The 288,358-nt window shown below is 42.0% G+C and overlaps 1 protein-coding gene and 2 long non-coding RNA genes across 5 annotated transcripts in view; 1 reads left to right on the forward strand and 2 right to left on the reverse strand.

Annotated features, from left to right (window-relative positions):
* Window positions 1–11,791: 11,791 nt before the first annotated feature.
* On the reverse strand, window positions 11,792–182,226 carry LOC148685914 (uncharacterized). Its single transcript, XR_015949769.1, has 4 exons — window positions 179,919–182,226; window positions 112,177–112,218; window positions 60,066–60,141; window positions 11,792–12,160 (listed from the first exon to the last, which is right to left on the reverse strand). It is a non-coding gene; the product is annotated as an uncharacterized LOC148685914 (long non-coding RNA).
* A 13,223-nt stretch (window positions 182,227–195,449) lies between these two features.
* On the reverse strand, window positions 195,450–261,199 carry LOC118084685 (uncharacterized). Its single transcript, XR_015949770.1, has 4 exons — window positions 261,064–261,199; window positions 260,322–260,363; window positions 257,459–257,510; window positions 195,450–195,586 (listed from the first exon to the last, which is right to left on the reverse strand). It is a non-coding gene; the product is annotated as an uncharacterized LOC118084685 (long non-coding RNA).
* Window positions 261,200–262,489: 1,290 nt separating this feature from the next.
* The window catches only part of PTCHD1 (patched domain containing 1), a 49,110-nt gene continuing 23,241 nt past the window's right edge, over window positions 262,490–288,358 (forward strand). Inside the window, exons 1-2 of one of the 3 annotated variants that reach the window (XM_088668710.1) lie at window positions 264,512–264,648; window positions 271,412–271,529. In XM_088668710.1, the coding sequence (XP_088524836.1) occupies window positions 271,470–271,529 (60 nt within the window). In that variant the 5' untranslated portion in view covers window positions 264,512–264,648; window positions 271,412–271,469. Of the gene's footprint in view, window positions 264,649–271,408; window positions 271,530–288,358 lie in introns of all 3 variants that reach the window. The other 2 variants (XM_088668709.1, XM_035114412.3) reach the window with 2 other exon arrangements.

Consider the following 288,358-nt stretch of genomic DNA (forward strand, 5'->3'; position numbering starts at 1 on the left):
GCTGCTACTCCTAATGATATAGAAGCAGGGTTTAATTGCGGGCAGGGCTCAGCAGGACTGTGTCCTGGAGTGCGCTTGGGATCAGGCATTTATTCATTTTATTTTGTAAAATCCAAAAACCATTTGAATGGGGGAGGGACACCCCAAAGCATATTACAAAAATGCATAAATTGAGGCCATGGTAAATGGGGAAATGGTTAATGCCACACACACCCTGTGCCATTGCCCTGGCTGGCTTTGTCAAGAAAAAATGCCTTTAACGTACAACCACACACCTACAGTATTACATCAACTTTACCTGCAAGAAAAAGTCACGTTCAGGGGGATTCGTGAAAATGGGGTGTCCATCTTGCGAGAGCAGAAGCACTTTTCACTATGGCAAAGCAACCACTGGCTAAAGCCCACAGGGTATCTTTTCCTTCTGACACCCTTGCGGTATCACACATCCAGGATTGTGGAATAAAGCTTCCAGATCGGACAGCATGGCTTAAAAGAAGGGGGGGGGAGGCCATTGTTTAGAAACTAATGACTCTGCTAACTGATGCAACTCCATTTAGACTAATAAAGAATAATTTACTTTGCTCCTAATATCCTCTCTGGTATCAACGAGGCATTCAATGACATTACCAGTAAATTGTGAATTAGGCATCATGTCTGATATGGTGCCAGTCACAGAATCCCCAGGAGACAAACTGTACACTCCACTGGCTGAGCACCTTGAGGAGCAGGCAGGATCTCTGTGACTCCAATGCTGAGGATCTCCTTGGGGGCCCCTCTGCGTTGATACCCAAGGAAGAACCTCTGGAAATGTCAGAGGAGGAGGTGGAGCCGCCAACCCACCCACCCCACCTTCACCTCAAAAGCACCAGGAGCTTCTGATCAAGGCCAAAGAGGGTTGGCACATAGGTGCCAGGAAAAAAACCATTTGTCTTCTCCAGACCTTAGGCAAATTAAACAATCTATGGCCTAATGGAAAATACCCTGATGTTGGGAAAGATTGGAAAAGACCCTGATGTTGGGAAAGATGGAGGGCACAAGGAGAAGGGGACGACAGAGGACGAGATGGTTGGACAGTGTCCTCGAAGCTACGAACATGAGTTTGACCAAACTGCGGGAGGCAGTGGAAGACAGGAGTGCCTGGCGTGCTCTGGTCCATGGGGTCACGAAGAGTCGGACACGACTAAACGACTAAACAACAACATGGCCTAATAAACTGAAAGGGGGGTATCGTTTTTGTTTGTTGTTATGGTATGTCTTTTTGTTACTGTGGTATTTATTTTTGTGTTTTTATATTTTAAACTGCCCTGTGATCTTAAATAAATTAATAAGGGCCCAGAGTAAGGTGTCTACTCATGAGTAAGCAACCCCTGATACTCTTTCATTGCCAGCAGCTGGCAATTATAATAGAAAACCCCTATCTATTTAGAAATTAGATTTTATGAGGCAGCTTTTGTACCAATACAAATGAGCTTTGTGGTAGGTTTGCTGATAAGCAATTGTAGATGAACAAGAAAAATGAGAAATAAATGTCGGGTTTCATCCACAATGCCTAGTCATGCCTGCAGTGAACACTAGGTAAGGTTTTCAGACTAATGCATAAAATAGTGAAGACAATAAACATTAAATGTTAATATTAATGGTAATGGAAATCATCATTACATTAAAAGATTGCAGGCGCTCTTCTAACGCTCAGTTGCAGCAGTTTTTATGCCACTGCAATTTCTCCCTTTAATATATAAAGCTGTATTAAAGCTACCATTTAGTCAAGGGAAAAAACATCACAGTCTTCCAGGCTGCAACATGGTATCATATAGTGGCTTCTTAATTATAAGGAGGAAGTAAAAAATCTGTTGCCAGTCTATTCAGTCCAAGTGACAACTGTTTTGATTTGTGGAGGTTTAAGCAAATGCTTTTCAATTTATTCTAAAATGTAAACACCCTACAGAGTGCTTTATTTATTTTTGGTTTTTTTACAAACATAGCAGAAAAGGGAATTTTTCTTCTTGATTACTGGTTGAAATCTGTTATCAGTATAAGAAATATAAAACACACTTCCCATGATAACATAATGCTACACATACAGAGTAACCCTATGCAAGTCAACTCATATATAAACTGCACAGTCTTCACTGTACTGAGACTTATTCCTAGGTAAATGTGTACAGAACTGCAGGCAGAGATGGGCAAATCTATCATTTTCGCATTTTTTTCCAGTCTTCACATTTTCACAGCACTGATTTATTTTTAAAGTCCCCATGAAAATTCATCAGCATTTTAATTCCCCCCTAATTTTCCTAAGCTATTATGCCTACCACAGACATTTTTACAAACCAATTTCTGATAACATAATGCATATTTGACCATCATTTTCACTAATATATGATTTTTTATGCAGACCTTACCCTAGTATAGTATTATTATTATTTTGTACACATTCCTTAGCTGAAGAACTGCACGACAAAATCCAGCTGGTGTTACTTCCAAAGGATTTCTGTTCTTGCTTCAGAAAGTGTGCATTAAAGTAGGTTCGCCTTTAAATGCAAATTGAACGGAATTGAGGGCTGAGTGACAGCCCAAGCGATCCTAGCTCCCTGATATTTGCTGCTGGAAGACATCAAAAGACAGGCAAGGTGCCTGTCTGGCAGAGATCCCACTGTGCCTATGGAAAGCGTGGAAGGTAGAAGGCTACTACTGACCATGTTCCGACCACAGGAACAATCACAAGCCTTCCAAATGTGGCATTATAAGGGTAGAGGCAAACCCAGCTCTGGGTTCTCTGCAGGTAAAATTGTGCCATTCCCAGAGGGAGGGGTAATGGGGGCTTGGACCGGAGCTGACCTAATGGTAAAGCGCAAATGCTGCTTGCCCTCTGCCCTGGGCTGCTAAGGAACAGTGTGGCGGTAGATTTTCCAGGCCACTCTCCACTCCCACACTTGGGATGCCTCTGTAAATGCATTTTATTTGCGCTATATTGCTCTAGCCTTGCTGTAGAACTAAACAGCTCCAGTTCAACGAGTTTGACCTGCAAACAGCATGATGTGGAACTAGAGCTGGGTGTATATATATATATATATATATATATATATATATATATATATATATATATATATATATATAGAAAAGGTCCCTTCACTCCATTTTTAACCCTTTGGCCACTTTACCTTCACTTAAAATCAAATTAAAGTAGATATCCAATGGTTTCAGGCCATCCATGCTTTGCTGCCTTGTTGTGGTCTCCCTGCAGTCAGACTATGTGTTTACAGTATTCTGTTGTGTCGTATTTTAGAAGTAAAGTTGATTACCAGATGGATTTGGATATATTGCACGGTAAAATGCTATTATAACATATATTTTAGCCATCACCCATGTTTCAACCAGTGCAGCCACTTGGTGAGTCACTAGTGCAACTACTGCAATGCGATCCTTGCTTGGAAGTCCTCCCAAGCTCCATGGGATTTACTCCCAAGTAAGGATGTGGGTGGCGCTGTGGTCTAAACCACTGAGCCTAGGGCTTGCCGATCAGAAGGTCAGCGGTTCGAATCCCTACGACGGGGTGAGCTCCCGTTGCTTCGTCCCTGCTCCTGCCAACCTAGCACGTCAAAGTGCAAGTAGATAAGTAGGTGCTGCTCCAAGCAGGAAGGTAAACAGCATTTCTGTGCGCTGCTCTCGTTCGCCAGAAGCAGCTTAGTCATGCTGGCCACATGACCTGGAAGCTGTACGCCAGCTCCCTCGGCCAGTAAACCGAGATGAGCGCCGCAACCCCAGAGTCGTCCGTGACTGGACCTAATGGTCAGGGGTCCCTTGACCTTGACCTTTAAGTGTGCATATTGGGCTGCATCCTTGGAACCCTGTGCACAATGTGTGCATCGGTGATTAACAGAGCTGGCCAACTCTGCAAGGCAGTGGTGCAAATAAGTGGCATAAGAGGACCGATGCCTCTTTCCTACTTTCACAGTGGCATCTCCCAACTAGGCTGGGTGGTGAATTTTACCTAAACATCGGTGAATGGGACAGCAGCCATCATCTGCTGCCTGAGGCAGCCACTTCTCTCTACCCAATGATAGGGCGATCCTGAAAGGCTCTTCATGTAGTTGCTGCTGTAATCAGATGTAACTGCCATGGACAGATTGTCAGGATAAGTAGCAGGCCTTAATAATGGAGGGAATGAATAGAAGTAGAACTTCTCGCTCGAGTCTCTAAAGGTCAATGTATTTTTAACCATATGTAGAGACTTTTTAAAATACCTATCTGGCTTTTTAACTACAAATCGGTGCTGTTACCCACTCGCTATCATTCTGAGACCTCCTGTATTTTTATAAATATTCCTACAGAGCCATATCAAGCAGGATTAATTAGTCAGGCTTTTCTTACAGGACTACATGCACTTTCAGAGATGTCAATGGAACTCAGTTTTTTTGTTCATAAATATATTTATTAATTCCCATTAATAAATAAATTCTATTTTCATTTAACTGTCTGGCCTAAGCCAACTTTTTGAACTGCCCATTTGCAGTTATGGGATTTACAAGCCTCTTTAGTCCCAGGCCTTCCTAAACTCTAGGATTCTGTTCTGCCAAGCACATTTTTTGAGTGTAAGCAACATTTCAAAATCATTGCTAGTCTTCTTTTTTTGAACCTCCATTTCACAGTTTAATAAGTTGTTTGGAGTGCAGAAAAGGCTTACAGCTATATTTATAACACTGCATTGCTGGTATATTTAATCAACAACTACAGCAATTCACATCCACCTAAAAATGATCTCATTTAACCTTGCCTCCCACATGGTCTCTTACAAATGTGTCCCATTTCATTATATTCAAATAGGACAGGGAAGAAATCCTGCATGCCAGAAATCTTCCTAATAAGACAGTGATTATATTCCACGTCCTCTTGGCATGATATTCATGTGAGCAGGACCATGTTTACATCAAAACGTATATGCCTTATATAAAACTTTATCACTATGGACCTCGCTTTCCTGCTGCTGATCTGCTAATGAAAATATGTAACTTGTCCATAATATCACTTTCTGCATCCGAACTGAAAAGTAGTCAATGTAACACCCATTTTTAAAATAAAACTACAGGTAAGTTAGTGTCCTGAAACCACAGGTACATGGCAGCAAGGCTACCTGGTGTAACACAACCCCACAGCAGATAGTAGTGCATAGTCCAGCAGGCAGGTAGACCTACAGGTACCGGTATTAGGAATAAATGGCCCCCATTTGGGGATTATAGCTCACTCAGGGAGGAGCAAATCCTTATTTTCCTCAATATGAAACTCCCAGTGCTTGGGAAATACAATGTCTCTGAAACAGAAGGAAGCCTGAAGAGCTCTGAAGTGTGGACAGCAAGTGAATGATAAATATCCCTGCATTTTAAATAGAAATATATCACCCATAGAGGCCCAGGAACACAAGGAAGTTTATACACTGAAAGTATTACATAACTGAGTACTGATAATTTCAATGTATTAGTGTTTGATGTAATCATTGCACCAGAGAAGAAATTATAGAATGAGAAGTAAAGCTTCAATTTTACACAAAACACTTCAAACTTCACATTGCTTAAAAGTTCAAAATGATGTAACAAAGTAGACTTCTTTTGCATAGAGTTGACCCACCCACCCACACCCACACAGAAAAGCAAGAAACAGATGAATTATTTTCCTCTTAGTGGTGGTGAACACCATATGCACTACCATTTAGGTATTTATGTTGTTGTTGCATTTACCCATTTATAGAAAGTTTTGGCTTTAAGCAGGGTGTCTACTGTTGAAGGACACATGCAAATTCCTTTGCCTTTCTTTAGCTGAGATATGGTACAAGAAAACTTGAGCATTTTAAAATAGTATGTGTGTTACTATCTCCCGCCTTTCTTTCATTTCATGCTAAATCAATTTCACAGTGTTTCCAACTAAAATCACTAAATAAACATGAACGCTCATCCTAGATATGCACAAGGAGCACTAAATCAGCAATTCAGAACACAGCAGTTCCTAATTTGCCATATGGAAGCAAGGACCACCAGACCAAAGTTATGGGACCAATATTTTCAGAAGCTCAGTAAAAGCAATAATTAGACAATGCTATGTAACTGTGTGACCGAGCTGTGAACTTGGTAAGAATGCTGAAATCAGATAGACTAACAGCTACACAAGGGCAAACTGTTTCTAACCCGAATAATCACTAGGGCATATCAAAGTGACATATTCAATGAAAACTGGACATGCATGTGAAAACAGTGGAAAGGGAAGCATTATCCCAAGACTCATACTTGATTTGATTTGTAGGCTGACCCATGCTGAACGCTCAAGGCAAAGAGAATGTGAAAAGCATAAACCCCATTAGACTAATTAAAAGCTCACTCAGTCCACCTTGTCCCCCACCATCAGAAACAAAACTATCACCTCCCACTGAAGATGTTCAGAGATGGTCGTGCATGCTTGATGCATGAAATCACTTGATTTTCCAGCAAGTTTCCCAGTGTAAAAATGAATGTGCATAGGCAAGAGAGAGCAGCAGCCGCCATTTTCACTTCAAAATTTGAAATAAGCCTAGGCACATGTTGAAATGCATAGTTAGTGATGCCATCACACAACGATACCTTACCCATGTGCACTCCTTTCTAATATATGCCCTTTAGGGGGCATGCATACATTGGAAGCCTTGCCCTGATGTATGTTTATAATCTTGCCATAGTTAACATGAGACATAAAAATGGCAGGCACAACAAATATCCTGACAGGAGACAGGCAGCAGTAAATCACACTGAGTGAGTCAGAGTTAACTCATTATTAGCAAAAACAGGGTCTGCACGGGAGTGTCAGGCCTAATGAGCACAGCAATTCCTCTCTGGCAGGTCTTGCCCCCATGAAGCAGTTGCTGAAACTGAAGGTCCCTGCCTTCTCCCAGGTTCCTAAGTCCCCTCCTTTCTAGTGTTTCCCCCAAGCAATCTGAGACTGCACCTGCATGTAACTTCTCCTCCACCTCCTTCATGTCTCTCCTGGTTCTGGGACTGGGAGACCAGAGCGGAATGGAGCTTGTCGCAGCAAGCAACCTGTGCTTATTCCCCCTCCAGGCTCATCTCTGCCAGTTGGCTTCCCTCCTTTCCTGATTCAGCTACTGCCCCTGATTCTTGACTTCTCTCTGCCACAGTCTCGCCCTGCTCACTAAACCCTGTTGCCTCTTCAGCTTCCAACACCTTCTCCCCCCCAGTCTTCTCCCTCTGGCTACTCATTGGCATCCCACCATCAATTCTTTGGCCCTGAGCCTTTTTCTATTGGGGGTTCCCTAGCTGGTTCCTCCCACTATTTATCTGAAGGTTTTTAAATGCCATGAAAATCTAGTGAAATGGCTGCTATATTTTTGTCCTTTCAGTTTTAATGCTCTTCTATATCTTTTCCTGTTCGTGTGAATTCTCTCTTGTAAGAATAAGGTGGATTCCCCCCCCCCATCTTTGCTGGAGAAGACAGATGATGTCAGAGACTACTTTAATGCATTTTCTATTGAGGTTTATACCATAGGTACCAGCCTAACCCTTTTTCATGGTTATGGCTTCAATTGAAGGCAAGGTTCTAGATATTATGCAGATTACTTTGTTTCTTACTACAACAAAATAGCCCCAGAGCTCCTATTACTGTTTATTTTGTAATTAGAAACAGCCTATATTATAAATAACACTAGAAGTTGAATTGCCTGCAATGCAGACAAAATTTGGGCTGTTGCTATGGGTTCCAATTCTCTACCTTTTGCTGCCCCCAAACAGCCGCTATCAGTGGTTTCAAGGGTATAATGTGAACATTATGCAAAATATGTCAAATGTTAATAAGCCTATTAAAACATAGCTGGATGAAAATAAGATTTTTAACCCACAGCAGCCCATTTGATTCTCAAAGGTTAAATGATGTTGGGATAGTGACCCCAGCTTTCTTCACTATTAAATAGCATGTTCTCCATTTCATTCATTCCAATATTACTTCCATAATTCCTTCACCAGTGTGAATTGCCTTTGCCATTTTACCACCCATTCACTCAACTTGGAGAGGCCCGCCAGACTTCCTTCATATATATAGTGAGCATGTAGTAGAGGAATGAAGCATGATTTTGGCCTGTCTCCAATCTCCTTGCATAGCCAAAGCTCTGAAAATGGGCCCTTTCCTGCATACAGCTGCATACAGCTGCATACAGCTGCATGCACACTTGATGCAACTGGGAATCCTGCACATTCAGAGTTCTGCTCATGTGCAGCACCTATGTTCATAGAGCTGTATGTGCACAGCACGCCTTTGCTGATGTAGGTGTCAGGGCCGGTGGAGTATATGCCATTAGTGACGGGGCCATCCGGCACAGTCCCATTCCCTTCCATACATTTATTCTGTTATGAAAGGAAAGACGTGAAGAGCTCTGAGATACGAAACAGCAACCCAATATCAAGTTCTCACCTTTTCCCCTTGAAATGTTTCAGCTTAATCTTTCTCCTGATGAGCAACTTCTGCAGGGAAGCGACATCCTGTCTGTCTGAACATTATGGGGAGAGGAGTGAGGAATTGACACATTCAGCTATTTTTAGTCGCCAGGGTTGGCTCTATCATTAGGCAGAGTGAGGCAACCACCTCAGGTGGCAGATGCTGGGCTCGAGCCAGCACTCCTCTCTATTGTATGACTGGGTTGTGTATGGCACATGGGATGTTTCTTCACATCCTAAACTACTCAGCTCCTTTATGTGGAATGAGGTGGGCACCATCTTATCTGTTGCCTCAGGCAGCAAAATGTCTTGCGCTGACCCTGTCCATGGCAGCCTTTGTGCATTGGCTCATTATGGACAATATGGTAGTTGCATCCAGCGAGCTGCAAACCTCCCCCAAAAGCTTACAGTTTCCATCACACTGCATACAAAAGGCAATTTTTTAATAGCTGGAATTCTGTTTAGAGAGCAGCCCCCTCCCCTTTAAAGTGGCTCATGATTAGGGATGTAGCCCACTGCTGTACCTGTTCATCTTTCAATCGCAATATCATTATTCAAACTTGATCCACTGTGGTTTGCATTTTGTTAAATTCGTATGATCAGCCTGGTACGGTGATTTGTGTTGTTTTCTATTCCCCTGACGATGGCGTGATCAGCTTCTACAAAACAGATGCCATTACATTCCTATATAGTCCCCTATTTGCAGTACTGCTATTGTTATTCATTGGCCATCATCAAGTAGCCATTGCACCCAGGCAGTTTTACTTTCAGATTTATTTACATGGGGCGGGGAGACAAAAGATTTAAATTGTCTGTGTGTAAATGACACAGATCATCAACAAGACATCCTGGTCCGTGGGTGGGTGGGGAAAGGAACTCTGCTGAAACACAATAACAAATCCAGTCACCTTCCATACCCATCCTTTTTCAAAGCTGTGAATCGCCACATGCAGAAGAAAAGTTCGCAAGGGCAATTGCTGCAAAATGCAGAGAGAACAGCAGTATTTTTTAAATTGGCCATTTTTTGTGTGTGTTCCAGCAGGCGTGATGGACAGGATGATGCTCACTGATGGTGATGAAAGGAAGGACACAAAGTACATGGTTGTTGGTTACATCCCCCACACCCCACACAAACACACAATAAAATGATGCAGAGCCTTGGTGAACTGTGCTGGCTGGATTTTTCCTTGGTGTTTTGCAACAGTGAAGCTGACACACCTTGGTTTTGAAAAGCTCAGAGAATAATTCTTTCTTTTAAAATGTATTTCTTATTAAAGCTACTACTATTAAACATTACTAGCTTACACCCATTAACCCCTCCCCCACTATCATGAAAATAAGGGCTGTATAGGTAGGGAGGCAGGATAAGAAACATAGCACCGAATTTTAACTGCCTACCAGCATCACCTCAGTGGAGCAGAGTTCAGAGGAATACACATTTTTGCAGAGCTGATCTGACAGTAACTTTGAAACAATGATAACGAACAGAGTACTGGGTTCAAAAACAGGGCCATTAATTTTGTGTGGATTTTAAAAAGCAGTATCAATAAAGATCACAGAAGCTCACCTGGTAGGCAAATGAACAAGCTGTTGCAGAGCTCAAATTCATGTTTGATTTTTGCAAAAATTCTCCATCCTCCCTACTCATGATTCGGGTAAGCAAGGATGCTGTCCCCGACAAAGAATTCCTGTCAGTTCTTGGTGTATATGAAAAGCTGCTTTGATGAAGCATAGCAGCCACAGATACCCAAACACTCTGTGAGGTAACCGGGAAGGGGTTGTTCGTGCTAAACTCTGAGAGCTTCTTTTCAGCTTTTTCAAAACCATGGGAATGAAGATCTCGGTGCCTTTCATGGAGATTGTTGCCAATTTGGGATGTAGAGAGAATACCAAACAAGCCTCCCACAAGGGAACAGGCAGTTAATACTCATTTAACTGTACCTTCTGCAGTATGAATATGCACTTTTATCAGACAAATAATTTTAGCCTAACATTAGAAGGAGGAGAACAGTATAAATAGGTGCAGCTGTTCTGCTCTCATTAACATCACTATTATGCTGGGTTTGGGTTAGGAAAATGCAGTGTGATTATTGAGGCTATAAGGTGTATGCTTGAGCATAAAAATGGGAACTATTTTACACCTTTTTTTGAAAATGTATTTTCCCATGCCAAATCATGGGGTGGCTTAAATCCACTGTTCTGAAAGCATTGCTTAGTAGGTGAGCAAATGTTTTGCATTCAGAAGGCCACAATTTCAGTTCTCAGGATCCCCAGATATTGAAACTCTGGAAGGCAGCTGCTAGTCAGTGTAGACAAAATTGAGCTGGGTATCCACTCTCATCTGACTTTGTATAGAGCAGCTTCCTATGTTTAATAATACCTGAGAACTTTAGTATAGGTAGTGGTAGCCAATGTATTGGTCTACAACTCCAGGTGTTGTAGGATTACAATTCCCATCATCCCATGGGTTTATGGGAGATGGAGTTGAACAAATGCATGGAGGGGATCACATTGACAACCTCTGATTTAAGGCACATTATTGTTGTTTTCATTTCAAGAATAATTCCCCAGAGATATGTTCTCAAAACCACAGCTTATACGGTAATCTATAAAGACGCCTGGAGAATAAGTGGAGGGTCCCAGGACTGCATTCAGCAAAAATGTCCCAACCTCCAAAAAGGAAGATCCAGGAAAATACAGAGCAGTTGATACAGGGAAGATACCAGAACAGATTATGAAGCTTTCCATCTGCAGGTATATTGATAACAAGGCAGTGATTGGGAGAAGCCAGCATGGATTTCTCAGTAAAGAAGGCAAATGGTTTCTCTCTCTCTCTTTTTTTTTTTTATCAAGTTACTCACCTGGGACTGTGGGAATGCTGTGGATGTAATTTTTCTTCATTTTATCAGAGCATTTTCCCAAATTGCCTATGATATTTTGGTTAACTAGCCACTTAAATGAGGGCTAGCTGCTAACACGATCAGATGGCTTCGCAGCTGGTTGGAAAACAGTATTGGAAAAGTGCTTAGACTCTGGGAGAATCACTCCATTTCACTTTTTTTTTTGGCTCACAAACAGAGCTGTTGTACACCTTGTGTACCTGGCTTGACAGTAGTATATGTGAAAAGGATCTTGGGATTGCACTCATTCACATGAATCAGCAGTTTCTTGTAGCTGTAAAAAGATGCAGTTTTCAAGACATGGGAAGTACTGTAATGGAACCACTTTATTCTGCATTAGCTAGACCTTATCTGGAGTCTTGTGTCTTGTGTCCAGTTCTGGCCACTGCACTTTAAGAAGGATGTGACAAAATTAGAACAGTTTTGGATGAGGAGGAGGAGGAGGACAAAGATGCTCAAGTATACTGAATATGCTTAGCCTTGAGGAAAATAAGAATGAGGGTGTGCATGAAAGCATCCTTCAAATACTTGAAATAATATCATACGAAAGAGGGCAAAGGCTTGATCTCTGTAGTCTAGGGCAAGATTTATTAGAATTACAGGAGGGTAGATTTCACTTGAAATTTAGGAGAAATTTTAGCGGTGCATAGTTCAACAATTACCTGAACAAAAGTGGACTTCTCCTTGGTGAGGTTCAGGAAGAGGCTGACATCTATCTGCTCAGGCTGTTCTTGCTTCAGGTTTCTTGCATCAAGCAGGAGGTTGGAATAAAGGGCCCCTACCAACACTGGGTTTCTGTGTAAGAAACACACACAATATAAACTGAAGATAAAATGCCAATAAAGTAATTTGTATTGTGCAGGATAAATAATATTGTTGCATGCCACCCCAGTCTGAGCCATGCAGGGGTTCCAGGCGCTTACCCGGGTTCGTGTTTCTTCAGAATGCAGTACAGCAGAGACTGTGGTGTCTTTATGATATATGGTTTATTTACATACACATAGGGACCCAGGTGGCACTGTGGGTTAAACCACAGAGTCTAGGGCTTGCTGATCAGAAGGTCGGCGGTTCGAATCCCTGCAATGGGGTGAGCTCCCGTTGCTCGGTCCCAGCTCCTGCCCACCTAGCAGTTCGAAAGTCAAAGTGCAAGTAGATAAATAGGGAAGTACTGGCGGGAAGGTAAACGGCGTTTCCGTGCGCTGCTCGCCAGAAGCAGCTTTTTCATGCTGGCCACATGACCCGGAAGCTGTCTGCGGACAAACGCTGGCTTCCTCAGCCTATAGAGTGAGATGAGCGTCGCAACCCCAGAGTTGGACACGACTGGACCTGATGGTCAGGGGCCCCTTTACCTTTTATATAACCTTAGCCTACAATGGAGGGGTTCACACACCCCAATAGGATCTTGCTTCCCTCATAAGCCACAGCCTTGGATTCAAACAGAAATCAAACAACACTCTGTCTCTCTCCGCTCCCAGCTTGCTGCTTTGATTCTAGCTCACACCACTCAAAATTCTCTACTCTCAACTCTGACTTTGTCCTTCTAACTATCCATGAAGTCAGGGAGGGAGCCCCACCCATTTGCTGTCTCTCACAGAGCCCCTTCATTTGTTCCCCTTAATGGCCCAGCAACTCACCAGGAAACTAGCTTGGCTATTCTACATACTGTACCTACCAAGTTGCTGTGGGAGAAATAAGGGACCGGACTGGAAGTAGAAGACCGGAAGTAGCGCTGCCACCATTTTGGAACTGGGCGGAGCATGCTCAGAAGCGACTTTTGATGCTGCTTTTCCCCAGTTCCAAAATGGCCGCCGTGCCAGAAGTCGCACTGCAGCCATTTTGGAACTGGGCAGAGCTGCATCAAAAGTTGCTTCTGAGCATGCTCCGCCCAGTTCCAAAATGGCCGTCGCACCAGAATAAACCGGGGGGAAACAAAAAAACCCGTTTTTCCAGCTGAGAACAGCTAGAAAAATGGGGGTTTCCCGGAGAATACGGGAGACTTGGCAGCTATGCTATTCTAAGAATTAGAAAGGGGGCCCAAGCATACCGTACAGCCTACGCCCTGTCCCAACTCATAACACTATTAACAGCCCCAAATACACACATGAACCCACTAAATTGTCACTTAGAAATGCATTGCATTGACCTTGTAAGATGTATATGAAGTAGCATGCCCCAAGGAAATGTATCTTCCTTTCTCCGAGCTTCTGTATTCATGTTCACATAGCATACCTATGTGGTTTCTGAGAGTGTATGAATAAATAAAATTATTCTTAAACTGAAAACAACTAAGCACCATGTTTCCTGTTAATAGAGTCAAATATTTGTGTGTACAATAAAATCCTGGGGAAAATACATACCAAGTGACATTTACCGCCACTGTACATGATGAGACTAAAATCTACTTATCAAATACTTGTAAGCAACTCTCGCCTCTAGCTTCTCGTTTCATTGTGTTCGTATCTTATTAAAAATTAAACTCAAGTTCCTCCTCCCTTCATTGTTATCCACCAAAGTGGAAGATGAGAGCCCATGGACTTGTAAAGATTTCCATCGTGATTCCACATTAAATGTGCATAAAGGACTCTCCTAAGAGAAAATGACGATTAGAGGAACATTCCTTTTAGGAGGAGGGAAAGGGCAAAAGAAAAACACTCCCTTTCCCTAAGCCCCCCACAGCGATAATGGTTCTTCGTACCTGGTTGTCACTTTGAAATTCATTATATTGACCTAAAGCTTCACGCATTGGAATGCTTTAAGAATAATTGACAGCAAGAGAAGATATAATCGCAAGGTATTGTCATCAGTGCCTCGGCAGCTCTTTCGCTTAAAAACACATTATGTAAATCTATGCAGTGCTCCAGTCATAAAATATTATGCACACATCGTGTGTGGAATAGAGACGGGGTTTCACAAAAACCTGTTTGAGAAACAGGCTACCAATTAATCCCCCCCCCCCGCCCTCCTACAGAACAGATATTCACTTGGCACATTTTTGGCACACTGTAGTCCTTTTAACATTTCAGAGTGGCTTCTCTCCCTTGACATTGTTACACAGTGTAGTTCTAAAGAAATATGCTATAACTACCACACACGGCGAGCATAACTAGAAATGGAGAGAAAAGAAAGAGATCCCCATTTCATTTGCTAATTTGTATTCTGCGTAAGACAAAAGAAAGAAAGAGGCAAGTGCCTGAGGGTGGGATGTGGGGGACCAAGGATGCTGCCCAAGGGTTTTCAACCATGTGGCAAGCATCCCTTGGGCAAAGGATGTGAAATACCTTAGCTGGGGTCCTATCAATTGAGAAAAGGCCCCTCGTGCCCTGGTGGTGGGGACTCCTACTAGAGTTTTTCAGTTATTTTTGTTGCATCCATGATTTATGGAAAATGGAAATTGGTTTCAGGGCTCCTTGCCTCACACCCTGAACAAAGAGATGAGAGCAGGAATTGGTAAAAGCAGTGCTTTTTTCTGGGGATACTCAAGGGTATGCTGTAACGCAGGCATCCCCAAACTGCGGCCCTCCAGATGTTTTGGCCTACAACTCCCATGATCCCTAGCTAACAGGACCAGTGGTCAGGGAAGATGGGAATTGTAGTCCAAAACATCTGGAGGGCCGAAGTCTGGGGATGCCTGCTGTAACGGCACCGTGGTTTTTTTTCTTCTAGAAGAAAAGCACTGGTTAAAAGGTTATGTTTATAGAAGCATAACAAGGAAGATCTTGAGACAATCTCACACAACATATGCAGACAGATAAAACCCACCAAGGCAAGCAGAAAAACTCCTGACTGCAGCTAAGGGCTGATCTCCATCACCCAAGGTGGCATGATGGGAGGAAACTATGCTCTTCCCATAAAGCGAAGCCAGGGGTGTGTGACTTGATCAGTGCCACCCCCCACATTGCTCAGTTCTCAGCAGGTGGCATATGCCAGGCCCTAAAAACACCAGATCAAGAGGTCCCACAAGCCAGTCAACAATAGGTCTGCACCCAGCATGCCTCAAGTGGTTGCCCATGCTCTAATTAAGTGGTACTCAAAGTGGCAGTCCATGGACTGGTGCTAGACTGGAAATCATTTCATACCCTCCAACATTTATCTGATGAAAATAGGGGCATCCCATTTCATGATGATAATTTTACTATTTATACCCCACACATCTTACTTGGTTGCCACAGCCACTCTGGGAAACTTCCAACGTATATAAAAATATAATAAAACATTAAACATTTTTTTTAAAAAAACATCCCTATACAGGATTGCCTTCAGACAGCTCGGGGGTCAAATAACTCCATCCCCTCCAACATTTCCCCAATGAAAATAGGGACAACCTAAGGTAAAGTGGAACATTCCAGGATCAAATCAGAAACTGGGACGGCTTCTCTAAATCAGGGACATCCCTGGAAAATAGGGACACTTGGACTATTTGCCATTGGCTTCCAGTCTGCAGTGACTCCACCACAGCTCAGGTTGGGTGTGACCAGATATGGTACATGTCCCTTGCACACGGGCAGTGTGTGTGTGTGTGTGGGGGGAATGCTGGTCCATCACATAAAATAGCTTGAGAAGCAGTGTCTTAAACCACTTACCTGCCAACACCATACAGCCAGATCAAAACCCAAACCCACCACAACCCAACTGAATTCAGAGAAGTATGGCACGGGGGGAGGGGGAGAGTATGCCCAGAGCCAATCAGAGTGGAGCAAAGAAAGTCTGCAGTGCTCAAGGGTGAGTTGCTGGGATGCTGAAGATGAAGAGTTCAGAGGCAACCTTTTAGAGACAACCCACTCCCCCAAGCCTATAGTACGATCTCAGTCATATGAGATCTCACCCCTGTTCCTCGAGAGGAAACTGCATAAGGCGTTCTGATTCATTTGGGTCTAATAAAGATACTCCCAGCTTGTGGCTGGGAGTGATAAAATATTGCAAGGAAGCTCAGCACCAAAACAAGAGAACTGAAATCTAAGGGTAAAGCAGAATGGGACACAAGTACAATCGCACTTCCAGCTCACGGCATAAGAACAATTCGTCAACAGCACTAGACTCTAATAAGAGGAAGAATTCTATAATATACCACACCCACCTGGCTGGGTTTACCCAACTACTCTGGGTGGCTTCCAGTATATATAAAAATGCAAGAAAACATCACACATTAAAAACTGCCCAATGCAGGGCTGCCTTCAGATGTCTTCTAAAAGTTGTGTAGTTCTTTATCCCCTTGACATCTGATGGAAGGGCATTCCACAGGAGGGCACCAATGAGGCCCTCTGCCTGGTTCCCTGTAACTTCACTTCTCACAGTGAGGGAACCGCCAGAAGACCCTCGGAGAAGGACTTCAGTGGGCTGAACTATGGGAGATGCTCCTTCAGGAATACTGGGCCAAGGGGATGCTCCTTCAGGTATACTGGGCCAAGGCCATTTAGGGCTTTAAAGGTCAGCATTGAACCTTTTAAGGTGCCACAAGACTCTCTATTGGTTTTTAAACCTACAGGTAATATTTGCCAGAGTGCATAAAGATGTCACCACTCAGTTTGTACATGCCTCTAATTTGTCACTGTTTATCCACATGGGCCTAGGCTGGCATTTCTGGCATGGGTCACCTTTTTACCATCTGCCCAATATGCAGATTCATTCAGACCACTGCAGCACATTGTTGGCTCTTGTGCTACAATTTTCAATGTCCAGATGTCCCTCATGTGTTCTCTGAAGCATGCCATTTGGGGCACTCCCAGCCTATCACCTTGGAATAATTTCCCATCAATTACAGACAGTGCTGTTTTAAATTTAAAATATGAGGCAGGTATGTAGTAACCTGGCTAGCAAGCTACCTTTCATTTACTTGCTGTTGGATGATGTCATTTGCTGTGGCTTTTGCAAATTCTTTCCATTTCTTATATATAAGAGTACCTGTACGCCTTTTCTTTTTCAAGTTGATGAAAAGTCAATTTTGTCATAATTTTCTCCAGGAGTGCTGTCAAATGTCCTGGATAATGTGTCGCCTGCTACCAGATCTTTCTCCTGTTTTATACTCCATATTGCTGAAGCTAGAAAGCAGAGTCTCTGGAAACTAAGAGAAATGCCTGCCAGCTCTCTTGTTATCAAAAGAAACCAGAGGTTTATGGGCAGTTCCTTTGACAACTGGCCTTTCATAGATGAAGACACAACATTTTAGTGCAGCAAAAAGTTAAAACAAAAACTTCTTTTTCTGAGCATGTTGGCAAGGGAAGGATAAATCGGTCCATTTTGGTTACTCCCACTTGCTCATTTATCAAATCTTAAATTTAGTTCATCGCATTTGTGCACCAGTGTGCATTTTTAAAGTGCTCACAAGAACATGCCAGTATTTTAGTGTGACTTTCTCCCAACGTACACATTTGGTTTGCAATTTTGCCTAATTTGCACACTTCCCCATAATATATTTGCACACATTTTGTGGGGTGGAGATGTGTATCACAAAATTAAGAAAAGTGTGAATTTTGAGGGATAACTGCATTTCAGTTCATGTATTGTTTCAGGAGTGCAAATTAGGCAAGTTTCCTCTTTCAATGTGGCACTTTCTATCTGCTTCCCCCTAGGGCACCTGTTGACATTTTGGTTTGTCTTTCATAAGATCATTTCAGTGCATTAAATGTTGTTGTTGTTATTAGTTGCGTCAAATTTTCAAATTCCTTGACCAAATTTTGTACCCCGTGTTCCCTGCAAGTTTTTCTTGAGTAAGATTCCCACAAAATTCAACATTCCTGAAAATCCTCATGGTATATTGAGATAACCTGTATTCTGCTAGCATCAATTTGCACACCATTTCCTGTTAAACATGTGACTTTTTCAACATGAAATGTGCACTTCCTTGAACCTTGGGATGAATCACAGCAAATCCTCTTGCTAATGTTTCTTGTATCTATATTAGATGAGACATCTTGGCACTTTCTCTGTGGTCCAATTGCTCACCATTTGTGGCACCTAGTGTGATGGCATGTGATGGGGCACATGCATGGCTAGTTCTGCTGTTTGGGGGCAGGATAAATCCAAGAGTCCTGTGGTCTTTACGATCAATGATTCCATGAAAAGCTATACCAAATGAATATTCATCACACAGATCTTCAAGCAGGTAGGAGATTTCTAAGAAAGGGGCTATAAATATACTCAGTTAGTCCAGTAGTGCATTTCCCATGGCTATGGCCTAGCCTTAGGTAAAGGTAAAGGGACCCCTGACCATTAGGTCCAGTCGTGACCGACTCTGGGGTTGCGCACTCATCTCACATTATTGGCCGAGGGAGCCGGCGTATAGCTTTCAGGTCATGTGGCCAGCATGACAAAACCGCTTCTTGCAAACCAGAGCAGCACATGGAAACGCCATTTACCTTCCCGCTGTAGCAGTTCCTATTTATCTACTTGCATTTTGACGTGCTTTTGAACTGCTAGGTTGGCAGGAGCTGGGACCAAGCAACGGGAGCTCACCCCGTCACAGGGATTCAAACCGCCGACCTTCTGATCAACAAGCCCTAGGCTCAGTAGTTTAACCCACAGCGCCACCTTATCCTGTACTTAATAGTATATCACAGTATAGGGCAAATCAGAGAAATGAGACTGCAGGCTTCCATCTGGAATAGAAAGCGCAACATCAGTCACACCATGAAACACCTAAGCCACAGTTTTTCATGGTATTATTTGCAGCTGGCTGCTTTCGAATTGCAGCTGAATGTTCTAAGGGAAGAAAAGGTATACTTCTCAGTTGAGAAGATGAGGAAAACGAAGTTAATTAATGTGTCATCCATCTGGAACTTCAAAAATTGTCTGGCCTGGGGAATATATCATGCACTGGCTCTTCCCATTTGCACTGCGGCACAATAACAGCCATGGATTGAAAGCCTTGACTAATCTTTAATAAATAGTCTGTACTTGATGTTATAATATTCAATAGTCTTTAGAGCAACCACCCAATTGCATCAACACAGACAAGCAGCTGTCCATCACCGGGAAATGGCAACACATTTTTCTTCTGATCCCTGAAAAGCAAAACCCCTCAAAAATGTAGCCTCAGAGCCTGTGTTTCAAAATGACATGTAGGGATTTTAAAGTCAACCAGGACTCTCCTTCAAATTCTTACTCAGCCCCAGAAAGGCAGCTAGGAAAGTCCACACCAGGCACCCCCATACTGCGGCCCTCCAGATGTTTTGGCCTACAACTCCCATGATCCCTAGCTAACAGGACCAGTGGTCAGGGAAGATGGGAATTGTAGTCCAAAACATCTGGAGGGCCGAAGTCTGGGGATGCCTGGTCCACACTATAAAGGTCACTGAAACAAAGAAAGGCGAGTCTAGGGTGCAGTCTTTTGAGAAGCCTGACAACCACTCCATTCTGATTGGACCCAATCAGATTGTCCACATGGGATAAACCACTCAAGGCATCCCCTAAAGCAGGCATAGGCAAACCTGGCCCTCCAGATGTTTTGGGACTACAATGCCCATCATTCCTGACCACTGGTCCTGTTAGCTAGGGATCATGGGAGTTGTAGTCCCAAAAAATCTGGAGGGCTGAGTTTGTCTATGCCTGCCCTAAAGGAAGTGGAGTGTGGCAAGCTCACCCCCATTCAAGAGAGGTAGCAACAACCCTGTCAAAAGTTCCTTAAGAACAAACCTGTTTTGAAATGAACTACGGTTTTTTTTTAATTAAAAGAAAGCTTTACTTAATCTGTATCACTGTATCACAGGCAAAGCCACGGTGGTTGGTCAGCAAACAAGACAGTCCCCCCCCCCAGGCAAGTCTCCCCCTGCCCTAACTGGAATAAAAGACTATTTTTGTTTTGAATCCGTCTCCCTCAAAAAGGAAGAAGAACAGGAAGAAGAAAAAGATGCTAGGAATGAAAAGGAAACTAGAAAACTGCCAGGAGATCTCTGATGTTTTGGATTCCACACATCTCCGCAGCCCCAAGAACTCAACTTACACTGCCAAATCCTCCATTGATTTAGTGATATTAATGTACACTTACTCAAATTACTTTAGTTGGTCTGTATTAATTTACCATTAAGGAGCCAGAGTTTAACAAAGAATGTGGAAAGCAAAATAATATATAATACGGGAAACACTTTCTCAGAGATAGTCACAGCTCTAGCCCTGTTGTGATTCATGTGAAAACTGAAAGCCTGCTATGATTCACAAGAAAATAGTATTCCTTTGGGGACACTGGTAACCAGTAATATTACAAAGCAAAACCCTTAATCAGGGACACTAGAGCATTTATAAGGAAAGGACCAGTCACTGAATGTGAGCTATTTTCTTTCCTGTTGAAACTTATGATATATTGAACTTCTTATTAAGAACCATAACATGAATTGTAAATTTAATCCGTGAACCTCTCTGGTCCTTCATATATTGCTGGATTCAAACTCCCAGTAGCCCTAGCTAGCCTGGTCAAAGATAGCTAAAGCCCAGCAACATCTGGTTTCCCCTCCTGTATCTACACTCTTCTTGGTCAATATGCACCTGAAATTGCAGTATAGTTGATGCATCTATTATTGGATCAGCACTTGATTTTAAGCCCAGAAACCATTTCTCTTTGTGGCTGATCCTGCCATGAAGAGTAGTGAAACAACATTTGAGGGCTATTAAGTGGAAACAGTTATTTCATTTCTTACAGTGTTATGGTGGGTGTTCTGTCATTATTTAATTTACATGGATCACCTGGTTAATAGGCCACTATGGTAGGTTGATGTTTCACAATGGGATCTTAGGGGGTTGGCATCCATCTGCCTCAGGAGACATTTGAAGAGTGTGTCTTTGTGAGGAAAGTCAAACCACTGGAGAGTTGCAGTTTCTGCTGTGGCTGCAGAGACGGATATGGGAGAGACATGTTTAATTGAAGCTAGGGCAGATGAAGGTATCTGGTTGTGCTGATGCAGGTATACCATGGAGTTTCTTCTTTCTGTGATCTTCCCATTGATCATTGCTGTGCATACGTGACCCGACTGAGTCTCTTCAGGCATTGTGGTCATCTGCAAGGAATTCCTATATAGCGGGGTTAATATTGCCAGTCTTCATGTCATTTTTGAAGACATCTTTGTGACACAGAGCTAGTCTGTCAACGGGCCTGGTGCCTGAAGCCAGCTCCCTTTAGAGCATGTACTTGGGGATCCTGCCATCTTCCATTCTGTGGACTTGACCAAGCCAGCGTAGAAGCCACTAAGACAGGAGTGCAAACATGCTGGGAATGTGGGTTTGGGACAGCACATCTTTGTTTGAGACTCTGTCCTGCCATGTGTTGCCCAAAATCTTCCTGACATGTGGAAGGCATTGCTGCGTTGCTCCTGATGGTTGTAAGTTGCCCACATCTATCTACCACAAAGCAGCATGTTCAACATGCAAGCCAGAACGCTATCGCAGGCTTGGGCAAAACGGTTGATAAGTCTCTATAACAGGCATCCCCAGACTTCGGCCCCCCAGAAGTTTTGGACTACAATTCCCATCTTCCCTGACCACTGGTCCTGCTAGCTAGGGATCACGGGAGTTGTAGGCCAAAACATCTGGAGGGCCGCAGTTTGGGGATGCCTGCTCTATAGAAACATTAGCTAATACTGTAGTAGGACTTCATTTCCTTTCCTCACAGTTGTTTGTGGTTCAGCTAATAGTAGGCCTCAATTTGTTTCCCTTGCTACAAAACAAAACTACTCAGCAAAAATTCTTGCTTTTACTATCAGAAACTTCAGAAGTTTGTTCACTGTACACACCTAGCAAGGCAAGATGACAGACCTTTTCTCTGGGCAGCGTGATGGTAACAAAGCTGATCGTTGTGGATCTAACATCTCTTTATGCAGTACAGTTATCTGAGAAATGAATGGAGTGTAAAAGCTATTTCTGAGCCGAAGATGTAGTTGTTTGTTCAAATATTTACATCACAGTACTTATTTATATTCATGTTAGATTTTTTTTTTGAGAAATGCAAGGAGTGAAGGATCAATGCAGGCATTTTCTGTTGCAAAGATCCATTCAAAAGACGGCAACTTGGAAAGGGGAGGATGGAATAGAAGAGGAAGCACACTCTTTCCTTTTTCTTTAGCTCTAAAAATTTACAGTTGCAATATATTTTAAGGAAACCAGCTAGTTTATTTTTAGCACTGGGCATATAGAAAATCCTCCATTTTAGCCTCTAGCTGTAATAAATTGGTTTGACATGGAATAAGATTGCGATCGCTGCATTTGAATACAGTAGTAGTCTGAAAAGCACATGACAATGTTTGACAAAAGTGAAAAAGCTTCTAGTAGCACACTTAAGTCAAAGGTACTATAAGGAAACTATAGCAACCAACTGAAGGTGAAGACGGACATAATAGATTACTGTATTAAAATAAAAGGTGGACACATAATTGGATATACATTTCACAGCAGCACATTTGGAATTTAACATAGTTTGACTCTGAAGAGAAACAAATAGGACTTTTTTCCAGTTGCAATAGCCAAATTGTCTTTAGATCTGAGTACAGGGGATTGGGGGGGGGCACAATCTACAGTAACTTGCATGTATTGAAGCCCTGGTGTTGAAAGTTACAAGGAGAAATCCAAACCCCTGGCCAACAGCAGTGGGGCTTAGTGGAATGATGCAGAGCCAGCTCAGGATGTTTTGCTGCTAGATGCAAAACACATCCTCCATTGTGTGCTCACCACCCACCCACCTTTGAACATTTGAAAGGCACCAGGTTGAGTAATGCTTCAACAGTCTAATCTGGAGGTTGGGAGTGAGGCTTTGCTAGTCCAAAGAGGATTGCAGTTGACTCACCAACATTAACTTACACCTGAGTAGCATGGGAATGACTGAGCAAAGAGCACTTTGTTAGCCCTTTAAAAACTACACTGCTCTGCTTTTTCCAGGTTATCAAGCTCTGCGGTCCTTATTACATAAAACATGACACCGTTACTGCAAATATCAGCATCTTCTTCCACTTCAAACAAGGAGCAACATAGCAGAGCTTTGTTCGCTGTTACAGAAGAAAATACAACATTGAAAAAATAAGCAGCTTCAGAAAACAGTTTGTCAAACATTGTCATGTGCTTTTCAGACTACTGCCACCTCATGAGAAGAGAAGACTCCCTGGAAAAGACCCTGATGTTGGGAAAGATTGAGGGCACTAGGAGAAGGGGACGACAGAGGACGAGATGGTTGGACAGTGTTCTCGAAGCTACGAACACGAATTTGATCAAACTGCGGGAGGCAGTGGAAGACAGGAGTGCCTGGCGTGCTATGGTCCATGGGGTCACGAAGAGTCGGACACGACTAAACGACAACAACTGTATTCAAATGCAGCGATCACAATCTTATTCCATGTCAAACCAATTTATTACAGCTGGAGGATAAAATGGAGGATTTTCTATATGCCCAGTGCTGAAAATAAACTAGCTGGTTTCTTTAAAATATATTGCAACTGTAATTTTTTAGAGCTAAAGAGACAAAAGTGCCTCTTAGCTCACTGGAATATGTTGTGGGATGGTACCTTTTGTCACAGCAAGCCCCAGAGACCCGAAAGCAGCTTTTCCATCAGTGGCCAAGATACATAGGCGTAAAGCAGGTGTAGAGAACATGTGGCTCCCAAGATGTTCCTGTTACAAAAATGCATATACTAATGTAAAGTGTGCATAAAGATGCATATATTAGTGAAAATAACACATTAAAATGCATTACGGTATATTGGGGAAAATATGTGTCAGAGGGCCTGGTATGGCTACTCTAGAGTAACGACTCCAGCATGGTCTTTTAAGGTTTTTATTAAGTGCTGATTATTTACAGTGTTCAGAGCAGTAAAAATGCATCCTTAAGGTGAGGTGTCTGAACTCCCGAATGGCGATTGGCGCGTTTTCTTCCAGCACCACAGCTTTGGCAGACCCAACCTCTTCCCCCTACGTTTGCGTCGCAATTCGGGAGTTGGGGGAATTGGCCTCCCCCCTGTGCGTCCAACTTCCTGTCCCACCTGCGGCCTGGGCTCCACAACCTTGCCTGAGCCTCGGACACCACTTCCTGACTCTCCGCTGGAGGCAGAGCTCTCCTTACTCTCTCCCGCGCTTGGGGATGGGCTGGAACTTAAGATGGGAGGGACTTCCCTGTATCCCTCGTCCCTCACAATATGCTTTGCAAAAATATATATGAGGCAAAACTGCAAATAATAATGTATATATTAGGAGGGATTTACATTGAAATGCTGGTGTATTTTTATGATGACTATATTTTTTAACAAGGTGGTGAAGTGCACCAGATTTTACATGGGTATATTTTCCTACTTTGGCCAGGGAAATTATTGACCCATTCATCCTTCATTACACATAAATATACCACACGAAATACATAAGTAATAATCAGACTGTTTCAGAGGAATAGCAAATTGCTGTATCCAATTATAGATGAAGCTTGTGTTGAATGACTGAGTTTTATTATTCACTAATGAGTTATAGAGATCTTCCAAGTTCTTATCAAATAAACATTCAAGGCACCCATTAAGACTAATGACAATGATAAGTGCAATTAATGAAAACGTGTGAAAATATGGGAAGAGGGGGCTAAAGAACAAGACTTTGATCCTAAATGCATTTACTTAGAAGTAAGTTTCATTGATCTTCAATATCAGTGAATTTATTCACACATAAATATGCTTTGGTTCAAAGTATAAGTGGAGCAGCAAACATTCTCTCAAAAGTTTAAGAAGGTTGGAATAGGCCACTGATCTACCCCCTAACTTACTTGAACATTCAGAAATAGTTCTTTATAGATCTATGGTGGATCAAATCACCACAAGCAACAATGCATGCATGATTTTCATAATTAAGACTATGCACAGTGTTTCAAGGATGCTGTAAAGTAAATCTCATTGCGCTAGAGAGGACTTCCAAGCAAACATGAATAGGACTGCATTGCACCAGTTGCAGAAATGTCTCACTAGGTAGGGCAGAGACAGTACACTTATCTTCCCAGTAAGTGGGTTGCTGCTGAGACAAGGTGGGATGTGGTGATGGGGAGTTCAGTGTGGCACAAAATTACCAGGAGAGCCAATCTGGCACTTCTGCATTTGCACTTTGTCAACCTTCCCACCGACTTGCCCTTTATCCCTTCCCTCCCAGTAAGCAACAGCAATCCACCTGTGGGAAACTAACATACTGGCTCCACCCATCCGCTTCTGACTAGTTTCGCAGATCAAACCTATCATTTTTACTCAGAGGCAAATCCCACTGTATTCAACAAAGCTTACTCTCAGTTAAATACCTATAGGATTGTAGCCCTTGACATTTCCATTTAGCCTATTCAAATTTCATTAAGGCCCTTTCTGAATTAGTATGTAGATTACAAGAATTGTAAGAATGATACAAATGTTCTGGGACTGATGAGAACAGCCATGAAATCATTCTAACATTCTTAAAGAACAACCCCATATGAATTACTAAGGTAGGATTCTTCAACAGGGCTAATTCATTTGAATTTTATATCCACAAGTGCCTACTTCTAACATCCATCCAAAGAGCAAAAAAGAGTGAATAATAACATCACTATGACAAATGAGCAGGGAGGGGGAATGCTTTCATTGTATTAGCATGTGAGTTGTGTCATCTTGAGGGAAATCAAGAACGAGGAAGAGTTTTCATCCCCATCACATTGGCCATGAATTTTATGTGTTCAGTAGGGTGACAGCCAATTCTTTATTGCCAAAAAAAGACGGCACAGACTTGCATAGTATTTGCATATAAAACTGTTAGGGGAGGGGGCCATAGCTCAGTGGTAGATCTTTGCCAGGTTCAATCCTTAGCAAGCCCAGATAGACCTGTGGAAATAATCCCAACTGAGCTGTTTCCTGTCAGAGTACGCAATACTTTGCTAGATGGACCATAAGGTAGCTTCATGTGTTCCACATGCTAATTTATATGTATAGATGCAAACTAAGGTCCTATTCACACCATACATTTAAAGGACTATGATACCACTTTAAACAGCTACAATTCCAGACCAGTTTGAAAACCAATTCTTATTCATAGGCAACTGGACAATGTAGCTCTGGGCAGGGAATAGGGATCGCCTGATAACTCTCAGCACCCTTAACAAACTACAGCTCCCAGAATTCTTTTGGGGAAGCCACAACTGTTTAAAGTGGTATGCAGAGTTGTCTAACTCTCACCACCCTCCACTGAGGTTAGCTGTCACCCCAGATTATGTCAGGACTCTCTTAAAAGGAGCACTGATTTTGAGAGACTTCAACTCTCTTTCCACTTCGATAAGTACCGGTACTTTGGGCTTTATTACACCTGCAGTAAGCTAACCTTGCACAGGCTCCAAATGACCTCAGTCAGCCATCTAGCAGGAAAACTAAGTTGAGTTATCTTTTGGAGCTAGGTAGCCCAAAGCAGCAGACAGAAATCTATTAACCTTTGCAAGGGAATCATTCTAGGTTGCATAGCATCAGTATTTGGGTGTGGGTGTTTTTTTTTAAACAGACCTTCCTGATTTCTTTCCAGCCTGCAGGGCAGAAAGTGTTTTTTAAACTCCAGCAATTGCACATCAAAATATTCTAGAAAGAACTGTGAGTACCTGTATTCTAGGTTCAAAAACAAAACAAAGCCCTTCAGTGTTTACTTTAAGACTGCATTCAAGCAGTACTTTCGCCCATTTCCCCAGTGTTTCCTTATCTGATTTTTTTTTCAATATTTATGTGATCTTTCACAGGCCATAAAAGCCAGTTTCGGAAATCGAGGGAAATCCATTGGGAATTTAACACTGGTTTCCTTGTTAATTGCTTCCAGGAAAAACCCATTTGCAATCTTGATAACCTGGAAAACCATGGGACAAAATTTGGGGCAGTATCCTGGCTGTCACGGTCTGGGTTAAGAGCAGTTGGAGTCCCAGATTGGTACTTCGGGACCGGGGTAGAAGTTGGGAAGCAGGAATCAGCAGTCCAGGGGTCAGGAAGCCAAGAGTTCAAGGGTCAGGAAACCAGGAGTCAGGAAGCCAAAGCACAGCTAGGTGGGTAGTGTGCTGCTGTGGCAATGAGCCACAGGGAAATGCTGGTCTTATATACCCCTCCCGGCCCTTGCCACCAGGTGCTCCGAGTCTTCTGTCGAGTCTCACCTGTGTGGCAACACTTTGCCCTTCCAGGCCAAACTCAGGAAGGCCCCAGTCCTTCGAGGCCCTACCAGTCACAGGACCTGGCTCCTGCACACACTCCTGACACTGGCATACAATTCTTTCTCACCATTTTCATGGGAGAATGGAAATGCACATGTGTATGAAGGACGCAGGGTGATGACATGTCCAATGACATCTGTTTAGCTGCACTATGCCCGCTGGTGCAAATTAAATTTAGTATGTCATTGTGGTATAGTGATAAAAAATCCACTGTTTCATAAGGTAACAGGCAATGTAGTGTAAAAGGGATGCTAGAGACAGGGACACAATCACTATCATTATAACCAGGAAAACTTCCACAATAATCCCCACGTTGGAATGCACCCTTTTACAAATTCACTCAATCACCAGAACATGGGAAATGTACATTAAGGCACCTGATCTAACACCATATAAGCAACAAAGACACACCCCGTTTGCTGTGCCCCCTTTTCACGGCTGCATTTAAAAGAGATGGGAGATTCATTGTAACTGAACACAATACGTGTAACTGTAGAATGCCCTAACTTAATGCAAAAATGTTTGTATTGGGCAAAAACTGCATTTGAATGTATGCCTTGGGAGACATTTGCAATTAGATGCTGATGTATTTTCATGTAGAGAACTGAATTTAAGACTTTGAAAAATTAGAAACTGAAACTGACAACTGACAGATTTTCCTATCCTTAGTCACATGATCTGGTAAATCCTCAAGCTTACACTTGTCGGTGTCTGCAAGTTTTAGAAGGCACATTGTTAACAAATTATAACAGAGCTTTTGCTCCCATCCTTTATAGCCTTTGCTAGGCCCTTTAAATCTTTGTGCATTTTATATTAAAGCTTTGCACCTGACAGATGCTAGAGATGGAAAGTAGAGGAAATATTGTGCTAGCAACTAAAAGACCGCCCCTACTTCTTCATCTGACTGTGAGTTGCTGATACTAAAATAGAAAAGTGCTGAAATATTCAGACGTGTAACCAAAAAAATACTTCACACCTTGTTACAAAAGGCACTATCTATTTCACTTTAATCTGGTAAAACTAAAGAGCAGTAAAAGCGCTTTAAAACTCTCTCTTGCTTATGTATCCTAATCTCAATATGACCAATAACTCACAACCATTTCCATATCCATATCGATATCTATATGATACCAAGATATGCAAGCAGGTGGTCCCAGACTCCCAAAGCTCTAATTTTTAATTGGAACTCCATTTGACTGCTGTAGTTCCAGGACTTCTATCTGAGCATTAATCTTCTGATTTCAGAAGTGGCAATTTCCAACTAATGATGGTGGGTTTTTTTTTATGCCCTTACACTGATTTATGCAAACGGCAACAGAGGTTTTAGAAATAGTCTAAATTAGCTTCAAACTGATTTCAGTGCAGCAATTCAATTACATTAAGTCAAAAGGGGGTTCAAAAATGATGCATAATCATCAAAGCACAGGTTTCACGAGGCTCCCTTAAGTGACAAAACAATCAGCAATGGCAAATCCATCATCTCTTCCTACAATGACACAGCCCAGCTTTTGTAAAGTTTGATGGAAGCAATGAATATTTTGGGGGGAAATGCCAGGAGTCTTTGACTGGTCGCACCCAGGAACCACCTCCTATAGAACACAGGAAGTTACCCATGGGCAGAAAGACCTAGCTGCATTTAAAGCTGGTAATATGTAAATAGCCAAAGATGCTCCCCAGTCCACTAGGGTATGCAGAAAAAGACTGGTGAAGTTATTTTTAGCACATGAGATGGAAAATCCCACAAATGCATCACCTCTCCCTAGTAAGAACAAGCAATACAATAAGAATAAATTAGATGACTTAACAATTTGTTGCCCTTTCACAATATGCAGATTTCTTCTTCTAAGGAATTGTTGACAACTCTGACTCCATCTTTGACACAACTATTAAATGTGCAGGAGACTTCTCCTCAACACCACATGCTGGAATCCACAGGAAGGGAGAGTATTGTTGCACTCATATCCTGCTTGTAGACTTCCCACAGGCATCCGGTTGGCCATTGTGAGAACAGGATGTTTGACTAAATGGGCCATTGGCCTGATGCAGCAGGCTCTTCTCATGTTCTTTATTTTTCTTCTTGTCACCCTCTCAGTGTTGCACACAGAATGTTTATTTCAGCTCAGCAGGCTTTTGCTAGCAATGAACCTGATCAAATGAGAGGATCTGAGTTCACAACAGACCTTTTTTTTCTCTTCCCAAAAGAAAAAGAATATCAGGGAAAAATTGTTCCCTTCTATTTGGGGATGACAGACTGTTCTCTTAAACTGAAAAGGTTGTTAGACATTACCAAGACACAGGCCATCCCTTTTGATTGTAGCGCAGATGAAATATCTTCAGCTGCAGAGAAATGGCTAACAGTCTAAGGATTGGTGAAATCCCCGAGGTGGGAAACTCAGCGGGAAGAAAACCACAGGAAGAAAAATCCAACGTTGGAAGAAAATTGAATGAGTTTCTTAGATGGAAAAGCAGCCAGCACACAATCACTTAGTAGAAGGGAATGTTTTCAGGAGCATTTGAGATTAAGCAGTGTCAGGTCACATTACCCTTTACATCTTGCTAAAGAATCTTTGGAAGGCAGTTCATAGGGTTTCATTAATTTTTCTTACCCAAGTTGGAAATGGTGTAAATGTTGCTGACAACAGAAAAAAATGGCTGCTCTTTGTAATTAAGGCATTGGTCCTCCATTTAGAGGCGTTGATTTATTTCTTGGTTCTGCCACAACTGTGGTGTCAATAAATCTCTGCCTCAGTTGCTTCCCTGAGATATGAAGATAAACTCATTAGGTGTTTTCTAAAAGGCTATATGGGCTATATGCACATAAGGAAGGACAGAACACACCTGAGATTGGAGAGCGACCTGTAATGCAGAGTAATATATTCTTTACTGGGATTGAAGTAATTTGTAAAATATTGTACCAATGCTGTATTGCCTGAATACACCCAATAAAACCTGTTGAAGTAGGCTATTGATTCTTTATCCTATGGGCTACTAATGCTTCCAGGCCATTGTACCTTATCAAACATCTGCATTAGCTGTCCCGGACAACATCAGTTCAAGCCAGGTATAGGGATCCTTTGGTCATCCAGATGTTGCTGAACGACCCAGCAAGCATGGCTAATGGCCAGGGATAATGGAAATTGTAATTCAGCAACATCTGGAGGGCCGAAGATTTCCTGCACCTGGTTTAAGCACACAACTGAGTTTCCTGGTTTTTGTTGTAGGATTCCATACATACTCTGCAGGAAGCACTCGGACAACCAGTCTTTGTTCCAAAGTTTTTTTCTTCGTTTTTTTTGCATCAGGGATTCCAGTGGAACACAGATGTCCAAAGGGGTTTCAGCAAGTGATGGTCTTGAATGACGGTCTTTTTTTAATTGAGTGGAGTTTGTGACAGCAGATGGCACCAAGCTTGGAATGCATCACATGATGGGTCTATTCAGAAAATCTCATTCCATTCAATGAGGGAGGAGTGCATGAAGAGAGATGTGCTTGAATTTAGTCACATAAAGCTGCACAGAAGAAGCTCATCCACATCTGAGTGCCTGTCTGCAATCACTGCCACAGCAGCAGAAACAGACATCAACTGAAGTCCAGCTACAGCATTGTAAGGGGAAGTGAAACTTCCTTTGCAAAGTTATGCATGAAAATGCTGCACTTGCTATTTTCTTGCTACATTGACACTTTGCTCTCTTGAGGAACGAAAGTTGTGCTAAATGAGTCTCTCGTACATCCCTTCCCCACAAAAGTAGCATGGCATGTTTCAGATTCCTCGCTAATAACAAGGAAAGAACACTTATGCAATATTCTTATATTGTCTGGCATTATTTTCCAACAATTACATTTCATCGCACCCTTCTTTCTCCTCATTATCTCTTCATTTGTTTTGCACAGTTATGAAATAATGTGTAAGTGAAATGTCTATGAAGCAATGAGAAAAACAAGTATAAGAAAATGATTTTCTATTTAATAAGTTCTGATTACAAGGAATGAGAAAAACACAAATCCAACCCTAATACCAGAATTTACACTGTGTGAATTAATTGCCTACTATTCCCTTAAATGCACTCAGTTCAGTTCAGTCCAGCCTCCAGGCTCCTCTTCTGACCACTGTAAAAACAAGCTAGTAGAAGCCCTGTGCAGGCCTGAATTAGGAGCCCTGGTGGGGAGCCGTGAATAAATTTAATGAAATAAATAAATCCAAAGAATTCCAAAGGAACCAGTGAGAATTTCCATATTCCTAGAAAATTATCTAAGGAGGCTTTTCACATGTTTCTGGTAGGTCCCAATAGTTTGTCAGTATTTGACAAAGTCTTAACTGTTAAGATTTTTATCCTCATCCATTAGAGGGAGAAGAGTGAGGAGAACTTATGCTGACCCAAACTCAAGATTGGGCCCAGAGACAGATGAGCAACCAATGGCCCTCTGGATATTTTTTAGACTTATGATGTCATAAAATACACGACAGGGAGGTATCCTATCAATTCCCCCCTCCCCATATTTTTTTTTTTGGCAATGTGTTTCCAGGCTAAAGTTGATACAATGACCTCAGAATTGAAAAACTGAAAAACATCATGTATATTAAGGACCCTTCTGTGTCACTGACATCACCAGCAACTGGAGAAGAAAAGCATGTTTTTTCTTACATAATTGTAAAGGAGATAATAATAATTTCTGCAGGGCCACCTCAAACTGGGGTTGAGATTTTAATTGACGGGAGCATAGCCTTCCATTGATTTGGAAGAATTTGATTATCCAGCTCCTTGTTCCAGTCTGCACACATGGGTGTTGTATAACATTTAGTTCTATCCACAAGTCAACAGTTAAAAACTATAGTTGGCTTGAGTAGTGTTTGGAAGTAGACCTGCTAATTAATATGAGGAGGGGGCAGTTTAGAAGCACTGCAGGCAGCATGACCAAATTAAGGGTTGTATCCAACAAAGTAATCCTGTTAGCTTGAGGACTTCTAATGCAGAGATTTTCAACCTTTTAGAGTCCACAGCTCGCTTGACCAACTACATTTTTCTGTGGCAACCCTGTGGGGCTCAAGAACCCAGTTATAATGTGACTCCTTTCTTGCAGAGCTGGCAGGCTCTCATGCTTTTTCAAACACCCTCCCTTGTGGAGTATCCCTCAGCCTCCTCTCTTCTCCTTGGGAGTCCTCTGGGCAGTGAGAATATTTCTTTCATACTTCAACTCTATTGTAGCAGCGAACTGGGGATTCCGTGGATCTAATTTTAGAACAGACATCCCAAACAAAGCCTCATGAAATAATCATATTATGAACTGCACGGGTGGCTTCCTGTTCCATACCTTAACCTACAACTCTCCATGAAGTCTTCCTTCGTCCTCACATTATATGTGACTGTCTTAGGTACTCCTTTAATAGGCTTCAATAAAATGTAGACTAGGGAGGAGGGAGAAATTTGATTCGGTTTCCATTTACAAGTGAAGCTGTCAAATTATCACTTAAGAAAGTACTGAAACACAGGCATCTTCTGAAATTTTCACTTACTTGATTTTGTGGTGCAGTTCTGCAACCAAACCATGTTTTAAAAAGTGCATATATTAGGGGAAAGTATGCATAATATATTAGTAAAAATAATATACAAAACACCTTTTCATAAAGATTTTTTAAAAAATAAATCCCACAGATTGTAGAACTGTGCAGAACGGAATTTAAGACCGGAAAAAAAATCAGGAATGAAAATAACCAAAATGCATCCATTCCTACTGTAGCATAATACTTTGCTCTGACAGCATAAATTGTGAGGATCTATGCTAGTCCTACTGAGAGTAAACCTTTTGAAGTTAATATACATTACTCACTTAGGTTCATTAACTTCAGTGGACCTACTATGAGTGGGACTTAATTGAATACAACCCTGAGACCCCCCTGCTCCAGCATAGAGAAAGAAGTGAATGGCGGGGGGGGGAGAGAGAGAGAGAAAGCTGTGCCCCTGGCACCCCTTAATTTTAGCAATGCAGATGTCAGGGTCTGCTGCAAGTGCTTGTCTATGTGGAACAAGTGCTGTGAGTCAACAAAACCCCACAGCATATCGTCTGTTTTAGAGAGTGAAATCACGACATTGTACACAATAAAAACATATGGAAAATATGGGTATATATACAGAAAAATATAATTCAGTTCCACTGAAAACTGCCTCCTCTCTAGTATACTGCAGTGTTAATTGTTGCCTGTCTTCTTTGCCCCTCAGGATGCTGCCTCCATTTAGAAAACAGACGGCAAACAGATGGAGAGCTGCTGGAGTTGAACCCGCACACAGATAAATAACGGATACAGACTTTACGAAAGCACAAAGGTGAGTGACCTATGCATTTGCCACAATTCTGTTAAAAATGCGTAAATGAATGTTACATGTAAAGGGTAAACACACTAACTTGGACTGAATTGGAATTTATAATTAATCCTTGGGTTCCATTGACTTCAAAAATGTAACATGGTTGTTGGTGACACTTCTTGCAAATGGGGTGCATAGCTCTTTACTTTTTTGCTCTCTTTTTTCATGGATGAAGGAATGGAGTTGTTGTATGAAGCCACAGTTATAAGGCATGGGTAGGCAAACTAAGGCCAGGAGGCTGGATCTGGATCAATCGCCTTGTCAATCCGGCCTGCGGACGGTCCGGGAATCAGTATGTTTTTACCTGAGTAGAATGTGTCCTTTTATTTAAAATGCATCTCTGGGTTATTTGTGGGGCATAGGAATTCTTCCCAAAATATAGTCTGGTCTGAGGGACAGTGGACCAGCCCCCTGCTGAAAAAGTTTGCTGACCCCTGGTGATAAGGCATCTCTGCTGCTCACCACAATGAATGACAGAATTAGACTCCTAGCTCTTGTGTCTCTCCATTTATGTCATCTCATTTTTAAAAGAACTGCACCCTATAGATTAAAAAAAGTGATAAAGAGAGGTTGTGGATGAATAAAGGTAAAGGTAAAGGTAAAGGTAAAGGGACCCCTGACCATTAGGTCCAGTTGTGGACGCTCTGGGGTTGCGGCGCTCATCTCGCTCTATAGGCCGAGGGAGCCAGCGTACAGCTTCCAGGTCATGTGGCCAGCATGACAAAGCCACTTCTGGCAAACCAGAGCAGCGCATGGAAATGCCGTTTACCTTCCCACCAGAACGGTACCTATTTATCTACTTGCACTTTGACGTGCTTTCAAACTGCTAGGTGGGCAGGAGCTGGGACCGAGCAATGGGAGCTCACCCCGTCGCGGGGATTCAAACCGCCGACCTTCTGATTGGCAAGCCCTAGGCTCAGTGGTTTAACCCACAGTGCCACCCGCGTCCCTTGTGGATGAATAGAGGTTGTGAATTCCAAGCTTGATCTAATTGCATGGTTGGGATAAAAGGCAGATGTGGGAGAAATATGCCTGTTATAGGAGCTAGATGTACCACAGGGTACTGCAGCAGACAGAAATATGAATATATTCAGAAAGAAACTAGCCTAGGTGTCACAGAAGGGTGTTGGCTACTCCCGAGTAAGCACTCCACACATCCTCTGGATTTTCAGAGTTTTATTGTGCATGCTATATACAGTGGTGAGATGTCTCAAATCATGTCTGCTCTGCATGGGGCAGAAGCCCGCAATGGCGTCTCATGGGCTTTGACCCCCCTTTTAAGACTGGGCATCCAAACGCCCCTCCTCCTTGCTCTATGGGTCCTCTGTGGTCCCAAACCAGGCTCCTGATGCGCCGTTCTACCTCCTCCCTCCTTTCCAGCCCCTGCTGAAGCTAGCTCCTCCCCTGCTTCCCTGCTACCTCCCCTGCTTCCCTGGACCCTTCTTTACCACTTCCTGTTCCTGGTTTTCCCTCCCAGACTTGCTGCTCTCGCTGCTGCTCTCCCAGCTGGTAGAAGTAAGCAGAGTAGGCTGCTCTCTGCAAGCCCTCTCTCTTACACTAGGTGAACTGAAAAATTAACAGTTTTTGTTTTTGTTTCAATAGCAAATAAGAGCAAGTATGATGCCATTATATAAATAGATGAGGTAGCCACATATAAGTTCCACATAAAATTCACCACATATAGGTCTGGCCACCCTATCTCACAAAATAAAAAACCAGAGTTGGAAAATGTATGCCTTTTATTTAAAATATTTATACACCACTTTGCATTGCGCAAATTCCGGGGTGGCTCAGAATAAAACACCGTAAGTCTGTACAAAAAAAACTTGCTACCTCCATCTCCATTGCCCTTCGCACACCCAAGGGCAGTTGTCTCACAGCAGACAAGGCTCCTATCCCCATGGGGTGTGTGATTTTGAACCCTGAGTACATGAAACCTTCCAACAGCAGACAGTCACTCTTGAACATGCAACGTGATGGGAATTTGTGTGTGTGCGTGCAACTAGTAATCTCAATCATAGTCTCCCCTAACTGCATGTTAATTTGGGCCCCATTGTATCTGATACACTGTTCATATATTCCTTCTAAGCTAGAACCAGATGTCCTGCTCCCTTTTTCTTCTACACAGCAGGATGTGGGAGGAAGTTGTGATTGGGCTAGTGTGCCATTTGGCTCTTGTGGGCTGCTGGTGAATTGGCAGACAACAGGTGCCAGCTACAGCCTCTTCGCAAACATTTACCGTATTCTTTTTTGCTTTTGTAGTCATTGCATAATCTTTCTTCTCTTCTTTGGCGATCACTCGTAGCCGAGTAAGATTGTCTTCCATGAACACAGTTTTAAAAGTGAGTCCGTAAGTGACTGCGGAGGCCAATTCTGGATCCACATGTCCTTCCATAGTGGAGACATAGATTTCCAGACGGGAGTTGATCGTGGTGAGGGTTTGCCAAGCATGCCTTCCTCTTAGCACGCTTCTCCCTTTCATCCTGAGTTTGAGTGCGGTTGCCCAGGCAGTCGACATAAAGGTTTGATCACTCCAGTGAAATTCATGTATGAAATATCCACTCACGCTCCAGCAGCTTCCCAAATTGTCATTGTGATCATACAATAATGACCAAGAAGTTGCAGGACGGAGGGATCCACCATGTTCTGCATATTGTCATTGACAGGGATCTTTATTATTAAGGTAAGGGGAGAAGCAGGCACAGCCAGTGAGACTGGGGACAAGTCCTATGTGTGGATCCCCGTCTTTCTACATGTTTTTGCCCTTGGGTGTCTAGGTTGAGTGCCTGAAAGGGCTAATCAATCTTTTATTTTAAACAAGGGCTGTTGAAGTGGGAAATGAGGCCAGCAGCAATTCCACACATGACTTGCCTGCAAGCTGCTTTTCAAACCTATGAAACGATATGTATTATTATTATCATTATTATTATGCATATTTATTTAATTTACAGGTGTGCATCTCATGTTTCCACTGAAAAATTCTTTCAGCAGCTTATAACAGATTGCAAATAAAACAAACAAACCACTCACACAATATTAGCGAAACCCAACAGCCCTCAGATCAGCATGGTGTTTTCCAAAGTCCAACAGTGCCAGCCAGCATAGCTAAGAGTTGGGGATGGTGGGAGTTTCAGTTCAAATTATTTGAAGGGCTCCATATTGATTTTCTTTTCTTTTTTTAAATATATTTTATTAATTTTCCAATTAAAACCAATTATATCACATTCATTATTTCAAATTATACACATATATATATCAATCAAACCGAATGTTATGCCAAATCGTCTAAAGAATTTTTTATTTGGGTTCCCATGCTTCAAGAAATTGGGGATTCCTCGCAACCGTCCACTGCCGTCTTTTTTCTAAAGTTCAAATCGTCCTCCAAGTTCATAATAATCCAGATCTTCCCCTTACAGTCACATAGATGTTTTCCACTTTCAACCGATTGTTTCCCAGCTGCTGAGATAAATATCAAACGAGGTTTCACAAATGTTCTTTCTCCTGTGTGGGTTAATCAGTCCAGCCTCCCCATAAATCTTCTTAGTCTGGAGCTCCCTGTTGCGTCGAAGCAGCGCCATCTTAAAAAGCTCAAATCACTTTCGTTTTCTCTCATAGCCATGAAGATTAACGATCTTTATAAAATTTACAGCTTTTCCAGGCAGAAGACCCAAACATCAAACCATAAACTCTTGGTAAATTAATGGATCTCCTTGCCCTATAGCTGAACTTAGCTTCAGGTCGCTGCTCCAATTCAAAGTGCGTCACAGCTCATAAATCCTCCGAACGCGTCCAGGACTCCTTCCGTCCGACTGGGGGGGGGGGCTTTTCTCATCGGCAACTCCACATCTTTAAAAAATATGCTCAGTAACAACAGTTTATAAAGTTCAACTCACACAGTCTTTTGCTTCTCTTTCACTCCAAACAAGCCAGGACATCGCGTCTGGGAAGGTACGAAGTAACTCATATGAAGAAAAATAAAACTCCATTCCCTTATCGCTCCGTCCCCATCAATCCTTCTTCCAGATGATATACAGCCTTTAACTCCTCTCCCTCAGCAGCATAGATTTCTCAGCAGTAAACAGCGCTTCTTCCCCTCCTTCTGAAGTATGTCCATAGATTTAAGCCTAATTATCTTCTTTAACCATGGAAATCCCCGCCATGCAGATTAGCGTCCGGGAGTCCTGGCCCTCGTAAGTGCTTTTCAGCCCAAGCTCCCCCCACTCCATAAACAGTTGGAGTGGGTCTGGGGGCATCGCGGGCCAGCGGCCCCTCTCCGTAACCCCCGGAGAGGGTAGGGGGTTGCCATTTACTCCCCTAGCAACCGCCAAATTCCTTACGAAGGTCAGAGGGATGGAAAACAGGTCCGCCATTCCTGCCGGCGGAAACCGGAACCGCTCCATATTGATTTTCTATGTCTTTAGACCTTCTGGCTTAAAACATTTCTGAAGCTCATAAACGGAAAAAGTGGAAACAAACTCCACATAGGAAGCCCTCCAAGCTGCTATCTGAGAATTCTTATAAAACAAAGGTATGTTTATCTACAGCTCTTGCTTCTCAAGTGTCATTTCAAGGTTTAATCTATTGAGCCATGAGGACAATGTTTTCCTTTATGTGCTTTGTTTTAAAGTTACAAAAGAAGGAAAGCTCATCACTTTCTTTTTGGATCTGAAGGGTAAACAGCACATTTTGGGGGGGGGATATTAAGAGTTAGCCTCAAATAAATCTGAATCCACACAGCTACTGCCCACACCATCTTTTTACTGCCGAGTGATAACAATGCCTAGCGTTTCATGACTGGCCCATCTCCTGAGACATAGCCAGTGCTGCTGCTTTGGCATAACTACATGAGAACAGGGATAGGCAAGAATTTCATTTGGTTCATACTTTCAAAGTGAAACTGATCTAATTTGCACCTCCCAGACTGACACAGGGATCACAATTTAATTATCTTTCAGATTTCACACTTCTCTGAATTTGACAAGTTTTTGGCTGAACAAAAGGTACCCAAAAGCAATAAATAACTTTAGAAATGTTTGTTGTTGTTGTTTAGTCTTTTAGTCATGTCCGACTCTTCGTGACCCCATGGACCATAGCATAGAAATGTTTATATGGAGATAAAAATGGAGTCAAATAAGTAGTTTGTGATCAAATATGTATTTAAATATGTGTTTAAATATGGATTTTTGTATTTTTTTTGTATTTTGTATTTAAAAAATGCAGATAGATGTGCAAATAGGATGGAGAGGAGGAGTTATGAACAAACACATATGGAAATGATACAGGCCAGAACTAGACGGATATGTCCATTCCTGTATGAACATGGAAGAAAGGGGCACACCTCTGAGAAGTCGAGGGAGGGGGAGCAAATATCTGAGAATGATCATCCAAGTAAGTATAAACAAGGAAACAAAAACATTTCCTGGGAAATACCAGCCACAAGCAAAGCAAATGCAGTGTGTAGCACTTGTATTCAAGGCAAGTCTAAGGGGAGTGTCTGATTAGAGGACTCTCAAAAATGACATGCTCCCAATTTCAGACTGCAAACATTTTTTGTGTCAAGATGACTCAGACAAGAAGAGCCATGTATGGAAGCAGGCAAACAGCCATGTATCATTTGCTGGCCGAGGAATCATGGGTGCAAATTTGTTGCATCAGTACCCTCAGGAACAAGGCTCTCCAGCAATATTAAATTAATCAAGTGTTTTTAATATATGAACACTAGTCAGCAACAGATGTCATCTTAAGTTGTATATTTGGAGGGGCTACAGGAAAATCACCTTCCAGCCCTATTACCACTCTTTGGGCGAAGGTCTGGTGCAGATTGTGAGCATGCTTGGCTGAATACTCAGCGCTCTCAATTGTGTGGAGGACAGGAACAGTGTTTACTATAAGGATTAGACCAGGTTTCCTCAACCTCGGCACTCCAGATGTTTTGAGACTACAATTCCCAGCATCCCTGACCACTGGGTCCTGCTAGCTAGGGATCATGGGAGTTGTAGGCCAAAAACATCTGGAGGGCCGAGGTTGAGGAAGCCTGGATTAGACTTTCCTACCCAATTCCGGAAGGCTGAGGATGGAAAAGATGCATTTATCTGCCTGACATCTGCCTGGTTTGGACATTGAAGACACTCGAACTCAGGACGAAAGGGAGAAATGAGGTAAGAGAAAGGCACATTTGGAAAACCCTCACCATATGATCAACTCCCACAAGGAAACCTATGTCCCCAGTGTGGAAGGATGTGTGGATCCAGAATTGGTCTCCATAGTCACTTATGGACTCACTGTTAAGACTGTGTTCATGGAAGACAGTCTTACTCAGCTACGAATGATCAACAAAGGAGGAGGAGGAGGAGGTAGTTTGTTTAATCCATTACCGCTAAGTTTGGGAACTCATGGGTTATTACCAGTTTTTTTTCCTTAAAAATGTTTAGGGGTACTCTCATTTTCCTACTCATATTGAAATACTGCTCCTCAAGGCCAAACTTAGATTCACAAAACGTTTAGGAGTATGCGTACCCCTGCGTTGTCATGGCTTAAAATTAGCTGCTGTTTCTTTAATACAAAAGGAACTGAGTCAGCATGAGCCAGCAGCCTACAATGAATCGGCAAAGCCTGCATGACTCATGAAACCTTTCACCCAAATAAGCCTGTGTGTGTGTATATATATATATATATATATATATATATATATATATATATATATATAGGATGATCTGTTTGTGGAGTTTTTGTGGGTTGGTTAGATGGTAGAAAGCTGGTTGCATTTGGTGTGTGTAAAAGCTGTCAGTCGTGGTTGGAGAAAACTTTTTTAAAGAATAAAAGCAGCATTCTGCAAAGTACTCTTTCTCAAGGACTCTTTTGTGCCAACTAGGGTCTGAGGACCAGGCAAAGGAGGCAAGGAGGTCAGAACCTTTTCCTTTTCAAACACTGACATGCGTCTCCACAGAAAAAAAGGCACTGCTTATTACATACATTTAAGATTTTAAAAATGATTTAAAAATATTTAGGCATATCAAGGGAGTCTCTCAAGTATGTAAAAACCACTGCCTTATTTTTTTTTGATGGCCCATTTTGCTTTTAAACTGGATTGGAGTATCATGCATGAGGGTTGACTGACTGGAACACTGAACAGGATCTCTCTACATAACAATTGTTTGTTGCAGGCCCCACTTGTATTCAATATCACTCATTTTTACTGTTTTTACTAGAATTGTTTTTGCTTCTGTTGTAGCCTGCATGCATCACCAGCACCGTGATGCAAGGCACATAGTTTCCTGAGTGCTGCAGATCAAAAACTAGCACCATAGCACATTATGAACAGCTTTGAGGGGAGAAGCACCCACTAACTTAGCCTCATAAGCATCTGGTTGGCCACTGCAAGAACAGGTCTTTGATCCTCTTCTTATGTGGTAGCCTCTCCACCCTGATCTTAGCTAATTCCATGTCCATTCAAATAAAGATGGAGCCTAGACCACAGTTCATATCTGCCTATTCTCTCTTCCCCAGTTGCAAATACAGTGGTACTTCGGGTTACAAACGCTTCAGGTTACAAACTCCGCTAACCCAGAAATAGTACCTCAGGTTAAGAACTTTGCTTCAGGATGAGAACAGAAATTGTGCTCCGGTGGTGCACAGCAGCAGGAGGCCCCATTAGCTAAAGTGGTGCTTCAGGTCAAGAACAGTTTCAGGTTAAGAACGGACCTCTGGAACAAATTAAGTTCTTAACCAGAGGTACCACTGTAGTCCACTTGCTAACCTTGATGCATGATGGGGTGGGGGGGAATCATCAGGAAAGATTACATGGCCAAGGATTTCTATATCAGAATTTGGGGGGGGAGATAATCTATTATAGATAAAGGTTTTATAACTGTATTTTAGCTCTCAAGGTCTGTTAAAATATATATTCTATTGCTTACTTTTATTGAGCCATTAAAGATTTCCATAGAGGAATCAAGCCTACTCATAAGATCTGGAGGTTCTTTCATATATCAGCAATGAGGTTTTTTACCTTATACATTTCTAAATTCTACATTATCCTTCTGAAAAGTAATATCTTGAGACAACATAAGTCAGATGTAGAGATCTGATATTCTTTCCTGAATTCTCTGTTGACACATCTCTTAAAATACAAGAACTGGATCAGGCACCCTCTAGTCCTTTGATACTTTCTTCTTGTCCTTTAACAAGATATGAAAAATCACTCCCAAGTCCTTTTAAATGCATGTTCCCCTTAGAATCCTGAAATGTACTTAATCTGCATGAGGTGTTTTGTCAAAGTGCTTTATGTAACGGTGTGTTCTGGTATAATCATAAAGCATCTAATATCATCTCCAGGTGAACATATATTTCAGCCTTCCAGATGTAGCATTTGGGGGTTTCTTTAGACGGGCGGTGGAGAGGGGGAGGGAGAAATAACATAATGAGACCTCAATCTTAGAATGCTACTCTTCCAACATGAAACCAAACATCACACATTCTTCCTCCAACTTATTATTACATATTTTTTGGGGAAATTCCTTGGGCCTACATTTTCAGACTTGAAATTGAAGCAAATGCCATTTCCTCAAATTTCATTGAAGGTTGTACTATTTGATTAATTTCTAGTTATATTTTATTAGCTAGCATGTCCAATAAGTCCTGACTTTAAGAATAGCCATGTTCATTATTTGTCTAATTCACTACCACCCAAAACCATGAATCTAGATTGTTGCATATCTCCTTGAGTGTAAAGATCTGTGTCCCTGTTTTAGCAAACTCACACAAGTCTTCACACCAGAAGAAGTTAACAAAGCTCAGTACCACAACCTAAGACCCTGCTGGATCAGGTCAATGGCCCATCTAGTCCCAGGAGCCTTTTCTCACAGTGCCCCCACCCCCAGAAAGCCACCACTGCCCATCTAACAGCTGCTCAGGTCAGAAATCTGTCAGTTTCTGTCTCTCTCAGTTTCCAATTTTCCACATTTCTACATTAGTTCATGATCTTAAAAAAACAGAAACCCTCATGAAAATTCATCTGTATTTTAGTGTGAATTTCTCCTAATGTACACATTTGCGTCTACGATTTTCCCTAATATACACATTTTTGCAAAGCAATTTCCCTTAAAACAATTAGTTTTTGTATGCTATTTTCACTAATAAATGTATTTTTGTGCACACTTTTTAGTACCGGTATATGCATTTGTGTACACATTGCTTGGCTGGAGAATTGCATCGCAAAACCTGGATAAGCGAAAGTTTTGAAAGATGGCTGTGTTTCATTTCATGCATTGTTTCAGAAAGTGTGAATTACCAAGTCCAAAAGGATCAATTTCATTTGGGCCCTATGCCACTTAATAGCAGAACCACTTAATAGCCTACGGGAAACCAGTTCCTAGTAAAAAAATTCACAGAAAAAAGCACACAAACACGCTGTAATAAATGGCTATTTGTGAATGAAAGAGGGTAACAGAAGTACAAATACTGGGAGCTGCAAACATTTTTCTTTGTTCTTCATTCACCAGTCATTGATCTGGCTTATTAGAGTTTTGAAATTCTGTCTTTTGGATCTCATATGTCTTCTAATCTCTTCAGTTTTAAGGACACCATGCTTTTGTTACATTTCTTATATTTCCAACTCCCTCCACCCCACCCCATTTGACCCCATCTGCGTATTCTTGCTTTATTCTTGTTCTTCAAAAATCTGCTACATGAATAAAACACCCTGTTATCACCATTCTGATTTGTTCATCTAGCTCTGGGACTTTTATAAAGACCTCACAACTTAAATAAACAAGGTCTTTAAGACATTGCTTATTCAGTGCCACCGACAGGTTGTGGTGACTTGAATGAGGCCCCTTGAATTAGGAAGGACTGTAGCTCACTGGCAGAGCCCCTGTTTTGCATGGAGAAGGTCTCAGTTTCAATCTCTGGCCTCTCCAGGCAGGGCTGGGAGAGAATCCTGTCTGGAATCCTGGATATTCACTGCCAGCCAGAGTTGACAATACTGAGCTAGACAGATTAATGGTACAAGTGCTGAGTCTGATGTCTAATGGACACCAGACACAAGTTGGAATCCAGATGTAACGTGAGGAAAATGACTTAAATATTGGAAAAAATCTGGATTCATAAAAGGAAGCACAGTGTTAAAAATGGTACATCAAGTACTCGCAACAGACAGGTAAGATGAAACATGACAGAAAAGTGAACAAAGAAAATAGAGCCACAGTAACAGCAAAAGGCAAACAAGAAAGCTGACAGCAGGCAACTCTTGCGGAATGCTAATGAGATCAATATAAAAAGAAACACAAGAGCCAATGGAATGAAGCAATTAGATGCAAGGATGGGAGAGGCAGAGAAGTGACAATGGCAGCTGAGATTTTGGCAGATCTTAAATCAATAGCTCCTGTTGCCGGTACAATGTCAGGTCCATTCACAAAAGGAGCCAAGTAGAGAAGCTTAATTTCTTTGAAAAGCCAATCACTAAGAGCTGGTTCACATATGCATGTGCATCCCATGATTCTTTTGCTCAACACTTGACTGGTGGCAGCTGAATGAGTTGACTCACTACATTGAGATATATGGTGCTTAGCTGAATAAAGTTTATATGAATTCTCTCTGTTGGGTTAGATCTTTCATAGCTCAACTACAATAATTCATCACATGGATCTTGTAGTCGCCTGATGACAAAGATGCAGGTGTAAACTAGACAGTGCTGTTATATCATCAAACCAAACTTTTTTTTAAGGGAATGCTTAATGCTTACTAGAAATATTTCTTTACAAGCCCTTCTTTTTCTGTCACGTTGTTGCTTAAATTATTGCATTAGATAATCAATTCACAACGCAAAAGAGATTCATTGCTCTTCCCGTGAAGATTCTGTTTGCCTGGCTTGATGGCTCCTACTCTGAACACCCCCCTGCCGTCCATCTTTCAATGAATGCCAAGATTGGACATCCATCCACTCTCCTATTCTGAGCAGAGAAGAGATGAAAAGTCCTTCTCTCTGTGAGTGTGGCTGTGGCTGATATAGGTGCCTATTTTCCCTTTGTGGTTCTGTCTCTTATGCTCATTTATGCCACACCACACGAAAGTCAGAATGTGTTCTGCCATGCCCTCATGGCAGCCATTTTGTGGTTGGGACCCACCCCACAATGCAACCTCAAAATTTCAAATGTACCCAATGTTCCAAAGAGGTTGGCAACTCAGTTCAGTCCAGTTTCTAAGATCTACCGTGTTTCTCCTAAAATAAGACACGTCTTATATTAATTTTTCCTCCAAAAAAACACACCACGGCTTATTTTCAGGGGATGTCTTTTTTTTATTACCTAAGTAGGGTACAGCATTATTACCGGTAAGTATGGTACAGGGCTTTCTTGCGCCACCCGCTGAGCCTGCTGCCGGGTCCCAGGGCTTCACGCGGCGTGGCTGAGGCTGCTGCCGGCTGCTACTGGGTCCTGCGGCTTTTCGCGCCGCCCGCCGCCGGGTCCCGGCTTTCACGCAGCCACTGGTTGAGGCTGCTGCTGGGTCCTGCCGGCTTCGCGCGCCACCCGCCGCCGGGTGCTGGGCTTCACGCAGCCGCTGGCTGAGGCTGCTGCCAGCTGCTGCCGGGTCCTGCGGCTTCGCGCGATGTGGCGCTGCTGAAGCTCCTGCTGGCTTCGCCCGCCGCTGGGTCCCGGGCTTCACACAGCCGGCTGAGGCTGCTGCCGGCTCCTGCGGCTTCGCGCGATGCGGCGCTGCTGAAGCTCCTGCCGGCTTCGCGCGCCACCCGCCGCCGGGTCCCAGCTTTCACGCAGCCGCTGGCTGAGGCTGCTGCTGGGTCCTGCCGGCTTCGCCCGCCGCCGGGTCCCGGGCTTCACACAGCCGGCTGAGCCCGCTGCCGGGTCCTGCGGCTTCACGCGATGCGGCGCAGCTGAAGCTGCTGCCAGCTCCTGCCAGGTCCTGCGGCTCTGCGCGCCGCCCGCTGAGCCTGCTGCCAGGTCCTCCCGGGTCCTGAGGCTTCGCACAGCACGCGCCAAAGCTCCTGCTGGGGCTTCGCGTGGCGCACGTTGAGGCTCTTGCCGGGTCCCAGGGCTTCACCTCTCTCTGGGTCCTGCTGGGTCGGGGCTTCGCGCTACACTGACAGGCACCGTCCTTTTCCTCTTTCTACCGTAACGGAAGCGCCATCCAGACCTGCTCCCAACACTACCCGGTATGGCTTATTTTCGGGGTATGTCTTATATTTATTCTACTCATGAAAAGCCTGCCATGGCTTATTTTTAAGGCCTGTCTTATTTTAGGAGAAACACGGTATTTATTTTGCATGGACAGGCGGAGTCCCCCAAACCCCAGACGACCCCTGAGTGGAATAATGACTCAAGACAACTTGCTATGGGATTAAAATTGGCCACAACTTTATTAAGATTCAGATGTAGGGAGACTTTGGCTCAGGCATTGGGCGTTTATCCTTCCCAGTTCCCAGCTGGGTATCTGGGAGACTTCAGGGTTATCCAGAATGTGTGGGGATTGGGCTGGCTCTGGAGAACATATGTTCAAGCAGAGAGCCCGCCCCCCCATTCGCCACCGCTGGAGGGGAGAGCAATGACAACCTCTCGGCATATGGCCAATGCCTCCCCTCAAGACCCCTTTAACGGGGGACCCTGGTATCACGGCCGCAAAGGGAGGCATGGGTCACCGCTTCACACACACACCCCATTTAGGAAGATAGACTAAAGGTTTCTGCCCAAGGGCTGAAACTGCCAAAGTTGTGCCATTTTGCTACGAGAAAAGCAAAACCTGCCAATGCAGGAAAATTCCTTTCCGGCCCTTCAACAGCGACCTTGACGTAGCAGCGCCTGCGTACCTGTGGAGAAGAGGTTAACCTGCAAAAGAAGACTTAACTGAGGGAGTGGAGGGTGGCAGAAGCTCTGGAGCCGATTGCCACTTCCCAGGTAAGCTACACCTTCTGTTGTGTGGGCAGGGCGGTCCCTCCCCTTACCTGGACAATCCGCTGGCAACGTCTCCCTAGGCAGGATTGGGCGGTTGACTGAGGTAGGTGGAGTCCCCAGGTATCCTGCCTGGGGAGGATGAAGCCAGTCCAAACTACCAGGAGCTGCACTGGGATCCAGGGGGCTGCGAGCGACCACACAAAAATCACCCCCCATTTGATGTGGGAAGCGGTCATTCAGACACACAGCATTAGATGATTAATTCTCCTACATTATGTTTTTCCTGCTGCAATGAACTTCACCATGCTAAACTAAGCCCAATTGACCCCACTTAACTACAGTACAACTGTTCATTTATACCTTTAAAAACAAAAGAAAATCACGAAACAACTTGTGAAAATTCCAAAATATTACTCTTACAAAACCCTTCAAGAATAGTTGAAATATGTTAACTATTCTTAATGGGCTAATGCTAGTTAAGACAGTTAGCCCTGAATTGTTTAACCATGTTCCAATAGCCGTACACGGTACGCAAAGAGAAAGATTCATGCTGCTTGAGAAATAGATTCGTTTAAAACAGTTGCAGTCGGAGCCAATACAGATTCAGATGTATTGTTCAGTAGAAATGGGACTCTGGGGCAATGTGAACTCAGCAGGAACAGAGGAGTGCCACTGTTGATTAATATTCCTGTGAGGAACCATTTTTGGTGACTGTTCGGAAGTCCCACTGTATTCAGTAGGGCTTATTCCATAGTTCAATGGTTTCAAACTGCAGCCTGAGATAACATAAGACAGGGTCACTACACCAACTTCTTGGCAGGTGGGCCACTGTGGCTTACTGGTGCAAAGTGGCAGGGATGTTGGCACAGTGCAAATGCACTGCCAGAACCAACACGGCACTCCTGCTGGTGTGTTTCCACCCTGTCAACTTCACCACCACCTTATCCCTCACCCTCCAGGTGAGCAACAGTGACCCACCTGCCAGGAACCTAAAGTAGTGGCTCTGCCCCACCTGGCAAGCTGCATCTGCATAAAAATAGTTCACGTCAGAGACTATAGGCTCTGTTGTTATTTTTAGTGAGATTTATTATTCTGTAATAAAAATGGCTATTCCTAGCTGGCCTCATTCTTAAGACATGACAATAAAGTTGGCTTCCTACGTTTGTTTGGCTTTTGCTATTACAATGGTAATTTTTAGCTTCTAATCCCGCCTCCCAGAATGAAATTCAAAAAAGGAGTGACCCAGAAACTTCAAACAGACTTATTCCACTGTCAGCCTTGTGATTACCCTTGTATAATGTTCCATTATAAACAGGAATGGGTTTAAAGAATTCTAAAAAAGAATTATGCTAGCCTAAATCCAACAAGAGAATGTCAGAACTAGAAAATATATTTAGGGGGGTTGGGTGTTGCTTACATGGCAAACAGCCAGTGGAGAAATTAATACTGCACAGTTGACCAGCAAAATTTATCTCACTTACCCAGACTGAATTGTAACTTCAGTGAGCAAAGTAATGCTGAAATGGAACCTAAAATATCTTCCACTGCAATGAAAATGCCACGTTGATAAGAAAAAAGCAAGATAAGAATTAGGAGCATGAATGCAAATGCCACTGCATTGAGTTTTCCAGTGGGCTTGTTGGACCTGCTTTTGATAATATTCTCCAGCTTATTAAAATTTCCTAATTTACTTTTGTAGATTTTTTCTAAACTATGTAGCCTGAGCCTACATGAATCAATCTTATCTCTCTATCTTGTCAATTTCAGCATTTTATGATATCATTCTTAACTCAATAAAATCTAAATTATGTACATGTAGATTAGGTCTGCCTTGCAGGATCCAAGGTTGACTTCACAGAGTTCTCAAATTACTCCATAAAAAATGAAGATTAGTTTGCTTTTTGAAGCAATAAACTAGATATACAAATTTAGCATTATTATTTTTTCTTTTGCAATTTTTAAATTGTTTATGTGGGCTCACTTGCATCCATTTATAAAGACATTTGTAGGTTTTTAAGCACACTTACAATAGATTCAAAATAATGTTTGTAAAGCTTAATTCTAAAAATATTTCTATAAGGAAAGAAAAACTGTAACACGTATGCTTTTGCAAATCAGTGCAACAAAAGATGTGAGTGTAATCTTTGATAATACTGCATGATAATACTGATATGTATGTGTGTGTGTGTGTGTGTAGTCTGCTCTTGCTTATAGAGCAGCCACGTTATTGTTACACCTGAAACACACATTACTCATGATGATATATTACCACTGCATACCAATTGCTGGGAATTATAAGTGGGGCAGATTTGCTCTGCCCTGGTCCTGCTTGTGGGCTTCTGATTGGCCACTGTGAGAACAGGATGCTGGAGTAGGTGGGCCTTTGACCTGATCCAACAAGGCTGTTTTTTTATGGTCACTTTTTCAGTCTATTAGATCTGATGGACTTCTTAGTTTCCTCTATCTTCTAATCATGTATCCAGGTATAAGGAATGCCCCCTCCCCCACATTACTGTTAGGATCTCATACTCACAAGTAGGACCTGGCAGAGACACATTCCTGACTGGCATGTTCCCTCCTTCCTGGTCGATCGTTTGGGAGCTTCAAAAGCTTTCTCCAGTCTGAACATCACAGCAACTGATGCCAACTGACACCAGCACACTTATGGATCCGCAGAATTTGTGCAGACCTCAGCAACTCAGCATTTGGCTAATCTATTTTAGTTACACACAGAGCACTGCTCTCTCTCTAGCATCAGGCAGCAAAGAGAAAGAACAAAGGACAATAGTCCCACTCCAGAAAACACAGTAACACAAACATCCTGTTTTTGTCACTTCCCACTGTGGAATGAAAACATATATCATCATGTGATAGACAACAATCCCATTAATGGAAACACGTGGAATGAATCTCTAACAATTACATCCATCACATTTGCCGTACAGTAGTAGTCTTTCGCAAATACAGTAGTCAGTGGAGAATCCTAATCCTGTTTGGGAACCTAGAATGGTAAGTAGCAGCATTTTATTGTGTTGTAGCACTTTCAGCAGTCATGGCTTCCCCCACAGAAACCTGGGAAGTGCCGCTTGTTAAGGATGTTTAGAATTCTTAGACGACCCCTATTCATCTTGTACAGCCACAATTCCCTAGTTTTCTGGGAAGAGGGACTGATTGTTAAACCACTCTGCAAACTGCAGCTCTGTGAGGGGAATAGTGGTCTTCTGCCAACTCTCAGCACCATTAACAAGCTACACTTCCCAGTATTCTTTGAGAGAAGCAGTGGCTGTTTAAAGTGCAGCATTAAATCTATAGTGCGGATGGGCACTTTGTTATTCATAAGGAAATATGAGAGGACTTTCAACATACACCTTGAATAGCTTCCATGCTATCTTGAACTGGACCCAAGCAATGAACCTGACGAGATAACTAGGGTGATAATTATTATAGATTGGTTTTATATCCAATGTTCATTTATTTTGTAAAATCTGATTCACAACAAAGTTGCTGAATAAAGCTAATCCCTATGCTAGCTAATTTTCAGATAAACCTTTCAAGGTGGCATTGGCAAGGAAATGTCAAACGAAAATAAGCATCTGCCTTCGTCCTCAGCCCACTTGGGTTAACGTTGGGAAACAAGCTTTGCTTCTGTGCCTGATTCACAAAGAAAACAAAGCAGCCATCATCAAAACACATCCAGCTTCCCCATGGGCTCCTCTCGAGGTTAATGTTCACAGAGATTGCAGCCAGAGCTGTTAGACTAGTATGAGATGGCAATTTAACACAGGTGCCGGGTTCTGCACCTGAGAGAGAGAGGAAAGAGAGGTTAGTCTTAAGAATGATGATAGTAATAAGCCTCTTGGCAGAAATTTGTCACATCTGCACCTGGATGAGGCTGCTGTGCGGAGTAAGCTGGAATGTTCCCTGGCAGAACTTTGCATTCTGCTGGAGAGATCATTGATCTTGCTATTGGCCAGATAACCCTTTGTAACTTTTTTGATTTTACAACATTTTAAAAATAGTGAGCCAGACAGAGGAAACAATGAATAAAATATGGCTCGTTATCATTCCTGTTAAAGGCAGCAACAAGTGTGAAGGTGGAACATTTGGGGATTGTTGTTGTTGTTGTTGTTGTTGTTGTTGTTGTTGTTGTTGTTGTTAAAAAACACCATTTTGGTTCCTAGCCTGCCAGCCTCACTCTTTTAGATTTTATTCTGTGTGCAGAGCTTGCCTGCCCCCAGTTGCACATGGTAGTTTCTTCTTTTATGAATGAAAGGAGAAGGCGATCTTAGAGACGTTGTTTCTCATTTAGATTGAATGGAGAGGTCTGACAAATCACCAGGGCCAGTCAGATTTTGTTGCCTGAGGCAAAAGGACAACATGGCACCCTCTCATTCAGCATGTTGAATCCAGTTGGATTGGCAGCTGAATCATACATCAACATTGGGAAGAGGGCATCCTCCTCCACAGCACCTGGGCATCATCAAGGGTGCAAGGCTGTCTTATTTATGGGACTCAGTGAGAATGGTGGAGACTGCTAGCCTGTGCATCAACATGTGCCGCCTGAAGGAACTGCCTCACTCTGCTTCATACAACTGGCCTCTCAATTCACCAAATACAGTGTTTCTGTGCCATACGTTATCATGGCCTATATATGGGTGCTGGTCACAGTAACATCTCATGTTATCCGATGTGGTTCTTTAATTTCTACTTAATTTATTTGACTCTTGTGTTCATTCCTTTCCTTATCATTTCATACAGCTCTCAGTAGTTGGTTTTTTTTCTGAGAGAAGGGGAGGAGAAAATGGAACTTTTTTCTTCCTTCCTTAGTATCTCAGAGCTCTTATTATGATACAAAAACATGATCTTCAACTTTTCAGATGATGCTAAATTGGGAGAGAATAAAAACAAATGAGGAATAATTAGGTATCACAGCCAGATATAAAAGGATTTAGATAATTTCATATTTATGGAACAGCAGATAGCAAATGCAGGGCTGAGCAAATAAATTGAGAGTAATTAGGCTTACAACACAGAATCACAATCAAGAATCTGCATTAATGGAAAGGAGCTGTGCATCATACTGGCCGAACAAAGAGCCAGATGGGATATCTTTCTTTTATTTGTCAGTGCGTTTCTCTGTTGAACTGTTCATTGCTTGCATATGGAGATGGCATTCTTCAGAGAGATGTCAAGATATGTATGTTCTCACAGGACAGAGAAAAACCAAGGAAGGTCAGGTCTAAGGCTGTGCATGGACATGGATCATACATTATGCATACATACAAGTAGGTTCTGCAAAATGTTGCAGTGTGGACTGTTCACGATGCCAGTCATGCCCTTTCCCACAATATTTTATTCAATTTCCACTCTCCATGTTTCACATTTCCCTACATCAAGTGTGAGTTGGCATTCCATAGACACTGAAAATGTTCGATCATCCCTGAGCTATTTTATGTTCACTCCTTCCACTTAGAGCTTTTTTCTAAAGATTTTTTCATACTTCTGCAAACCTTGGGATTTTCTGGAGCTTCTCACTTGTGCATGGGTGGCAACATATATAATGACCCACATACTGAGGGTGAGCTTGCTATTGGTCATAGGATTAGTCATCGTCCATTGCCAATAGTACCCACCAGACTGTGATCAGGGAAGGATGAAGCTTTTGGAAGTTGTGAAAATGGGGGTGAGGTACTGCTATTCCCAATGAACTTTCACCTCTCCGGCAGACAGAAAATGAACTTTCACCTCTCCGGCAGACAGAAAATGAGATGCATCCTTCACTCCATTGGTACAACCTTGGATCATTTATTGCTGCTGCTTCAATGCTTTCAGAGTGATACACGGGGACTCTATATCAGATGCTTCCTGGAAGAAGCAAAGTGGTGCACTCTACTGTGCTAGCTGGAACGCTAGGCTGTGCAAGAACTGCAGTGGGGCTCATTCTACACATGCCACCTACTGGAACATAGGGCCATTCATAGGGCCATCTATTTCAGAACTGTCTCCAATGACTAGCAACACCCGTTCAGGGGTTCAAACCTGTGCATTTTCCAGCCCTACGAGGAAATGTCGAGGATTGAACCTTGGACCTTCTGCATGCAGAGCAGATGCTCTACCACTGAGCTATGCCACTTCCCCCCAAAAAATAATATAAGAAGCATAAGGATGTTATGCCAAATTAGATCATGAGTCCTTCTAGCCCACTGAGCTCCCAGGGTAGCAGGCAGGTGTTTTTCTAAGCAATACCTGGAGACACCAGGTAGTGAACTTGGGGCATTCTACCCTGAGCTACGGCCCTTCATAGGCGCCCTTGTTTCCAAATTCACCATGAAATTACAGTGCCCATCTAGTCCAGTATCCTGTTCTCATGATGGCCAGCCAGATGCCTGAGGGAGTCGCAAAAGTACAACAGCACTCTTCCCACCTGTGATTCCCATGTACACAGAATGGAAGATCCACCAGCACATGCTTTATTGGGGGGGGGGGCTGTATTCAGGCACCAGGCTTGCTGGCAGACTAACTCTGTGTTATCAAGATGTCTGCAAATGTGACATGAAGGCTGGCAACATCCATCCCACCATGTGGGAATCCCTTGCATATGACCTCTGTGCTTGGAGACAAACAGATAGGTCATGTATCCACAGCAGTGATGAGAGGGGAAATGACTGCTGGGAGGAGCACAGAGAAAAGAAATGTTATGGTGCATCTGCAGCAGCACAACCAGATGCCTTCATCTGCCCCAGCTGCAACAAAGCATGTCTATCCTGCATCAGTCTCTACAGCCACAGCAGGCACTGTAACTCTCCAATGGTTTGCCCCAAAGGCACACTCCTCCATTGTCTCCTGAGACAAATGGATGCCAGCAATAGGATATCTCAAGTTCTAGTATTATGAGCACTTGCTCCACAAACCTAATATATAATTGGAGTGCCATGATTCATTGTTCCCCATAACTCAATACCATGCTGCTCTGGAAGCACTTGAACAGAATAAATGTATATGATGGACAGAGCACACAGACAGATAGTATAAACAGGAACCACTTGCAAGCAATAAATTGTTTTGGAGATTAACATTGTGTGGAAGAAAACAGTAGCTGAATTATTTGTGTAATGATACAGGGTGGACCAGGCTGTATTTCCCCCTGAAGTCTTGCATGACATACAAGTGTACCTATTTTTGCTGTAAGCTAAATTTATCTCTATGTTTGTTCAGAAAAGATTTGGGCTGTTTTTCTACAAGCTTTCAGTCATTTTGGCAGCATTCCTGGCCTAGAAACACAGACTTACCCCCAGTTTGGGACATTTCTTGTTTGTTTTCAAGGGAGTTGGGGGGGGGACAGAGGGAGAGAGGGAAAGGGAAAGGGAAAGGGAGAGAAGGGCCTTATGAGGGTGCAGGGTATAATCTTCCCTCTCAAAGGCATAATGTGATAAGTACCCTTTGTTGTTGTCATTTAGTCGTTTAGTCGTGTCCGACTCTTCGTGACCCCATGGACCATAGCACGCCAGGCACTCCTGTCTTCCACTGCCTCCCACAGTTTGGTCAGACTCATGTTGGTAGCTTCGAGAACACTGTCCAACCATCTCGTCCTCTGTCGTCCCCTTCTCCTAGTGCCCTCCATCCTTCCCAACATCAAGGTCTTTTCCAGGGAGTCTTCTCTTCTCATGAGGTGGCCATAAGTATTGGAGCCTCAGCTTCAGGATCTGTCCTTCCAGTGAGCACTCAGGGTTGATTTCCTTCAGAATGGATAGGTTTGATCTTCTTGCAGTCCATGGGTCTCTCAAGAGTCTCCTCCAGCACCATAATTCAAAAGCATCAATTATTTGGTGATCAGCCTTCTTTATAGTCCAGCTCTCACACCCATACATCACTACTGGGGAAACCATAGCTTTAACTATACAGACCTTTGTCGGCAAGGTGATGTCTCTGCTTTTTAAGATGCTGTCTAGGTTTGGCATTGCTTTTCTCCCAAGAAGCAGGTGTCTTTTAATTTCGTGACTGCTGTCACCATCTGCTGTGATCATGGAACCCAAGGAAGTAAAATCTCTCACTGCCTCCATTACTTCCCCTTCTATTTGCTAGGAGGTGATGGAGCCAGTGGCCATGATCTTAGTTTTTTTGATGTTGAGCTTCAGACCACATTTTGCGCTCTCCTCTTTCACCCTCATTAAAAGGTTCTTGAATTCCTCCTCACTTTCTGCCATCAAGGTTGTGTCATCTGCATATCTGAGGTTGTTGATATTTCTTCCGGCAATCTTAATTACGGCTTGGGATTCAACCAGTCCAGCCTTCCGCATGATTAACTCTGCATATAAGTTAAATAAGCAGGGAGACAATATACAGCCTTGTCGTACTCCTTTCCCAATTTTGAACCAATCAGTTATTCCGTATCCAGTTCTAACTGTAGCTTCTTGTCCCACACAGAGATTTCTCAGGAGACAGATGAGGTGATCAGGCACTCCCATTTCTTTAAGAACTTGCCATAGTTTGTTTTAAATACGGTAAATTTACTTGTTTTTAAATAAATAGCTATCAATATAACATGGCTCTTGATGTGTCACAAAGTGGCTAGCAGTAGTGGCAACCCAAGGCATGCTATTCAATTGATGCTTTAAAAAATTTTTAACCCCATGTGCACATCTTTAGAAAATCAATATGGCGATGCCATGTGCCGTTGTTCTTCTATACAATAGTCCGTTTATATTCTAGAAGACATGTTCACGGGGAAATACAATAGTGGAGACATCAGCTATTGCAAAATGATTTTTGGGATTCAAATTACAGTTGGTTTCGAAAACACAGTGGGTTAGATTCCAGGATTCTTAAACTGAGCTGCACTGAGTGTCTAAAAGGTCAGCGACAATGTTTGCTCCAGTTTCCCAAAATGTAAATAAGGCAAAATGGAAAGTGGGGTTCCCACATGTAGCAATCAAAACCAGTGAGAAAATGGTTCCCCCTCCCCCCTTGGCGTGCTTTAGGGTACCAGAAAGAGCAAATAGCACAAAGGACCAAATTCCAAGACTAATGACAAAATGACGCAGAAATGAAGAAAGATGAGTGCATTGTGGAAAAAGCCCTTCAGACTGTTGAACTCTGTGTAACGTTTCACTGAATAAAGCAAATGCTATGCCAGACATTATTGCTTGAGGATAAAAGTGAAACTCCAGAGAGAGAGCACGTTATGACTGCGTAAGACATCACTTACTTTCATCTACACAGCTGGATTAATATTAATTCTGCTGCTTTGCACAGTGTACATAGGCCATATCTCCCTCTCCCTCTCCCTCTCTCTCCTGTAGTCATTGAAGCAAGGTCATGCTATTCCCAAAGGTAGCCAAAAGTCCAGAGTTGGCATGAATCAATTTATCAACCCTATTGTGTTCTTCTGGATTGTTCCATAAACTGCCCAGCTCAGGCTTTATTGCTTATTTTTTTGGTGACCGCAAGTGCTCAGACCAGGGGTTGCCCACCTTTTTAGGCACCTAGACACTTCAGAGTTTTTGAAAGAGGCCAGTTTCCTGAGAGTGATCCACCAACAAGAGACAGAATGAGAGTGAGAGAGCACACACACTTCACTTTTCCAAGGGATCTTGGTAGATTCTGAGCCTTGAAAAGTGCATAGAAAGCTGAAAGAGGAAGTACCAGAGTGTCACACTTCCAAGTTCCTTCCCCACTTTGAAAGGGGGCAACTACCCTTCCCACCTCATGACCAAGTGTGGGAGAGAGGGGCTCAGAGGCTTCATGTTTAAGACCATTCCATTAGCTCAATGCTGCAACATCATTAGTAAAAGAAATGCTCTCAGTTTCCAGTATCCTGTTTTAGGTTGATTATTCTGCTCCAGACTGACCTCCCTAACTTTTCTATTCAAATGTTTTCAAACATGCTTTTGGCTCCCTTCAGCTACCAAGAAAATAGAAGAACAGATTTAAAAGTATATTTTTTGTTAATGTATATAAAATGCTTTGTTCCACTTTCCAAGCAATGTCAAAATGTGCCACTAAATGTACAGAAAAGAAAAAAATAGCATGTGGAGAACTAGTATATAAAAGCAAATTTCAAACTAATGTTACATTCAGAGATGAGAGTGTTATGGATGGTATTCTTTATGGAACATTGAGACTCAGAGGTGATAGCCGACTGTACTTTACAGAATTTATATCACAGGGAGGATGCTTTATAAATAGTATCCTAAGGGCAAAATAAATGGAGTAGAAAGGCTTAAGAACTTACATCAGAAGAAATGCTTAATTCACCCCCCACCCCCCGCACAATGGATGGCAATTGAAAATAGTAACCTAGTGAAGCGAGAAGTACCAGATTGGTTAAATCCTCTCTCAGAGGAGGAGGATCACCATGTATGAGGCAAAACCTATAAATATGTGACTTACACTTGATTCCACAGCATTCTTGAAACTGTATATTTTAGGGATGGAGAGGAATATCATTATGTCCACATTTTTTAAGTGAAGCAACCAAATTCATACCTACCAGGCTAATATGGATCAAAACACAATTATCCTTTGGATTTTTCACTTCTCCAACTTTTGTGATACCATTCTTATCTCAAAAGGTATATGATATAGGGCATAATAAGTTTCACTGAGATGCAACATGTATTAAAATTCATGCTTACATGCTATATCTATCTATCTATCTACATCCAAAAAACCAAAGTGCTGCACCAACAAGTTCAAAATAACCCCTCTGCAACGCCACAAATCCAACTCAGTGGTGTAACGTTGGAAAATGTTGATCACTTCTCCTACCTAGGCATTTACCTTTCCACAAGGTATGTGGAATTGATGCCGAAATCCAGCATCGCCTGAGCTCTGCGAGTGTGGCTTTCTCCCGATTGAAGTGCAGAGTGTTTGAGGACCGGGACATTCGCAGGGAAACCAAAGTGCTTGTTTACAAAGCTATTGTACTACCAACCTTACTATATGCTTGTGAAACATGGACCACTTATAAACACCATCTCCAACCCCTCGAAAGATTCAATCCACAGTGTCTCCGAAAATTGTTACACATCACTTGGGAAGACAGGCGAACTAATATCAGTGTACTGGAAGAAGCAAAGATCACCAGTGTTGAAGCAATGATTCTTCGACATCAACTTCATTGGACTGGTCATGTTGTGCGGATGCCTGATGATCGTCTTCCAAAGCAACTACTCTATTCCGAACTTTAAAATGGAGCGTAATGCTGGTGGTCAACAAAAGAGGTTTAAAGACTGTCTCAAGGCAAATCTTTAAAATTGTAGTATAAACACTGACAACTGGGAAACACTGGCCTGCGAGCGCTCCAGTTGGAGAACAGCCTTTACCAAAGGTGTCATGGGCTTTGAAGACACTCGAACTCAGGACGCAAGGGAGAAACGTGCTAAGAGGAAGGCATGCTTGGCAAATCCACACCATGATAAACCCCTGTCTGGAAACCAATGTCCCCACTGTGGAAGGACGTGTGGATCCAGAATTGGCCTCCACAGTTACTTACGAACCCATTGTTAAAATCATGTTTATGGAAGACAATCTTACTCGGCTACGAGTAATCGCCAAAGAAGAAGAAGAAGAAGACATAATGTGCAAAGAAGAAAAAGAAAGGACTAATGAATTAATATATGAAGAACTGACAGACCAGGAATAGACTATCAATCTCTAGTCTATTTGACTATAACACAGTAACGTTTTAAAACATATACCTGTCCATTCCAGGGAAACCATTCGGGCTGGTTCACACATTAGGTGTTTCCAAATATCCCTTTGAACAGGCAACCAAGTCCTCCTGAGACACAATCACCTGCTTGCAGTTTCCAGAAATGTAACATCTGAAAACAAGCTGCCACATTTGTGAAAATCTCTTGAAAACACTGCTTTGTCTGTGGAGAGCTTACTGACACCCTGTATGTATGGAACACCATTTGTTTTTACATTAGTGGAATATAGAACTGTTGGAAAATAAATGAATACAGCATTAAGCAAGAATGGAAGAATCTTTCATAATAGTGGAGGGGGCAGGGCTGGCGAACTGATAAGATCACAAGAAGAGCCCTACTAGCTCAGACAAAAGCACCATCTAGTCCAGCCTCATCTTCCCACAGTGGCCAACCAGATGCCTATGAGAAGTCCACAAGCAGCACATGAGGGCAATGGCACTCTCCTGCTCATGTTCCCCTGCAACTAGAATATCCAGAGGCATACTGCCTCTAGTGCTCGAGGCAAGATAGCCATCATGCCTAGTAGCCATTGATAATCTTATTCATCACTGATTTGTCTAAGCTTCCTTTAAAGCCATTCCTGTCCACTCTCATCACACCTTATTAACAGCAAATTCCATGGTTTAACTATGCAGCATGTTCAACTATTGCCAACACTGGAGGGATCTGAAGGCAGCTATGTGTGAGCATTGGCACCACAAGGTGTGGTACCCTGCACTCATGGAAAAGCTGATACAGACGCTTAGGGTGTGGTTATTCGAAGACAGACAAATTTGTTAAAATTTTGTATGCTTTTGTTAGTTTTGTTAACACGACAAAATACAATAGGAACTCTCCTCTATATTATGCAAGAATTCAGCAAGCTCATATACATGCCATAGGCTTGGCTTTCTCCATACATGCTTCCTTTTCATGATTATGGTTGTTTTTGGACAGTAATAATATTAAATATGTGCCTTTTCTTCTTCCACTTATGGTTTAGAGCAGGCACCCCCAAACTTCAGCCCTCCAGATGTTTTGGACTACAATTCCCATCTTCCCCAACCACTGGTCCTGTTAGTTAGGGATTATAGGAGTTGTAGGCCAAAACATCTGGAGGGCCGCAGTTTGGGGATGCCTGGTTTAGATGGAATCTACATGGCAGAAGCGTCCATTGTCCTTGAAGTTATTATGAATGGTTTTGGTTATGTTGTTTTTGTGCATTGTAAGCAATGGGTTTTTTTATGTGCTACTTGCAATGCAAAACAAACGTTGTTTGCTTCTCTTTCTATGTTTTCAAAATCAATAAAGCCTTTTAAAAATAATAATAAAAAGCTATGCAGCCCCAATGAGTCACACCAACAAAGCTGTAATGTCAGTGTGGTGCAAAACCATGGCTGTTCATCCAAACATTTGACTAAGGCACCACCCCCTGATTTGGCTGCTACACTTATGTGGTTAGCATACAATCTGTTGTCACACTAAGTTGTATATCAATGAAATATTGTTGTATTTTATTTTTTAACATGTTGCTGTTCACTATGAGACTGTATGGACAGAGTAGGTTGTAAATAATTTAAATGAATAAAAATAAATAAAACAACTGACCTGCTGCATGAAAAAATTCTTCCTTTTATCTGCTGTTTGACTCCTTCCATCCAGCTTTATTGGGTGATTCTAAGTCCTAGTATTATGGAGCAGAGAGAGGAAGAAATGTGGGATGAGTTCAGTAGGGATGTTAACGCCATGTCCCCTTTTCCATCCATGAACTTTTTGAGAGTAGGCTAAGTTAGCTCCTCTACTCTATGCTCTTTGCAGTCGTGGCACCACAAGACTTTTCCTTCTAAAATATCATCTGTGTCACTGCTAATGGATTTTCCCCTCTACGTACTGCACTACCTACATTAAATATCCAGTCATGAAAACAAGATAACAAAGGATGAGATGCCATTTGTTAAAGGCACCAGCCATTTAGCAAAATGTTCAATGGAATAATAGCAATAAACAATATCTTTCAATAAATTTTCTAACTGAAAGGCTTCTGATTGCCCCTGCCTCTGAAAACAGTCTTTATCTAAGTAAACACAATTCTCTTTTAAAACCAAACAGCCCTTTAGTAACCATTATTTTCCTGTCAATCATGGGATTACACAGCTATGTAATTGCAATGTCACTGGAGTTATCTGGTTGCCACTGCTGTTTCCAATAGAATAATACTTTGCATTTTCTCAGTGCCTATGACATTGCACAGAAAAAGAATCACACATCACATTACCGTGGGAACATAGATTAATATTCTCCCAAACCATCTGAGGAACTGCACCTGCGAAAGATGGATTATATGGAGCTGCAGTTGCTGAAGATAAATATTCTTGTTTCGGTTTGCACATCCATTGCCAGGGCATCTGTCTAAAATCATTCAGTCTAAAAGCAGCAAGGAATTCTGGCAGAGGTTAAGTGACTTCATATAAAAAGATGACAGCTGGTGAGGATGAACTTTAACAAAATCCCTGATACTTCCATGGCCCCAAATGGACGTATTTTGTTTGTCTCATCTACTGAAAGTCTCAAATCAATTAACACTAGCTTTCTATTACAGGCCTTAACTCCTAAATGCTATGAATCCATTTGGAAGATGAGAGAGGGCGGGGGACGGAGAGATAAAGGGATTTGGGGCCATTTACTAGAGTTAGCTATCACCAAAGGTTTTTGAGTTTTTCACTAATAAAGTCACAGGGCCAAATTTAAGGCCAGGGCGAAGGGGCTGGAGAGACCCTTTTGGCCTAAGTGTGCCCGTTACAATGACCTCTCTCCCAGTTAGATTACGCTTGCAAATGACATGACCTAACTAGCATGACCCATTTAGCGGTAAACAAGGCGCTTTTAGAAAAAAAGTCCCCAAACCATGCCTGTGACAGATGGACCTTGAGTCCTTCTCCTGGAAACCCACAAGCCAATCAGGTCTGGGTGGAGTGTCCGCTAATCAGGAGTGAGTAAAAAGTTAAACCCGACAGATAAACTGTCAGATGGGTCTTAGATTGGGCATAGGAAAGGCTTCATTAGGGATGAGCTGAGTGGTTAGGAGTTTGCTAGGCAGGACAGTCCCAATTACTGTATTTCCCTGAGGGGATTGTAGAAGGGGGCTGGAAATAATTAAATGGTTTAGTAGACCACATAGCCATTCTAAGAAAATTTGGTTTAATTAGAAACAGGTTTACAGTGGAAGTTTTAAGTAAAGTTCTTAATTACTTTTTTAAAGTGATTTTGATGGAAACTAAGTGTTGTGTGCTATCAGAGTAACAATTAATATTGTAACCCTCATTGAGCGTGTATACATAAAATTTCATTTTTGTCTCCAATGCGTCTCATCCCTTTTATCCTCTAGTTGAGGGATTAGGGGGTCACAGGTTTCCCTTTCCCTTTATTAAGAGTCCTTGCTGCTGGATATTGTCAGCCCCAGGCAACCCAGTTTTAGTGGTCTTGCAGAGAATTTTGTAGCATGTAAGTAAAATAACTCGGCAAACAAGCTGGCAATGATTTTCCAGCTCGTGATTTATCAGACACGCAAAACTGGACAAATTTCAAGACCAAGTTCAAAGTACTGCACATTAATATCCAAGCATCCTCAACCTACTAAAAGCTAACTCAAAACTGTATCTGAAAGGGGGTATGTTTGTGATTGTTTGACTTCACCTAAAAGTTAAACTTAGCAAGGAGCAGATAGTGAGATATGTGAGACATGAAGAAAATTGATGAAATGATGCAATAGCTTGATTAGACAATGTACATTTAGCTAAAGCTTAAAATGGGAGAAAAGATATATGTACAGTGTGTATATATATATATATTCTCCCATATATAATCACATCTTAATTTCTATTTCAGCTATAAGGAGACATAAGATGTACAAATTTTCCTATTCACCTGCATGCTCTCACACACAGTATAAAGATTATAAGAGCGGCTAATGCTTCTCTCTGCTGGAATTAGTGTAATAGCAAAGCTTGCTTGAATGACAGTGCAGATATCAGCTGAAATTTTTCTGGAAAATTAATACCAAAAATGAATGCAACCTCAGAGATTTTAGACCACATTGCATATTTTAGCCCTTTCAGCCTATGACGGTTCTTCGGAAAATAGGACTGTGCACCAGATTTGGCTGAGTCCCAAGCCAAACGGTGACTATTCAGAGGGACTTGGGCATTGGACGAGTCGGGTACAGAGAGGCACAGGTAACTTCAGGTCAGGCTGGATGGCCAAGAATATTCTCTGGCTCTTAGCGGGCAGGGCATCAGGCAGGAGGAGAGGTAGACATCAGCTGGGAAAGGCTTACCCTGAGCACTGGCCACATTTCTAGGAGAAAATAAGAGCCCCTCCTGACTCTCCTTGCTGTCTGGTGCAGGACACTCATTTGCAAGGAAATTCTCTGCAGAAAAGTCACTCTCAGAGAAGCCACTTGCAAAGGAGCACCCATCAGAATTGATCCCCTGCGCTATCTAGGTCAGAAGTGGGCTAGAACAATTCTTTTATATTTTCAATGAGATCCCTTCCTGGTCAATCACCACCACTTCAGGCCCCATGAATGTACTCATGAAATGTATATTACCCCCCCCCCCAAAATGCATCACTTTACACTATCTTACACTGAATTGCATTTGCCTTTTTATGGCCCGTTCACTCCATTTTGAGTGATCCTTTTGGAATTTTTCACAATCACTTTTTTGTTGTAAGCAAATTAGGCGTCATCAACAAACTTGGCTACTGCTCACCACTAACTCTAGATCATTTATGTTGAGTCAAAATATATGGGTCCCAATCATAATCCTTGGGGGATCCCACTTTTAACATCCATTGGTAGAGCTGTCCATTTATTCGTATTCTCTGCTCCCTGTTTCTTAATCAGTCACTCATACACAAGGATTTTTTTCTTACCCAGTGACTTCTTAGCTTACTCAAGAGGTACTTGTACTTGGTCTAAGTTAGCTGTTGCAGTAGCCATCTCCTATACCTGTTGGGACAAAAAAATTATGGACCCTAATTTGTTATCACCAGATTCTCCCATGATGTTCTAGGCTCCTTTCCTTTCCTTTCCTTTCACTACATGGTCAAACAGTACAGTTATAAATGTGGCAGTTTATTGTAAAATATGGTTAAATCACCAATGAGTTCTTTCTTGGCCGACAGAGCACTATATATTTTTTTGAGTTAATGCAATGGTGTTTGCAAAAACAAAAACAATAGTTGGAGCGTGCAGCAGTAGAACATTGAGTTTTCCTTCCATAAGTTAAAGGAGTGCCATAGATTGCTGTTTGTGTCAGCCTGGTTTTAATCATGTTAAAATGCTAATTGTGAATGACACTCTGTTTTGTATGTGGGTGAGAAATGACTACAGGAAAAGGCATTGCTTTGAATACCAAGATGTCTCCATGCCCAGTGAGTCATCTAATCCTATGATGAGTTGGAACAAGGCAAGCAGCACAACACACAGCAGCTGAAATTAAGCTAAATGGAATACAATACCATTTGATTAGGCACTAATATGTGATTGAAATGGGCACAGCTGCATATACACCATTAGCATGGGGACAATTAAAAAAAACATTTTGAATGCCTTTCTTTCTTTCTTCCCCTCAATCCTCGCCGCAAGGCAAACACTGCACGATGCATTTGTACTAATCAGCCAGGAAGTTAAAAGTCTGACAGCATTTGCATATGTCTCTTCACTACACTCTGTCGTGTTATATATTTGGCCTTCTTCATTTCAGCCAGCCAACATCCAGAACGCTATGAGAGGATTTTCAGTGCCAAGATGAAAGAGGTGCTATTAAACTGCCATCTCTTTTCCAAGGCATTTTTAAAAATTAATTTCTTTTAAATATGTCCTACCTGCCCTTCACTGACAAAACAATCCCAGAGTGTGTTACATTAAAATCAAACGCAGGATACACCTTCAGACAAAATGGAGGGGGGGGGAACGTGTACCGTGCATGTTAAAAACAAAACAAAACAAAGCTGCAAACCTCACATAAAAGATGGGGCAATTAAGTAAGTTTTCAGCTGGCACTGAAAATTTATAAGAGTCAACGACAGTGATATATGAGATGGGAGGGCATTCCATACGCATGGGAACTGTTCTAAGAGACCCTCCATGTGCTGCCATGTATCTGATTTTATTCAACTGTACCACAGTTAAGAGCAAGGCCAGCCAAAGACATTTTGGTGGACAACATACATCATATTAGGGAAAATTGCATTCCCAAAATGTATATTAGGGAAAATTCACACTAAAATGCTGGCAAATTTTCATAAAAAACAAACCAACCTGCAAACCATTGTGGAAATATGGAGAACTGAACTTAAGATTGGAAAAATGAGAATATGAGAGAAGCCAAAACTGACAGATTAGCCCATCCTACCATGACAGTAAAATATCTTTGAAGACAGTTGTATTGCCTTCTGGGTAAAGCTGCGTAGGATTGCACCATAGTTTGAAGACAGAAATCCTCCAGTGCTACTTTACACTTCTAATAACTTATTTTGGTGAAATTCACTGACTGGTTGAAATCAGACATTCTGAACCAAGCCACAAAACTGACAGCTGTGATAATCATAAATAATAATAAAAATTATTTATACCCCACCATAGCTGCCAAGTTTTCCCTTTTCTCGCGAGGAAGCCTATTCAGCATAAGGGAAAATCCCTTTAAAAAAGGGATAACTTGGCAGCTATGTACCCCACCCATCTGACTGGTTTCCCCCAGCCTCTCTGGGCAGCTTACAACATATACAACATATACATTAAAAACATTTTCAACAAATGGCTACTTTTATTTTTATTTATATATTAAAATAGTAAGCCACCTTTATTTGAAAAAACCAAAGCCACTAATAGTAGCATTTGCTTTAAAAACCCACAAAAATATCAAAAACAGTACATGAAAATAGAACTGCAGCAGAGAACACAAGCACTCAGCAAAAGCAGCAGCCTAGCCCATTTCATCAGCAGAAGCAGAAGCAATAACCAGCCACCAGCCACCTCAGTTTAAATGAGAGTTCCTTAAGCACTGGTGGAAGTTTCAAACTTTTTTTTTTTTAAGCAATGAAAGGAGAATATGGAATAATTACAGCCCGGAGCTTTCATCTCATATTCAGCTATCCAAAAGCAAGAATCCTCTGGCACAAGTCTTTCTTGCAGCTAACAATGGGTAAATGCCACTGAACTTACAGCATCCAGCTGCCGGTCATAGCCCACAGGTAGAATGACCCCAAGCATTGGATCATATACTACTTTAAAAGGGAGAATTAATCTAAGTTAGAATTTCACAGGAACCTAATAGAATCAAACCCTGCTAAGATTAGTAGTAACAAGCAGAGAGCATGCTAACTTTGCAAAGTGATTATAATTCCCTTCTGTGATTCTTATTAGCGGTAATATTTAGACTGCCAAGAGAGAAGAAATAATGGCAATGCTGATAGTAGTTGCAAATTAGCCATCTTGCTGCTGCGTTAAAGGTTGGAATTCAATAGCATAGTTGGGGCAAGGAATTGTTTTGTGTACCCATATTTTCTTTAATATAAAAAAGACCCTCACACAGCAGCAAGGACAATTGCCTGTGTCTGCCAGGTCTGTGGGTGCAAAAGCAGGAACACCAGTTTGGTTCCACTGATGCTCCCATGCAGCCCTGCCTTCTCTGCCACTCTGCCCCACCCCTCTTCCATCCAGGTAAGCAGCAATACAACACTATCAGAAGGGTGGGTCCTCAACACCACCGCACCATGCTGGCCACTTTGGGCTGGGTCCCTGTAGAGACAGCATCATCCTGTAGCTGCTTTATATAGGAACTGTCCAAGGTCCTGTTCTTGTCTGTCCTTTGACTTTGACAAGCTCCCTGGCTAATATTCTCCAATAATAATTATTTAAGTTCAGTAATTTGTTGCCGAGATTGGGGAAGCCTTGTTTGTTGGAGTGAGTGGGGAAATCATTTCAGTAACGATGCTTCTCAGCTTCTTCTATTTTGTTTTCTTTGAGAGTGTGTGGCAATGAGAACTAAAAAAATACTGCAGACAATGGAAATAAGACTCTGGAAAACTTCCCCTGAGGGTTTCAATTCAAGACATTTCCCCCCTCAAAGGCCAAATGGAGGGTTGTTTTTTTTTTTTTTTTAGGATGAGCAGTGCCTTCTAGCAAACCCTCTAGGTAGCTTGGTGGTAACCTCTGCTTGGCTGACAGTCAAGATGAAGCTAAAGAGATTTAAATAAATGTTTTTACCAGTAAGTTTATTGTTTTACTCTTTTTGCAAATCACCTTGAGGTTTTATTGCAAGCAAGCAAGTTATAAATCTTATGTGTGTGTGTGTAACAATCAAGCTTCCTAACAGTAAGGGAGCCCCATGTAGGGTGCATTACAACAAAAGACGCACAGGATTGTACTACAATGTTATTCATGCCTTTGTAACCCCATTACCTTATTAAATTCACCCTGTTGCCTAGAGCAGGAAGAAACATGGATGGTATCAAAGAATACCACTGTGGATTCTAGCATAAATTCTTAATTCAGTTATTATTCTGATTAATTTAAGTCCACCCAAAACTCGCTGAATAGGGTTCAAAGAGTTTGGCTGGAAGTTTCTGTTAGATCTTGTGCAGCGTTGCTTCAGGCTTCAGCTTCCTTCAAATCAAGGTGATACCTGAAAACAGCACCAGTAAAAGCTGTGAAGTTTCATCACACACCTTCCTTTCAAAGATATGTGAATTTTAACAAACTTCTTCACAGGCCTTGGTTGTTCCCCCACGTGCAACAAAAGCAGGGAAATTCTGTGCTTTAGTCTGAAACTTTACAGTATCCCTTTCATCAAACCTTCAGAAGTAGTTATTTGAACATTGTGATGAGTTGCATCCAAACTAAATTAATTATATTTAGGTACCATTGAAATTAAGCTAGCTACGATTGACTTTTCAGACTGATTTCAATGGGACCTAAGAGCAACAGGAAATCCTAACCATACCTAGTCAGTTACAGGTAGGTAGCCGTGTTGGTCTGAGTTGAAGCAAAATAAAAAAATACCTTCAGTAGCACCTTAAAGACCAACTAAGTTTTTATTTTGGTATGAAGTATCTGAAGAAGTGTGCATGCACACGAAAGCTCATACCAAAATAAAAACTTAGTTGATCTTTAAGGTGCTACTGAAGGTATTTTTTTTATTTTGCATACCTAGTCAAGAATAGGTTCTACTGAATTTCATAGGCTTACTCCCGGGGTTAGAGTTTCAGCCTTAGTCTAGATCAGGCTTCCTCAACCTCGGCCCTCCAGATGTTTTGAGACTACAATTCCCATCATCCCTGACCACTGGTCTGCTAGCTAGGGATCATGGGAGTTGTAGGCCAAAAACATCTGGAGGGCTGAAGTTGAGGAAGCCTGGTCTAGATCCATGCCCATATCAGTGCAAATGAGTTGACCTAAGACTCATTGCAAAGGGCCTAATCCTAATAATGCGGGGAGGGTGTGTGTGTGTGTGTGTTACATATAGTGGAGTACCTGATAACTTCAGTCCCTGTCTGAAGTTTGACTTCCACCTCCAAGTAGCTTCCCGGATGTGTTGGAAAACAGAGGTGAGCAACATCAAACAGCAGGTGAGTGGGGGGTGGGGAAGCAAAGCCAATGGGTGAAACATGGTTGATTACCAATTGTTTAATCAGCATGCTTTGTACATCCATGTTCTTTTCCAGAGGAAAATGCTAAACATGAATCCAGAAGAAAAACAGTTGACACCAGCATGTAGATAAAATCCACACCTACTTCTAAGAAATAGCATATGAAATGGCAGCCACTGCAGTCTGTTGATGGGATTTACCCAACTGAATCCATCCATAAACATAATATAAATACATAAATGAATTCAGAAAAAAACAAGTACTTGAACATCCAAAGTTTGATGTCCTTGTCATTTGATCCAAAGGGTGCTTTTGAATGGTTCACTATGTACATAAAACAAAGTGAATTTGGATGTAAATTGTTCGTTCCCTGAACATTGCAAAACAAGCGATGCATTTTGTGATATGCATGAAAATCAACTCCCTTTTTCCATCCAAGGGAAATCCATGCCCAATACATTCTGTCAACACAGATTAAGATTTTATTACAACTAGAACTGCTGTAATTGGGTCAGAATAATTTGTAATATATATACCTTCAAGCAATATTATTTTTATACAATCAAGTAAGAAGAAAAAAGGAGTGGCTGAGATAAAAAAGGGGGGGGAGAAGTGTTATTGGGAGTTATTGGTCACCATTTGTATTGTGACAGTCAATCAGAGCATACATTTTCCCAGAGTGTGGGGTGATTCAAGCAGGAAAGGAAGGGGAGGACCTTACTGTATGTATCTGATAGAGATGGATGGGTGTTCAAGCAGTTAAGAACAGCAGGGCTTGCTAGAGGAATTGCAGGAATGGTGGGTGATGATGGTTCAGCCACTAGAAACAGTGCAGTAGACGACGTAAGAAAAAAGAAAGAGAAGAGAAAGGGGGTTGCTACCACCACTGATCCATCAACCATTCCGTTTCTCAACTTGTCACATACGGTCAGGGGTGTATGGGGCATCTAGGAAGGAAACAAGGTGGAACAACATCAAAGAGGCAATCTACAGCATAGTGGTGTTCTCCTTTGGCAAAAGAGAGCAGCAGATCCCTAACTGGTTTGAGGCCAGCATTAAGGACATGGGGCCTTTTATCTCTGCAAAGCATGAGGCTCCTGTGAACTACAAGCATGTGCCCTTCAAAAAGACACTTGCTGAACTGAGAAAGGCAATGAGTGATACCCAGCAGATTGCCAGAAAATGTGCCAATGACTACTGGCTAAAGTTGCGTCAGAGCATCCAACCCTCTGCTGACACCTGCTACAGCAGGCACTACAGGCTTCCAACAGTTTGACTTGACCCCCCCCCCATTGCCATACTCCTCCATTGTCTCCCAAGACAGACCTATGGGCCAACAGCAACCTATATTGTCATTTCCCCTGATTGGAGGAATCTGTAACTCTCAGCTAAGGCTATATGAATCTCACAATTTCAGTTTTTAAACCCCTTCCCCCCAGTTCCTTGCACTTCCACATCAGTTTGCAAATCTTTCTCTTCCAGCCCTCTTTTCTCTGCTGGGTAAACACTCCCACAGGGGGCTAAAGATTCCCTGTTCTGTGATCCCCATGATGATCAGCCCCACACTGCTATTTAGCTTTTCCCTAAGATTAGTAGCAGCTTGCGGGTGGGGTGGGTGTGACTTCCATCAGACTTGTGGGAAGGGGAGGATACATCTCCCTTACTGGGGAACAACTGGGAGTATTTGCACTGCAGGAAAAAAGGTCCCCTTGAGGGAAAAGTGGAGAATAAACAAACAAACAAATGCATTTGTCTTGTGTCTACTCACTACTTACTGCTTCTTGGCTACTCAGTGAACAATTGTTTTGGACTATGTATGATTAAGCAGTGGGCTAGAAGCTGCCCAGGGAGCATAGATTGCACATTTATGAACACGAAACCACTTTTAAAGAAATAAAGTAAAATTCTAACATAATGTTTAAGGTGTTCAGTCACACTTCTCCTATAGTTATATTGCCCACTGAAAAGGTTCCTGCTCTACAGTGCTTCCTCTTTCCCTCTCCTCATGGAGTGTCCCTCACATTAGTATTTTACTGCCATGTTTTCAATGTACCCATCATATGACCATGAGGTTAAACTCAACAAAATTTGTTGACACACACACACATGTGGTAGTGGATGTGGATCTCCAGCCAACTACAACATTGAGCATGTCATATCCTTATGTGTTACAAGATACTTTCTCTTATTCAAATGTTAAAGTGCTTCATCATTAGGTACATAGTGGTCCCACTCGAAACCTTTCTGTGGATTCAAATTTGACATAGGCTTCACTTTCCAGAAAACAGATGACTCTGCAACACACAACTGGTGATGATTTGAGAACAGTTCTAACCTCAAAAGTCAGGAGATTGTGACAATTTTTCACATTGTGCTACAAAGGGAGGAAATGTCTTTCTGAACATTCAGACTTTAAAAATCATATAATTTTTCTTCCTAAAATATTAAGGCTCTCCTTATACCACAGATCACATTTGAATTCCAGTAACTATGAAGCAAAAATTAACAAGTTTTTCTAGGTCAGTGCACTAAAGAGAAATGCAAGTTTAATCCTCTTTCTTTATATAGCAGGTGTGGCAATTCACCTGGGACTTCTTTGCATTTTCTGTTGACACTTTTCTGCCACTGTTATCAAAGCTTCAGCTTCCAAACTCTTATTTCCAACCATCTACCTGTCACCAGTTTATGTTCATTCCATAATAATCTGACAGCCCATAGATAGCTACAGCAGGCATCTAAGCAAAGACTTCTGTCGGTTACAGAAACAATTATATTCAACTCCAGGATATAGAATATTAAAAAAATAACAACACATGTGCATGTTTATTTTAAAACAGACATAATTTTAAAATGCTAATGAATAGAATTAAGTGCCTTTCTTTGCTGTTAAGGGTATTTTCTCCCGTGTGATCTAGTGTGGTGTAGTGGTTAAAGTGGTGAACTAAGACAAGGGAGAACAGAGTTTGAATCCTCACTCAGCCATGAAGCTCATAGGGTGACTCTTGGCCTAACCCAGGGCTGGCCCAAGGCATTTTGGCACCTGAGGTAAAACACAAAATGGCACCGCTCCTCCCCATCACCAGGAAAGAAAGGGCAAGTGGAGACCTGCATCAGGAACAAGGAAGGAATCAAATCAAGCTTACCTGATAGTTGAACCGGGAATCAAAGGCCATGCTGGGCCCTTGCTGAATCATGCTGGGTTTGATTCCCAACAATCCTATTCCCACCAAGCTATCACAACTCATGAGTACAATCAGCCTGCTATTCACTTACAGGCATTTAAAAAATGAAAGAAAAATATGTTTTCCTGATACAGAAGATAAAGTTCCTCTTTCCTGGTAAACTTTCCCTTCCCTCAGCCTGCAATCTTTGGTTTCTCTTTCACAGGAAGCCTGTGTGATCATATTGCAAGCAGTTTGATTTGTCAGAATGCAAACAGACATCTAGACCATAGCTGCCAAGTTATCCCTTTTTTAAGGGAAATTCCATTATGCTGAATAGGCTTCCTCGCGAGAAAAGGGAAAACTTGGCAGCTATGATCTAGACGACCACATCAATAGCTATTGATGTTATTTCTGTGCAGGCAGGTTCTGCTAACTTTGCTTGCCTTAAACAGGTAACATTATTTTCTCAAACATTCTGAAGTCCATCTGATTTCTTATTTCCCTTTATTTCTCTCCCTCCATCCCTTCTCTTTGTTTCCAGTGAATGGCATCTGCATCCACAGTTCTGAGGTAGGTATTTTTAAGCAGAAGCTAATTGTTCCATTCCAAAAGTGGAGCACATTGAAAAGAACTCTGTGGTGATAGTTTTTTGGAAGCCACCCAATGGCCCTTTTTAAAGAGAACACTCATTCAATATTCCAATCTATTGGACTTTGCAGCTTTAGGCAAGACCCGAATAGGCACAAAACGCCTTCAGATCCAATATGGACCCTCCTCGACATCAACTGCTCACCTTTGCTGCCTTTCCAGTGCATAACCATTATAACTGCTCACGCCAACAACAGCATGATTGCCATTTTACCATATTGGTCAGGAGAGCATACCCTCCCTAACAGCAACTTGAATTTAAATGAAACACGCCTTTCTTTCTATACAGAAGCTATTTTATATGCGCAGCATGCAGGAGCAGTGCTTCTGAGATGGCAGAGGTGGTCGGGAGAAGTGGCAGTGACAAAGTGAAGAACTGGGAGCAACCAGTGCTTCACCCTTTATTGCTGCCGTTTCAGATTGATTGTGCACACAATGTTTTTGATATCTCTGTGACAGAGTGGTGAAGGCAACAAAGGTAAGCTACAAAGGAGATGCAAGCAACTGTGCAAGGAGCAAGACTGTCTGATGACTTGAAGAAATTGGTTTTGTAGCATTTCTTGTAGCAGAGGAGTTTATTGCATCCATTAGTATTGTAAACTTCAGGAAGAACTTTCTGACAGTGACAGCTGTTCGACAGTGCAACGGACTCTCTCGGAAGGTGGTGGCCTCTCCTTCCTTGCATGGGCGTAGGAAGGGGGTTTCGTGGGGTGCGGTCCGCCCCGGGTGCCATCTCTGAGGGGGATGACAAAAAGGCAGGAGGACCATACCACCACCACGCACGGAGGATTGCCCCGCCCCCACGTTGCGCACCACCCCACCCTCCTCTAGGTGCACGGCATGGCTGCTGCTCCGGGCACCCATGCAGCCAGCTCCGCCACTGCTTCCTTGGTGGGTTTTAAGCAGAGGTTGTCATGTATGATTTAGCTGAGATTCATGCGGTTGAACCAGATGACCCTTGAGATCCCTTCCAACTCTACAATTCTATGATTTCAAAAAAGTACCATATATCGATAATGTAAGGATCATTAAACATGTAACCATCCCTCCCCTTTGCTAGATTGTTAGGATACAATCCTAAACACTCTCACTAGGGAGTAAGCCCCATGAAACACTCTGGGACATGTTTGAGTATGTTTGCACAGCTTGAATGACTCTTGCTTCCATTTACATGAGCATGAAGAACGTATTTTCCCAGTAATTCAGTGCCAGTGTTTAGTGCACACATGTTCCACAAAGCAGAGGAAATCTATGCATTTTTAAAAATTCCATGCATCTTTATGCAACTTTCCCAAAACATAATGAGTATGTGTTTTTAATAGATTTGTTTTTTAAATATTTGTTAATATAACATTTTTTAAATGGTAAAAATACTGGTTTGGTAGTTGGGTGGAAGACAGGTATCTCTGTATGCATTTTATCGATACTGAAAATATTCCTTTTCCTCTGAGGAGGCAGCACATTTAAATGAGTCTCACATTATTTGCAATACCCTACAGGGCCATAAGGTTGATCATTTGTGTTTTCTGCTTGAGGAAATGGAAGTTTTCACTGATCCCAAATACTGTTGACATGGTAAGGAAACTAACCTCATGCAACTCTTTTTTTCAGTGCACAAGTTCAAACACTCTGCATGATCCAGAAACTCCATCTGAAAAATGTGCATATGCTCAGTAATTAAAATGAAATGTCATGGAAAGACGTATTTCTTAAGGGTTACATTAAGAATTAGGAACTGCTTAATAAGCACCATGACAGAAAGTTCTCTCACAAATTTAAAGCAAGTGTAATATGAAACAGGTCTAATAACAAGAGCCTTTCTTAATCCTGAATTAGACTTATGTCTGAACTATTAACCTGTTACCACCTCTAATTTAGACTCGATTAGCATTGATTTTGAAACCTAACTCTAATACTATAATACTCTATAACAAGAATAATGGACTTTTCTTTTTACTGCAAAGTAGGTCCATACACTTCATAAAACTTTCATAAAACTTTCATTCTCTACTTTACTACTGCATTTTATTATCCACAATGACCTACCGGTAGTTAAAGTAATGCATGGTTCATAGCAAATGGTTGCCCAAATAATTTTGATCAATTCTTATCATTATAATTCATCCAACAGCAATTCAAACTAGTCTGTGACCAAACACAGGGGAAGGCATAGGAAAAGTAAAATTGAAGTCAATACCTTTCCCAGGAATTTTTATGCCACTTGCAAAGCACTGAATAGTAAGCATTCTAATGTTCCAAAAGATTCCAAAAGGATGCCACATTCAGCAAACTGAGATCAGCAAATACACAAGCACAGGGCTATTATATGTATGATTTAATTGCCAGTGCTGCAAACTTCTATAGGCCACAATTTTCTTCATGTACAGGAGCAGGGAAGGGAACTCGTTGAATAGCAAGTGAGGCCAGGCTTAAGGAGAGACCCGAGGGCCATACTGAGAGATGTGGCGGGCCTGAGGTTCCCACCCCCTACAAGAAAGCCTCTGCAAAAATCATTGTGGATACTCTGAAGATCCATGCATATTACTAGAAGCAAGCTGCATCTATACAAGACTCCAAACCAGGAAGGAAATAGTGGGCCATTTGCTCCACTGACAAATAATGAATGGCTATTTGCTGGCAGACCCTCCAAATGTCCCTGTTTTCCAGGGTCGTCCCTGATTCAGAGAAGCCGTCCCGGTTTCTGATTTGATCCTGGATTGTCCCAGTTTTCCTTAGGGCATCCATATTTTCATTGGAGAATTGTTGGAGGGTATGGAATTATCTGACCCCTGAGCCATCTGAAGGCAATCCTGTATAGGGAAGGGGTTTTTTTTAATGTTTAATGTTTTACTATGTTTTTATATATGTTGGAAGCTGCCCAGAGTGGCTGGGGCAATCCAATAAAATGTGTGGGTTATAAATAATAAAATTTTCACTATGAAATGAGACATCCCTATTTTCATCAGAGAAATATTGAAGGGTATGTGTTGGGTGTGGACTCAGCAGAAATTTGGGGGGGAAACTGGTGCAAAGGTGTTTTTGCAGGACTATGAAACAAAAATGTAGATATAGTCAGGTCACATTGTTTACATCATGATATCAATTAATGCCATTAGAAATTGCTGGACGGATTGCAGATCTGTACCTTTATTGCACAGGTCACAGAATGTGAAATTGAAACACCAGCAAACAAATCACATATGTTTCACACACAGTACTGAAGGTTGCAGGGGATATTTTTAGATCCAATTGTGGGCGTAAAAATCACACCACACTGAAGAGATTTTGTTTAAGGAATAGCACTAATAGAAATATGGATCCTGTATGATTTTCAGCTGCACCATCACCTGACAGAAATTATGGATACCACTCTATTATATCATTAAAACTACATCTACCTTAGATACGCGGAGTTTATGGTTCAGTGGAGTGTATGGCCAAGCACATTTCAGCATAGCTGCCAAGTTTTCCCTTTTCTCGCGAGGAAGCCTATTCAGCATAATGGAAAATCCCTTTAAAAAAGGGATAACTTGGCAGCTATGCATTTCAGCAGTGTGCTGCAACTGTGTAATCATTACAAAATAGAGCTTGAAAGCCGACTGCAAATGATCCTTGTGAAAAGGATCTTGGTGGACCACAAGCTTAACATGAGTCAACAGTGTGATGCAGCAGCAAAAAAAGCTAATGCTATTCTAGGCTGCATCAACAGAAGTATAGTGTCCAGGTCAAAGGAAGTAATAGTACCACTCTATTCTGCCTTGGTCAGACCACACCTGGAATACTGTGTCCAATTCCGGGCACCACAATTTAAGAAGGATGTTAACAAGCTGGAATGTGTTCAGAGGATGATCAAGGGTCTGGAAACTAAGCCTTATGGGGAGCACTTGAAGAAGGTGGGTATGCTTAGCCTGCAGAAGAGGAGACTGAGAGGAGATATGATAGCCATCTTCAAATGTCTTAAGGGCTGTCACATGGAAGAGGGACCAAGCTTGTTTTCTCCTGCTTTGGAGGGTAGGACTCAAGGCAATGGCTTCAAGTTACAAGAAATGAAATTCCGACTAAACATTCGGAAAAACTTTCTGACAGTAACAGCTGTTTGCAGTGGAACGGACTCCCACAAGAGGTTGTATACTCTCCTTCCTTGGAGGTTTTAAAGCAGATGTTGGATGGCCACCTGTCATTGATGCTGTAGCTGAGATTCCTGCATTGCAGGGGTTGGACTAGATGACCTTTGGGTCCCTTCCAACTCTAAGATACAATGAAATAAAAATAAGTGCACAATATCATGAAATATATAGGTGCCTGTTTTTTGAAGAAGAAGAAGAGGAGGAGGAGTTTGGATTTGATATCCCGCTTTATCACTACCCTAAGGAGTCTCAAAGCAGCTAACATTCGCCTTTCCCTTCCTCTCCCACAACAAACACTCTGTGAGGTGAGTGGGGCTGAGAGAATTCAGAGAAGTGTGACTAGCCCAAATCTGCATGTGGAGGAGCGGAGACGCAAACCCGGTTCCCCAGATTACGAGTCTACCACTCTTAACCACTACACCACACTGGCTATATGGGATATATGATGCAACTACATCATCCCTATCTCTTCTCTTTCATGCTACATCATTCAAACACTTCACAATTCAACTGTGTTGTTTTTCTCATTGAGGAGTAAAGAATTCTAGCCTCAAGCTTATCAACCACTAACACAACCAAAACTTTGATTTCCAGTAGCTTCAGCAATTGTGGCATTGTTATTGTTTGGCGACCCATGCATGCTATCACAAAAAGCCATTTGTTATCACAGAAAGGGACCATGGGTGTAACCTGTAAAACTTTTTTTTTTTAATGGACAGGTTTCTCCTGTCCATGCTCCCCTCAAAAATCCCTGTTGTCATTACAATGGAGTACTGATGGATTTTAAAAAAATGAAATTGATTTTCTAAAGTTGACAAATGGAGGATCACAGAAAACCTTTTCTTCATCACAGTGTTTGTGGCCTACATGAAAATGGGGGTGGCTGGTGCAGGCTGAAAGTGCACTCCCTCCTGCACCAGCCAGCCTCATTTTCATGTTGTCCTCAGTAGAACTGAAGCTCATCCATTCCAACCATGAAAAGCTCCTTCCTCCGCATCCAACTTCATCCCTGCTTTGCCAGCCCATTTGGCGGAAGGCATTCCCCGCCATGTCCCTTTAAGGAGGCCCTTCCCCCTTCATGACCTGTTCTCTCCTGAGGTATGAAACTTAATAGGTTCCAAACTTGATAGGTTCTCCTCACTTCAAAACCAACATAAAAGCTGGTGGTTATACAGAAGATTCACCATCAAACAGTTACATTTTTATTTGGTTCATTTGAGTGTTCATTCAATCAACAGCTTTATATTGAGCGCTCACCTTTCCCCCCCAGGATGAATCCTCACGAAGTGTATGAAACCAATAGTAAAATACATAAAAACAACAATTTAAAGTCTACAATTGTACTCCTGTAAAAGGAGCAGTAAACACGCAAAAAAAAAACATTGCAAAGAAAAGAATAAATAAAAAGTAGATTTTTTAAAATGGGTGGCAAAGTGCCAAAATAACAGGACAAGGACTTCATTTCATCCCCAAGACTGGGGGCATGGTGTTGATGGAAGAATCCTGACAACAGAAGTTGAATTATCGTGGATTATATTTCATGCAAAAGGCGATGCTGGTGCAAAACAAAACAAAAAAGACCCAGAAGCTTCTCATCCTATTAAAGCATTGTTTTTAAAAAGAAATTCAACATTCCAATTTAGTTCAGTATAAGACATTTATTCTCACTAGTCAGATGGCTGCATACATCATGTTTTGAATTTACTACCATAACATGCCACTTATATAAAAATCATTGCCTTTTACAGTGATTTTTTTATTCTTGGCTGTAGCAATCCATCCTATTTATATGCACACCAAGTACTCTCAAAATAACTCCAAGCATGTCTAAACTCAAAGAAAACCAATCCAAGGATTCAAGACAACCACCTGGTAAAACGCTGACGGCATATTTAAAACAGAACACGTTGATATATAAGGATATTTAAAATTGCCTTGTATAAGTTGGCTGTATCAGATAGATAATGTGAATTCTAATTAAATCCACAGGAATTTCCTGGGACTCCGGAACTCCAACTTGTCCCAGCTTTGCTGATGTATGGAACTATATGCTAGAGAGTTTCCGCTAAATGAGTACACTGCTGCAAAGCTACTCATACTGAACCTGAAGCTCTGATTAAGCATTAGAAACCCAAGGGAAATAATTTGCAACCTCTGTAGTAAGCGCAACACTTGTGTTGAACAAATAGAAAAATCGACTGGCGTAAATGAAATTTGGTGGCTAAGCAAAATAATAATGATGAGGTGCCCATGTTAGTGATATGGGTGCCTGCTGGCATACTGCGACAGATTTAATGTCAAAAGCTTTTGGTGCTCCTCAGCACTTCACATTGGCAGCCCCATCCCATGGCCTATAATGGGCAATTTATATGACCTTTGAGGGGTTTATTGCAAACTTTGCTTTAAAAACAGAATTCACACCCACACATGGCGACTAGTTGTGGCCATAACTAGTTTCACCCATAAGGAGTAGAATATCCATGCGCAAGGCTGTAGCACAATTGCCCACAAGTATTAATGGCACAGCTCTGCCCTTATGTGGAGTGCTTTCCTTCCATAAAATGCCAAAGGAGAGAGTGCAATTTGGATCAATACTCTAGTGTGGAGGGGGCTGGGCTTTAACACTTTGCCCCAATCTGGGGTCCCTATCCAGACTGGGGCCTCCATACCTGCAATGTGCTTTGCAAGTACAGGTCCTGTTTGTTTCAGCGAGATTTTGTATTGCAATGTAAATTGCAGGTGTGTGGATCAGGATTGCAGCAGGGGAGAAGGCCCCCTTACTACCCCTTCTAGCCCCCTGCCGCCTTTTCTAAGGTCCCAATCTAAATCACCTTGAACACACTGGGAAATTATTTTCTGGTGGGCTACACGCAAGGATAGAACTAAATCATTAATGTCATCTATAGTTTGGGGCCTTAGATGGATGGTCAAACTAGTTGCTATACATTGCAATCAACAAGAAATTAAGCCAACAAGAACAGTTTGTTCAGAAGCTGGTGTGAATGGGCACTCAGGGGTCATTTCATAGGGTTCCAAGAAGTCCTGGAGTGCTGACTGATGGAGACCCCTTTCCTTCCTCCCAAATAAAAGATAATTGTTAGCTAGAATTCATAGAATAGGAAAAGGTAGTATAGCTACAGTACTTGAAATGTTCAAAGCTTGGGGCTGATGGCTCAGAGGCTGCTGCAGACAACACTGCAGAATCACTCTAGAGTGTCTTGCAAAACAAGAGCAGGCCAGGCAGACTTCACAATGGGTTAAGTAAGGCATATGTCTGAAACTAGCCAATATGAATCTATACAAACCTGTCTTCACAAGTACAAATGACTCTTGAGTAACCAAGCTACCACTTTTCCAACTCCCATAATGTGTTCCTGTGGTTAGACAAGAGTAAGGAGAACGAAGCACCGTAAAAGACTACTTTTTAACCCAGGAAAATCTTCTCAAAAGTCGGCGGTCGTCTTACACGCCAGGTCATATTTCTTATACGGCGAGTATATCCCGAACTCTATATTTTAACTGGAAAAGTTGGGGGTCGTCTTATACGCCCAGTCGTCTTATACGCCGGAATATATGGGTAAATGAAAAGAAAACCTGTATTTGCCAGGACAACACTATGCTGAGGAGATATTAGAGATGTATGAGGACAATATATGCAAATAATGCGCAACTCATATGTGCAGTGCATCACTATGAACATTCTCCAATTTATACCTCATCACCAAGAGCCTGAGGGCCAAAGTACACAGCCATCCTTGTGTATGCCTCATTCACACCAAAGCACCTCCTTGACATGAAAATGAGGACATGGGGAAGTGATGTAAAAAAAACCCCTCTGCCTTACCTCATTCTCCATTGATCCAACTTGGGGGTGGGGAATGTATGGCCCTCCAGGTTTTGTTGGACTCCAGCTCCCATCACTGTGACCATTGGCCATGCTGGCTGCAGCTGATAGGAGTTGGGGCTTTAAGTGTTTCCTTGCTATTATTATTAAAATTTATGTACAGCCCCATACCCGCAGGTCTCAGGGTGGTTCACAAGATAAAATGACTATAAAAAAAACACAAAATAATCAAAATATAAACAGAGAGAGGCAAGTAAGCCCCTCAAGACATAAAAACATTTTTTTAAAATCTATATATTAAAAATACAGTTTGAAAGAATGAGACAGTACTCTCTGCTGGGCAGCAGCAGTCAGGGCCTGTCCTAGGCCTGGTAGAGAGAGACAGTTGGCAGCTGCAGAAGATTCTGTATCCAACCTTCTATGCTTGGTGTGGCCTGGGGCTTCCAAAGTTGTAAGATTATTTGCTGTGACATTAGAGTGGTCTAACACAACCATCTTTACTACCCTTTTGACAGCTCCCAGTTTGATGGGTATGCAGCTGTATATAACTGATTAAACCCGAAATCCAATAATTTATCCAGAACCAAATGAACTTGCGTTTGTACTTCCTTCCAAAGGAGGCATGTCAAGTCTGCCTATGGCAGCCTGCATCAGTGTTAACATTTCTGAAGAATGCTTGGCTTTTTTTTTGGTAGGCAAGATGTTCTTCAGAGCCTTGTCAAATGTCATTTTATATATTGAACATTATGCCTTCTGTTGACACTGAAAACTGATTTTTCATGCATGAGTTTTCAAAGATTTCCAGCGTGTCTAATCAATAGTCAATTATACCCGTTTTTGCTTTGCTTGTCAAAAAATTATGTATAGAAGTTTACCTTATCTATTGAGAAATTGAAATACCACTGAAAGGCAGAGTGCTCCCTATCAATTGATCCTATTCCTAAAATTAGGTGCTTCTTAAAATTCCAATCTGCATGTTTCCGAGAGGACAAATATGCATTATCTTTCCTTTTAATTTTTGAAAAAATATGCAGTCACTATGGTGACCATCTACAGCATTCTTTTAGCTCTGTGTGTATCGGTGGACTTTGCCTGAAAATTGTTCTGGTGTTTTCCCTCACACTGCATAAAATGAATTAATACTGAGGTAAGAGAACAGTGAAGTAAGTCTCTTTAAAATGCTTGCCCATAATGAGAAATGAAAACGATTTGCTACACCAAATTGGAACTTGACAATCTCATAAATTGTTCTACATCTTAGCAGGTGATGGAAAATCACTGTTATAATGAGCTGATAGAGTATTTTAAAGGGAGCCCAGGACTTAGTACTAGTAATATGGGATACATAGACTGCAGCAGACATACACCAAATTGATCAGGTTGTAAAATTTAAGGGCCTTGAATGAAGAGCCCTTGCCATTGTTACCTATCCAGATATTAAAGAAGATACTCACCAGTAGCTATGTTCTCCTATCGAAGTGACAACCCTTGCCTTTTCTCTAAGCCCCGTATAATTAGAATTTTATAATTTTTATCTGAAGGATCTTCATCAGAGTATGACTGAATTAAGCTTTTTAGACCTTGTATAAGGGTACTTCCAGACTGGGGATATTGTAAATGGGTCATTTGGTTGTCACAAATATCCAGCAACAGGCCTCTTCTAACTTTAACTTACTGGATTTCCCCCGGAAATGGTGAATCCAAATTGTTTGGCAGCGAGGAACACAAGCTGACATCTTGATCCTGAAAACATTGCATGGGTACTGCAGAAAATCATGTATCAGCACCAGTCTCATGGCTGTTGTTGACTTTTATACCACCCTATCATTGCATAAATCCATCTGGGTCTAGACTCTTAGCATCGCTCCTTGCACAGAATCTCACTTCAAATTTAATCTCCTTGCCTTCTGACCATCTTGGGCAGAAGTTGATACTGACTGAATAGAGGTGCCTGAGGAATTTGATCTTTGTGGATTCTAATTCTAACTCACCTGAACTCGACCTTCTCTGATGAATATGTGAATTGGAATAGATTTCACAGTTGTCTAAATATTGCAATGCAGTTGTGGCTCAAAAATGGATTTTAAAAACTGATATTTTGAAAGAAAGCACATTCAGAAATGCCTATTTTGATAGCCAGTATATTTAAAATACACATTTAAATGTAAATAGACAAAGGGAAAAAGAAAACAGAATAGACTAAAGTCAGAACACATGAAGAGCTGATGCAGACCAGAAATAGATTCATCTAACTCTAGAACAGAACAGAACTACGCGTGACCCTGATAGTATGACCTTTTCTTGACCGTCATCAAAATATTTTCCCTGGTGTTCTACTGAATGTCACCTCAGGGCTCATCACATGAGATGACTGATAAAATATAACTAAGAAACAAACTAAAATTCATTATACTTTGCACTGACCAGAGTAGTCAAATGTAATCTTAACACCCTTCTTTTGTTTGGTTACCACCAAAATAAATGGAATACAGTACAGTATGCTAATACAGTATGTGGGTCTTGTAAAGCAGTCAGTAGCACTTCACAGTGTAAATAAATATTTTATTCTTCCTAAGCATAAATATTCAACTGATAGTTACAAAGTTACAAAGAGAAAAGGTTTCTGAGTTTTGGCACATCATTCATTGCGAGTGATTACTATTTTGAGTAAAAATGTCTAGTTGGATATCTATCATCTATCTATCTACTGTATCTATCTATCTATCATCTATCACAGGCACGTCCAACTCCTAAGAGACTGTGATCTACTCACATTATAAAAATACTGGCTGTCATCTACCCATTGTTATTGACAGGAAAAGTTGTTGAGCTTTTTTTAAGGAAGACAAAGTTAATGAGCTTTTTTTAGGGGAGCCAAAGCTTTTTCTAGCGGGGAGGGGGGTCGATCTACCACAGACGTCCAGTGATCTACTGGTAGATCACAATCTACCTGTTGGACATGCCTGATCTATCACAATCATAGAATTGTAGAGCTGGATGGGAACCCAAGGATCATATACACTAATTTCCTGTAATGCATGAATCTCAACTTAAGCATCCATGACAGATGACCATCCAACCTCTGCTTAAAAACTTCCAAGGAAGGAGATTCCATTGCCTCCCAAGGGAGTCCATCACTGTTGAACAGCTCTTCCTGTCATAAAGTTCTTCCTGATGTTTAGTCAGAATCTCCTTTCTTGTAACTTGAAGCCATTGCTTTGGGTCCTAGCCTCCAGAGCAAGAGAAAACTTGCTCCATCTTCTATGTGACAGCCCTTCGGTTATTTGAAGATGGCTATCATATTTCCTCTCAGCCTCCTCTTTCACAGACTAAACATACCCAACTACTTCAACTGTTCCTCACAAGGCTTGATTTCCAGACCCCTGATCATCTTGGTTGCCCATCTGTCCCTATAGGAATTCATTTTATAGTTTGGGCCCAGTTCTCCAATCTTGAATCCCACGCAATTGGCTATCTCTCCCAGTTTGCTGTCATCTGCAATTTTGATGAGCATCCCCTCAACCCCTTCATCCAAGTTGTTTATAAAGACATTGAACAGCAATGGGGCCAGGACAGAACACTTGTCACTTTTTTCCAGGATGCTGAGGAACCATTAGCAAAGCACTCTTTGGGTTTGGTCAGTCAACCAGCTACAAATCCACCTAACACTGGTAACTTGCTTACATCTACCAAATAAATCACAGCCATTCTACTTAAATCATGAGATATTTTTGCAGGAATATCATTCAGCTGAATGGCACAATACATTTGTGTTGTACAATGCTTCTTAGGCTAGCAATTTTATCACATCTCTATGCATATCTGTCTACAGTACTTGGAAGCCTGTTCCTGTAAGTGCAGAAGACCGCTATGACAGAATGTAAGCAAGACAGAGACCATAATAAGTCCTTCTTGGAAAAGCTCCTACTGTTATCCAGAACTAAAAAGGATAATGTGAGCCATGTGTGGTTCTAATCTTACCTTCCTCACAAAAAGCACATCCAAAACTGTGCAAGGGATGAGTAGCTGGAAAAAACATGGAGACATGACCCTATTTTAGGAGAGCAGGGATATGAACTATGTTTGGGCTAGGAAATGACTTGAAAAATATAGATAAAAATGTTCTCTTGGGCAGCACTGTTTGTGCTGGCTATTCAGGGAAAGTTTCTTGGCATTCCATGGGAACAGGAAATGTGAAAGAAAAGCAGAATCAAAGTAGTGAGCAAAAGCCTAAGAAGAAATCAAACTCAGACCAAAAATATTTATTTATGGGCCGTGTTCAGAAAGTGATGGTGGGGGATGAGTATTCAGACCCCTGGGCTCTCACTTGTGGGGTGCCTCATGGTTCTGTCCTCTCCCCCATGCTTTTCAACATCTACATGCAGCCGCTGGAAGAGATCATCAGGGGGTTTGGGCTGGGTGTTCATCGGTATGCGGATGATACCCAGCTCTACCTCTCTTTTAAATCAGAACCAGTGAAGGCGGTGAAGGTCCTGTGTAAGTGCTTAGAGGCGGTTGGAGGATGGATGGCGGCTAACAGATTGGGATTGAATCCTGACAAGACAGAAGTACTGTTTGTGGTGGACAGGAGGCGGTCAGGTGTGGAGGACTCCCTGGCCCTGAATGGGCTAACTGTGCCCCTGAAGGACCAGGTGCGCATCCTGGGAGTCATTTTGGACTCACAGCTATCCATGGAGGCGCAGGTCAATTCTGTGTCCAGGGCAGCTGTTTATCAGCTCCATCTGGTACGCAGGCTGAGACCCTACCTGCCCGCGGACTGTCTCGCCAGAGTGGTGCATGCTCTAGTTATCTCTTGCTTGGACTACTGCAATGCGCTCTATGTGGGGCTACCTTTGAAGGTGACCCGGAAACTACAACTAACCCAGAATGCGGCAGCTAGACTGGTGACTGGGAGCGGCCACCGAGACCACATAACACCAGTCCTGAAAAACCTACATTGGCTCCCAGTACGTTTCCGAGCACAATTCAAAGTGTTGGTGCTTTAAAGCCCTAAACGGCCTCGGTCCAGTATACCTGAAGGAGCATCTCCACCCCCATTGCTCTGCCCGGACTCTGAGGTCCAGCAGGCCTTCTGGCGGTTCTCTCGCTACAAGAAGCCAAGTTACAGGGAACCAGGCAGAGGGCCTTCTCGGTAGTGGCACCCACCCTGAGGAACGCCCTCCCACTAGAGGTCAAAGAGAACAACAATTACCAGACCTTTAGAAGGCATCTCAAGGCAGCCCTGTTTAGGGAAGCTTTTAATGTTTGATGGATTTCTGTATTTTAATATTTTGTTGGAAGCCGCCCAGAGTGGCTGGGGGAACCCGGCCAGATGGGCGGGGGTATAAATAAATTATTGTTGTTGTTGTTGTTGTTATTTTGCATGGCTATGACAAGAGAGGGTGCAGTTTTAGATGACCTTTGCAAGCATAGTATTATAAAACATAATCCTTTGCCAAAAAAGTGGTTGGTGATAATAGGAAAGTAAGTTCTTTTGTTGCATTGGACACAGAACATGGCAGCCAGACTATTAATGAAAATAGGAAGTCATGAACATATAACACTGGTTTTGACCTGACTGCAATAGCTGCCAATTAGTTTCTGGGTTCAATTTAAATGGGTCACTGCAATTATCATTTGAGGTCTTTCTTAGTATTCCACCCACAAAATAAGTTTGAGGGTAGTGACCAGAGAATGGGACTTCTCTGTAACAGCTACTCCCAGTGCTGGAACCATCTTTACTATCATTTCACCATCAGATTATTATTATTATTATTATTATTATTATTATTATTATTATTATTTTCATGAGAGTAAGGGCAGCTATAATGATATGGTTGCTACAGTTCTTCTGTCATGAATGAATAACTGAATCAATGAATGCAGTGACTTTGTCCAGGATTTAGGGTGTTTCTGTTTACAATTGCAGTTGTTCAAAAAATGAATATTGTTTTAATATGTCTTTATCATGTTTTATTGCATTATATATTATAAATTAGTTTGAGAATTCTTAGTATAAAGTGATATACTAAGATAGATAAACCCTAACAACACATGCTGTGGTTCTTGCCATGCAACCCTACTCCTTCTATGAGGAACTGGGGCAGCTGCAGTCATGCCACTTCCATCAAGAATCAGGCCTCAGAGAAAACTGCACTAAGGTTAACTCACATGGTAAAATTTTGTCATATGGTTTCATATGTAGTTACATGACAGTCTAAATGATTAGTGTGAACCATATGAGAGCTGGCCATCATGTTTGAAGTCACTGCTATACTTGTCCAACATGCAAGTGGCTGCTTGCTCACTCTAGCAGGAAAAACCAACATGGTGGTCTCTATATGTGTTGGACTACAAATTCCATCAGCTCCAGTCAGCATGGCCAATGCGCAGTAATTATTGTTTTGTAGTTCAGCAACATCTGGAGAGCACCATGTTGGCTATTCCTGCCCTATGCACACAGCCCAAGTCCCATAAAGACTTTCTCTGTGTAGCTGCGTGCACATAGCCACATGATCTAGTAGAAAAATTCAGCAATGCAAACCTGGTGCTCAGGTAATATTATGAACTTTTCTTTCATTGTTCATTGGAAAAAAGTTTCTTCTACATTATGAATCCTCTCCCAGACTACCACTGAGCAATGACCTGAGGAATCTAATGCTATCAGCAATAAAGTGCCGGTGGAGTGTGAATTGAAATTTGAGGTCAACAAACACAGCTGCCACATTGTGTAACAAAAGCATCTCCATTCAACTAAATAGGGTGGGAGGTCTGAATGTTATCTCAAGGATCTCCCCAATAACTCTGTATGTTTGTAGTTTGGTTAGGTCTTGCCCAGGCACGGTGGATGGTTAATGGCTCAGCTGATACATTTGACTATAGGCCAGAAAAGAGGAAAACTATTCATCCTCTTGTGATCTGTGTGGCTAGAAGGAGAGAGGCAAGGAAAGACTAAATCAATACATTTTATCTAGGTGATATAGAATTTAGTACCTGTCCAGCCATGAAATCTTTGTGGCAGAAATGGGAAGGTGGAAGACCAGAGTGGGATGGAGATCTTGGTGGGGACAGATTGTGGGCAGCAGAACTACCCTTCAAGAATATCTGTGTCCCTTCAAAATAGTAATCTACTTTAAAACAGATCCAGAACAAGAGATGGTAGCTAAAAACAAATCAGCAATACTATATAATCCTTCTTTCATTAGAGATACATATTCTACTATTTTCAATTGCTAAATTGTGTGTGTGTGTGTGTGTGTGTGTGTGTGTGTGTGTGTGTGTGTGTGTGTGTGTGAAAGAGAACCTGAGGTTAGGTACTAAATAGTTTTCATGTTCTATTATTGGAAACACTCCCTGCAGCTGATTGAGGGGTCTCTCATTTTCAACTCACTGCCATTGGCAAATCTCTGTGACATAAGGCAGCATGCCAAAGTGTGTCTGAGATCCAACCTGCAATCAATGGCTATTCTCTCTGTTTTGGAATACTTTGTTAAACACTCTCCTTTGTGGTTCCAGAAATGCCTTGCAATGGAACGGTTGACAGGACCTAGTCCTTCTCTTGTGGCCTACACGGTGCACTCTTCAAATTCAAAGTTGGCATAGATGAACTAATTGGAAATTCAGAAGCTCATGGTCAGACCCTTGCCCCACCTTGCCATTGATTGTGGTCAGTTGAAGCCATTAAGTCACTTTGCCAAGAAGAAAATAGAATACTGAGGCTGAATCTGAATCTTCTTATCATCAACATCTTTATTAAAATTGCTTTCAGATTGCAGAAGAGAGAAATTCAATAGGATATCGTTGTATTCATCAAATACGCCAACCAACATTACTGCTGTTTTGAAAGTAAAGCCAGCATCTGCTTCCTAAGCATTATTCCTTGTGAGGGAAACAAGAGAAAATACATAATGTATTTGGAGAGGGGAAAGGCCTGCATATCCATTAAGGAAATACAAGGGGTTTTATATTTAACTCTTTAGAAAATATGCACACACCATTACACAATAATCACTTGAAATGTTATGTTTTTGGTTACTGTTTTCCTCATGCGTTTCCAAAAAAAAAAAACCCCGCAGCCCAGTGTTACTTGGTACTAAGAACCTCCTTTTGCAAATCAGTTTGTCATCAGGTCACACTTTGCTATTTAGTTATTTTTAGCCTCCTCATTACACCTGGCAATCTTTGCAGTTAAAGTACTGCCATCTGGAGTTGTTAATGACATGCTGATAGAAGTGTAATCACTGGATAACTTTGCTCAGCTTTTCTCCAGGGCATAGAAATTGCGATACACATTTAATTTATGTTATATTGCACTCGTTGCTGGTTGCGCTTATAGTACAAGCACAGTAATCGCCACATTTGGCACTTCGTTCCAGTGCACAGCCAATTGCATTGACTATATATCAACAGGAAGCACAGAGCACATCATCAAAATGTTACTGCAGATGAAAGAAAATAGCCATTCAAAGGGGTGGGTGGGACTGTATTTACTTTTTCTTGGGGTTTAATAAGATTTGTACACCAGAATGCATTTCTGTTTATCTTTCATCTCTGCGAAAACCTCAATTGTGTCTCTTTAACCCGTAGAAGGTAAATTTTAGTGGCATTGTCTGAATTGCCTCTGTGATAGCACAGAATGAATTTTCTATTGTGCTTTGAGGCACAGCAATTTATATATCAGGACAGTGAGCTCCACTTTTCAGCAAGGAATTGTTTTGCCTAGGCAGTGGAAATACTGAGCAGTAATTTAAGTATCTTGATGTTTACTTGCTGAAACATTTTAGCAGGTAACAATCAAGATCATGTTCTTATTCACAACAAATGGATTCCACCTCCCCCCCTCCAAGTGCCATTATCTGAGTGCCAAAGGAGGACTAGAGAAATAGGCCAGTAGTTGAAAAGGGGATTCTTGAAAACTGTCTTGTGCCTGATGTGCTTTCAGCAAGAGAGCCCATTTCTTTGCTTTTAATTTGTTGATGATGACAGTCAAGGCCAACAAGATATCCCCCCCCCCACACACACACCATTTTGAGACATCTGCTTTATGTGATGTCCATGCTTTGGGGGCAATCGTCATAGTTATGGTAACCATCAATATCCATGCTATGTTCTGCTGTAATATCCTGGAAACTCCTGCTGATTTTCAAACAATTTGATTTTGTTTGTTTTTGAGGTGTGCAATCACAAACTCTGAAATAACACATAACACACCTGAGAGCTCCAGGGGCATTCAATGAGGGAGTGGGGCAGAGGGGAGAGCAGTGCACTGCATTCAGAGTGGGTGAGAGCACTGGACTGACTCTTCCACACCACTCTCCTCGCCTCTCCCACTATCCCTCTAAGTAAGCACAGTGATGCAACTTATGGGAGGCTAGGTGCACTCCTTTGATGGGCCAAACTCCAAACAACTAGCCATAAATTTAACATGCATACCATATATATGCTATAGAATATCTGCCATATATACTAGGGGTGTGCATGTGTCCCAACTTTTGCCTTGTGTCTGTATTTATGCATTGTTTTTAAAAATTCTGCTGTTTCTGAGTTACACTGGGTGGTAGGATAAAGATTGGACCATGGCTTTGGAGATTGTGTGTGTGTGTGTGTGTGTGTGTGTGAGAGAGAGAGAGAGAGAGAGAGAGAGAGAGAGAGAGAGAGAGAGAGAGAGAGAGAGAGAGAGAGAGAGAGAGGAGAGAGCGCCTGCCGGGGGGGGGGAATCAGAACTAGACCCCACTTTGCCCATAAAAGGAGCCTTTCCTGGAACCCTCTTCTGACTTGGGGAGAGAATTAGCATTGTGCTAAGACTCAGGTGGCGCTGTGGGTTAAACCACTGAGCCTAGGGCTGGCTGATCAGAAGGTCAGTGGTTCGAATCCCTGTGACGGGGCAAGCTCCCGTTGCTTGGTCCCAGCTCCTGCCAACCTAGCAGTTCGAAAGCACCTCAAAATGCAAGTAGATAAATAGGAACCACTACAGCGGGAAGGTAAACAGCGTTTCCATGTGCTGCTCTGGTTTGCCAGAAGTGGCTTTGTCATGCTGGCCACATGACCTGGAAGCTGTACGCTGGCTCCCTCGGCCAATAATGCGAGATGAGCGCGCAACCCCAGAGTCGGTCACAACTGGACCTAATGGTCAGGGGTCCCTTTACCTTTACCTAAGACTCAGGAGAGGGTGAAAGATACCTGAATCACTCCAGTTGCAGGTAGGTAGCCGCGTTGGTCTGCCGTAGTTGAAACAAAATAAAAAAATTCCTTCCAGTAGCACCTTAGCGATCAACTAAGTTTGTCATTGATATGAGCTTTTGTGTTCATGCATACTTCTTCAGAATCACTGAATCACTCCAGTTCACCTCATTATTCATTTCCCACACAGAGCTGATCCATATCCTAAGTTTGCCATATGCCACCATCTATTTCAATTGTTTTGAGTCTATGCTATACATATTTTGATCTTGGGGACTTTTTCATTGAAAGGAAAATGGGAATTAAAAAGAGATCTGCATTTATTTTGTGGGATTGTATTTGATATAAGGTTCACCTTCCCCCTAGATCAAATTTAAATAGCTGTGCCACTGAAAGTTTTAAATGTCATTGTTTTTCCTGGATATCTGAGTTTGTACTGAAATAATGTAATTCAGTTTTACATATACCGCAAAGTATTTGCCTGCAGTTCCTTATCTGTGAACTGCCTAGAAAATCACCAGCATGTCCATTTCTTTATTTGCAGGAGAACATAAGAATATCCTCAAGGTTTAAAATAAGATATAGAACAGGGGAAAAATAAACAGTGGTTCAACTGTTTAGCAATTTTACAAACAATATAACTTCTGGGCACTGCTTTCTGGACTGTGCTACAAAAACACATATGGTGAACTCTCACGAAAAAAATTATTTTGAGACAAAATGGCTAAGTAACCTAATAGCTAAGTAAGATCCTGAATTTCTGTCTTAAGAGGTCCTACTATATGTACCTTGACCACTTCCACTTGTACAATGGGGCTTCCTTCTCTCACCTTGTGCCCCCCACCCCCACTACAATTTGCTCTGGGAGTAGTTGGAGAACCCCAGAAGAGCACATGAGGGAGGAGAGGGAGATCATTCAATTTGGCAAGCTAAATGTTAGTTTTAGCACCATGTTTAATTCCATACCTTGACTAATGTGGAGAGGGTCCCTTTTCTCTGCTTCAGGTAGCAAAATGTTCTCAGGCCCTGGCCACCATAAGAACTCTGGTTGGCAGGAATGTGGGAGAGGACCTTTTCTGTGGCAGTACCCTAGTTATGGAATTCCCTCCCTAGAGAGGTTACAGTGACCTCTCTTGACCTTTAGCCAGGCAGCCTAAAGATGCCCATTCTACTTGGCTTTTACTGAGTTTTAATTTGACATTGAAGTTTTAAACTCTGCACTTCTTGGTTTAAATTTCTTTGTTCCAAATCTGCTGCTAGGCCCATTTCACTTGATTACCTATTTTGACAGGAGACTCATTCTTGTCCATAGAGAAAGAAAGCCTTCACAGTAACACCATTCTCCCTTGTTCCTTGGCATGTGGTTCTCAGGTGAGATGTATCTATTGGGAAGTGGCCATGGGGCCAGGCAACATGAAAGCCAATTGTCAATCTTTTGCCACCGAGTCCACAAAAATCTACACTTATTCTGTATAGATGTAGACTGCAAAACCAACATCTAAAATTCTCCCTTCCCTCGAGTAGCTTCCTCCCAAGTGGTCCTTTTTGTTTTCTATGTCCTATTTCACCAAGCTTCCCTGGCTACATTATTGTCCATAATTTGTCCTGAATCTTAATAAATAAATTGTATATACTTTGGTGAAGCACACAGGGACAGTGGCTCCCATATCTCATTTGTCTCAGCCTGGTGACAACAAGTCTCACTAAAAGAAGAAGAGCCTTTTTGGAATTTCTTCTTCTGTTTCTCATGCAAAACAGCAGGAGAGTGTGTCTTTGCATTCTTCCAGATAGCTAATATTTCCCCTGTGGCTTATATTAGAATGGATTTTAGAATTAAAAGCCTGTGATGGTCAGCAGGACTTAGCAGAAATTGGATCCCTACAGTAAATCCATTGGGAGTTCTGAAGTATAATAGTCTATAACCAGGCACGAGTTATAATGAGAGTCATCTATTTCTGACATTGTTTGCTGTTCCATTTGAGCTTTCATAGAGAGAATGGTGAAGGCAGAAGGGGCTGCAGCTGAGAGGAACATAAATGATTTAGCGCTCAGGGTGTGAGTTATGAAGACACACTTAGCCTGGAGGTTACAGTACATACTGCAGTTCAGAAAAACTGAGGAGAAGAGTGCAGCTCATAAAGGAATGAAATATAATGAAAAGAGGTGACAGACTGATACCTGTTGGTGCCACAAAATAACAATTGCTTCTCAGGCAGAAGGTGACACCATGAAATTGACATGTGCATTAAAAGACAAATCAATACCTGCTATCCAAACAAAGTTCATAAGTCATAGACAAGAAGAAAACACTGACTCAGCAAAATGCTACCCATTTGAGCAAGAAGAATAATCCATTTTAAAAAGAATGGACTAGTTGACCCTTTGGGTCCCTTCCAACTCAAGCATCCTATGAGTTTGATCTACCTACCATTCCTCCACATTGAAAGCTAGCTTGCCCAGAAGAAGATTACATTAGAATATTTCAGTCTCATGAGCCTTTACCTGCAGTCTAAAATGGTACAATGCAGAAAAGAGTGAGAACTAAACAGAGTCCCAAGAGGGAAGTCGTAAACTGGTGTGCCCCTGGATTAGGTCTGAGAACAGGAAATGTTGGTAAGATTAGAAACAAGAAATGTAAGAAACAGGACCATTCAGGGCTGGTTCCATCGCTAGCCAGAGTAAGGCCACAAGCTCAGGAAGCAGATGCTGTAGGCAGAAATGGCAGCCCCCAACCCTTTCCTCCTCAGACAACTTGCCCTTTCCCTACAGCCTGTTCTACACCCCTAACCTAGCCTCCTTCCCTCAAGTGAGGTGAGGATACAATCCCATTTGCAGTGTCAAAATAACATCCAACTGCTAGTTCAACTGGCTTCTGTATGTTGAATGGTGGGAGGAGATAGCGGGAAGGAGGTGGGGAGGTGGCAAGGAGGTTGGTGCGCTGTAAACACAGCAGCACCAGATTGGCTCTGCTGCTGCATCTGCACTGCCACCTCTCTTTGCCACCTTGCTTGTCCCCTTGTCCTTCCAAATAAGCAGTGACTTAATTGACAGAAGATCAAGTAAGCAGCGCTGGCTTGCCACACCACCCGAAATTTTCTACATGGTCTCGCTATGACTCCCAGGGTTTCAGGAATGAGTCATCTCACACAGTAAGATAGTAAGTAACTCAGTGGAGATGCAAGCGATGTGTCTACCGAAAGTGCTTTCTCATCAACTGAGTCTGGAATGTAGTGGAGTGGGCTAGGCATGAGGGCAATGGGCACAGTCCATACATGGAAGGACAGTGAGGAGACGTTTTCCTAGTCTAACATAATTTACTAAAGTCATGTTTCTATAACAGGCTTCCTTGATGTTTTGCATCCAATTAATTTGGCAGGGGAAACAATACACTTCAATCAAAGCTTCTAAAATTACTACACTGTGCTCAGAGGGAACCGTTCTCAATTTACAAAAGGACTAACAAAAACCCTTGCAATTATCAGTTGGGGGCAGGGTTGACAATATGATGGCAACAAATCTTCTGATTGTATATGCAGCATAATCCTATTTTTCAGGGCAGAGGGGTTAATTGAAGAAACAATTAACTGTATTGCTGCCTGATTCAGAAAGTAAATGTATGCTTGTTCAAGGATTTTATTTTGACTTAGAAGGTGAAGCCCTGGGATTTCACGATTTGAATGGTGTATGGATTGAGAAAAATCCCCCATCCTCGGGTTCTTGATTGCTTTTAAACAGAGCTTTTAATTAGACTTCTTGTTAAGGCACACAATCAGATAGCTCGTTGTTTTGAATTTGTTTACATAAACCTCTGGCACATTATTTATTTTCTACGGATCTTTGTGAGTGAAAAGAGAGGAGTGTCACTTACAGCAGAAAAGGGCTCATCTGACAGGCACTGCAGATTTTTCTTTTGCATAGTCGCTCCCTCCCCATCCCACCTCCAGCTAAGAATCAGACATCTTTGCCGTAGACTGGATATAACAGTACAGTGAAATGCTACACGTTAACCTACACCTTCTCATCCACACATGGGGAAGGGTCTTAACTCACTAGCAGAGCATCTGATTTGCATGCATAAGGCCCCTAGGGCTGGGCAAGGCTCCTGTCTGAAACCCTGGAGAGGTCCTGCCAGTCAGTGTAAACAATACTAAGGTAGACAGTCTGACTCAGTATAACCCTGAATTATGTATCTGAAATTGCTTAACAATAAAGGATACTCTCATGTCAGGGCAGGTTCAGAAAGGCAACTTATTTTCATGGTATGTGGGTAATAAATTTATTCCTATCTGGATGTGCCAGACAGACTGCCAATGACAACATCTCTGAATAGCTCAGTTGGTTAGAGCATGGTGGTGATGATGCCAAGGTTGCAGGTTTGATCCCTGTATGGGACAGCTGCAAAGTCCTGCGTTGCAGGGGGTTGGACTAGATGATCCTCAGGGTCCCTTCCAATTCTACAATTCTATGATTCTATGGAGTTCAGAGCTGGGAGACTTGTGGCCTCCAAATGATCCTGGACTACAGCTCCCATCACCCTGACCTTTGACCATGGTGGCTGGGACTCCTGAGAGGTGGAGTCCACCAATAGCTTGAGGTCCACAGTTTCCCCATCTCTGATGAAGTAGAAAGGTCTTCGCAGATAACTGCAAGCACCACAACCCTTTCCACAAAAAGGCATGTTTGGTTGCAAACCAGGAGTTTGTGCAGGCTGTGCTGCACTTTCATGTTTAGAAATCCGCTCTGTGTTTTTTGAGTAGTTGTACAATACCAGACCCAGATGGTGCTGTGGGTTAAACCACAGAGTCTAGGGCTTGCTGATCAGAAGGTTGGCGGTTCGAATCCCTGCAACGGGGTGAGCTCCTGTTGCTCGGTCCCAGCTCCTGCCAACCTAGCAGTTCAAAAGCACATCAAAGTGCAAGTACTGTAGATAAATAGGGAGCGCTTCGGCGGGAAGGTAAACGGTCTTTCCGTGCGCTGCTCTGGTTCGCCAGAAGCAGCTTTGTCATGCTGGCCACAAGACCCGGAAGCTGTCTGCGGACAAACGCTGGCTCCCTCGGCCTATAGAGCGAGATGAGTGCCGCAACCCCAGAGTCGGACACGACTGGACCTGATGGTCAGGGACCCCCTTACCTTTACAGTACCAGAATCATACCATAGTAGTTCCCACACGCCATAGCTCTGACATATGGAGATCTGGGCTGGTTCCAAACCAGATTAGACTTACCCATGTTTCACCCAAGCCCTATTTGGCCATTTCCCCTCACATGATTCCAGTCAGAAAAACAGAGCTGCATTTGTTTTCCCCTTCCCATCTAACATGCTCCAAATCGTGTGAGAGGAAGAGTGGCAAGGGGTGGTCCTTGGTCCTGCCCCCTCTGTCGTGTTCCCAGCAGTCGGACCCTGCATCCACCCACATATTAGTCCTGAACTTCTGATGCAATGAAAGAAAGAAATTCCTGTTGGAAGTATAACTTTTAAGGAACCTATGCTGAAAATGTGACATTTTTGCTATCTTGCACTGAAACAACAGTGACAGCACAACAGGCTTAATTTAAAGTCGATGTCACAATAACCCAGCCTTTTTAGTTACCATGAAAGATGAAGCTATAAATAAGTCTAGTATTATTTCAATGCATCCCTTGCAAAAACTCCAAAAGCAACTGGTGGGTGAGGAAACGGCTCTAGAGGAGAATGAAAGATTACTTTTGTGACTTTCCGTCAACCCGCTATAAAGCTATCCTGATGAATAGAGTCAGAAATAGAGAGGAACAACATTTCACTACCATCTACCCTTCTGCGATAAGCCAGCCTCACTGGCATAGGTCAAAACCAAGGGTACTCGCCAAGATGCAAATGTAGATAAGATGCCATTTATTACACAAGGATGGTGCCAATTGAGAAAACAACAATTACAACAACAACACCTGATAAGAAGCACTTTTAGCAGGAAACTCTGAGCATTGCAATGGTTGCAGACAGAAATCTCTAAGGTCTTTCAAAATGAACTGATGAAGCTGCGTTCTTGCTGTTGAGGCTGATAGCACACTTATTTTTTATGTAAATGTCACAGTTGAATTAAGTGGTGCTCTGCATACAATATATTAGTTTAAAACAGCCATACGTGAGAGCCCAGCGTACCTCAGACAATGAGGAGTATAGGCACACTTCTCAAAAGTGGATGCAAATTAAACTGCCCCTACGGAGTCAGGTGAATCAAGACACACAATACAAAATGTGCCAGATATGGCTAACACACGGGTGTCAAACACAAGGCCCGGGGGCCAAATCCGGCCCGCCAGACCTCATCATGTGGCCCGCCGAGCGCCCCAGCCAGCGGGACCCAGCAGTGGGACCTTGCTGCTGAAGCGCCGCGCCAACAAAGCGCCGACAAACAGCTGGGGCCGGGGAAATGCTTTTTGCCCCTGGGTCCCTTCGCGCTATTTTCTGGCGCTGAATCAAGGCGGCGACCCCCCCCCTTCCCTTTCTTTCTTCCTCTCTCTCGTTCTTATTCTTTCTTTCCCTCTCCTTCCTTCCTTCTTTATCTCTGTCTTCTCTCCCTCTTTCTTTTTCTTTCCTTCTTTATTCCTTCTTTCCTACTCTTCTTTCTCTCACCTCTTTCCTTCCTCTCTCCCTCCTGCTCCCTCTTTTCTTTCTTTCTTTCTTTCTTTCTTTCTTTCTTCCTTACTTCCTTCCTTTCTTCCTTCCGTCCTTCCCAACTTTCTTCCTCTCCCTCATTCTTATTCTTTCTTTCCCTCTACTTCCTTCCTTCTTTCTCCCTTTCCGTCTTCTCTCCCTCTTTCTTTTTCTTTCCTTCTTTATTCTCTTATTTCCTACTCTTCTTTCTCTCCCCTCTTTCCTTCCTTCCTTCCTCTCTCCCTCTCACTCCCTCTTTTCTTCCTTCCTTCCTTCCTTCCTTCCTTCCTTCCTTCCTTCCTTCCTTTCTTCCTCCCTCCCTCCCTCTCCCTCTCCCTCTCCCTCTCCTCAGAAACATAGGATGCTGCTTTATACTTCTGGCCCTTAAACCTTGGAGCCAGGAGAGCAGCTTCAGTGAGTCAACCTCAGAGGGTGGTGGCTCACTGGCAGAACATCTGTCCTGGATGCAGAAGGACCCCAGCATCTCCAGGTACTAGTAGCTCTGCAAAGGTCCTGCATGAAACCCTAGCGAGCCTCCACCACCCAGTGCAGTTACCCAAAATCATTTTTCAATAAATTGTACAATAATTGTCCATTTGAATATCTACTTGCCATTATTCTGACTATGTTTCTGCTTTCAGAGCTAGTTATTACTTACATTATTACAAAAAAGTAATAATTGAATGCAGTGACAATAATTTATGATAATAAAGAGTGGACACATACAGATACAACCGGCCCTTTGAGGGTGACCAAACTGCTGATGCGGCCCCCGATGAATTTGAGTTTGACACCCCTGGGCTAACATGTGGGCCAACATCCAAGTTCTGGCTTAAAAAACAACAGCAGGTGTAGGGACTTGGAAACTCACCCACAAATACATACTGTACAATCATTGCTAAGCAATGTCTCTGGTGCCCCATGCCATTTCCCACCAATATCCACTCTATATGACTTAAATCCAGACTAGGTTAGTTGAACTTGGGTCCCACAGACATTAATGAGACATGTTAGTTACGGTATCACTTGAGTTCCAAGCTAACCTAAGTTACACAAGCATTGTCCTGTATATTCATAAAATAACCCAGTGCTTTTCTACCTTTCTGCTTTTAGAGACTCCTTCTACTGCACAGACTCATATTTGGTTAATTTTAAACAAGGAAGTGGCGTAGAAATAATAAAACAAAAAATAAATGATCAAACATTTCAGAATGGAGTTTTAGTTCAGATCTTAGCATAGGTGGTGTATCAGTCCTACTTGCAGGGTCTTATTATTGCTCATAGTGACCTAGACCAGTGATGGCGAACCTATGACACACGTGTCAGACATGACACGCAGAGCCCTCACTGCTGGCACGCGCCCCATCGGCCCATTCGCGCTGTTGTTGTCCCCCCCCCCCAATTTGTTCTTCCGCTCCTCCTACAGCTTGTCTCCACTGTTAAAACCCGGATCCTTTTTTGTTATTGTTGTTGTTGCTGGTAGCCAGAGATTAGTTATTTTAACCCTTTCTGTGCTGTTTTTTTCTGGCGCTTTGGCAGACTATGTCGGTGATGCGTGTTAGTTCCAGCGAAAGTATTATTTGTCATTTCTCTCTCCCCCCCCCCCAAAAAAGTGCAGCAGCTTTGGGGCATCCCCCCCAAAAAGCAAAGCAACTTTTGCACACACACCCAAAAAAACCTCCAAAACTTTGGTCAGCAGCTCCCCCCCCCAAAAAAAAGCTCAACAACTCTGGGCACTTTGTGATAATTAAGTTTTTTTGGGTTTATTAAATACTGTTATATATTACAATTATACATTTTTGTTATTTAAACTATAAATATCGCGAAATTTTTATTTTCCCCCTGAAGTGACACACCACCCGAGTTATGCTAGGTTTTTTGGCGAATTTTGACACACCAAGCTCAAAAGGTTGCCCATCACTGACCTAGACCATACCTTAAGCAACTTGTGCATTACAAGGGGAGATTATTGAGGGAAGCAGTAGTAGTTGTTGTTGTTTAGTCATTTACCATAGTCGTGTCCGACTCTTTGTGACCCCATGGACCAGAGCACACCAGGCACTCATGTCTTCCACTGCCTCCCGCAGTTTGGTCAGACTCATGTTGGTAGCTTCGAGAACACTGTCCAACCATCTCGTCCTCTGTCGTCCCCTTCTCCTAGTGCCCTCAATCTTTCCCAACATCAGGGTCTTTTCCAGGGAGTCTTCTCTCCTCATGCGGTGGCCAAAGTATTGGAGCCTCAGCTTCAGGATCTGTCCTTCCAGTGAGCACTCAGGGCTGATTTCCTTCAGAATGGATAGGTTTGATCTTCTTGCAGTCCATGGGTCTCTCAAGAGTCTCCTCCAGCACCATAATTCAAAGTAGTAGGCTACTTCTTTTCCAGAAAACTTGTCAGCCATGACTGATCTTCTCATTGAGGAACCTCTTGATAAAGTCAGGGAGATGAGCAAATAGTAAATAAGCATTATGCCATTCTGACATACAACATATATTTCAATGCTATGTAGAGGAAACGTATTTATTTTTCAGTGGGGTCTATTTTGGTTTCAGTGAGAGAACTGCTTTTCTCATAGTGCTGTAAATTAACTGCAGCACTTCAACTGCTTCTAGAGTTTCAACATTTGCCATTAATGCAGGCTTGCTGCAGTATTAATACAGCAGAAGGTGGCAGCATGCTGCATTTACTGAAATGCTATTTAGAGAAAACAGACATCGCACATGCATCCATACACTTAAAACAGCACTAAACTTAACACCATGTGGATGCCTGTAAGGCAAGATATATTCCACAGGCTGGGAAAGCTAGTTTAATTTGCATGTCCCTGTTTAAGCATCTAAGTTCTGGTAAATTCTATTTGCAGTTCCTAACAAAATAACATTTTGAGTCAAGAGGTGATGATTAAGACTGAGCTTTATTAGACCACAATGGAGTGGACGTTTAAGGAGGACTTCTACAAATCCTCTACAAATATGAAAGCCACTCAGATATTACAGTGATATTCCACAAAACTGTAGAAATCAGTTATTGCTTCTTCTTCTTTTTTTAATAGAACAGAACATTGGTCCTGAGAGTTCCATGAAAGTCAGAAAATTGTTGTAGTCTTCAAGTCAAACACTCTAGTGATGAAGCTATATCCTCTTAAAACCTCAGCTATCTATGATTAGATACTTCAGTCACAAGGAAAGAAAACGTAAGGATAAAACAGTGAATGGTGTTGTATTCCAATGCCAAGAAGAGAACAAGGTTTTGTAATCAGCTAGACTATCCCTTGAACTAAATTCTTCTTATCAGCGAGTAAGGCCCACTGAACTCAGCAGAATTTACTTTTGAATAGGCATGCTTAGGACAGTGCTGTAAATTTAGTATTAGTAAATTTAGTATTGTAAAAGTGATATAATTGTCCCCCCACTTTCTCTTTCTTCTACTTATCTCTTTAAAATTCTGTTAGCATCCAGGAAAAATATTCCTGTGATAAATGTAAACAACTGTGTTCCCTTCAGGCTATACCTCTGTTATTTTCTTGAAAGAGGATTTTATTTTTTATTTGCTAGAAGCCAACAAAGGTCACAGATTGACTGATAATGGGAAATACTGTAATCCCAGCACTGATTATATTTGAACGTTTTGTGTTTAATAGCTATCGTTTTAAAATTAGCATTCCAAACTAATTTTGCCTGTAAAATGGATGAAGCATTTAAGAATAAGCCTTGATCAATGATAGAAACATATATGAGCTCTGTAACTTTTAGATTCATTTGGCTGAAATCCTATACCCAATTACCTGGGAGTAAGCCCCATTGGACCCAATAGGACTTACTTCAGAAGTGACACCTGTAAGTTTGTACTGTTAATAAAGAATTCCCAAAATGCAATTCAGGAACAGTAGGTTTGTGTTCACTATTTACCAGTGGGTTATCAGATTGTATTCAATAGGGGTTGAGTGCATAAGATTCCATTGGTGAAACTGTTTTGGAAACTGTTTTGGAAAAATCGCAGGAGGGGATTGCAACAATTAGGAAGCTGTTTAAAGCACATTATACTTTCCCTAAGGTAGCATATGAGAGACTTTGCTCCCCAAAGAGTCTACAGTGGTACCTCTACTTACGAATAACTCTACTTACGAATGTTTCTACTTACGAATGGAGCTCTGTCCGCCATCTTGGATGCGGTTTAGATAGGGTTGCTTAGACTTACAAATTTTTTCTCCCAATGCATTCCTATGGGATTCTACTTACAATTTTTTTTTTGACTTACGAATGTGTATTCGGAACGCATTAAATTCATAAGTAGAGGTACCACTGTACTTGCACCAGCTTATATCTACCATGAGGTTTGCCTAAGGTCACCCAAGCAAGGTTTTGTAACAAGTCCATCACTTTTGCTATTCCTCTGCATAGGCTACATACTTTTACAAAACCAATGGAAACTGTTAGCTTTTCCCAATAACTGGGAAGGCTTTTGAGCTGAACTGTTTCAGAATAGTGTTTATCTTAGGACAAGCAGGTGGTTGATGGCATCTGGAGGAGAAAGCCATTTCTCACCTCCACAGAGCAGATCTCAGTGCCGATACTCTGCTGTTCCTATAAATAAATTTCTCCCTTTGAGAGAAGAGAGGATATCAGTCAAGATCAGCTGCACAAATCCAAGATTTGAATTCCCTCATCTCTTTTGGTTTCAGTGCAAAACTGCTCTGGAGATTTTGCTGTAAATGGAACTTAGGCTTCTTATCAAAGAAAGCCAAACACCAGCTTTAAGTGAATCCTAGGAGCTGAAGAAGTGTATCTGAAGAAGTGTGCATGCACACGAAAGCTCATACCAAAATAAAAACTTAGTTGGTCTTTAAGGTGCTACTGAAGGAATTTTTTTATTTTGCTTCGACTCAGACCAACACGGCTACCTACCTGTAACTAGGAGCTTGGTTAACTAGTTTTACAACCGGGCCATGTTAAGGAGGAGAGGGTGGAGTTGGGCAAAGGACTTGCCTCTTCTCAATGGAATCTCACAAAAGTCACCACTGTAGCCACACACCTTGCTCTGGGCTGGTACCTGGGGTTCCAGCTGGTATTGCTCAAGGAACCAGATTTGGTCCAAGAACTTCTAGCTGATGATCCCTGCTGTAGGATGTAATTGTTATTATGCTGCCTCTAATCAAACACCTTTTAACTTCATAACATAATGTGCCAATAATTCAGATCTCCTTGATTAAGCAAGGCATCAGATAAGAGGTCTTTAAACACTGCATTTATTAACTCCATGGATATGTTGAGATTTAAAACTGCAGTTCTTATTGAACAGTACAACCATTTCAGGAAGGAGAGTTTTTGTAGCACTAAATCTTTATGATAAATACAGTACCTAACAGACCTAATAATTGCAGACTGTACTAATTACCTTAAGGAGATACACTCCAATAATATACTGAGTAGACAACAAGTCTTCCAGCTTTAGGCCTCTGCTCATTAAGTCAAATTAGTATGATGAATGGAGAAGGTTATTTGGTTACGTCCACAGTTGACAGAGCTTGTTTATCACAAAGGGGGGTAGAGTTTAGCAGAAAAATAAAGAATAACTAAGAATTATGTTCCAGCCATATTCAAGCAAAGTGAGCAAAACTGTATACAAGGCATAATTTCACTTCCAGTTACAACTGGGATCTCCCAAGGGTCTTCCATCACAACAAATCATGAATTAGGATTTCTGCTTGTCTATAAGAAAATGTGAAAGTATGCTCTGTAAGGCGCCCAGATCTGAAGAGATTTAGAGTGAAGCTGAAACATATAGTCATTGTGTGTAAAGTCACCCTTGATATTAAAAGCCTTTGACTGTCTCTCTGGTGATTTGGTAGTACTTGTAGAACAGTGTTCAGAGAAAGTACTTGGAACATGTTAAGAACTCTTGAAGCACTGATTTTATTTACCAAGCCCCTTGATTAAGAACACAGACTGAAAAACATGATTGAGGACATCTCAGTGAAACAAAACCCTTCTTCTTCTTAACTTTCCCTACATGTTCTTCTCTTTTCATATTCCCAGTCCTCCATTACACCTACAGTCTGCTTTCTACAAAGAATTAGACCCTCCAAGGATGGACAGGGTAGATATTATTTTCGCATACAGGCCTGAATCTGAAGAGTTTTGGAGTGAAACTGAAATACAAGAATTCAGAAGAAAAGATGCTATTGTCCTGGCTCCCACCCAACCACAGGTGGAAGGGCACTTACCTAGAAGCAAGCAGCATACCTTTATTCAGGTAAGTTATGGTACAGGCTCAGCAGCAAACACAGCACTCAGGAGAAACAATTAAGGAGTGAAGTGCCGAACTGGATGGAAGTGCCAAAGAGATCCCTACAAGTTTCCTTGCTCTTCCTGTCAAAGTTTTAAAGACAAAGTGTGATATTCTCACTCATGAGACGCTCTGGCCTTGTAGGAATATTAATATTGCAAGCTCATAATCCATCAGGGCAGGTGGGCCTGCTCACATCTGTGAAGGAACGACATGGTTTTTGGCAACAAGCTTGCACTCTCCTGAGAGTTGTTAGGAGACCCTAATTCCCTTCGCAGAGCTACAATTCCCAAAGTGATTTAACATGTAGGACTTGTCCACCCATGAGGCAAGTTGAGGTGACTGCCTCAGACAGCAGAATATACAGGAGCAGCAGGTCCCAGTGTAGATCTGTATTCCCCCCTTGTTCCTGATGTAGATCTTCACTCACCCCTTCTTACCTGGTGGGGAGGGGTGCCATTTTGTGGTTCCCCTCAGGTGTCAAAATGTCTTGGACTAGCCCTGTTAACACACAATCCACTCTTCCCGGAGACCTCTGGAAACTGAAGTTCTGTGAGGGGAACAGGGGCCAACTGTCAGCACTCCTAACTACAGTCCCCAGGATTCTTTGAGGGAAGCCATGGTTATTTAAATTATAATGATACTGCTTTAAATGTTTAGTACAGATGGGGTATCAGAACCAGAAGCTATGGGTTTTTCAGGTACTGATTTTAAATGGAGAAATAAGCAAGCCAATGTAATCTTTTCAAGACTAGATTTACTCAGGAGCATCTGCTGTCATAGGTCAGAGATGTGTGGGCCCAGTGGCATAGCCATTCTGGTCCTCTCACCAGTGCATTCACAAAGCCTTCTTCTTGTCATTACCTCAACCCTGCCAGGCAGGGCTATTGCCATGATCCTCCTCACTAACCAAATAATTCCCATATTTATGGAATGGAGCACAATATTACTATTGTGTTATGCACATTTACTATGGCACTTACAGTCCAATCCTATAAATGTTCACTCACAGGCAAGGCATTGTCCCTGATTGGTGGGCAACATCATTTTTATGCCCTTTCTGTATTGTCTGGTTATTGGTTTAATTATCTTCTCTCCCCTCAGGCCGCACATCAGATACGGGTGCCATTCTGCCAGTGTAGCAACAGTACCTCTCCTGTCCTGGCATGATGTGAGCATAGGATTACACAGAAAAGTGCATAGCCTTTTCATATATCCACAGGCCTAACAGTTCACATTATTATGAGCATTGTTATAAGCTCATATTTAAACAATGATTCCCCACCCCAGCGCAATGGGGAATTTGACTGCTAGCAAGAGGTTATCATCCCTTTACATCAAAAGAGAAAGGTAATTTATTCTTGTCAGTTGCCTTCAAGTAGCATGTCATTAAAATTATACCTTTATTGCACACATTCATTTACATGACATCTTAAGTCATATCCATCTGTCAGATGAAACAGATAAAAGAACTAGCTGTCCTTCAAAAAGGCCCCCCCCTTTTTTACTATTCATAAAGTTCTGTCAAAAATCTTTTTTATTATGAGCATGTCCAACCTATCAATGGAGTGGCCACCCCCCCACCCCCAACAATTTCTTTTTTAACAGACTTGTCAAAAATGAAAGCCTCATATGAGGGGAAGGTCTGGACTAGGATTAACAGCCAAAGAAGACCAGCATAGCGGCAAGCACAAGCACTCCCTTTAATATCCCCAAGGATGGCTTCAGGTAGAATTTGTGTGTGTGATGCATTCCATAAGAGTTTGGAATCTCAGTAGCAAGCCATTTTATCTTCAGAAGCTAGAAATGAAAGCAGCATGATTCTCAGTGCCCAGAGAACTTGTTCATTTGTGAGGTGCCTACCAAGTATAAATAGTTTTTTACAATTACAATCCAAACTATATGAGGACAAGCAGAGCCCTAGGGCAGTTTGGTGTGTCCCAATAAGTAGGTCATGAAAGCCTGTGAAGGTGGGCTGTGGGCACTTTGTGCAGTAGCAGCTGGTGTTGTGGGGTGAAGCCACGAACCTACTCTCTCAATACTGGCATCACTACAGGACTGGCTCCATTGGCATGTTTATACAGCCTTGGCCTTGCCACCACCCCACCCTGTGCATCTAGATAAGCAAAATACATACATTTTTACACACACTTCCCCCCAATATATGCAGTTTTCTGCAAGTGTTTTGGTTGGAAAACTGCAAAATTCACAGCACTGGACATTTTGAAGGATAACCCTTTTTCAGTTCATATATTGATTTGGAAGATATAAATTAGGTGTGCATTGAGAAGTGTGACCTGAACTGCATTTTTCCCTCATCCCTAGTCGTCACTCCTCTAGAGACTTGTCACAACTCTCTATCACACACCGTATGCACCTGAGGTGCCCACTCTGCCCAACTGTACAGCTGCCCCTGGAGAACCAGCTCTCCTGCCCATGGATATTCCCTTACAAGTTCTTAGAAGTGGCCCCAGCCCTCAATATTCCCATTAGTTCAGGAGATATGGGACTGGACCATCTGTTTCAAGAGATGGCTTCTGCTTGTGCCCTAGGAATTACTATTCTGGGCAAACTAGTAGTCCATTTGATTCAACGTTTTGTCTATCAAGCATTGCCTTAGAAAAGGTTCCCACAACTGAGTTTTCTCATTAGATGTCCTCTTACGTTACAGCAGCCTAAGAGGCCAACAAAGCATATTACAATGCAGCCTCTTAGAAGTCCTGCATGTTTCCTCCGGATATTGCAATGGTGCTGATTTGCCTGCAGTCATTCAGGAGAATGGTGGAAATTCCAGTAACCTAAGAGAATACACTATTACTGATATTATTTCCTGTAAGGGTTGATGATTCATTAGCTGCAAAAGTTCCTTAATCTCACAAATGGCTAAATAGCCTTAAGAACATGTCCCCATGCCAAGGATCAACTTTATCAGGACAGCACAACTTCAACTTAATGCTTCATTTCTATCTTTACTGCAATCTTAAGCAGATGCCAGCTTATTCTAGCCACCTTCTGTACAGTAAGAGCAGACTTCTATTTAGCCAAGAATTTATCAGCCAGACAGAGAGCATTTGATTTACATTGCTCTAGAGGTAAGATGAGTATGGGTTGGAGGGAATGTTTGTCTCTATTAGTTTCCTTACTTAGTATGATCAAGCAAAGTTGCAACCAACCTGCCTGCTTCCAGGCAGAAGCAAGGAGGATTTTGCTTTTTGAGAGAGGGGGTGCAAAGTGGGGGCATAGTCCAGCCAAAGTCAAGCACTTAAAAGTTCTTGGGAGAGTTGAGCAGCCCCATTTCTCTCTTTTAATGCAGAGTTGCTTGTCTACACAATTTATCCTACAAGCCAGTCAGCTCTGCTCAGTATTCTGCTGTAAACTGGAACTGAATCCTATGTGCTAAGGCTTAGTCTGCTGCAAAATGTTATACGTGTGTGTGTGTGTGTGTGTGTGTGTGTGTGTGTGTGTGTGTAACAGAATCCTAAGTATGGGGATCAGGAAATATCACAAAGAGAATCAGAAGGGGCAAAGTGTGTTTATTTCAAATATGATGTTATGGTTGTTAAAAAAAGAAAAGACTGGTAAGATGGGAAACTATGGGTGGCATCTTAGACTGTGTACACCTTGTAAGAACCTGTATAATGCCAAAAATAATTTAATTGACCTATGGAAACATTACATTGCACACTTTGCAATATGCTGATTGCAAATAATTGCGGTCTATCCTTTCCTTACCATTTCCTTCTGTTTTCTGTGCTTTTCCAACCCTTTGTTTGTTTATTTTTGCCTTTATCTATTTCTGACTTTTACTCAGATGTATTTATGTTCAGATTGAAACTGAATTAAGAGATTAGAGAAGAATGGGATGGGTGCCAGCAACTCTCCCCCCTCTTCCCCTCCTGCCAAAAATGTTGAACAATTTCCATGATACTTTGTTCAATATTATTTTATTTTCTGGAGCTATGTACTTTCTTTTGTCTATACTACAGAACACATGTAGCCATACAGGTATTTAAACCAGTGGTTTTCAATTGGTGTGCCATGGCACCCTGGAATGCCTTGAATGATCATCAGGGGTGCAATGGGCAACACTGGCCTCTTTCTTTCCCTCCCTCCTCTGTTGCACTCTCATGTTTCTGCCTCTCCACGGCTTGCACAGCTGTTTATTGCAGCAGCCCTGGCTAGAAGCTCTGCAGGTGAATGGTGCCTCTGGGAGGCACCTGTCTTTGGGGTGTGGGTGGGCAGCTCAGAGACCATCAGCAGCTGCCCAGAGGACTCTCAAGGAGAAGAAAGAGAAGAGAGGAGGCTGAGGGAATACTCCACAAGGGAGGGTGTCCAAAAAAGGGTGTGAGGCTGCCAGCTCTGCAGGAAAGGGGTGACATTTACCCCACCGGGTTGCCACAGAAAGAATGTAGCTGGATAAGGGAGCTGTGGATTCAAAAAGGTTGAAAACCTCTGATTTAAACCACTGTTGCCCATCAGTAGTACTACCCCACTGCAGCAAATCTGCCTGCTCTAAGTATTCCTCATTCCATCTGTTCTTTATCCTATTGACATTGAAAAGGCAATTATGCAAGAGCAGTGAATGTATAACAGTGGCTTCTTTAATCACGTTGAAGGATCCTAAGTGGGAAGAAAAACAATTGCTGTCCTTTTTCTAACATATGCAGCATTGAAAGTATTTGGTGTTGAAGCCTTGAACATTTTCAGAGATATTTTAAGGTGTGGTATAGATTTCTGTTGTTGTTGTTGTTGTTTTTATAAAAAATGGACATTTTTGAATTATGTTGCTCAAAGTTAGTTTTGTCTCAATTTAAGCGGCTCCGCATAATCATAACAAATCTTATTGGAAGGCCTATATGTAGAAACACAAAAGGGGTTGCGTTTAAGTCATCTTCATAAATGTCTTGCCTAAGCAGTATTTATCATGCACTCCAACTTTATACAATGCTGATAAAATGACTTATGGTAGCTTTAAATCTGGTCAGGTTGGGCTGCACTTTGCAAGCTGCTGGTAGTGCAGAACACACGCTTGAAATTGTCTGGAATAGAGATATAAGTGGCACTTTTATGTACCATTGGCACTAGAAGGTGAAATATTTTTGCCTTACTAACCACAACAGGGAATGTTTATCTGAGGGCCAAATTAAAATAAACACTGAGCTACATATAACTCTGGTTTCCTCAGGTCACTAACACCCCTTTACAAGATGCAGTTGCAATCTGCCTGAGAAGACTTGGGGAAAAGAAAAAAGGAGTGGGGTTTCAAACCTTTCCCCCTTTACTGGCTTTCTGCATAAAATTGCCCCTAGCTGTTTTTCCTCTATGGGGGAAAAAGATACAAATACCTAGTTTTGTGTTGTTTAAAAAATGAGGGGGGAAATGTGCACAGCCTTGTTTGCATTTCAATATATATTCACACGTAAGTCCCACTGAATTCCCTGTGGAACACCCTCCCATCAGATGTCAATGAGATAAAGAACTACACAACTTTTAGAAGACATCTGAGGGCAACCTTGTATTGGGAAGTATTTAATGTTTGACGTTTTATTATGCTCTTATTATGTGTTGGAAGCTGCCGAGTATAAAAGTATTATTAGTATCATTATTAGGGGTTACTGCTGCATAGATAGGCAGCAAATGGTATTCATAAGAAACCACACATCGACCATTGACTGGCAGAAAAAAGAGGCAATGAAGATGTTGCTAATTCCAGTTGGATTTGGTTTTATAAGGACAGCTTTGCTGTTGTTCCCAGTAGATGTAAGCAGATTTATTGAATTTATTAAGCAGGGATGGACAGAGCAGTCTATTTTTGCTCCATGTCAATTTCCCAAACTATTCATTCAGATGTCCATTCTGTCCTGTCTTCCCACTAATTGGCAGCATTTTTGAAGGGGAAAAAAACCTTAGTGTATGCATTTCTTAACATATTTTCCCCTAAAATGCATTTTTTTCCTCCACATACATGTTTGTGTTTGTTTTTGCCTCACAAAATTTGAGGAAGTGCTAAATCTAAAGAGATAATTCAGTTCTGATCCAGGTATAAGTCAGTTCACGTAAAACGGACAACCAAGTGAAACTCTCCTCCATCCCTAATAATAATAATAATAATAATAATAATAATAATAATAATAAGGAGCAACACTTGATAGGCATCACATCAATATAACCTCATGTAAAACACTGGGTAGTCAATGAATGATTACATGTAAAGACTGTATAAGTCTATTCCATAAGAAACATACAGCTTCCACACTAATTTATTCAGCCCATTTATAGACCGCTTATAACCCACAGATCTCATAGTAGTTTACAATAAGGAAAATTCAGTCACATAATCAAAATACAGTAATGCGCAATAGCAAATGAATGACATTTTAAAAAATCCAAACACAGAAGGATTTTTCAAAGGTAACCACCAAAATGTTATCTATTCCTAGAGTTAAAAAAGAAGTAATTTTTTACCCTTTCCTCATGTGAAAGACTGTGGACTCTTCCTGATAAGCTATGCCTCATTCATTCACATTTTATGTGGGTCCAGACAGTTTTGCCACTACCCTTGTGTAATCAGCCTGTGTTTTGCCATTCCTAGTGATTATCCCACACTCTCCACTACTGTAGAAAATTCTAGTTTTAACAAAACAATTGAACAGTCCCAGAAAGTCCACAGATGTGGAATTTCTCATCACTATTCCCTTTTTAAAAAAGTTCCTTCTGCGATTCTTTCTACCTGATTAATTATTTCCTCATTCCACCAATGCTAATCTGATTGGTCCCAAATTATAGGAGAGAAGGAGGGGGGAGAGAGAGAGAGTGTGTGTGTGTTCAAGTCCTTTGGTTGCAAACACAAGAGGAATTTCCATTTCAGATCAGGCAAAAAAAAATAAATCAATTTATTTATTTATTTAATTTATTTATTTTAGCACAGAGAATGTTCACCCAAAGGGAAAGTCACTCTGCATAAGCTCCTTGACTATCTCATGTTGAGAAGTGAGCACAACTTCTGGAAATGATTTAATAGCCATGAAGGGCGAGGTGACATGAGAGAAGAGTCATAACCACGATAAAAATTGCACTAGCGCAGTTGCAATTCCAGATGCACCAAAAATGGAAAAGTAAAAATGAGACAGCATGAAGATCCCTCTGCCTGAAAGGGTGCGATATATTAATTGGTGATGGTACCCATGGCTTTACTCCTAAAGGCAGAAAATGCCACTAATGTTATTTCTGACCCCTTTGCCCTCTGATCCATGTACATGAAAACTGCCCACACTTCCTCTATTTTGAGTACCATTTATATACAATTTGCTACAAAAATATGATTCACAATTAGCAAGCAACTTGATGTCAAGTGAAACCAATGATACATCTACTAGCTCTATGTTGTTTACATAGACAGGCAAGCATTGCTGAGACAGAAGCCTCTCTCTTCCAACCCTGTCTAGGGATACCAGGTATTAACATGAGGACCTCTTGTATGCAAAGCATGTGCTAGAGCACTGAACTACAACTCCTTCAGCCAGTTAAGCACGTTCAGGACACATTTCAACAGGAGAGATTTAAATAGGTGCTTTGCTGCCCAATCCTAATGCAGTGCTAGGCATGCCTCACTGATTTCAATGGCCTAAACATGCTTAGCTCGACAATGTGTTGGGTTGTAACTCTCCCACTGAAAGCATATTAATGGAACTTCAAAACAGCAATACATTTCCTAAAGTGGCAATAATCTAAAAAACTACATGAGATGAGGCATTAGATGTACCAGTACTTTCAGAGAATCAATCTCTGGAGAACATGGGCTTTAATTGCTTAACTTGAGCCTTAATTTCCTTGCAAACCAGCAAATTTTTACAAAATGAGAATATTAAATCCTAATGGTGATCATTTTAATTGAACTGATAGTTATAATTTCCTCCCCTTTGTAATCTGCTTAATTGGATTCCTAGTTAAGAAGCTGGAATATTGTGTGGCTGTTATTGTAGAATAGGGTTATCTTACCCCTAGATTTGCCATTGGTCATGCTGAACTGGCACGAACCCCATTATCTTTTCCATCTTGTGTAGATTTTAAGCAATGATTGGAAGAAAGGTGGTTTTTTTCTTTAAATGGGCCATAATGATCCATAGCTCTGGGTCTGTGTAACTTGGCTAATTGTAAAGGCTAATTGCCCATTAACCTCTACAATATAGCACTGGCATTCTGCCATTTATTATTATTATTTTAGTAACTGGTCTCTCATAGTATACTAAAATGGAACCATACAGGAAAGGAGTCATCTACAAAGGCCAACAATGTTATTGTAGTGATTAGCATGTCAGAGTAATGCCGAGTAGATCCAGATTCAAATCCCCTGCTCAGCCCAAAATGACCCTGAAGTCTCTCTCTTGACTTCCTAGGCTATGCTGAAGCTGTTTCTGAGGCCATAGTTAATGCTTGCGTCACTCTACATTTTTTCCTGGTTTCTAATCCGCACAAAGGGTGGGGATAATTCTTGGGCAGCTGAAGAAACGGATCCTGCTGCAGAAATCATGATGGGTCTTTGATCTCCCTGGAACCCTCCACCTCTGCCTGGCAGTAGCATCACTGCTGTGCTTTCTTTAGTACAGTACATACCTCTTTAGTTTGTTCCTGATGCTGCTAGTATTTTCATTTTTGCAATAGATTTCATTCCTCCTGCTCAGGTACCCATAAAAATGTCATAACCTGCAAGAGCTGACATCAGTTGGCACTAACACATTCTACAGTGTTTTCCATGACAGCTTAGGCAATGAACATTTTTGAGCATCTGTACACTGCCATGGTGTGAAATGAAAGTTGCACAATACGGTCTCCAGAAAGTACAGTAACTCTTATCCAGTGTATGGTGCGTACTCCACATTGCCCTCCCCTTTACTGATAGTCCTGGTTGGGAATTTTTCTACACAAAACCCTTGTAGTGCTACCGTAGTAATGTTGAAGCTGGACCACAATGACTTCATCAGTCATCGTTACATTGCGACCCTTTTGCCCGTTTCTGTAAGTCATCGCCTTTATTATTTATTCATTCATTTCTGAAGCACTCTTTAACCTAAGGGTTCCTAGGGAGGTATGCAATATGCAAGATAAAATACAACATATGAGCAAAAAGCATTAAATATCATTAAAACATTACCAATGACCATGGTTAAAAAAAGAAACCAATAGAACTCACCAGCAACAGACCCACAGCTCTCAGCTTATCAGTCTCCAAAACCTGAAGAAGAAGGGACATCTTCAGTTTGTTTATTTTTATTCATTTGCAAAAAATTCCTGCTGGTTGTTGAACTGGTCATAGCCTTTCAAATTTTCCTCAATTCAGAAAAAATTCAGGAGTAATCAATTCAGAAAAAATTCAGGAGAAAACAAATTCTTATAGGACCCCAAAACTCACAACACTGTTGAATGACTAATCAGTTTAATCAAACGATCTGCTCGTATATTCTGTGTGGCATGTTTTGCTGGACAAATGGCAAATACTGTATCTCCATCACTCTCTTAGACATACTATAAACAAAACATTTAAGATATTTGGTTACAGGAAAAACTCATAAAAGAACACATGCTTGTGTGTGAATATCAAAATAAAGGAGGACCTTTGCTGGATTCAAGCTATTCATATGAATCATTTTTGATGGATAACAACTCTCGGTTACAAATTCAATTCGGCTCTGTACTGAAGAAATATCAACTCTGCTTGATTATAGTGGCATGCACTTGTCCCCTTGGAACGACAATAACTAGTGGAAAGGGTGACATAGAATTCAAGAATTTATTACCAGCTTTGTATCCCAAATGGCTCTGTGGGCCAACTAAGAGCAGGGAGCTTACTGTTGATCTGAAATATAGATAACTGAAAAGTGTTTAGACTTGGTACACTTGCTCATGGATGAACCATAAAATGGATGGTGATAGAGGGACAGGGATATTAAATCACTATGGATAAGACTCCCTAAAGTAGTAGATATCCCAGATTTATTTTTACAGTGCAAATTGAAGGATACCACGCCTGATCCCGTTTCACCCCAATCAGCAGTATATTTTGGGATCTTCTCACTGCAATAACCTTTGGAATATTAAAAATATTCATGTCCAATGAATTTGCATAGGTACATGATAGGTTGCTGGTGCTGCAACATTTGTGATCATATGTTCTAAACTAAGATGCAGTAACTATGAGTTTCTCGTGAAAAAATGACTGGATTCTCAACAACTTTTTTCAAAAACAGACATCACCATTTGAAAACAGAAATAGACAACACACATTGATTTGTTTGTTTTTTAAAATGAAACATCTTTGGGCACAGTGACATTTTGCTCTCTGAATGGGCAGTCCCAATGATCCTGAGCAGAAGCACCATTTTCTCAAGATAATTGAAGGGGCCAACATGACATCCTGACATCGCATGCGTGTGGCATTACGTGTAGCTGGGCACAGAGCAGAATGCCCTCTGAACATTGAGGGGGGCAGCCACCTCAAAAAATAGATTGGGTGAAACTGCCTCATCCTGCTTTAAAATTAGTACCAGCATAGAACTACCATCTTCCCAGCCCTCATTTCATGATCACACCTTAGCCCGTTCCCCACCCCCAATTCTGCTGATGGTCCAAAACTAGCCAACTTCTCATTTTCCATGTCTTAATAGGACAGACCCACATCTTGCCTCCATGTCCTATCTAAAACTGCAACCTTGAGTCATGTCTTGTCAGGTACCCAGTTTCCCACTGGCCTTTACCTTTTCCCCTGAGCATTGGTGATGCTATAGATATCAGCTCTGTGATGCTGGTCAGATATCAGTAATTTTCCATTGTCAGCTTATGCCCTCATCCAGGCAACTGATCCACAGTGTCTGCCTTTCAGAAAACTTTTCTATTTCTTCTCCTTCCCATTTAATTCAGTTAAATCCATCAGCAATTCTATTTAAATGTAAAACATTTTAAGCAACCTTATAATAATAAGACAACCTGAACCTTTCAGCTCATAATACTATTCAGTAGTAGTAAATTTAAAAGCCTTACATTCTCCCTTGGTAACTGGCAGTGACTAACAGCTTGGGCAAAACACATCAGCTGAGCAGCTCCACCCTCACCACACTCCCGGCTGCTACCGGCAACAGGTCCCTTATGTCTGCAGTAGATTTGTATATCACTCCTCTGGGCTCAGTTGTGGACATTGTTAATATTGGATCAAAACTGAGATAGGATTTGTCTCATTCATGTATGATAACAGTCATTTTCTTACTTTTTGCATAATGCATTTTGCTGATGCATTATGTAAAAGGAAACCTCCTGGGTGCCTCTTCGCCTTTACCACTTAAAGCCTTGAGTCTGAGAAATTTCTGACCAAAAACAATTGGATAGTAAAACTGACGATTGAAAAGGAGCTTCTAGATCTGATTATATTGGAGCTTAAATCCCTGGCAGAATCTTATCAGCATCCAGGTCTGTCTCAGAGCTAATTACGTACAATTAATACTTTCACTGTATATTTTTGGACACTGGGATAATTTGTGGAAATAGTCCCATGCTGGGAATTCATAACATGGAGTGCAGTCCTTAGCTATAATTTTTGAGTGTCTGTCTTACTTCAAGCTTTGACATACCACAACAGATGTCCTGTTTGTTTTTGTTTTTTTGTTTAAGGTGGCTTAAAATGTATTGCATGGATTCCATTTCAAATCTGAGAGTACTGTTGGAAAGATGGAGGAGAACGGTAAATGTTATTAAAGGTAAAGGTACCCGTGACCATTAGGTCCAGTCGCAGACAACTCTGGGGCTGCGGCGCTCATCTCGTTTTACTGGCTAAGGGAGCCGGGTGTTTGTCTGCAGACAGCTTCCCGGTCACGTGGCAAGCATAACTAAGCCACTTCTGGCAAACCAAAGCAGCGCACAGAAATGCTGTTTACCTTCCCGCCGGAGCGGCACCTATTTATCTACTTGCACTTGACATGCTTTCGAACTGCTAGGTGGGCAGGAGCTGGGACGAAACAACGGGAGATCACCCCATCGTGGGGATTTGAACCACCAACCTTCTGATCAGCAAGCCCTAGGCTCTGTGGTTTAGACCACAGTGCCACCCGCATAATGTTGTTAGGAACATATTAATGCATTGGTAACAGAGGCCTGGGTTTTGTGTTACAAGAAAAGCTTTGTTGTGGTTATGAGTGAGAAGATGCTCTCGAAAGACATTACAAACCGGCTCCCGAAAGGCTTGTGAAACAATACATAAAGTTCAGACTCTAGCTGCTACCCCAAAGATAGAAAGCTATCAAAATTTATGTGGATGATATAACTCCACTTTCCACCCTGCCTTGATTTAATTTCCTCTGTTTAGCCTGGGATGCTGGCTGCAAACTTAACTTTTGCAAAAATCGCAGTAAAAAAAAGGGTGAGCTCCTCCTTATTCCCTGTGGAGAGGTAAGCCTGCCTGTCAGTCATTGTGACATCTGCTGTGCTAATAGCAAGTACCTTCTCAGTTGATGCACTTGATAGTGAGCAGCCCAGGAAGAAGACAGTTACAGCAGGATGCTTGAAAAAGTGCAAGACACAAAATCCCTCAAGCTGGCAGCACTGTTGATATTCTGTGCTGGGAGACGCAGAGGTTGCGGTGAGATAACCTTCTGTCATCTCTGTGGTTCTCAGCAATGATTTTAACTCTCACAGTGAATAAAGAACACTGAAAACTCAATGTATTCTAGAAAGAGGGTACAAAATATTTAGGGATGAAACAAATGCTGGTGCACATTTTGCAAATCTCAATGAGCAAATAGTTAAATTCAGCTTCCTGAACTTATTTTATCCCATCATGCATAACTTGATGCTCCACTTCACTTGATGCTCCAGAGGTCATGCATTTTTTTGGTGCATAAATTTCTGATATATTAGTAACACCTATTAGGTCAGTTTCATTTGCACAATTTATCAACACACTCCCAACACCCTTATCTCTCAGTCACTAGAGAAAATATTGAATGAAATAATATTGGACCATGAATAGCCATCAGAATTTATCTACAGATTTAAAAGTTCCTAATTATCTAGTTTGTGTACAAAGTCTATCTCAAGCATTAGGAAATTTCCAATGTTCCATTTCCCCCCCCCCCTGAATTTTGTTAAAAATTTGGTGCATTAACCATGTTCAGTTCCTGTGTGTCAACCATGTTTGGTTCCTTTGCTTCCTTTCCAGCTTTCCCCCACTCTGCATTTATGATTTGCAGATGCTAGGAGTGGGGGAAATATGACTCAGATTGCATTTAAAGGTGCATGTATTCAATTCTCGCTTTTGGAAACCTCCTTCAAAGCCATCCTTCAAAATTTGCACATTTTTGAATTTTGCAATGCAGCTCTCCAGCCAGCTAGTGTAAAGTGCATATAAACGCACATATTACTGGAAATAGCAGTATTTCCTTTACAACATTGGCAAAGGCTGAATTAGACTTGCCTTTTAGCAAAATGTCTTCCATCTAGCCAGTCTTGAACATCTTATAAAATACAATTTTCCAATCTGCATATTATTTTAAGAAGTACGGTATCAAATGTCATAGCATATATACTTTGTGTATCAAAGTACCATAGATCTACACATTTTCCATGCTCAGAAAACCAATTATCTAATATTTATAGGGGAGCTGAATTTTGCAGTGCCAACCAAACCTAAACATTTCTCTCTCTATCTATCACCTACCAATTTCTATCTCTTTAGCAGTCTGCAGTGGGATTGTAAAACTTTTCCTACTGAGATCCATAGGTCCTTTGAACTCCTGTGAATTATATGTCATGATGTATAGCAGCCAATTGTGTTAGGCACAGTGTGGAATACACTTCGATGGGGAAGCCTCAAGATAATTTTGACCATTAGCACTCTTGCCCCATGCACAGGATATAGCAATTCTCTGCATGCAGGAAGTCCCAGGTGCAGTCCATACCGCTTTAATTCCACTTTCTAGTTTTGTTTTCCAACTTTTGGTAGTCAACTGCAGGATTTTTATCTCTCTGCATTATTCCAAATTCTCTTCCTCTGCCCCTGTGTGTGTGTGTGTGTGTGTGTGTGTGTGTGTGAGAGAGAGAGAGAGAGAGAGAGAGAGAGGGAGAGAGAGAACATTACACATAGCTGCCAAGTTATCCCTTTTTTAAAGGGATTTTCCATTATGCTGAATAGGCTTCCTCGCGAGAAAAGGGAAAACTTGGCAGCTATGATTACATTTTCTTCGTTTTTCTCCAGCCGTCCACAGCATGGCTGCCATCACATCACTCTGTCATCCCACCATCTAGCTATGCTTCCTGAAGTGTTCCTGTGTCTGGATTTCACCCACAGCATATCTAAAATGACATTTACTTGCCAGTCTTTGCACAGATGTATGCTACTTCTCTAGGATTACTGCATTTCTTGGCCCTGCAGTGTAAGAAGGTTTCTTTCTTTTCTTTTTTTAATCACCTGAGGACAATATTTCAAATCCCTTCCAACAGCTGCTGCACTAATTTCAATGGGCAAACAGCCTCCCTCTCAAAATGTGATGAGTCATCCTTCCTCCTAAGGAAGCCATCTGAGCGAGGCAAGGGAATGTCTGGAGCGGCACCAGCATGGAGACGCACCTTTCCCCCACAAAATATTTTTCTATACAAAACTGTGAAATCATCCCAGTGATGGAAATAACTGTGCTACCTTTGACTCACATATGCAAAAACAGAAAAGAGTAAAGCGTATTTCAAAAGCAGCAGGATCTGCTTACAAACACATAGAAGTGGGATCAAACCTGACATACAAATAGTCAAAAAATCTCCTCATTCTTTGATTACTAGCATCTCAAGGTATTTTTAAAAGATTCTGCTGGTCCTTAAAATTATTTCCTCTTCTCATATTTGCATTGCAAAATCTACAGCTATTCCAGGAAAGACTGCAATATTGACATTCCAGTATTCACAATGCAGCATCAAAAGACATCTATTACGGAATGAATAATGTTTCAAATATAGAATTCACAGAGAATACCATTAAACTGGGGTGTGTTTGCTTTGTATAGTGCAATCTTATGCATGTCTACCCAGAAGTAAGTCCTGTTGTTCAATGGAGCTTACTCCCCAAGTAATAAGCATGTCTGGTGTAAGTAGTAAATGATTGCCATCTAATCATATACACACACTGACCAAGGAGTAAGCTCCACTGAACTCGGTGGAACTCCTGAGGAGACATGCAGCAGATGGCCTGTCTGTAGCCTCAGTTAGTATGCATGCTTGGCAAGTTATGGAAAGCCAATTTGTATTATAAAGGAAGAAATTAGTTTAGCAAATGCACCTGCAATCCTCAGTAATATTGCTGGGAGATAATTGGATTATATCATTTTCTAGAAAACTCTGTAGAACTCCAGACATGGACACAAACAAACAAACTGTCATAAAAGCAGTAGAAAGAAACTCCTCCTGAGAGCCACATTGGTAGACCACAAGGGAGGAGACCTCGCCACCCCCACACACCTGTACCTTTCACAGGTGTGCCTGGCACACAGACATTATTCAGGTGATGCCTTTCCTGGTGAAGGTATAGGGGGTGGAGAAGTTCCACCTGGTACATTTATGTTCTCATGCAACTTTTATATCCACAGGAATGAAGTCAGTAACAAGAAGAAGAAAGAAGGCAAATACAGAGGAAAGCCTCTAAATCAGGCATGACAGTCATCTTCAATTTTGGAGAACCTTCTGGCTAGTGGTGGGGAAGCCCAGGGGCAAAAGTGGGTCTGGCAACAAATATATATATTTTTACAGTTGTATCAGCACACTAGCTTCTACACACACTCGCACAACCATCCCTATTTTCCATCCAGACACACAATGTTACTGGGATCAAGAACACATTCCAGCCATGCAAAACGACTCAAGGAAGGGCCGGAGGGGAACGCACACCGCACAACTGTCCCATTTTAAAAAGGACACCCCAGGTTTACAAAAGCTGCCCCAGCTTCCAATCCCAATCCCAGGTACCCCACTTTGGCTCCTGTGCTCTGGCCATGCACCTAATTCCAATGTTTTAGGTTTTGCTGACAATGTTTGGATTTTGAAACTCTGTTCAACCCACACACATGGGACCCTGGGTGGATTAATTGCAATTAATATATCCTCACCTACCTATTAAAACCCCGCCCTACACTTTTCACCCATAGTAGAAATCGTTACTCCACTTTTCCAAGTCAGTGCAGTGCTTAACCAGGTTTAGGTCAAGGGAGGCATAGCGGCACTTCCTTATACTTCTTTTTATTTACAGATATACAAGTTGAGCATAGATGGGGGCAAAGCTTAAACCAGGCATCCCCAAACTTCAGCCCTCCAGATGTTTTGGACTACAATTCCCATAATCCCTGATCACTGGTCCTGTTAGCTAGGGACCATGGGAGTTGTAGGCCAAAACATCTGGAGGGCCGCAGTTTGGGGGTGCCTGGCTTAAACGTTCCAAGAGGTAGCCGAAATCCACTGTTTCTACATCAGATCTCTAGGGAGATGCTTACAAGACCCCCAACTTACTTCACACACTCTCTCTCTCTCTGTCTGTCTGTCTGTCTGTCTGTCTGTCTGTCTGTCTCACTCAAACTGTAGCTGCTCTTCACCCAGATATCTAGACAATTTGATCTTTAGCTGAGGAAATGCCCTTTTCAGGTATTTCCTAGCCATTCCAAGACTAGCTGTTGAGATCAATAGGCCAAGAAAAGGGAAGGAGTTGGCAGCATTGCTAGAACTATTAAAGTGGTGTCCATAAACCCTCTTCTGTTCATACCCCCAATCATACAACAATTTTGTAAAATAAAAGGTAGGAAGATCTCCCCACCCCCAATAAATAAAATCCTTTTAAGTAACTGAAATGGGCTCTGTCTTATTTCCATTTGCATTGGATTCACAGGCTGTTCTTGATTGAGTCAATGTTTTGGACCTTCCCCAATTACAGCATCCCAGCAACATCATCTTATTTCAAAGAGCTGCTTTCCCTCCAGATTCCTAGCTACTTCTCACATGCAGCCAGAGATATAAGCAAATGGCCTTAATTGAAGCATAAGGGATCCTGGGGGGCAGGGAGAGGACACAGAGAAGAACTTGAGGCTGTAATCTTGATTTTCACAAAAGCAGCTAGCTAAAGGAAAGGAAAGGTAAGGAAATCAAGTCATTTGTATATTTTGGGCTGATATGAACTGTGGAATTCTTGGCATATCACAGCCTCATGATGGATGAAAGCACAAACAAAAATCAATGCCTTAGCTGTTGAAAGAACACAGATTTGCTATGGGCTGGCAGCTCGATTCTCATTAGTAAATGCACCCCAATTAATAGGAAGCTTTCTCTGTACGCAAGAGGTAATTATGAAGGCAAAAGTGTGGAAAAAGCCCAAAGGCCTTTCAGCCCTCCCTCTCAGGTTTTTTCTATTTGATTATCATTTTATTAAGTTCTACTTCAAGACAGAAAAATGCTGATAGAATCATAGATTTGTAGAGTTCGAAGGGGCCACGAGGGTCATTTAATCCAACCTTCTGCTTTGCAGGAATCTTTTGCCCAATGTAGGGCTCGGATCCATGACCCTGAGATTAAGAGTCTCATGCTCCACCAACACAGTTTCCCCAGGAATGTCATTTTGCATCAGCCAACCATCTCTGAAGTGAATTCAAGTTTGAACTCATGGGCTGGATTTAGACTCTCTCACTTCTGCTTCTCCTTACTGGAGAACTGACAGGTAACTGGCAGGATTCTGGCTTTATAAATAAGGCCTCAACAGGCCCATTTTTTATATACTTTAGAAATAGCAAGGAAATGAGAGGAACTCAGAGCTCTGATTTTTTAAAATAACTGCTACAAGTTATACATGAGATCTCTGATTTTTTAAAATAACTGCTACAAGTTATACATATTCAGAGTTGTATATCTTCTTTGAAGGATAAGGCATCATTTGTTTCATTTTGCTTTGGCACAGTGAAGTCAAAACAGACTGTGCATGTCAGTGAAGTTGCCCCCAAGGTTTTCTGTGTCTCGGTTGCCATGAGGTATCATCATATTGTGCCGATTCTGATGAAAGGTTTGTTGCTGGAAAAGTAATTTCCTATACAGAAGGCTTGAAACCACGCCTCTCACAGTTCCCTGCAATGCATCCCCTTGAAGGGCATTTCGGTGACAACACAGATCGAGGCGAATTCTTGAAATGGGAAATACCACTAGAAATTAATGTTTTCCTTTGGGGGAAAATACATGAACCCCAACAGTTGCAGGAGAGGAACAGCAGCTGGGGCAACTACAGAGCAGCTTTTGCCATCTCCCTACTCTGTTTTTGCTGTTGCTTTCCATGTGAGGAGAGCCAAGCCTCTGGACAATCTACACACCCCAAACACACACTGACATGCAGCAGCTTAACTTGATGACTTCTGGGTGGGGAGATTTAAAACAAAACCAGGTTGGCATGAATTATTTTTGGGATAGGGCGGAATGGTGTTGGTTTTTTATTTTTATCTCCTATTTAGTCAGGGAGAGCTTTGTTTTGTTTATGTGTGCTGCCAACATTTTCTATTACTGTTATGGGATGGCTGGTTCACCGCCCCCTCCCCCACGCCCCACTTTGTTGTATGAAATATTAATGCTTTATATTATTTTCCCCTCCTTCTTTGATATAATGTTTTTATATTTTTTCAGCATAAGTCATTTGGTGACCCTTTGTGTGAGAAGTGACTAAGAAGATATATGTGTGTGTTTGTGTGTGTGTGTGTGAGAGAGAGAGAGAGAGAGAGATGGGATTGTGGGGGCAGGAAGTAGGCTGTATGTGAGACCCTTCTAACTCCTAGAGCCAGCAAGGGTTGAAATATAAACCATGCTAGCTTCCTGTGTTGAGGTGATCACCTGGGCGATGGGCCATTAATGGAAGGGGGTTTTGTGTGAGAGGGCAAATGGGTGAAGGCTCTCCCTCAAGTCATAGATAGTTAGAAGGGCAAAGCTTGACTTTAGAGTTGAACTGCAGTGATGTAACCTAAAAGTGAAGCAGCAACACACAGAGAGAGAGCAATAATAGAATTCTATTTGAATCCAAGGCTGTGACTATGGAAGAAACAAAACCTTTTTCTGGTGTTGATGCTGTGAACCCCTCCATCGTAAGTTCAGGTTGTATATATGTATAAAGAAACCCAACTGTCCTAAAGACACCAGTCTCCACTGTGCTTCTTGCCTGAAGACAACACAAGCCCTGGGTCAGTGTCTGAAACCTCTAGAATCTCGCACTGCTCAGACAATGGGATGGTATGCAGCAATACTGTAGGCAAATGTCCCTCCTTTAAAGAGTTTTCTTACCAGTGTACCACCCATGACCATTTCACTATTAAAAGTTCCCACTTTCAACATTTTCTCAGAGGAGAACATTTTAAAGTTGAGTATGGGTATGGAAAGTTTGCCTTGTTCCACCCAGCATAAAAGCGTAAGAAGACGGCTGCTGGATCAGGCCAATGGCCCATCTAGTTCAGCATCCTGTTTTCACAGTGGCCAACCAGATGCCTGTGGAAAACCCACAAGTAGGAATAAAGTACAAGAGCACACTCTCCTCCTGTGATTTCCAGCAACTGGTATTCAATAGCACTTTGCCATTGAAACAAGCCTTTCGGCTTCCTATATTTAGTGAATAATTTTCTAGCTGTTTGGAATACTGTGTTCCGTTCTTTCCACAATGGCACTTCATTCTTTTGCTCACACAGCCTGTAGTAGCCTTGACCCCAAGCCACCATGCATTCAGTCACAAGCACAGAAGCACACTTCAAAAACTTGTTGACCTGTAATGCCCCATCGCTGCATAGCATGGTATTGTCAAGAGGTGAAGTAGAGCTGCAGGAAACAAGTCTCTTTCCCTACTGTAAAATGTGACACACACGCACACATGAATTTTATGTGATCCATGTCGCCGTTTTGAACCAAAACAATGCAAGTTACTTGTTGCTCTTGCAATCTGCTTTGGTTACATTTATGGCAAGCTACTCCCACAACTAGCAATTATATGAGGAGCTTCACTTCATTTCAACTCTTCCACCTGTGCCCTGTGACTTCAATTCCATTATGTGCTCTCTGATCCCAGAATAGCTGCCCACCGTTTTGCAACAGCTGAAAGTCTACTGTGGGTCACTTAACAGAAAAACTAATGAAACTTTCTGCTATCAGCACTCCTGCCAAAAAGCTGAAAACAGAAGGCTGGAAGTAAAAAAGGGCAGCCACAAGTACAAATAACCTTTACAAATAAAATCCATCTTTGTGATCAGGATTCATTCTGATATTCCAATAACAGAACCTCAAGTGAACTTATTTAATACCCTTAGGTACACAAAAAGCCTATGAAATGTAGATTTAGCTGGACCATTCCAGTTTTGGCTGTGAACCCTTATTTCCTGTGTGTGGTTTTAGACTGCCAAACCACATTCATTAATAGAGCTCGTGCTTCTGTTGTGTGACTCCATGAGATCGTAAATTTTAAAGGCTTTCCTACCATTCCAGCCAAGTATCTGACCTAAGCTGCATTGGTATTTTTGGAAATAATGACGGATGCTCTTCTATAAGGGACAGGTGGCCTGGCAACGGTGATCGGAAGCCATCCTGCAGCTCAATTCATACACTGAAAAGTAAAGAAGGCGATTGAGCTTGCTATGTTTGACAAAAATAGGGTTGCCAACTGCTCCTTAATTCTGTGCCAAATGCTTCACAGTCGTTTGTGTGGGTGCTGGCTTATAAACGACATTGCTGTATTAATTAATAACTGTGAATCCTGTAGAGTAACAGTGCAACAACAAAAAAAGCTGGCCCTTTTCTTCTTTTTCAAAAAAGAGAGAGTACATTAAAAATAGAAGATTCTTCAGGATGCCAGACCCCATAAGATTCCTTTCAATACACCCACAGGAAACATTTGGAATAGTTCCCTGGAGATGTATCTCTATACAAATGTTACCTTCTGTTATCTACTCAACTTTTTGAAAGACATTCACTTAAGTTGAATCTAACTAGAATCCAAGAGTCACATAACAAAATTTGACTGCAGGAAGGATACAGCTCCAACTGAGCCATTTATGAAATGTTTTCCTTCTTTCATTCAACAAAGGACAAGTAATAGAATGTTCCAGAAGTGACGAAGATACACAGCAGTTATAAGCAGGGGTTAATCCCAAATCCTAAACTGAACTGGAGTGCCTTGGATGTATGCTAGGCTTGTCATAAATGGAGTGAGATCTCTATAATGCGGCACAAGTCAAAGAGTCCCTTTCATGGTAGCATGGTAATCCAGACATCAAAATAATGCTGCAGACAAGCATTTGCTGAAAGTAAAAGCAATGTCTTTGATCCCACCATAGCACCAAGATGGACTGAGGAGGAAAGGGAGAGCAAAGGGAGAAGAGGAAGAGCTCCATTGACATTGACAGGTCTAGAATGTAATCAGAGAAAATGATTGTACCAGTTTTGCAGATGTGCAAGAACAAAACTAGCAAGGTATTGCTTTTATAGGATATAGAGGCTGAATATGGTGAGGATAAAGTCAGAAGCATTGGAACAGATCTCTGTGTAATCACAGAGAAATAGTTGTGAATAACCACTGGCAGCCCCAGATACAGACATATTGCAAATTCCTTTGCATCTCACAAGACATGGCTATTCAAATGAGGTTTGGGTAAGTATGGCAAAGCAATTGGCAGTGTGCATCCAGATGTGCACCTACACCTGTAATTTGATACATAAACTATAAGTTCCATGCACAAATCTCTTATTGGTTCATCATAAACGATCTTAAACAGAGGTTATAGAGTTGTATCCGAAATTCATCAGTAATGTAATTCAGCGAGATTGCCATTGTCATAAATTCAAAATACTGCTTTGAAATTATTGTAAGATGGCATCCCTAAACTTAATAAATCAATAAAGCAAAAGTAGAAACCCACGTACACGCAAAATGCAATTGTGGTCAAACAGTTTAACTATAGAATTATACACAAAGGCCGCAACCCTTTACGTGCTTATCTGAGAACAATCCCCATTAAACTCAGTGGGGCCTAGTTCTGACTACAGATACATAGGATGATGCCATCGTTGTACAGTCATTTATACACTTTGACAAAGCGCCAGACTTAGCATCATTTAGGGGCATTGTGTATGTGGGCAGGGGGTTGCAGCTGCCACAAAAAAAATGGTGGACATTTTTTGCAGAAAGTTCTGGAAAGTTGCCTTCTTTTTCTATGGGTGGTGGCGAGAAATAGAAAAATCTCAAAAAATATCTATTCTAAAAAAAGTATTTTGAGATACTTTAGTTTAGCCCTTATGCATGCCTTATATATCATTCTTATTCACAGTTATTTTCATTCAAAGTATGTTGGTATCAGTGAAAATTAAGGTCTGCATGTTTACTAGCAATGGGGAGCATCCAAATCCTGTTTTGAAATGGAAGCAAGATTTTGGATATTGACTTTCTCCATCCTGCTTCCAGCGAATCCCAAATGGTTAGTGTCTCTGTTTTATTAAGCAAAATATATTAAGTGTTTATTCTAATACCTGATATGGAATACCTGACTTCCGGTGAGCTGCGGCCATTGAAGGAAGCGCGGGATAGCCCTCCGGGGAATCCCGAACTTAACGGAGCCTTTAGAGGTCACGCGAAGGCTCCGCGGACCTCAAAAACCTCAGGGGGGGTTACCCTGAGTGTCGTGGCACCCAGCAGCGCCCTGCGTGCTCTCCTTCACCCGGTTTTTACTGCGTGGGAGCCGGGAGAAGGATTGAGCTGCGGGCGCGAAGGGGGAGAGACCACTGACTCCGTTAAGTGCAGTCTCTGGCTTCCGATGGTAAGCAGCAAGCTTCCTTAAATTATAATTAATCTGAGGAATAAAGAAGGTGAAATTGATTTTGGATTGAAGTTAACAATCGGATTGATGAAGCTGTGGGGCGCAAAAAGGGAGTCCGTCCCAACAGCGGGGGAAAATGGCGCAGAGAAGAGATCGTAGGAGCTGAGCGACGGAAAGTGAAACTGATTGCCTGCGGAGTGAGTTTTTCAGAAGTCCTTGATTACATTGTAACAAGGCAATTTTTTGAGGGTGGAAAAGAATTGCTTAGAGCTTTTATATTGTTACCTTGTCTCTTTCCTGGGGGTGGAACTGCAAGCGATCTGGGAACTTTATATTTTCTGCGCTCTAGCCCTGAATGCAGAGGAGCTTTGAGTTGCCTGAGTGCTTTGCTTGTATCGCTGCAGCACCGAAGGGGGGAAAGACGGAGGCTGCCCTTTTTTTTTCTTTGCTATAATTAAGAACAAAGTAAAAACGTTTCCCACCAACTGAGAGGCTGGAAAGCGGGGGTCGACTTTGGATTAAGCCAGCAAGTGGCTGAAGAGGGGTTTATTGCTTGGGAACTGCGGATCTGGGATTCTCCCTTATTTGGATTAAGCCTACAAGTGGCTGAAGTATTTGGCTTCTTTTCTCTTTCTTTTTTGGGTTTTATTGGAGCGAACTGTGGATTAAGCCTATAAGTGGCTGAAGAGTTGCGAGACTTGGCTTCTTTGTTTCAGGTTCCAAGGGTGACTTGACTGTTGGAGGGATAAAGAAGGAACTTGCTAGAAGGGTTTGATTTAATGTAACTAGAAACTGCTGGTTCTCTGTCTCTGGGAGTGGAAAAGTACTGGAAAGACTTGAGGTTTCAGAGTAATCCACCCAGTGGCAGACGGAATAACTGTTGATTCTAGGTATTGGAATTTATTACAGCGCCATCTGGGGGTGGTTGGGTTATTGCAGGTACACTGTAGGAATTTATTAATACTGGTCCCCCTAGTGGTGAAGAGGGGAATTTCCCCTCTTTTCTGTTTTTTTGTAGAAGAATGGCTGGTAAAGAAGAAAAGAAGTCAGCAAGCACACCAAAAGATAGAAGAGGTTCAAAGCAAGAAGAAGTCAAGGATTTAGAAGCTCTATGGCAAAAAATTAAAGATGAATTTAAACACAGTGAACAACGAATGGATAAAAAATTGGGAGAGATCGATAAGAAGATTGAAGGAGCTGTGGGAGAATTATCAACCCAAATAAAAGATTTGTCGGTGAGATCCAAAACAATGGAAGAAACAATCAAGAAGACCCAAAAAGAGGTAAAGGAGGTTAAAAAAGAGACTGACAAAGTGAAAGATAGTATGAAGAAAATGGACCGGGCATATGAACAAATGCTTGATAATTTGGCATTAATTGAAATGAAGCAAAGGCAATTGAATTTGAAATTAAGGGGTATCCCTGAAGAATCGGGAGAAGATATTAAGTCAAGGATAATTGCCGAATTGGCGAAATGGATGGGAAAGACGGATGAAGAAGTGAGCCAGACAATTGTGAATGTATTCAGAATTAAGGTAAAATCAGCAAAGGCCAAGGCAAGGAAAGCACCTGGTGATTGCGTGGTGGTTCTCAACACAATGGAGATGAAAAATGAGATTTTAAGTTTGAGCTTCACCAACAAGCTAATCATCGGAGGCAAGCCTATAATCGTGTTTAAAGAAATTCCAGGAAGATTTTTGAAAAAACGTGACAATTATAAAGCAATGGTGGCCCTGCTTAGGAAAAATGGAATCCAGCATAGATGGGAATACCCCGAAGGAATAATGTTTTTCTATAAAGAGAAAAGACATGTGCTGACAAGTATGCATGACATTGGGAAATTCTTGAGAAAGTATGAGAAATTTTTGGGAGAGCTGAGCCCAGACCTGGCTATCCTAGCTGAAGCGACTGCAGAAGAGGAAGAAGAACCAAAACCACAAAGAAGAAGAAGAAAGAAAAAAGAAGGAGAGGAAGAGAAATCAGAAGAAGAAGAACAGAAAAAAGAGGAAGAGGATAAAGAGTCAGAGAGTGAAGAAGAGGAAGAAGATAAAGATTTAAGTAAAGAACCCGACCAAGACTAGATAAAATCTTATCTTCCTGATATTAGGAAGTAAAATGGCATCATTGAAGATACATACTTGGAATGTACATGGATTGAATAACAAAGTGAAAAGAAATAAAATTGATCATATTTTGAAGAAGAAAAATTTGGATATAATCTGTCTTCAGGAAACACATGTGGCGAAAAAACACAATTATATTCTTAGAAATAAAAGGTTGGGTAAAGAATTTATAAATTCAGTAGAAAATAAAAAGAGAGGAGTGGTTTTGTATATAAAAGACAAATTGGATCCAAATCTGATGTTTAAAGATGAAGAAGGAAGAGTGATAGCGGTCCAAATATCGACCCAAGGAGAAAAAATGCTGGTGGTGGGAATCTATGCACCGAATGAGAACAAAGCGGAATTTTACAAGAATTTGGAAGAAAGGTTAGCAGAGTATATGGACCAAAAGATAGTGCTTATGGGCGATTTCAATGGAGTGACAGTACCAGAATTGGATAGGACAAAGAAAAGGAAGAATGAAGGCAAGTTACCAAAATCCTTCTTTGAATTGGTAGAAAACCTGGGCCTAGTGGATATTTGGAGGTTAAAGCATCCTACGCTTAAACAGTTTACATTCTTTTCAGAACCAAATCAAAGTTCTGGAAGAATTGATCATATATGGATCTCCAAAGAACTAGTACCCAGGGTGAGTAAAATAGAGATAATACCACGAACATTATCAGATCACAATTCAATATTTATGGAAATGAAAAGCAAAGATCAGAATTCCTTTAGGTGGAGAATGAATGAGGAGCTTTTCGAAGATAAAGAGGTGGTAGTAAAAGCTAAGAATATCCTGAAAGATTATTTTCATTGGAATCTACATAAAGACACTGGACTTGATATGGTATGGGACGCAAGTAAAGCAGTAATGAGAGGCTTTCTAATACAGCAAAATAGTTTCCTGAAACGAAAGAAAGAAAAGAAGAAGGAGGAAATCCTGAAGTGTCTCATGGAAAATGAGAAAAACCTGATAGATAAACCAGAGAATCAACAAATCAAACATAACATAAAGATGTTACAGACACAATTCTCTATGTTGATCAGTCAGGAGATAGAATGGAAAATAAAGCAGATGAGACAAAAAAAATTTGAATCAGCGAACAAAACAGGAAAATTATTGGCATGGCAATTAAGGAAACGTCAAAATCAAAATATGATAGTGAAGATAAATATGGAAGGAAAAGTGACTGAGGAGCCAAAGGAAATAAAGAAAGCCTTTCAAAAGTTTTACAAAGAGTTGTATTGTAAAAAGAAAGAAGAGGAGAAGAAGATCAGTGATTATTTAAGCAAACATGGACTGAAACAAATCCCAGAAGAGGAAAGAAAGAAACTTAATAATAGGATAACAAGGCAAGAAGTACATCAGGCAATAACGAGAATGAAAGTAGGAAAAGCCCCAGGACCAGATGGATTATCAGCAAAATATTATAAAGTTTTAAACGGACAGTTGATACCGATTTTAGAAGAAGTGATGAATGATATTCTTGCAGGAGGAAAGATCTCAAATACATGGAAGGAAGCGTATATTACATTGATTCCAAAACCAGGAGCGGATGGCTTAGAAGTCAGAAATTATAGACCAATTTCTTTATTGAACAACGATTATAAGCTTTTTGCAGACATTATGTCCAAGAGATTGAAAGAAGTTTTGAATGAAATGATACATAAGGATCAAGCTGGTTTTCTTCCTGGTAGACAGTTAAAGGACAACGTCAGACATATAATAGATGTAATAGAATATCTGGAAACCAAGATAGATAAGCCAGCAGTATTAATGTTTGTGGATGCAGAGAAAGCATTTGACAATATATCTTGGCAGTTTATGAAGAAAAATCTGGAATCGATGGTTGGCAAAGATTCTTTTTTGAATGGGATTGAGGCAATATATTCAGAACAAAAAGCAAGATTGATAATTAATAACACATTAACGGAATATTTTGACATCACAAAAGGAACTAGACAGGGGTGTCCCTTATCCCCTTTATTATTCATCATGGTCCTGGAAGTACTATTGAATAGATTAAGAGATCTTTCAACTATTAGAGGAATTAAAGTAGGTGCAAAGCAATTTAAAGTGAAAGCCTTCGCGGATGATTTGGTTTTAACACTAGAAAATCCTAATGAAAGTGTTGCAGCGGCTATAGAAGAAATTGAGAAATTTGGACAATTAGCAGGATTTAAATTAAATAGACAGAAAACAAAGGTGATGGCAATGAATATGACGAAAGAGGAAAAGCAAGAGCTACATCTAAAATATGGTTTTGATGTGGCAAAAAAAGTAAAATACCTTGGAATATGGATGACAGCAAAGAACATTAACTTATATAGTGACAATTATGAACCAGTATGGAGAGAAATAAAGAAAGACCTGGAAAGGTGGACTAATATGAACATGTCATTCTTAGGAAGAATAGCAGCAATTAAGATGAATATCCTACCTAAAATGTTATTCTTATTTCAAACTATACCTGTGGTGAAGGGTACAAGACAATTTCAAGAATGGCAAAAGATTTTGTCAAGATTTCTCTGGCAGGGGAAAAAACCTAGAATAAAACATAAAATCTTGGTAGACAGAAAAGAAAGAGGTGGTTTCTCCCTGCCAGATTTAAGACTTTATTATGAAGCGTCTTGTATGTGTTGGATTAAAGAGTGGATAACGTTGAAGAATACTGACCTGCTAGATTTGGAAGGTTTTAACAATAGATTTGGGTGGCATGCATATTTATGTTATGACAAAAAGAAGTCTCATACTGGGTTTACCAATCATGTGATAAGAAGATCTCTGTACGAGGTGTGGGAAAGAAATAAAATGCTGTTAGAGACCAAAAAACCATGGTGGGTTTCACCAGCAGAGGTATTAACAGTGAAGAAAGTAAATATGGAGGGGAGGTGGGCCACTTATGAGGAAATTTTGATAAGAACTGATAAAGGATGGAGACTTAAACCCTATGAAGAAATTAAAGGAGTTTTAACAGGATGGATACAATACCATCAAATAAATGATGTTCTTAGGGAAGACAGGAAAATAGGTTTTGAGGACAAAAGGTCCAAATTCCAAATAGAAGTGCTAGAAGGCAAAACAAAGCTTCTGTCAAAAATGTACAATTTGTTATTAGAATGGTATACGAAGGATGAGTTGACAAAAGAAGTGATGATCAAGTGGGCAAAAGATTTTGGGCACAATATTGATTATGACGCGTGGTTGAAATTATGGACTCAAACGTTGAGATTTACAGCATGTACTGCTTTGAAAGAAAATGTGTATAAGATGATGTATAGATGGTATTTAACACCAGTTAAATTAGCCAAAATGTATAGAATGAGTGACAAAACTTGCTGGAAATGTAAAGAGAGAGATGGTGAATTTTATCATATGTGGTGGACATGCGATAAGGTAAAAAGATTTTGGGAGATGTTATATAATGAGCTGAAAAAGATGTTTAGATATACTTTCCCAAAAAAACCTGAAGCATTTTTACTAGGAATAATGGGAGGAGAGATTAGAAAAGAAGATCAAGTATTGTTTATGTATGCGACAACCGCGGCTAGGACTTTGTTAGCCCAAAAATGGAAATTACAAGAAATTCCAACGATTGAGGAGTGGCAGATTAAAATGATGGACTATGCTGAACTCGCAAGGATGACTTGCAAGATCCGCGACCAGGGGGAGACAAGGTTTCAAAAAGACTGGAGTAAATATGTGGATTATATGGAGAAAAATTGTAGATCTTTAAAAACACTTGCAGGATTGAAATAAATCCTACGAATTGACCAAACAGTTAAAAAGGAACTGCAAAAATGTAGTAAACAAGAAACCCGCATGAAGGGAGGGGGGGGAAGTCGTAGCTCGGCAGAGCAAAATGTTAGATGAAAATTTATAATGTTGTGTATAAAAGAATGTTTTTTTTATTATTTTAATTGGATAAATTGGAAATTGAATAAAAATTTATTTAAAAAAAAAATATTCTAATACCTGATATCTTACCATTCATTGTATGACAGTGATTGTCGTGAAAGAAGGGAGATAGCCTGTGAAATCACAGAGCGTCAGATGATAATGTTTAAATACGGGACAGCGTTTTTGTTTGTTTATTTGTTACCCAGGTTCCAGGTTATCTTATGTACAGTGAAAATTGTTGTCATGAAAACTGAGCTACTTTATCTAACTTTGCAGCCATTAGGAGAACATATTAGTCATATATCTCGCTTTCTCTGCTGCCTGTCACAAAAATACATCATCAGAGAATACTATTGTCAAATACTTTCTATGAATTATTGCAATGGCTTACTACCTTCAGGGATATATATATATATATATATATATATATATATATATATATATATATATATATATATATATATATATACAGTGGTTGTATGTTGTCCAGATGAATGGAAAACAAAATGGAAAAATAAGGACCCTTCTTGCTGTTTCTGAAAACCAAAGCCAAGATTTAGAGGTCAGGGGTGTCCATCTACCCCAGAATTCTCTACACTTGGACAAGAACAGTTCTCTCGTTTTCTGTTAATAAATTGAGCGTGGAAGCAGGGCAGCAGGCAGTGACTGTAGAGGGGGCCCTTTACATGTGAATGGCACTTCTAGATCATGTGTAAATACCATAGTTCTTTGTGCATACAATTGTATGTTCAGGAGCTATATATATATATATATATATATATATATATATAATTTTCATTATTACCACTGCCAAAATCACATTCATGTTCAAGTAAACATTTCCACTATTAATATCTTTCTTTTAATAAAAAACAATCAATGACTTCCCTTCTTCTCTTTCGCTGGTTCCTTTGATTTTGCCACCATTCCTGCCTCAACTGGTATCTTCTGTCATAAAACTGTGACGATGTACAACAGCATTAAAATTCTATCAAAATTATGCCAGCAAATACTGGAAAAAGAGTGGTAACATTTCAAGGGGGGGGGAGGCAAAAAGTTAACGTGTTTTTCAATATTATGCTGTGTTCTCTGCATGCCCCTTTTACTGGTTATCTGTTCCATTGAGGTAGACAAGAATTTCAGTGTATTTATAGTGAGTCTATTCTGAAGTTCAATACTGCCATTTTGTTGTCCTCCCTGGAGAATGAATGTGATGAAGGTCTCTTTCTATCTCTGCTGAAATACATCTAAATTCCAGCTTTTCGGGATATATAGCTGTCTTGGTTCTGATTTGACTGCTATGGAGACTTTGAGGGTGAGTCGCAACACACACACCCCATGGAAAGATTTAAAACCATAATCCGAATTATAAAGGGGGAGAAATTCTATTCAGTTTGCATTTAAAGGTGAATCTATCAAACACAGCCATCCTTTGAAATTTGCACTTAATTGAACTTTGTGAACCAACATTTACAAAAATGCATATATTAGAGAAAGTATGCAGAGAAATGAATATTTGGTTAAAATAACTTTTAAAAGGCAGTGAGAGATTTTACTTTCTTGGGCTCCCTGATCACTGCAGATGGTGACAGCAGTCACGAAATTAAAAGACGCCTGCTTCTTGGGAGAAAACCAATGACAAACCTAGACAGCATCTTAAAAAGCAGAGACATCACCTTGCCGACAAAGGTCTGTATAGTTAAACTATGGTTTTCCCAGTAGTGATGTATGGAAGTGAGAGCTGGACCATAAAGAATGCTGATCGCCGAAGAATTAATGCTTTTGAATTATGGTGCTGGAGGAGACTCTTGAGAGTCCCATGGACTGCAAGAAGATCAAACCTATCTATTCTGAAGGAAATCAGCCCTGAGTGCTCACTGGAAGGACAGATCCTGAAGCTGAGGCTCCAATACTTTGGCCACCTCATGAGAAGAGAAGACTCACTGGAAAAGACCCTGATGTTGGGAAAGATGGAGGGCACTAGGAGAAGGGGACGACAGAGGATGAGATGGTTGGACAGTGTTCTCGAAGCTACGAACATGAGTTTGACCAAACTGTGGGAGGCAGTGGAAGACAGGAGTGCCTGGCGTGCTCTGGTCCATGGGGTCACAAAGAGTCGGACATGACTAAACGACTAAACAACAACAACAACAACAACAAAACTTTTAAAATTGCATTATATTCAGGAAACTATATAAATTAGTCAAAATTGTTGCAGTTATGTGGAGAACTGGATTGAAGACTGGAAAATGAGAAACGGAAAAGAATGAAAAAGAGAGATCGTTCCATCGATACTCAAAACTGAGAACAGGCCCAAACAAAATGGTTTCCATACGAAGGCTGGCTTCATGGATCCCTGTGGCACTTGTCTCAGTGCAGCATTTGTGTACAGTGGCTTAGCCAAAACAGAGTGGAGAGCTGTGAAGAAAAATCCCTTATCCACATGGCTTGAAAGCAGCCTCTGTTTGTCAGCCATTTTACCTGCTTTCTGTTGCTTCTTGTTCTATCTTCCATGTCTGTAAAAATACCCAGAGAAAAAGAACAACTTTTTGTTTCCGAAGGCAACCACCAAACAGATAATATGACAGCCAGTTCCACAATATGAGCACAAAACCAAACTGTAGGCCTTATGAAAATTATGCTTTGTAACTGTGTTACAGTGTTAGATGCAGGCAAAATGAGAATAAATTTTCCTTCTTTGCTTTCATATTTCTAGGCTGACAACAATAATCAGTTCTTAAAGGTCAAGCCATTCCTTCCCGAATTCAATTGTCACGATTCTTTTTTAGCCAGGCGAAAGTGCAACTGATCATATCAGGAAACAACAGCTATGATAAATTGCTTTTTAACCTTCTGTTCCTTGTCAGCTGATCACAGAGCTCTTTCACAGGGGAGAGGCGATTGCAGGGGTGTGCTTACTTGCTTTCTTACAGGTAACGTTTACTTCTTACTCTGCCTCAGTGCCATACTGATTCACAAGACCATGCTATGGCACTGCAAATGAGTTGAACCAATTGATTATTTACGAATCATTTACACTTGCACCCTTCACCAAGCAGTCCCAGGGTAGATTACAAAAATGCCACCATGAAAACAAGTCCAAATGATGTCAAAATCATAAAATGAAACCACAAAAACTAACCAATGGCAAAGGGAACATAACACAGCAGTACTGAAGGGGGGGGGAAATATCGACTCAACCAAAAGGGCTGGGTAAAGGGATACATGTGCCCCAGTGCTTTTTTTCTGGGGTGACGCAGGGGTTTGGCCTCATTGAGGGGCAGTATTTCAATATGAGTAGGAAAATGAGAGTACCCCTAAACATATTTTTTTTGGGGGGGGAGCACTGCATGTGCCAGTGACATGAAAGTGAGGAAGCAATAATCCAGGGGTTCCCAAACTAAGGCCCGGGGGCCAGATGCGGCCCAATTGCCTTCTAAATCCAGCCAGCGGACGGTCCGGGAATCAGCATGTTTTTACATGAGTATAATGTGTCCTTTTATTTAAAATGCATCTCTGGGTTATTTGTGGGGCATAGGAATTCATTCATTATTATTTTTTCAAAATATAGTCCGGCCCCCCACAAGGTCTGAGGGACAGTGGATCGGCCCCCTGCTGAAAAAGTTTGCTGGCCCCTGAATAATCTGAGGATGGGGAAGACAGTAACAGGGCAAAGCCACATTCATGAGATGGGACAGAGCCACATTCATGATACCAGCGTCACTGCAGTTTACTTGGATTGACCTCTGATACAGAGGACAGTGATGTACTTGAGGTTGAGCAGATGAACCAGCAGGGCTGCCAGAGTGGTGGGTGTGCACAGCCCTGCTCTTGCCTTCACCCTGTCCAGACCCAACCATGTATACTGCAGCAATACTGGTACCAAGAAGGCAGCTCCACCCAACCACATTGGCTGCTGTTGGTGGAAGGTGCTCCACACTCACTTTGGGTTTGGCCACAGGAATTTGCGGATCAAAAATGAGCATTCTCTTAATTTATCAATAGATCTCTTTTTAAGCAAAAACAAAACTCTTGCCTCAATTGCTCCATGGAATTTGTAGGAATGGTGCATGCTTTTCACACTGGAAAAAATTGTTTTCAGAATCTTGACCTGCCTCACACTTCTGCTGCAGGACAGACAAGGACATTTGGAGCATTAGTTGCAGTCTAAAACGATTCCCAAACAAAGTCAAAATATCACTGGCATAGCTACCTCAGGACAATATGTTTAGGAGCTATTTATGTAAGGCAGCCTTAATACAATGGATAATATACTGAATGAGGTCCAGCTAATCCAACCCACAGCATTGCCCATAATGTTTAAAGCCTTTAGGACTCCAGGAGAAAAGTATTTTCAGCAATGTTTTCATTGGATACAGTCCAGAGAATGTTAGGCACACTTAAACCCTATTGAAATGAGCAGGACTTAAGAGCTTAGCTGTGCACTCAAACTCTGTTGAGTAAAACTCGGTTGAATAAAGCACAGTTGAAGCACTGCTTCAGTATGATTTAACCATTGCTGACTTTCTTTGTGGCTTGCGTCACCTGCATAAAGCACTCCATAACTACATTTTAAACTCCCTGAGTACCAACTACTGAAGAAGATCTGATATGAAAAGCAACAAAAACAACAAACCCATTTGCATTATCTCAAGAACTCCTTTACAGTATCTTACCCCCATCTGAAATGAGAATGGAAAATCTGTCTATTTTGGCTTTCAAGTGTTATGCTCAATTTCCCACATTACTGCATCAATTAGTGGTCCCACTGCCCCACCAAAAAACAAAAACAAAAAACAAGTCACCACAAAAATTCATCAGCATTTTAGTATATATCTCTCCTAATATGAAGATCTTGGTGTGCAATTTCCCCTAATGCACATACTTTTGCAAGCAACTTCCTCAAATTTAATGCATTTTTTTTGCATTTTACCAATATATGCACTTTTATGAACACATTCCCCTAATATATGCAATTTTTGAGTTGGAGGAACACATTGCAAAATTTAGAGATGTGCAAACACCTGGAGACCCAAGTTTTCGAAACCCTGCTGTAGAGTTTGGGGAAGCACCAGTTATTATGTATTATTATTATTGAATTCATATAGTTCGGTAGGTCTGCATTAAAATATGGACCAAACTGAATTTCTCTTAATCTGGAAGCTCCCCTGGTGTTATAGTCTTGCCTTGCAGATATAAATAACAAAATGCCAAATTCTGCAATGATGGAGGAAGGTGAGGGATCATGAAGAAATCTTCTCATCATTCTGGTGCTGGACAAGTGGGATGAGAATAACTTTCTGAGAATTGGGACCAGGGGGGTTGCACAGGAGTTGTGCCTCACGTTCAGCAGAAGAATGAAACTGGTGGATCAATGTAGATTTTCCATCACCTTTGCTGTGTGGTGAGAGGAATGTAGTGGTGGCCTCGGGCACAACTGGAATAATTGTTGTATTCAGTGGAAATTAGAATTTTCCTCTTTGTTGTGGTGGAGTGAACAGTGTATTGGATACTTAGCAATGACCTTGCCTACCTTTGCAAATAGTTATTAATGGCAATCACTAGAACTAAGTCTTATGGGGAAAGACATCTGCATTCCTTTGAAAGGTAGAAGAGTGGAGAACAGGAGGGTATATTGGTGTGTGTACCTATGTATAAAGAGTGCTATTTCACTCTGCAGCTTATTCCTTTCTGGCTGGAAGCAAGCCATTTCTCAGACCTTAAAATAACTTCAAAAAATTTTCTGTGCTCTCTATACATTGATTTTCAATGGAACTATAATTGAAATTTATGAATGTGGGTGGAAATACAAAAGCCAAGACAAGCTCCATTTATTTTCCTAAAGCAAGCCCAAAATAAATATGTATGGAAATCCTATCTGTACCTTTCCCGGGATCAAATTTGATACTGGAGTTCTGGTTATGGGTGGGATTTCCTCATTAAAGACTGAGGTATCTACATTTATTAAGGGTCCTAGCAACCCAGCTCCAGAACATTTGCCTGTGGAGTTTCCCACTTCCCAGAATAAATCTGTGACAATAAGACCTGCCTAACATTATTTTATAATTAATCTATGAATTATTACAATAGGGTTGCCATATTTCATAAAGTAAAAACCAAGACACCCCGAAAGTTGTTGGAAATTCCCCAAATTGCAAAACAAAAACAAAACAAAAAACCTGCGATTTTTTGATTGACTTGCCTAAGATCCAGAACAAACCGCCACATTTTCAGAAATTACTCCTGGATATTTTAATACTAATTAAATTTTTAAACAATTACTATTTTGTGCTACCTTCTCTCTTCTCTGTCCTACAAATTTTCAATAACCCCACAGGGGACAAAAAAAGTGCAGTCTGTTTTATTTTCTGGTATCAATTTGTAGCTTTACTTGTTGGGTTGTTGTTGTTGTTGTTGTTGTTGTTAGTGTCGTATCGCTTCTGTAATTACCTTTTAAAAACCTGAGCATTCTCTCTGAACAAGACGCTACTTTTTTATCTCTAGAACAATGTGCTGCCCCACCCCACCCCCACCCCTGTTGTTCTAAACAACCAGTAAATCACTAGGCTGGATATACAGCAAAATCAATGTTCATTTTTATACTTTTCTCAGAACAACATGGACGCCTGTTGAAATACCTGTAAGCTGAAAGTCTAAGTTTTAAAAGTTTTATAGACGTGTGCCTCCGGCCATTTGTGAAATCACTTCATTCCACTGCAGCAGAAGCAGGCTTCCCCGTGAACTGGATAGGGAATAGCACATGCCAAAAATATGCTGCTTGCAAATTAATGTGCATACCCCAGCAAAAAAAAAAAAAAAGCTAGAGCACACAACAGGTCAGGAGGGTTCTGGGGCAAGACTCAGTCCCTGCACCCTCTTTCCAACCCAGTAGCTGATGGGTCAGATCCCAGCATTTTTAACCATCCGGTGGACATGTTGTCTTCCTCTGCTGTACACATGCTGTTGTACTGGGGCCCTTGAGTAGGAAAGAAAGTTATACCAGATATGGTTTCAAATACAAACAAGTGGTGCTGAGGGACAGTCATGGAAAGGAGACTTCTCACTGAATTGTTGAAAACATCCTTGGTGGCGACCTGGACCAACAGAACTGTCCAGAGGCACTGTTGAGATATCCCCCACACCATCTGCCATTCCATAAAACTGCTTTGCCAATAGAGCATATTAACCTAACTTTGTGAATGAGTTTCCTACAAGTTCTTAACAGGTATAACTCGGGTGCAAAAAAAAATGCCATACTGCAGAATTCAGAATGGAGCCCAATGTTTCTTTGACATGGAGATCTGCACGAGTCATTTGGGAACTGCATGTCGGAAAGGTGGGTGTAACATAATGATATTTGAGCTATTAAGGCTGCAGTATAACACACATTTAGTAAAGGTAAAGGGACCCCTGACCATTAGGTCCAGTCGTGACCGACTCTGGGGTTGCGCGCTCATCTCGCATTATTGGCCGAGGGAGCCAGCGTATAGCTTCCAGGTCATGTGGCCAGCATGACAAAGCCGCTTCTGGCAAACCAGAGCAGCACATGGAAACGCTGTTTACCTTCCCGCTGTAGCGGTACCTATCTATCTACTTGCATTTTGACGTGCTTTCGAACTGCTAGGTTGGCAGGAGCTGGGACCAAGCAACGGGAGCTCACCCCGTCACAGGGATCCGAACCGCCGACCTTCTGATCAGCAAGCCCTAGGCTCAGTGGTTTAACCACAGCGCCACCTGGGTCCCCACATTTACTTGGGAGCATTTTCCATTTTATTCTATAAGAAGCAGAAATGCATAGGACTGGACTGTAATTGTGTTTAAGCAAATCAGCTGGAGACTTTTAGGAAAACTTAACCCTGAGATAGTATAGAAAGCTCATATTATCCTCCCTTAAGCATTAACCAAAACGAGAGATTAGAGCACATTTTACAGTTTAGCAATCTTTTGTATTGCCTCCTTCACAGCTGAGGAGAAGGAAACTCCATATTTACGGGGTCTGAACTGCTAATTAAACGTGCTTTTAAAACAGAGAGCTCAGTTACTCATGGCCAGCACCATAATTTCCCCAGCAACTAGCTAATGTGTGATCTACAAGATTAAAGCCTAAAATGAAAGATCTATGAAACAGACCGCCAACGCTCTTCTTTGTTCCCGGCAGTGGATGTTAAATTATTAAACTAACAATGCAAGCCCGCAGTGTTAAGCCCTAGTGAAGCCTGATTTATTTGTGACAGATTAATGTAACTATTCAAACAATAAATCAAAGATTAAACCCTGCTTTGTAATATTTAATTAAGTTCTGTGTCAATTAAACTGAAACATACGTAACAGACAACACAAGCATGTTTACTTGGAAGTAACATCTAAGAGTTTCAATGGGATTTACTCCCAGGTAAAAGGGTATAAGATCACAGCCATGCGAGAGAATTATTTGTATGCATGTTGGGGTTAAGCTTTACATTATTTTGTTTTTTTTTTAGAAAACCACTAACAATTACAGATATTAGATAATATGAATTAGGCAACACAAAACTGGAGCAAAAATATAGGGTGATTAACCAATGGAACTCGGTGCTTAAAAGTGACTTTAGTGTAATATTTTCAGATGATTCCATATTTTACATTTTCTAGAAGGATGATGCATTTCCAAAAAAGACTGACACTGATGTCCAACATCACCCTTATACTGGAAAATAATGATAGGATTCCAGCTCAATTTACTATGATTTGGGTGAGACTGCAAGAGATCATGGAACACTTATTATAACCTTCAAATGTGCTCCATGTGACAATCATATCAGAGGGTTTTTCCATGTGTTTAAATAGTGTGTGTATATAGAGGAGGGGGATAATAGAGCAGTGTGGACTAGCCTTGTCCCTCCGCCCCACAGCTTTCATGTCTGCAGACCACTCCTCCTCAAAACTATCCACACACATTGGATGCATGAGAAGTGGCTTTACGAGTGTGAACCTATGCGCATGGAGATGCTATGCAAGCGGGGAGGGATCCTGGCCTCATCAGACTCAATCCTTGCAGAGCCCTTTCTTACATCTACCAAAAGGCAGCATACCCTCCAACATCCTGCTGATGAAGAAAAGTAAATATTCGCACATTGAAAGTGTTCTGGAGAAAGAGAATTAAAACATTTGGGGGAAATATATCCCCACCAAACTACCCTCAGCTGCTATAGCTGACTAAAAACAGGAGACTTCAGCATAGAAAAGATCTACTCTTTCTCCCACAAAATCTTACAAATAATAATTCTATTTGAGCATCCTGATTCTGTCACATGAGTAGTTTTCATAGTTATTCTTCATTTGAACATCTGATGGTATTAATTATACAACACAGCTTGGCTATCAGTGCATCATCTCTGATCAAAATGCCATCCGGTGTAACATCTACGATCTTCAAAGCAAGTCAAGGACATTGCACCATCTTGATGAGCCAACGGCCTGAGAGCTTGTCATTTAGAAAATATTTATGACCCACAGATATGTTGTTTTCCTTCTCATTTTAGAATATTTCTGCAGTTCTGATATGCTAAAGAATTTGAAGCAGAATTTTATTTTCGAAAGCAGGAGGCACCTTAGTGATAGCAGATGTATTTTTAAAGTGTCAAAATCAATCTGATTTTTCATTCAAAGGGACAATTCAACTGACTAAAGAGAACTTGGCTCCCATTAGATGCACCTTAACGGGGAACCTCCTGAATAATGGATTCACAAGGTTACTGACAGATGTGGAAGGACTGTCCCTCAGAAAAGCTGTCTGCTCACAAGGCTTCTCACTGAAGCATTAGAAGCTTCAATAACAAGGGAAACCTAGCTTCATTTCTAATCTTACCTAGGCTTTGCACATGCAACAGCATTTCAGAGAAATACCGTTCAGTTGTATGCATGGTCCTACTGGGGTTTGCGCCCAGGAAAGTGTGTATAGGTCTGTAGCCTTGGAGGTGGTAGTTTAGAGCTGTTATTGCCTGCAGTGCACACAGTCATTCATAGAACCATAGGTTTGGAAGGGACCCCAAGGGCCATCTAGTCCAAGCCCCTGCAGTGCAGGAACCTTAGGTAAAGTATCCATGACAAATGGCCATCCAACCTCTGCTGAAAAACCTTGAAGGAAGAAGGTTTTCTACCATGGTTTCTTAGCAAACTGGTTCTACAAATTTGAGGTGGGAGGAGGAGGCCTAGTTTAGCTGTAGAGCACTTAGCCTGTTTTGCTTGCAAAGGGCACCAGGTTTCAGTCCTTAGCATCTTTGGGCAGGGCTGGGAAACAACCCTGTTTAATACTCTGAGAGCTGCCGCCAGCCCGTGTAGCCAGTACTGAGCTAGATAAATCAATTTCTGGAAGCTTTCGTAAGAACATCCATCCCTAGCACTTCAAGCTGTAGCCTAGGAAAACTGGAACTTGCCTCAAGGAGCACAATCAGTCCTACTACAATGCACACACAGGCATTTAGCTATGTCTGTTGTGGTCTGAGCCCAATAGTCATGACGTCTCACATCACAGAAACCAGACTAGCCTTTGAACCATTTTTAAAGTTTTGCATATATTTTTTTGTCATAATGAAAGAATAGGTGCTATACTACACACAAGCACACATGATGTACACTGCCCTGAAATCAAATAATGAAGGTTGGGGTACAAATAAGTGTTTTTAGAACTAAATTAAATAATGATTGCTCAAGTAGTCCTTTAAAAAAAGGGGCAGTGGGACCTTGAAAGGTTCCTCCTCTCTTGCATCTGAAGGGTGAAATTGATTAAACAAGAACCTGCTTGCAAGCCAATCTAATAAATTTCCCATCAGCCTCAGCCAGCACACTGTAGTCCAACAGTGACTTTCTGGGTTCCAGTTCCGCACTCTTGGGTTACAGGAAGCAGCTGCAGACAGTGTGTGTGTGTGTGTGTGTGTGTGTGTGTTTGAGAGAGAGAGAGAGAGAATGTCGAGGTTGTATTTCCCCCATCCTAGAATAAATTAAGATCAGCCACTGCCATTCAGAATAAAGGGAGATTTTATATATATGGGGGGCACTGTAAAGCTACGATATTCTACTTAGGCTAAACACCACTAAAAAAAAATCTCAAAGAATATTCACAATCTTTACACAATTCTCTTATAATACAACTTGGCTTGCTCTGAGGTAAATGAGAGAACAGTGTTGCAGTCTAAGGCTTCAGTTTTGTATGCATTCACATTAAATATGCTGCTGAAAGCATGGATACTTTTTTCTGAATTGGTTTTCTCTGTAAAGAATTTCCACTCCATGTGCTATGCCTGAAGAGAGCTGTGGATTGCCAAATTGCCACTGAATTTTGTCTAAAGTGAAATCTGAGACAAATCTGAACCATCCCGCTCAGGAATTTGAGGGAAAGTGAAAAATATTTTTCCCAACATTAACAAAATTGAAGTTAATGGGGTGGGGAGTTCCCATCTCTAACTGGGAGTGGGCAGCGCTGAATGCTGAATGGAAACCCCTTTATATAGCTTTGAGAAGCTCACCATGTGGTGGTGCCACAGACAATGCAGGCCATTTTGACGCACTAGCTACCTGGAAACACCCTAAGCAAGCATCTTCTTGGCAGCATGCATGAAGTTTTCTCTTACCTTTCAAACTTTTTCATGGGCATGGAGAGTTAACCACTCAGCCATGCTCCTAGCTCTTCGAGCTGGCTGTTTCCACCAGAAATTTGCAGTTTGGGAGCCCAGATTCTGCTGCAAAACATCTTCACAGACACACCTCTTCTATCAGTTGCTTCCAAAATCCATGGAAACATGGATTACTACTTGCTCTGTTCGTATATTGCAGCAAGGAGAGGAGGGGAAAGCAAACGTTTGTGTGTGAGCTTTTGCACTGCCAGGCTGAGCTGAGTGATGCTCTTACGCTCGTCAGTAGCTGTCCGTAGCTAGGGAAACCCCATGGTTTCCTAGCTATAATTCTAAGCTTTCAACCTGTTGCTAGGGAAACCCTGGTATTTCCTAAGCGAAGCGCTGCCTCATTGGTGCCTGGACTCCTTCAGTTCCAATCTGTCTGTGAAATCAACGTAGTGGTGTGACAGAAAGTCTTCCTATGGCTGCAGCAGGATTGAAACCGAGCAGGAGACAAGCCGATTCTGTGATGCTATTCTAGGGAGAGGGTCTTAGCAGCAGCCATCTTTGGGGTGCCACGTTTACCCCATATAGCAACCCCAAGAAGCAAAACAGTGGATGCCTGAAGCATAAAGGACAATGATGAGCCTTGCTGAATGCTTTCCCCTCAGAAACAGCCACAGGTAAGGAATGAGAAAGTGGTTGGGGAAGGAGGGGGAATGCTAGTTTCTGTATGGAGACAGTCACAATACTAAACATTCCTGCTTCAGATCTTGCAGTAGTGTTTTTCTAAATGCAGTAGCTGCATGGGTTTGTATGATTTATTTATTTATTTATTTATTTATTTATTTATTTCATCCCTCCCCACCCCACCCCAGGAGTTCAGGGTGGCAGACACTGTTCTCTCCCCCGCCCCAATCCTCCAAATTTTCTCTCACAACAATCTTGTAAACTACATTAAACTGAGAAAGGCAGAGTAGTCCACTAGGTTTTAAAGATGAGTGTGGATTGAAACCCAGGTCTTCCTGGCCCTAGTCTGACACCAACCACCATGCTCATTAGAATCTGAAACTTTAAAACAAGCAAGCTAGCAAGCAACAAAACCATGTCTAAGTGGCACATACAAACTGCACAAACAGAAGAAAAACAGCAGCAGCAGGGAATCGGCTGGAAGAAGAAGAAGAAGAAAACCTCAGGACCAAACCACATGTTACATTCATAAAGAAATTTCCTCTTAAGTGTAGAATTTTCCTTTCTCAAAGATCAGGAGGCAATTAATCTTTGCTCTGCTTTGGGCTCAGTCAAGAATGGGCTTGATCAGAGATAATGGAAGGGGAGGGAGGTGGTGGCAGGGCACAGTGGGGGAAGAGATATATATCTCATACCCGCCAGCATTCCTCTGATGAAAATAGGGACGTCCCCTTCCATAACGATAACTTTGCTATTTATACCCCACACATCTTACTGGGTTGCCACAGCCACTCGGAGCAGCTTCCAACATATCTAGAAACATAATGAAACATTAAACATTTTTTTTAAAAAAAACTTCCCTGTACAGGATTCCCTTTAGACAGCTCGGGGGTCAGATAACTCCATACCCTCCAACATTTCTCCTATGAAAATAGGGACATCCTAAGAAAAAGTAGAACACTCCAGGATCAAATCAGAAACTGGGGCGGCTTCTCTAAATCAGGGAGGTCCCTAGAAAGTAGGGACACTTGGCGGGTCTGATATCTGTTCAGTCCTAGTTCAGACTGGAAGAAAAATCCTTCATTTAAAGGCAAGCCCAACACATACCATAGTTTGGCCCAGTGTTTGATTTAGGGAAAATAAAAAGATATTTGGCACCAAAGATATATATTAACTGGAGAGCCTCTATGGTGAGAGTATTCCATAGAGGCCCTCTCTGCAATTGTCACCCACCTAACATCAGAAACCCCAAAATCTTAATGCACAGGAAAGTAGACATGAGAAAAGATGGTCTTTTTGGTATCCAGGAGAGCCTAAGCTGCCACAAACTTTAATGATAAGCATTAGCACCCTGAACTGAGCTGGGAAGCACCTCATCAGGCAGCAAAACTGTTTCAGAACAGAATCATGATTTTGAGCTTTCATTATTTAATGAAGTTTGTAATAACCATGATTGGCCAATATTTTTGGTACCTGTGTTTTTACTTTTTAATGGGATGCAGGGAGGTTTGGAGAGGGGCAGGTGGTTGATAGAAAAGCATGGAAATAAAGCACTGTTATAAACCTAATGCAACTAACTGTGTGGTCCTATATGTGCCAGCTCAGTAACAGCAGAGCCCTATGCATGCCTGCTCAAATGTAAATCCTAGGTACATGTGAATAAGATTGTACCCTAAAAAGATGAATCCCGATCGGGCACCAGAATAGCAACAAGGTACCGTAGGTGTTTTGTGAGCCTCTCTAAGGAAAGCGTTCCACAGTTACCAGTCAGTGGGAATCCCATATGGAGAATGTGTTGTTGCACTCAGGTCCTGCTTGAGGACTTCACACAGGTTGGACACTTGTAAATACAGACTGCTGGACAAGATGGGCCTTATGTTCTTTCTTGGGGTGTCATCACCAAGAAGGGCCTATCTTCTGTAGCTACCCATCTTACTTCATTTGGTGAGGGTACTGGTAGAAAGCCCTCTACAGAATTTCTTGATGTATAGACAGGAAAATATCAAAAGGTACTTAGTCCTAAATCAAAAAGGGCTTTAAAGGAAAATGAGCACATTGAATTAGATTCAAAACCGGACTGGGAGTCTGGTCAGCATAATACTGGATGCTCTAGGCCAGGCTGGGGCTGGGGCTGTGGGCGCACTATTCCAGGCTGGGGCTCTGGGCGTATTAGGCCAGGCACTGGATGCTCTAGGCCAGGCTGGGGCTGAGGCTGTGGGCGCACTATTCCAGGCTGGGGCTCTGGGCGTATTAGGCCAGGCACTGGACGCTCTAGGCCAGGCTGGGGCTGAGGCTGTGGGCGCACTATTCCAGGCTGGGGCTCTGGGTGTATTAGGCCAGGCACTGGACGCTCTAGGCCAGGCTGGGGCTGGGGCTGTGGGCGCACCATTCCAGGCTGGGGCTCTGGGCATATTAGGCCAGGCACTGGACGCTCTAGGCCAGGCTGGGGCTGAGGCTGTGGGCGCACTAAGCCATCAGCATAATACTGTCATAGTACCGCGTCTGAGTTAGTAACCTAGTCCCAGGGGGAAAAATCCTTTTTACAAAGCTCTGATGGATCACAGAGTTTCAGTGGTATCACTGGTCATTTAGTTAAAGCCTTGATGCAGCAGTTTCCATTATTATTATTATTATTATTATTATTATTGGTTTTATTGTAATTATTACAGGCACCTGCCCCTTCCTCCAGCACAAATGTAACAACTGTCTACACACCCCAGCTCTGCTGCACCACCTCCCTTGCTCAGATGGCCACAAAGACCATCTACCATCCTAGCTGCTTAAGGCAAGGTAGCTAAATGGGAATCATGTTCCCTGGTTTGTTTGTGGGGGTTTTTCCCACCCAACCTTGTAGGGACTACAGAAAAACAGTTGTATGAAGGATTCCGTAACATTTCAGATTTAGTTGCGTGAATTATTCACACACACACCCAAATTTGTGGCCCATTGTTTTTCCACAACAAAATACGCCCTCCACTCAGATGTCAAACAGATAAATAACCATGTGACTTTTGAAAGACATCTGAAAGCAGCCCTGTATAGGGACGTTTTAAATGATCTGTGATTGTGTGTTTTATATTTTGTTGGGAGCCGCCCAGAGTGGCGGGGTATAAATAATAAAATCATCTTCATTGTCATTATAAATCATCATAAATAATAAAGTTGTTGTTGTTCCACTTCTCCCATTTTTAACCAGGGCAGGTGACATCACAGCTCTTAGTTATTCTCTCTGCCGACATTCCTTGGGATGTCTTGCATGGGATGTCACTATTTTCACCATTCTTGAAAATGGAGCCCTGTTCTCAAAAGCCAACTTCTCATACGCAGGAGATGGAAGAGGGAAGGTTGTGTCTGGACTATGGCTCTTCAGACTGAAGGTGGAGACTCAGGTGAATGAGTAGTCTTCCATATTAAAAAATAATAAGAATCCTGAACATACAAAATGTTAGGTCAGTGAGCAGCATTGTAGCTTAGCCTTTTCACCGGTGTGCTAGTTTTCTGTGGGATGGGTTCTGGCTCTCACTCTCCCCACCCCACCCCCTTCCTTCATGTAAGATGCCATCTGCCATGCAAAGTGGCACAATCCAGACCCAGCTTTATTAACTCATCTGCTCACTGTGAAAGCTAGACCATAGCTATGCGTACCTAATCCATGTATTGCTATCTACTCTGTCTATAACATCTCAGTGAAATAAAATCTCCAGTAGACATTGGAAATATGTTGCTTCAACCATTCTGAATGTTAAACCTCATAAATTTAATATACCTGCAGAGTTATTGTGGGAATAAAACTGAATAACTCTTTGTACATTGTCTGAAGAGATAAAAGGAGAAATTGGGAAGGTCCTTAGGAAAGCATTTCTGGGGCAACACTGTATGTGGAGTAGGCCTTGTCTTCTCCTGTGGGGTCCTTCGAGCAAACTGACATGGATCTCTGAAATCTTCCCTTTTCGAATTAAAAAAATTGTAGCTTATGGAGGGGGCTGTTAGATGGGTTTAGTAGAGGCTGTATGTAGAAATTTATGTAGAATATTGTGGCTTTAACTCAAAAGTTCTGAACAAATGGACTTTGAAACAGCAAAGCACTATGATGGTGACATTGATCTAGTTCAGGACCCTATTTGGCACCTCAGATCACATTCAATCCAAGTAGACCTGGGCCTGACTTCAAAACTAACTGGGGGCCTTCCATGTTCCTAAGATTAATAGGTGTTTAAACCCTAGTTAAACATGTGACTAGTTAGCAAGGGGTGAAGAAGGAGAAGTAAGAGTCTCTGCCTGCATTGCCTTTTCCCTCTCTCTGCTGTCAACTGCATGTTGAAATAGGGATTCAAATCCTGATTAAAGCTGACCACCACCGACCCACACTTTGATATAACCATACTATTCTGGAAATCAACAGCTGCTTCAACCTGTTCCACGCAAATTCTGGATTGACCTGGATCAGCCCAGGATCCAGGATTTGTCTAGAGCTGGTGCACAGCTGTGTTATTTACCAACCCACACCAGAAGTGTATTGAAAGTTTATTCTGCATTTGAAAATTATCAAATTTCAGTGAAATTCTCATTCACAGGGTGCAGGATTTTTGCTGTGCTTACCTTAATGGTTAAGGGCTTTGAGTCTTTTCTCTCATTGTGCAAATCATCCCTCTGCAGCCTACCCAGGTGCAACCTCTGTGATATCCAAGGCTGGACCTTCATGTAAGCACAAAATACTAGGAAGGCTGCCTACTTTGTGCCTGACAGCTGTTTGTTGTTGAGGAGTTTGAGATGAAGCATTTCCATTAAAAGCATTTTAACTTTTGAAGAAATAAATCCAGAAAGATTTTTTTTAAAAAAAGAAATAGGAAACATTTCCATCAAAAACAAAACCAGGACCAATTTTGTGTGTTTGATAACCAGCCTCCCCAGCTTCCCACGCATCAATTAAATCCTGCAAGTAGATTTCATGGGGCTTTTTTCAGATGATGAAACATGGGCACCTGGGGAGGCTGAAGAGCACTGGATAAATGTTTAATTGGGGGGGGGGGGGAAACGGACACATGCATCATTCTCGACGATCTTGCAACAACAAGGTAAACTTATTCCTGTATCCAAAATGATAAAGAAATGATAAAATACAGAGGAAGAAGTATTTCAAAAAAATGGAAAATGGGTTTCAGTATAGCAGCAGCAGCATATTGCCGCATTACAGTTACCGGTATCTGGCAGACAGGCTTAAATGGTTGCAAGCTCTGTTTTTTGAAAGTTTAAAATAGTTCTCTCTGGGTTTTTGATGCCAACTCTCTCAATTTTCATCCGCTGACCTACTTATGACCTCTGATGCCTCACATGGTTAACAGAAAGCAAGAGATGTGATTAATTGATTAGGAGGTGAGTATATCAAAGGGACAAAGAAGATTAACACTCATGTAGGAGATTGGTGGCTGCTTTTGAAAGAAGTAAATAAAACTCCCAAAGGACAGAAGCGGTTGGCAGTTTTGCAGTGTGTAATGAACAAATTGGTTGGACAGTGTTCTCGAAGCTACCAACATGAGTTTGACCAAACTGCGGGAGGCAGTGCAAGACAGGAGTGCCTGGCGTGCTCTGGTCCATGGGGTCACGAAGAGTCGGACACGACTAAACGACTAAACAACAACAATGAACAAATTACACTTTCAGCTCATATTTCCTGTAGTGTGCCCTGTTGATGAAAGGCCAAAAAAGTGACAACTTCCTAATTAGTTAACTCTAGGTGACAAATTAAAACTTTCAGAGTGAAGTCGGAGAGCATGGAAGATGAAGAAGAGTGGACAGAATTGATGAGAGGCTCTGAGATCCAATTCCTCACACAACTCAGTGAGGAAGAATTACTACCTGCAGTGCACAGCCTTTCTGCAGCTCTTCGGCTTTCAGTTCATTGTCAATACTTAATTGTCATAACAAATACAAAGTACAAAAAATTATTCTTTAAAAAATAAATGTACTGGCAACACAATGAGGAATCAGACATAGGGATAGTATCTAAAGTTGTACTCAGAGAAGACCCATTAAAATGCATGGACACTTGTCAATGGATGTACTCTTTATATTAGAAGCGGACATGGAGCAATGGATTCAAACTACAAGAAAGAAGATTCCACCTAAACATTAGGAAGAACTTCCTGACAGTAAGAGCTGTTCGGCAGTGGAATTTGCTACCAAGGAGTGTGGTGGAGTCTCCTTCTTTGGAGGTCTTTAAGCAGAGGCTTGACAGGCATATGTCAAGAATGCTTTGAGGGTGTTTCCTGCTTGGCAGGGGGTTGGACTGGATGGCCCTTGTGGTCTCTTCCAACTCTATGATTCTTTGAAGTGTATATCATCCAATATGTTGTCATTAAATAATATCTTATATTTTTATCTTTGCTTGTCCTTTCTTAAACTTTTATATAAGTTGGAAGGTCAACTGAACTCTGTGATACAAATATTTCCCCAGTTGTTATAAGTGAGCAATGGCTTGGCGTAATTTTGTTTTCTTGTGTGCAGACGTTGGATTTAAGTGGCTCTTACTGGTCTAGGTAAATACTGTATTATAAAATGGAATTAATGATTATCAGCCTTTCCAGTGTTGTTTTTCTAGAAAAAGAGGTGCTGGAACTCACCATGAACACCTCCCTCGTTCTTCAGAATGACAATGGTGCCCACTTTATACCTCGATTTTACATGTGTTCATTTAGGTCAGTTCCACCCTCGTTCTGCATTAATCTATAATGATTATCTTTAATCCATATTAAAAATGTATAGTTAAATCATAGAATTGTAGGGTTGGAAGGGACCCCAATGGTAATTTAGTCCAACCCCAAACAATGAAGGAATAAATAAATATATATTCAAATATATATCTAAATACCATTTTAAAACAAAATAGCATTTTATCTCAGCACATACAATTGTAAAGGTATTGCATTTTACCCTAAAATATGTATTCTTTGGCATCTTGGTATTTCCCCCCCCCCTTTTAGTCGAGAACTGTACCGCAAAATTTGGAGAAGTGCAAAACTGGAAGGGTAATTTTGTTGTATTAATTTGGCAGGTGTGAATGACATCAGAGCCTCTTAAAGTGTGGACTGGGCAAAATTCCAGTTCATCCTTCCTTACAGGTGACTTTTTATTCAGCCCTGACCCACCATTTGGAAATCCCTGACTGGTGCATGGTAAAAATGAAGCACATCTTTAATCTTTACATCCTTTTCATTTTGAAATTTACACTAAGACATGTTGAGCTGAAGGTAGGCTTCTTTCCCCTAATCAATATCCCTGCAGCACGCTCTCCTTGCTTCAGACATTTATAGGTTATTCCTTTAAACCCTTTCATCTTCCTCCTACAAAGAGGATTCAATTTATCAAGTTACTACAAAGTACCATGCAGAATTTTTGTCAGACCAGCTGTATGCAATAATTACATGCTTCTTCCATTGGAAACCATGGCAACTATCCAATAACTAACACGAAACAGATACTGCAACAAAATATTTCTGGGAATTGATGGGAGAGTGGGTGGGGAGGAGGAGAAGGAATTGACATCCATGGCATAAGAACCAAGCATTACACATTCCGGGCACAAATAAATTCCTGTGGCCAAAACTGTATACAAATATTTTATGCTTGTAGATTAAATGTAAACGTTGTGCCACCATCCACCCCAAGTTCCAGAGGTCTTGGCACTTAACCAGGGATTGTGTTCCTTTGCAATGGGGCATGGTGGAGACTGTAGTGTCTTTAAGATATGTGGTTTGTCACATATTTACACCTAAGTTTAGGTGGAGGGAGTGCAGAACATTACACCACAAGGGTGCCTCTTGTGGTTCCTTGGATAGCTTCAGCAAACAAAAGCCAGCCATGCTTCTTAATATCGGTTTGCAGCCTCACCCAATCAGCCCCACACGGAGTTCCTAGGCTCTCTCTTCTTCCCCCAACCCTTGCTGCAACACAACTCAAACCTTTTGTAAAAAGAACATCCTTCTTGTGAGGACATCCTGCCCACTGTAACCCTGGTAACGTCCCCCTCCCAACTTTGCTATGTCTTTTACTGACTAACGCACCAATGGGGGAGGAACTCTGGTTCACTTCTTGTATGATGCTGAATGTCTCACCTTCTGTCAGAGCAATGACTCTGCCGTCCAGGGCCGTCTTAAGCATATCGGGCGCCCTGGCGCGTGGTGCCAAGATCGCTCCGGCGGCACCCCCACTCCATTTCCCACTGCGGTTGTCTGGCGGGCGCAGCCGCGCAGCACCCCCCATGCGGCCTGGCACCCTGCGCCACCCAGCCTTGCCTTAGAGCTGGCCCTGCTGCCATCACCTTTGTTCTTTGATTTCACCTCTCTAAGTAAAACTCCTGGGGAAGTTGGCCTTGCTCAATCCATGCATCAACCCCCACATTGACTAATTTCAGAAATTATGGGGAGTACCTGGCACCCACTAATTTTAGGGGATCCTTGCCCCCTGTGACCCCCTAACAGCTGTTTTAGTGCAGCCATCTTCTTGTGGTTATAAACTCAACCACTTCGGAAAGAGCCAAGTCTTTCCATGCACAGCAGGTCAATCTAAGATTATGAACCTTGCAGAAAGCCAAGTAGGAATCGCCATCAAAATAGATGTTATACTTGTCAATTGTTCATAATACATGGCTTAGCATGGTGGGAATCACTTTATGCAAGCCTTGGCATTTTGTGCATTCCCCCCTCCCCTATCTTTTTCTGAAATAGTGACAAAGAGAAGGTTTTGATTCTCTTTTATTCACCGAGGCTTGTCATGTCATCCGAACGTGGCAAACTGTGGATTAACCATAGCTGCCAAGTCTCCTGTTTTCCCTGGGAAATCCCCGTTTTTCCAGCTGTTCCTAGCTGAAAAAATAGATTTTTTTGTTTTTTCCTGGTTTATTCTGTCGCGGCGGCCATTTTGGAACTGGGCGGAGCATGCTCAGAAGCGACTTTTGATGCTGCTGTGCCCAGTTCCAAAATGGCTGCAGTGCGACTTCTGGCACGACGGCCATTTTGGAACTGGCAAAGCAGCATCAAAAGTCACTTATGAGCATGCTCCGCCCAGTTCCAAAATGGCGACAGTGCTACTTCCGGTCTGCTATTTCCGGCCCGGTCCCTTATTTCTCTGACAGCAACTTGGCAGGTATGGGATTAACAAACCATGGTTTGTCTAAAACAAGGCAACTTCAGATCATAACTTATAAAGCTGACTTGTTTCCACAAACAATAGTTAATATGAATCACAATGGCTGCAGTTTAAACTTAATTAACTGCAGTGAATCAAAAATGGAAGCTCCTGAACTCCTCCTCACAGCCACACCGGTGGAGGAGAGAAGGCATGAGCCCAAGGTTTGCATTGTAATAGTAGTAAGAAATATGAAAGGTGATGAAGTTAAAGATACTATTAATATGAAACAATTATAAAATGAGAACAGTATCTGTTAATATTAAGAGAATGATCATTATTGTTTTTGATCCCAACTGATTGCAACAGCATCCATTGATTTTTTTAGTGTTATTGGATCACTGCCATTTGGGGGAAATTATTTTAATGCTTTTGTAAACAAGAGCACAGAGCCAAGAGAATAGCTGTATTTGTTTTACTGACACAGGCCCAACTGCCTCATTTCAGCCCTGCTCTTCAAATTAAAATTTGGATTGGGTCCAAGGTAGCCAACCTGCCAACTTGAGGCTCACTCCCACTATTGAGAACCATTCAACGCTGGTAATGCAAAGATTGTAAGCATCACTGTCACAAGCAGGTGTGCTGTGTTGTGCCAAGGGGAGTTTGTGTTTTGAAACAGGGAGAACGGGACTGCAAGCTCGGCAAGTAAAATTGATCGTTTCCTAGCACTTAGCTTTTGTACAGCTCATTTGTCTTCCAAGTAGATCAACTGTGTAGGAAAATCAAAAGGCACCATTTGATGCCACGGTTAATTTGCAAAGGGGAAAGAAGCTGAACTTGAGCCACAAGCTTTGCAAGTTCAACATTCTGGTCTGGAAGCCCGGCTCTCAGTGAAGGTGGCCACCAAATAAAAGGACATCAGAGGAGACCAATTTGCATAGAATCTGCCCAGGAGCAAATTTTAAAATAATTACCGTACCATCATTTAAATAGAACAACAAGCCTCTCACTATAATGGGCAACCCCAAGACTCCTTCTCTCCCTTCCTTTCCTTTCCTTTTTCTTTTTTAAAAATCAAATTGTTATTAAAAGGCTGCTGCCAGTGTGAGTGTTGGGGAAGGCTGCTCCCTCCTGCAAGCCAGAAAGAAAGAAAGAAAAGAAAAAAGAAGAACAGAAAGAAAATGGTAAAAAGGACTTCCAACTATCCATCTCTGTTAAATATACAATAGCTCTTCAAAATAGTCAAATGTTCAGTCCAAATTAGTATTCAGATTCTCCACCTCTGCTAAATGATTTTCCAGTCTTCAATCCAGGGTGCTCCAGTTCATTTAATTCTTTCAGTGCAAGAAGTTCAAGAAAAGTTTTACAAATAAAATTATAATACTATAGAATAGTTCTCCTGCGCTCCAGCATCACAACATTGCCTCAAGTATTAAGAAACATTCAATCTGCCTTTTTCCTCCAAGACTTCTTCACTGTATGTATTAGAGCATCAGTCCATAATTATTTGATTATTATACAGTACTTAACCCACATCCAAATCCATATATCCCACTCTCTTATCATGTCAACCATACTTCTCCATCCTTATCTTTCCTGAAAAAAATCTAATTTCCATCTTCTGTTTTTCCATTCCTTTACCAGAGTTGCTAAAAGAAGCTTGTCATCTATTTCTTCCAAATTCAATCCAACTTGTACACAGATTCCTTTTTTCCCTCAACACTTTCTGTTTTCAATTCAGACCATTTTTTTAGTCTTTCCATCCCTATCTGCTGCTCTCACTTTCTTAACCAGACATGGACTGGACAACCCTTCAAACAGACGCTCCTCAAGCTCTTTGACCAGAGAATTGTCTTCTCTACTGTAGTAAATATAGTCATCATATCCGCAGTTATAGTGGATGATGGGCTTAAATCCCTGCATGTTTCCCTCTTGGTTGCTACAAAGAATTCCACCTATGTAATATTCTCTGTGGGCATAGCTACCATCCTACACATGTGACAGCTGGAAGAACTACCAGTATATCAATTTATTCACCGGAGAGAGCGCAAAACAAGTTTTTGTGCAGACTCTTGTCAGTCCCTACCTCCACAAAAATAACACCACTCCGTGCAATACTGGCTGTAACACCCATTAAAGCCGAAGCCCTTAGACTAGCTCTGCTTTTTTGGTTAAAAAATATTTTTAAGCATGTATCAGAATCCCTCGTGACAATCTGGGAAGACATGACCCCAAACTCATGGAATCACAAAATGCAATCTGCTGCCATGAGGTTGGGACTCTCTGCCTCTTTTCTTGTGACGCAGGGTTTTGAGAAAGCTAAAGAATTAATACTCCAAAGGCTTCAAGACGCCGAGATGCAATCACAATCTGCTGAGATCAAGATCTGCCGATCGAACAAATTGCATGCTTTTTTTATTCCATTGTACCCATCCGTGCCAAGACATCTAGCAGATTGGCCAAATGTTAAAATGAGGGTAGCCTTTACTCAGGCAAGACTGAATGTCCTCCCGTTAGCAGATTGGACAGAATGACATAAACGAGTTCCCAAGGAGGATAGAGTTTGCCAGTGCAACTCCCTGTCTATAGAAGACATAACTCATGTACTCCTTGAATGCCCTTTTTATCTTAAAACAATTACATCCATCCATTGTTAAGATCGCAAAAGGGAAGCACATCTCTTGCAAAGACCTGTATTTTGCTGTCCGATGTGGAGAGGTATATATCCTTTCGAGCATCCAAATTTCTTGCAAAGGCTTTACAAATTTGTGTAATAAAAGGGGGAATGGGAAATGATTCATCCTGTAAAAGTCGGGGAGTAGAAATGTCAACAACTATTCATAGTTGAATTCTTGTTATTATTTTCATGTGTGTAATGGCTGTTCGCTAGACACAACAAACTGAACTGAACTGTATAATTTTACGTATGGTTTTAGTAATAGTTGGATATGCTGGGGTGGTGGAATAGGCTGATATTAATGTTGGCATTTGGAATGCAGAATGATTATTCTGGCCGTAACTCAGTGGTATAACACTTGCACTGCATGCAAAAGGTTCCCAGTTCAATTCATGGTACCTCCAGGCAGGGCTAGAAGAAAGCCTTTCTGAAACCCTGGAAAGTCACTGCCAGTCAGTGTAAGCAGTGGTAACATAGATGGACCAATGATCTGACTGAGTATAAGGCAGCTTCTTGAATGAACCTGATTTTTAAAAACAAATGTCTTATATACTGTTTACACTGAGCTATATATACAAAAAGGCCTTTAGCCAGGACACTAAAAATGCTTTTAGCATTTCCTGACACAGCAATGTGAATGATTAAAAACCTACTTTGGTTACAATGTATATTAATGGCTTCTTTACACACTCCATCCCACATTTACATGTGAGCACAAATAGCAATAAGGAGTTGGAAAGTGTTTTTAGCATTATGTGTGATAACATCCTGCCCCTGCTGTGTTGTGTTTTTGTGTGAGAAAAATGAACACAACTCTAAGTTCTTGGCACTTGCAATTTGTCAAGAAGTTTCCTTGTTGAAATCCATTTTCTATTTTTCAGTCCCAATACCAGGAAAAGCACTTGGAGGAAAAATAAATGTCCTTTCCCATATCCTTTCATTGTTGTTGTAAAGACACAATACTTTCTCTTGCTCACACACACACACTAAAACATACCAACATATCTTAGTGTGTAGTCACTATAAGTTATGTTATCACAGATGCCCTGCCTTCCATTAGCATGGTTCCCAGAACACCATCTGCTTGGCTTTTCAAAAAGTGATCAAAAATGTATTTCCCACCCCCATCCACTCTTTCTATCTAGACAGAGAACCCCAATGGTGTGTGAGGTGATGCAGTAGTGAAAACTGCTGCAAAAAAGAGGGAAATGTGCCAGTTCTCTCACTTCAAATCAGAGATTGATACTCCTTCATGGGTTTCAGTTCCTGTTGTGCACACTGCTAGATCATGTCCCCCAAATTAAGTGTAAAATTAATATAACCAGTGAGCTTGCTTTCTGTATCTTCTGCTTAAATATCAGAGGGACCTTCAGCTATGACAAAGTGTTTTAAGAGGGTTATAAAATGAGTGCCACAGAGCAGTTAAAGTTACCCAAAGATGGCATTTGGCAGGTGCCAAAAGCAAGTGTGTTGCATTACTCTGTCACTTACAGTTTATGTGCCACTTACACCTCCATTTGTCACCAACTAAATCCAACCCACTTATATTGAAGGTGATTTGGTTTTTACCTATGTGTTGTCCCTCAGTATGGGACAGTTACCTTTCCATGTCAAAAAAGAAAAGAAAAAACCCACACGCAACAGGATAGATGTGAGTATTTGAAATACTGTCCTGATCATTGTGTCAGCAAGTTTATAAAGGAGGGTTTTTTGGTTTTTTTTAGGTATTTAAAAATCAGCTGAGAAGATGCAACAAATATCATTAATAGAAGGAATTTTGGCTGATTTCCTACCATTGTAGCTTGATGACAACCTTCTCCTAAAATTTCCTAAGGAGACAACAGGAACACTGATCCCAATTGCATTAGGTCATCTGAATAAATTTATTCCACAAATCTCTTGCACAGCTTTAAAAAGGGGGTGACATACCCCATCCGTATGTATGTGTGTGCTACAAAGAGATTTAAGAAGATGATGTGGCAAGCTGGCATGGTTCACCAGTCCTTCCCATCACTACTGTTCCACCTCCCAGGCTGTTTTTGTTTGATGTTTTATTTTTTTTAAAAAAAAAGCAAAAAGAAACACACAGCAATGTGTAACATGCAGTTTGACACTTATAGTGTTTAAATTGCACAGTCCACTCTGTTCATATTGTTTCTGGTAATTCAAGACCATAATTTGCATTTCAATCAAAAATCACTACCCACTTTTCACTATTCAAATCATGTTCCCTTTAAGCCATTTATGCCTAGTGACAGCAAATTTTAAAAATATATACAGATGTTATCAATGTGGTTCTGGCCTAGAAACATTTTATAAATCATATCTTGAGAAGAGAGCAGAACGCATTGATTACTCATCTATATCACTGTGAGCACCTTGTGGCAAAATGCTGGCTTCTGAAGAACTTTGTTCACCACATGATATTATCTATCATCCATCTAAATGCCTTATGCCAAAGGGTCTGTGACGGAACAAAATAAGCACCTGATCACAATTCCGCTCCACAGGTTTTGGGGTAAATATAGGAAGCGGGAACAAGGCCACAACCCAGCGGTATTGCAGGCGGTGTCTATTCCAACATTACGAGCAGAAACAAATGCTTCCTCTCACAACAAATTCTCTACTTCACTGGAGCCAAGAAAATGGGATAGAAGAGCATTGTTTGAGTTCTTATTGCTGTGCTCATCAAAGAGATTGACTCTCCTCCATCAGCAAGATGAAGCACTTCTGTGGTAGGTGTACTCTTCAGACCGGCTCTTCAGCAGTTCTAGAAAATTGCAAAAGGAATATAAACGTGTATTTCTTCAAGAGCTAGTCAGACAGGGGAAATTAAACAAGATCCCTCAAGAAGCCGAGAGAAAGCCAAGGGAGAAGCACAGAAACTGAGAGCATCACCAAGGAAAAAAAAAATAAGGATGCATCTAGATGGAGATCCATGATTAGGACCACTTTTATTTAAAATGTATAAATAAATAAGATTAATAGCAGCCATGGGAGGGAGCATCAGATTAGAACCACTGTGTGGATAGAGCATTTAATCACTGCAATGTTCATGATCAATTCAGCTAAAAACAACAGCTACAATTTCCGCAATGTATAAGAGCGGCTTCAATCCAGTACCATGCATGAGGAACATTTTAAATGGGCTAAAAGCTATTCAGCTTTTAGAAAGAAATGGGGAACACAGGAAGCGAGCAATTTACCCCCCTGCCCCCTCTCTTGGCAAAGTAGTGGGGTTAGAGAGGTTAAGGCCCTCAAGTATACAGCTCTAGCTTGGAATGGGGACCAGAACCATATGCACGGGATAGCATTTATGTCACATGCATATAATAACCATTAAACAGATTGAGGAAATTGCCCTTTTCTCCCATTTGATATAAACGTTTGGTGCAACCTTCTTCTTTTCCATCTCCTTCAACCATTACTATAAATTTAAATTCTAAGAAAGCTCCCTGACAGTATCCACAAATATTAACTACTGTATGTCTAACATGATTCATTTCAAGACGATCCTGGGCCAAATTCTCAGTTTTCCAATACTTGGGCTCTGGTTTTTTTGACAATGACATCAGTTTACACATTCCCTATTGGATTCAGTCCATTTCCACGCACATCAGTCAATTTAATATATTGCTTTTACCACATAATTTTCTTTGGTTGCAGACAAATTGCATTTCTAAACATGTACACAAGGTCTTCTCACCTTTTAGAACTTGTCAATATGCAATGTAACTAGGCCTGTTTTGAAACATTAGAGAAGATGCATAGGAGGAAATAATCCGTAGTGTTCCCTCTTTTTTCCCTATTGACTTATCGCCAATTGGACAGTGTTATTAACCAATTTGGGATTTATTATATTATGATGAGAAAGCGATCAAGTATCCAGCCATATTCTCTTACAAGCACAATATAATCATCACTCAACAAACAAAAGAGGACTAATTAAGCAGAGGTCGTTGATCTTGCATATGAGTAGCTATTATGACATGTAATCATACAAAGCACCAATGAGTGACACAGAGCCACACTGTTAAGATTTACTGTACAGAGGAGCATTAACCGGGGGGGGGGGGGGAGTTTAAATTACTAGAAGAGGAGAAAATACTTTCCCACTCTGTCCTGCCAGGGACAGGAATTATCTGCTAACAAAAGGAAGAACACATCTTTCCATTCTGATATATAATATCCCAGCCTCCTCCACCCCACCCCCCAAAATTAAAGGCTACTAACAATACAATACCACTGTATTCTGCTCTGGTCAGACCTCACCTGGAATACTGTGTCCAGTTCTGGGCACCGCAGTTCAAGAAGGATACAGACAAGCTGGAACGTGTCCAGAAGAGGGCAACCAAAATGGTCAAAGGCCTGGAAACAATGCCTTATGAGGAACGGCTTAGGGAGCTGGGTATGTTTAGCCTGGAGAAGAGAAGGTTGAGGGGTGATATGATAGCCATGTTCAAATATATTAAAGGATGTCATATAGAGGAGGGAGAGATTGTTTTCTGCTGCTCCAGAGAAGCGGACATGGAGCAATGGTTTTAAACTACAAGAAAGAAGATTCCACCTAAACATTAGGAAGAACCTCCTGACAGTAAGAGCTGTTCGGCAGTGGAATTTGCTACCAAGGAGTGTGGTGGAGTCTCCTTCTTTGGAGGACTTTAAGCAGAGGCTTGACAGGCATATGTCAAGAATGCTTTGATGGTGTTTCCTGCTTGGCAGGGGGTTGGACTGGATGGCCCTTGTGGTCTCTTCCAACTCTATGATTCTATGATTCTATATAAGAAAATGGTAAAACAATCCAACCAAAATCATAAATCAAAGCATTAGCATAAAAACTAAAACCACAATAAAAAGTACAAAACAGCCAGGAAGTCGGTACACTGATGGATGGAAGGAACATTGTAAAAATCAACATTCTCCATAACCCATTTGCTCGAGGTACTTTGACCACTTTCCATGCATCCGCAATGTAACCGTTAGCTTAAAAGTGATTTAAATAGGCAGGGTAAATGTTACTCTTGGGGATCCATTGCTAAGAAGTCGTATTTGGCTGAACTGTTCTGTTCTTGATACTTCATGGGCTGGATGCTTTCAGATTGTTGCAGGAGGAAAGGTAGAATTAGGAATGTGTGAGCTCTTGCATTGCACTAACATTCTTCTGGAGTGTTAGACCAACCCGATAAGCAGAACTGATATTGAATTCCATATTTCTTTATGTGTCATTTCTCTCAAAAGAGATCAAGCTCATGAGGAGGCTTAAATTTAGCTCCCAAATGACAATACTGTAAGTCATTTAAACACATTCTGGCAAAAGCAGTACAGGACGTTTAGGCAAAGGTGATTAGCAAGAAGTATGCCGCAGTCATATCATATTTAATCCATCAGCCTTATACTGTATATGGAAATAATCATGGCTCTTGATCACATGTCATCTGGTGATATCTAAGGGCATTTCTAGATATTGTAGTTTGTTACCTGAAAGTACAGCAGTCTTTCACTGCATTTCAGAGAGATCTATAGCATAGATACTCTCTGTAAAACTGTTTAATCATTCATCATTTCGATAGAAAGACTCTACACATGCATAAGCTTGGTATAAACCTTACCATCGATGATGAAACCCAAACCATACAGAGGATTGGGGTATCTGGGTCTAATGGCCAGATTTTTTTTTCATGTGTACTCTGTATTCTGCTATTGTCGAAACAAAATAAAAAAATTCCTTTTGGTAGCACCTTAGAGACCAACTTATTTTGTTTCGACTACGGCAGACAAACACGGCTACCTACCTGTAACTCTGCTATTGTGACAAGCATAGTGGATCTCCCAAGTTGTCATTTTCTTGATTTTGACAGTGGGTTTGGGAGATGACGGTGCTCCCCCCCCCATCAACTGTGTGGTTCTTTAACAGCTGGTTTTAAAGAGATCTGCTTCCTTCTTTTGGATCAGGGCAAATACCTTTATTTATATAAGAGATTTATTTGTACATGGGGGTGAGGGTGGGGTGGGAATTCAGGGATGCAATCCTATTCACAAGGAGTGACCCGCCTGCGGCATTCCAGATGTTGTTGGACTCCAACTCCCTTCAGTCCCAGACAGCATAGCAAACAGTCAGGGATGATAGCAGTTGTAGTCCATAAACATCTGGAGGGCCATTGGTTAACCATGCCTGCTGTACACACTTGCCTGGGAATAAGTCCCTTGGAGCTCAATGGGAATTACTTCTGAGTAGGCATGTATGGGCTTGCACAGTACCCGAGTCATACTACTATTTGCTCCAATACTTATAAAATTAAATTAAAATTTTAAAATCATGCTGAAGTATATGCTGCATAAGACTCTGAGATTACCTCAGAGTACTGTTCAGTTCAGACTTCTAATCCAAGTTTATTTGGCTGGGGAATATTCAGAAGGTTGGAAGGGTCCTTGTAGTTCATATGTCTGTAAATCAGATCCCCCTTTGTAGCGCAAAATGCTGTGGACTCTCAGAGATGCATCGTGGTGTAATTTACCAGCTTGTTGTGTTGGCCCTGTGCCAAGTGTGAAGTGTTTTAGTGCCGTGCATGATGGGAAATCAGATTTAGCAGCAGGGAAACCATCTTCCTCTTCAGTTTTGCAGATGAATTCCCTAACTGCCAATGTGGGAATTATCAGAAGGGCGGTCCCACGTGAAGGTTTCAGTTAACAAAATGTAAATTAAATAGGTAGTGATTCACTGTGTGACCTTCTGCTGTTTTCCCTGAACACACAGGCAGCTGTTCATGAAAACTCAGGCTTAGGTAGGTCTCAGTTTCCTTATTTATTACAAGCACGAGGAACCAAACAGAACGACAAGAAGGTAGTATGTGTTTTCCCAGCAGAGGGTGGAATCCCCCCCCCTTCCTCTCAGCCCTGTTCTTCTTGATAATGTTCTATGGTATCAGCATATTGCAATGTGCATGGGTGGAATTCAGCTGGTACCACTGCAGTCATAGGAGGGCTCGTGATCCACAGGAAGGTTACCAATGTTGGTTCCCCCTTCAACCTGTGGACATCTCCCTACATGCATCTTCCTTCATATTATGGAAGATCCCACAAACTGTCCAGGACTGATTATCAGGGGCACAGGAGGTTGCATAGGGGAGGAGGACCAGAAAACATGGCCTCCCCTCTTCATCCATTAGTGGAGGCATCCATAGGATCAAAGGCCATCCTGTTCCATTAGCAGAGGTGTTCTTGGATCAAACCCTCCCATGTGTGCTACAGCACCAACCCTTCAACTGGCTCCAACTAGAGCACCAAATGGCTCTCCTAAGTCCTCTCATAATCTCTTCAAACCTTTAGTGCACATTCCCTTCGTTTTTGAGCTTTTATTTTATTTTTAAATAATTTGTTAATGAAAAAGCCCAATTTGCCATACGTCCAGGTTTTCCCAGACATTTCACCAAAAATTTCACCATTTCACCATTCAGCAAAAATCTCCACCCGGGCACCTGAATGTATGGCAGCCCTAGAGAAGCCCTCCATGATGAGCATTCTTGAAGACCATGAAAAGTCTCTGGTCAACCCTTCTGGGTAACAAAAGGTGCAGTGCCCATTGTGGAAACAGAATGCTGCACTAGATAGGCCTTTGGCCTGACATTTCTAATGTCCAATGGCAGCTGCTGCCCGAGTACAAATAGCATAGTATGTTTCCAGCCTGCAGTGGCCACTGAGCAGCAGAACATGGTTGAGGTGACATCATGGCTATTTCAGGAGATACAGCAATTAACATTAGTCTTTGGCTCTCTCACCACCATCACCACCTTCCTCTGATACCTCCATTGCTTGTGCATCTACTTTTCTTATCGCAAGGGTCAGTAACATTGTTTAGAAAAGTGTTCAAAGGCTTGTATCGAAGAACCAAAACACAAACAAGCCCAAGAGTCCCATGGCACCTTAAGAACAAACAATTCTGGATGTGGCTAAAGCTTTTGTGGGGCCTGAAATCAGATCTCCCTTTCATTGTGTGCATCAAGTGCTAGCCTCAGCTGGCAGATGCGTAACATTTCATGAATCTGAGATGTTTTATGAGAAGTGATTCAGAGATGGAATTAATTAAATAAATGAATAAAAGTGGGATTTATTCCACAAAGCTGACGCCGCAATACATTTCTTACCCTTTAAGTGCCACAGAGCAGTTAGTCATTTGCTACAACAGGCCATCCCATCCCCATTCTGGAACCAAAAGCAATTGCTGGGATGCTCTGCACCCAAAGAGGCAGAGTTGGCAAATTTGTCCATTTGTAAGTAATCAACTCTATTTTTAGGATATGTTTTCCATAAGAAGCCCGGAGAAGCTGGTATCTTGCAGAGATTATTTGTTCTTGGTAAATAAAGCATAGCACAAACAGTTCCGCAGCGTTGCCTGCCAATCCTTAATTTCGGTAGAAGCAGATTTGCAAGTGATGAATCGTTGCAAAACAGGAAAGAAGCAAGACTAATCTCTCAAAGCCTGCCATTCAAGGAGACAACCAAGCAGGCGCAGTTTGTGAAACGAGACAAGCAGGCATTCAAAATGCACTTCGTCAGAGCTCAAAGGACAAATTTTTGTCCAAAAGCTACGAAATTGCAATTTGCCCACTGGCAGCGTGCAAGTTTTGCAACAACCCCATGACTAAGAGATCTACTGCTTAAACAATGTTTCTGACTCTGCTGTAACGTAAGAGCACAGGAGTCAGATTTAAAGGCTGCTTTTTTTGGGGGGGGGGGTTAGAAGCAACTCTTCAAAGCTATCAATAATGGAAGAGCTCTGGATTAAATCAGTGCCAATTACACTCATACCTCGGGTTAAGTACGCTTCAGGTTGAGTACTACGCGGACCCGTCTGGAACAGATTAATCCACTTTCCATTACTTTCAATGGGAAAGTTCACTTCAGGTTAAGTACGCTTCAGGTTAAGTACAGACTTCTGGAACCAATTGTGTTTGTAAACCAAGGTACCATTGTAAAAGAACAAGATGCTGGATGAGATGGGCTAATTCAGCAGGCTCTTATGTTCTTATCAACAGATGCTTGCCAGCATCTCATTTTATATTTATATACAGTGGTACCTCGGTTTAAGAACAGCCCTATTTAAGAACTATTCGGTTTATGAACTCCACAAAAGTGGAAGTAGTGTCCTGGTTTGCAAACTTTACCTCGGTCTAAGAACAGAATCCGAATGGAAGGGCACTGGTGGCAGGAGGTCTCATCAGGGAAAGTGCGCCTTGGTTTAAGAACAGACTTCTGGAACGGATCAAGTTCGTAAACGGAGGTACCACTGTATATATTTAAGCACCAATACAAAGCAGGCAGTAGCAAGGATCCCATGCACAGCCACTTCAGGCTGGGGTTGACTAGATGGGCAACTTTTAAATATATATATGGAATGAATCGTCTCATAAAATAATGCTGTATATTCTGAAGTGGTCTAGGAGTCACTGCAGGTCATAATCCTCTAGGATTGAATCAGGCGAGTCCATTTTGGAATCAGAAAGTGTGATGGATTCCTCCCCCATCCTTAGCCCTCACACATTCTTCTTACATGTCTAAAAATGGATTATATCTTTTTGTTACCAGCTCATACTTGAATGTTTTCAGGACACTTTGGGGGCATCGCTTCTAGATGTGGCCACGTCCTGCAATTTGTGTCAGGCGTCCTCTTTTTCTGACCTTTCGATCTTGAACAGTGCTGTACTACTCTTATCCATAAAGCACAGTTCTAGGATCAACCTTCCCCCCATTAACCTCTAAATTGAAAGAACATGTTCAATTTTGCTGCAGTTGTCTAATCCTCCTTTTAGAGTGTGATTCAAAGGCCACAAATACACAAGAATGATGCAACACTAACACTACAGACTAATGCATGCGGATCTCAAACTTGGTTCTAAGAAAGTTTTGATTAGAGGAGACTAGGGGTGGGACATATTGTAAATATATATATATATATATATATATATATATATATATATATATATTGTTTTTTCAAACATAAATATAATTCTCCATGTTTCTGCAGCAATTCATTTAAATTCATGAAAATTCATCAGCATTTTAGTGTGAATTGAAACACATTTTTGTATACAATATTGACTAATGTACACATTTTTTGCATGCAGTAATTTATGCTTGTATGTTATTTTTACTAATGTATTCATCTTTACACTGTCATCCCTAATGACACAATGTTTGGCTTCAGAACCACATTGCAAAATTCAGAGAAGTGAGAATTTTGAAGGCTAATTTGTTTTAGTTCGTTAACTGGTTCAAAGAGTCTGAATTAGCCAGCTTCTCATTAAGGTGCAAACAGAATCTAATTTATCCCACATCTCTAGCGGAGTCAGATTTTGACTTGATCTTGTTCCGTTACTGATTCTATTTTTATTGCTGAATTTTCCTTCAGCTGGAGCTTAGTTTGGTGTTGTTCAGCAAATGAATTATTCAGCTAATGAGGTCAATAGTGATACATAATTTATTGGCATTTTTTCCCTGGTATTTTGTCACTCCTGTTCCACTGTCTTCCCCCAGTCTAGTTAGTGGACTGGGTATCTTCTTAAAATTCCTCTCTCATTCTCTGGGATAGCTCATGAATGCCTTGTCATTTCTCTTGATGTCTTTGGCTATTCATTTTAAAATTCTCTTCCTTTCCACTTCTTTCTTCCCTTCTGTCATCATATCATTTACATCAAACCATTTCGTAGTCAAATAGAAAATTGGAGCAACTGTAGGGCTTGGCAGAGCTGTGGTCCGAGTACCCCAGCTGCAGTTACACCGTCGCTTAGACTGTGCTGCACTATAACCAGCCGCAGAGCAAAATTCTAGAGATGGGATTTCCCCAGTGTACAAAGAGCATGTTCGGTTTTGCTGCAATCGCCTGATTTTTCTATGTTGCACCTTTAGAATGCGTTTCAAAGACTGCAGATACACAGGAATGATACACAGCTTGTTTATAGGGCATTGGTGTTCCCTTCTTGGTTCTTAATGGCTTCTCGTGCTGAGCATCATTGGTTCTTGAGATATTTGGACTGCTACCTTCCGATATGGCAGGGGGTTGTGAGGCAGTTAGCTTGAGATTCATTGCCATTGTAAGAACAAGGGAGGTGAGTTCTGGCACCTCTTTCTAGAAGAAAATAGATCTGACCATCCATTTCCTTATACCATCACCAATGATGGGGCTGACCTCTTAAATAGAACTACCACTACACCAAAATCCTGCTTTTTGCCTCTTGCACTGGTAGCATAGCAGTGAATTGGATTTGGCACACCCCGATATGTCATAGGGATGTGTTTTATTTATATATATATATATATCTGCCTTCTTGGGAGAGAATGGGTTTATTAGACAAAATGCTTCTTATGAATTTACTACCTGCATCCTCATTAAGATTTCTTATGGATATGCTGAGGATGTAATTCTGCAGGACAGTCGGGAATTAATTAGCAATGTGAGCCTAGATGGAGGTGGCAAATAAATGGAAAACACACGCAAGGGACACAGACGGAAGTGTGCTTGAGAATATGAAAAACTATACATATGGCAAAGGTTCTGCAACTATTGAGGTTTAAAGGGGGCAGAAAACTGATTACCTGTAATTGTCGATTTTTGAAATGTTTATTTTTATTCAGATATAACAACGGTGACATACTTTTGCAAAGCTAAATCGTGCAGAGGTGACAAAAGAAGTTTCGGAACTTTTTGATTAAAGTAAAAATAGCAAGTAACCAGGGTCCGATGGTATTCGCCAAAGTGTTCTGAAAGATCTCAGATCTGAAGTAATTGATCTTTTGACTAAAATATGTTCCCCTCCACTACATCAGTAGCAATGAGTCACTGCTGCATGCTGGGAGGGGTAAGATAGCAGTGAGATCAGCAGGGTACAAACCCTTACCCCTCTTGTGCCCAGTAAGCAGCAGCAACTCAACGGCAAGGAAGTCTGGCAATGACTTCTTCACCCCACCATGCACCACTACCAATGAACCTGGATGGCTACCATAAAACACAGACCAGAGCTGCTTCTGATGCAGAAGAATAAAACTCAAAGCAGATTGTCAAGAACTGCATCAACTCCTTCCAGTTTTAAGCAAGCAACAGAGAATGAAAACGGCTGGCATCCTGCCGTCTTCTTATTTTTAGATTACCCATTTTCAAAAAAACAAACAGCCCACATCATTTAGCACAATATAATTTCATTTATAATAATACCACAGCAGCGTAATTTAATAAGTATATTCTTAATCTCTCCTCAGCTACATTTTAAGAGGTCTCACTGTGGGCACAGTAAGAGTAATGTATAATAAATGGTTCATTGGCTTCCACAGGTAATACTTTTGCCAAGACAGCTGGAGAGAGCCATGCAGGTTTATTCAACCTTGTATGCAAGCACGGAGCATATTTAGAGAAAATAGCCGAAGGCCAACTCAAAATTTACATCATGATAATTAATAATTTACCCATGAAACTCAAATTATACGGATCAATTTTACTCCATACAGAACCAGGAGCAGGTTGCTATATTAAAGCAAAGAAAGGGAGGGACATAGGGAAATGGGGGAGGGAGGGTGGGTTACATGAAGTAGAGTTTGGTTTGGTACAAAGCCTGGGGAAAACCCACATGACTGGTTCAGGCCCATGACGCTGGGTCATTTAGTCATTCTCATAGCTGTGTGGGAGCTGCTTGTGGATGTGTGGTTCCCACATCGCCTTGCATATTGTCTAAGGATTCCTGAGCAATAGGCAGGAAATATTATGGGTCTGGATTCTCAGCAGCTGCTTTGTTTTCGAACCTAAATAAAACCAGCCACTCCTGAAACAGGATTCATCCAATTTTACCGAAACTACAAATGCTGCAAATGCACCATTTTCTATAACCTTTGCTGTCAATGTTTAGGAAATTGTTTTTTAAAAGAAAATCAGGCTCCCCCCCAAAAAAAATATATATATAACTTGGCTCGTCCATACGTGATATTTCTTCGGTAAGCTGTGAAGCAATCCTTTATAAAAACCAAAACTGAGGACTGAGCATGAAAAAGCAACGTTGCAATGCTTATACTCAGTAGAATATTTCATTCCTGGATTTCTTCTCTTGCTACGGTAAATCCATGTGGGTAGCTGTGCTCTGCTGCAACCTCTCTCACATATATTCCTTCATTCAGGGGGTTGGGAAATTTTGCACTCCTCTCTATAGGTCTGGCGTTCATGACATGGGTGGAGATAGTAGAGGTAATGATAACGCAAACACTGAATGAAGGGAGCAACTCTGCGGCCTGCAGTTTTTGGTGGCCTACCAGCCACTTTTGGTCTTTTTACCTTTGAAAGGTATCCTTTCCCTGACACGGTACCATTGTTAGAAGATGGAGGAAACAGGAAGGAGCAGCACCTCTTTTTTAAGGCCTTCTGACAATGATGCTGCACTAGAGGGAGCAGTGATGCTCCCCAAAGGTAAAGAGGCCTTTGAATAAAATTTCCTTTCATGCCCATTACAGCAGTGGGAGTTGGAAAAGCGCCTCCCACTTCAGCACTCCTGTAGGGAGGGAAAGCATTTTATATACCCCCGCAAACACAGTGCTGGGGTGAAATGTGTGTTATTGGTAGAGTTAGCAGGAAAAAACCCAGACACACCAAAATTGTTGAGCTTTCTTTCCTTCTGGAAATTCCCGACTGAACGTCACTTCTGCCTTTGAAATTCTGGGTGTATGGCAGCCCTCATTAGTGGTGAAATGAGATGATGTACCAGTGGTTTCAACGAGTAACTTGCCACTATCCAAACTTGAGTTTGATCAGGGGTGGAGTCTGGTAATCTTTGGTAATATGGCAAAAGTTTGGAGCCCCAAATAGATCTCAGTTATGGATCTTCTCAATTTTGTGCCCTCTTAGCTCAGCACCCTGTGTGAGGGAACCACCTTCCCTAAATCTGGTGCCGAGTTTGATGTAGATTGCAGCCAATGACTTTGATCCAGCAGCCTGCTCGGGATCATATTCCTGCGGCAGTACATTGTCAGCAAGCTATCTGAGAGTTTGGATGAGCAAGTGTCTTCAAAACGTTTTACGTTTCATAAATGTAGGAGCTACAAGTTAAGATACTACTGGTTTGCTGGGACTTGCAACAAGAGGTAGCCAGTTGCATCATGCCATATTTGTGGGCTCCCCAAGCAGGATGTGAGGGAGATATCAGACTAGCCATTGACAGCCAATGATAGACTGGACAGGACTTTTGTCTGATCCAAAAAGAGACTTCTTACGTTCTGGGACTTTTTGTGGTGCATGTTGGCGGGGGCAAAGACAGTATGGTACCTGTGCATTTGTCAATCGAATTTGAATGCAGTCAATTAAATCTGCAGGATTTTTCAGACAAGCAAAATAGTATTCAGAAGAGGTGCTTTCCCTCTGGAGCTCACACAGAAGGAGGGCTGAACTGTAACAGCAACATTTGGATCTCGGGGGCTTTAAAAGACAAACAGATGAGTCGTGCTTTGCCTGTAATGGAAAACATTATGTTGCCCATAGCCTTCTGAAAACGTTCCCATTCCAATCTGTTATTCTAACTACTGTGACCTAATCAGTGAAAGCATTAACATCCCATGAAGGCATTTTTGTTAAGCCACAGGATGCTATTCAGGAAGCTCATCTGACTTGGTAAAAATCAGTGGCAAAGTACCCGACTTCATTTGAGACTACAATTGGCCCACAAAGATTGCTGTGACAATCAGGTAATATATTCAAGTCTTCCGTGTGCAGCGGTACTCTTACGGTCAAACCTCACATTAGCTTTTTTTTTTCCTGGCTAGTTTCTACTTACTTATAGCAGCAACAGAGCCTAAAGAGGATTGGGACTGTGGCATACCCGGGAGGAGTTTCTCTAGCATTTGCTTGCACACCATGATCCTAATGAAAAATCACTTCACCATTAAAGCTGGCTGGTATTTGAACTGGGGGGGGGAGCAGCTATTGCAACCCAAAACTGCTTCCTTCCTGGAGCAAATAGCTTCAGAGGCAAGCAATTTTCATTGACATTATTTGATCAGGGGCTCTTGCAGGTGGTGTTCCAAATAGAAGACTCAAGGGTGTGCAGCATAACATGCATTTGAGCTGTGTAACATTCAAGCTAGAGGTGTTAGGACAGGGTGCCCCTCCAGATGTCAAGAACTAAAATTATCAGCATCCCTGACCATTAGCCATGCTGACTGGGGCCAATGGGAGTTGGATTCACAACTCCAAGGAGTCCCGATCTTCTTGGCAAATTCAAACAAATTCAAATTTGCTGGCCATATAGCCATGAAAGCAGAGCCAAAATGGCAGGTGAAAATGATGGACTTTACGAAACTGACGGGAATAATCCTGAACCAGCGAGATCAAGTATTCCAAAAAGACTGGAACAAATTTGTATTGTATTTGAAAGACAACTGTAAGCAATTAACATCATTAGCAGGGTTATCTGAAAATTTGTAAGATGAATTAGTTACCTATTCAGGTTGAGTAATATAATCTCTTAAGTAATGATATAGCAAGGATAGGAGAGGAAGTAAAATGCAAAAATGCAAAATTTAATTTTGTAAACCATTAGGAGGGAGGGAGGGAAGTCGTTTAGGCTTGGTTGAGCCAAGACAGTTAATCAGAGGATACAATGTTACGTATTGTGATTATATGTAAAAATTTTTTTAAAAAAACTCGCTTTAAAAAAAAAGAAAGCAGAGCCAAAATGGGAATACGTCTGTCTGTAGGCATAGCAAGATACCTTTTTATGTTGCTTAATGGATTTTGTGTAGTTGGTTTTATTATATGCATATGTTACTGTTGGAAGCTGATTTTAGTTTCTTGGGGATGGGTAGAGGCCTTGGCAGAAAGGCAATATATAAATGTTACACACACACACACACAGGGGTTCATTTTCTCCAGTGATATCAAAAGATGTAACATCTAACTGTTGCCTGTGTGCTGGACTCTTATATATTTATCTCACATACCACACATTCTTCCTCCCAAAGTGCATAAGGTAATCACACCTTGCACTCACAGCAACCTGCAATATAACTTAAGACTGTGGGGAGGAATGGTGCTTTGCCCAAGAACACCCAATGAGAAAGGATTTGAACTCGGACCCTTTGATCTAGTAGTCTATCTACCCATTGTTTCTCCAAAAATAAGACACCGTCTTATATTTATTTTTCCTCAAGAAAACCACACTATGGCTTATTTTCAGGGGATGTCTTATTTTTTTTCCTCCTCCTCCTGCCGTGGCTGGCATTGCTGCTGCGCCTATCACTATGTCTTATTTTCAGGGTATGGCTTAAATTCCTTGAATACTTAAAAATCCTGCTACGGCTTATTTTATGGCTACGTCTTATTTTTGGAGAAACAGGGTACTTCTACAGTCTTCAAGGTTGGATTTGAACTCTTAACCCAAAGTACTGAATGCTAGCCTCCTAACATCTGAAGCAAGGGTTTCCATTCTATACTATAAACAAAACTGAAAACGATTTTTCCAAAAAGTTGAAGAGCTTTTATATTTCAGTATAAACCTTTTCTCTTCTGCCAAACAATAAAAGCAAGATTCACTTTCTCACATATAAAATATATTATTCCTTTATGTGACAGGGATTAATTGTGAGAGTCTGCCTATATAAAAATTACAGGCAAGTCTTCATTGTCTATGCTCTCATGCCTTGGAACCACACTTTGAAACGAGAGTCTTGCCAGAATCGCTGGAACTGAACTAAATCATCAGTCCAATTACAAAGAGCTAAGATTCTTTAGAGAATCATTGGTTCCAAATTGCAATCATAACTCTGAACTAGATTACTGGGGAAGAATTAAAAGGCATTTCCAGAATCATTATACCCAGCAAATATCAGGAGTCCCTTTCTAGTTCTACAAGGAGTCCCTTTCTAGTTCAGCACAATGCCCTTAGAACTGTTCCATGGACATCACAGCCACCTTCAGCATCCTATAGAGCTGTGAGGATAGATTTTTAAAAAACCCTCCCAACCCATGACTGTGGCTGGTGTATGTGTGTGTTTCAAGGATGCAGCTTGGGAAGAGACAGCACCAGTCTTGTCCACTTATGCTGTGTTAAGGCCTCCATAGGCACAGTGCCCAGGGCATTTTAGTCTGCAGATGAGCTCTTGTGAGGAATAGGAGCTTTTTCCCAGTCATTGCAAGAGGGAGTCAATTTGCACACAAGTATCATAGTGAACAGGACATGGCGCCCTGGATTAGCCATTCTACACACACTGCAATATCATGCATATGATGGGTATATTTCAAGTTTCAGGCTAATAGTATTTCACCCCACTTTAGCACCGGATTGCTTTCAGAAACTGAAATAAGGTGCTCACCCTGCCAGAACCAATTTTCCCCTGTAGATCATATGAATGTGAACATTACTGCTCCAAACCATTGCTCACTTAAATTGCCATTTTAAATCAAACTTTAGTATAAAAGCAGCACTCCCACTGAATTGATCTGCCCATAATACTTTTCTTTATGTAGCAAATGCTAAAACTTGCTCCAACTTATTCCCTCCGAGATTTCCCACCCAAGTGTTACCCGCTTTAAAGAGGCAGAATAACACAGTATCATTGTCCAGCTTTCATGTGTGTGTGTGTTAAACAGAAATATCTATTCAGTCCTAGCCAATTGAAATATATTGATCTGAGAGGGGTGGGTCAGATATTTTATGTTTGAAGCAGTCCTTTGATAAATACACTAGAGAAAAATTCCATATTCAAGGAGTTCATGATTCATTAATTACTGCAAGTAATGGGTTTAGAAATGCATTTAATTTCACTGATATATAATTTTAAAAAAAACTGAAAGAAGCAAATGCTGCTGCAGTACCTTGACTGGAAACTTTGCCAGAGTTTTCTAATATTAATTGGCTGGATAAATGCTTTGCATTACAGAAAGCCAGAGCTCCTGGATAGCAAGTGCTAGATCAAAATTCAACATAACAGAAGGCTTTTCAAATTGCATTTATCCATTTTTTATGAACGAATTTTGTTGTGACAGTCCAAACACAGACATACATCATCATATTGACATCTTATATTCGCCTATCAATTTTTAAAAAGCATTCAAGAGTTCCCAAATATGGTAAACATTCATTAGATGAAAATATTTATTTGAAAAGTCAACAGTTAAAGATAGCTGGATTGACAGACCTTACCCAACCTCATTCAAGCAGGCAGGGCCAATCTCATCTTGCAAGAAGGCATTAATCACCTCCCTGGCCCAGCCAACTCTCCCCTCCCTGCTAGTTTTTATCAACCAAGGGGGACAAGTGTCCAGAATGCAACTGGTTGACTTGACCTATCCAAGCACCTTGTCCACATCCACATATAATTTATTCTTAGGCTTTCACCAGACCATTTCCTCAGAAAGTTCCAGAATCTCTTAGGGATAAGAGAATGGCATACTAGTTAGTCCATCTTTTGTAATTGCTTTGGCTTAACTAACTGAAACATTTTAGTGAATATAAAAATGCATCAATTGGTGCTGAATTATTTTAACCTTGCCTTCAGCTTTCATTGAATTGATTGGTGGTGTGACTTTATACAATTTAGTCAATAAATTCTTATTTTTAACTAAGCTGTTACCATTTCACAAAATAGATTATATAATTGTGCAGTTTCAGTTTGTAGATGTTGACTGCAAGATTTCATCAACAATTCCAAGTGGTCATTGCCCCAAATCTGCAGACTCTTCTGAGCATGCCCAATTCTCAGTGTGGCCACAGTCTCTTCAAACACATTTCAGTGCCAAGACTTCCACAAGCAATTTAATGAATGAGTTCAAGTTTCAGTGGTACACAGATTGAGTTCTAGGTTGAAGCAACTGAATCTCCCACTACTTAAGACATGGGGGGTGGGGCGTGCACACACACACACACACACACACACACTGTTCCTATTGTTTTTCTAAGAAAAAAAAGAGAAACAAAACTTGAATGATCCTCGGGACACTGTCACATAGCCCTTGGACTTCAAGGTTGCTTTACTTGAAGGCACATGAGAGTAGATAGGTAATTACTCTCAAAATATAAAGTGATTTCTTGGATCCATTTACCATTCAGCTACCGTCTTAATATACATCAGTTGCCTAGTTTGTAAATAAAACAGCACTTGACTTGGAGAGGTGCATGTGAGCCAGATGAAATGCGATTTGATGTGTTTATTATATTGTGTTCTGTCGGTTCCGGTTTCCGCCTGCAGGAATAGCGGACCTGTTTTCCATCCCTCTGACCTTCGTAAGGAATTTGGCGGTTGCTAGGGGAGTAAATGGCAACCCCCTACCCTCTCCGGGGGTTACGGAGAGGGGCCGCTGGCCCGCGATGCCCCCAGACCCACTCCGACTGTTTATGGAGTGGGGGGAGCTTGGGCTGAAGCACTTACGAGGGCCAGGACTCCCGGACGCTAATCTGCATGGCGGGGATTTCCATGATTAAAGAAGATAATTAGGCTTAAATCTATGGACATACTTCAGAAGGAGGGGCAGAAGCGCTGTTTACTGCCGAGAAATCTATGCTGCTGAGGGTGAGGAGTTAAAGGCTGTATTTCATCTGGAAGAAGAATTGATGGGGACGGAGCGATAAGGGAAGCGAGTCTTTTTTATTTTTTTTCATATGAGTTACTTCGTACCTTCCCAGACGTGATGTCCTGGCTTGTTTGGAGTGAAAGAGAAGCAAAAGACTGTGTGAGTTGAACTTTATAAACTGTTGTTATTGAGCATATTTTTTGAAGATGAGGAGTTGCTGACGAGAAAAGCCCCCCTCTAGTTGGATGGGAGGAGTGCCTGGACGCGTTCGGAGGATTTATGAGTTGTGACGCACTTTGAATTGGAGCAGCGACCTGAAGCTAAGTTCAGCTATAGGGCAAGGAGATCCATTAATTTACCAAGAGTCTATGCATGGTGTGAGGTCTGGTTCTTCTGCCTGGAAAAGCTCTAAATTTTATAAAGATCGTTAATCTATGAGAGAAAACGAAAGTGATTTGAGTTTTTTTAAGATGGCGCTGCTTCGTGTTGAGAGTCGACGCAATAGGGACGCTCCAGACCAAGAAGATTTATGGGGAGGCTGGACTGATTAACTCACACAGGAGAAAGAACATTTGTGAAACTTTGTTTGACATTTATCTCAGCAGCTGGGAAATAATCGGTTGAAAGAGGAAAACATCTATGTGACTGTAAGGGAAAGATCTGGATTATTATGAACTCGGAGAGACGATTTGAACTTTAGAAAAAAGACGGCAGTGGACGGTTGCGAGGAATCCCCAATTTCTTGAAGCATGGGAACCCAAAAAAATTTTCTAGATGATTTGGCATAACATTCGGTTTGATTGATATATATGTGTATAATTTGAAATAATGAATGTGATATAATTGGTTTTAATTGGAAAAATTAATAAAAATATATTTTTTAAAAAATATTATAATGTGTTCTGTCTAATTTTAGGTTTATTTCTACATATTCAGAGTTCAAGTGTCCTGTGTAGGCAGATATTCTGAATGCACTCTTAGGGATCTACGCAAACTTCTTTTTCATCTGATTAGAAAGCACCGTCTCCTATAACTTTTTGTTTAGCAAGATAGGAAGGACGTATTCATGCAAATTCTGCTCAAGGATCTTAATTAATAAAAAGCCATTAGTTAGATCACAGCTTGGTAATTGTTTTAGCCCAGGAGTATAGACCATTAACATCATTTTTAAAAAGCTTTCTTAATAAGCAGCTATTCTTGTACTGCAATTGCTTTTAAATCTCCTGAGATTGGGGTGTAATATTCAACTGTTCCAGTTCAAAGCTTTCAGTGCTCAGAGGACATACATCCGTTTTCAAGTTGCTAATTTGCTATGGTAGTCCATACCCTATTCTTTTTCAACCAGAGAGACAAGCTCATTTACTATTTTCAGACTGATCATGGATTATGTGTGACTTACATACACAAATGTTCTAAATGCCACACAGTGCTGTGGATTTGTAATTTGTACTTCAATGGGTTCTGTGCTGAATATGCTGCTACTGTCCCCTTCCAGGTTATTAAGTGGCATAGATGGAATGCCAGTGGTTGATTTGACAGCTAGAACTCCAGCTCAAGAGACTAGCTGTTGAACATGAAAAATTCATCGCAAAGCACCTTGTACAAAATCTCCCATTCATCTGGGCTTAAGCAAGCTAGCATGTCATCCATGATTTTTTACAGCTTGGGCTGGCCCTTTGAAGATGGTTGGAGATTACATTTATCAGCATCAGTAGCTGAATCTTTTGGTTTAACAAGTACATAAATAAATATGGCAGCTTTTTAAAAAGACATATTTGATACATATTCAGCTTGGGCTTGCAGAACAGGGGAAAGAGTTGTGAGGTTGGAAAGCATTTTGAAGATCTTCTGACCTAGTTCCTACCATGACAGGAGCCCCTTTCAGGTGCTCAGTTGTCACGTAATTCCACTCGTTGGCATCAGCCCCACTGTTTAGATTCCCTGCTGGCTCTGGCCCCCACCAACCACATGATGGGGAAGCAATCTGAAGGGCCTGCTCTGTGCACATAGGCTGCATAGTCACATAGTTCAGAGCCCAAAAACAGGATGTCCCAATTTAAACAGGGCTGTTGACGAGTATGAACTTTTAGATGTAGCTCCAAAGCCACATTTTTAGCTTGTTTTAATTACTGGGCCCCACTACTATAATATCCATGTACAGGATTATAGTGCATTGGGACTATAAGGCCTTGATCAGTGAATTCATTTATTACCCCATATAATTTATGAAAAGATTTTTCTCCCTTTAATTACTTGTCAGACCTTTCTCCAATTCCTTAGTCTGTTAATTCCATCTTACATGTTAGGTATAATTACTTTCTCCTTTGCACTATAGCCATTCCCTACACACACCCATCACAAATTTCTACCCCCCACCCACCCACCCACCCACCCTGCCAGTAGTTTACAGTGGTACCTCGGGTTACAAACACTTCGGGTTACAGACTCCGCTAACCCGGAAGTAGTACCTCAGGTTAAGAACTTTACCTCAGGATGAGAACAGAAATCGCATGGCAGCAGCGGGAGGCCCCATTAGCTAAAGTGGTACCTCAGGTTAAGAACGGTTTCAGGTTAAGAACAGACCTCCAGAACGAATTAAGTTCGTAACCAGAGCATAGCTGCCAAGTTTTCCCTTTTCTCGTGAGGAAGCCTATTCAGCATAAGGGAAAATCCCTTTAAAAAAGGGATAACTTGGCAGCTATGAACCAGAGGTACCACTGTATTGCTAAGTGCCATGGTCACACTTTGGTATTTCATCTGGGTGGTAGAAAGATGAAGTGGTGTAGTTTATAGGCCATGAAATTTTGATGAGTCGTAGTTAATTCTGCATGAAGATCAAAAAGCCAGGGCAGTTAAAGTCCTTCTGAAAAACAGCTTCCCTGGTGAAAAAATACCCTCAAGTTGAACTTGTTTGAGGCTATTTTTAAATTACATTAAGCTTATATTTTCTCCTGCCCCCTCCCTTTATTAATTTTTCAATAATATATTTATACGCACATGTACTACCCAGACAGAACAGTTGTGTTTTAATAATGATGAGCGTAATCATTAATTCTTTTATTCAAAGATTTCTGTCTGCTATCATATATCCTGTGATGATAAATGATTTCTGGCAAAGATGTGCTTTGTTATCAATTTTAGGCTTTTCATCTTGGGAACCTCTGGGCCGCCTGATGTTGTTGGACTCCATTTCCCATCAACACCAGCCCTCATCACCAATGATCAGGGTGATGGGAGTTGTAGCTTAACATCTGGAGGTCAAAAGGGTCCCCAGCCCAAATATGGTAAATACTCAACTGCCTATTGCAAGCACACTGGCTTTCTGAATTAAATGCAATACAATCATACAAATTAAGATGTGCTTTCCACTCTATCTGCTCCATCCAGTCTACAGGAATTGTAGTGATTTGAAACCACTCTCAGAGTGAAAAATGGTGCTGTATCTTGGAAAACAACTCTTAAGCATAGTAATACCATGAAAAAAACTCTTAAGCATAGTAATACCATGAAAAATTCAGTAGCTGAATACTATGTTTCGCTCCTCAAAATATAAAAATCTGAGGAAATCTTTGGTGGCAATTTCATAGTTGTATTTCAGAAACAAATGTTATTCAAAAACACTTTAAAAATTGCATTGTTAAACGCAGTCAAACCACAAGCTGAAAGTAGACATTAAAGTTGGTTCACCAAAGAAGGAAGCACATAGTTTCACCACACAGTTATCTGGGTACACGGCTGTGCAGAAAAACTTCAGTATAATAAACCTATTGCAGGGCTGATCACAGCTATTTTGCCATTTTGATGACGAGCAACCACAATCAACGAAATGGCTACAGGAATCATTATGCAAGTAGTTAATTGATACCAAACTTACCCCATGCAGTGCTGAACCATAACATAACAACAAAGGTGAAATATGTACCACTTTGTGTCCACCCATCGTAAGACATGAGGGAAGGGGAATGTCAGAGAAATCCATTAAAAATGGACTATCAAACAAATTTCCTACCCATCTACCCATGACCCCTACTGTTTTGCAGCATAGACCCTTGCTGTGAAAGCCATTCGCCTTAATTCTCTACAATTTATTTTAACATGCACACATTATACAAAAAAATTCATATATACATTGTTTTGTGATATATGTTGCTTACATATTCATTGAAGTATGCACCTGGCTATTTGCTTTTCCTATTTCTGAAGTGTTGCCTGTTGCCAAAGGAATCCTAGATTTCAATCCTTATATCTACTCAGAAGTAAATCCCACTGAATTTCTTGAAGTGGGAAGAACCCACTTCAACTTCCCATTTTTCATCACCCTAAATCTTCATTTTAAAAGCAATACTAAATTTAAAATGCCTTTCCTTTCCTCTTAAGTTTTCTTGACTGTCCCTCCCTAATGCCTCAGGAAATGAGCTAGAATGAGAAGTTTATACGTATTGAACTGTGAAAGCAAGGTTGTGAGAGTTGCTGCAGTCCTGGGCCTACCTGGCAGCAAGTCCATGGATCAGGAAACAGAGTCCAGGATCAATCCAAGTAGCCAAGTCTGAAGTCCAGCAGTCAGGATACAGTCCAGAGTCAAACCCAAAGCACAGCCCCACAGGGGTCCAGCATTATCCAAATCAAGGTCCATCAACAAAGGCAGTTGAACAGACACAGCACCTCAGCTCTGCTTCCCTTTTGTACTTTGCATGCTGTTTACAGCATCTGGGCTTGATGATGCATGTGACCCTCACCTGTTCCAAGCCTACTCCAGCTGAGAAATCACACTCCTTCTCCCAGAGCTAGCGAGCCCCACCTGGCCAGATAGGGGGCTGGGCTGTGGGCCCTTACTTGCCTCAGCCTCCTAGAGTACCCCTCCTGCTGCTCCCTATGCCTCATAGCCTGCTATGGAGACAGCAGCCCCTCTGGCTCTGGTGATTGGTTTTGCTGCTCCAGTTCCTATGCACTGTTCCCTATCCCTTCATCATCCTGTCTGAGTACTTCCTTCCCTTTCCCCTGCTTGCCCCGGTGTGTCTAATAATAATAATAATAATAATAATAATAATAATAATAATTTATTTGTACCCCACCCATCTGGCTGGGTTTCCCCAGCCACTCTGGGCGGCTTCCAACAAAAATTTAAAATACATTAAAATATCACACATTAAAAACTTCCCTGAACAGTCCTGGCTACACCCCTTGTTGGGATCCTCTTCTTCCTCTTCCTCCTCCCTGTTGTCCTGCCAGTTCATGACACCCAACTTTGCTTACCAGGAAGAAAGACTGTATTCAATGGAACTTATTTCTGAGTAGACATGAAAAGGTAGACATTCAGCCATAGATGGCTTGGTAATGGGGCGTTAGCCACTTCTTTAACTTTGTCTTTAAGGATCTTTATTGTTTTTGCCTCAAAAGACTAAGAGGGCTACCCCTCTGGAAAGTCATTAACTTGGAAAGAGAACATGCAGGGAAGGTAACTGATTTATAAATATCTGTTGATGGTTGAGATATAGGTGCCTATTCTGTGCTGTGTAAAAATACATTAAAATACATGTATTTCTGCATCAATGGACACAAAATGAAACACAGCAGAGTGGAAAATGTCACATGACAGTGGAAACGAATATCGTAATAGTTTGAGTTACAGGTAGGTAGCCGTGTTGGTCTGACGTAGTCAAAACAAAATGAAACAATTCCTTCCAGCAGCACCTTAGAGACCAACTAAGGTACAGTATCTGAAGAAGTGTGCATGCACCCGAAAGCTCATACCAATGACAAAGTTAGTTGGTCTCTAAGGTGCTGCTGGAAGGAATTTTTTTATTTTGTTTCATAATAGATTGAGGCATGTTCACACATCCATACCTGTGGTCTTCCAGATTTTGTGTGACTCCTCCCAATTCTCCTCAGACTTGGCCAGTCATTTGACAGGGGTGGCATTAGAAGTAGTCCAGCAAAGGCGTAGGCTCCCCATCTCCATTTTGAACCTTATGTACAACAAGCTTTGCCCCCCCCCCAAATGCTTAGGCCAAGTATTTTGCATTGTACAAAGTTCTGTAGCTGGCAGCTGCAACTCCAGCCATTGATTTCTTTCTGCAGTAACTTGAGAACTTGATGGAAAGGTGACAATGTAAACATTTGTGGCAGGGGCCATTTAGCCAAAGGCACTTTGGAGAATCCCCCAGAAGGAACTAATGGTGCTAATAAAATTGTAATTGTTTCTAACCTTAGCAATGGCCCAGGCAAATCAACAGCACTTCTTATCCAATCATAAACAAAGTTCTTCTCCTTTTCCTTCAAGTTGCTCTTGAGAAGTTCATGAAAGTGAGCAGAGCACAATGAAGAAGCGCCCCCCCCCAACGATCATGTGTTCTTCTGACAAATAAGGATTTACCTTCTTTTTTTTTCACCCCTGACCTTTCTTTATACAGTACTTTCTCTCTTCTAGCCACAGATGAAGCTTGAGATGAGAAGGTGACTGCAGTGAAAGAGAATGGTTCGAAGATCCCTGCGGTAAGTGGAATTAGAAGCTGTGGAAATGTTTGCTATTCTGTGCCGTCTGGCCATGTGGCTACTTTGACAAAGCATGCAATGCTCAGGGCACAGGAATCTGTCCCATTGGACACAATAGGACTCAGAACTGTTCTGACTCTGGTTTAAGGAGGATGGGTGTGGTTATGGTACCATTTTCTATTCTTTGTGCATCTATGTAATGGCATCTCCAAAGTATTAAATAGTAACAGAAAAATAGTAGCAGGGGGAAAAGTGCTTCCTCATCCCTAGCTCGATACACCAGTACAAGAACACAGTGCAAAAATGATGGGCATGAGCCATCCGTTCGCCCTGCTATCCATGCAGGAGCAAATCAGCATAGGACTCATTGCAGTGTACTTTCCCAGCAGTAGAATTGCTGCTACTCACCAGGAGGGAGAGTAGGAGAGACAAGGAGGCAGGTAGATCGATACTGCGCAAATGCACAAGGAGAGGTCCACCACTGCCCTGCCCCACCACCTGCCACTGCTGGAAAGGACTGATATAAAGATGAATATAATACTGAAATATTGGAAATATTAATCACTCCATTGATATGCAAGCTGTTTTATCTGATAGCTGCTTTGGGAGAGTTAAAATGTACTAACTGCTTTGAAAGACATGTCTTAGTGTATTTTGTTGTCGTTGTTGCTGCTGTTTAAACATGCTGGTGGTCTCCTAACCACTACTAGAGGATGGAGAGATTTCAAAGTACTGTACTTTCACTAAAAGGCATAGAGCAAAATATTCTAAGAATATCTGCCATTACTCTATGCCAGGCATCCCCAAACTTTATCCCTCCAGATGTTTTGGACTACAATTCCCATCTTCCCCGACCACTGGTTCTGTTAGCAAGGGATCATGGGAGTTGTAGGCCAAAACATCTGGAGGGCCACAGTTTGGGGATGCCTGCTCTATGCTATGATGTCTGTTTGTTTTCTGGCTTTTCACCTAATCCACAGTGCGGAAAAGGTCCTTGCATTTGCCTATGTGTTCCAAGTTTGAACATAGAGGCAGCAGCCAGATTATTTCTGTATTGACCCACGGAGCACGAAATGCCAGATGAATATGGTTGGTGGTGAAGCTTGATGGACGTTTGTTCCTACAAAATGGATAAGGCGGGGTGGGGGAGGAAACTGAGGCTTACTTGCCCTAATAAATTTCCCTTCTGGCTCTCAGTGTTGATCTTCATGTAGGAACTGCTCTGATGGTATTCCCTGCTGTGTGCTATATGCAGACATCAGGTACTGCATAGGCATTGCTCCAACATATACAGAAAAGGGGGGGGGGAGTTAACTGATCTGCAGTGCACCAAAGCAAGTTGAATGTACAAACCAAAGCTGTTTCAGGCAACACTCTGTGCACAGACTTTAAGTTCCTAAATACTGAAAGTGGGCGAGTGAGGAGCAGTGATTTTGATTTTGATTTTTTTAATTCAGCTAACCTGGATACACCTAGCCATGTAAGCTCTCTGTTTGTGGAAATTGGTACCTAGTTTTTTTCTTTACAATTAAGCTTTTACTTCAGTGACAAGGCCCAGAGAGTTTATTTATCTTGCTGCAAGGAAAGCTTTGCCACAAAACCTACAGGGGGAAAGGGTTGCAGCAGGAAGCACAATGGCAGCAGTTAAGAAGGGGTGGCCATGGCTTACAGATGTGATGGAGTGGAAAGTGCTATGATGGCAGGGGAAATGTACTAAGGATTAGAAGTATGCACCAACCACAAGATTTGGTTTTGACTACAGCCGACTCCCCACTTTCACAGGGGCAATGTTCTGGTCTCCTATGAGCATAAACAAAATGCACTTAAAGTGGGGAGCCCTCTGCAATACATTTTCCCTCCAAGCAGCTGTTTAGCTGGGTTGTGTGGCAGCAGTAAGAGCTCCCATGCAAAGAACTAAAAGGAATTCACTTTACAGGCAAAATCATCCTCTCTGGTTATAAAGTGGAACGACCCATTATCACGGAGCTACCCCTCTGCCCTCTCCATCCTGGCATCTTCTTTGAGTTTAGGTATGTAAATTTCACTCTTGCAAAGTTGTTCCCTCTCCCCAAGCAATGGGATTGAAGAGTCTTGCTAAAACAATTCCTTCTGATTATAAGGTAGGGAGCTCCTCCTCCTGATCCCGGCCTTTTTCTTAAACTAGGGAGCTAAGTTTCAATTTTGCAAAGCAGCTCCTTCTCCCCCTGCTCTTCCTCAACACCCTGGCATTTTCCTTATACTGTGCTATAAGCTTAGAGACACAGTTTCACTTTTAGTAGACACTTATCTGCAGCATTTTTAAAATTTCTGGATCACTGAGGCATCACTAAAGTGCTTCAGGGATCGCTGCTTCAATTCATGCAGTTTTGTAACAATCTTGCTTCACCTTGGACAGCCCCCAAATTCCTCCAAGACGCTCAACCTTGGATTCAGGATTTGTCCAAATCAGATGCACACCCCTGCTAAGGATCTACTCAGAGGCAGGACTTCCAGGAGCATAACTTTACAAGGTGTTATGACAGCCAGCCAGTGTCAGTGTTGGCATTACTGGGCACCTCTGAAGACCACATGTTACTAGAGGCCGTGAACTAGTCGTCCTCCTTGCTGTCATTGCCTCTTAAATTGTCTCCTCCAAGCAAGTGAGTCGTGATTGAAGAAAGAGCAACAACCTGCTCCCCTTCTTCTCCCCACTGAGCAGAGAGGGCATGTGAAGGGGCAGTGATGGCACAAGGGGGAAGAGGTGAGCACTGAGGATATAGAGCGATACATATAAAAAGAAAACTTTGCAAAGTTTAAAATTAAGTGATCAAAGGGGAAATTGATTAAAAATTGGCTAAAACAAATTGGTTTGTAGCTAACAAAGATGATAGAACCAAGAATGTGTTGAAAGTTTTCTAATTTCAGAGCTTTCTGTTGGGAATCCCTCTCCCCTTCTTTGCATGATTCAACTAGGCCCCTGCTGGGAAATATCATTAAAGTTTCATTACCCACAGAGAGAAAACAGCACTACTCCCTGAATTGAGATCATTGGAAGAGTAGCAGGTATTTCTAAAATTGTTTTTGAAATTCCTGAGAGATGACTGTAAATAATTGTTCAGCTATCCAAAGACTACGCTGCCGTTGAAAAAGAAAAATCACAGCTATGTTTGGGGTTTTAAGACTCATGTGTAAAGGTCTTGGAAATATTTCCATGGGGCTTAAAGGTTGCTTAAGATTTTTGTTTGTTGCTGGATCTGTGTCTTGGTTTCCCTATTAAATATTATTCTTTTCACTTTTTGTGACGTTCAGTTCTCTCAAGGAAATCAAAGTTTAATGATATATTCCTATGCTTTGAAGAAATTTACAGAGGCTTGATTGCAAGTTAAATATGCCACTGATTTTACAATTAAATTATACTTTGTTGTTGTTGCTGGATTCTGTGAATCCAGTGTCAAAGGAGCAAGTTCAGATCATAGTCCTGATCCTATAAAGCCCAAGTGCAACCCAAAATGTGTCTAGACCAGGCTTCCCCAAGCTGATCCCTCCCAGATGAGTTAGACCACAAGTCCTCTTATCTCTGACCATTGGCCATTCTGACTGAGGCTGATGGGAGCTGGAGTCCAGCAACATCCAGAGGGTACCAGGTTGGGGAAAGGCTGGTCTAGACCAAGGCTAGAGATTGTAGGCTCTGACAAATTTAGGCTCTGATAAAATTACATGGCATCTTACACCCTACTGGTCTCATGCATAAAATTACTTAGCGTGTGGATATAGAACAGGCAAAAAGTAATTTGCACAGTGCACAATTAATGGATAGAATTTGCAACCACAAGATGTGGTGCAGTTTTGATAGCCTTATCCTCCATGATTCTGTCTAATCCCCCTCCCCACTTTTTAAACTATAAATGGCTCCTAATCACGGTTGCTATATGCAACCTGCATGGTCAGAAGGAATATGCCTTTGAGCAGCATTTGTTGGGAGAGCTCTAGTGACTTCATGTCCTGCTTACAGCTTTCCCGTTAGCTGTAGCTGCTGTGTTGAGCAGGATGCTGGAGTAGGGAAACCTTTGGTTTGATACAGCAGGACTTTTCATGTGGGCAAAGGAAACATGAAGCCAAGGGCAGAAGGGGACTGAATACAACACGGGTAGCATTAAGACACATGGCAGCAGAGTGGGATTAAACAGGCCAAGCCATGTCCCCAGAATGTCCTGCGATTGACTGTACAACCCACGGGTGAGTTCCAGGAGCCAGCACAACCAATAAAGGAGGAGGGACCCTCACTAGCCTATGTTGCCCGTCCACCATGGTCACACCAAGCCACAAACACCACTTCCCCAATGTTCATGTAAGTGGACCTTCTGTTCTGAATGCCCACCACAACTGGATGGTCCTGACTGACTACTGTCTACACACACCATTGCAAGCTAGAGGTAGATGGGAAGGTTGTGAGTTCTCACCATAAATAACACTGTTAAGTAGTCAGTTCCAGATTTATTCCACTGCTAGCTATCAGCCATATTAGAAGATGACTGCTTTTTGTTATGGTCAGTCAATCATTCACCATAAGACTGCTGAATATACTTAGCAGGTATAGTCATTCTGACCAGCGAGGAGAATTTTTGATTTAATTGCTTTAACTGTTTTATTACTTTATTGTATTTTATGTTGTAAGCTGCCATGAGAATTATTTTCCAGGGTAAAGCCAGGAAATAAGTCTTAAGTAGTGGAAAGCCAGTGTGGTGTAGGGGTTACAATATCAGACTAGGGCATGGGAGGTAAAGGTAAAGGGACCCCTGACCATTAGGTCCAGTCGTGACCGACTCTGGGGTTGCACGCTCATCTCGCATTATTGGCCGAGGGAGCCGGCGAATAGCTTCCAGGTCATGTGGCCAGCATGACAAAGCCGCTTCTGGCAAACCAGAGCAGCACATGGAAACACTGTTTACCTTCCCGCTGTAGCGGTTCCTATTTATCTACTTGCATTTTGACGTGCTTTCGAACTGCTAGGTTGGCAGGAGCTGGGACCAAGCAACGGGAGCTCACCCCGTCACAGGGATTCGAACCGCTGACCTTCTGATCAGCAAGACCTAGGCTCAGTGGTTTAACCACAGCACCACCTGGGTCACCTGGCATGGGAGACCAGGGTTCAAATCCCCACTTGACCATGAAGCTCACTGGGTGATCCTAGACCACTCACTGTCTCTCAGCCTAACCTACCTCACAGGGTTGTTGTGGGGATTAAATGAGGAGGGGAAGAACAATGTGTGCCACCAGGAGCTCCTGCTGAAAAAGATTAGATATAAATGCAACAAATAATCAAACAGTGGTACTGTTAGTATTATCTTGGAGGGAGAAGGTTGACCATGCAATGGAAGAAATCCAGATTTTCCATAGAGCTGATTTTTGGAATGGGCTATAACTGGGCAGAGCAGGAAATGTTATTCTTTAAAACAAGCAGGGCTTCTAAAATGACTTATCAACTTTCCCATACTTCCATTTTACTGTTATGTATTCTGATGGGTAGAGATTTGCAGACCTACATATTGTATACTCTGGAGTCCCATCGAAAGAGAACTTGTGTGCCCTGAAGCTGAACTGTAATTTGTAGCTCACCTAGATTTCCATAAAGTTTCTTCATGGCCCCAGAGTGTATTAAACTCATGGCTAGGAAATCTGGAAGTGACAACTGGTTTCTTAGAAATGGGAAAAAATAGAGTGATTTGAAATGTGGCACTAAAAAAACTGGATTGGTTAGGGAGGTTCAAAATATGTGGACTTCAAAATAAATGAAATTTTAAAGTAGCTGTGCATCAGACTTATTTTCTTTCCTTATACCTGGAACCCTGGAATACATCCATATCGTTCCATCCATTCTAGCTCTAAATCCATTCTGAAAAGATAACTTAGAGGAAGGGAATACAGATTGTTCCTCCTTATGGGATTTTAAATAATGGTCTTTAAGGTTTCACTTGATGCAGTTAAGAAGCTTTCTGAATTTACACATATTGCAGCCCAATAGAAACACAGAACCTCACATGCGATCTTGTCCATGCTGGCTGCCACATTCACTTCAATGGAGGAAGCAAATCTATAAGCAAGTGAAGACGAATATAGTTTCTGTCCTTGAATTGAATAGGATAAGCCTATAAGAGGAAGGGAGGTTCGTTGCATTTTAGAGTTACTGTTATACAAGAAGAAGAAGAAGAAGAAGAAGAAGAAGAAGAAGAAGAAGAAGAAGAAGAAGAAGAAGAAGAAGAAGAAGAAGAAGAAGAAGAAGAAGAAGAAGAAGAAGAAGAAGAATCAGCACAAATATAGACAAATATAACTTCTTTTGCCCCACTTTGCTCATCTTTTGAGGACTGGGCCACAAACTGTTTATTTTTGTGTAATGGATAACACCTGGCTGATTGCAGGTGTTTTATAAATATGATATAAATAAATAATATTAACTCTGCAATCTTAAGTACACTTGCTGGGAAGGAAGCAGTGTGATGCTCAAGGGCACTTGCTTTCAAGGAGAGGGTGTTATTAATGTATTCAGTTTTCAAAGTCTGGAGGGGGCAAAGTCAGACCACTGGGCCATCCAGCTCAATATTTTTCGTGCTAAGTGGCAACAGCTCTCTAGGGTTGCAAGGAGAGTCTTTTCCAGCTTTACCTCAAGATGCTAAGACTGCACCTGGGACCTTTTGCATGCAATGTGTATACTCCATCCATGAGCTTTGCCTCTTCTTAGCCACCAGAAGAGAAGGTATCGTTCTACATCAACAAAGCCTTTAAAAAAACAACACCTGCCCAGTCTGTTAGACGTTTAACGGAGAGCAGCACTCTTATAGATTGAATCTGCAACAAGCCCATTTGTGACGAGAGGGGACAGAAGCACTGATTGTATCAGAGTCAAAACGGGTAAGTGATGCTGATGTTTGTATTTAACAGGAAGCCACAAAAATGATAGGAGGAAAGGTTGCATGGATGATATTGACTTGACAGCATTTTCAGAAAGAAGTCTGTCCTCACAAATGTACTGGTCTCCTGTAATAATATCCCACATGTCTGCAAGTCTGTCTGTTTTTCTGTCCACCTCCTGAACTGCTTTGCCGGCATAGGCGGGAAAAGTGCTGTCAGAAAACTGAGAGGGATGTGAAGCTAATAGACTGAATTGGGAGACCTGTTGCAGCCATTTGTTTAGTTTTACTCGGGCGGGAACCTTCACTCAAATTCCTTCCACCTAGGGGCTCCATAGGGGATTCACATAGTCCTCCCTTGGCTTTTAGGGAGTTTTCAGGGCCTTTCTTAATAGAGGCAATCATTATACAAATGTCCACAATAATATCAGGCATATTTGCATGACTGCACCAGATTGCTTTCCTGATACAGTGAATGGCACTCCGATGTCCTTATGTCAGACAGGTTGTTTGTTGTATGTATGATTGGCTGGTGCCACATCATGGGATGTTACCCTGTCCCTGTGCTTTGATTGACTCCTTCCTTGCAGGGCTGATGTGGGGACATCATTCACATGCTGCTCCCCAATTAGTTAGTGTATGCAACATTGCCATGGATGCTGGGAGAGCAGCTGTTTGTGTTGCTTTGCCTTCTCTGCTTTGATGTCCTGTGATCTTCATGTCCACTAGGAGTGCATAGGATACAAACTAAGCTCTGTTGATGTTATGCTGGTCTAGCGAGACTATTAGATTGCTCTCCTCTCAAGCATGGAGTACTTTCCTAAACATGAATAGATGTGCACTAGAGCTGGGAATTAAAGCCTTTGGCCTCTCCTGCTATTTTCCCCCAACAAGTGATATTCAGAAGCATACTGCCTCCCAGACTGGAGGTTCTATATACAGTGGACCCTCGGGTTACGTAACCTTTGGGTAACGTAACTTTCAGGTTGCAAACACGGCATACTTCCAAGTTTCGCACCGCGCTCATGCGCAGAAGCGCTCCATCGGGCCATGTGTGCAGAAGTGGCGCCTCATGTTGCGGACTTTTCAGGGTACATAAGGACCCCCAGAACCTTATGTATTAAGTTCGCATCCGGAGGGTCCACTGTACTTTTCACGACTAGCCACCATTGATAGGCCTATCTGAATTTGTCTAATTCCCTTATAATGCTGCATTCTGTAGAAAATAGTTGTATTGTGTATGGCTACTTAAGCATTGTTCCCCCCAAAGGAGGAAATGGGTCACTGAAAAGAGCATACAGATTTGTAGAAAAGTTGCATATAATAATGTATAAGCATAGGTGCAAGATTAGAACCACAATACATTTTACCCCCGTAGGAAATACTTTGTGTGCTCTGTCTGTTGTCCTGGTTCTCACTATTGATGGGCAGCCTTAAGGTTCTTATGCACTGCTATTTTTAAACCGGACTTGGACCAGTCAGCCTTTGAAAAAAGGACTGTCCTCTATGTATGGCCCACGGTCACCCTAATTCATTAACTGCTACCAAATTCTTTAGTAGATGTCATGTTTTGCAATCTTTGGCTGCCATTTTCAGCCCCTGCCACCACTCCAGCAAAACCAGTATCCCACGGCTACCCAACCACCCCCTCCGTATGCCTTTTCAGGTGCTGGATTTGTGCGCTGTGGTTGGTGATTAATATTTAAGGAGGTTGTTTGGCACTGGACATGCAGTCCATGCTTTGCAAGGACTTGGCAGAAAGGAGTGAGTAATCAGAGATGTGCCACCGACTCATCAAGAGAGATACCTCTGCTCAATACTAATCAAGCCCTGCTCTGTGCCAGTCCTCCTGCTCATCCTTTAGACCGAGAGCAAAGCCTTTCCAAGCAGCTCTCCACCCCCTCTCCCAAATTGTAGCCCCGGGTGCCAAAATACCTTGTTATTTTCATCCATTTCAAATGAATGCCTGGAAAGCTGAAGTGAGAAGAAAATAGATCCTGCCTCCTGTTTTCTCTTTCCTATTATTCTCATATGCATCAAAGGCAGAATACTGTACTGGGGGGGGGGCTGCTGTTCATAGCAATAGGTGTCATTTGTGTATCTATGATACTGGAAAATTGCCTCAAGAAATGTGTTTCCATCTTGAGATTCTGCCCACATCCCCATTAGCCTATTAAAGAAAGCAGTTCTAGCTCCATTATGAAGTTCTTTTCCAACATGGCCAAATTCAGATTGCAACATGCAGTAACTAGCAACAAGATCCTAATCATGTCTACTGAGAAGTTTTATTGAATTGAATGGGGCCTACTCCCTGGTAAGTGTGGTTAGGATTGTAGCCAAAGCAGTGATCTAAAGTGCATGTGCACACCTCCCCTTATCCAGACGTCGGCTTGACTTGTATGGGACTTACTCCCAAGTAAGTGTGAAGATGGCACTTGGCAGTAAAGCTGATGCAAAACAGTGTTGCTTACTTCTGATTAAATAGGTTTAACATTGGAATGCAAGCATGTACTATCTGTCCTATAAGTTTTATCCATTCAACAAAGAGCTTATTCACCTAAAATATTCTAAAACCACCATAACACGGCCAACAAATGTGTGATTGGTTGAGACAACTGCAGTCCCAGCCCAAACCGTATTATGTTTCAACCATGCTGCAGAGACATCAGGCTGGAGCATATCCTTGGGAATAGCTAAATATGATGGCCCAAACTCAATCTGAGCTACAAGAATCTACAGCGGTTGTTATCAGCAGAAGTTAGACATCTATAGCTAGTCTCTTGTCATTGACACTTACAGGCAGGCATAGCAAACTCAGCCCTCCAGAGGTTTTGGGACTACAACTCCCATCATCCCTGACCACTGGTCCTGTTAGCTAGGGATGATGGGAGTTGTAGTCCCAAAACATCTGGAGGGTCGGGTTTGCCTATGCCTGCTTTCATGCATGAATGCTGGTTTGTTTGAAAGAAACTGGAGCACCCTTCAAATGTTGCTAACATTTTTTTATAGAACCCAAGCTGATACTGTTAGAACTTCCACAGATGAAATACCACAGGCAAGGATTTTGTATCTCCTGACATGATCTCAAAGGAAGAACTATGTTCACCTATGTATCAAGTGATGAGATAACCTCTGGAGGTAGAATAAACGCATGTCTGGCAAGAATGTGGTCACAGTAGTGGTTCCTGCCCTGACCTATGTGTGTTCGTTCTATACTTAAATGTCACCTGGAAAGGGATGCTCAATGAAGTACAGGGATGTTTAAATCAGCTGTAAACCGGTTTAAGAAATGGAGCTATGTTGGGTGGAGGGGGGCAAATAATATGATAAATCTAAACTGTTAACAGCCAATCTCTTCCTTTTGTCTGTGCGGAAACAGGGGGGGGGGGGGGTGAATGGCTTTTCAGATCAGCCTTGAGCAAGGAGGATACTGTGACATCATGTTAACTTTTTTTGAACTTTTTAGAAACAATGTGCTGTTACTTAGAGCTGAGAGGGTTTTTTTTTACACAAATTGTGTGTGTGTGTGAGAGAGAGAGAGAGAGTGAGTGATATGGAACTTTAGAACAGGAGTACAGAATGCTTTATATTGTGACCTGACATGCCAGTAATTTGCATAAGGAAAACAGGCTCACATTTAATTAAGTGAGAGCTTTTTCCCCTATGGAAGTTTCTAGCATGCAGGAAATCACAATTGGGACCAGATTTTTGGGGGGGGGCAACAAAAGGTTAAAGCCCTCTGAACCCCTCACTAATGTCCCAATTGGGATTCTCCCCATCCTCAACCACTGGAAATCTGGGTTAAGAAATCCCTGTACTTAAGGACACTGACAGAACTCGCGTATTATCTAGATAGAGCCTTAAAGCTATTGAGCAAGAAAGTTTGATCTACTTTTCTCCTCCACCTTCCACCTTAGCTCTCTGCAAATATTAATGAAGTGGGGTTCCACAACAATCCTGCAAGGAAGGAAATTTATCATTAGGCTAGTATTATCGAAGGTGGGAAACCCAGCAGAGGTAAGTTAATTGGTTTGCCTCAGGCCATGCAGCAAAGCCATGGTAACATGTATTGCTGTTTATTAATACCACATCTGCTGTATTTCCAAGGGCTTCTAGCATCAGGGAGGATGGAGGCAAACTTACTTTATCAATCTAAAAAGATGGGGACATCCAGATGGCAGCTCCAAATGCTCCCAATTGTTCATTATCCATACAGGGCACTCTCAGACAAATGGCTTGCCACGTGGAGCAGTCAGGCTCCATGTATAGTTACATTTTCAAATGGCTACAATGCCACTGATTGTATTTGTCATTTGACACTGTGTCATCAATGCCCTACATAGCTCATTGGTCTTCTCCCTTGGCTAAGAATTTTGCCCCTCCCTCTGTCCGTAATATCCCTGCACTTCCTTTCTTCCAGACATCGTCCTCAACATCTAACACCAGAAATGGACATAATTTTGTTTTGTTTGTAAGGTTGGCTCCCTTCCCACCCTGAGGAGGTTCAGCAGTGGTGGAGACAACAGCCATGTAGCAAGGGAGGAATATGACCTGTTTCCATCGCACATTGAGCCCTTTCCAGTTGTTCAAGGAAATAGAACGTGCATGCACAGGCCAAATGGCATCAAGCTCTGCAATCTAAGTGCAATCATTTTAACATCTGAACCAAATGCACACAAGAAGTGCAGCCTGAAACCTAACACACACACTTCTTCCTACTCACGGGAAAGGTTTAAGATGTTACGCAAAAAAAACTTGAGGGAAATGCTATTGCCTTCCTCATCATTCAAGCTACGCCCTGGAAATCTTTGGAAGGTAACTCAAGAGACAGGTGCTTTGAAACACAATGGGAGGTGGAGGAAGGTGATGGCAGTGAAACTGTGCCTCTACATTAGGAGGCCCACCCAAGCAGGATGGATAACCTGTCATCTCTCAAATGTTCTTGGACTCTCCATCTGCTCCAGCCAATGGTTAGAGATGATGGGAGCTTTAGCCCAACAACTTCCCATCCCTGCCCATCCCTGCTCTATTTATTTACTGAAAAATTCATGTCCTGCTATTATTATTTTTTAGCAATTTCCTCCACAACACAACCTAAGTCTTCAATAAAATCAATTCCACCCAAATCCCAGAGGTATTCCCCAGATGTTGCTAGACTCCAGCTCCCATCTGCCCCAGCCAGCAGGACCAATGGTCAGGATAGATGGGACCTACAGTCCAGGAATATTTGGAAGGCTACCCTTGTTCTAAAGTATATAATCGCCAACCTTAATTTGGCCTGGAGTACCAGCACCCCTGTTGTCTGCTCCTCCTGCCCTGAAGCAAGTCCCTTGTATTTAGGAGACTGACAACAAAAAATAATCTGGAAGATCTGGAACTGTTCCTGATTGACTACCACATGCAGTAAGAGTATTGGATTGAACATTTGTTCCACACAGAGAAGTTTTGACTTATGAGAACCATTGCAAGTGTCTCCTCCTTTATGTAGCCTATGCAGAGTTCTTTCAAACTCTACGGCTGCTCATTCCCTTAGTCCCTGCTAGTGAGTCACAATAAATGCTGCTCAGAAACCAGAAGACACAGCTCAGGAGGAGGGTGGGTGGGTAGTGATATAATCTGTGAGCATGAAAGGGCACAGTCCATAACCATTTTATTTACAGTGAGGTGGCTCAGCTTAATAATTCTCATAGTGGCTGTCCTTCTCTGTGCAGGAATAGAAGTGAATTCCTTTGTATTGGAATGCCTGTCGCAATTAACATTCTTTGCAGTTTAGGAGCATTTGTGGCAAAAGATACAGCAATCTTTGGCTGCAGAAATGAATGCTCACTTAACCCTGATGCTTTTGCCTGTGTGCCAATAGCAAAACAGAACTTTGGCATCCTGAGCCTCTATCGGACAACAGCTCCTCTGATTCCTAAAGTGAAATTCTTGCTTACATACTTCACTGGATTGGGAGAGTACATTTGGCAGTAGGCAAAATCAAGCCCAAGGCCAAGTTCATGACTGTTAACTTCAACTCACATCAATCCCAATTTGTCCTAATCACTGCAGTATTTCTTGCTTCCTCCATGTGATGTAGTAGAAATAATAACTGAACATTGATCTCCTGGGAGATAAAACTTACCTTCTACCAGTGTCTACATGTTATGGCCATTTATTTCTTCCCTTAAGGGACCCTGTAAAAGGTTTTTTAATATATTTTTTAAAAGTGGGGGGCTTATTTTGCTTCTACAGGGTGTAATGATAGCTCCCAAGTTGGATAGCTTTAAAGGAGGATTAGACAAATAGGGTTATATTGGAATCACAAGTAAGGAGAGTGTTGTTATGCTCAGCTCCTCCTTTCACGTTTCTCATAGGTATCTGGTTGACCACTATGAGAACAGGATGAGGGATTAGATGGTCCTTTGGCCTGATACAGAAGAGCTCTTCTTATATACGTGGTCAGGAGAACATGAAGGCTGTTGCCTACTTTTCAGGTGCATTTTTATGTCCCCTTATTTAGTGTACAAAAATTATGAAAGTGTGCAGTATCCCTTTCAGTGTTGTATCATTAGTTGATCACAGTCGTATGTACTTGTGAATAAAGAAGGAACAATGACTAAGAACTGGTGAGCAGCCAAATTAAGAATTATAGAACACTCAAAAAAACCCAGTTGACCTTGACTGCAATAGTCTTTCTTGCTTGACAGTCTCAACCTCCTGCCAATCATCGGAGAGGTTCTGGGTCTCTCTGCCTTCAAATGCATTTGTTCCTCCTAGTGGTAGAATCAGAAAAGAAACCTGGTGGGGGAACAAAGAAGGGGTATATTTGAACTTTCTCAAAGAGAAACATATTTATATTTCACATTAATGCTATGATACAAAGCATATTTGGCAAGCACTGTGATATATTACATTGATTTCAATAAGTTTTATGTCTAAGTTAGTATGTTTATGATTGCAGCCTTAATTAGAATTCTAATTTAAGATGCTAATTGTTTTTGGACTTAGTTGTAATCTCTAGGTGCTGCTAAAAATCAAACCCTTTAAAAAATGAATAGAATGCATCAATGGGATCTGTCCTGGCAAAATAGGTCTGTGAAGCATTCCAACAGCAAAAACAGGTTGAATTTCTTGCTTGTAATTCAGCTTTCAGCTGTTTAAAAAGCGCACACCCCTGCCTGATAAAAGACTGCAGTCCTGGATAACAAGTAGTATTAAACCTCCCACCACTTATGGGAGTCACTTCTCTGGGACTTCCAGGGGAGTTGGAACCTCAGTCACTGTGCAAGGGTGCCAGATCACAGCCGTGTAGGATAGCACCTGTTTCCATATGTTTCAGTGTGTGCCTCAATGTGTAGTTTGTAAGCATGTACCAAACACTTATTGAGAGAGCATACTGTATTAGGAAACACGCTTTTATGGATTGCATGCCAATTACATCTAAATATTTCTTAGACATGGATGACTTCTTCCTACAATCTTCTGTGGATCTAGGTTTTTGATCTACAAAATCACTATTTTAGGACTGAACCTACTTATGAACCAAGTTGCATGTTATTTCAGACTCTCAATTGCTTAGGGCATACTTAGGGAAGTACTTGAAATCATCCATACAGATAGATTATAAACAGAAATATGCTGTTGTCCACTGAGGGTCTTCTTCATAGCAGAATAAATTTTATTAGTCCATTAGCCGACCTGTCAGGCTCAGCTGATAATCACCAATCTGCTTGGGAAAAAACACTAGTTGCCCCTCATTAAATTTATTGGAACACTAACCAGAGAACTCAGCTTTTAATGTTTAATGGGAATGTATACGACCTTAGTAGATTGACTGCTTTTTCCCTTGTTTATCATTGAGGAAAGCAAAAAGCAGATCTTTGCCCAGTGCAACACTTCTATTGTTTATGTGGCTACAGCACTGCATGGAAAAGAGGAATATGGTGATAAATTGTGGCTAGCTCACACTGCATATGGCTCACTCCATATGTCCCCCCCCCCCAGTTTCATATTAACCTTCATGAATATACAGTTAACTGGCAGCCCACAGAACAGATTTGGCCCATAAAACCTTTCCAACTAGTGCACCTCCTCATAGGCTCCTCAAATCTTTTTGGCTCCATCTCACCATTCTCAAAGCTACCAACCAGCATTGAAGCCACTGATGCTTATCAGTCTTCCCCAGTGCTTGTGGAGCTTGCAATGATAGGCCCACCTCCATTTCAGCTGGCATCTGAGGAGACCAGGAAGTTTTGTGGCCAAGTCCAGCCCATGGGTTTCCCTATCTTGGGACTCAGCTAGACTGGTAAAGAAAAGTGATTTATATGTGTTGTATGTGTGATATAACATTGTGCCGCCAGATTTCTTAGGATGCATTGCTCCATCCCTGATGCCTCCTCATGCATTTCAACCCATCAAATACTGCTGGTTTCAATATAGCCATCCAATAGTGACTCTCATAGATTGTGGGTGTTTTATTTCATCTTTCTTTTAATGTTAATTTAATTGTTTTCTGGTGTACTGGTAATTATTTGTGACTATATATATATTTATAATTGGTTTTATGTTTGTAAATGGCTCCTTTCCAGAATGGCTTCTGAGTGGTATATAAATTTAGTAAACATCAGAATAAGAATATATTTTAGCCGGGACTCAGTATAGTTTATATTGCTGCAACCCATCCTGAGACCTTATGGAAGGGTGGACAAGAAATCCATAAAAACATCATCATCATCATCTCCACAATGCTCGATTTTATATATATATATATATATATATATATATATATATATATATATATATATATACAAACATTATCCCAAGGGCACAAACCCTTTGGAGAGTGCTGATCATGAGTGATTTTGCTTGTTAACCCATGATCCATACATAATTTACTGATTTTGTACCGTACAAAGGATTACTTACTAAAAATGCTATTTATTCATTTAAACTTGTCCTTATGCAGACAGATCAGTGACCTTTCCTCAAATCTATCAAGGCATTTTTTAAAAAGGGGGACTAAGATTAATGTTGGGTAATGCTCCTATACAAGGAGTTCAACATGATCGGGTCTGGGTGCTCTACCTTCTCTGTATCGTTGATGAGGTCAAAAAGGAGAAAAAATTACATGGCAAGAAGGCCACAAGGATAAAAGAGATGAAGACCAAGGGACAATCCTGATGGCATTTAGCATGACAGGGTTGTGTCTCAAGTGTTTCCGAACCAGTTGAAGCTCGCCACACATTGACCACACAAACAGAATGCCTCCCCAAGTGGCTGCTTATGATTGCTCACTAAATAAGGTGACACTCAAACTACATTTTGGCAACAAATAGCACTCACATTCTGAGCATCAGAAATAGAGGAAGTTGTTAAATTTATATCCTGCTTTCCCTTCCACAGCGGGTGGCACTGTGGGTTAAACACAGAGCCTAGGGCTTGCCGATCAGAAGGTCGGCAGTTCGAATCCCCGCAACGAGGTGAGCTCCCATTGTTCGGTCCCTGCTCCTGCCAACCTAGCAGTTCAAAAGCACGTCAAAGTGCAAGTAGATAAAAAGGTACTGCTCTGGCGGAAAGGTAAACGGCGTTTCCGTGCACTGCTGGTTCTCCAGAAGCGGCTTAGTCATGCTGGCCACATGACCCGGAAGCTGTACACCGGTTCCCTCGGCCAGTAAAGCAAGATGAGTACAATGACCCCAGAGTCGTCTGTGACTAGACCTAACAGTCAGGGGTCCCTTTACCTCAGACATCCCCTAACTTCGGCCCTCCAGATGTTTTGGACTACAATTCCCATCTTCCCTGACCACTGGTCCTGTCGGTTAGGGATCATGGGAGTTGTAGGCCAAAACATCTGGAGGGTCGCAGTTTGGGGGTGCCTACTCTATACACAAACATGGTACTCACAGTTGCTGGATCAAACCATTTAAAAATATGTTTGTTTCATTTTCAAAATGGTTGAAACTAACACTTGCTTCAAATTACAGAAGTATATCGTGTCACAGGCAAGTTCAGACTAAGCATATTGAACGTCAACTGGAGGGGGAAAGACACCATTTTAGGTTCTGCTAAATGGTTTTTCATGGGAAAGCATGACACATGGTTGGGACATGAGATATATCTGCCCACAATAGGCATGGGCAGCACATTTCATTAGGGTGTGTGCACCAAAGGAAATTTGTTTTAAAGGGGAACATTTTTTTAAATACTGTACGTGCTCATGCTCAATCATAAAGGACATTATTTTTACTCATCAAACTAAAGAAACAAAAACTTAGCTTTTAAAAAATTAACAACTGGACATTATTTACAAAATAAAAACTTAAAAAATGAGGCACAAAATAGTTTTCTTTTTTTCTTTTTACTGTAATAATAACCAGACTTTTACAAAGATAAAGTCAATTTTCATGCTCTCTATCTTTAACCCAGGTTGACCAAAACAGATTAAGGCAGGCATCCCAAAACTTTGGCCCTCCAGGTGTTTTGGACTACAATTCCCATCATCCCTGACCACTGGTCCTGTTAGCTAGGGATCATGGGAGTTGTAGGCCAAAACATCTGGAGGGCCGCAGTTTGGGGATGCCTGCTTTACCTTTACCTTGACTATAGGTACAATCTTCTTCAGGCACCATCCAGACCAAAACCTCCCTAGCTTTAGCAAGGTTGCTGCATCCCATGCTTTCAGGCCATACCTCATGACCTGGATGTGATTACAGAAATCCCATCTGCAAATGTTGACTCTGAATATTATATATTTGCACTTGATGCCCAATTATATCTGATTCCAAACTTTGTTATTGGACAGTGCTTTATGGCATTTGACATGTCATAATGTTTATGATTTTTATTTGAAAGCTGACACACACTGATAACAATTGACAGTTGACCACTTCAGAGATTTCATAACTGACAGCTGGCAAAATCAAACCTTTCAGGAGATGCAACAACAAATCAGACAAAGGAAAACCCATCACATCTTTGAAGTAAAGGTTCGCAAAAGATGAATAGTAAAGGGGCAAAAGTGTGTCAGATTTCAAAGGCTTGCTACCGGTAAATGTTTCAAGCTCTAATAGTGCACGCCTGGGCACATCAACTCAGAAGTAAGTGCCTCTGGTTTCAATGGAGGTATACCCAGGCATGCAGGTATAAGATTGCAGCTTAAATAGCTACAGTGGTACCTCGGTTTAAGTACACAATGGGTTCTGGATGTCTGTACTTAACCTGAAGCATACTTAACCTGAAGCGAACTTTCCCATGGAAAGTGGATCAATCCATTCCAGACAGGTCCGCGGAGTACTCAACCTGAAGCGTACTTAACCCCAAGTATGAGTGTAATTGGTTCTGGAAGTCCATACTTAACCTGAAGCATACTTAATCTGAAGCGAACTTTCCCATTGAAAGTAATGGAAAGTGGATTAATCCGTTCCAGGTACTCAAACTGAAGCATACTTAAACCAAGGTATCACTGTATTGGTATCTGAATTCCTTATAAGCATGAAAATAGGCAACTATTGTCTAGTGAACTGCAATCATTTAGAGCGGGCTAGGAAAATACAATATCTTATCCAAAACTCTATGATAGTTGTTCCAAAATAATTATTTCTATTGTGGATTTTTTTGTAGAACTTTTCTGCAGAAATAGACATGCAAGGGATACTCATTAACTTTTCCATTTATTGTCACTGTTTCGTCTGAGATTTCTAGTTTCCAGGTGACATGACATATATTTTTGTCCCGAACGACAAGGGAAAAGGGGGAATCTAGGATGTAGGCTTGATATTGTTGTTACTGCTATTTTTTTAATTGCCTCCAACACAATCATCTCAAGGGAATGTACAATAAAACAACAGAAAAGCACAAAGAACAGGCAATGCGTTTAAAACCAAACAAAAACCAGACACCCATGGCAAAGACTTATTTATCCACCTGGGAAATCCTATCAGTGAGACGGGGGTGTCCCAGGTATTCTCTTGCTTTTAATTCTGCATTCAAAGGTGTGTTGTTTCATGCTGGGGGGAAATAACTTACAGCAGTGTGTCATTATAGCATTCTAACTTTACTCATCCTTTGCCACAGCCTCCAAACACACCCTTAGGCTATACAAAATGATGCTAAGATGGCGCATAATATGATGTCTTCAGTGTGAGGAGCTGTATATTACTTATTTAAGCATTTCTTTAACTATTATGTTCTTGTGCCAGCCCCTGAAATTCATCTTTGAAATCGTTGGCATCCATCTTTCTTGGGAGACAATGGAAGAGTGCGCCTTCAGGAGTAAAGTCAAAGCATTGGAGAGTTACAGCACCTGCTGTGGCTGTAGAGACTGATACGGGAGAGACATGTTTTGTTGCAGGTTGGGAAGATGAAGACATCTGGTTGTGCTGATACAGGTGTTTCTTCTCTCTGCTCTCCCCAGCTATCATTCCTCCCCTGGTCACTGCTGTGGATACACTACCTGAATATACAAACATAGGAAGGTGCCTTATACTGAGTCAGACCATTGGTCTACCTAGGTCAGTATTATCTACAATGACTGGCAGGAACTCTCTGGGATTTCAGGCAAAGGTCTCTTTCACAGCCCTACCTGGTGTCAGGGCCTGGTTGGCTGAGGAGGAAAACTGGGATCCACCAGCCCAAGAGCCCCCCAAGGAAAGCTCAGACCGGATGAAGAAGACTGATGGGAACCTCTCTCCCAAGAGCCCCCCAGGGAGGGCTCCAAAGGTTGTCCCATTAATTTTAATGGATTTTTACTAAGTATGACTAAATCTGGATTCAACCCTAAATAAATGTTATCAAAATATCTGTTTCGATTTCTATTTACTTTTTGTGTTGTGAAGTACTATGTGACAACTGATAACGGAGCCAATTACATTTGTAAGAAGCAAGAAGAAGTCTGAATAAGGTCAGGAAATGTGTCTTTTGGTTTCAGACAACAGCAAGACATACTTAAAGTCTGTGAGAAATCTCCTGCTGAAGAGAGTTCAGCACATCATGAGGTCTGAATTCCAGCTTTCAGTCTGAATATCTGAGTTCTTGTTGTTCTGAATATGAAAGACTATTTGACAGCATCTTGCCGCTATGTACAAGGTAACCCACTTGTCCCACACCGCAGGATGGGTATTGAAGTCAAAGTGAATTTTATAATAGAGAGCTGAAACTTGCCTTGCACTCACATTTTAAAAAATGCTACTCAAACAGGCAACATCAATCAAGACAGCTTCTGAAATCACCTAAATGAAGAGGACAACTGTTTCACAGATTGCAGGCTGTGCTACGCTTTGAAATGCAGAGTTGCTGCTTTTATCTACATTCTATTGATAATAATTTATTATTATGTACACCGCTTAGAGTTTTTTTTCTGATTAAGCTGTCTATATATTTTTTCTTGAATAAATAGATTTTCACTCTCCTGTGTGTGCTTCCTTGAGATATGAAAGATGCTCAGGCTTTGGTGAGGAAGACATTTCAGTCATAGGAGAAGCAGACATGAGACATTATCTGCATATCATACTCAGACTTTGGTGGACAGCAATGGGGAAGATGTTCCCTAACAGAAAAACAGCCACAGAGAAGACCCTTCTGCATCTTCTGTAACCTGATCATTGGAATATCATTGGTCCTGACCTGGACACGTACATTCCCCCCCCCTTATTCTTATTTATAATATTTATTTATTTGTCACACACTGCAAAAGATTTGTCTTAAACCTAAACAGTGGTTCCCAACAGGTGGTCCGGGGACCCCCAGGGGTCCGCGAGCTATGCCAGAGGGGTCCGCAAGATGCTATTAAAATAAAAAATATATTAAATATATTTCGTATGATAACAGATTTTTTGTTTTGGCCGCTTCCTGCATGAGCAGAGTCTAGCACAAAACTAGAATTAGATAGAGGCAGTAGTTCTGCTGTATGCAGTTAGGTGGCGCTTTACAAACACGACTGTTTTGCAAAGAGGCAGCGCGCGCATTCTACTAACGCTCACCTCCCCAAGATGCTTTGCGCGCGTCGGCTTCATTTGTGCGCAGGTACCCTGTCTTCTCCATTCCCCTCCCTCCTCCCTGGCGCGACCTGCCTCTTTGCAAAACAGTAGTGTTTGTAAACAAAGCGTTGTTTTTCGCAGAAGCTACAGTTCGCGTAGTTAAAAATGGACCGTTGGTTAAAAAGTGGTTCGTTAAAACGACAAAGGCCTACAGATGAAGAGGAAGAACTGTAAAAAACGTATACAGTGGTACCTCTACTTACGAATTTAATGCGTTCCGAACACACATTTGTAAGTCGAAAAAAATTGTAAGTCGAATCCCATAGGAATGCATTGGGAGAAAAAATTCGTAAGTCGAAGCAACCCTATCTAAAAATTCGTAAGTAGAAAAAATCCTATCTAAACCGCATCCAAGATGGCGGACAGAGCTCCGTTCGTAAGTAGAAACATTCGTAAGTAGAGTTATTTGTAAGTAGAGGTACCACTGTAAATATAAAATATAAAAAGACTCTTAATTTGGCTCTCACTTTTTAATTTTAGGATTAGGAATTAATGGGGGTCCTTGTCACAATAGCGGCTCGATGAGGGGTCCTCGAGAAAATTTTGTTGGGAACCCCTGACCTAAAAGATGAACCTCTATTAGAAATGAAATGCCTTGGTGCCTAAAGGATGGTAGTGATGCTGCTAGGTGCATCACTCTCAGGAAAGTGTTCCACCCCCTTCCTCTACATCGAACTTAGTTGCGCTGCCAATCCAGCCACCATTCTAACTGACCAACACTTGACATCACATATGATGTCAGGTATGGGCCACAGTGGGCCGTGGTTTGTGGGCCAGACTGGGACCTGTGTCAAGGAAAGTGTTTAATGGGTTAATTCCACATGAGTTGGTAATGCTGACTCATTCCCTGCAATGCAATTGTCTGACTCTGCTGACTCTCTTATCACTGCTGCTAGGCAGAAATTGCACATAGTCCCTATGTAGATAAGGAGCAGAAGTCACAGCATTCAGTAGTCTGCTGGCTGGAAAAATATGAGAGATCTAAGCAGCTGGGACTGACTGGAATCGTGGAAGGAACCGGAACACTTTGCAAAGAGCTGCAAGCAGCTGAACAAAGGACTTGCTGTGAACTTTGGAACAGCAATAACTTTTGAAGCAAAGAACTCTCTCTGGGATCAGAGAGAGATGTCTATGTGCAACAACTGTATTGTGTGTGTGTGTGTGTGTGCGTGCGTGCGTGCATGCCAAGTAAAGGCAAACTCTGCTAAACATCTGTTTCCTGTGGTGAGCTTGATTGAAGCTTCCATAATGAATACACACAGAAATAAACCCCAACAACCTGCGGCAGGCCAAATTTGGCCCTGGGGCCAGAGGTATTCCACTCCTGCACAAACACAAAGCCACCACTTCATAGAATCCACTGACATTGGATTAGAGGAAGAAAGTGGTTTACAGAGGGTGGAATTAAGTGTTGTGCTATTGCAAACATTCCATCTACATACGTAAGCATTTCAGCTTGCCAGACAGAATGACCCCCCTCCCCTCCCCCCATGGGTGGTTTTGGGGGCATTCTCCCAATCCCCTTGTGCCATTTTGGGGGAAGCACAGGGAAGGAGATGGGGGGAAAGCTCCTTGTGCAAGCAGAAGCTCTTGTGCAGAGCCTCCAGTGGTGGGGTTCATAGCTGAAAACCTGCCACCTTTCCCCCCTACTTCTTCTGAGCTTCAAAATGACTATAGGCCAAAATTTTGTGTTAACATTTCACATATAGTCTAGTTGACTTTGCAGTCATTGTGCCAAAAACCGTCTTGAGCTATGTGTAATTGTGTTTATAAACCAGTTCTTTGTGAAGCTCAATCAACATATAAATGAAAGCCAATGTTTACTGTAATAATCTTGTCCAGTATATTCAGCAAGCATGTAGACTTCCTTTTCAATCACTGAGATTGGAGAGGACAGCTCCTTATTTAATTATGTTTCCTTTAAAAGGACACCCAATTTAGTCAAAGCTTAGCTTCGTGTTGAATTCAGGTTGTTATAAAGTAATGTAAACTGATAAGCAAGCAACTGGGTGAGGTCATAAAGAACATACTAGAATACGGAGAGAGCACTTGCAATTTACAGAGTGATGTTATTGTAAATCTGTTGAAAGGCTTGAGCTATAATAAGAAAAATCAAGATGCACAGAATATTAGACTTGAGAGGTGCTGTGGAGATCACCTAGTCCAACCCCCTGCTTCTTGCAGAAACCTTGCAACAACAGCATCCCTGTCTAGGGATAGGGAACAAATACGATTCAGTTTGCATTCAAAGGTGACCCAACATAATTCATATTTTCTGAAACAATACATAAACTGAAACAAATTCAGCCTTCTAAATTTGCACATTACCAGCCAGGTAATGTGTACAAAACTGCATATACTTGGGAACAGTGTGCTTAGGAATGCACATATTATGGGAAATAACATATAAAAATGCATCATATTGTGGGAAATTGCTTTGCCAAAGTGTGTATATTGGGAGAAAATTGCACTAAAATACTGGTGAATTTTCATGAAGAATATATATATATATATATATATATATATATATATATATATATATTGCAAACTGATGAGGAAATCTGGAGAAGTGAGCTTAAGAATGTAAAAAATGAGAAACTGAGAGGAAATTCTCATTGTCAGATTTGCCCATTGCTCTCCCTGACAGAAGGCAGCCCAGGCTCTGCTGAAATACCTTCACCCACTGAGGCAGTTGGACCTGAGACCTTCTACATGTGAGGGAACATGATCTATGACTGGGCTATGGCCCTTTCCCAAATCTTTTATCCCAAGTACCAGAACTACGGTAGGTAGCCATTGAGTGTGCATGCCTGCATAAGAAAAATGCTCCGTTAGTATTCATATACTATGGTGTGTGCATGCTTTCAACTTCCCCCCACTGGCACAGAGATTAATTCCTTGTTAGGAAAGGTAATGTGTGAAGTGACCCCGAAAAGGTCAATTTCTGAAGGGAGAAAAACAATCTTAAGAATCTGTCTTAACAGCATTTATTAATCCACCTGAGAACAGAACCATGCCTTCATTAACCTAATGGCAAATTCCTGACCAACTGCAGGGAGTTTAGGATGATGTCCCCAAGTATTTCCTTCTATTTAATCACACAAGGCCTGATTCAACACCACTTTCTGCATGGAAACTAATTTCCTTTACTGGATGTTCACATGAGTAAAAGCTGCAGAATCTAGCCCATAAGTCTGCACCTGTCATTGCTCAAGCTTCATTACACTGAATAAGATCCAAAGAAGCATCTCAATTAATCACTCTCATGTATTAGTAATTAATTCATTAATTCAGTAAATTGCTCCAGGCCTTAGCATAATCAGTCATGTCAGAGTCTTCAAAATCATAAACCAAAGTGTTAAACACAAGCCGCCTGTCTTGGACTGATTTGTCATCTGCGGAAATTACTCATGACTGGACAGGTAATACTTCATATACGTTTTTTAAGAAAGCTGGCATGGAAAATTTGTCAAGTTAATTGTCCAGATTTCCTCCTTAAATGTACTGCTCCATCATCGAGGCTGATCAAGATCCGAATTGCATTACATTCAGAACAGTCAGGGCCTCAGAGTAAATACCTCTCAGGAAAGTCAAAGATCAGCATCTAAATTCACCAAATGTCCTGCACCAACTATATGTAAGCAAAAGTCCTATTTATCAAACTTCAAATTATTCAAATGTATCAGATGTCACAGCATATATCCCAGACCAGTCAAGTGGATAAGTTTGATAGCACACGAGCTGGCATGCAACTCTGCTTGTATTCTCCATAATTTCAGGGTTAGCAGGATGAAATAGCCCTCTGGAAGCTAAGGACAGGTCTGATCAACACCACGCGATACTTGAAGAGATTTAAATCAGTTCAGTCTCATTGAAGGAAAATGAGCTAAAGTAATGATGAGGAATTGAATCTTTGCAAATTCTTATGCAAAAGGACCTGATCTGTACTGCTTGGAATTAATGTGCAGAATTTAGTGAACCACCAAATTTCACACGTCTCTGAATGTTGCATTTGTTGAAAGCTTACAGATATATACAGTGGTACCTCAGGTTACAGATGCTTCAGATTACAGACGCTTCAGGTTACAGACTCCCCTAGCCCAGAAATAGTACCTCAGGTTAAGGACTTTGCTTCAGGATGAGAACAGAAATTGTGTGGCAGTGGCGGCCGTGGCGGGAGGCCCCATTAGTTAAAGTGGTACCTCAGGTTAAGAACAGTTTCAGGTTAAGAATGGACCTCCAGAATGAATTAAGTTCTTAACCAGAGGTACCACTGTAAATGCTGTTATGCATTTGGGACAGAGGGGATAGGTTTTATGGCTATACAGTACTCTTATGATTCCTGGATCCAATACAGATTCAATTCCTGGAATATCAAGGCTAGCTTCCCAGTGTGGTAATGGACCATTAAGGAAACAAAGGGAGAAGCTCTGAGGTGGGTTCCCTTCCCTCAACTGACTGGTCATTAGAATGACAAAGGCCAAAGTTGAGAGTTATGCAAGCTAGAAGCTGGAAACTGGAAGCAAGGCAGGAGGTTGGGAAGGCAGAGAGCCAGAGGCATGCCTGATTTCTGCTTGAATCGTAGGTTGTGGCTAAGGTAGAATCAAGACCCAACAGAATTCAAAAACTTGTCCATAATCCCAGGCTGCAAACACAATGGATACAATAGCCAGGTATTACATTACTCTAAGCAAAACACAAACAGGTGAGCTTCTGGTTACTTCACTCCTCCCAAGTTGTTTTGCTACTGCACCACACTGAGCTAAGCCACAGTTCATCTTATAATGTTGGCCACACCTGGACTCATGGTTTTTCTGTCCTGGACAAACTGTGAGTCATAAACCATAGGACAAAGCTTGGTGGTTAGTCTGGAGAGAGCTAGACCAGGAGCCTAGGTTCAGACAACATACTAAACCAAACTGTTGATTAATTCTGTATGGCACAGCAGGAAAACACGTAGGCCAATATACTGAGACACCCCACCTCGCCCATATGACTTCATCATTGACCAGGAAAAGCAGTTTGAGATATGGCTGTTATGAGGGTCATGCATAAAAGGAAGCAAATATATATGCACTCATTGTACTGCACTGTTACATGGCCTGATCCCCTATGAAAAGCTGCCACACAGGTACAAATTGTGTACACTGTATATATGGTATACAGTGGTACCTTGGTTTTCAAAGGTAATCTGTTCCGGAAGACTGTCAAGTTCTGAAATATTCGAAAACCAAAAACTCAATAGCTGACAGCTAGGCCTCAGGTAGGCTCTTGCACTCAACAGAAGCTGCATGGCATGTTTGACTTCCAAGGCGTGTTCGAAAAGCATTTACTTCCATGTTTACAGCATTTGAAAACTGAAATGTTCAAAAATTGAGGTACCACCGTACATTGAAAAGACACTCACACAGATGGAAAATTACTAGCTGTTACAGCTTTTGGAATCTAAAGGACAATAGCTTTCAAGAGAGAAAAGGCATATTTATAGACCTCATCTTGTAAAAACAACTCTTGTACCTTGAAAAGCTATGAAACTGACAGCAGAACTGAGCATTTCCCCTCCCACATTGTTCCTGACCAATGTGGGGCTTCTGGAGACCTGGCATCAGCAATTGGCCAGGTTATACTCAGAAGAGCCCCTCACTGGCCTGACCTGCCTTGCCACTGGGCCCAGGGAGTTGCTTCAGAGCCAAACTCAGCTCCTACCGTATTCATAGTGGCCACCTCCTCCCACTTTAGAAATGTTTTGTAAATAGATTATCAAACAGATTTCCTTCCATCCCCCCATTTGACACTCATCATGGCACAGACTCTTGCTATGGATGCTTTTTGGCTTAGTTCTCAACAACAAAAGTGTTCTGTTTTTTTAACATGCATACATTATGCATAAATGATAGGCTCATTTATTTACAATATATATGATTTATAAAGGTTAGGGTAAAAAGGTAAAGGACCCCTGCACAGTTAAGTCCAGTCGAATTTGACTATGGGGTGCAGAACTCATCTCTGCTTTCAGGCCGAGGAAGCTGACATTTGTCCACAGGCAGCTTTCCTGATCATGTGACCAGCATGACCAAACCACTTCTGGTGCAACGGAACACTGTGACGGAAGCCAGAGAGCACAGAAACACTGTTTACCTTCCCGCTGCAGTGGTATCTATTTATCTACTTGCACTGGCATGCTTTCAATCTGCTAGGATGGGAGATGCTGGGACAGAGCAATGGGAGCTCACCCTGAGGCGGAGATTTCAAACCGCCGACCTTCTGATCAGCAAGCCCAAGGGGCTCAATGGTTTAGACCACAGCGCTACCCACGTCCTACCCATATGATTTATATACAATTGTCTTCTTGCTTTTCCTTTTTCCTGAAGCGTTGTTTGTTGACTATGTGTTGCTCATTGTTGTTATTCGCTGCCTCTAGCAGTGAATCTGAGGCAGCCTGTATCTACTAAAGCTGCAATCCTAGCCATGTCTACTCAGATGAAAGTACCACTGACTTCAACATGGCATGCTCCCAGGTAAATGGGGTTAAATTTGCTGCTTTAATCTGATAATCCATTTCATCCAGGAATCCCTGGATCTGATATACAAAAAAGTGATATATTAATTTTGTTAATTAAAATAAAAATAAACAAATGTTTATTACAAACACTTAAAATATAAATAATGGAGGAATGATAGGCTTCAGCAGACACATGCATGTCTAAAACTTGCATTTATGAAGTAAGATGTTGCAATTTAAAAAACACCCTTAGATATGGCTAAGTGATCCCACCCACCTAGGAGTAAGATCCACTGAATTCAATGAGACTTACTTCCAAGTAGACATCACTAGAATTTCAGACATCATTAACTTTGTTTTTAAGGTGCCACAAGACTCTTGTTTTTCAATACAAAAGATTAACAGGGCTGCCCCTCTAGGAAGTCATTAACTTGGAAGGGCACACACAGGGAAGATAATTGATTGTTGATGGCTGAGATATGCATGACTATTGTGTGCTGTGAAATATGTGAAAATATGTATATTTCCACAGCAGGGGACAACAAAACAAAACACAGACTTGTTCAAAATTAACCAATTGCAGTGGAATAGAAAAGTGTTAATGGATGTTGGAACAAGCTGAGGCACATTTGCTCATCCCTGCTCCATCTCCATGCCTACTCAAACACAAACACGTGGCTCCTCTCCATAGCTGCCAAGTTATCCCTTTTTTTAAGGGATTTTCCATTATGCTGAATAGGCTTCCTCGCGAGAAAAGGGAAAACTTGGCAGCTATGCTCCTCTCAAAAATACAAAATTAATTTTAGCCAGTGGAAGTCAGGTTCAACCCTAGGATAAGAAATATAGTACTGGTACACTACACCTTAATATACAGTTGAGCTTCTAAGTCCCTACACTAACAGAGATGCTCATTCAAGAAATGACAACAAAACAGCCTGTGTTTGCACAGCAAAGTTGTCTAATAAATAAAACACAGTAAACTAAGGATAACTTGAGAAGAAACAGCAGGCAAACACAGAGCTTCTGCATGTTTCCAATGCTTAAGAACATAACATAAGAAGAGCTTTCCGTATTGGGCCAGTGGTCCACCTAGTTCTCTTTTAGCCCATCCAAGCTGGTGGCCAATCACTGCTTCCTGTGGGAGTGAGTTCCAGTCGTCCAACATTCAGCTTCATTGGAAGTCCATGAGATCTAGTGTTATTAGGGGGGGGGAGTATTTATCCATGGCATCCATTATTTTATAAACTTCCATTATAAAATGATGGAGAGCCAGTTTGGTATAGTGGTTAAGAGCGGGAGACTGCATTCTTTGCCAAACGTTAGATCATGGAGCTCTCACAGCCCAGACTTTGAGTTTTTCAGAAAGCTATATAGCTTAATTAGAATCCCTTGTTTGCCTGCATTTCAGGCCTTGAGAGTGCAAAATCTGAGTTGCCTTACCCTTTATAAGTGAATGGTGTATATACAGCCCAGGCTTTGAGTTTTTCAGAAAGCTATACTGTATAGCTTTATTTGAACCCTTTTTTGTCTGCATTTCCAGCTTTGAATATGCTAAGTCGGAGTTTCCGCACCCTTTATCTTTGAATGATGTTTATTTAAAGTACAGTGGTACCTCGGTTTATGAACACAATTGGTTCCGGAAGTCTGTTCATAAACTGAAGTGTTCATAAACTGAAGCGAACTTTCCCATTGAAAGTAATGGAAAGTGAATTAATCCGTTCCAGACGGTCCACGGAGTACTTAAACTGAAGCGTTCATAAACGGAAGCGAACTTTCCCATTGAAAGTAATGGAAAGTGGATTAATCCGTTCCAGACGGGTCCGCGGAGTACTCAACCGGAAGCGTACTTAACCCGAAGCATGGGTGTAATTGGTTCCGAAGTCTGTTCATAAACTGAAGCGTTCATAAACTGAAGCGAACTTTCCCATTGAAAGTAATGGAAAATGAATTAATCCGTTCCAGATGGGTCCGCGGCGTTCATAAACCGAAAATTCATAAACCGAGGTGTTCATAAACCGAGGTTCCACTGTATAGTTTTTTCAATTTCCTTCTGAGGAAACTGTTAATCACAGTGAAACAAGGTTGTCGCCGACATCCCGTCAAGGCTTTGATTGTTTTCGTAAATTAATTCTATATCAGTTATTTCTAATAGTTTTCTGATAATCCTTAGTTCCTTATATATTTTTATCTTATCTGATTACCTCTCGTTTCAGGGAATTTCATGGTATAATTGTTTCTGTTATATTTGGTTTCTATTTACGTATGTTGCCGTGACTGTCTTTTTTGCTGCTGGGTAACCTTGGGCTAGTCACACTTCTTTGAAGTCTCCCAGCCCATATAAAAAACACTTCTTCTTCCTCTTCTTCTTCTTCTTCTTCTTCTTCTTCTTCTTCTTCTTCTTCTTCTTCTTCTTCTTCTTCTTCTTCTTCCATGATATCACCCCTGACTCATCTTTTCTCTCACACACAAGCTGATCATTCCCAACATGCCAATCCCATATTACTCAAGGTAAACTCATATGAACCGAGTTACAGGTAGGTAGCCGTGTTGGTCTGAGTCGAAGCAAAATAAAAAAATTCCTTCAGTAGCACCTTAAAGACCAACTAAGTTTATATTTTGGTATGAGCTTTCGTGTGCATGCACACTTCTTCAGATACAGTGAAATGGAAGTTTCCAGGCACTTATGTAGAGAAGGGGTGGGGAGGGGGGGGAGGGGGAGGGGGGATCACTCAGAAGGGTGGTGGAAATGGGTGATTGACTGACTGATAGCTGTTGATGACCGAAACGACTGCAAATGGTTTTGCATGAAAAAGCAAGGGTTGAGATGCTTTTTGCAAAGTTTTGAAAGATCATTTTTCTTAGTCTGAACTTGTAAAGTGGCAGATTTGGAACTAACCCAGCCAGGTCCCTCTTTGAATAAACCGAATTTAGGTAATTAAAAGAACAGAAACAAGCTTTACCCAGCGTAATTAGGCTAAGCTCAAACTAATGGACTAAGGAATTCACAAAGTCTCAGATGCCCTCTTAATTGCAGCTGAGTAAAAGGCAGTTTCGGCTAACTAAGGGCTGGAGGGTAAACAAGCTGGAAGATTCATTCTTTGCAGAAAAACTGCCAAGGCCAAACACAGAGGGTGACAGCTGTGTTCGACATCATTTCCCCCATCTGCCATAAACATGACAAATTAACTGACATTTAAAGCTAGGGATAAGGGGGGAACTGCCTTGAATAGCTGTGCAGAAATAAGTCATTCACACTCTGGGTGAAAGATTCCAACAGATATACAAGTAATGTGCAATTCAAATGAAAATCCCATCTTTAAATGCCAAGAGAAATCACCTTTTCTGCCCATGACTCTCTAATTCTCATTCGCATTGAAGCTAAGTGACCAAAATTCAGCAAGCAGTTCTATTGATTTGTGGCTTAAATTAGCAGTGTAAAACAGAAAGTGGGTCTTGTTTAAGGTCAAGCTATGTTAAAATGGGTCCAGTCCTGCGAGATGCTGCGCTGACTAGAGCAGATCCCATTGGTGGCAGCAAGGCACAAGTTGTTGCTTATCCCAATGTGGGGTTCAACCTTGGATGCACGTTCCTTTCGCCCCAGCTCCCACATTGTACATCAAATTCCTTGTGCCATGCAATGAACTTTACGTGGCTAAGGAATCTGGAGAGTGCATGTTCCCTTCTTCTTCCTTTGGTTGATATCTACTAGGCCCTTTGGCGCATTGGCAGCTACTGAGGATAACACACTTCTGCTTTCTCCATTGGAATAACTGGGACAACATTTATGAGAACTTCTAAGGTCATAAGACGGCACTGGAACTGTGAGGGTAAGAAGGAGCTCCCTTGAAAGGGTGAGGCAGAGCATTTCTTCCTGAGATGCACCACCTTCTGTTACAAGTCAGGCACGTGTTTCCAACTGGTGAGCAGGTCAGCTAATGAGAGCTGGCAGAGGTCCATCTTGCACCATCTAGGTAGGAGAAGGGCCTTTTCTGCTGTGGCCCATCTCTGTAGAACCCCCTCCTCTCTGATGGGATTCTGATACCTGCTGAGATCTCACTTATTCTCCCACACCTTGATGGTAATTAATTGGCTGGGTGAAGAGGAGTGGTGGGAGGTCACCAGCCAGGGAACCCCTGAGGGAAACTCCAGAAGAGGAAGGTTCAGAGCCAGGAGATTGGTGGTGGGACACCATGGAGAGCTCAGAGGGAGAAGATGGCTGGGAGAAGGTGTCGGAAGCTGAAGGGGCAACAGGGTTTAGTAAGCAAGAAGAGCCTGTGACAGGGAGCAGTTCAGACTCTGGGGCTGAAGTGGAGGGGGAGAAATCCAGAGACTGTTGAAGAAGCCAGGGAGTCTCCCCCTCTTGCTGAAACAAGCTCCCCTCCCCTCAGTTTCCAAAAGCACACATAATAATGAGAAGAGCAGAACAGAGGCAGGGCCGTCTTAAGTATATTTGGCGCCGTGGTGCGATGGATCCCTCCGGCGCCCCTGCCCCGCCCCGTTTCCCAGCACGGTGGTCAGACGGAGCTGCGCGGACGGAGCTGCGTGGACGGGCTGGCGTGCGTGCGTAACGCACAGCACGGCTGCCGGGGGCAGCTCCGCGGCGGGGCGGCGGCCGCAGCTCCGCAGCGGGCGGGGCGGCGCAGCTCCGCAGCGCCCCCTGGCAGGCAGGTGCCCTGGCGCCCTGCACCACCTAGCCTGGCCGTAGGGCCGGCCCTGAACAGAGGTCAGAGGTGAGCAGACATAGTTTGAGGCTGTTTGGGAAGCATCCAGGAAAGGAGGTGGAAGGCAGGGACCTTCAGTCTTGGCAACTGCTCCATAGGGGCAAGACATACTGGGAAGGGTTGCTGAGACCTCTAGGCAGAGTTGTATTATTTTGTTTCCTCGAATAAAGTGTCAACTTCACTGGCATCAGAGATTTGCTTCCTTTCTTGCTGACCTATGTCTGACTCAGTGCTGACATTAATGCCAGTCTGTTCTTAATTTCTGTATTTACTATAGGTGCTGGGGGAGGGGTTATAATTGTTGCACCGTGTTGTATACCGCTTTGTGAGTTTTAAATAAAAAGTGGTATTCAGATATTTTAAAGTAAAAATAAATGAACAAATGCTCATTAATACATCTTATCAACTTTGAGAACATAGAGCCTGAAATGCTTTAAAGCAATGTTGTAAAGGCTAAAGTAGCTCAATGTATTCAGATGCCCAAATGGAGAAAAGGTAGGGACAACTGCTGTAGTTCTGAAGCAATTGATGGATTGCCATTTTTCAAAAACACAACCCTCAAACACAGGACACTGGGGAAAATTTAGCTATGTGCATATAAAGGAAGAACCTCACATTGTGGCCCATGACGATAGACCATATGCAGCAGTATGAGCTGCCCATGGGGGTGGGACAAGCCGGGCAGGGCACTGATATAGCTTTACCTCAAGTGCAAAAAAGGATGTTGAGATTATGGGTTATATCCAATGCTAGCCCTACTCGGAGGGACGCGGGTGGCACTGTGGGTTAAACCACAGAGCCTATGGCTTGCCGATCAGAAGGTCGGCGGTTCGAATGCTCGGTCCCAACTCCTGCCAACCTAGCAGTTCGAAAGCATGTCAAAGTGCAAGTAGATAAATAGGTACCGCTACAGCGGGAAGGTAAATGGTGTTTCCGTGTGTTGCTCTGGTTCGCCAGAAGCGACTTTGTCATGCTGGCCACATGACCTGGAAGCTGTACGTCAGCTCCCTCGGCCAATAACGCGAGATGAGCGCCGCAACCCCAGAGTCGGTCACAACTGGACCTAATGGTCAGGAGTCCCTTTACCTTTTACTTTTTAGCCCTACTCAGAGTATAGCCATTTACATTAATAAACACGACTAATATAGCTCCATTAACTTCAGTGGATCTACTCTGTGTTGAACTTAGTTGGATATAACTCTATGGTTGAAATATTTTAGTAAATGGTCTCAAATTCATCTTACGTCTATCAATATTTCATACTTGCCTATACATTTACAGTGATTGAACATCCTGTTCCCTAAAAAATGTCTCTGATTCAAATATTGTTTCCTTGTTATCTTCCTTCCTGGCAACAAAGCCAACCCTGTGTCATTATCTCAGAGTGGTCTACAACTTTCTGTTCCTGTCAGGTGCAATAATTTATTGTTGTCACAAAACAATAAGCTCTTCCTCAGTGTCTCTCAGGTTTCATCTGCAAGAACTGGATGAAGCCAGTGTCCCAGTCCAAATGATGTCTGTCTAAAACTGGGTATGGGCAGGGCAGGAATCATTTTTAAAAGTACGATCAAATTCCGATCTGCTGCATCGTGAGCTGACTGTTTTCTTTATAATATTTTAATCTACATTAATTTAAGGGGCTCGTGATTAACAATGGTAAAGAGTAAAGAACTGAAGTGCAAAGAAATGTAACAGGGAGTTGGGTCTACTCATGGAGGCTATCTCTGCAACTTAGAACCCTAATCATGTAGGAGTCTAAATCACACTGGGAAACTCCATAAAAAGAGCCTTCTCCTTGCAGTAGATGCTCTACCCCAAAGATTGAAGGCCAAGAGGAAGGTGGAAACATCAGGAATACAAGAGGAGGCAGAGGTGTCAAGCACATCCTTTCTCCCCTCACTCTCAGGTGATTGGAATCACTTGAGGGGAAACACATGACTAGAGATTATATCACTTTTAAATACCTAATATTTTGCTTTGGCTCTTCTCCTTGCTAGGTGTAATAGATAATATTATCTGCACCAACAAAGCATATCAATAATAGCACTATTCATCATACCAGGGACAGGCAAACTGGTACCCTCCAGATATTGTGGATTCCCACTTCCCTCATCTCTTACGTTGTAGTTTGGTATGGGCGAATAAATCAGTATTGGTTTCTCTCAGTTTCTCATTTTTCCAATCTTAACTTCATTTAAGAAATTTGTCTAGTGCCTACCCTTGCTGCAGTCCAAGGGATAAGCCAGAATTTGCTACTGTCTCTTAAAGCAAAGAATCAATCAAGTACCATTTTTAAAACTATATGCTTGAAGCTGGAAGGCAGAGTTAATGTTCTAGGAAGGGCCAGGAGAGAAGCAAGGGATTTAATTTACTTCACCCATGTAATATATTCCTTGCACTTAAATTATGTTGACAGAGTGGGACATGTGCTTAATAAGGAGCAGCAGGGTGAATCCCATATCTGTCAGATGCAACTTGACTAGAATGGTAGCATAAGACTACTTAGGCCTTATTTGAAAGAGACTTATGGAAAAGAAATCAACAACACTAAGCGGTTGCAGGGAGGGGGCAGGCCGTCTTGTCATATATCAAGACTGGCTTGATGCTCCTTTTAGGAACCAGGACAAGGGAAATGAACTCACAACAATTGATAGGCAATACCATCCTGGAGTATGGAAATCTGACCGTTGAAGCTGATGTAAAATGACTGCAAAGTCTAACGACCTTGTGCATCATGGCAGCCAGAACCTATAAGCACATAAATAAAGCTTAGGTAATTGCTCTGCATGTGAAATAATTGAAGTTGTCTTTATTCGCTGAAGGAAGTGAAAATACACAAGCAAAGGGAAATGCCATAATATCTGTTAAACCCTTGTAACCATGTGTAATATGATGGTGTCACACAAAAATATTTCAGATGAATTGAGCCAATTGACTCCCTCCAAAGGAAATCTACTTGTGTGCTTTGTTCTGCTAAATTTCTGTCCTGTTCCCATACTCTAAAGGAGGATTACCAGATGTCCCCAGATTCACCAATCTGTCCCCGGAAAAAATCTGTCCCCAGAATGTCACTGGATTTTAATTAATGTCCCCGGATTTAGGCCTGGGGACTTCCGGCGAGGCAACATGGTCAGTGCCATGGCAACGAGCAGCACTGGAGGTCCTAGCCACGTCAAAGTTCCAGCCAGCCAATCCACTGGCTGGGGGGGGTATTTAAACTGAGGTGCGAGCCAGACAGTGGCGGAGCTTCATGCTCTGGCACCGGGGGCAGGGCGGGCGCCCGTTCTGGGAGCGGGGTGCGCCTCCCGGAGGGCCGTGGCGCACATTCCGGGGGTGTGGCCCCCACCGCTCCTATCTTCCTATGCCCCTGGAGCCAGAGAGTTTCTTTCTGGCTCACTTCCTCGATCAACGCTCACCCCGAACTCGTGCTGGGCTGCCTGCAGCAGAAGTTGTAGGCCAAAAACATCTGGAGGGCCGAGGTTGAGGAAGCCTGCTCTAAAGCATGTGTGGGCAATCTTTTGTCTGTCAGACTGCATTTCCTCAGAGATGGGGTTGCAGACCAGCTATGCCTGGATCCAGAGCCAGTGGTGGGCAGAGCCAGAGACAAAAGTGTTCTGGATTAATTTATCCAGAATAAAGACACACATACACTGCTTCAATTTTTCCATGGCTACCTCAGACTAGAATTCAACATTTTACACAAGTCTACTCAGTGGGTGGCGCTGTAGTCTAAACCACTGAGCCTATTGGGCTTGCCAATAAGAAGGTCTGTGGTTCGAATCCCCGCAACAGAGTAAGCTCCCGTTGCTCTGTTCCAGCAGTTCGAAAGCATGCAAGTAGATCATAGGTGAGAAGGTAAGTGGTATTTCCATTCACCCTGGCACTCGTCACAGTCCTCCATGCACCAGTAGCGATTTAGTCATGCTGGCCGCATGACCCGGAAAGCTGTCTGTGGACAAACACCGGCTCCCTCGGCCTGAAAGCAAGATGAGTGCCGCAACCCCATAGTCACCTTTGACTGGACTTAACTGCCCAGGGGTCCTTTACCTTTTACCTTTTTTTACTCAGAAGTAAGCCCCATTGTGTTTGTTGATTCTCAGTACTTTCATGGTGCAGTTCAACTGGAAAATCCATTATGTCGGGTATAAATCTGGCTTATTTTTAAAGTACATCTTTTGTCATGAATGCATTGTTTGGCAACCTCAACCTGATTATCCTAGAAGCTCCCACCAGGAATATTTCTGCTGGAGTGAAGCAAAAACATTTATTGGGAACCACATGGAGCATGGCACATGGATGTACACAAGCAGATTAAGCTCCCCTTCTCCCACTTGTTTGCATGAGAGCCTGGGCCCCATCTCTTCCCAATTGGATGAAGAGGTTGTCCCAGCATGCTTAGTGGAAGGTTGGACCTACATCCAGTGAATCCCCTACATTTTTGCAAGACAGTGGCTTTTTAGATTTTGGTGGCCCAGATACTCAGGTTTTCCATTGGTGTTAGTTTCAAGATCTGTATCTCTGGATCCATGGGAGCAAAATTGCCCCATCCTCTTTATTTCCATTAAATCAGATTTTTCTTAAAATGCCATCTCTACCACTATTTTCCATGACATTGACAGCCCTAAAATACAAGTGGGTTTTCAAATAAGTGTGAGAGGAGGTGTTGCCATTTCTGTGCAAGTCTTTGCAGGAGGTCCACCAGCAATAGATCAGGTTGGGCTGGAGAAAAGGCCTCTCCTATCAGCATGCGGAGATAAAGCAGAAATGTCGAGTGGGAGGTGTGAGCCCGACAAGGAACCAGAAACGGGGAAGCTGAGGGAAGCAGGAGAGACAGAAAGGAGTTGTCAAGAGACACATCCCATCCCACTCACAGATCAAACAGTTTGGGGGAAACAGAGATAAGAACTTGGGGCTAGAAGCCCTAGTGGTGAGTTTATAACAGGAGATTGGCGGGACAGGATAAAGGACAAGCAGGATGTGATGAAAGTGAATCAAAGCACTTGTAGCAACAACCCCGCCCAGTAAAACCTGGAATGTGAGTATATTGCAGCCTTGAGGAGCTTCTGGGGTGCGTAGATAAACACAGAGCAAGTATGGCAATGTGCCACGAGCCCATTTTTACCTCTAAAATATTTCCATTTAATCTCCCACGTTCACTGCAGGGATTTCACTCTGTCCCCTATAAAATATGGCTCTGATTTTCAGTGGAAAAGACAGTTACCACTTAGCAAAGAGAATGTCACTGTCTGTTGATTCCTCCCTTTCTTGGAGGGTCCAGTGACTTAGATCATTCTCCTAATATGAAATCACATCCATGGGAAATGAGATTTCAGCTATACTCCCTCATGCATTCTTTTTAATGTGTAGTTTTCATTAAAGGCATTACAATGGAGAGACAATCTAACAAAATAATACATTATCTGTGTCACGTCTTTCTTTCTTTCTTTCTTTCCTATTCTTCAAACCTACAGTGTTAGTTTTCACATTTAGGTGTGCTATAGGGCTTCATAGGGGACGCGGGTGGCGCTGTGGGTTAAACCACAGAGCCTCGGGCTTGCTGATCAGAAGGTCGGCAGTTTGAATCCCCGCAACAGGGTGAGCTCCCGTTTCTTGGTCCCAGCTCCTGCCAACCTAGCAGTTCAAAAGCACGTCAAAGTGCAAGTAGATAAATAGGTACCACTACAGCGGAAAGGTAAACGGCGTTTCCGTGTGCTGCTCTGGCTCGCCAGAAGCGGCATTGTCATGCTGGCCACATGACCTGGAAGCTGTATGCCGGCTCCCTCGGCCAATGATGCAAGATGAGTGCCGCAACCCAAGAGTCGGTCACGACTGGACCTAATGGTCAGGGGTCCCGTTACCTGTTAGGGCAGGCATCCCCAAACTTCGGCCCTCCAGATGTTTTGGACTACAATCCCAATCATCCCTGACCACTGGTCCTGTTAGCTAGGGATCATGGGAGTTTTAGGCCAAAACATCTGGAGGGCCGCAGTTTGGGGATGCCTGTTATAGGGCTTCATATAAATTATATTGCCCCATGCACTCTACAACCTCCCTGCCTATTGCCGTTACCTTCACTGTATTGTTATGAGTCTGTGGGTGCTAGATTGTATCAGAATTTAATCTATGGTTGGTGTGTTAAAACTGGGGAATAGCTAGACCCGTGTATATTAGACTCGTGTGCATTAGGCCTAGAGCCCCAAGGTAGTTCCTCCCTCTTTTGCACCCCCTGGGAAATGAAGACATTTTAAAAGAATGTGTGCTTTTCTGGAAAGGATTCGACATAATCCTATCTGACCTCTGCAACAGCAAGATAAACTCATAGTTTTTTGGTATAGGAAAGCTAATGCTGCAGTACCTTATGTAAGCATCTGTTTTTGTTTTTTCCACAGAGCACATGGGGAGAAGGCAGTATGGGTTTGAGTAAAAAAAGCAAGGATTCCAACTTTTATCAGAATTCCAAGGCCTTTGTCAGTTTAAGCAGGGTCTCTGCCATCACTTTAACATAGTGGGGTTTTAGAGCTAGAAGTGGCACCCTGCAGAGAACAGAAACGACTTGCTTAGGCGTTCTACAGGAATGCATCTATAAACCTGACAGCAATCGGCAACCAGAGACCTCTCAGACTCCTGTCTGCAGTCTTTAAAGTTTTCAGCCAAACCTTTTGGGGGGGGGCGAGGAGAGAGAGATCTGTAGTGCTGCATTCTAACCAGAAAACATAAGTGATGCTGTTGCTCCTCGGCCAGAATGCCTCTGCAGAAATCATGCTTTAATTCCGAGAGGACAGCTCTTTCCCCACTTGCTTCAGGACCAAGTGGCAGGGCAGGGCAGGGCAGGGGCACTTTGTCACTGCCGCTTGCCAGCACAGTGCAGGAGTGCTACAGGACAGCAGTGAGGTTGGAGTAGTGCAGAAGCATGGGCAGGAATGCCAAATATGCATTGCCTCCACTGCACCACCAGTTTGCCCCACTCCTGCACAGCAAGGCCGCTGCCAGGACCCCAGCTCCATGGGGGTGCCCCACCAGCTGCTTCTGATTTGCTTGGAATATCTGCAGAATCTGTCAAGAGTGGGCGGTGGCAGTGCCACTGTTGCCCCCCCCCCAGTCAGACCTTGTTATTCACTTCACATAGGAGAGGCACCCAGAAAAGGCTGGCAGGGGGCACATGCTGGCAATGATGAAGTTAAGAAAAAGGATTATTTATTTATTTATTTATTTATTTATTTATTTATACCCCGCCCATCTGGCTGGGTTTCCCCCCGCCACTCTGGCGGCTTCCAACAAATACCAAAATACATTAAAATATCACAGATTAAAAACTTCCCTAATCAGGCCTGCCTTTAGGTGTTTTCTAAATTTCAGGTAGTTGTTTATCTCCTTGACCTCCGATGGAAGGGCGTTCCACAGGGTGGGCGCCACTACCAAGAAGGCCCTCTGCCTGGTTCCCTCTGCCAGAAGGCCCTCGGCAATGGATCTCAGTGTCTGGGCTGAACAATGGGGGTGGAGACGCTCCTTCAAGTATACTGGACCGAGGCCGTTTAGGGCTTTAAAGGTCAGCACCAACACTTTGAATTGCGCTCGGAAACGTACTGGGAGCCAATGTAGTTCTCTTAGGACCGGTGTTATGTGGTCTCGGCGGCTGCTCCCAGTCACCAGTTTAGCTGCTGCATTCTGGATTAATTGCAGTTTCCGGGTCACCTTCAAAGGTAGCCCCACGTAGAGCGCATTGCAGTAGTCCAAGCGGGAGATAACTAGAGCATGCACCACTCTGATGAGACAGTCTGCGGGCAGGTAGGGTCTCAGCCTGCGTACCAGATGGAGCTGGTAGACAGCCGCCCTGGACACAGAATTAACCTGTGCCTCCATGGACAGCTGAGAGTCCAAAATGACTCCCAGGCTGCGCACCTGGTCCTTCAAGGGCACAGTTATCCCATTCAGGACCAGGGAGTCCCCCACACCCGCCCGCCCCCTGTCCCCCAAAAACAGTACTTCTGTCTTGTCAGGATTCAACCTCAATCTGTTAGCCGATATCCACCCTCCAGCCGCCTCCAGACACTCACACAGGACATTCACTGCCTTCACTGCTTCTCATTTAAAATAGAGATAGAGTTGGGTGTCATCCACATACTGATGAACACCCAGCCCAAACCCCCTGATGATCTCTCCCAGTGGCTGCATATAGATGTAAAAAAGCATGGGGGAGAGGACGGAACCCTGAGGCACCCCACAAGTGAGAGCCCAGGGGTCCGAACACTCATCCCCCACCACCACTTTCTGAACACAGCCCAGGAGGAAGGAGTGGAACCACTATATGACAGTCCCCCCAGCTCCCAAACCATCTAGACGGTCCAGAAGGAAGGGCTGGTCTGGCTAGTTTGCCGGCCTCCCATCCCTCTCACAGCGCAGGCTATAGTTTATACCATCACGTACGGTCTCCCAGTAAAATATCTGAAATCCCCAATACCAAAGGAACATTTTGTGTGATTGGGGGGCAGAAATGGGGGTTATATAGGGTGTTTTTCTATTTTTATTCGTTTCTACCAAGATATTTATATCATCATTTGATCTATATATTTTTTACAACTGTAAGTTTCAAGTTTCCAATAAATAATTTTATGGATGAAATACTAATGCTAAGTACAATTATTTTGTAAAAGAAAAAAGGCAATTGAATGTCAAATACACTAGATCAAGTGAGCAATTTGAATATTATTTTATGGCAATTTATACAAAAAAAATTCTGAAGTGTGAAAGATGATATAGAACCTTTAATCAGAGCCAAGAACTATAAGTGAGTAATACATGACACCTTATAAATTAAGGCCAGAATGATCATACATAAAAAAGGAATGAGACATTTCAGTTACAGAAAGGATAAGAAGTACTTTATTACAGAAAGTTCTTTTCAAAAGCTTCCAGACATGAATAAAGCTGTAGGCATAGTAATGCCAAGAAAGAAATGGACCCATCCTATAAACTATGGGGAGCAGAAAGTGGATCCGGATCTACTGGTAGATCTCTTGGCGATTTAGATCAGCAAAGATTCCTGACTCCTGGCTGTTTCTAAATTATGCTGCTAAGACAAGAGCAAGGAATCAGTAGTGGGTTTTTTTTAATAAGAACAGGCAGGCAGGCAGCTTGGTTCCAGTGCTTGAAATAAAAATCAAATTACTGGATTGAGCATGTGTTGAGAAGGACCCTGCTCCTAAATCTTATGTATGTCCACACACCCCAAGGTCCACTTTTGCACCTGGCTCTGGCAGGTGGACCTTGACATTCTATTAAAATACAAAGCAGTGTTGGAAGTTCAACAGCTGTTTGTAACATAAGGATTAATTCAGTCTAGTTTGGGGTGGGTGGAGGTGTTGCTTAGCAATTGGAGTGGCATGATCTTTCCTGAGGTAATACGTGATCTGATTGGTTGTGTAGTTCTTGAGGATTCCCCCCCCCCCCCCGGCATGTTAGGTAGAATGTCTCTCTGCTTTGCATAGGGTCTGGACCAAGAAAGACAAGACTTCTCTATTCCTTTCTCCTCAAAACACACACTGCTTTGTTCAGCTTTCTCACTCAAGTGTTATCAAGATTTTTCTCTTTTCACTCAAATCTGCATTGACATCAAGGCCTTGGAAGGGAACCCAGCTAAAGAAACCGTGACAGAATCTCTAAGACTAGATCCCACAGCAGCAGATCTCACCTTTATGCTCTCCTCTGTGCTGTTCAACCCATGCACTGCTGCTGTTGTAGGGACTGGATGATAGAAGGAGAAGGAGCTCTTGTCCCCTCCCCTTTGCCACCCCTTGGCTAGGGTCCTACAAGTCTTAGTATGCACCAGCCATCTCTTACAGTAAGAAGAGGCATAAGTATCTCCTGGGAACGGTCAATCCTGACTGGAGCGCAGATGTTGTTATCAGGTCTGTCGACCAGTCTGGAAATTCCTTCCTGTTCTTCAGAATTTGAAGATGAAACTTGATCTGACATTAATTGGACGTGTGCAATTCATGTGCACACTTTTTGTTATGCAAACAGCTGAGGCGAAGCCTTAGTATCCTCTAGACCAGTGGAGAAGGAGGGAAGCATTACTGTTTTGTGTTTTTTTGGATAAAGAGCAAGAAAAGGAATGTTGTTGTTGTTGTTTAGTCATTTAGTCGTGTCCGACTCTTCGTGACCCCATGGACCATAGCACACCAGGCACTCCTGTCTTGCACTGCCTCCCGCAGTTTGGTCAAACTCATGTTTGTAGCTTGGAGAACACTGTCCAACCACCTCGTCCTTTGTCGTCCCCTTCTCCTAGTGCCCTCCATCTTTCCCAACATCAGGGTCTTTTCCAGGGAGTCTTCTCTTCTCATGAGGTGGCCAAAGTATTGGAGCCTCAGCTTCATGATCTGTCCTTCCAGTGAGCACTCAGGGCTGATTTCCTTCAGAATGGATAGGTTTGATCTTCTTGCATCCATGGGACTCTCAAGAGTCTCCTCCAGCACCATAATTCAAAAACATCAATTCTTCAGTGATCAGCCTTCTTTATGGTCCAGCTCTCACTTCCATACATCACTACTGGGAAAACCATAGCTTTAACTATACGGACCTTTGTCGGCAAGGTGATGTCTCTGCTTTTTAAGATGCTGTCTAGGTTTGTCATTGCTTTTCTCCCGAGAAGCAGGCGTCTTTTAATTTCATGACTGCTGTCACCATCTGCAGTGATCAAGGAGCCCAAGAAAGTAAAATCTCTCCCTGCCTCCATTTCTTCCCCTTCTATTTGCCAGGAGGTGATGGGACCAGTGGCTATGATCTTGGTTTTTTTGATGTTGAGCTTCAGACCACATTTTGCGCTCTCCTCTTTCACCCTCATTAAAAGGTTCTTGAATTCTTCCTCACTTTCTGCCATCAAGGTTGTGTCATCTGCATATCTGAGGTTGTTGATATTTCTTCCTGCAATCTTAATTCTGGTTTAGGATTCATCTAGTCCAGCCTTTCACATGATGAATTCTGCATATAAGTTAAATAAGCAGGGAGACAATATACAGCCTTGTCATACTCCTTTCCTAATTTTGAACCAATCAGTTGTTCCATATCCAGTTCTAACTGTAGCTTCTTGTCCCACATAGAGATTTCTCAGGAGACAGATGAGGTGATCAGGCACTCCCATTTCTTTAAGAACTTGCCATATACTGTACCCAAAAAAGCTGAGTCCAAAGATCGTGTCTTCAGCAGGGTGAGGTCAGCAGTCTTTCCAATCTCAACTATTAGTGACTTCCCATGGTATTAAAATTCAAGCAGGGTAACCATTAAAATAAAGATGTTTTCTTGCCAGCACTATATAGATGTTTGGAAAAGAAGGAATGCCTATTTAATTACTCAACAAATGATGTTCTTTTGGTTACTCAGCATAAGGAACGGCTGGACGTAATAGGCTTTGGGCTTTAATGGTGTTTAAAATTGCTTTTCCAAATCGCCTTATAAAGTATAGGTTCATTCTCATTTCTTATATCATAGGATAAACTAAGGTGCAGTTGACTTTCCATCTCTGGGTCACTCCTTCCTTCCAAGGACTCCAAATGACTATTATTTCAAAGTGCCAAAAAGATTATTGCGCCGCGCATCAGCATTCTGTGCTTAGTTGTTCATTTGGTTCTTTCCTTTGAAATAATTAATTGTGTTTCATTTTGTCCCCTCGCTGTTCTTTGCAGTTAATATACGGGGACAGAATTCAGGAAGATTTGTTAAAGCAAGATGTACATGACACAGTGACCCAGGGCTTATTGCTTTTCCTACAGAACGGCAGATACTTTGCACCCCATTTTCCCAGAGGATATACTTGCATATACGGTACTTAAATCATCAGAATGGTGCGTTCCCGACCCTGAACAGACTCAACCGCCCATCTCCATAATGTATGTTGTTTTGCATAATTATTTCTTCTATTTTTTTATATTTTCTGGTTTCATGAAGGCCCAGAACCCTTTATATTGAACTGATGATATGAGGCCCGTTTTGAGGCCTGTGAAAAACACAATTATCATGGTGTTAAGAAATTGTCCTGCAGCTCTCATACTCTGCAAATAAATTGAACAGCAGCATGTGTTACATACTTCATTAGGCTAATGGGTGGGAGATTTTGGACCAATTAAAATATTTTCCCAATACAAAAACTTAAAACATTGTTTGCAACTGGCCAAAAATATTTTTGTCTTTGTATTTTTTATTTTTCTACTGAAAAAGAATCACACCAGCAATCCGTGGGTAGATTTTGCTTAAGCTACTCATAGAATACCTAGGGATGGGCAAACCTGTCCATTTTAGTTTCTCTCCTTTTTCCAGTCTCCAGTTCTCTACATGTTGACATTCATTTGCATTTTTTAAATAAAAAAAGTCCTCATGCATATTCATCATAATTTTGGTGTTAATTTCTCCTGGTGTGTGCATGTTTGCATGCAGTTTACCCCAATATGACACATTTTTGAATGTCATCTTCATGATATATGCAATTTCATGTACATTTTACTCTAGTTATATGCATTTGTATATATTATGAGGCTGGAGAACTGCATTGCAAAATTGAGAGAAGTGCAAATGTCAAAGAAAGGCTCTCTTTCAGTTTGGTTTTGGAAGTTGTGAATTAGATAGATTCTTCAGCTGTGAATTGAGTCTAATTTCTTCCCCATCCTTAGTTGTCCCTGGCAAGCAATTGCATAGAAATTGGCCACAGTAATCCCAAACTACATTCCATTTTGATGAGAACAGAGGAAAACGCAAGCAGAAGTCCAGCATTCCATTGAAGTCATCGCCATTGTGTTCAGGATCTTTCTCTGGCTTTTCTGAGCAAAAGTGAGAAAGTGATAAACTTCTCACAGTGTTTTTATTGAACACCGACTGTTTAGTGCTGAAATAATTTTACTGTGTTCCATGCAAGCTACTGTCAAGAAAAATAAGGAATGATCTCGCGTAGGAAGGTAGAAAAACCCTACTGCATAGTCCATCTAATCTATGGTTACCAGATGTCCCCGTTTCCCAGGGACAGTCCCCGGATCTACAAATCTGTCCCCGGACAAAATCCATCCCTGGAATGTCCCCGGATTTCATTTAAAGTCCCCGGATTTATAATTTAAGTGTTGTAGATTTATTAGTAGGGAATGAATGTTGCGTGATTGGATCAATGGCACAAGACACATCATATGGGGACTTCTGGCGAGGCAAAATGGCAGACGCCATGGCAGCGAGCAGCTCCTGAAGCCAGCCAGAGCCAACTGTGCTACCAGGCTGGCTCTGGGCTGCTGAGACTGCTGCTGCTGCCGCCATTGCCGAGGGGGAACCAGGGACACCCGGCACATCAACTGGGGGAACTGCACACACACACACACACCGCGACTCAAATTGAGCCGGGAGTGAGAGCACCTGGCCACCCGGCCGACTGTCCAGCGGAGTTCTGGGGCAGGAAAACCAACACAGAGAAAAGGAGGAGAGGAGAAGGAAAAGGAAAAGAGAGAAAGAGGAAGGAGATAAAAGAGGGGAGCCCCGACTTTGCTGCACTGGTGCCACCGCTGCCACCACCACTGATGAGGAGAGGTAGGAGAGCACCGGGAGGGCAAGGACATGTGGCCAAGCCCAGGCCCGAACCGAGCCTACTCCATGGTGACAAGTGCTCCAAGAGAACAGACCAGGGCCCAGAGGAAGGCAGCGCGACAGAGGAGACCACAGAAGAGAAGATATTACTTTTTATTATTATTAAAAAAAACCCAACTTTTTAAATAACTTCTTTTCCTCTTTTTTTAAAAAAAGAAAGTGTCCCCAGATTCTTTGGGGGGGAAATGGTAACCTTAATCTAAACCAGATCTCTTGTTTGGATATCTGAAGAATGGTGAGTTCTCACTGACTTCAAACAAGCAAACAACAAAGGTCACAAATCACACACACCATGGATTTATTTCAGTGATATTGAAACTCATTTATTAGTATTTGAAAGTCCATTTCCAACTGAATACGATTGGCTAGTACAAAGCAATTCATCCTTTTTAGCAGAGATGCACAGTGTAAGGCCACTCATGATTCAGGCAGCATCCCTGGGTAATGGATATAGATAAACCGAATCGAAGAACATGACAAGAACATGGGATACTGCACTGAATTAGGCAAACTGGAGGTAATGAAAATGAGGGGCAGGGAGACGTTCGCAAGGGAGGCTGAGGGACAAACTAAAAGTGCCATTAAATGCCTTTTAACAAAATGCAAATATCATCATGCAATGGGGGGCTGATAATTATGTGAGTCACAGCAGGTGCAGGTGACGTACTGTAACTTTCCTCCCCTGGCGTGATTCTGAGGGAAATCTTTTCTCTGCAGCTGCTGTTTGCATTGGGAGGAAATTCCCTCATTGATCCCCAGAAATACTTCTGGTCTCAGAGTCTGGCTAGTAGGGGAAAATAGAAATTTGGGTAATGTGCAAGAAATGGTAAACACCTTTCCTACCCACCCACCAATTCTCCCCTGTAGCAAAAGTCTTCTACTCCTCTGCATTAGCATTATAGGAAAAAGCAGGGGGTGGAATCACATGTTTTTCTTGCAATGTGCAGTTCTCCCCTCATAGAGCTAGGGGAATCTATCCTCATAAGCTTTGAGGGCAACATAACCATTTTTTAAGGAAGAAAATGCTACAACTACCCTTAACTACCCATGGACTGCAAGAAGATCAAACCTATCCATTCTTAAGGAAATCAGCCCTGAGTGCTCACTGGAAGGACAGATCGTGGTGGTTCCGGTTTCCGCCTGCAGGAATGGCGGACCTGTTTTCCATCTCTCTGACCTTCGTAAGGAATTTGGCGGTTGCTAGGGGAGTAAATGGCAACCCCCTACCCTCTCCGGGGGTTACGGAGAGGGGCCGCTGGCCCGCGATGCCCCCAGACCCACTCCGACTGTTTTTGGAGTGGGGGGAGCTTGGGCTGAGCACTTACGAGGGCCAGGACTCCCGGACGCTAATCTGCATGGCGGGGATTTCCATGGTTAAAGAAGATAATTAGGCTTAAATCTATGGACATACTTCAGAAGGAGGGGAAGAAGCGCTGTTTACTGCTGAGAAATTTATGCTGCTGAAAGGAGAGGAGTCAAAGATTGTACTGCATCTGGAAGAAGGATTGATGGGGACGGAGCGATAAGGGAAGCGAGTTTTTATTTTTATTTTCCTTCATATTGTTGCCTCGTACCTTCCCGGACGCGATGTCCTGGCTTGTTTGGAGTGAAAGAGAAGCAAAAGACTGTGTGAGTTGAACCTTATAACTGTTGTTACTGAGCATATTTTTTTAAAGATGTGGAGTTGCCGATGAGAAAAGCCTCCCCCTAGTCGGGCGGAAGGAGTTCTGGACGCGCTCGGAGGATTTATGAGTTGTGACGCACTTTAAATTGGAGCAGCGACCTGAAGCTAAGTTCAGCTATAGGGCAAGGAGATCCATTAATTTACCAAGAGTTTATGGTTTGATGTTTGGGTCTCCTGCCTGAAAAAGCTGTAAATTCTATAATGATCGTGAATCTTCATGGCTATGAGAGAAAGCGAAAGTGATTTGAGCTTTTTGAGATGGCGCTGCTTCGGGCTGCTTCGACGCAACAAGGAGCTCCATTAAGAAGATTTATGGGGAGGCTGGACTGATTAACTCACACAGGAGAAAGAACATCTGTGAAACTTCGTTTGATATTTATCTCAGCGGCTGGGAAACAATCGGATGAAAGTGGAAAACATCTATGTGACTGTAAGGGGAAGATCTAGATTATTATGAACTTGGAGGACGATTTGAACTTTAGAAAAAAGACGGCAGTGGACAGTTGCGAGGAATTCCCAATTTCTTGAAGCATGGGAACCCAAATAAAAAAATTTTTAGATGATTTGGCATAACATTCGGTTTGATGGATATATATATGTGTATAATTTGAAATATTGAATGTGATATAATTGGTTTTAATTGGAAAATTAATAAAAAAAAATTTTTTTTTTAAAGGAAGGACAGATCGTGAAGCTGAGGCTCCAATACTTTGGCCACCTCATGAGAAGAGAAGACTCCCTGGAAAAGACCCTGATGTTGGGAAAGATGGAGGGCACTAGGAGAAGGGGACGACAGAGGACGAGATGGTTGGACAGTGTTCTCGAAGCTACGAACATGAGTTTGACCAAACTGCGGGAGGCAGTGGAAGACAGGAGTGCCTGGCGTGCTATGGTCCACGGGGTCACGAAGAGTCGGACACGACTAAACGACTAAACAACAACAACAACCCTTAATGCAGCTTTGTTTCTTGCATCTCTGCACCCCAATTCCTTTTGTCAATTGCACTGCCTTAAGAATATCAGAAGAGCCCAGCATTCTGATCTCCCTGTAGCTAATCAGATGCTTATGGGAAGCTCACAAGATTAACATTCTTCCCATTCTGAACCCCAGCAACTGGCATATAGCCTATAATACTGATCTGACCCATAAGGCATTGATTGCCTTATCCTACATGTGGCTAAAGCCATCCAAGTTGATGGCCGTTACTTGGTTGGTTGGCATCTGTCTGTCTAGGGAGATAATGGAGGGATGCACCTTTGAGGATGAAGTCAAAACTATTGAAGGTTACAGTGCCTGCTGTAGCTGTAGAGAATGATATGGGAGAGACATGTTTTGTTGCAGCTGGGGAAGATGTAGGCATCCATTTTTGCTGCTACGGAAGCACCATGGCTTCTCCTCTCCACGTTCCTCGCAGCTGTCACTTCTCCTCCGGTCACTGCTATGTACAGCCTGATTGAGTGTCTCCAGGCATATTTTAATTATGTGCTGCTTGAAGAAATACTGAATATTTTGCCACCCTAAAGCTTCCAACATTCAGCTTCATTGGGTGGGCCAAACTGAAGTATCATGAGAAAGGGAGGGGGAAAATCTTTCTCTCCAATTTGGTCCCCATTTTATCCTAAATTGCCAGGAAAAATGTATCAACAGCAATGATAATTTCTGTGTGAAAACATTCCAGATAGCCCATGCATCTCAGGGCAAAGACCGTGTACAATAATTATGCCAGGGGCATTGTAGTCCTCTGTATCCTGGATACACATGTGGGTAGGCAGTCTAGTGCAACACCGAGCTTTTAAAAGGGACATTTCATTTCATTGTACGGAGAGACAGCCCTGAGGGCACATATTTCTTCTCTGTTGCAGTGAATTTCTAAAGCCCTTATCTTATTCAGCAGGTTAATATTGGTCCAATGCGTTCCATTTCTGTGTGGGCGGTTAGCTGGCTTAGTTGCCAAAGAAAATATTATATACTTGGTCCCACCCATGCATAATACTACTAGTACAATAAATATTTTGAAAAGGATGGTTGTCATGGGGGGGAGGTGGACTCTAACTGCACTGCAGAGATGTACGAACCAATTAATAGCTTCAGAGAAATTTTGCTGGAAATGCCACATCCTCTGCCACAAAAAAATGCTCTCTCTTTCTCATCTCCCTCCTTCCCTCTTTCTGTCTCTTATCTCTTATACATTCAAGCCAAACAAGCCTTTTTTCCCCAGGTGCAAATATTTGGAAACTGGACCTTGCCTGCTGTATGAATCCACCACCACACTGCCTCCACAATGTGTTTTCTGCGTAAATGAAAGGAAAGTTGCAGGCATCTTATACTGTTGCCAAGGATGCTCTGACACTTGCTCCCAAATACTCTATTCTATTGCTGCAGGGTTTTGGGGAGTGGGAGTTCTGCCAAAGCTTCAAGCTCTCTTGAGCTTTTTAATGTTTTATATATTATTTTCACCCAGGATTTGGATTGACAGCTTTCACTCTGCATGTAGATTGGGTTGCCTAGGCTTTTGCCTGCTGTAAAAATTCTGACACAAGGGACCTGGGTGTGTTTCCCTTAAGCCTGGAGATGCATCTAGGGAACTGATAGTGTTTTATTTTTTTAAAAAAACTGGGAAACACAGATTGTGTGTTTCTTCACCCCATAATCCCTATCTATAACTTGGAAGTTATAACTTGGAATCTGTGATCTGCTCTGGCCAGAATGGCTAGCAGTTCGGGATGAGGTTTTCCAGGTATTTCTGGACTGCAGCTCCCATCAATCTTGACCATTGAACATCCTGGCTGGGGATGAATTTTAACAGAGAGAAATGTAAAGTACTACACTTGGGCAAAAAAAATTGAAAGGCACAAATACAGGATGGGTTACACCTGGCTTGAGAGCAGTACATGCGAAAAGGATCTAGGAGTCTTGGTAGACCACAAACTTGACATGAGTCAAGAGTGTGATGTAGCAGCTTTAAAAGCCAATGCAATTCTCGGCTGCATCAATAGGAGTATAGCATCTAGATCAAGGGAAGTAATAGTACCACTGTATTCTGCTCTGGTCAGACCTCACCTGGAGTACTGTGTCCAGTTCTGGGCACCACAGTTCAAGAAGGATACTGACAAGCTGGAACGTGTTCAGAAGAGGGCAACCAAAATGGTCAAAGGCCTGGAAACGATGCCTTATGAGGAACAGCTTAGGGAGCTGGGCATGTTTAGCCTGCAGAAGAGAAGGTTGAGGGGTGATATGATAGCCATGTTCAAATATATTAAAGGATGCCATATAGAGGAGGGAGAAAGGTTGTTTTCTGCTGCTCCAGAGAAGCAGACAGGGAGCAATGGATTCAAACTACAAGAACATTAGGAAGAACCTCCTGACAGTAAGAGCTGTTTGACAGTGGAATTTGCTGCCAAGGAGTGTGGAGGAGTCTCCTTCTTTGGAGGTCTTTAAGCAGAAGCTTGACAGCCATCTGTCAGGAATGCTTTGATAGTGTTTACTGATTGGCAGGGGGTTGGACTGGATAGCCCTTGTGGTCTCTTCCAACTCTATGATTCTATGATTCTATGATGCTGGAAGTTGAAGTTCAACAACTTTATAATGTAAACCCCCCTGTGATCTTTGGATGAAGGATAGTATGATGATGATGATGATATCTCTTGCTATACATACTGCCCCATAAAGTCATGTCCTGTTTTTCCCTAGGCACAATTCAAGGTGCTGTGTTTGGCCTTTACAGCTCTAAATGGTTTGGGACCACATTCTCTGAAGTGGTGTCTACATCTGAGCCAGCCCAAGCAGCATCTAAGACCCTGCTCTCTGACCTCCCAGCAGCAGCCATTAGGCTGACAGCTACGATGGATAGAGCTTTCTCAGTGGTGGCCCCACACCTTTGAAACTCTCTTCCCAGGGACCTATGCAATGACCTCATCACTGTCAATGTCTTAAAAAAAAACCTGTGAAGATGCAGTTATTCCTAGGAATGTAGGAAGCTGCCTTACACAATTGGTCCATCCAGTTTTGTACCATCTACCCACTGACCCTCCAGAATTTCAGACAGGCGTACCTCCTAGCTCTGTCTGGAGATGCCACAGACTGCATGGGGAACCGTCTGCCACAGAGCTAAGGCCCTTCCCTTTAAGTCTGCATTTCAAGGCTCCGTTCAGCTCAATTGCACTGCATTCAAAAATACTTTAGCTGCTGATGTTTTGTGTGTGTTGCGTATTGGTAATTCCATGTGTCTTATAGTCTTGTAAGTTATGGTTACCAGACATCTCCATTTCCCGGGGACAGTCCCTGGACAGTACCAGACTGGCTCTGGGCTGCTGAGACTGCCGCTGCCACCGCCACTGCCGAGAGGGAACTGGGGGTGCCCGGTGCGTCAACTGGGGGAACCGCTGCCCCCCATGACCCAAATCGAGCCGGGAGCGAGAGCGCCCTGCCACCCTGCTGACTGCCCAGCAGTGCTCCGGGGCCAGGAAAACCCCGGAGCTGACACAAGGAGAAGGAGGAGAGGAGAAGGAGAAGGAAGAGAGAAAGGGGAAGGAGAAAAAAGAAGGGAGCCCCAACCTTGCCACGCTGCTGCCAGCACTGAGGAAAAGAGGTAGGAGAGCACCAGAAGGACAAGGACACGTGGCCAAGCCCAAGCCCAATCCGAGCCTACTCCATGGCAGCTACCACTCCAAGAGAGCAGGCTGGGGCCCAGAGGAAGGTCGCACGACAGAGTAGACCACAGAAGAGAAGATATTACTTTTTATTTGTTAAAAAATTAATAATGCTTTTTTTCTCTTTTCAAAAAAAATAAAGTGTCCCCAGATTCTTTGAAAAAAATCTGGTAACCTCATTGTAAGTTGCCTTGTGAGGGCAGTATGGCCTGAAAGGCTGGTTAAAAATATTTTATATAAAGAATGTAAACATGATTTTAATAGCCAGCTCCCCCCCCACACACCCCCACTTTGTTTAAGATATAAATAATGAACTGAATAACTCTTTGTTTTGTGGCATATTGGTTTGAATAATAAAGGTATTGCCTTACTATGGATTTTCAAATAAATTATGCATATCTTTCCAAAGTTGTTATGCTAGATCAATAACATCTCATTTTTTCACTAGGCCAGCACCGAAGGGTGGGAAATACAATTTTGTCCCTTCGAATGATTTGTGTGATGAAGTATTCTGTATGGAAACTCAATCCAGAAATACTGTGGTCACTTCCCGATGACCTGTTTATTGACCATTGATCCTGATTTGATTAGAGGGACAATGTCACATCAATTAACTGCTATCCCACACTTTCGAGTAGATTTCCCCATCACTTTCCTAACCACAAAAGTCCATTTTTATGGTAAATTTTTAAAAAGCAGCTTTGTTGCACAAAAGCACAAAATTCACTTCAATTACTCAATCTGAATTTCTCGGCATGTGACATTCCCACCCACAAAAATAGTGACAGTCTGGAAGCAACCTATGCCTTGTAAGCCAAATCCAGCCCAATTCACATAACACATTAATTGGAAAGGAACAGGTAAGGACTGAGTCTGGGCACCAATATCACAATTTAGTGTACCATGGTTCAGCTCCTAGAAAATTTATATTGGCATATTGAGTCTCAATCTGGATGTATTGTGAAGTAATGATGACCATTCCACTGTTGACTATGCTAACAGGGTCATGTGAGTCAGCCTTAAGTAATATATATCATAGAACAGCAAATGCAACTCAGGAACTTTCACATAGCTGGGAATGTCCATTTATGGATTCAACATAAGATCACTCTAGGTAAGGGTTGCAATATTTAAAAATGTGAAAATCTAGACACTAAAGTTGTTGAGCTTTTCTTTTCCTTCTTTTTTTGCCCAAAGTTGTTGAGCTTTTCTGGCAAAATTGCAAAAGAAGACATTTCTGAGCTATTTTTAAGGGAAATCAGCATTCAAGCATTTTGTCTACAATAGGGGCAACTGTTCCATATTATGTGCATGTCTATGCCACAACTTTTGCTTCTCTGGTTTTTTTAAAAAAAAATTCACCAAAATATGTTATTAATAAATAATTTTATCTTCTTCCTCTGAAAACAGAAAAGCAATGTGACTCTAAGCATGTATCTCTATCATAGCTGCCAAGTTTTCCCTTTTCTCGTGAGAAAGCCTATTCAGCATAAGGGAAAATCCCTTAAAAAAAGGGATAACTTGGCAGCTATGATCTCTATAAAAAGGAGTGTAAAATAACTCATGGGAGTTTTTGAACCCACCTTTACCCAAATGTTAAAAGAGGCTTTGCTTCGGCATCATTACAGTACTTTCTAATTACCATCCCTTTCAGCTTACATAAAAGCAGATATATAAGGACCTTTCTATATTTGGTTGGTAATCTAAAAGGCTCAGAGCGGTGTTCTCAGCTGGAGACAATTTGGAAATACATATAATAGCAAATTATTTTGCAGGTAGATTACGTTAGCTTTCTCCCCTCTAATAGCAAAACAAAGAGCAACAGGGAGAACTCACACATTGTAGAATTACCATACATTGATTGTCATTAGATGCTGGTAAGGCCACAGATTTCACAAGATGCAAAGGCAGATATTCATGAAGAGAACAGGAGCAATTTCCAGAGTTCCAATAATCACTGCTAGCCAAAAAGATTGGAAAGGATCTAACCCACCCCCCCCCCCAATAATGGGAAGTCTAAACCAGCAGCTGACATTAGAGATTAGGAGATATTAGGGGAGGAAGAAGTGGAAGTTGTTGCATCTGTTTCCTGTAAAAATATTGGCACCTGCCTTTTATGTATCTGGCATCATTGTTTGGTGGACTAAGCAGCCCATGCTTAGATGGGCTCTGAACTGTACCTAAAGGCATGGCTCTAATCCACTTTAGAAAAAATTCCTGTGATTCACCTTCTTTTTCTTCCTGATTAAAATAGCTGGTAAGCCAACAGTGACAGCCGGGGCAACAGCCATTCTTTGCTAACAGAAGTGATAGCAGGGAGAACACCTGATTTTTCTGCTGTTTCCTGCAAGGTTCCCCATATTGGAAAGACATAAACAAGGAGGAGACGCACTGTTTGATTCACACATCTATTTTTAAATTGTATGTCAGGTGACAGCCTACAGTAGCTAACCATATACAATATACACACCTATGTAGACATTCCCTAAATAGCAGGATGAGGGAACTTCGATACATTAGAATTTTGACTTGACTGAACGGGACCAACATCAGATTTGTAGCACTTCCTCACGTGGGGAACTCATGTAGCTTTTCTACTTTATAGACTATGTTAGTTCATTTGAGCAGCTTCTTTTTCAAAGGGGAAAAGACACAGTTTTCTCCTCCTCCTTTTGTCCAAACTCTCCTCAAGAGAAAATAATGATCAGTATTTTATACTGTTGTAGCTCCGGTGAAAGCCTTCTAGCGGGCTCTGGAACCCTACCTAGAAATCTATGTTTCTAGGTAAGTGGAATCCTATGGCCCCTGGGTTGATGTTCCAGCAGGGACCATAGGGCAGAGCAGATCTCCCCCCTTCACCTGCAGAGAAGGAAGTATGTGGGGAGAGGGGGAGAGTCATAGCTCAGTACGAGTACATCTGATTTACATGCAGAAGGTGCTAGGTTCAATCCCTGGGAGGCAATTTTAGGATAGCACGACCAGTTTGGCCACACTGGGCACCACCAGTACAGGGAGCGCTGCAAAAATGATGTAGAATGGACTGTGAGAGGTGGGGGGTGCCAAGTTTTAGTGTCGTACTGAGTGCTGCTAAAATTTGAGAGCCCAAAGTCTGCCACTGCTGGGAATATTCCCTTTGATTATGCATTGCAATAATCTAACCTAGAGGGTACAAGAGCATAGACAGAGGAAGATGCTATGGAGGGGCACTGATGAAATCTGGCTTTTTCAAGCAGTCTCACCATTGCATTGTTGTTGTTATACATAGCTGCCAAGTCTCCCGTTTTCCCCGGGAAACCCCCGTTTTTCCAGCTGTCCCCAGCCGAAAAAATGGATTTTTTTGTTTTTTCCTGGTTTATTCTGGCGCGGTGGACATTTTGGAACTGGGCGGAGCATGCTCAGAAGCAACTTTTGATGCTGCTATGCCCAGTTCCAAAATGGCTGCAGTGCGACTTCTGGTGCGGTGGCCATTTTGGAACTGGGCACAGCAGCATCAAAAGTCACTTCTGAGCATGCTCCGCCCAGTTCCAAAATGGCCGCTGCGCTACTTCCGGTATGCTACTTTCGGTCCAGTCCCTTATTTTTCAGAGACGAACTTGGCAGGTATGTTGTTATATTCAAATAGCCATTCTCATACAGTTGTAAGATACCCTTTCTTTGATGGTTAATTCCATTAAATGGTTTCCCCTCCCCATATTTTTCCATTTCTGTAGGATCATGTATGTGATGGCCATTTATCCTTTAAAACCAAACTATTCTCTGCAATATTCAATCTAAGCTTACAAGAAAATAGCCCATAGGAGTTTTCAGCAGCAGTCTCAGTATGAAGATCAAAAATAATTTTAACTCTCTCCTGCCCCAGCTGTCTTAAAATTGTTCTTTTGATTTCATATAGATATACACATTGGATGGTCTTTTCATTATTACCAGCCCAGCTGATGCTTAACGGATAAGGCCTTTGTTTTATGCAGTTTCTCTGCCAACCAATATATACGTGACAAAATGTATACAAACAATACATCATCTTGGATTTATTGCCTCCTTTGCATTTTGTGACACACGAAGCACTGTAAAATAATATGTTAATTAAACACCAGACGTGCCCGCAAGGCATGAAAGTAAACAGTATTATTCTAGGTTTACAAAAGGAAGCAAACAAAAGGTCCCAAGGGACTTACATAAGATAACTTGGGCAGCTTTGCACCTTATGAGACGTAGCAAAAATTAGCAGCATGAGTGCGCTCCTTTCTTCTGAGTATTGTAAAGTGTGGCAAGGGAGCTCATGTATAAGCTCACACAGCTGCATCTATCCTGATATACTCAGGCCTGGTCATGGATTAACATTTATAATTTACATCTTGAGTGGACTTGCTCATTGTCTGTGAAAGAAAAACAACAACCCTGAAATGTCATTTGATACAGGCAGAATGCTGCCACTAAAATCTTTATTGGGACCAAGTCTTAGGATCATGTGTGACCCTTTTATTATAACATCAATAGGGGGAGGGCTGTAGCTCAGCAGCGGAGCATCCACTTTGTCTACAGAAGGTCCTAGGTTCCATTCCTGGCGTCTCCAGGTAGGACAGGAAATGTGCCCCATCTAAAATCCTGACTGGGTAGAAGGCAGCTTCCTGTGTTCCTATGCAGTGGCTACTGATTCATTTCTGGATGCATTTTGAAGGGCTGGTAATCACCTTTAGAGCTCTAAGCAGCTTGGGACCAGTGCCAGATTTACAGATAAGCTAAGCAAGCTATAGCTTAGGGTCCCCTCTTGGGGGCCCCCAAAAAATTTTAAAAGGGAAAAAACTGGATGTACATTTCTAAAATATAAGATAAAAAACAAATAAAATAAAACCTACATGCAGAAACAGTGTTTTGTGTTGTGTAGGCTCCTATGATGTAAGTAATGGGCTCTGCCTGCTAGCCTGCTCCCTGAAATATCACTGGTTTGCTCACTTCTATATATAGGGTGCCTATATTCTGCATGGACTGGTGTTTTTTTATATGCAAATGGCTTTAGATACCTATTAGGTCCATAAATTACCACATAACATATATTCAACACACACAAAACAGTGACAATTTGTTCTTGACAAAGAACAGCTGGACATATAAAGGGCCCCATTACCTTCAGTAGCTTAGGATCTCATCAAACCTAAATCTGGCCCTGCTTGGAACCAATCTGTTTGAAGAACTACCACCTCCCAGGTGAATCCCATCTTCTAAGATGGGCCAATATGGCTCTCTTCCATGGGCTATTGCTTTGTGGGGTATAGTTTTCCCTATAGGAAGAAGTCCCTGTGCCAGGAGGTTAGATCATCTTCCCCTTTATCTGTGCTCCACCAGCATACAAAGACTTTACCTTTCCAAAGAAACTTTTTGTTTTTAAGAACAATTTATCAAGACTTTCCACATCAAAGAAAAACAAGCCAAAGAGCAGCAAAACAAAAAACAAAAAACTCCGAGCACATACACCTATACATTTGGTTACAGCATGCAACAGAAAACCCCCCACAAATCTACAACCCACAACCTATGCACAAATAAGCATTGCATGAAACACCTTTGATTCTGTTATTGTTTAATTATATTAATTGTTCACTCTGGCCTGCTTGGTTCCATTTTTCAATGCTACTTTTAGACAGTGTGCTGATATATAATTCTTTCCATGATTGGATTATTGCTTATTTTATTCATGATTTTACCTTGTGTTCCATCTCCTCCACCCAACACAACCCACACACATATGGAGCCCATGCAACTCCCCACTGGATGTTTGGTGCTGGGGGGTCATATCCAATCTATGCTTTGAGAAAGATACAAGGAAATCAGATAACCATAAAATAGCTTTGAATACATATGACATGAGGAAAGGGTAGCGAAGGAACAAAACATTTTATATATCTAGAAATGCCTTAAAGAACAAACTGATGAACAGAGGGAACAAACTGTTCAGCAAGGCTTCAGAGGCAATGACAGAGCAGACTTAAGAGACACATCAGAAAAACCCACAGAGGTTCTAGATGAGCAAGTGTTTATAGCTGATAAACTCATACGTCCAGATTATTAGATATATTTTTACATGTGCCAAACCTAGAGCTTCGTCCTTCAGGAGACTTCCTATTTTGTCAAGTACATTATTGTGAAAGGAAACATTTCTCATATATAGGACAGCCTGCAAACTGCTTGGCTCAGCTACCTGCACTGGATACAAGACTCACTACAGCAAAGATAGCCAATGTGGTGCCCTCCATATGTTTTTGAAATACAACTCCCATCAGTCCCAGCAAGCATGGCCAAGTAGTCAAAGGATGATGGGAGCTGTGGACCAACAACCTTTGGAGGGTACCACATTGGCTACCACTGCACTATATACCTTATATATACTAGATAGATAGATGATTGATAGATAGATAGATATATAATATATATATATATATATATATATATATATATATATATATATATATATATATATCTTGGGGCACTGTGAATACACACACACATACCCTATATGCACTTCAAGGACTGAAGAATGCTTTCAGCAAGGCCATTTGAAAGTAACTTCCATAACAACTAAATTTACATCATTATATCATCTGCCTGAAAGAACTAAAGTGTGATGGTGCTGAGCCAAAAATAAATTCTGCACATCTGTTATTTACATTCAGAGAACAGTAAAACCAAATACATTTTAGGTATATGCCAGTGTAAGTCTGCAGATATTTATTTACTTGTTATTTAACTGTTAACCAAAGAGTCTCCCTGCATGATTTACAAAGGTCAGTAGTAAGACTTGTCATTCCCAAAGGGTGTAAAGGATGTAATATCTTTCTCTTCCACCCCCACCTCCAATTTCTTCTCCACCCTGCCAGGCAAAACTGACAATCTGTAAATAGCAAGCGAGGCAGCACTTGTTTTTCATTTGTTTATCCCACACCTCCAGCATAAACTTATGTTAACAGAGTAGCTAGGAGTATAGTTAAAATATAATATAATTTAAAAAGACAAAATAGAAAACAGCAGCTGAACAACAACACTCCAGTAAAATAACCAATTAGTCATATTTCATATGGTTGGGCAACTTGTGGTTTTTCTGGCAAACTCACAGTCTACAAAATTAATTGCTGGCCCCATGAACTTGAATCAGATCTGCTTTGTGGATTGTTGGCTCAGTGCTGGCATCCCAGATAAGTTTTCTTTCGCAAGACCTCTACTACCCTACGTGCGGAACTATCCATGGTACTGGAAAAATAAATGTCTATATTTGTTCCATTTGTGCCTCAACTTTCCACAGAAGCCTTGTTCTCATAACCACATTGTGAGATAGGCTGAACTGTAAGATTGTGGTTTTCCCAGAAGGAATGAGTAGCCTGTGACCCTCCATTCTGATCATTAACCAAGCTGGCTAAGGCTGATGGGAGCTGGAGTCAATCAACATCTGGAGAATCACAGGTTTTCCATCTCTACCCTAATGGAGACTTCCCTGACCCAGTGCCTTTCAGACGTTATCAGAAAGGCATCCCCAAACTGCAGCCCTCCAGATGTTTTGGGCTACAACTCCCATGATCCCTAGCTAACAGGACCAGTGGTCGGGGAAGATGAGAATTGTAGTCCAAAACATCTGGAGGGCCGAAGTTTGGGGGTGTCTGTTATTAAATGAAGCTCCCACCTTGTCTGACCATTGGCCATGCTGGGGGGGTTGAAATCTGGAGGGAGCACAGCTTAGGGCAGTGGTGGGCTTCCAATATTTGAACCCAAGTTTCCCATGACCAAACAAAATCCCCTACTAGTCACTGTACCACACTAGCTCTAGGGCTAGACAGTCAACTACATATTCAATCAATTAATACTGACTTTTTCTGTTGTTGGTTTTTTAAAATCCACATTCCAGTTCAGTTATATTTGTTTTCTTTAGCTTTTGCTTTTTCATGGTCACTGAAATGGGAGCAAACTGAGAAGTGGACAAACAAGGGGGGAAGAAACTTGTCAATTTCCTCGCAGCAAGTTATTTGTTTCCCACCAAAACTATTGATTGCAGGTTGTGGTCTGAGGTTAAGTGTTCTTTTCTTTGAAGAATAGCATTTTGACTTAAATTACATTGTTGACTTTGTGCAGGTAGGAAAGAACAAGCAGCTGTCATACCATTTTGCCAAGTAGCTGCTTTAAATCTCGCTGCGTGGAAGCCACTCAACATTGTGAAAGCCCAATATTTGTATGCATACGGGGCTTCCCCTTTCCTTTTATGATGCTGCAGTGTGAGCCGCTCATGCACAGCTGCTCACCATGCAGAAAATCTGGTTTCCACTCTGCCAGACACACACACATTTAGAGAAGGATTTGCAGTGACATGTCAAAAGGCTGAGGTTCCACGTGGTGAACAGGGACATCATACCATGCTTGCCAATGAGTCTGCAAAACATTTGTTTGTTTTACTAGCCCAGTAAACAAATTGCTAAGGAAACAAAATTGCCAGAAAATGGAGTGAGTCTATCAATGGTTATTAGCTAAACCAGGGGTCAGCAAACTTTTTCAGCAGGGGGCTAGTCCACGTCCCTCAGACCTTGTGGTGGGCCGGACTATATTTTGAAGGGGGGGAAATGAACGAATTCCTGTGCCCCACAAATAACCCAGAGATGCATTTTAAATAAAAACACACATTCTACTCATGTAAAAACAAGCTGATTCCTGGACCGTCTGTGGGCTGGATTTAGAAGGCGAATGGGCCGGATCTGGCCCCCAGGCCTTAGGTTGCCTACCTGTGTGCTAAACCAGGCATATACAAACTGCGGCCCTCCAGATGTTTTGGCCTACAACTCCCATGATCCCAAGCTAACAGGACCAGTGGTCGGGGAAGATGGGGATTGTAGTCCAAAACATCTGGAGGGCTGAAGTTTGGGGATGCCTGTGCTAAACAGATCTCCCCCAGCCAATTCAGAGGCAGTCTACCAAGGGACCATGGGAGAGGTCTGCTGCCTACTTAGGTCCTCCCCAAGGTTGGTGGCTGCTGAGGACTTCATGTGGACCCCTTATTTAATCCAGCTTTGTTGTTGTTCACTATTAAGGGAATCTGGTAGACAGCAATGGAACTGGGAGCATATAAATCCCAAGGTGTTTGATTGGTAGCATGGGTTAGTCTTCCTGGCTCCTCTAAAACCAACAGGAGGCATGTGGGTTTATAGTTTTCATTCATTCTACTCAAGCAGCAGGCAGTCTGGACATAAGGGGAAATCATTTCTGTCTGGAAGGGAAGTAGGAAGCAGCAAAGAAGCAAGGTGAGCAGTAAAAACAATGATATCACCCAATATCACCTGAAATCTGAGCTGGAAGTTCTAAGGCAACAGTGCTCATCAACACAGAAGTGTCAGCAAAGACCCCCCAGAATACATCAGATGCTGTTACAACCACTCCCCAACTTCACCCAACAGCTGCCGTTCCCAAAAGCAAAACCGGTGGATGATCTGGGAGGTCAAAATAAAATGATTGGGAGCCTGGGCTGAGCTCATGAACTAGCAGTTTACCACTCCTGATTTAGAATTTTGGTAACTGGAGCCTTCATAGTCCTTTCGGGGGAGAAGGGTCATGATATAAATTGAATAACAGCTTTCTGAAGCCGCCTCAAAATGTTTTTCCATGTAGGATGGGGGCAATGTTTGTGGAAACTCAAGCTAGGGGTAATGTTTGTGGAAACCCAGAGCTCGCTTGGGTGCATTCAATGGCTTGCACAATCCTTTGGCATCAGCATTAATTTTGAGGAGATGATGAAAGATTAAAAGGAAGGGTACTTTTCATGATTATTCACAGATTTAATAGGTTTTTTATTTTGTTAACTATCTCAGAGGGATTTGGTTTATCACTACTGTGCAAATTTTTGGATATGTGTTTCAACTACAGTCTAGAAAGAATTGTACTTTTCTTGAAGGCATGATGCCTCTATTTTAGATTAATTAGTCTCTCTAAATATATGAGCAGCTGTTTGATACAAATTCATGCCCTTGACAAAATATTTGCAGTTATCACTTTCTATAAGCTCCTTTCCTTCAGTATTCTCTCTCTTTCTCTCTCCTATTTAACTCTATTTAATTAACATCAGCCAGAATGGGCCTGCTTTCGAGGGGAACCTGTTATGTTATCTCATCTGCTCCTTTGCTGCCTTTCAAAATACAGTGGTATCTCGGGTTACAGAAGCTTCAGGTTACAGGCGCTTCAGATTACAGACTCCGCTAACCCAGAAATAGTACCTCAGGTTAAGAACTTTGCTTCAGGATGAGAACAGAAATCGCGCTGTGACAATGGGAGGCCCCATTAGCTAAAATGGTACCTCAGGTTAAGAACAGTTTCAGGTTAAGAACGGACCTCCAGAACGAATTAAGTTCTTAACCAGAGGTACCACTGTATAGCATGAAAGCTCTAAACCACGGATTCCCAAACTAAGGCCCGGGGGCCGGAAGTGGCCCAATCGCCTTCTAAATCTGACCCACGGATGGCCCGGGAATCAGCATGTTTTTACATGAGTAGAATGTGTCCTTTTATTTAAAATGCATCTCTGCGTTATTTGTGGGGCCTGCCTGGTGTTTTTACATGAGTAGAATGTGTCCTTCTATTTAAAATGCATCTCTGGGTTATTTGTGGGGCATAAGAATTCGTTCATGTTTTTTTTCAAAATAGTCCGGCCCCCCACAAGGTCTGAGGGACAGTGGACTGGCCCCCTGCTGAAAAAGTTTGCTGACCCCTGCTCTAAACTGACTTGTCTTTTTGGATTAGCTGTTACTTTTCAGTATATTGGGACCATTTAGGCACATGTCGGAGTAGGGAAAAGCACATACCACAAGCCTCTTGTTTGTTTATTGTTATTACCATGAGTTTTCTTTAATTTGTTTTATTGCTATTCATATTGTTGAATATTCAGGAAAATGCCCTTTTGAGACAAATCATTATGCATCTGTTAGCAGCTGGGTGCAAATGGCCAACTCACATGCAAAATGTTTTGAGGTTCCGACAAGAAAGACAAGAAATAATATGAAGAGGGAAATACAGCTTCAGGGGTAAATCCATATTAATATGATGATAAAAGCTGGAGCCTAAGGAGTTCTGAATGCATTTACTCTTTTTTTTTGTCCTTGACTGTTTTGCATAGGGCTAACTGCTGTGTTTACACCTGATTTACTGCAAGCCTACTTTGTCACTAGGCCTCAGGGGCAACTGTCAGAGCAAGAATTCTTACGCCATGTTCCAACAATCGTCCTACCAGCTAGCAAAGCTCACTTTATACCTACAAATGGGAGGCATGTCCACAAAGTAGCTCCAGGGTCAAGGAACATAAGAAGCTGCAAGTCAAGGCCACCGGCCCATCTAATTGGAACGGCAGTGACTCTCTAGGTTTTCAGACAGGGTGTCTTTCTCTGCCCTACCTTGAGACACTGGAGCAGAGTGAATCTGGGACTTCTGGGTTTGTATTCAACATAGCGGTAAAATTTACATTTCATCAGGGCAAGGATTTCTCCCTGCACAATGGCACATTCTCCCCCTCTTCTAGTCCTGCCCACCCCTTAAGCTTCTGGAGCAGATTTGGGAATGTCACAGGGTACCTGTGGAGGGAGGAGAGGAAGTGGTGCTGGCCACTATTCAGGAAAGATGTGCCATTGCATCAGCTAGGATTGAGTGTAAGGGTGAGAAGGAATGAAAGTGTTCATGACATCCTTTTCTAACTTTTCCAAGTTCCATAAGAAGGTCAGCTCACATTTTGAGAACCCTGAGACTTAGTAAGTAATGATCAGAGTACCAGAAGCTTCTTTCTATATTGACACAGTGGCAGGTGCATAAAAACCACTAAAAATAATCCACACGTAAGCCCAAGTGCGCTTTCTATGCCGGCACGTTAGCAAATGTAATCACTTGCGTCCAATGCACTGAAGTCCCATTACAATGGTCCGCTTCTGGTCTGCTTTTCCAATCCGCCTGTGTTAGTGGTGCAATCAAAATATCTCCAATCCAATTTTAGCATGGTTGCTGTCAGAGAAGCAGCTAATGGACTGTCTCGGAGACAGACCGTGAAACAGCATTTCTCACCACCTAGGGCATTCTTTGCCACCAAACACACACCACACAACTGTATTCCATAACAGATAAGTCACAGCTACTTTCCCTTAGTAATCACCCTGAATCATTAAAGAACTGCCAATGAATGACTACCATTGGTACCCAATAAAGAAGCAGATGCTGGCTGACTTTTTATATACTTATTTAAATGGGAAAAGGGGAGAAACCACAGTGGGTCAGCTAGGTTTTGTATATTGCAGAACAAGCTGCAGGATGGAAAGCCTTTTTCAGAGGATCATCTTTATTTTAGTGTGTGGGGTGGGGGGCAGAGTGACAGGAGATCTTTCATTTCTCCCCCCCCCCAAATAAAAGGTTGCAAGTCTAATTTTTAATTTGCCTGTTGCAGGGTTGGGGTTGCAGGGGAGGCATGGAAGAACCAGATGAACTCAAACTGTGAAAACAGGACTGCTAACATCAGAGTAAAGGGGCCTGTAATTTGGGTAGCCTTGTGTCCAATGTGGTGGAAACAGCTCTCTCTGTCAGGGGGCCTTGTATTGGAAGAGATGTCCAGTCCTAGCCCTAGTCTACTTCTAAAATAATGAAAGATGAGAATGGTGAGCAGGAGGGGCCTTGAAGTGGCCCAGCGATGTCTGTTAAAAATATGGTGTGTTCCTTCTGAGGGCTTTTCAATGCAGGTGTTCACCCAACTGATAGAGACTGGCCTGCTGGGAGCCTGAAGGGCCCTGCCTTGCTTTTCTCCAGCTGGCTTGGGCCGGGCCTGACAGGCTCCATAAAAGACTGCTGCCGCTGCTGCTGCTGAGCAAAGAGGGCCCCGTTTTGTTTTGTTTTGTTTCAAATGCTGTTATTTTTTTACCTATATCATTTTAAACTGTGATAAAAAAGGTAAAGGGACCCCTGACCATTAGGTCCAGTCGTGACCGACTCTGGGGTTGCGGCGCTCATCTCGCGTTATTGGCCGAGGGAGCTGGCGTATAGCTTCCGGGTCATGTGGCCAGCATGACAAAGAGCAGCGCACGGAAATGCTGTTTACCTTCCCGCCAGAGCGGTACCTATGTATCTACCTGCACTTTGACATGCTTTCGAACTGCTAGGTTGGCAGAAGCTGGGGCAGAGCAACGGGAGCTCACCCTGTCGCAGGGATTCTAACTGCCGACCTTCTGATCAGCAAGCCCTAGGCTCAGTGGTTTAATCCACAGCGCCACCCGCGTCCCTTTTAAAAACTGTGATATTAGTGCTCTATTCTTAGTTTTAGATTTTGATTTATGTGGAAATTGTTTTCCATTTGGTTGTGTACTTTTTGATGTGTTTTATTTATTGTTTATGACTTCTGTTATATTTGTAATTATGTAAATCTTGTCATGTTGTAAGCCTCCTTGAGCATTGTTTTAACTATGGAAAGGTGGCATACAAATAAAATGATGATGATGATGATGATGGTGTTGATGATAGAAAGTGTGTAAGGCCTAACACAGTCATTAAGCTGGGGATAGGAAACCTCAGGCCTGGAGGGCCAAATACATAACTCCCAGTACAAAGCGACCGAAACCAGGACACCATCTTCTGCGGCCTCACTCCCATGTGAGTCATGTGACCTGTGCAAGAGCAAGGCCCCCGAAAAGATTATTATTATTATCATTATTATTATTATTATTGAGTTTATATACTGCCCTATACCTGGAGGTCTCAGGACAGTTCACAGAAAGGATCACTTGGGGGCAGCAATCTTGTGCAGCACCCCAAAACATGTGTTTTTGGGTGCCATGTCCGAAAAAGTGCAGCCCAAAATTATGCAAGGCTGTGGCAGCCATTTTGGCTGTTGTCCTCTTGCAATAAAAAAATGGGATGTCCCTTTTTTCCAGGGCGGTTGCAAATGCAGCCCTCCCAATCTCTCTACCTGGTCCTCAGAGTTCTCCCCAGTGGCCCTGCTTCACGCAGAGAGTGTTTTTGTCTGCCTGGAATATGCCCTTTAACTTTGATAATGAGCCCCTCCACACTGGTGTTCTATTGCAGGTGTATTTTGCAACATGTTCTTGACACAGTAATAGTGCATTAGTGGTGGATTCATTATCCTTCGGTTTGTTCTGAGATGCCTCCCCAGTGCTACCACATTATTGCTGCCCAGAGGAGCTATAGCACAACAAAGGTGGAACAAAAATAAACCAGAGGATTGGGGTGGTTTAAAAAAAAAAGTTGTAGGAATTCATCAGGAAGTTATGATATATACACTGAATGGAAATGAAACAGAATGATGGCCCAAAAGCTTCTGCAGGTTCAGATTTGCGTGTGACCACCCTGATAGCATCACGAGCACAAGTCACCATGAATGTGCAACAGAAAGGACAACTGGAAGGGCCCAAGGTCTCTTGCCTGTCTGGATAGAGGGTGTGAGTGTGTGCAGAAACTAGCTTTCTATACAAATATGAGATTTACATCACTACTCCGCCCATTTTTTGCCCCCAGCAGCATGTGTCCCTAGAAAGGTGTCCCAGAAAGGAATGCAGCCCTCTCATCAGAGCCAGCCAGTGAGGCCAACTAAGTTAGAGTCTCGAATGATGTATGATCCCAAAGGAATTGTAGCAGGAGCAGAGGGCAAAACAAGGGTGGAAAGATACAAAACTAAAGTGATGAGCAGGGGCTAGATTCTTATCTTACGGGACCTTCATAAATGTATAGTGGGTACATATTTGGTGAACATTTCTTTGCAGGCAGCACTTTCTTCTCAGAACCTCAGCTTTCCACCCAAAAAATTTTATCTAGCCATCGTGACATCAGCTATAAAGATTTTGAAATAATGTGATGCCATTGTGTCTGAAAGGTTGAGAAACAAGGTAAATGGAAAGATAACTTGATTATCTTGATTCTAAATCCAATAATTTCTAACATGATCTCAGAAGCCTACTTCTGAACACGCAGAAAGATTGATTCGAGAGATATCAGTACTGCACCCTCTTTTGGATGACTGTCAGGGAAACACATTTAACCCTGGAGTAGGTGAAGTAAAAGAATGCAGCATGTTAAATGCTGCAGTTTCCCTGCATTCACCCACCATCTTCATAGTATTTATGGTATGCATCCCCATACAGAGGCTTGATTTCACTGTTTAGGAATCAGCATCTGCATGCAGGAATGGAGATATGCTTAAATAGCAAATTTCTGAAAAATGAAATGCCCACACAATACATGGTAACATTTTCAAGCTCCAGAAGTCATTAAAGTAGTACAACAAACCAATGGAGGTGTGAAAGGATGAGTAAAATCCACTGGGCACAAGCAAATTTTATGCAAATTGCATTTCACTCATGGAAAAGTGCCAATGTTCTCAGTTTGGGACATACTGTCCAACTTTGCAGTAAAGATCAGTGTTAAGTTTCAGACATCCACATCGTCTTCCTTCCAAAATCTCATTCTAGAAAGAACATCTGTGATTGAAGCCACAAGGGAGCATGGGAATTTCCACAGTAACAAGAAACTTCTAGTTAGCATTTACAGAACTATATTTGAGGAAGCTGTCTGCGGATAAACGTCGGCTCCCTCAGCCAGTAAAGTGAGACGAGCACCGCAACCTCAGAGTCGTCCACCACTGGACTTAACTGTCAGGGGTCCCTTTACCTTTACCTTTTAATCTGAGGACAAATGCTTTCCTTATCATGGGTACTTGCCCTTCACTGCTGCACTTCTAAATGTGAATATAATTGCTTTGTTTCAGAGTGTGAACTACGAACTGGGATTTCCTGAATGAAGAGTGGGTAGCCCAGGACACTTGCTGGTGGCCCAAGATTGATTTGTGCTACCCCCATTCATGAAACAATAGAGATGTAGAGGAAAATGAATCTTTAATTACTTTTATTTATTGGGTTATTTCCAACAAAATCATTGTACTCGTGCAAGAACTTCCACTTGTGCACAGGCCCGGCTCGCCCATTGACTCTAGTGGCACAATGCACCACGGCGCCTGGGTGATCAGGGGGCGCTGAGGAGCACTCCAGCAAGTGGGGGAGCTTCGCGGCGGCCTCCCTTTTCCCTCTACCAGCCGCGCCGCGAGAGCAGGGAGGGAAGCGAACGGAACAGGGGCACTAGGACCCTGTTCCGCTCTGCAGCGCCAGGGTCATCCCTCACCCCAGCGCTGCGTTCCACATGGCAGCACCTCCACCAATGAAACGCAGTGCCCTGTTGGCGGGAAGGAACCCGGCGTGGCCCGGCCTGCCCAGGCACCCCACTCTGCTGGGAGAAGGGAGGAAGGCCGTGCAGAGCAGCGGCGTCCCCACCCCCACTCAACCCGGCAGCATCGGACAGGCAGGCGGCCTCCGGCACAGCGCGGCCCTGCTGTGAGGTGCGGGGGGCGCTGTGAGGCTCCCGCCGCCCGGCACGCCAGGTAAGAGTTTTCCTTTTTTTAAGAGTGGGGGGCGCCCCTGAGGGATCCCTGCACCAGGGCGCCCGATGACCTTAAGACGGCCCTGCTTGTGCAATGAAACCACCTTAACCTTTCCTCTCCCCACCCTGCTCCAATTCTGCTGTATAATAGATATGGGGGTGCACATGGTAGGGAGATGGGGGGGAGAGTTGTACAAGCTGAAGTCCTGGCATGAGTGGTATGGTTTGGTTGCATACATCTGTCTATAACCGTAACCCTTCCACCCAAAGGATCCCAGGTGTTTTGCAACATTTCATTAAAAAACAACATATCAAACAATGCTTAGAAACCTGTATGAAACCAAAACACACCATTGTATTTTTAAACAGCATTGAAAACTTTTAAAAATCCCATTTTTCTATTGGGTGTTTTAACGGTACTGTGTTTTCTTCATAATTTTATGCATTGCTATTATTTTAAAGTTACTTAATATTGCTTTATGTTATTGTTTTAATGACTTGATATCTTATCAGTTTGTTATTTTCCTGAATGCTTTGTAAGCAGCCTTCGGAGGGTAAGCACCCTAAAGGTGCGTTTTAATGCATATATAAAATATATCCAGAAACTAGAAATCAGGATAATTATCCCATGTTCCAAAAAAAGGCAGCATTTACTGCATCAAATGCAGCCCCTTTAAAAATGAAAGAAAGATAAAAATGAAAATCTATGGTGTTTGCACATATTTATAATAGTCACTCACCTCAGGAGTGCCACAAGATCACAAATGAGTGCTGAAACAACTGAGTGATAACCTGCCTATTGAGGCATGATCCACTTCACAAAGAGGTATGAGAGCCCTCATTCTGTTTTATGTGTTAATTGCATGCTGAATAAGACTAAAAGGTGTGAATGCTCCACATTCATCATCCATGGGTGTTAACTTTATAGCTTTTGCTCTGCTATCAGCATCTCAATTGCCTTTTAAAAACACTGGTCTGGAACCTCTTGTACTGCAGAAAAACCTCAAACAAAACAAAACCCTTCACATAGCCTAGCTGAGCAAAAAAAAAGTTTGGAGGGAGGGTGGCCTGGCTGGCCACATAAGTTCTGTCTATATGATTATAGACTTGAGTTTCCTCGGGGAAAAGAAAAGATGGGGTATAAATAAATATATTATCATCGTAATAGAGAGATATTCCAAGAGGGCCAGCTCTACTTCACCTGCCAATATGCATGGTGATATGCATGTAAGCTTGGGGAAACCAAATCCTTGATCAGCTTTTGCTTTGCTTTACCATCACCTCCTGGCAAATAGAAGGGGAAGAAATGGAGGCAGTGAGAGATTTTACTTTCTTGGGCTCTTTGATCACTGCAGATGGTGACAGCAGTCACGAAACTAAAAGACGCCTGCTTCTTGGGAGAAAAGCAATCTTAAAAAGCAGAGACATCACCTTGCCGACAAAGGTCCATATAGTTAAAGCTATGATTTTCCCAGTAGTGATGTATGGAAGTGAGAGCTGGACCATAAAGAAGGCTGATCGCCGAAGAATTTATGCTTTTGAATTATGGTGCTGGAGGAGACTCTTGAGAGTCCCATGGACTGCAAGAAGATCAAACCTATCCATTCTTAAGGAAATCAGCCCTGAGTGCTCCCTGGAAGGACAGATCCTGAAGCTGAGGCTCCAATACTTTGGCCACCTTGTGAGAAGAGAAGAGGGCACAAGGAGAAGGGGACGACAGAGGATGAGATGGTTGGACAGTGTTCTTGAAGCTACCAACATGAGTTTGACCAAACTGCGGGAGGCAGTGGAAGACAGGAGTGCCTGGTGTGCTATGGTCCATGGGGTCACGAAGAGTCGGACACGACTAAACGACTAAACAACAGCAACAACAATTTATTTTTGTATATGTTCAACAGATTTATACGGTAGGCTGCCTTCCTTCCCACTAAGAAAAATTAGTCCCAAGCAGCTAACAATATCACTGTTGTTGTTGGCTATGAAGCTTGTTGGGTGACCCTCAGTGACCCTAATCAACCTCCAAAAACTATTGGGAGAATAGAGCAGCTTAATCTCACTGATGTTGCTTTGAGGGAGGGCAAGGTTCTTGTGTCAGAAGCATAGGCAAAGGACTGCACTCCTCACTTGGGTCAGTTCACAAGGTGCAATTTGCTAACAATGGTGCTGTCAGGGGAGGATTTTAGGGCAGAAGTCCAAAGCCCCACTCAGCAGAATGAGGAGGGCCCTCAAGCCCAGCAGGGACAGCTTAACACATATGTGCAACACTATATAAAGTACCAGGACACGGGTGGCACTGTGGGTTAAACCACAGAGCCTAGGGCTTGCCAATCAGAAGGTCAGCAGTTCAAATCCCCACGATGGGGTGAGCTCCCGTTGCTTGGTCCCAGCTCCTGCCAACCTAGCAGTTCGAAAGCATGTCAAAGTGCAAGTAGATAAATAGGTACCGCTGTGGCAGGAAAGTAAACGGCGTTTCCGTGTGCTGCTCTGGTTCGCCAGAAGTGGCTTTGTCATGCTGGCCACATGACCTGGAAGCTGTACGCCGGCTTCCTCCAATAATGCGAGATAAGCGCCGCAACCCCAGAGTCGGTCATGACTGGACCTAATGGTCAGGGGTCCCTTTACCGTTTATATAAAGTACCGGTAGGTTTGGGAAACCTTTGGGCCTCCAGATATTGCTGAACTACAACTCCCATCATCCCTGGTTATTGGTTATTTCCTTGGGCTGATGGGAGCTGTACTTTATCTGGAACATCATTCCCCACACCTGCTCTAAAGAGTCTCCCCACTGCTCCAGTAAGACCACTGAGTCCAGAGTCTAAATATTTCCTAACTAGTTACAAGTAGGTAGCCGTGTTGGTCTGCTGTAGTCGAAACAAAATTTAAAAAAATCCTTCCAGTAGCACCTTAGAGACCAACTAAGTTTGTCATTGGTATGAGCTTTCGTGTGCATGTATCTGAAGAAGTGTGCATGCACACGAAAGCTCATGCCAATAACAAATTTAGTTGGTCTCTAAGGTGCTACTGGAATGATTTTTTTTATTTCCTAACTGATCCACTATTCACTACTGTCAGGGCTGGTTCAGCTGCAGGTCAACATGGAGACTCAAAGACGAGCTGTAAAGTTGATTCTTTATTCAAGGAAACAGAATACAAGCAGAGAAACAATGGCAAGACTGGCTCCAGTAAAAGAAGTTGCCAGAACTGGCCACTTGGGCCTTCCACTTCCCTCTAAGTCTCCTCCCCATCTGGCTGTTTTCCCTGCAGTCTTAAACTCTGCTGGGTTGGGGTGAGGGCTGCCCTATCTGTGCTTTTTGTTCTGCTACATGCAAAAATCTATCAGCCCTTGGAAACAAGTGGGAAGGGGGAGCTGAACACAGCAGAACTGGCAGGCTCCTGTGAATCTGTTACAGCTTCAGGCCCCACACCTCCCCCTCAGCCATAGCTGCCAAGTTATCCCTTTTTTAAAGGGAAATTCCATTATGCTGAATAGGCTTCCTCGCGAGAAAAGGGAAAACTTGGCAGCTATGCCCTCAGCTTCCTCTTCTTCCTCTCATTCATGCCTGTTGCTTGTTCAGCATCCAACCATACTGCTTGCCCTTCAATCTCTGACCTGTCTTCTGTGTCCCACTGCCAGTCCCCTGGTTCCAAGCCTTCCTCTTCCGAGGCTTCCCTAGCGGGTTCTCCAGCAGTAGCCTCCCACCATTCCTCATCGTCCCTGACATCTCCTGACAATGTTCAAAAGTTTGCTAAAGCTCAAACCAGTTTTTCAGTCAATTGCGATAAGGTAGAAATCTTGCCCTACCAACTGGCCTGATATCCACAAAAGGTTTATCAAACTGGAGTGTCTGGCCCTACTTGAATGTGTGCCAAGTTTACAAAATGGAAGGTAGCCATAGGCGTTTTGTCTGAGCAGACAATGCTTTCTAGTCAGCAGCAGAAAAAGCCAGACATGGTGTATTTTCTGCAGGCTGCTGCACTGTGCATTCTAACGTCTTTTCTCTGATCTCTTAGCAATCCTGATGGCAGAGTTGAAGATACAGGGGGATTTCAATGCCCCAAAAAACTTCTCAGCAGTCCTGAGATCTCAAAAGTATTCAACTTCCTTAACTAGAGCTGAACCAAAATTTCTCAGGCGGCTTTTTTTTTCCCAGAGAAAAATTGTGAAGTTTTTCTTTTGCTCACCACCCCCAGAAAAATAAAGGTACTTTGCAGAATTTTCTCCTAATATTTTTCATCACTTTTTGTGGCAGCTGCCATTTTCTCCTGCATAATGCCCTAGAACCATGCTAGATCTGACACATTGCAAAATGGTGGTGAAGCTGCCCACAGAGTTGTTGTTGTTGCTGCTGCTGCATCATGTAGCAGAAAAACGAAATAAAACTTGGGGCGGGGGAGGAGAGGAAAGGAAAGAGGTTGTGCTAATAATGCTGCTGCTGGTGAGCCTCACCCTCAAGAAACTGATGGAGAAATTGTCCTTCAGCAAAATGGTCCCCTCGATTTCTCTGCCCACAAATAAGGGGCATTTTCAAGAGGCCATTTTTGCACAGCCCAGTCGTAACATTGTTCTCTTCTCTTACTTATCTACACTTCCTTATTGTGTTACTTCTCCTAATACAATGGGGGTGGGGTATTTTGTTGCTGCTGTTGTTATGTTCTGTATTTTGTGTTTTTATACTGTAAATTGCCCTGTGATGAAAGGCAATGTATGTATGTATGTATGTATGTATGTATTTATTTATTTATTTATTTATTTATAAATAAATAAAACAAAACAAAACAAAACAAAATCAATCAATTAATTGATATAAAAAACACCAAGAGCTATGCCACTCAAGCCATTCCCATAAGGGAAACAGTAACATAAGAAGGCCTTATACGCGATTCAACTCACATGCCTGGATTCCTGTCTTTTCAACACCAAGGGAAGACTTTTTATATTTTCCCAGGCCTTTTAATTATATGTTTTAAGTGCAATTAAGATATGACCACTAATTGCTTTTCTCCCTTTCTGGTTTTTAATATTGCTCTTGCTAGCCTGTTTTTCTGCTGCTTTCTAAGTTTTCTGTTATTTGCATTGTGATAGATTTAATAAGATTGGATTGCATTTCTGTATCTTATTGATCATTTCAAATCACCCAGAAGACTTGGTTGAGGAGCAGTCTAGAAATGAAATAATATAAATTAAATAACATCTGGTGATGCTTCACTTGTGGCAAAATCATTTCAGCTTCCCTTATTTTGCATTATTTACTGCTTCCTTTCCATCCTTTACCATGTTTCATATATTGTCAGACTTCTTCTTCCCATTCCCCTCATCTCACTGCACTGCCATCTCTGCATGTTCTTAATTAGGTTTGTAAGGTCTCTAGGAACAGGAGATGTCATTATGTGTTTTGTAAAACATTGTGTGCATCTGCTAAGCAATACAATGAATAAGTAATAGGAATCTTTTTCTTTCTTTCTGGAAGTTAAAAACTCCATTGCCATTTAAAGACTTTCTGTTTATTAACCATCTTGCTTTTCGGTAATTTATTAAATCAGTTAAATTTAAATATATTCTCCAAATCTGAATACCTTTCTTAGTACCGTATCTTGTTATATGAAGGACCTGGCAGGGCCCAAGATTTGACGATAACAAGAAGTAACATTGACACAAGGGAACCAAATTTGAGAAAGTTCATATTAATGACACTTTCTGTTTCCTGTTACTGCCATTATGTCCCCAGGTTACTTATAGGACTCAAGACCCCACAGTTAAACCATGAACAGGCTAGCTGTTTTCTTGCAAAACGTGAAGTAGATTTCCCCTCATATACAGTATTTTCTTTCCCTAGCCCACCTCATAAGACTAGTTCACAAAGGAAGGAACATGATTTTTCTCCCCCAGGCACCGAGTCTCTTGCCTGTGCAGTTGGCAAGTGCCATGCATCAAACACCTGTAAGCCTCCTACAAGATCCCACCACATGCAGAAAAAGAAGGGCAGATCCATTGCGCTGCTGTGTGCATACCTAGACATGGGCAAAGAAGGAATCCTGTAGAATTATCCACACAGATGTTTTGCTTCCTCACAGGCAACATGCTAAGCACAATGAAGACAAACCAGTCTCCTTCTATGATTCTTTTCGTAAACATGCTATCCTCATCTTAATACAAGGGTTCACACTGAAACAGCACTGGATTTAGGATGGTGCGGGTGGATTTCCCACACAGTGTGCTGAGCCGAGGAGTTGCAAAATTGAGAAGATCCATAATTGAGAAGATACATTTGGGGGCACCAACTTTTGGTCTTGCACAGGGTGCCATATAACAATAGATTACCAAAGTCCGCCCCTTGTGATTTGCAGCAGTTGGTATTCATACTCTCTCCAACAGCAGAGGTAGAAGATAGCCATCATGACCTTCATTGATAGCCTTATCCTCTATGACAGCCTTATGCTAGTTGAATGCTGCCGAACCCTGTTTGTACATAGGAATGTGTTAGGAGGACAGATCGTGGCTGAGTGATAGAGCACATGCTTTGCATGCCACAGAGGTCTGTCTGTCTGGCTCAAATAGCAGATGATGGTAAAGACCTTTGCCTCAGGACCCAGAGAGCTACTGCCAGCAGAGCAGACAATATTAGGCTAGATCAGGGTTTCCCAAACTTGGGTCTGTAGCTGTTTTGAGACTACTGGCCCTGCTGGCTAGGGATGATGGGACCTGTAGTCCAAAAACAGCTGGAGACCCAAGTTTGGGAAACTGTGGGCTAGACGGACTACTAGTCTGACCTTCCTGTTAACTTCTAGTCAAAACCTTTAGTTTCCTGAATTCACTGGAATGATAACTGGAGCAATGGCTTTTGTTCCAAAAACATAGCCATTCCCCTCAAACATAGTCATATGCACTATGTTAATTAACAGCTGCATATTCAGCAACGTGTCATTTTTATTTAAGCACAATATTAATTTAACCCATAAACTGTATAGAGTGACAAATGCTAAATGCATTCTAAGACAATGATCCTGCCACTTGCATTTCTGAAAAGGAAAACAAAGACATACCCTTGACTTCCGTGTCTGCATCTTTCCACATCATGCTCATTAGCATCCAAGCCTGTGAATGTTAATTGGAAATTTATTGAGAGGAATTAGCATATTGATACAGTGGTAATGAGAATTAACTATGAATTATGAAAATTGATACACTGAGGTTATCTAACCCTGAACATCAGAACCTGGCAATTGAGAAACTGATTGGCTATTAGACCTCTGTTCAATAGGTGCAAAGAATCGTCTAATGAGGAAACAATTTTTTTTCATACTGGGGCAAAAACTGTGCCACTCAAATCACTGGATATTTTGTGAATGGCTTTAATGGGCACTGGATCTGACATGCAATATGTTGCGCTTTAATTTGCTGAGACAAATCTATGTTAGCATACTTGGTAATAATAATGGTTTCATTTGTTTACAACAGTGGCTCTCAGTGTCGTATTGTTGGAAGAACCCTGGGGAAGGAATGACAGATGGATACACCATGTCCATAGGAACAATTATGGAACAGACCTGCTGCCGTCTCTCCATTTTTCCTCCCTTACCTGTCGCCACATAAGCTCTGTTTTCTTTATTTTCCATTATTCCCTTGCCTGTCTCCCCACCCCCACATCCTACTCTCCTTCTTGTCATATATCCTTAGTGAAGTAATCTTTCCTTATTATAGGCCCCGCGGAATTCAAATCTCTATATGCTTTCTAAGGCTTATCACCCATTGAACTCAATGGGACTCATTTCCAAGTAAACACGCAGCAGAGCAAATGCTTTCTGCTGTGTCTCCCATCACATTTGAACAACCACGGTTAGCTATACGTGTTTCATTCGTTCTGGAGCTTTTGCTGATATAATATTCTGTGTAGTGAGCCTCTGAAGCATGTGACACTTAAGATGTGATTACATTAGCACACTTTGCCTTTCCCAGAGATGATAAAAGTGGAGTACAATAGAAGGCTGGGCGCCCAATCATGCTAATAATACATTCACACAACCACTTCAGCACACCAAGGTTGTCATTCAGCACACACAGAGGTGTCGTGTGATGGTTCAGGAAACCATACAGAAACTGGATTTCGGTCAGTGTTATCAGTTACGTTTCTTTGGGCTTTTGTATTTTTTTCTTCAAATGATTCCACAGAACACATGGGTCAGCACTCTAAAATGTACCAAATTCCTTCTCTGTGATTCGTAATGATGCTGTACTTGATGAAACCTTAGGATCCAAATTATTATTAGACAAACTAAGGAGTGTGAAATTTGTAACTGAAACCGTCAAAGTTTACTTATATAGTATCATTGGTACACAAAATGTTTCCCTGAGACAAGCAAAACAGATTAACTTGGGGAAAGAGGAGAATGTAAAAGTAACAAGCACTTAAGACTATTTTCATGAAATGTATTCATTTATCATACTGATACTTCTGATACTGATACTTCCACTTTTATTCAGAATAAGGGGGCTTACCATCCAGAAAGGTACAAATTAACAATAAAACAAGAATAAAATTATATCAAATGTTTAAAAAAAAACCCTGCAAATGTAAGAAATGCAGTCAAATTTCCATTAAGAGCAACATACTTGCAGGGTCTACTGGAATAAAAAAAATATTGCTGCCTGTCAAAAAGTAAGAAGAAAGGGGGCTGGTACACCTCTCATGGGACTATTCCAAAGTCTGGTGCCATAGTAAAAAATATGATTACGCATCCTAAGAAAAGACCTAATGCCACCTTTGCCAACCTGGTGCCTTCCAGATCTTATGAACTACAATACCCATCAGCCCCAGTCAGCACTTTGCTGGCTGTGTGTCATAGGAAATGTAGTCCAAAACATCTAGAGGGCACCAGGTTGGTGAAGGCTAGTGGAGGAAATAGAGAAAGATAGCTAATCTTATTTTATTTATTTATTATTTTTAAAATGTGTGCTACAAGTTAGATTCCACATATGAAAAAGTGGCACTCTAGTAAAATAAAAAAATTCCTTCAGTAGCACCTTAAAGACCAACTAAGTTTTTATTTTGGTATGTGCTTTCATGTGCATGCATGTATCTGAAGAAGTGTGCATGCACACAAAAGCTCATACCAAAATAAAAACTTAGTTGGTCTTTAAGGTGCTAATGAAGGAATTTTTTTATTTTGCTTCGACTCAGACCAACACGGCTACCTACCTGTAACTGGCACTCTAGTGTCACATAGGCTGTCTTCAATGAAAGCATCTTACAAATATTATAATTATCATATATTAGTATATTGCTATTTTATTTGTATGTATATTAAACTGAAATCACCATTGCTATTTTCTGTGCAATATTCATACTTCTGAGTTTCAAGTTAATTTTCTTACTTTAGCCTTATCTTATATTTATCAAATCTAAATTAATCTATTTCTCATCCGTTATTTGAATACTGAAAATTCTGCTATTTAATTTTTTCAAATTCATCTTCAATTCTTATATCATGCTCTTTTATCATGCTCTTTGAGCTTACTCACTGATAACTAGAGCTACCAACTATATTCATCATTTGCAAGCAAACCATCTGGAGATATATCTGGAATTAACAGAAATCTCTAAAATATGTAATTACTTTGAAAGATCTTCCATACAAAAGTCTTTATATTTCATTAAGTAAAAAAAAAAAAGCAATCCTATAAAGCCATGGAGCCTATTTAAAAATTATTTGCTAATGAAATCCATTATGTTCTCAGAGTACAATAATTGAATTCTGTGGGATTTACTCCCTATACCTAAGATACAAGAGCTTAATTTTAGGATTAAACCTTATTTTAAATATTAGCCCACAGAAAGTGTGTACACACACACACACACACACACACACAAAAATACTGATATAGTCCAATAAATATTGGATGACATACCCCAAGACTGGAACACTTCTACATATGTGGTGATCCTGTTCCCTATAAGACAATTGTGGAACTTAAGTTATTTGCTTAAATTGATAAAAATGATAAGACAAAATGTACCTGCATGTTTTGTCATGCTCCACTTGATCAACAAGACAGCTTGAACAAAGACTTTATTTTATTTTATTTTATTTTAGTTGTTCGCTAATAACAGCAAGCAAAGAACAGGAAAGAGTCAACTAAATCCCAGTATTGCCATGTAGAAGTTGCCATAATGTAAAACATGAAAGAAGTGAAGCTAAGCCAGAAATATTGTATGTTATCTGGCCTCCTTTCCTAAGTTATATGTCAAGTAGGAGGGGACTTTAGGGTTGCAGGATATAGTCTATTTCTTTTAGTAGAACCCAGAAGTTCAACAACAAGAACCAGGTACAAAAAGGCAGAACTACATACTGAGAGGAATCACTGAAACTAGTGGAGTTTAGCTGATGCATCAAAGCTTAGAAGCCTCAGGCAGTTGTGAAGGCACCAATCACTCAGGAGATGCAGCAGCACCTGAGAAGTCTAGGCACCATTGAGTAGGGAAAGCCTGCTCTCTGTTTGTTTGTTTGTTCCCACCTCTGTGCCATGCACAGCAATAACCACACCTCCATCTCTCAGTCGGATGGCAAAGTGTTGCAAGCTAGCTGGTGCTCAGGTGTCCACAAAAGTGGTTGGTTACAAGGAACAGCTGCCATTGTTTCTGGTCGCTCACCTGATCTCTGACTCTCAGAGGTGCAACAGATTGGGTATGCCCAGGACACAGAGGGGAGGAGTGCAGGAATCCAAGCAGGGAGAGTTGGCTGCTTGTGTCAGAAGGTGCCACCTCTTATTCTTCTCACTTGTGCTCCGCCCTCCAGAAGATGCCACAGTACCGTAAGAATTTGGGAAAGAGCCACAGCTGAGTAGGCCTGCTGCTCAGATCACATCTACTTTCACTGTCTCTTTCTCTCAATGTAGCAAAGGCTGGAAGACCTAAGAGAGCAGTCATTACAAGGAGTGGCTGCCACGGCTTCTGACATATACCATGCCTGCCCCTCTTTCTGAGGAGAATCTGCTTGCTCATTCACACTTTGCCAAGAAGACCTGAGCCCAGCGAGAGAGCAGGTAGAGTGGACAGAAGTGATGACCACTGCTGGCCATGCTAGGCCCAAACCCCACTGCCCAGAGGGAGGACCTTGAATGAACAGCTGCATCATAGCTGTCAAGTTTTCCCTTTTCTCACGAGGAAGCCTATTCAGCATAAGGGAATTTCCCTTAAAAAGGGGAGAACTTGACAGCTATGAGCTGCATGTGTCCACTTGCACACCCGACTTCTCCCAATCCTAGGATTTGGGCCCAATCCTAACTGCTGCACCACCCAGAGAAAGGGCAATGGGCACAGCTGGATGGCAGCAGAATTTACACTCTGAGCAAAGTGCCACAGGGAGGTAGGGTGGAAATGTTTTAGAAATATGTAAGAGCCACCTCCTTGGTTGCCTTCTTTCTCTTGGTGGGAAAGACTGGGCCAGCCCAGAGCCGGTCAAAGGCATATTGCTAAGAGTTCCCTTTAACCTGAAATTGGGCACAAGATTCAATATCTGTGGTTAAGCCCAGTTGCCCATTTCAATCCCAGACGCACCTAGATGGGACTGGGAATGTGAATCTGAATTCCTGGAGCACTGCTGTCAGTCAGTGCAGACAGCACTAATAAGCGAGATGGACCAATGGCCTTGCTTGGTCTATAAGGCAACTCCCTATGCTCCTGTGGGGAGAACTGGCTTTCATTGTAACTCGACGACCTTTTCTCCACATCCTTTCCCGGGAGAGCTGCCCTTTCGCCACCGCTTCTCGCCCCCTCCCTGTTTTTAGGGCATTTCCACTCATCCCAGTGACCCCACGGTTCCTTTTCCCAGGCGGGATTCCAGTGTTGCTCCTTCCGCCCACCTACCCAGGCGCGCGCCCGCGCAGGCGCTCCTCGACCGCGGCTGTCCCCACGAACCCGCCCGCCTCGTCGCGCCCCCTTCGAAGGAGAGCGGGAGTCTGAGACAAGCTCCGGGCAAAGGGTTAAGGGCACCGGCTTCGCGGTGGCTTCACGTTCTTAATGGGCATGTGCGCAGCATTCGCACATGCCCATTTAGGCTGGAGACTGGGCAGTTTCTGCTCTCGCACAGAGAAGAGCGTCGAAGCAGCAAAGCGCGGAGAGAGAGAGAGACGGAGAGATCGAGGCAGGCAGAGTCAGCGAGAGGGAAAAGGAGCCAGAGAGAGGAGAGCGGGGACGCCAGCGAAGAGGGAGCTGGAGGAATTGCCCAGACGTCTCTGGCTCCTGGCACCGAGAACCAGCGGATCCCTTCGCTATGCGCTGACAAAGAGAGAAGAGGCGGCAGCTTGACACCAATGAAATACACAAAACTGTATCTCTGCGCTGATCCGGGTCGCGAAGCCATGAGGGAGCCGTTCGCCCCGGCGGGGAGCAACCCTCTCCCGAGCGCGCTTCTTCGGGGACTCCTTCAGAGGTGAGCCGGGAAACTTTGCCATGCGCCACGTCGGTCCCAGCTCCGCGCCCGGCTCCCCTCGTTCCCTGGGCGATCCCCTGAGGCGGGTGGGCAGCTCTTTCGCTCGGACCCCACAAGCCGGCGGCGCCGACATGGATCTGACCTGAAGTAGCCTCGGGTCCCCAACAAAGCAAAACAAAAACCAAGTGCGGGATCCAGTCCTCGGAGCAGAAAACCCCGAGGCAGGCACGAAGAAGGGAGGGAGCCACCCACCTCCCTCTATGTGTTAAGATGAGGAGGAGGATTCGTCCCTGGTGATTCGCAGTCGGCTTCCAGCTAAGTTACCTATAAAGGTTATTTTAAATTAGTATTATTTAAAGAAAACCCTCCCCGGGAGGCTGTTTCCTGTATTGGTTGTGTTTCAAGCACCCCTCGGATCCTTGAGTCGCGTGAGAAAGCCGGCGGAGAAGGGGGCGAGGAAGCGCTGCTTTGCCTAGCCGCCTGCTCAGAGCCACCTGGGCATTGGCTAGTCATTTGTTAAAGCTCAACAACTGTCATGAAAAAGCCGCGGAGGAAACTGCCCCTGAACTCGCTCGCAAGTGGCGGCAGCAGCAGCAGCAGCGTGTGCTTTGAAACGGCGAGTTTCTCCCCCTGGGGCTTTTGGACTGAGGAAGAGGCGAGTCTCTTTCCTGTCATCGTTTAGAGACGCGGGTGGGGGAGGAAACCCATTCATTCAGTTCTGCAGGTGTGTAATCAGCCGGAGCCCCACGATCTCCTGTGGATCTACAACCGAGCAGCAGCAGCAACAACAACAAATCCCAGCACACCTCCCAAAGGATCAGGTGTCCAGGCTTCTGCGTGCGAAATTTATTATTATTATTAATATATATCTCCCTCCCCCATCCCTGCCCCCCACCATCTCCCTTCAAGCCGGGGAGCGGGAGCTCCACTGAGATTAGTCAGCAAGTGTGTCAAACCCCCATTTCGATCTACACACACACACACACCCCTCTCCTGGACCAACAAACAAAAACACCCCCTCTAAAAAAAAGAGGCACCCACCCACTTGGCTGGCAGAAAGCGCAACCACCCTCAAAAGAAACAAAGAGGTGTTGCCACCCATCCGATCTGGGTCTCCTTCCTTTATCCCCACTTCTGGGTGTTGCTTCCTCGGCGCCGTTGCCCTTTTCCCTGGAGAGTCTTTGTTGCTGTTTAAAGTCAGACAATGAGGCGCCGGGAAACTCCCCTCGGCAGCCTCCTAGACGGAGGCAAGCGGCTCTAGCGCCCGCCGTGCGCAGAGAGGCTGGCGGGGAGCGAGAGGCAGAGTTGCCTGCCTGGCCGGCCCCTTTCCGCCCGGAGGGGCAGCTGCCGCCGCCGCCGCCTGCCTGGGCTCCCCGATGGTTTTGTCTGGGCTCTGGCAGAGCCTCCGATCCCGTCGCGCGCGCCTCGCCCTCCTGCGCTGCTTCTGCACTAGGATGTTGCGGCAGGTCTTGCACAGGGGGCTGAGAACGTCTTTCGCCAGACTCGGCCACTTCATCGCCAGCCACCCGGTCTTCTTCGCCTCCGCGCCCGTGCTCATCTCCATCTTGCTGGGCGCCAGCTTCAGCAGGTACCAGATCGAAGAGAGTGTCGAGCACCTGCTGGCGCCCAAGCACAGCTTGGCCAAGATCGAGAGGAACCTGGTCAACAGCCTCTTCCCCGTCAATCGGTCCAAGCACCGGCTCTACTCCGACCTGCATACCCCGGGCAGGTACGGAAGGGTCATCATCACCTCCTTCGTGAAGGCGAACATGCTGGACCAACACCACACCGAGCTGATCTTAAAGGTAATGCCCGAGAGTGTGTGTGTGTGTAGTGGAGGGGAGAGAGGCAGAGATGAATCGCCCCTCTCTCCTGCACCCCCACTGCTTAAATCGTGGTAGATTTGCTTCTAAATGTGAACAGATGTGTCTGCATCATATACAGTATTTATCTACGCGGCTGTGTCTCTCTGGGTAACTGTTCCTTGCCCTGAGAATGCAGCTGCCAAGTCACAGCCCTGCAACAGTTGGGTTGACTCCTGGTTGCAGAACAGAGTAGAGATTTCCTCTCATCTTGGGAGGTGGTAAGGAGGAGGAGGAGGAGGAGGGGGTGGGTGGGTGGGTGTGGAAGATTTTGTGAATGAAGGAATGACACTTTAAAAACATTCTGCCTGTATTATACACAGATTGTCCCCCCCACCTCCCCCCCCTTGTTTCTATTGTGCAAGTTGAGTCAATAGCAGTTAGTTTTGCTGATCTGCAGTTCAACCTAAACTTCAAAATTGATTTAAGGGGATTTGTAAAAGTACCCATTGTGGGCTGCTCTGGACTTAATTCCTATAGAACAGTTTTTATTTTTATTTTTAAAAAACCAGCCTTAGTATTATAACAGCTCTTGCAAGTTTGGCAAAACCAGGTGTTGTTTTGTTTGAAATCTATTTCTTTTATGGCGTTCCACATGCTATTTTGACACACAGTTTCAAAATCAAAGGAATGGGTATATTGTTTGAATGGCGTCACTCTATAGATGTTTGCTATGTAGTATAATGCATGGTATTTCATTAGGTTTTACCTTCCTGGGTACATGTATAAGCGGTCCCGCCTATTTCAGTAGTCAGTCATAATTTGCCAGAAATAATTTCCATGTCTGTATTACAATATATACTCCAATAATTTTGAGCACAGGTTTAGAATAAAAATGCGAGAAAAAGCTGCAGGTGAGTGGAAAGAAGAACAATATGATGAAGAGGAGGAAAACAAATTTCTGAAACATGGAGAATTGTTTTAGAGGTGTGGCTATGACTAGCCCCGTACACGCTTTTCAGCATTAAACAACTGCACTGCATGTTTCCATTGCCTCTTTTGGGAATTGCCAGACAGTGATTTTCTGGAAACAGAAAAAAAAATGTTGACAGGTCTTCAGAAGACACTGCAAAGTAATCTTAAATGTTTTGACCTTTAGAGTCTCTCTCCTCAACTGAGAAAATGCATATTCATAGAGAGTCTTGCAAGTTCTACCAAACCATATGCTAAGCATTCCATGAGAGAATAGAATCAGTAATGCTAGCATTTATCTCACATTTAATTATTTGTATTTGAATATTGATATACTGGCCCAGAAATATCAAAAAGGTGATGTAGTTGGTGTCTTCCCATAGAAAAATTTCTGGCAAATAAGGAAACCATAGGGATGTCAATCCCTATTCCTTTATTCTCCCTGAGATACATTCTGTTATAAGTAGGCATAATATTAGCATAGATTTTATCCTGGTTTGCTAGCTCTAGAAACAAGACACGAATTACTCTGAATCTTTTCCAAAACCTTTTTATGCACAACATTATGTATCAGTGCAACTTAAAACTGATAGTTATGTCAGAAAGATTGATAATTATATCAGTGTTCTGTTGAACCTAATTTATAATCAGACTTTGGCCACTGAATGTTTATTGTTCATTTAATGAGATGATGGTAAACCACACACCACAGTCGCTTTTGACACCATGGACTTTTGCAGTTAGCTAGAAGTCATTAGGCATGCCAAATGTTCTCTGTTATTGAATAGTTGCCATCTATACATTGTGCAATGACCTCTGTCTTAACTGCTTCTCTTTGGGACTGGTGCCATGTTCAGGTGAATGTGTGGTTAAGCCCTTGAAGGATTCTGGGAAGTTGGGTTTAAGCAATGAGAGACAGGACATGCAATTCTCGACATGTTGTGGTCATGTGGCGTTGAATTGTTGAGCAGCAAAAGGAGGTAAGAGGTAGAGGATTATAGGAATTTAAGTTGTAATCCTAAACCCACTTTCTAGGGAGTAAGCCCCATTGGCTACAGTGGGATTTGCTTTAAAGCAAATGTGCATGGGGTCGCACTGCACGTCATCTGGTTCCCATAATGTTCTACCTTGTAGCTAAATTCAGAATCGTAGAATTGGAAGGGACTCTGAGGGGCATCTAGTCCAGCCCCCTGCAATGCAGGAATCTCAACACGCAGTCTCCCATCCAGTTTTAAACCATGCTGGACCCTGCTTAGCTTTCCAAATGTTTTGGCAGTTTTATTAGATGTTTCATTGACTACCTAATAGGCAAAAGTATGACGGGGAGCTAATGGCTGTAAGATTATTGAACATATTGTTTTGTCTTTATTCAATCTATGTCTTCTGCCTGTCTAGAAATGTTCTGTCCCCCTATTTTCCTTTCTCTTTTTTTCTCTGAAAGATGGCCATGGCACTACTGGTGCAACCCATCAATCAAAATTATTATTCCGCCATCTTAGGGAAGATCTCATGTCTGGAAAAGTCATCCCCACTTCTATAAGCAATACTGTATGAGGAAGGGCCAGGGTGGAGCAACTGCCTCTCATGCAGAAGATGCCAGGTTCAATCTCCAGATAGGGTCAATACTGATCTACGTGGACCTGGGATCTAACTTAGTATAAGGCAGCTTCTTATGTTTGCTCCTAAGTACTAGATGGAGAAATAGTAATGTTTTGATACAAAGCAGTTGTGTCTATCAATATGAGAATCCATGAGTTGAGAGGCTGTTGATTGTTTGATTTGAGCACTGTTTCCTGTGGGTGGCTAATGGTCTTGGGACATAAGGGCAGGGCTATTTTTGCAATAATGAGTCACCCTTAGAAGAGAAAGGGGGGGGAACCATGGAGATCAAACCAAGATCAGTGAGATTATATCATGGAGGGGAGGGCTATCAAAGGCTACCAGCCATGACAGCTCTGCCCTGCCGCTACACTTGAAGGCAGCAATGCTTCTGAATAGTAGTTGCTGGAAGCCACAGGAGAAGGGAGAGGGCTCTTGTGCTCAAATCCTGTTTGCTGGCTTCCCACAGGCATGTGGTCAGCCACTGTGAGAACAGGATGCTGGACTAGATGGGCTATTGGCCTAATCCAGCAGGCTCTTCCTATGTTCTTATCAGCAACTGAAGGCTCTCCTAGCTTAAGATGGACCTCAGATGTTAGTGTTACATCTGCAGCTCATTCTCCACTGACAAGTAAATTTTTAGCACGCCACACTCTCTGAATTGCTTGCTCATATTAGCAACTCTGGAATGAAGATGCTCTTTATATCTCAGACCCAGTTTGGACACTGCTGATTTCTGCCTTTCTTTTTAACAAGGATTTATAAACAAACTCCTCATTCACTGCTAAAAGATAAAATGAGTGAGGGGAAAGGATTGCAGTGTGTTTATTTTTTCACTTTGGTTAACCATGTCTGTTTTAAAATTTCAGTATAACCATAGAGCCAAGCTCCAGACTGCCACTTGCAAGTATATTTGGGCTGCTGTTAACAGCTACTGCTTTGCAACTAGTTTCTCTTTTTTGACAGGCAAAATGATGAGGAAAGACCACCAGTGTTCTTTCCCAAATCTAGCAGGTTTTCCCTCGTTCCTGACAAAGTCATCTACTAACTGAGAGGGGATTTTAAATGAGAAAACACAATCCTGTGTATGTCCTGCCATGTTCAGTGGAGTTTAATTTCTTAGTAAGTTTGTTTAGGATTGCAGTTTAAGCTGATACTGTCTAAACATTAAAAAAAAAGAAACTCACTGGACTTGGGTACAGTAATTTCCCAATGGCACTAGACATTTGTCAAATATTTAGTAGCACTGAAAGCTGATAAAATGAAAACTGGAAAGCAAGACCTGTATGTTTCTACTCATTCACAAGTCCCATTGAGTTCAGTGAAACTTATTCCTAGATAAGTATGTATATAATTGCAGCCTAAAATGTTTGTTTTATTTCAGGGTGCCTAGAAAATTAGTGCCTTTATCATAGCCTAAATAGATATTCTGGATAATGACAAAAACAACAACAGTGAAGTTATCTAAGGGGGCCAAAAGAGGCACATTAAACCTAAGCTGTATACCAGTGTTTCTCATTGACATGTCACAATCCTGAAAATACTTAGCAAAGCTGCTATAGTCTATCTAGAGCAGGGCTAGGGAACCCAGGAGTCCGGACCCTCCAGATGTTGTTGAACTGCAATTTGCATCATCACTGAATATTGGTCATGCTGGCTGCGGCTGCTGCATTTGTTAGGCCCCAACCTTTGATGCAGATAAACAAGACACATATTAACCAGTCCTTTTCTGCTGGGACAGGTGGCTATTGTATCATTTAGTCTTCTGAGAGTCTAGTGGGAGTATCTGTTTAGGATTAGGGTGATTTCTTGCTTGACTGGCGGCTAGTGCAATTCATGAAGGGCAAGGAGCCAAGATTGAAGTCTACATATGGGAAGATAATTTCTTGCATGTAGGTTTATAATGTAAAAGATGGTGAAGCCACGCTTTGCCACTACATGAATTTCTCCCAATAAGCGTTTGAAGCGTTTGGTATTTGACATTTGAAAATAGCCTGAAGCACACAAAAAGCAGGGAAATTATTCTTGCACAAAATCCCTACCTGAATATGGCCCATTAGCTTGCCAGATCTTATAGTGGCATCTCTCCTACAATCTAGCTTGGAAGGCAAATCACAGGGCCTATATATCCACCTCAAAGAGCTAGGGCTGATATTGAAAGGTTGTGAAGAACAAACTATTAAATGTGGTCTTTTCTTCTGACAATTAAAAGCTTCCCTTACACCCACTATTACCACACATTTCCTTTGACTTCTTTATTTTCAAAAGCATCTTTGTTGAGGTTTCCCCACATTTAAATTATCTTCTTTTAAACCAACTAATCTATAAATCAGCTAAAATATTTTAAACAGTAAGTAACAGATTAATACTTTAAAATAGCTTCTAAATGCATACATTTCAACAGGATGCTACAAAACTGGTTTTGAGCTTGATTGGCTATAATAGTACTATATTCTAGCTTTTCATGAAAAACACATTCACCTTTCAAAATTGGGAGGCAAACCATTATGCTTTTTTGGTTCAGGACCCATTACGAAGTTCTTCTTCTTCTTCTTCTTCTTCTTCTTCTTATTATTATTATTATTATTATTATTATTTGGTTCCACTTCAGTTCAGTACAGGATTATATGGCAAACTGACCTAGCAAGTTCCATTCCAGTTCTAGTTCAGTTTGGGTGAGAAATTTTTAAATATTCACATTATAACACTGATTTGAATTTTAAAGCAATTCATATAATTGTGCTACTGCATCCTAATCTTAATGTAAGATGGCTAAACATACCAGAAAGAAATGCCTACAGTACGTACAGAAAGCTGTAATGTAAAGAGGGGAGGGAGAGAGAGGACCGGGGTTGATCTGGGGTTATATTATTCGATTACAAAACTTTTTTTAAAAAAAAAAAGCACACATACTATTCATCTCCATTCAACAAACTTTCTCCCTAGTACCTCAGATGTACTTTAGGGTGGTCACATATACATTGCCAAAAAGAGGCCACAGATCTCCATATGACAATTTATATGTAGCAATGCAAAATTGGAAATCTACAATACACCCACCATAGTAGAGGAGGGCTGTGACCGGGTGACCTGCTCTCTTATTTAGGCATCACACCAAACCAGAATGGCTTATCTGCTTTAATGTTCTATTTTGCTCAGTGCTCTCATCTCCTGGTGCAAGAGCCTCCCTACATGTATATAAATAATTGTTGTCAATTCAGACATGAAGCCAAATAAAGGGAAGGGCTGCAGATCAGTGGCAGACCATCTGCTTTGCATTCAGAATGCCTCAGGTTTAATCTTTGGCATCTCCAGGAATGTTACTTCTCTGAAACCCAGGTGAGCTGTTGCCAATCAGCATAGACTCGAACTAGATGGACAAGCAGTATGGGTGGTACCAGGCGGGGGCAGCGAGGCACACGCCCCCACAAGAAAAGAGCTTGCCACCCCATTGCCCTCCATTGCTGGACTCTGATTAGCATCTACTGTTATTTTTCTTTCAGAGACGCTAACATGTGTGGCATAACTTGACTGCCATGAAATATACTTTGCCCCATCTGTGCCCCCCTCCCTCCAAATAAACTTTTTTTCTGGTGCCATCACTGGCCAGCAGTATAATATAGCCTGCTATATTCCTATGTTTCAGGAAGCTTCATTATAGTTTAGTAACTGCAGTTATGTCCCAGCTGAAAAGCCGGTTTGCAACTGAACAGCTACCATGATGACAGAAATCGTTCAATGCTTCGCATACACATATCACCCACAGGCTCGCCCTGGTTTACACACATGACTTTTCAGTAAATTGTGCCCAGGTTCTAATGGGCAGCAACAACTTTGATCGGCCCTCACACATCAAATCTGGCCTTCTTTGAAAAAAGGTTGGGCACCCCTGCCTTATACCATGCTAAAAAATTTAAAAAATCAATGTTGATGGAATCCTTTCAGTATCCTGTCTCTTATGAGCTGGCTTTGCAACTCCCAGTGTTGTCTCAAAATTAACCCTTGACATTCTGAAATCATGTATCATTCCCTAGAAATCACACTAGAGTTAGAAATCATGAGAATGGAATAGCTTCTTGGCCTTTTGCCTAAGATCAAGTGTAGAAAATCTTGAGACTGAACAGGTTGCACTGAGGTTTGGGGAAGGGTATCATCAATATGATGATGACCAATCTCTTTTTCTTCTTTTCAGCAGAACCAAGTCAGGTGGCAAGGCCCTAAATGGGTGCCTGGTGCCACTGACAGATCAGGCAATGGACTACAGGGGACTGGGTTCACTGAAGATCATTCGAGGCGAGACAGAGATATTGAGGGTGAGAGCCCTAATTTATATTGGGAGTTAGTGAATACTTTGTTCTGAATTTGAATTACACACCTTCCTGAAGGATCAGGTGTGAAACATAATGTTTCTGCTCCTGTCAAGCTTTGTCTTGAAATCAAGAATGCTAGAAAATTATTTTTTGTTTCAATGAAAAATCTGATTCCCCAAGCTAAGGCATTAAGTGCAATATCATCGTGGAATTAGCCATAAACATCTCAGAACTGCATGACAAAGAACACAGTTAATGCAAAGCATCTTTTTTGTAAGAAAGAATTATATATGGGCCACTGATTTCATTAAAACAGCTTTTGGTGAGAAAAGAGATCTTATCTCATGGCATTTTTACTATGGAAGTATGGGCAACATTTTTGTATAACTGTAGTCCATATTTAAGTACTAGATGGACAGTTGAATATAGCCTGTCCTTGAAGTAGAAGTAAGATATGCAGTAAAGGTTTCCTTTTTTTCTCTTTGCTGTAAAATGGAGCACCATTAACAAAGGGATAAGTTTCTGACTCACCCAGACGGCTGTGTCAACCCACCCTTGCAGTCTTATACTGTAAATGTGTTTAGGATAGTGATGCTTCTTTCACACTCAATTGACATAAATAAATTGCATTCCACTGCATATGAGCATCATGTAGTGATTGGCCTATACTGCATGCCGATACTGCACCGATAGTACAGTCATACCTCAGGTTGTGAATGCTGTGGGTTGCATGTTTTCAAGTTGCGCTCCATGCTGAACCCAAAAGTACCAGAATGGGTTACTTCTGGGTTTCAGCGCTCGCACATGCGCAGAAGTGCAAAATGATGTCACGGGCGTGCGCAGGGTTGCAAATGCTGCGGGTTGCAAATGTGCCTCCACACGGATCACATTCGCAACCCGAGGTATGACTGTATGTAGAACACCATAGGCTCCAGCTCCTAGGGGCCAAAGCACTTTCGCTCGCACCCTCCCTCAGTGTTCAGAGGATGTTCAACTCCATCCGCTGGCTTCTCACAACGTAATACACATGATGTCAGGACGTCACGTCGGGGCCCCATTATCTTCTCTAGAAGTTGGCTCCTCTGTAGAACATGCAGATTTGGAGTATTATTCTATCTAGCTCAGTATTGTCTTCTAGCTGGCAATATTCACCAGCCTTTCTTGGAGATGGCAGGGATTCTGTTATCATTACATATTCAATTTATTAGCCACATTATGCAGGACAAGCTCTAGGCTAGTTACAACTAACTTTAAAACATACATAAATGTTAAAGCTAGCAACCATACGTAAACACAGCAATTTAAAGTGGAGGTTGATTCATCAGAGTAAATGGATCTACCCAGTCCTGCATGCCTATATTTAGAATTTTTAAAAACTGTATTGTTTTACCACTTTGGTGTTTGCTACCCTGGGCTCCTTTAGGAGGAAAGGTGGGATAGAAATTTAATAAGCTCACCATGCCAGGCAATTGTATATATGCTTGAAGGAATGTCCAAAATATGGTAATACACATAAGAGTACTGAGAATCCCATATGAATGTTGTGGATTGCCAAAAACAGGTACCGTATATTCTGGCGTATAAGACGACTGGGCGTATAAGACGACCCCCAACTTTTCCAGTTAAAATATAGAGTTTGGGATATACTCGCTGTATAAGAAATACGACCCAGCATATAAGACAACCCCCGACTTTTGAGAAGATTTTCCTGGGTTATACGCAGGAATATACAGTATATGTTTTTACAGTTCTCAGCTGAATGGCAACAATTATATTTAGAGGGTGGTCAACACTTACCTGTGTATCTGCAAGGTTTCAGGCATTCAACAAAGTCATCTGTGTTTGTCAGTATTTGCGTGTAAATGTTAACTTTCATCTGATTTTGAATATTCACAACATGTTGTATATCCATCACTAATTCTGGCAGTGAACTTGAGTGCCTGAGTGCCTATTAAGTTGGAAATGAAACAGGCCCAACCAAAACAAAATACTAGGGACTCTCTAAGTGTGATGGTATTTGAGTTTGCAATTTAAAAGAAAAGGTGTTCCTTAAAAATATAAAAAGCCTGGCAAGGCCCTGTGACCCTCTAAGGAGTGTTGAGGTGACAGATTTGGGAGTGGAGAAACTGGATGGGGGGAGAACAGGGAATTGCCTTGCTTAACCCCCTAACCACTGATAATAAGGGGTGCATGCTGTGACTTCTTTATATGTATAAATAAATCACCATCCTTTCTCTGTAGTAAGCAGAGATGTTTCAAGAAGAATTAAGAAAGCCTTTTTCCCTTTCCCAGTCTCAAAATTACCATTTCTCTATACAGCTATAAATGCTGAGATTCCCAGGCTGGCAGACTGCCCCAAATCCGAGTCCTCTAGCATGATATAGCACAGCAGGGGATTGCCTCAGAGAGGTAGGATGGAATAAAGGGTCCTTTTCTTCCTCTTTTCCCCCTCCACCTGGAACTGGAAACACATCCAAACCTACACAAACTACAAGCACAATTTGCAGAGACCTGAATTCCAAAGGGTAGGGATATGCTGCAGTTTTTATTGCTGGTCCCTGTTGTACGTAATAAGATTTGTGCTAAGTCACTATTAGCATCATCAGTGTTTCCACCCCCCCTCCCTTGGGCTCCACTGTTCCAGCTCCCTCACAGAAAGTAGCTAAACAACCCCCCTTTAATACGTTCTCTGTACTTTGCCAGCCACCAGTGAGGCTCCTGAAAGCCAGGAGGAAGTCGCTAGCCTAAGTGACCCCCTTGAACTCGGGTGCTGACGAACTCGCTAGGGCAGAATCCCCAAAATAGATTTTGTTTTGGAAACAGCCTCTTAAGATTTGTCTTCTGAGATGCCTGCCACTGACATTTGCAACATTTCTCCCCCATCAAAGCTCAGAGGAGATAATTTTTCTCTTTAATGAGAGACCCTGAGGTTCTCCTGCAACAACTGTTGTATAATGACATGGCTCCAGGGGTGTGTGGCTTCGTAAAGAAAAAGGCCTCCTTGCCAAAAGAGTTTTTAACCCTACCTACGTGCAGCACCCTCCCTTGTTCTTCTAACCACAGGTTGCTCTTTGTCCTTGGCCTCAAAGTCAATCTGTAAACAACAGAGGACAGAATTTATAGTTCCGCGGTAGTGTCACAAGTGTCGGGCTGTCATATCGGCAACGTTTCTCTATTTTTGTCAGATTACTCACTCTGCTGGAACAAAATATATCCATCATGCTAATTTTATATGGTGAGCTATTTATTGCCACATGTCTAGTGACACAGCATAACTTAGTGTAACAATGTACCATATTTCCCCACAAAATACCACGTACAATGTTCTGAAAACAGAAGCAAAAGGAAAAAAACAAAGTGAAATGTTTTTGAAGCGTTTGAGGATAGACACACACTGCAGGGTTGAGGATGGGCAGGCTGTTGCATGAAGCACAGAAAATATCTACTTCACTACTGCCCCGTTTGGGATTAGTTTTATATAAACCAAGTAATCCCAATGTCCTTAATTCCAGATGAAGGCTAATTTTGGAATGCCTACCAAGATGACATTTATTATCAATTGCAAACTCAATTCCTGTGGTGATGTGTCGGTTCCAGGTTGTTGGTTTTTTTGGGGGGGTGGCTTTCCGTGGGCCCCTCCCCTCTGCATTGCAATTATCTGGTTGCTTTTCCTCTGCTTGCGGAGGAAAAAGGCAGCTTTTGTTCTTGCTGCTCATTCCTCTTTCTTGCTGATGCTCTCCTCCTGGGCCAGAGGACCAAAGCAGGGTGTGTGGTTGGCAAAAGCAGAGCAAAAGCAGGGGCAAGGGGTTCCGGGGTCGGCACAAGTGCCCAGCAGTGCCAGCCCCTGATGCCAGTCCTATGGTTGTAGGTGAAGCAGTACTATGAAGCATGTTTAGAGTGCTTTCCCCTGGCCGTAGATCATCTCCTCACTATAGGCATGCATCTTTATTTTTTAAATGTATGTGTTTCCTTTGAGCCAACAGGTGGGGGGGGAATGGTTTCAGGATACAGAGAAGAGCAGCTGAGGTATTCCCATGAAAATCAGTGAGAGTGTTTTCTGTTGCTCTGAGTCAGGAGTGGATGAGATGAAATCTGCTTTGGGCTCAGGTTTTGCTGATGAACTTTCAGCTTCAGCTACAGAAACCTCTTTTTGTGTTAGACAGCTTAGTCTCGCCCGGGTTTGGGGGTGTTGCTGTTGTTGTTTTACATGGTGGGTTAATTTTATTTCTTTTATTTTTCAGCCATAGATTTGATCTTAGCACCACATTGTACAACCAGGTTTACAGGATTTCAGGGATTATGTAACTGTGCAAAGGGACGCTCCTGACCTCCCATTGGAGCAAATGCATGCAATTTGTTTCCTTAAAGGGAACAGCATAGACTTTAATACTCTTCGTGTTTTGTTTGGAGTATTAAAAAAAAGCATATTGTATCCTTGTGTATTGTGCTTTGACAGTTTTGCATGCAGTAAGATCGTTTATGTTTTGAAGGATCTTGTTAATGGGACTGGGTAGAACCAAAATGATGTTCTTCCCCCTTTTTAATCTGCAGACTCCTCACTGCTCCCTATTTGTCTTTAGCCTTAGCTGCGTTCTTTCAAATAAGCACCCTATAGCAGAGCCTAGAGAAGGACCGAGCCATCAGCAAAATAATAAAAGCAACTAGGGACAGAGGTGGACCCTTAGGGTGCATACAGACATACAAGTAGTGAGTGTGCACCTATTTTTTTTTGTTTAGATCTACAGTCTTCCCTTCTAAGCAGAGTCCAAGAGAAACTGGTTCAGTTGTCTATTTACAGTGCTATTTACACCAAGCCATCTTTCCCTCACTCCCCAAAGCAAACTTTTGACGTTGATGTACAACTATATTAAATGTGCAGGTGAAACTCGGAAAATTAGAATATCATCGAATAGTGCATTTATTTCAGTAACGCAACTTAAAAGGTGAAACCAATATATGAGATAGATGCATGACATGCAAAGCAAGATATGTCAAGCCTTTATTTGTTGTAATTGTAATTATTTGTCGTTAGGCGGGTCAATTATAAATGGAATGTAATTAATGAAATGTAATAGCGATGTTTATTTTTGTATTATTGTAACTATTTGTTTTATTACTGTGGAATTTCCAAAAGAAAGCATTTGTAAAAATTAAAAGAATAAGTTTCATTACTAAAATAAATGCACTTTTCGACGATATTCTAATTATCCGAGTTTCACCTGTATGTGCACGTGACGCTTTTTAAAAAGGTGGATAGTGCTCCTGGGGCATCCTTCTCCAACCTGGTGCCCTGTGGATGCTTTAGACTACAACTCCCATCAGTCCCATCTGGCTTTACCAATGGTTAAGGAGGACGAATGCTACAGTCCCACAATATCTGAAGGACCCCATGTTGAGGAAGGCTGTCCGGGAACACAGTGGGAAAGGGCAAAGTAGACTCCTGAAACACTATTTGATTTGCTGGCCAGGACATCTGTCAAATGCCTTGTGACAGAGTTAGAGAAGTAGAGGTGGAAGTGGGAGGTGGGGAGACATGTCAAATCCTGTTGGTAGGAATACCGTTGTTACAAGCTGATCAACTTTATCTGGTCTATCAGGTGAACTGGCGTGAATTCATCTGGAGTTATGGACTTTTCTAAGGCCTTTTCATAAACAAAGGCCTTTTCATAAACAAACAGTTGTTATTATTATCATTATAATAACTGTTGTTGTTGTTGTTGTTGTTGTTAATAATAATAATAATAATAATATATTTATACCCCACCCATCTGGCTGGGTTTCCCCAGCCATCTGGGCGGCTTCCAACAAAAGATTAAAAATACATTCAAACATCAGTCATTAAAAACTTCCCTAAACAGGGCTGCCTTCAGATGTCTTTTAAAAGTCTGGTAGTTAAATTTATATACTACTCATCATCCAAAGATCTCAAGGTGGTTCACAACATAGAAGTACAGGATTAAAGCACAAAATAGATAGCTAAACAAAAACAAAACGTACATAAGCATACCCTTGGAATTGTTATTGCTATGGGGGCATATATATGAAAAATGGAGTCATCTGCATGAATTTTGCAGGAAGTGCTGGCGAGCAGGAGGAAACAGGGATAGGGTAGGTACCTTTTTATGGGCCAGGAACTTAGTGGCTCAACACAGCTGCATAGTGTGCATAGTGTAGGGGTGGTGGCTGGTGCCCATTAGACCTGGTGGGACTACTAAGAGGGCACATGAGCATGGCCAATGAGAGGGCATTGGGACGTGGCAAAGTTCTGGTTCCCTGCCACCACCACCCTCTGCTCTTCCCTTGCAAAGATGCTGTGGACACTTAAGCACCACTATTTTACAAATACAGTGGTACCTCTGGTTATGAACTTAATTCATTCCATTCTTAACCTGAAACCGTTCTTAACCTGAGATACCACTTTAGCTAATGGGGCCTCCCACTGCCGCCAGCGCGCGATTTCTTTTCTCACCCTCAGGTAAAGTTCTTAACCCGAGGTACTACTTCCGGGTTAGCAGAGTCTGTTACCCGAAGTGTTTGTAACCTGAAGCATTTGTAACCCAAGGTACCACTGTAGTTAACCTCTAACTATACTGGGGGGGGGAATATCTTAGTTTGTTTCCCAAGGGGTCCCTGCTGTCACAAATGTTTCTCCACTGGGATAATGGTTGTGTTCTTTTTGACCTTTTCTGGTTCTCCCCCTGCCCTCCTGCTTTGAAAAGAAAGAGTGGACATTTAAACATTGCAGTTGTATTAATACTTAGCACCTAAGTGTCTGTCTTGGGTCCGAAGGGGTCTCTGCTGCCATAATTTCTAGTGCGGATTTATACCACAATAACTGTACAGTATATTACTCAGAGGTAACCCCCACTGTGTTAGTCATAAAAGAACCCCACAGGACTGTTAACAAGGTAACCCATATATAGATTTTTTATTTATATTGATATATTTTTGAAAAATAAACAATAATTCAACAACATTTCAAATTTAGCAGTCAATCAATCAGCCTAGGACTCCCCTCCAGCCACCAAAGGAAGCATTTGAAAGGACTATCAGGGAGGCAGACAATACAGGTATCTTGAACTCATCAGTTTTAAGTAACTAGCAACCATAAATGCATATATAAATTCTGCTCCTGTTTGCTACAGTAACATATTTAACAGGGTTACCAACTTCTGATAAAAATACACATTTGTAGTCTTTATTCATTTATACGAAGGATTTTTATCCCATTCTTTAGCTGAAAAAGACTCCCAGAGTGGCTTAACGTGATCAGTAACAAGATAGTCCTTGCCCTCAGGCTTACAATCTAAAAGTTACAACACAAAAGGAAAGGGAATTCTTTTTGGGGGGGGATGGCCTTTGCAAAATATATTTTGTGAAATTGATAGGGAAGCAATGTTATCAATTCACCAATTTGATTCATCAGTTAAAATTATTAATTCACTAAAATGGGAGCCCCTATTAATGACAGGTTTTTAAATACATGGTTTTTAATACCAATACAGATACTGTAGGTGGCAAATGCCATTTTAAAAGAGATACTGATTGATTGATTGATTGATTGATTGATTGACTGAAAGAGAACATGACTACATTATGTGATGCAAAGGAACATATAATTATTGCTTCAGAAACATTGTTATTATCCACATGCAAGCTTATGAAACTAATGATTGATTTAAATCCATATGATTAAAGACATTTTCACCAATTAATCAGGTTACAACCCTTTAAACTGAGTCACTGTGCTATGGTCTAATATTGGTAGATGCAGGCTCAAATCTCTACTCAGCCATGAAGCTTACTAGGTGATCTTTGGCCATTCTGCCTATCCTATCTCATATGGTTGTTGTGAGGATAAAAAAGAGAAGGGGTGGAACCATGATTTCTCCCTGAGCTCCTTGAAGGAAAGGTGGGATATAAAATGTAGTGAATTAAATGGGTAATGTCACAATACTTTGTGCGATGTTATAGTCTGATTGCATTCTCAATTTTCTGTCTCCCTTGGACACTCAACATCCAAGCTGAGCACTTAGAAAATAAAATATTGCTCTCCTCTTCCCATTCAGCAGAGAAGTGGCAGATTATCCTTACAACTTAGACGTCTATTGTCCTTGTTTGAAACAAAGGGATAGTGCCATGTAGACCTTATTTTTCTTTACACCAGAATGAAAAACAATCCTAGGGAAGGAATGAAGAGATTCCCATGAAAGCAAACCTCATCTAGCCTAAGAAATATGTGGAATAAATAAAGTTGGTGGAGAGATGAGAATTTGCAAGATTACCAATGCCCTTATTTATCCTTTGGCTCATACCCCGTTCATGCCTACTGCTAGTAGCAGATGACTCATTCATATAGCAAGACCCTGCACTGCTGCAGTAAATATCTGAATACAGGTGCTACACAGATGGGGCCAGGAAATAATCAGAAGAACATGTTTCACTCCCATAGTTCCTGCATCCAGCCTGTGGGATCTTACCATGGAGAAGCACCACATAATCACAGGCTGATCTCAGTTTCTGTGAATCAATCACCACTTCTTTTGCTGATGTATATTTTACAAATGCACATTTTTAGAGATAATTTAGCATGGATTAGATAACAGCTTTAAGCATCATTTTGCTAAGGCAATGTGAGTTTTTTGTTTTTTTTAAAAAAAACAGTTATGCAAATGTTGGTGTGAGTTGACTAATGTATTTGCCAGACTCTCGAGGCTCGCAGCTTTCATTTTAAAGAAAGATGCTCCTTAGATAAACTTTCCTAGTGCCAGGGGCAACATTAGCACCTGTCATCTGTGGGCATGTGTGAGAGCCTACTATTGATGTTTGCCTTGGGACACCCTTTGAAGAATCTCTGGGCCCCAAGGGGTTCATATAACCCACACAGGGGCTCCATGGCACCATTCACATTTAAAGAAAAACCTACCATAGATATACCAAAACTTTCAAAAAGTAGGGGGTTCATGGCTTTACTTCTGAAAAACAGTACTTAGCTCATTGGGAACCACCACTGTTGAAGGTCACTAAGGTTAGGGGCACTGTGGAACATTTAAGAAGTGGCTAGAGCTAGCTGCCCATTGCTGCTTAGTGCACTGCCACTGCAGCCAGAGAAGCCCACCAATGACCACTGGCAGGAAGAGACCCAGAGAACACTTTGCCCAAGGCCCTCTCAAACCTGGAAGTGGCCCTGTTTGCTTGCAAGACTGGACAGCAGGTCTTTCTCTCACTGCCCTGGATTAATTTAGTGCAGAAGTAGACAAATGATGCTGGACTACAACTCCCACAAATGCTGGCTATTGGTCATGCTGGCTGAGGCTGATGGGAGTTGGAGTCCAAAACATCTGGAGGGTGCCACATTGGGTATCCCTGATGTAGTTACTGTTAGTATTTCACGCCTCTGATGCTGCAAATGAGATTGGTGTAAATCACATGCCTGTCTGGGAAAAGAATGTGGGAACGGAAGACAGTCTTATCTCTTCCGCTGTATGTACTATTGCACTGTACTTTTGCTTTTACTTGTGTCTGCTTTCCCTCTCGGAGCTGGAGAGAGAGGATGCCATAATTCCTTTGTCTGTACATAGTGTGTAAATAAATACGTAGATTAGGTCTACGATGTCTCACGCTTCTTGCTGTGTTATGCTAAAAGATTAGTGTGCATATATCATTTGATATATGTCACTGAAGCGCACTGGAGAAGAAGGGAAGTTCCTTTTCCAGAGCTGTGCATAGCGGAGGACGCTCGGAGTATGGGGCTTCAGGGGCACCCCCAGGGCATTTTCCAACAGTTACTCTGACAGCAGCATATATTGAGGAGATAGGGGCAGAGGCCCTACTCTAGGGCAGTTTGCCCAAGTTGGGAGCAGGTGGAAGTGTCAGGCTTGGAAAGCAACGCTGTTCCTCCCATCTTTATTTCCAACTAGGAACTCTGGGCTGAAAAGGTTTTTCTGTGAGGACTATGACAATTTCCAGGTTCTGAGCAAGGCTGCACAGTAAAGGCTTATACAAAAGGATGCCCCCCCCAAATCTATGTTAATCTGTGCCAGTTAATTATCCTGGAGTGCACTTTCAATCACTAACACCTATTAGTGTCACCACTCCTGTAGATGAAAGATAAATGAGAAGAAATGAATGATATATATTTAATAGATTCAAATGTTTGGTGCAAATTATCTTGCCCAGGGTGAGTTCTGGTGGCCTTCAGCTGTAACTAAGCTTGGATGATGATGATGATCATAATTATTATGATTATTACTCTCATCTGTAACAGGGTTGGTCTGTAACCAGGATATACCAAACCATATTTTGATACTTCACATGTTTATGAGTCTTAAACCATGAGGATTGGGTTTTTTTTTCATACATTGAAGCAGACCCCTCCTCATGTGAAGACACCTTCACAAAGCTTTCATTATTTCCATCTACCTCACCCTGCTTTACCCTTAAAATCTTCTGCAGTACGAACACCATTCTGTTCCTGCATGCTGTCACTGCTAGACGTTGTCTGTTTTTTCTCCCTTGTATTGTGTCAATTAAGTAGCAGCTACTTGGAGAGAATACTTTTAAAGAAGCCACATGATAGTAGCAGAATGGACGAGTTCTCAGATCATCACTGCCTCAGCAGACATTCCACTTACAATAGAGGCACAGGTGTGATTATAGTGTGATTATAGCCTAATCCCCCATTTTTTTTCTTGTAGCTATCCATGTCAAAATCCCATTTTTAGAAAAATTAAAAATAGTTTAAAGGTAAAGGTAAAGGGACCTCTGACCATTAGGTCCAGTCGTGACTGACTCTGGGGTTGCGGCACTCATCTTGCGTTATTGGCCGAGGAAGCCAGTGTACAGCTTCCAGGTCATGTGGCCAGCATGACTAAGCCGCTTCTGGAAAACCAGAGCAGCACACGGAAATGCCGTTTACCTTCCCACTATAGCGATACCTATTTATCTACTTGCACTTTCATGTGCTTTCGAACTGCTAAGTTGGCAGGAGTTGGGACCGAGCAACGGGAGCTCACCCCGTCATGGGGATTCGAACTGCCTACCTTCTGATCAGCAAGCCCTAGGCTCTGTGGTTTAACCCACAGCGCCACCCACGTCCCTCAATAGTTTACAGAGTTGCAATCGTGCATTAATGCATACACTTTATTACTCATCAAAATTCTAGTACTCATCATGGGACATCTATATGTAGATTGTCCTCCTCTGAAGTGCATTTGGTCTTTTCCTTCAAGGAGTGGGGCTGGAATCACTCATTCTGCCTCTGTCCACTAAAATTATGACACTGTAATGGATCTACCCTCTGTGAATTATTTCAGGCAGTGATTAATCTAACCTTCTCTCTATCATTTAAGCTGTATTTCCAGGTGAGTTTAGCAGGGGGGAGCAAGCAAGTAGGGACACAATAGTAAAGGTAAAGGGACCCCTGACCATTAGGTCCAGTCACAGATGACTCTGGGATTGTGGTGCTTATCTCGCTTTACTGGCCGAGGGAGCCGGTGTACAGTTTCCGGGTCATGTGGCCTGCATGACTAAGCCGCTTCTGGCAAACCCGAGCAGCACACGGAAACGCCGTTTACCTTCCCGCTGGAGCGGTACCTATTTATCTACTTGCACTTTCACGTGCTTTCGAACTACTAGGTTGGCGGAGCAGGGACCAAGCAGCGAGAGCTCACCCGTCGCAGGGATTCAAACCGCCGACCTTCTGATCGGCAAGCCCTAGGCTCTGTGGTTTAACCCACAGCGCCACCCGCGTCCAGGGACACAATAGAGACATGTAAAATTAAGCATGATGTGGAGGAAATGAATTGGAAAGTTTTTTCCCCTCTCTAGTAATACTAGAACTCAGGGCCATCCAATAAAGCTGAATGTTAAAAGATTTGTTACAAGTGGAAGGAAAGATAATGTTAACGCTGCTATGGGGTGTCATATAAATGTAGCAAATAAATAGATTACAAACTTGCAACCACTTGCACTCATATTCTGTTAAGTTTATAAACCTCAGATTTGTTGGAGATGAATGAGAGGGGGAAATGGGCAAAACAGCTCTCTCACAAAATATAGAAGAGGTTTTGCGTAGCAATAGAAACCATTGCCTCACATAGGGACACAATTTCTTCAAGGATAACTATTATTTTCTTTATTTTGATCCCTTAACATTTTTTTAAAAAACCAAAATAATATACATTTGGAGGGAAAGGGGGAAATTGCTCGGGGACAGGAAGAAAACTGTGTAACATCCTGACACCAGGCAATGCTGTACAACGCTCAGTGCTGCAGTGTTTTATTGAGATTGCAGTGTTCTTGTGTCTAAAGTTATTTATACTGAGTGAGCTCCTAAATTATGAGCAATGACTAAGCAATGCCAGCCGTTTGGGGGGGGGTGTTTTTTTTAGCTCAGTTACAAGTTCCTCATGGATGTTATTTTATCATTCATTGAATCTGCACTTTCCAATCTTCTTTTTAAAAAACAATACTTTTTTTGTTGACAACAAGTATATGGAATTAAAATAATAATAATGTTGATCAGCCCAAGCTGCTCCGTAGCACCATTTTCAAGCCCCGCATTCACATTTAACAATTCTGTGTTGATTAAGTGTACACTAATGCTGCCCCAATTAAGCATCTTCCACTGTCATTAAACTAAAAAGTTTCCTGGGGAATTCCTTTAATATACTGTGTCCAAATGAATTAGCATGTAATGTAGTAATTCACTTTTATAGCACCTTTCATGTTTAATATCAGACAAAGAAAAGGGGCATTGAAATGAATTCCTTGGAAAATGAATTATTGAGACTGAAATAATGAGTGAAAATTGAATGCAGCTTTGCAGCTGTTCGCAATGGGGAGGACTTGGGGGGGAGAGAAGTAGCTCCCCAGGTCTGAAATCTACTGGGTTTTCCTAATCATAATGAGTCAGCAGGTGTTGGCAAATGCTAGCAATAGGAGTTTTACTATTTTGCCATAATAGGTTGTATCATACAGCTGCAAACACTTTCAGAGAGAAGGGCAGCAATTACTGGTACACCTAGTATTGCTAAATAACTATTTTTCACCCAGACAGTTCCAGCTGCTCAAAATCTGGGAATGGGTTGAGAAGAGAGCAGATAGGGTTAGGGCAGTATTTCTCCTTCTCCACCCAGACCTTGTTGTGGGTTGACCTTAGGGATAAGGGAGAAATTCAGTTGGGTTTGCATTTTGATGGGAATCAACCCAATTTGCACTTCTAGTTCCATTACACAAATCAAAGCCCAGTTTTCCTTCAGAATTCACACATCTCATAATTTTATGCATTTGGGGAAATGTGCATTAAAACATACATTTGTGAAAATAATGTGCAAAAATTAAGGGAAATTGTTTTCAGCTATGTGTATATTATGGTGACTTCTGCCCCTTCACTGGTTTATGTTCCCAAAGATTTCCACAGAGTTTCCAGCAAAGAGCAGGAGACAGGTTTACTTCATAGTCAATGAAAGTGAAGCGGATAGGGCTTATACCAAGTCATTAACATTTTTAACTCTTTAATATAACCAAATTTATCTCAATTGTTTAAAAAAGCTCTTTCAACAAACCACATCTCTTAAATTTGCTTAAGTTTGCTTAAATTTGCAGTTCTAAGCTATGGGAGTGTCACAGTTTGGCTGGATGGACTTTTTAAAAAATTGTGAAATATACAAATGCCAAAAAACAACAGCAAGTGTTTAAAATTTAGGCTCCTTTTGAGCTTGAAGCCCAGGGCCAAATGGTCCTTTGAACCAATGGCTTCAAGTTACAAGAAAGGAGATTCTGGCTAAACATCAGAAAAAACTTTCTGAAGTAAGAGCTGTTCGACAGTGGAATGGTCTCACTTAGGAGGTTGTGGACTCTCCTTCCTTGGAGGTTTTTAAACAGAGGTTGGGTGGTAATCTGTCATGGATGCTTTATCTGATATTCCTGCTTTGCAGGGGGTTGAACTATATGGGCCTTGGGGTCCCTTCCAACTCTACAATTCTATGATTCTATGACCCCTCTCTGACAGGCTCTGGCTACCACCCTCTCAAGCTCCCCTGGGCAATCCCAGGGCAATGTTACTTGCTTACTTATTGTTTACTTATTAGTTCAATTTGTTAACCACCCTTCATTAGTAAGGATCCATGGGTGGTATACAAAAGTATACGTTGTTGGAATCTGTCTTGAGAGACTTCTGGGGTTGAAGTCAAACCACTGCATTAGCAACACCGAAGTGACCTCGTAGGGTGCAAGCCTGGGCAGTGTGTATGGAGGTCTTGGGCTTCACTGATGTGGTCCAAGGGAATGCACAGCAATATGTTTGGCACCAGCTTGGCTGCATGAGTTGCCAGAAGCAGACTCTGCTCCAGATTTGTGTAGGGTAGGGCAGGTCTGTCCAGCAGGTCGGTCGTGATCTACTGGTTGATCTCTGGATGTTCCTCCTGGTTGATTCTGGTCAATCATGGGATCCTGATACCCACCCACCCCAACCCCCTGGTAAAATAGCCCAACAACTTTGGCTTCTCCTCCCCCAAAAAAGCTCAACAAGTTTTTTCGCAGTCTCTTGGAAGTTGGACGTGCCTGGTGTAGGGTTTACTCCTGAGCCTTTTCTTCTCCTGGAGATATCACGCAAGGCACTGGAGGTTTAGCACCAGATTTTTCCTTCTCCTAGATGGGCTACCTTCCCAGGTTGATGAGTCCCATCTGCCCCTCAGTTCTCTCATTTCTTGAGCATTGGACCCACTATTGGTCTCATCCACTCAATCCACCAGATCTTCACATGCAAGGGGAAGTCTGTAATTCACTGAGGGTTTGACACCCATTGGCTATCCTCACCTGGTTTAGCTGGTCAGTCACAGCTGTTCTCGGGATGCGGCTGCTGTTGCATACTGACAGCTTCTAGGAGCCACAGGTGTATAGGATATATAGGTAAAATGCGGCAGAATTCATTTAAACATGATTTTAAATCATATTAAGAGCACACAGCCGCTGTACGCTTGTTTTTTGTTTTTTTGTTTTGAAAATTTAAAAATTAGTTCCTTAGCTCCCCAAGTAGCCCATTTCAAAGTCTGAAAGAAAAAGTGTAGCAAAATTCAGAAATGTTGCCATCTTAATGGGACTCGGGGATAAAAACAATGGAGAAAAATGGGATAGAAAACAAAGACACATGTGGTATGTCCCCCACACTGAAGATTTTAAAATATGCTGAAATGAGAATGGCAGCACAAAATAGGAATACAAATATCAGATACTTCGTAAGAAACACAATGTTTACTTCATAGACTTACAATTTATATCAATTTAGGCAAACACAGCTTTAAATGAGATGAGTGTCGAAGATCTTAAAATAAATACTTTTCAAATGCCATACTTCCATAAAGTTAATTTTCACAATAGACCATTTACCAAAGTCCACTTTTGCATTAGTGGAATTTCCTTAACATTTGAAAGTGGCTGCTGTTAAGAATCTTTGCACAGACTAGCTGCAGGAATGACAGACACCTTATACAAAGCAGCTGAAAGCTTTCTCAATGCAGTCAAACTATCAAAGCAATTTAGCAACAACAAGGCAGGTTCAAGATCAATATGATGGCTCATGACCTTAGTACATATATTGTCAACTTTATTCCAAAACAATGAATTATATCATGTTCCCAGTATAAGAAATAGTATGTTCCAACTTGCCTGTGATCCCTCCAACTTCAGGGGTGAGAGATTTGTTATACCCTATCTAGCACAGTACCCCACCCTGGCCTCAGACATTTTGCTGCTTGAAGCAAACGGCAAGGTAGCTTTCTCATCATCTCCAACCCCCATCATGCTTCCTTACATGTACAGAAACTGACAGCTGAATCTTAGTTCAAAATTAGTGATTGAGCAGCATCCTCAGTTCCAACCGAGGGCAACAGGCTAGTTTATGAGACACAAAGCAGGCTGCATGGCACACACAGCTCCCCAGGACTTCCTATACCCCATCATCTGCCTGAGGCAGCTGCATCTTCTGCCTAATGGTAGGACCAGCCCTAGTAATGCAACAACATTTGCAATTAAAAGGCAGAATATCATCTCATTATTCCTTCTCCAAATGCCTGTTCTGATAATTTCCCCAATTTTTAGCAAGTAGATGAGTATTTAGGGTGTAAAATAAAAAATAGAAAAATTCCTTCCAGTAGCACCTTAGAGACCAACTAAGTTTGTCATTGGTGTGAGCTTTCGTGTGTATCTGAAGAAGTGTGCATGCACACAAAAGCTCATACCAGTGACAAACCTAGTTGGTCTCTAAGGTGCTACAGGAAGGAATATTTCTACTTTATATACTTTATTTTTATTTTGTGTCGACAGCAGACCAACACAGCTACCTACCTGTATGTAGGGGATGTTTAGAACACCCTTCAAATGTGGATCAGTACACTTATTACAGTAGCCGTACATCCTACATTACAGAGAACAGCCGTCTGTTTGAAGGCTGTCAGAGGACCATCTTCTATTTGAAGTCCTATTTAATGATTAAAGAAAACCTAAGAGGGAAGCGCAGGGACCTTGAAGTTACCTGTCAACATTTGGCCTTGGATAGCAGAAGGCATACAGGTCACCTAGTCACAGCCTTCTCCACTATAGTGAAAAGTATTTTACTTCTAATTATAGTAATTATTTCTAAATTTGCATGTAGATTAGCATATGCAAATTTGTGTGTGAAGTGCAAGTATCAAAATGCATCCCCAATCAATCATTATGCACCTTGCTCTTTCTGAGAATGTAAAATTATGTAAAACAGTCACTTGCAACAAATTTAGGGTGGTAGCCCAGCAGAGTCATTGGCGACCAATCAGAAGCAATATATTTGTACC

This window comes from Zootoca vivipara, chromosome 4 (genome assembly GCF_965207765.1).
Source record: "Zootoca vivipara chromosome 4, rZooViv2.hap1.1, whole genome shotgun sequence".
Taxonomy (NCBI): Eukaryota; Metazoa; Chordata; class Lepidosauria; order Squamata; family Lacertidae; genus Zootoca; species Zootoca vivipara.